This window comes from Sparus aurata, chromosome 11 (genome assembly GCF_900880675.1).
Source record: "Sparus aurata chromosome 11, fSpaAur1.1, whole genome shotgun sequence".
NCBI lineage: Eukaryota > Metazoa > Chordata > Actinopteri > Spariformes > Sparidae > Sparus > Sparus aurata.
Window position 1 is genome coordinate 4,913,091 of NC_044197.1, and position 238,591 is coordinate 5,151,681.

General features: G+C 43.0%; 4 protein-coding genes across 10 annotated transcripts; 2 read left to right on the forward strand and 2 right to left on the reverse strand.

The window, feature by feature from the left end:
• Nucleotides 1–26,381: 26,381 nt before the first annotated feature.
• lrrc8db (leucine rich repeat containing 8 VRAC subunit Db) lies at nucleotides 26,382–34,540 on the reverse strand. The gene is made up of 2 exons (XM_030432818.1): nucleotides 34,036–34,540; nucleotides 26,382–30,931 (listed from the first exon to the last, which is right to left on the reverse strand). The coding sequence occupies exon 2, from the start codon at nucleotides 30,927–30,929 to the stop codon at nucleotides 28,374–28,376; it is 2,556 nt and encodes an 851-aa protein (XP_030288678.1). The 5' UTR covers nucleotides 30,930–30,931; nucleotides 34,036–34,540; the 3' UTR covers nucleotides 26,382–28,373.
• Nucleotides 34,541–36,717: 2,177 nt separating this feature from the next.
• On the reverse strand, nucleotides 36,718–47,277 carry lrrc8c (leucine rich repeat containing 8 VRAC subunit C). The gene is made up of 3 exons (XM_030432819.1): nucleotides 47,160–47,277; nucleotides 43,314–43,456; nucleotides 36,718–40,315 (listed from the first exon to the last, which is right to left on the reverse strand). Exons 2-3 carry the CDS (start codon nucleotides 43,449–43,451, stop codon nucleotides 38,063–38,065), a joined length of 2,391 nt encoding a protein of 796 aa, XP_030288679.1. The 5' UTR covers nucleotides 43,452–43,456; nucleotides 47,160–47,277; the 3' UTR covers nucleotides 36,718–38,062.
• LOC115591128 (kynurenine--oxoglutarate transaminase 3) lies at nucleotides 47,199–132,910 on the forward strand. Of its 7 annotated transcripts, none has more exons than XR_003985900.1 (14): nucleotides 47,199–47,326; nucleotides 53,966–54,053; nucleotides 54,376–54,437; nucleotides 54,880–55,024; nucleotides 57,147–57,296; nucleotides 57,382–57,468; nucleotides 57,598–57,720; nucleotides 57,834–57,954; nucleotides 59,023–59,099; nucleotides 59,185–59,274; nucleotides 59,373–59,559; nucleotides 59,912–60,113; nucleotides 60,375–60,454; nucleotides 60,551–60,612. XR_003985900.1 is itself a non-coding variant. In XM_030432823.1 (14 exons), the coding sequence occupies exons 1-14, from the start codon at nucleotides 47,223–47,225 to the stop codon at nucleotides 132,893–132,895; spliced, it is 1,398 nt and encodes a 465-aa protein (XP_030288683.1). In that variant the 5' UTR covers nucleotides 47,199–47,222; the 3' UTR covers nucleotides 132,896–132,910. The 7 variants fall into 7 exon arrangements, 5 of the variants coding, with proteins under 5 accessions (XP_030288683.1, XP_030288682.1, XP_030288681.1 ...); XR_003985901.1 differs by having other exon boundaries at nucleotides 59,915–60,113; XM_030432823.1 differs by lacking the exons at nucleotides 59,912–60,113; nucleotides 60,551–60,612 and adding exons at nucleotides 74,244–74,306; nucleotides 132,875–132,910.
• Nucleotides 132,911–132,943: 33 nt separating this feature from the next.
• Nucleotides 132,944–211,261, forward strand: LOC115591129 (uncharacterized). The gene is made up of 5 exons (XM_030432826.1): nucleotides 132,944–133,249; nucleotides 139,078–139,199; nucleotides 144,242–144,289; nucleotides 199,263–199,468; nucleotides 206,505–211,261. The coding sequence occupies exons 1-5, from the start codon at nucleotides 133,192–133,194 to the stop codon at nucleotides 206,725–206,727; spliced, it is 657 nt and encodes a 218-aa protein (XP_030288686.1). The 5' UTR covers nucleotides 132,944–133,191; the 3' UTR covers nucleotides 206,728–211,261.
• The last annotated feature ends 27,330 nt before the right edge of the window (nucleotides 211,262–238,591 follow it).

A 238,591-nucleotide genomic window follows, 5' to 3' on the forward strand; every position in this document is an offset into this window, starting at 1 on the left:
CTCATGGGAAAAAAAGACGGCCCCAGATGTCGGGATGCGGCGCCGTGATGAAGCATCAACCGCGTGCGACGTCTCCCGCTCTCTCTCTCTCTCTCTCTCTCGCCTCCCTCCCTCCCTCTGCCTGACGGTAACGCGGGGCCGCTCCTGCACAGCGCCGCCACTTGAAATGCAAACGAGGGGGGCCTGCTGCCGACTGCTAATGAGAGCAGATCCCAGTGATAAGGAGCGGGGGAGAGAGAGAAAGAGAGAGAGAGAGGGAGAGAGGGAGAACCAAAGAGAGAGGGGGAGAAGGGAAAGTGAATAAATTAAAAAAAAAAGGAGCGATCTGAACTGAGGATAAGACGCAGCAGCAGGAACTCTGATGTCCCCAATTAGGAGGGATGTCACCCCCTGTCTGGGCCGTAGTAATAAAGCCCTCACTCTGTATTCGGAATCACATGGCTCCAACACTGTTAACATTCTAATATCTTGGGCGTGCGTGGTAACATTAATTACTTGGCCATTTGGATGGCTCCTGAATCTCCTTAATGTTTGCCTCCAAATGGAAATCTGAGCTCCGGCTTAGGGAGTGTTACATTAGAAAATAATAAGTAATATTTACCCAAGCAGCGAGCAGTCATGGGTGCTCCGCAACTCGTTCAATTTCTCCTATTGACTGTTTGGATATACTGTTCGCCTATACAAAGACAATTATTCAGTGAATTTTAACAAGATATGTGATCCCTGGAATTGGTGTCTTTCCCCTCCTGCCTTTTTTTTTTTTTTCTTTTTTTTTTCTTTTGGACCTCTCTCAAGTAAAGCCGCTCTGTTTGACAAAAAGGCCACGCCACATTTAGATTTAATTACAGGTGTTTGAAATCTATGCAAATCTCCCCCAATCTATTCCTATCAGGCGAGCCCGGTAATTGAAGGGGGGAATCTTCCCAAACAAACTCCTGCGACCATTAAAATTCATGGTCACCTTGAAAAGGCGTGTCTGCGGCGGAGATTTCCCCATCAGTCGGCGCCGGGAAACAAACACTCTCTACAACATATATATAATATATATATATATATATATATATATATATATATATATATATATGTGTGTGTGTATCGCAGCAGATTGTTGGAGGAATGAACATTCTTCAGACTGTGACTCCAAATGGTCAACTTTCATCTGGCGTGTCTGCTGTATTGTTTTCAAAGTGTAGTGAACCCAAAAGGAAAAAGGGTAAAGCCATTTTGGTGTGTGTATACAGCAGAAATGTGTTCTTTGGGGTGGCAATATGAGAGGGAGCCCTGGATAAAGGAGAAAAAAAGATTACAATTTTCCCCCCATGTTGAGGTGGCAGAGCTGCCAGCGAGAGGCTGAGAAGAGCAGCGAATGTAATGGTTGTATTACTGCACTCGGCGATGCATTATTAATGCAAACGTGATCAAGGCAGGTGGACAAGCCCAGGAGAGATAGCGCTGCTTAATGAACAGCCCCCTCTCCCTCAGCAGAACAAGGCCTGGCAGCTGTTAGTGTTGCACTGTGAGGTGTGAGCCGCTGTACCTTTGTGGTTAAGGTAGCCCCCCTATTTAATTAAGAAATAATCTGCAGCCGCTCCTAATTGACTCTGTTCACCGAGCGGCGCATGTGTCAGCGCCGTGGACGAGGCTGCCCGCATTTTAAAAACGGGAACACGAAGCATTTTTTTTCATTTGTTGTCGTGTTTGAAGCGGATTATTATCTGAATCTGTAAGAAATAAAAAACAACACACACAGACGTCCTCAAGATGAAACTATTCCACGCTAACCTTTCACCGCATAACATGAAGTCGAGGGGATTTTCCTCGGAAGGGCCCGAGCAACAGTGTGTGGAAATCCGATGACGACGCGAGGCCGCGACAGAGGTGCAACGCCACATCTGCACCCACTGACTAAAAAAACTCAAACCAAAAATTAAAAACTGCTTCCATCTCAATACATAACGTGCGGCTGCGTACAGGTCTCAGTTTCCTGTGTCGTTCCCGCCACACTACCATCCTGCGAGATACAGACCTCACAGCACAATGGCTGATGGCTGTAAAAGTATGCCGACGACCACGAATCCTGCTCAGGTGCCGTGTGCAGAGCGACCTCCACGTATGGAGGACATGTAATTATTTAGATGGCGTTAAATTCACGCGCGGTAAACGCGGCTCGTAGGAATGTTGCTGATGTGTGCTGGGAGGATTGCTTCTGCACAGGATAGCATCAATTTGACTTCGAATTTTCATTTAATTTTTTTTGGGGGGTACTGTCAAGGCATTGGCTTCATGTTTTCAGGTCACATACTGCCCCCTAGTGTGAGCGAGAGGTATTGCGGGTGTGTAAATCAGTGCCTGGCAGCCTGCTCCTGTGGGAGAGTCTGCTGTGCTTAGAGACGCTTCCAAGCAAGAATACAACGAATACATTTAGGAAAATGCATGATTATCCAAAATTGTTTTTTTTGTTTTATGTGTGTGTGTGTGTGTGTGTGTGTGTGTGTGTGTGCTTGTGTGTGTGTGTTTTCTGAACAATGCCACAAAAGGAGAGCATTTTTGGATTCAAACCAGCCTCCCTGATTGGGGATAATTTGTTTTCCTGTTTGCTCTCACTGCACTTAAAGAACAATACGTAGTTTTGGGTTGGAAAAATAATCAGAAGACACAAATCTTCACTGAGTGACTTTTTTATGCCTAAACAAATAAACTCTTTTCTCCATCACGACTGAATAAACTGAATACACAAACTGACCTTAAAGGACACTACTGTTTATATGTGGCGGACCCTGCCACCCTTCTAGCTTCAAACAGTGTTGCAGGGACCTTCTTCTCCTCTGAGAACAGCTTGTTTATTCAGCTATGGTGAAAAATAAATATTTCCGAGTTTGTATTAGTGCCTCATTAATATTGTAGTAATATTATCACTACATACTGCTCCTTTTAACTCAACCAAAGATGGACTGTGTCTTCATCTGGCTGAGGCCAGAGTTAGAGTTATGGCCACATTAGCGTTGGATGTTCCAGGATCAAGGGAATGTGGTGCTCTGTTTGCAATCATGCACACATTGATGAACACTTGTGTGCGTACAGCGGTGTGATGCACTCCTTCATACTCAACCCCCCCAAGGTAAAACCAGCTCCGAGCAGGTGAAGCCCCCCCCGCCCCTCGCCTGGGACCCCACGCTGCTTTGCAGGGGACAGAAAAGGGCCTACAGGAGCCAACGACGATCCGCAGCCAATGAGCACATTTTAATAAGCAATCTTGTTTACAGCCGGGCTCTCGACGCTGCGGCGATGACGCGTGGAGCCACATTTGTACATTAGGACACAAACAGACGGAGCTCGTGTGGGCCGACACATACGCATCCTCATTGATTAAGCCGTGTTCGGCTCTTCAGACAGGTAGGACCGGGGTTAATGGAATGCTTACGGATGTAGTGTGTCTGAGGCTGAGGGAGAGATTGGGGTGGAGGTGGGATTTGGGGTTGCGGTTCCGCCCGGCGCCTCAGCGAAGCCCCCGCTAACCGACAGAGCGCATCCCTTCATCAGGCCGGATTAGGAGCATGTCAGGCTAGATGGAGCAGATAGCCCGGGTTTATGTATCGCGCAGGACGGACACACGGCAGCAACATCCGCACATACATCCTGCCCTTTTACGGAGGGTTTTGTGGCGGAACGGTTATTTATGACTCCAGATACGGACGGACGCATTGGGGAAATTATTCCAGGATTATATAGATGATGCTCGAAAGCCATCAGTGTTATGAATCTGAATGAGATGGTAATACGTCTCGGATGTGATGGGGCATTATTTTATAGAGGAGGGATAGAGCAGTAATATGTTACACCTGTTAGCTCTGACATGCAGGATTTGGAATCTGGAGTGATTTGAATCGCCGCAATCGCCGTGCGCTAACTTGCGGAGGAAATTGCGACGCGGCGCGCTCGGCTCTAAAACAACGTGAATCCTTTACGTTCCCCGATTTGCGATGTTCGCTCTCGGTATTTAGACCTTGTTTAAATTTGATCAGCATGAACTCATCCCAAACCAAGGTAAATCTTTACCGAGGCGCTCTGTAATACCAACGCGAGCCAGGGGTACAATTGTATCTCAGAACGACGTGTCATTATATTTCAGCCGAGCAAAAAATAAACATTTGGATACGGTGAAGCCAAGAATTGATTGTGGCTTTGGGGAGGGTAACATTGTAGCCCGTGTAGCTTTGCCTCAGGCTGAAGCTTACCAGTGCTTTTATACATAGTTTATTCCTACCTGTTCTCTCTCCATGTCTTGGACCTGTATGATAGTATCTGCTTCAATTCCCCAGTCTGAGCAATCTGTTTGAATCCACAAGGTTGTGAATAAAACAAACCTGCTCTCCTGCTCAGCTTAGTGTATAATGCAGGACCTCGCCATTGGTCATGAATTGACAAAGTCCACATAGAGCTATATCCCACACCCTCACCTGCTGGAAATAGCCATACATGTATACCGCTATCAAGCAACGAGGCGGGGAGGAGTTGCACGACGGCATCGAGAGATCTCGTGCAACAGGAAACAACCTTCGGTGAAGATTGGGCAGAAAAATCGGGGCGTTGGGGGGTCGGAGGGGAGCGGGCGGCCCGGGTTCAAGGGCGCAGGCTGGACACTGGACGGGAGTGCATGGCGAGGCGTGCTAACAAAGCCACAGCCACCAGCCTGGTCTCAGGGAAGCACTAAGCCTGAATATTTCATGGCTCCTCCAAGCACAAAAAGACTACAAAACTGACCCGGCTCATTTGGAGCCCGGCGCTCGCTGAAGGTCAGGACCTGAAAACAGAGAGGCGGGAGGGGGGGGGGGGCGCACATCAAACATACATCTAATGCTTAATAATATCATATTTTTTGTTTTGCTCTATCGGTGCGATTATAAGCTGCGAACGTCGAGTGCATGTGTTACTTCTGAAACATCAGCGGAGATCTCCAGAGCCGCCGGTTCATTAGATTGATGTATTTCTCTTCTAGTTGCGAGACGCACAAAGTTGCTCTTTATCATAGAAAGCCTCGACGAAAAGGTGGGTGTAGAACGCACGTTTCGCTCGCTCTCTCCTAACAACACAAAAGAGAAAACAATGGGGTGGTTTATACCCTGCAGACCCTAAAGGGAGGCGTTTAGCTCCGTGCGACTTTGTGTGCAAAGCAACCCAAACTCCCCGCGCTGGCGCATGGCGGAGAACAACAGCGAGAACTCAAGGGCTCGTCTCTCCGACAAAAGGGAGCAGGATGGCGGTGTCTGAAACCTCTCGTGTACCTCTTCTCCTATTCCCTCCCTAATCAATATCAAAAGCAACAAAAAAAAAAAAAAAAAAAAAAACGCAGGCGCGAGGAAGACACACACAAAAAACACACGCAAAAAGCAAACAAATGCCTGTTCAGTGGGGGGAGAGAATTAGAGCGCGGCGCCGTCTCCTCATCTTACCTGTCATTATCTGCTTTAGCGCTTAATGAGTGCTCCTCTACACTTGGTCACATCACATTTGTTTTATACGAGTCCCTTTGAACAGCTGAGAGATATTGAGCCTCCTTTGATCATGGAATCCGTCTGAATTTCAAATCAGATATGAACCCCCCCCCCCCCCCCCCCAACACACACACACACACACACACACACACCACCCTGATATCTGGAGCTAGGTCGTCTCCACATTTTCAGTCGCTATTTTGTTTGTTTATACATCAGCCGAGGAGAAAAGAAGGAAAAAAAAAAAAAAAAAGAGGGTAAAAAAAAATAAAAAATGAAGATAGAAAGAAAAGAAGTCGCCGAAGACGCGGGAGCCTCGCGAGGAGGAGCGTGTGGGTTGTGTAAATTTTGTTCATTAATGTTCATGAATTTAACACAGAGAAATAATAAAACAGAATAAAAGAGAAAACACTGCCGCGCGCTGCAGTGGCGTGCCTGCTTCTTCTTCTTCTTCTTTCTTTTTTTCAATATATTTTATGTTTTTTTTTTTTTTTGAAGGCAGCCCCCGTCTTCTAATGATGACCCTTGGCATGCTGTGGCACCTGGGACCTCCCCTAGCATGAGGGGAGGCTGATGAAAATTAAGCCCATTCACATTTCAAACAGAATTCGGCCTGGCCCCTGATCACAGTGCCGGGGCTTCCCCTCACGGTCCTGCAGAGAGAACACGCACCACCAGAAAAAGGGATCTCCACGCCCGGCCGGAGCCTCTCCCCTGGCGATCGTCGCGGGGAACACATGGTGACAGGACCGTGGGACGCGAGGGGTCTGGATGTACTCCGGCTGTTATTCCCTGTTAAAAGATTTAAGCCATTGGGGTATGATAGGTCCCTTTGATGTTTGCTAAGCATAGAGCTAGGGAACAAGGGAGAAGGAGCAAAAAAAAAAGAAAAGGGGGGGGAGAGGTGGGGCGAGGTGTGGTGGTGATGGTAGCGGTGAGCGCGGGGCAGAAGGCGCGTTACTAGAAGGCAATCATCTTTGTGGAGCCACACCAGAGGAGGGAGGAGATGCGTTGAACCTCTGCTTCGATGCAGCCACGCCAACAAAGGGAAGATAAAAGACAGAGGTTGAAGCCGGGGCCAAGGCCCGCTGCGAAGCCGAGATTACTGCCAGCACTAAGTTTGCGCACTTCTACCGCTCCAGCAACTTTTTTACGTCCCTAATTGCCCCAATTTGGCGGGAAAAGAGCGGCAGGCATCACAGTCGCCGCGAGATTGCGCGTCGTACTATAGGAGTCGCCGCGCAATGTGAGAAATATGATCCTCTGAGATTAGAGAGTCAGTATCGATCTCAGGTCTGTACGTTAATAAATGATGGTGGCTCCGTTCTGATGCTTGTATCAGTTATGGAGACGTTGCGCTCACTAAAGCTGTTGCAGAGATCTCAGAATGGCTAAACGGTGAATATATGTTCCGACAGAGCAAAAGACGAGCAGTCAGACGGATCGTACAGGTTGTAAACAAACCGCCAGGTGAGTGAGAATCTGTTCAGGAGAAGGAAACTCAGATTAACATTATAATTATGACCCAAATATACAAAGAGAAGTTGGCGTGCATGATTAGAAATAAAATCCTGGTGATTGAGACGACTTCATGAAGACATCGGAGCACAAAGAAGTCGATAAAGTTTGCTTTCTATTTCTGAAATTCAATTTCAAAGTCACATTTTTTGAGTATATAGTTCATGTTCGACTGATGTCTGACTTGTATTGTGTCACTTGTCGCTAAAGCGTGCTGATTTTGCAAAATTGCATAAACAGGACTATAAGGAGCGGAAAACCAAACATACTGAAGTACATTCTGATATCTGTAGTAAGAACAACTTGCTGCACTTACGGTTCTGTTTGGGTTTGACTCCATCCTCCATCCTCCAGTCAGGCTGCTGCATTGTCTCCAGAATATTACGGCGTCACAGTGACAAGCTGACCTTTGACCTTTGGGACAAAACATCTCTAAACGGAATTGTTTTCATCCTGTCAGACATTTGTGTAAAAACTGTATCGTATTGATTATATGAATTATTGAGTGATGGCCAAAAAAACATGTTTTGTGAGGTCACAGTGACCTTGATCTTTGTGACCTTTGACCCCCCAAAATCAAGTCAGTTCAATCCCCTCAAGGGATTCTTGAGATCTTGCAGTCACACGAATGGGACGGACGGACAGCCGGAAATCATATTTGTCTTTGTTCACTGTTATCACTTACAGGGAAAAATGCAGAAAACGTACAAAAAAGTTAAAATCAACTGCAGATTTCCTGAGTCAGAATGTGTTTAGCCCAACTTAGAGTTACGACTAGCTAGCCAGGATGTGAGGAGATTTAAAACCATGTGTACCAACATGATTAGATCTTCTTTAAACAATGTGTTGAGTTTGACTTACCTTTACATGAATATAAATGAAAATAGAGCAACTTGTTTGTTTTGAAGAAACGCTAGCTAGCTGTTTCCTCTGACTCGGTTCTTTACGCTAAGCTAAGCTAAGCTAAGCTAGGCTAGCCACATCCTGGGTTAAGCTTGGCACTAAAAACACGTACAGGATATTATCATGAGTCTACACATTGTTAGTAACAAACTACCTTTCTTTGTGTGAATCAGAATATGCTTCGATCCATATTTTGTAGCGGTGCCGCTAACAAGATGAATCGAACATTAGCAAAGTTCCTGCAGTTTTTTGGAGGGCGTGGATTTAAGATACACATGACAAAAGATAGATAGTGACCTAGATAAATTAATTGATCACTACAGTAGAATAATCTTCAAATGTGATGACGCCTACACTGTTTCATTAAGCACCTGATGTTAGCTTGTTCTCAGGTAATTAAAAAGCTGTTTTCTTTACTTCAGAACGCTCATAAACTGACTTTACACCGTGAAGGAATCAAGGTCGAGTTCCTTGAGCTTCATCAGCCGCCGTGCGAATGTGACAAGGAACGAATCAAAGCTGAAATGTTTATCCTTTCATCTGCCCCATATACTTTAATAGCGAATCAATTATCGGAGTTCAAAAATGAATGGGAGTATCAGAACTTTTACCCTCTAATGAATGAGCCTCACACACAGTCCTCTGCTTGTGTGCATGTTTGTGTGTGTGTGTGTGTGTGTGTGTGTGTGTGTGTTGTATCCCCCCTTCATGGTACAGGGAGACAGATGGAAGACGGCCTCAGCAAAGGGAATACTAAAGATCTGAAAGCGTTTTAGAAACAATTAAAATCTTTGATGGTTTAATCTGTTCACATCAAAAGCAACAATCCGACTGTTTGATTTTCCTTTGATGACACGGTATAAAAACCGATGGAGCCAACTGTTAGCAAACACTGATGTAAACCTCAGTTATTTTTTGTCTGGTGATTGTATAGCACTCCTCAGTCTATGTCGAACATCCGATGTTGTTGTTATTTAGTTTTTTTTTTTCGCGGCTCCAGTTGTTTGTTAGGTACGTTTAAGCGGTCGACGGCATCGATGGCCGAGTGTTTACTCGCCCTAATCGTCCGGTAAACGATCGGCTCCGAGGGAATCGGCAAAGAATTTCCAATCTGTAGCACATCAGAGGACAAAAGTCTTATCAAACTGCCTAAGAGGCATTATTCTGACCTATTTCATTGCCGTCTTTGTGCATGTTCATTAGACGGTTAATCACAGGAGGGAGTACTTCATAGGCGAGGGGGATTAGCCGAGTCAGGGAGGCTTTTTGACATTCTGACAGCGCTCCGCCGGGGTCACTCCTCCTCACTTTCCCCTTCTGAACACCAGCTCTCACAGTCTTGTCGTTCCCCGGGGGAGCAAATTCATTTACGTATCTTCAAATTAACAACAATTCAAAGGGAGATTCCGAGCCGCTTCCGAAACCGTGCGTCGACCCGTTGATCGTCTAAAAAAAAAACAAAAAAAAAACACGCACGCCGGTTTTATTTGTCGTCCTGCTGCTGTCAAATTGTATTTACTGTCTCACGGTGAAACCAGTAAAGAGTGTTTTCACAGCTGTTGTTATGAGAGTTTACTTCCCATAAAACATATCTTTCCCTTTTTCTAATTTACACATGCTTTAGTGAAAGTCAGTCCGCATCCCTGCCTGCTTCCGTCTGATGACTCCAGACTACAGAGATTTGAACCGCCGCGTTGTCGTGCGCGATGTTTACATTTGTCTAAAAGCAGTGTAAATTGAATTCTGCTGTATGTTCCCAACAGCGAGTACAAGTGTAAAGTGGCGTGTACAGAGTTGTACATACCGCTCCTCTGGGGCCCAACCCTCCCTCATTGTTCCATCAAGGCTCGGGGATGATGGCTCTGAGAGCGGGGAGGAAAAATAATCAATAACTCACGTGGCATCCTGCATCCAGGACGATTCCGCTGTAAATTAACTCGACAATGGGGATGAAAAAGGAGAGCGAGCTCCTCTGGATATCTGTTTGTCTGCTCGCTTCCTCAGATGCGGCAGGGGGAAAGAAGCACCAAACGGGGAGCAATTGAATGCAAAGTGCTCGTTTTCTCGCTGACTTTTCTGCAAGCGCAGCCTACACCCCGACCCCTTGAGGCGAGACCAGCAGAAACCCGCGTCAGATCAGAAGGTGACATATCAAAAACCGTGTCACAAAAAAAGGCAGTAATGGTTGCCAAAGATGTGGCAGCAGTTCGAGTTTTCTACTGGGCTCTTTCTATTGCTCCCCTGTCTATTGGGGCTGTATGGTATCAGAGGGAAACGCACTCTCAGGCCTGCCATGTAGGAGCGGGATTTGATCTTGACGGCTTTGTGACAGTTTGGGATGAGGGATAGCGGTTAGTGCTGAACAAGAGACTCGGAGCTGATCAATGGGACTTCTCCGACAGGCCTGTGTGCAGGGAAGTTATGGGATGGCGCCTCTGTGCTGCGCAGAAGCTCCCCTTCCCGCTTTCTCACTTGTTAATAACCACACATCTCCCTTTTTTTTTTTGTTTTGTCGTCTCCAAAAGCACGTGAAAGCAACATACATGCAGCATCGGAGGCTGACCTGCCGCCCAAACACGGGGTTTAGTTTCAAGAGGCAATTAATTAGAAAGAACGAGCCGATGTTACTGCTTTGACGGAGGGTGAAAATACGGCTGAATGATATTAACATCGTTCAAATTGAATCAAATCGTTGCTATTTTGTAATAATTTTAGTGTAGAGCATTCAAGAATTGATACAAATAGTCAACAGAATGTGATGAAATAGGAGTGTTGACGTTATCTCAGAGATGTACGCGTATATACCCGTCCTGTCTCCTATTACTTTCCCAAGCTTCTACTCCGGATCGCTAGCCGCACAGCTACCTGAGCTAACTAGCTAACTGCCGTTACTGTGCAGTTAGCAGCAGTAAGCGGTTACTATAATGATATGCTTCTTGAGAGGGGGCCAGTTCAGTTAAATAGTTTCTTAATGTCACTAAATAAGCTCCAGCTAGCTTACGTTCATGCTCGCGCGAGCTAGCCAAACTTCGTAATTAACCTCTCCGTATGCTTGTGTTCTTATTTACGCAAGGTTTGTTCAGAGAGGGACCAACACAACTCTGTCATTATATCTGAAAAAGTTTCTAAGACGTAATCTTTCTAGACAAATCCTTTATTTAGCCGATGACATCTTGTTATTTTCAGACTTTTCTTCCAAAGTAGTTGTCAAGTGAACCACTGGTAACATTTCGAAAGTCTAAACCATTCAGCCCAGGTGACAAAACCAGCACCAAGTGACATTTTTGTAGCCTTTTTAAGAGACAGAAGAGATTCTTTGAATTATAACGGGGTTGGGTTTCAACATTAAGGTCACAGACTTGCTTTAAGTCTAAGGGAAGAGGGTGTCAAATCAAAGCGCAGCAGACGGGGCCACGGATGAAGGAAGGAACGAAGGCACCCAACTACTCCACCGTGATGGCAGGTCCCAGAGGTGCGTGGTCACCAAAAGAGAAAAGGCGTTGAGGATCAAATGCCAGCACACCACATGAAATCAAAGGCGAAGACATACAGCGAGGCCCCTCTTACCATTTAGAGGCAGCTGTAGAGGAAGCGCAGGTTTCATTATGGATGTAATGGAGAGCCGGCCAAGGTCAGAAAGCAATCATCATTCTGACACCTCGCCCAGCAGGCAGCGCCGCTCCTCGGAGCACCGGCAGTGCTAGAAGAGCTGTCTTACACATAACAACAACAGGCGATAGAGGCCAAAGGCAATGTCACAGGCCACCCCTCCATCGATAACAGTGCAAAGGACCTGTAAGAGAGCTTTCTCATAGCAGAAAATAGGGCCTGTCAGCGCGCAAAATTCTAGGGCTTCGTGTCAGAGTGTGTAGTCCAGCAAGTGATCTTGGGTGTGGATGTGTGTTGACTTGACATATGTCTCACTGGCTGGAGAAGCACAGAGTCAAGAATAACCGCCTCCTCTGCTGGAGCAAACCGGAGCGCAGCATATGGCCGGGTCCGTGGTGGCGTAAAGTAAAGACAGGAGGCAGAAGAGCGCCAGGCTCGTCCCGGGCAGGAGCTGCCATCCCCGTAGAGGAGCCCCGTAATTAGCGAGGCTAATGAAGAATAGATCTGAGACTAATGTCCCCGCTGACCTCTGAGCCCTCTTGGCGGGGTGAGAGGGTGGCCTTCAACAGAGCAGAACATGGTACCATGCTATATCCATTAACCCTGACCCAGCGCTCCCCTCAGGCTTACATCTGGTGCAGGACTGGACCGGTACCAAATCTCAGTGGGCAGCAAGACTGAATACCTGGGTCTGCGGGTAATGAATTGTCTGATAGGCCCCTATTATCTCTCATTTACTCCGGTGCGCTAAGTGTAAATTCAACCTTTGGGAGACAGTGTGATATTTCCAGGGTTGTGCCTCTCATAACGCCGCCATTGACTTAAAAATACGATTTCAAAAGTGCGTCTGAAGCATCCTCAAGAGTCCTCGTTTAAAGTCTGCACGCTGTAGATATTCCATCATTATAAAAACTGTTGTTGACTGTTTTGCACAGCATGGTTCCTCACACTGTGATTACATAGCGGAGGAAGACACCTGTCACATGGAGCTGTTACTAGCTGTTACGAGCTGTCAAGGCTTCCTACAGATTGGTTGCTGCTCATATGAATGTGTAGATGACAAACCCAATCTTGAAGTGTAAAATTTTTGTTTGTGTGCACCCGAAATCTCTTATTTCAGAAACAAAACGTTGCCGCCTAAAGGCAGCAAAGGAATTACAGAGTCTGGAAAGTGATTTAGAATCACTTTGCAGATATTTGGAGCTGAACGGTGAATCATTTTCAGCCGGAGTTGGGAGTTTTTTTTTTGGTGAAGGTGTGTTTTGTCGCTGCGAGGTGCCGGAGATGAGAGACAGGGAGTCCAAAATGTCGATTGTCCCACCGTATATACATATATATATATATATATATATATATATATATATATATATATATATATATATATATATATATACATATATATATATATATATATATATCAGCATTAAATTAGCTGTGGCGACACGTTTGAAAGCTAACAAAGCAGCGTGACTGTCACCAGTCATCATTATAAACAGCTGCCGCGCTGATGTGTGTCAAGCTTTACATGTGAGAGGAAAAAAAACACACATCAAACAGTGCAAAATAATGGACATCCTCCGTAGAAAGTAGCATAAAGCGCAGATGGTCATTACCACAATTCATCTAACAGTCTGTCAAATTATCAAGAACTGTTGTAATGTTCCCGTTACTTCATAAAAGGGCTTCTTTAGCCACGCTAGCAGTGTTTGTTGTGTTTCATAATTTCATTCCAGGTTAAAATAACTCAACAACTATTGTAAGAAATGCCATTTTGTACAGACGTTCGTGGTCCCCAGAGGATGAAGCCAAACCAGGTCAAACTTTTGATTTGCCCAATAATTACGTTCACTTCTAACCTCGTTAAACTAACTCACATTAGCCTCAGCTGCACTCGATGATGGACTTCTTAAGCCTTATATCTGCTAAACATCAGCATGTTAGCATTGTCATTGTTAGCATGTTAGCATGTAGATGTTAGCAAAGCAAGGTGCTGCATTTGCAGTAGTTTTTGGTACCTTACACAAATTAAAAGGTCCACTGTGGAGGATTTAGGGGATCTTTTGGCAGAAATGTAATGTTGTATTCATAATTTGTTCATAATAAGTTCCTCCCCTTTAGGTGACATCATCAGCTATAATCCCATCTAAATGTTATCCCAGCTGTTGTTGAGGTTGTCGTTTGTCATACAGAATCGAATGCTGTGAGACCAAATTAACCAGGTTTTCTAACATTTTGACCTGAACGTCAGCTGAACCAAAGGCACAGGCAGGAAATCTGCTGACATCGAGGTCCGTCCCGATATGTGTTCCCCCCTGCGCAAATGCTCTGCAGCAGTGTGCATACGTTAATAACAAGTAGTAAATGCCTGTGTCTAGAAAAGGCTTTAACACTCTGCAGATTATTTAAGTAATTTACCACGAGATTAAAAGAATATATTCTCGTGATATTGTTTGATAAAGTATCTGACGCTGTTTCACACACTGTATATCACACCTACCCTGCGGGGTCTTCCACACAGTGGTATTGTAATATTCACTGGATAACCAAATTGACACAGGAACATATTCCTCGCTGCATGCGAGAGAAGAATAAAAGAAAAAAATAACAGACTAGCTTTGTATGTGTGTCTGTTTGATTAGCCCAAGTTGAGGAAAAGGACAGATAAATATTGTATAAATGAATTTATTGTGTAATGTGAGCAATCAAATTAATTAAGGGGTCCACAGCTGTTGGAGGCGAATAAGGCCATGAATTTTTCAGTGCTACCACTTCTCCCTAAGATTTTACAATAAATATTTCTGGAGGTCTTGGATGAATTTTTCATGGCTGAGTGGGGGAGATGAAAGGCGAACGAGGGATCCAGGGGACGGGAGCTCTCTGCTGCTGACACACCACAGAGAGGTGCATCGGCTCCAATCTTTATCAATGAAACCCAACCGGCACTATTGCTTTAATTACCCTGCTTTGTCAAGCATTCCACTATCAATAAAGGAAGGCTGGGCCGTGTGGTCGGCTACAGGAGGAGGAGGAGGAGGAGGAGGAGGAGGAGAGGGGGCGATATCATGAGTTCCACTTGTTTTCATGCCCTCCCACTTTAAGAGGGGAAATGATGTAAGCGTGATCGAACGGGGGGCCGAGAGTCTAGACCACCTTGTCGTGCCACTTGCAACACAACTGCAACCCTGCATTGTGTTCCGGTAGCTCAGAGATTTTCGTTTAAACCCCCAAAAGGTGGGATGATGTCAGACGCGGCAGCAGCAGCAGCACCTTTAATTCAAGGCCGCATCATTTATTCATCCATGATATCCTTGTAAGAGACAAATCAATAAAGCATCAAACTGCAATATCCATACTACTACATACCGTATATATATATATATGATGAAATTGTTATAAATGTCATTGATTTACATGCTGTATCCGAGCGTGAGGCCCGCACTGCAGGAATAAATCAGAATTGTGCCCAACTTCTATGATTCCCCCTGATTTGGTATTCAGGGAGGATCCGGAGGTAACTAATTCAGGAGAGACATCTGGTTGGTGGGCAATGCATCAGCAATATTCCACCTGGAATTGCATCCATAAACAGCAGCGCCATCTTTTTACACCTCAGCGCTCAGACGAGGAGAGCAGAGAGCAGAGGTGGTGCGGGTGGAGGTTGTAGGTATTTATGCGCGGGATCCGCTCGTTTTAACACCGCTTACACCGGCTTCTTAACGACCGCTACGATCTGAAACATCTGCGTATGGTAGTGATGGGAGGTCTCGTTAGGTGAGAAGAGCAATCAGGTGTAACAGCATCCTGTCATAAGAAACTCAGGGTTCGTGGTTTTTTGTTTTAGCTAGAGGAAATCTCAGACGTTGCGTTATGTTTTCGACCACTTGGGGGCAGCAGAAACAAGCTGCGCGCACAAAATCGACATGTTGCCGTCTTATAAAGTCAAAATAGCAAATGTGCTAGCAAACAATAGCCTATGTAGCATTCATTTGTTGTCTTTCAGGCAACCCGAGGAGCATAAGTCCAATATTTATTTCATTTTGCAACCCTAATTCCTGGATGCCGCTTTGCTTACGGATGCTACAAGCATGGCGCCATCCAGCTCCATCGTCTTCCAGAGAAGGCGGACGATATATCCTAAACATGGCGACTCACACCATAAATAGCACTACAGGTACAAACATGTGTTTTTTTTATTTTGGCATGAACTGTCCCTTTAACCATACTCTCTGCTCGTCATAACCACGATCATTCCTTCGCCACACACGACGAAAAAGGACGATTTTTATAAAAAACGTCGCCGTTGCGTGTAATCCAGGGTTTTGCCAGCTCCTTCCCGCCACACACTGTGGATTGCAGTTCAGTGTCGATGTGCTCGTCTGTGTTGGAGCAGCCATGTTGTTTAGAGATCTATTAATAGAGAGCGAGGCAGCCTTTCCTCTTCCAGACGGCTCCGCTCTGCACTTGCGGTGGGGGGGCGGTGGGGGGGGACCGATTGTTTAATTCTGTTATATTCTCGCCAATCAATGCGTTTGCTTCAAAGCGATGGGAAGCGCTTGCATCCAAAGTAGATTGATCAGTTCTAATACAAGTCATTAACATACACGTTGTTAACAAGCGAGGCCTCTGTACTGCATCTCCGAATCAAGAGAGCCATCGATAAAGCCAATTTAAGACTTTTAGCGTCTTAAAACCTCGAGTGCACACTCCTCCACTCCGGAGCGGGATCAACCGCCGCTAAACCGCTTTTCTTTTCACTCTTTGTCTCTCGCTGTTCTCCCCTTCTCTCCGCCTCCCACTCTCCGTCCCTCCGTTCACTCACTCCACCTGAGCCACTTAGCTTGGAGCCTGTACGACGGCATGAGACCGCTCGTGTACTTTACTGATGATAAATTTATAAGCCAAACTGAGGGGAAAGTATTAAACAACCTTGTGAATAGAAGGGTTTCGCTTTAACCCAGGCGGCGTATCCTTTTCATCAACAAAAAAATAACCCTTCACGGGCAGTAAAAGCATGCTTAGCCGGTAAAAGGCCATTTTGGCAGACGGGGGGGGGGCCAACGGAGGGAGGGGTGAACACAGAAACAATCCAGCGTCTGATAGCTCCCCCCCCCCCGTCTCCCCCCTCTCCCATCCCCATCCCCATCCCCAACCCCTGGCCACACCACTACCAACACATCCCGCCCCCTTAAAAAAAAAAAAGAGCTAAATCAAGGCTTTGAAAAACATACAGTGTCTTTAATAATTCAAGCATTGGTGGGTTTGAATAGCCTCTTTAGCGCAGAAATATACAGTCTCCTGATATAAGATCAGTCCCTGAGGGGGCTCGCTCGACATCTTTACCGCAGCGTGGCCTTTCTCAGCTGCAGTATGTGCTGCTGCTTAGGATGCAACTACCTGCCTGATTACATTACGTAGAAGAACGGAGCGTACGCGGCATCGCAGCAGCGGTTTTTTTGAGGATATATACCTTTAAACGGGAGAGGAGGGGAGCGCCGTGAACTTGCGTGACGCCCCGTGAATCCGCGGATCAAGTGCAAAGTTTCGCAGTGAAGCAATTATTGCAGTTGACTAGCATCTTTACTGGGGTTGTGGACTAACACAGGATTGTAAATATTTAACTATCTTTGCACCCAATGCACATTCATATTTCATCGGGTTTCTCGCAGTTTATTCTCAAAGCAAAGTGTTGGACTGCATAATTATTTCAGTTTAGCATTTTTTTTTTTTTCCTCCCCCCCCCCTTCCAACCTATTACTTTCATAAATACAGGAATTTGAGTTATAGCTCCTCAGAGGGCTAATTTAAGAAAAGCATGCATTAATTAATACAACCTAGATGGAAAGGGAAGAAATCCCTAAGTAAGTAAGCTGTTGGCAGATATCAAGGATGATTTTCGCCTTCAAAGGAAATGGGGATGGATTGGAGAGGATGCGGCGGTTTAATCAATACTGTTGACTCTCGAGGTTGGCAGGTGCGGTCGGCGCGTACATCTCGCAGAAGTAGAAGCGTTTCCATCAGCGGGGGGAAGGAAAACCTCGACGCCGCACCGAGCTGGAGATCTGCTCTAACTTTCCGAGGCCTTGTCATTTAATAGTTGGTAATTTCCGAATTTTGCTGCACAAAAACATAAAAAAAAAAAAAAAACACGGCGGCCGCGTTGAAACATTCGCCCGGGCGTTCCTTTGTCTCGGCTCGGACGGCGTGCGGCACTCCGCGTGTGACTTTAAACCTTTTGTGTTGCACGCTTTCCATTTGTGTGTATGTCCATTCTCACATCCGATGTGTGGAATAATGAAATAAATATCGAACTCTTAAATATTTTAGTACATTCTAGGAGTAAAGTGGAAGTGTTTTTCTGACAGACCTTGCCCCCCCCCCTCCCAACCACCACACACACACACACACACACACACACACACACACACACACCCCATGCTGCCCTCCTCACTCTCCCTCTCTTCACAAATGCATTGTGTGCACTGGCCGGCCCAATCCATCACTCGGCGTCTGGCGGGAGAAAAAGCACTTTCCCAGGGTGGGTGTTTTTTAGTTCTGCCAGCGCTGCTGTTTCAGTGGGCACCCGTGAGACCTCGCTGATGGACACTCTGGTCATCACTGGCAGGGAGCTTTGGGACTCTCTTCAACCTCCCCCTCCCCTCCCCTCCCTCCCCCCCCCTGCCTATCTCCAATCTCCACCTCAGCCTGTTCCACTCACCTCATGTTTTCACCAGCACCTTCCTTTTGTCCCAGCAGTGTTGTGCACTCCTTTTTGACAATGATGACTGCTGTACCTGCCTGGATTCTCCCTTGCAAAGTGGCTCGGCCTTCGGAGACCAGCCACGCTGCGTTCAAGGTTCTCGGGCCGCTCCGGGGGGGGGTTGAGCGCCACGGAGACAAAAAAAGAAAAAAAAGACGGTTTAAGCGTGAAAACTAGGGGATAATGGGAAAAAGAAGACGCCGATTTCAGATTATAATTGAGACATTTTGATCGTATATAACTTCAGATCGCCCGTTCCGAGGGGGGGATTCTCAATGGTGCAGCCGGGGAGACGCTCGCAGTGTTTCTCCCCGTTCAACCCAGTTTTGCGCCGCGACCGGGGCGAAGCGCTAGGAGAAGAGGGGGGGGGGGTTTTGGCGCGTTTATGTGCTCAGAACAATTATGTCGAAGTAAATCTATTCAAATTGAAGTCTGCTCCAGTTTTACGCCGACAAACCGAGATTTGATTTCCAAAATGCTCGCTCGTCTCGTCTACACAAAGAAGCCAGCGGGGAGAGGGTGCAATCGCTGGAGAGAAGTGGGCTGGAAGGCAAATCTAGGTGATGCGTATGTTCTTAGAGTGCCCCTGGGTCTTCCATGGGTAGGTAGGATCTGACAAAAGAGATCTGTACAACAAAAAAATCCTCCACTCTGCTTGAGCATGGGATATTAAGCCCAGATAAAGATTCTCTCTTAAACATACTCTCTTCTTCTCTTTTCATCCCTCTTTTATTCCCCTCCCTCTGCAGTGGCAGAAGAAATTACCCATTGTACCATTAGATAAACCCAAACAGCCCTCTCCGTAAGACCTCCAGTTCCTCGTGCAGTCCCAGCTTGGCGTCCCTCGGGTGTTTGTTCAAAAGGAAAACTCTGCGGTGCCTCCGGGGGATGTTTAACTCATTGCAATGGCAAGTATTTAGAGAAAACTCAACAAGTTCGAGGCTGTCAAAGCTCGGATCCAACTGTCAGGCAGAATTATGTCTCCGAGGCGTCTGATGTGAGGTAATGACCAATTGCATCATTTTTGACAAACCCACCATCGATGAGAACTAGGGCAGACGGGCGATTGCTTTTGCACAAGTGTTTCATTTGAATTTGAAACACTGCTGCTAAGTGCATTAAATGATGCTGATTAACTAAGATTATAGCTGCGGCAGGGATGTGATTTCTGTTTTGATACGGAGCATAAATTGAGGCAGAGCAAACAGTTTTTTTTTTTTTTCCCCCTTTTTTTTTGAGTGGCTGATGAATAATTGAAAGTCAGCAGAGGGTACATCAATAAAGTGGTAATGAAGCATATTTGTGTGAAATGTTCGAAATCCTGAAACTCTGTCACTCGTGGAGCGAGCGCACAACATCTGGTGTTGTGGCGAAGATTAACCGCAACGTTAATTAGATTTCTATTAGGCGGCGGCTTTTCCGATCGAAACGTCTGGGAAAATGATTTTGGAGGGGAATCAAAATAACAATAACACCGTTAAAGGGGCACTACGTAGATTTGGAGAAGGGATACAACCTTGGGATTTTAATATTTACAATATTAAATGAGGTGATTATACAAACTCAGAGATGTTCGTCATAAATACGAGGAGAGAAGGTCCACAGAACACCGTTGAAGGTGGGAAGGTGGCAGGGTCCGCCACAAATAAACAAAGTAAAAACAGTTTGAAATTGTGTTGTCGTTTATTTAGCTTGTTTAGATTTTAAATAATCAGCGTTCTCTTCCAATTACAATTTCTTGCCCCAAAACTACATGCTGCATGTTTAACACTACTACTGGAACTGCTGCTGGAGCTAATCATAAATACTTATTATTAGCATTTTTGGTTTTAACCACCATGGCGTAGATCATGACATGTAGCTTTTTTGTCCAAAATAAAATCTTTCCTCACCTTTATTTACCCGTACTCAGCTCTAAGCCTCTCGTCTAAAGTTAGGATAGATTTAGAAAATACAGTAAACACAAAATGTAGCTGTTTAATGTAAAATAAAATATTCCCCCGACCTTCATACGTCTAACCTTGACCCTCTGGCTCGTAGTCAGAGTCGGCATACAATTAGAAAATACAGTAAACTCCAACTGTAGCCGACCCTCACCCAAACCTGTGACCCTAACCCCCGTTCTGAGGCTCTGACTTGAGGTTGTGTTTGGTGTAAAATTAGAAAATACAATAAAAACACCAGATGCAGCTATTTAAGCCAAAATAAGATATTTCCTAACCCTTCTTGTGTCTAACCCTGACCCTGACCCCGACCTGAACCTCACCCCCGACCCTCTGAAGTCGGGGTTAGGGTCGGTATGAAAATAGAAAAAAAAAACAAAACACTGAACTGTAAACACACAAAGCGATTCCGGTCCTCAGTGCTGATGTTTCAACAGCAGTGTCTCCAAAACTGAGGCTGTGGTGCCCTCTATCTTTGAGTCGAGGCGGCAAAAAAAACAACCAAAAACAACCCATCATTCACCAGATGTTCGCTGATCAACCGCTTCATGCCAATTTCATTCATTTGCGGCCATTTGTTGTTAAATGCAGTCGTCGTGTCTGACAGATAAAATAAATCCATGATGGACGTGAGGCTAAATAAGAGATCCCTCTGCCAGCAGTGAGTTGTGTATAACCTGATGCTAAAAGTGATGCTGAATAATTCAGTTTGAGGTATTTTACAAAAGCAACGCAGCGCTTTTGATTTTTTATTTACAACAGTGTCTACAGGTCACTTTCTTTGGAATAAAACTGTTCCTTTGTTCTGCCTTTTTCTAACACTGTTGTGGCATGTTGTGTCCACCCGGAGTACTGTTGACCTTCTGCGAGGCAGCTACCTGGTTAAAGAAGTCCATTTTCAAGGCTGTTCTTGCTCAAATCAAAACTCCATTATAGATTTTACCTCCAGGGGAACCCAGGGCTCACAAGGTCCTTGGCAATTTTACCTGAGGAAGAAGCTAAAAGGATTTGAATCTCCGAGGATGGCTGAGGAGAGGGAGGGTGTGAGGACCAGAGAGAGGGTGGGATACGCACCTCAGGACCCGAGCCCCTAATCTTTCTCTGCCAAGCAGGGAGCAAAGCAGAGCAAAAATGGAGATTCAGATATGGTTCAGTGGCACTGAACCCTAAACATCAGGGCCTGCAGAAAGTGGTGGAGGAGGCAGACAAACCTTGGAAAAAAAATAAAAAAATAATAAAAAAAATAAAAAACGGGGTGGAAAAAGAAGAGCTGAGAGATTTGCTGTGGAGGGATTGCCAGGGGAGCCGGTTTCAGCTCCCAGAAACAAGAGCTCACAATACGTTTAACATATATGAAAGAACAACGGCTCCCTGCTCACACCATCCTTAACTATTTGTACTAACAAGACAGATGGAGGCCAAAGATGCAGACAGATCACATCAGGACATCTGTCACTTCATGGCAACAGCCTGCTTAATAAGTGACAAGGCTTCCTCACCCGTGGGCACGGGATGGGGGAGGGTGGGGTTAGTGTCTCGGAGCGGCGGCGGCGGCGGCGGCTGTGCGAGGCGGCCCGTCAAAGTCATGTGGTGCCCTTTTTTTAAAACAACTTGTCCCAATTACAGCCAATCACATGCGATCTGTGCCCTTGATTATCATCCCGGGCAGCCGACATCAAAGCCGCCGTCGATGGGCGCTGACACGAGGCTGTGCAGTAATTAGTGGACTTTCGCTGACGAGAGTTTCATCACCAAATGTTTTCAAAATACTGAACGTCTTAATTTGGAGGAGGAGGAGGCGGGGTGGCGGCGGTGGTGGTGGTGGTGGTGGAGGCGGTGGGGGAGGGGATGGTGGGGAGGGAGGGGGGTTCACGTCGGGAGAGAATGATGCCCTGCAGAAATAATTAAAACGTAATTACAGCTCATCAGCTGTGCAAGTGCTCACAAAGTGCTGTCGCTGACGATCTGCCGGTTTCCTCGGGGCATCGGCGCAGTAGCAGGCCGCATACAGACCCGAAAATTCCCAGCGCAGCCGCACCGACTCAAAATAAATGCTTATGTCTTATTAGCAGAAATACCAGGAACGGAAAAATAAATTGGCCCCAACAGCCCGGGATTCAAATGAATCTCTCTCGCTGCAGAGAAACCGCTACTTACAAGCTGCTTATTATCCTCGATAAACACCTGCATTTGTTAAAAAATATGTTGTCTGCCAAGGACGGAGCAGGCGGCGCTCATCAAACAGGAAGCAGAGAATACACAGCAGGTCGTTAAAGCAATAACTTGTCTCCTCGGCTGACGCGTCAAACTGTGCGCTCGCTAAGGAAAAACACAGATGCGCAGATCGAGGAGCCAGTCAGGCTTTTTCCAAATCGAAAAAACCGTGTTAGCCGTGTCCCCCAGGTTGCGGCGCGAGGCCTTGACGGGCCGTTGGCTCCGTGATGACCACTTCATGCAAACATGGCTGGCAGTGCAGTCCTGTAAGGGCGGAGAGCGCACGCTAAGTGTTTGTGACGAGCGCTAAGGCCATCGCTCGATTCCAAGGAAGTAATGAAGGCTGGACTGTAGGCGCTGTTGTTTCCTCCGTCCACCTGAGAGCAGACTTCTAACAACCCCGGTGTCAGGCCGGCTTACGGTCACGAGTCCTCCCTCTCGGCTGCTCATCCAGAGTTGTCACGGCGTGTGTTTATTCCTCCCGGCCCAGAGCCGAGGAGCCAAATGGCACAACGGTCACGATCGGGTCCGGTTTGATGATGTGTGCCCTCCGTGTGGTTCAGTCTGTTTGTTTGCATTTGTGAATGCGAGGAAGATCCTCGGCTGAAGGCGCGAGGCTGGAACGAAATGCCCACGAGTGATGGAAAACTGACCACACTTTAACTGTAGAGGTTATGATTGCTGTGATGGTGACGTTATATAAAAACATCAGCAGGATACAGATACATTGAAAAGGTGCATAACATTTAAAGTTAACTAGGATCTGAGTAATTATTAACTATTGAACGTTTATGTGCAGAATAGAAAACACAACAAACACACAATTTTTAGAGCTTAGATTATTATTTTTTTAAAGGTGCAATACGTAGTTTTGGGGAAGAAATATAATCCTTTTTAGTGCCTAAACAATCTAAACAAACTCTTATTGTTTTCACGACTGAATAAACACACTGACGTTAAAGGACAACACAGTTTCATACTGTAAAGATAGATAAGGTGGCGGGGTCCGCCTAATATAAACAAACAGCGTTCTGCGGAGATTATTTTCCTCTGAGAACAGCTTGTTTACTCAGTTGTGGACACAATAAATAATTCTGAGTTTGTATTATTACCACAAGAATATTGTCAACATCAACATTCTTTGGATTTCCTCTCCAAAACTACATACTGCCCCTTTAAATACATTTTAAGTGCTTATCAGTGGAGTCGTCAACAATTAGAAGTTTCATGAGTCTTGACAACACTATATAATGAAGCCATGTGGTAACAGGCATGAACACATCTTATATTGTGTCTGAAGGTATTTATGAACTTTACAGGCTGGTTATTAATTGTGTTTACTTTAGTTCAAAACTTAAAAAATATGATTATACATAATTAGAGCTGATGCTGTGTTAGCGTCGTAGAAGGAGTTACAGTTGTTTACAGATGCATTCATGAACACTGAAACTCGCAGTGTGTCATTTCTGTTGCAGGGTCTCTTAATCAAAACTATAAAACAATAGGTGTCATTTGATGATGCCATGAAGAAGCGCGGGATCATGGGAGTCGTCGTCACTGTTGCCGACGAACAAGACGAGCTTCATTCACGTCACGTAAAGTCGCATTCTTCCTCACTCTCTGACTCTCCCTGAGAGCTTACAGCGACGGGCGACAAAATGAAACGCACCTTTACTTTTTAGGAAATTATAGAGTTCTCTGAGTCTGAATATTCCTGTGAACATTTGGGTTCATAAAAGTGCACAACTCAACACAAAACGTACCAAAGGTCTGGAGGTTTCAGACATTCTGATGCGGAAATGTTACATATTGCGTATATCTTTATAAAGTCCTTATATATAACTATGTTAAATGTTTGCAACTTGAAATGCGTTTTTTAAGGTGTATTGTATCAGACCAACCTGTGAACAACGTGACCTGCAGGCCTTTAGCTTTCATACGTCTGTGATTCAACTGAGCCTCATATTTAATCATTTGTCAGAGCAGACATGATTTGTTTAAAGCAACATTATGTATCTGGGTTCGTACGGGTGCTTGAAATCCTTGAAAGTGCTTGAAATTCAATGTTGTGTTTTCAAGGTCTGAAAAGTGCTTGGATTTTAGTTTAAGTGCTTGAAAGTGCTCGACATGACATCCCTGTGTCTTGGCAACATTGGGATCAGACTGGATAGTTTTCTTATTACAAGGAGAAATAAAATCAGTGTGTGTGTCATCACACATGCAGCCTGGTAGCAATAGAGAAGGACGGCTGAGGAGAAGGTGAATTTGATGCAATTTGGACTGATGACACGTTCAATATTAATAAACTTTGATGAATAAGCGAGAAGCTTATAAAAGTTTATGTCAAAAAAGAAAATTACAGGGTGCTCTCAGGTCTCTCTTTGTCCCGGTGCAAGTGTACCTGAAGAACACCAAGTGGCTTCCCTTTTTTTGGATAAAAAACTTTGTGTTCTCCTTTAATTTCTAAAGCTTTTGCTGTCATGAAACATCATTTTAGATGTTTACAGCATAATACAATGTACATAATTGTGATAAAAAGTAAAAAAAAAAAATCATGAGTATATATATTCCTGTAGATATGAATTTTACCCCAGCCATAAGGTGCTGGAAAATGTTGTAAATGACCCTTAAAAGTGCTTGAATTTGACCTTGAAAAATTTGTACGAACCCTGATGTATGAAATACCGTTCAATAATCACCTAATTAATTCAACAACAAGAGGAAGGGTTAATTGATTACCAACAATGATGTGAACAGAATGATTGTCTGGTCGGCAGAAACAACATTTAGATTTAGCTCACATCTTAAACAACAGTGACGTTCAACATGACAGCTACAAAGATTTGTGTTATAACATGTAATGGCAACTTATCTCCACCAGAGAGCAGCACTAACCAAGAAATGTGTAACCCGCTGTACCAACACAGCATTTACTGATCAGATCAAGTTTTGGACCGAGTACAATTTCAACTAAATACACATGTTCTCAGTCTCCTTTAAAACAAGTGTACAGACTATTGTAGCGTGCGATGACGGGTTATGATCTGTAAAATGTTGTTAGTATTACGGCAAACGGGAAGTTTGGAATCCAGGGAGGGGGAAACCCAAATTTGTCATCATAGGAATTCATATGATAGCAAATACTGCATGACAATTACAGAAGAAGAAGTAATACTGTGACACTGATTTTACTGGAACAGGAAGTTTCTGGCTTCTTTCTGACCTCACGATGTAACTAATTCTAACAGAGAACGAGCACAATGTGTGACCTTTTTCAGGTTTCACATCATCATATTATATATTTATATATATCATAATAAGCTTTGGATCTTGTTGGTAGCTGAAGGAGGCATCAGAATCACAAACCACACTGAACTGTGGAGCTTAAAGTCTCGTGTTGGTGACGTAAATCTAACTGTCTTGTAAGACAGACGAAAAGTTTAGGAGCACTGTGTCAAGTCAAGACTGTTCACGGTTTTTATTTGTTGAGCTGTTAAGGAAACTTGTGGGGCTGTGATTTTAAAGTATGTACTTAAAACACCAATTTTAAAAATGTAGCCTGAACTACTGTTAATACATAACTGATATGTAGTAAAATCTTGTGTTAACGAAGCATAGAAAGTCTGACAAATACATCTAATACTGTCTTATTATTATTATTATCTGCTCCTAACCGAAAAAAAAAGCATTTCTATGAATCACCATATTTAGAAATGAAATGAAAGGTTATAAAACGAAGACTTGCTGGCTGATGAAAGTGTTTTTAAGCAGTTACTCATCTGAGTGATGAGAAAATATTGTCTGCACACTGTTTAAACAATTAATTTAAATATGAATTTCATGGGGTTTACAGTGTTTTAAGAAATAAAGGTTGAACAGTAGAATTGTATCACGTAATTCCAAATGTGTCAATTTCTAGTTATAAAATAGTAGCAGTGGTAATAATAGTGTATCAAGTAATTCCTTTATTTATGTAGCACATCTTAAAACCAGATTTACAAAGTGCTGTGCAGAGTGAGGAACAGATAAAACACAAGAAGATAATAAATACATACAAATAAAAAAACACACAAAACGCATGTCATAACACTGATTACAAGAATAAAACGTAACTAAAAAAAGGAAAGCAAATGTGCAACTAATGAAAAACAGGTCATCGTGGGTTGGCTGTACACACGAAAAAGAAAACACAACAATGAAAAAACGACTAATGGCTACTGTGAAAAAATAAACAAAAAGGTATCAAAAATAAAATGGCATGATTCCAAACATTTCTAGAAGTAGAGAAAAGGATCAGATGTGAACCTGGATCAGTGTGTTCTGTATCACAAGTATATTCAAATTGGAATGCATACTGTTGGTAAGAATACAAGGTGACACAGTTCAGTTCACTTTGTTGTGTGCAGCAAATGTGAGAGTTTGTGGTTTACACTGCCATGGAAGGGTGAAAGAGTCGTTGTTGAACTCAGAAGCAGTAGCAGCACAAATATTCTTAACTCAAGGTCCACTTATTATCCTTTTATGGAGCTTTCAGCCACTTTTTGCAGTCTTCCTCATGGATGCTATAGTTTTTAACAGGGTCAGTTCACCCAATTAACTCATGCTTGCAGATTGTTTTAGTTTTTAAGATATCTATATCAGAGGTTTCTGTCTGTCATACACCACGGTGGCCATTTTCCTCTGACGTCATGCTCAGGGGTTGGAAGCTGGGACAAAGTTATTCTGCTGTTTTCCAGGTTGCAAGTCCTGTACATGTAGAGAATCCGGCAATTACCGATGGATGAAAAAATTATTGAAAGTGAAAATCTGGAGGGACATTGGGCCATATTTTGAAGTTAAAACATAGCTATAGTTAGCATTAAGCCACTTCCTAGTCAACATTACTGCAACATTCATTAACAGGTTTGAACACGTGTTCAAGATGTGTATTGATATTTAAGAATCAATTCTTGCCTCCTGAACTGTGTAACACCATCAAACTTTGACATTAGCTAGGCAGTGGTTGGATGCTAACACAATTGTTGTCTAACAGAAGCTAATCGGTTATCAAATATGTTGTTTTACCTTGATGTGACCTGTGATTAGGCAGATTCCACACTTTTATTGGCAACCTAGAACACAGCAGCACAACATCCAAGCTACCCAACCTGAGAGTGATGTTAGAGGAACATGTTCTCCGTGTGAATATGGTCTCATAGATTTGGATTTTGTTTATGTTGTTTGCAGCATTGAAAGTTCAACAACAACACTATATCTTCCCAGAAGCGATGTCCTGGTCACTCGTGTTAATTAACACACTTGCTGTAAACAGGTTTTACTGAGAATATTATATTGATCAAAAGTAGGTGTAATAAAACTGCAAGGTCTTATCCAGAGCTAGTGTGGACACAGTTTCTGAAAAGAAATGTTGCTGTCGATGTAAACACTGCGGATACAATTGTATTTCCATCCATTTTATTTGGGTGGAGGCACAAACCTGACTGAGGTTTTTGATAAAACCAAAACTCCCTGCGCTGCAGGAAGGTCAGATGTTTATCTAGTGTATCTAGTTAATGCAAAGAAAAGGGAATCAATATACAGGTAAAAAGGTGGGTTGTCTCAAGATGATACACATTTCCATAGATCCAGTTTGGACAGTTTTGCATACAAAAGGTAAAAAATATAAGCAGAATGATTTAACTGCTACTATGCACCTACATTAACGAAAAACAAAATAAACAATTTTGACGTAAGCCATGATCGTTTCTAAAGTTAACTTAAAACGTCTCCAGTGGCATCAACCTTGTATGTGCTGTGGTGCATTCATTTTATAAGTAGCTAAAACATCATGAAGCATGAATACTGTACTCTGAACTACTGTTTTCTAATGACATGGTTTAAAAAAAAAAAAAAAAAAAAGACTTCTGTACACCTAAGATGAACTGCATGGCTTTGTGACTACCGCCCGTCACTTAAACACTTGCACCCGTTTGGAAAAGAAACACTAGATTCCTGATTGATGCTCTCTTTGACCTCCATGGGGAGCGAGTCAAAGAGGTGGTCCTCCACCATCAGGCAGCTCCGGCGCAGGAGGCCGCACTGACTGAGCTGAGCCGGGAGACGATCCAGACAGTTTCCCTTCAGTTCCAGATGTGTCAGTTGCGAGAGTTGGCTTATTTTCTCCGGGATGGTGGAGATACAGTTGTGGCCGAGGCATAAGGTCCGCAGTTTGGTGCACTTGAACAGTTGCTTGGGAACCACCTCGACTTTGTTGCCAGTAATGGCAAAATGTTGGAGGTTCTGCAGGAAGCCGACCTCCAGCGGTATTACAGCGATAGAGTTGTGGCTAACGTCCAGGTACCTCAACTTGAGAAGGGTGAACAACGATGCGGGCAGAGACTCGAGCTTGTTGTGTGAGAGATAGAGCGTCTCGAGGTTCTTGACGTGGCTAATGGACAATGGGATGGTGATGATCTTATTGTGCCAAAGTTTGAGGCATGTCAGTCTCTTAAGGTGCTGAAAGCTGATGATCTCCTCGATGGTACGGATGTTGTTGGATTTTAGATCCAGTTCTTGAAGGTTGGTCAAACTGAAGATGGCATGGGGGATTCTCTCCAGCTCACAGTTAAGCAGCTCCAGTTCAGCGAGATTCATTATTTTCTTCAAACTATTCAGCACTAAGAGCTTCGTACCATCGTTATGAACAACCAGCTTGACCAGATGCGGAGACAGATCCGTGATGTTTGTCGGGATCTTTGTGAGGTTGCTTTTGAGATGCAGAATCTTTAAGTGCCTGAGGTCTCGCAAAGACTCGAGTCCGATCATTTTGTTGTTTTCAGAGTTCAGGTTACCAACCAAGTACAGTTCCCTTAAATTTTTCAACAAGTACACCCAGCTAGGAATCTCAGCAACATCTGTAAATTTGACATGAAGGCACCGGAGGTGATCACGAAGGAAAATGAAAGCAGTCTGTTCAACTTTGGCGGGACAGTGATAAAAGTGCAGCTCCTGGAGGTTTATCATTTGTGAGATCTTAGCTGTTATCCTGGCCTCTGGGATTAATTCTAGTTTGAGGATTTCCAAATCGGTGAGATCAAACACGGCATCTGGCACTCCGGAGAGCATAAAGAGATGGAGTTCCAACTTTTCTTGGGGGTTGCGCGTCACATGCTGCCGCAGCTTCTCAAAGGTCCACTCATGGTTCAGGCTGATCTCCCGGAGTTTGTTCTCACTCACCTCGGAGAGAAAAACACCAAAACGCTTGGAATACAGCTGGTCGTACTGATCGACCATGTGGAGGAGGAACGCAAAGTCATTCTTAACATCTGGAATGTCACTAAAGCTGCTCTCCTCCCTGACTTTTTCAAAGGAATACTCCTTGAGTGGTCGTCGAAAAAGCCAGAACAGTGTGTATATACAGATTACACCATAAACGCATATGAGAGCAATATAACTAACGAGGAGTTTCTTCAACATGAACGCCATGTTGTGTGTACAATGGAACCTGGCGTATCCAGTCAAATGCTTGATTTCAGGCTCACACACATGGTCGAAATCTATCGAGGCAACAAACGTCATCGTGTAGCACAGGATCAAAATGAATTTGACCGTTTTGATGACTGTCTGAAGGGCGTACAGCCGGTAAATCAAGTCACTGTCTTCAACGTGGGCACGGAATTTGCGGACTTTTTCGAACAGGGCTTTTGCCTGCTCGCCATCCTTCTTGTCCAGTATGGTCATGGAGGGAACTTCACTCACAAGCTTTTCTACGGAAAACGTGACCCCGGATTTAGTCAGCATCGGGGCGGACTGGTTTGGACTCCCCTCCTCGCTGCTCATGGACAGATGCTTCAGGAGGGAGGAGGCACCAGCCAGTCTCTGCTTGTTCTCCTCCGAATCCTCGCATGCAGTCTCAGACAGTGCTTTGGTAGTCCACGGTGATTCGAAACATTTTCCAAGTATGGAAACAAAATGTTCTATCTTGGAACTAGTCTTTGGGTACTTGAACCAGAAGTTGCTACTGACCATTAATACAATAGTGTGGATGAGGGCGAGGTATGGGAAGTATTTGGAATACCAAGGAAGGGCAACATGATAGCACATCTGGTTGACGAAAACGTACTGCTGAAAATCCAGCTTGGTCCTGACACCTGTAGGCTGAGGCTGCCCTAAAGTACCCGGCGGTGTGAAGTGAATTGTGGGGGCGATGTGATCCGGAGGCCTTTTAGCCATCAGAGGAGCTGCTTGCTCTCCGATGGCGCTTTCTTTGTTCCATAAACTGTCAGCGGTCTCTGGTGGTTGGGGTCCTAAGAAGCTCCCAGTTGCTTCCGGAGTTTGTTCCAGAATCGGAAGACAAACCACTTGGTCCTTTGTCAACTGCATCGTTCCAGAAAATATGGCCAACATCAACATGACGATGCCAAGATAATCCATGAAGACATCCCACCATGGTTTCAGGATTCGATAAGTTGGCTGGATGTCATTCAGAGATGCTACTTCTGTGAGGGTGAACATTCCTGAAACAGAGAACATGATTATAATTCTCAGGAGAGTTTATCCCAGTAGGTTTTTTGCAATCCTTTTTTGGAATTTCACTGACCTATTGATTTTTTTTTTTCACATAACCTCTCCTAGTGTTACCAGGGGACTTCGTGTGATTTAGAAATTAACTTCTAACATCTGTGTTTTGTGTGGTGCATTCACACGGGACAAGCAAAGTCTGTATTTTACATGAATCTACTCTCAAATATCTCGAATATGATGTCAAGGCAGGAGCGTGATACCGTTTCAGAAGTGGAGCATCTGTTCTTCCAGCCACATTAATAATATAGTTTACAGTTGTTTGCTCACTTTCTGCATGTGTTACAAGCATAAATACACATTTGCAGCTCATTTAGACAAAGTAAAAGATGCTTAGTGGCTGTAGTTGAATTAAACAACCTTTCATTGCTCCCAACCTTCGCTGTCATCACTTGTAGGTGATCTAACAGCACAGCTGTTGACTGCTGTTCAGCATATTTTGAACCGTGATCAAATTTCTTACATGTTCAGTTGTCTGACAACAACAAACAGATGTTTAAAAAGGAAATTCAACCCGAATCCCAGAGATACCGAATCACACAGGACTAATATTATAACATGACATCTGTGTTTAGTATAATATATTTTATATATTACGGACATGGCAGATTCACTCAGGATTAAGATCAGAGACAATTTCTGCATATATTACAAATAACTAGCTGTCCCCAGATAATAGCAGTCCCGTGTGAATATGGCTCCAGGAAGGAAAGTGTAAGTTATGGCAAAGAAGCTTTCAAATAGTCTTTGTCACAGGCAGCTGTAAGTTGCCTTTCTGCAGTAAAGTACACTTGTAGGTTACCACAAGTCTGCGCTTTCATCCCCTTATTCAATCTACAGTATCTCTCATCCTATCCATCAATATCCTCAATGCCATCTTTGTCTTTGGAATACTATTTCTAACAAAGTATTTTTTTTATTTACTTTGCTTTAGCTCCCTTACAGGACGTAGACAGGTGTACAGATGTCTTACAAAGGGCAACACCAATGGTGTGTCATTACTACCAGGAATTTACCCATATGTGAGTGACAAAGTGGTAAACATTATACAGTTCTGGAAAGCAGAACATTACTTGAGATTGCAGAGTTGTGATTTTCTACAGGGGAAGACTGACTATCGGCCTGGCTGATTATCAGGGCGCAGTATTCAGCATTTAACCGTCTATCGGTATCTTTGTTTTTGTGTCCGATTGCCGGGTTAGAGTTGTCCTCTCCTGATTGGCTACACTAGTAACTAGTAACAGCTTATCAATATTAAATAATCTGAATCTGCAGAGAAAAAAAAACGTATTAGAAAATGGAAATACTCAAGTTTAGTGCCTCAAATCTGTACTGCAGTAACACTTAGATTTTTGTTTTAACTGCAGATGTATATCAGTTACAAATATGGGTTATTGTTCCTCCTGATTACTAATAATCAGCCCCGAAAAAAACATATTGGTCAACCCCTATTTTTCAGCTAAAAAAATTTACAGATTCTACAAAAAAAACTGCAGTTTTATGAGAATATCCCCACAACCTCATTTTTTTTAACACAATAATCTGTTTGTAAATACTTGCTGTGTTGTGGTGAAGGAGCAGAGTTAATGTCCTGTTTACATCCCGTGGTTTGTTCAGATGTGTTCAGACACACTCGCATGAACAAACCACAGGATGTAAACAGAAAACACCAGGAAAGAAGAAAAGCATAAAGAGTAAGTAAACAGACCGCTGGAATCAATTAGAGACACTATCTGTGAGAAGATATTTAGTGGATCTGGTCACTTGTACATCACATAGATCAATTATATTTCCTGTATTTTCCAGTTATCGGGGACAAGGGTGCACTGGTGACAGCACATGTGACAACAGCCTGACCAATATAGTGGCTGGCTGATGATTGGTGTCAGCGTATACGTTTCCCCAATACGTAGACTCTCTATTTAGAGATAATGATGCAGAAAAAGATGCTTGGGGTGATTTATAATTATCAAATTCTTAGTAAAGTTTAATGTACAAGTGCACTGATAAATTTAGACAATAAATGTAATTGTTAAAAAGAAATATCCTGCTTCTTTTTAAACATATCTCGGTCTTTGATTACCACATTTAAGCGATCATACATCGATATCAGATTTTAAAAACTTCCAAAATCGTATTTAATTTGGCCCTAAAAAACGCAGTATGTGTTAAACTACCAGTGCACAATGGATGCTGGGATACTGAGGAATACTTTGGTGATGTCCTACAATTTTTAGGCCACATGTGAAGGAGGCCCGGACGGAGAACAGCCTTGTCAGACAGATATGGATTTAAAAGGCAGACGCTGCCCTTGAACTAGGACACGGCAGACTATCTGTAGACTCGAGGCGGTGCGTACCGCGGGCAGCACTCAATCTGCTGACCCTAATGTAGTGTGAATTATTCATAACACACCTTTTACCTTTAAGTGCACTAACTAACTGCTACCTTCCTCAGTTTACAGTCACTGTCACACTGCTGGAGCCTTCACATGTTGTGCGTGTGTCTGTGTTTGGCATTATAATTAAATAAATACAAAGAAAATACATGACAGGATGAGATTAAATCGACGGTGCCAGCCCTGCTACTGAAACCCATTGTGTGTGTTGAAGCACATGAAGGTCAGCGTGTGTGTGTGTGTGTGTGTGTGTGTGTGTGTGTGTGTGAGAGAGAGAGTGAGAGAGTGTGTGTGTGTGTGTGTGTGGAGGGAGGCTGCAGCAGGCTGAGACCGGCTGCAGCAGCGAGACGCATCCACAGATACAGAAACAAGAGGTTTGGACCTGATGTCCGTAAACGCAGCACACAAATCTGGGGTTCCTTTACAGAACATCATGACACGTTCACGGCCCATGAGTGCGCCACAAATGCTGCTGGCTTTGTTGAAATATTCGACCCACAAATAAAAAATAATAAAAAAACACCGCTAATTCTTCACTACACTTGTTTAACTAGCTAACTGGTAACGGCTAACTGGTAACGGTTAACTGTTAACGGCTAACTGGTAACGTTAACGGTTGAACGTGACTCCACAGATACGCACCTTCAGGAGGGTCTGGTCCAGTTATGTCGATGGCGGCAGTAACGTTACCGAACAACGCCTCCTTTTATACGCCATGCTTCGCCGCGGTGATGAAACCGTCCATTCTTTGCATCTGTTCAACCGTGGGCCCTGCTGGCCGGGGCTGTAAGCAGCTTAGCCGACTACCCCCCACTCCGCCTCAGATGGTCGGGTCCTCTCCGCGGCGGCACCAGCTGCTGGAGGTGGACTCGGTCTGGATGTTCAGTCGCTCCGTCGCCGTCGGTTCTTAATGCGTTTCATCATGATCCATCAATCAGCATCGTGGTCCGTCGTAGTGCTCGGGATGAATCTGGACTAATGTGGCGGCAGGTGTTGTTTATTTCACATCAGGAGCAGATATGATGGATTGACAGAGGAGAGGGAGATGACCCGCTCAAGTTAGGGACCGTCGTCAAAGTGCGGAGCGGGAAATTTTACGGGTCATGTTATCATACACCATAAAAAAAAAAAAAAAAGATAATTAAGCTACAGAGCTTGTAAAAATGTGTAAACATATCGATTTTCCTAAAAAAAACCAAAAAAAACAAACAAACACCATGATGATTCTCATCCAAGATGCTTCAGTTCAGTTCAGAGCTGAAGAAGCCTCTTGGATGGGACCTATATATGGCCCGAAATTATTGCTTTGTTTAACTCTGCGTACGAATTCCGACAGTTGTTCCAGCTTCTTACAAGGTTTCTGAGCCAATAGTATAATGCTGTTGGTATCATGTAGTTCTACAGTATGAGCCCAACACGAGCCTGTTTTCATGGTGGTCAAATGGTGTACTTGCAACGAGTGATGCAGTAAGGCCCAAAAATACCTTTTTCCCGTAAGCTAACATTATGAAAGAACCACCTTGTTACTGTTAGCCATGTTAATTTGTTATCTAGTGTTAGCAATGTTAATGTTAGTTACTTTTAGAAATGTTAGTTTGCTAGTGTTAGTGACATTAATGTTAGTTACTGTTAGCAATGTTAATTTGTTATCTAGTGTTAGCAATGTTAATGTTAGCTTGTGTTAGTGACGTTAATGTTAGTTACTGTTAGCTACGTTAATGTGTTAGCTAGTGTTAGTGACGGTCATGTTAGTTACTGTTAGCAATGTTAATTTGTTATCTAGTGTTAGCAAAGTTAATGTTAGTTACTGTTAGAAATGTTAATGTTAGCTAGTGTAAGCGACGTTAATGTTAGTCACTGTTAGCAATGTTAATGTTAGCTTGTGTCAGTGATGTTAATGTTAGCTAGCTAGCTAGCGTTAGTGATGTTAAAGTTTGCTAGCTAGTGTTAATAACATTAGTCAGTGCAACAAACTGGCAACCACTTGAGGGGGCAAGTCATTAGATGTTGTGATATTAATGCAATGCAGAACAACTTAATTACCTCTAAGTAAGTCACAGCATGTCAAAATGAAACCTCCCAGTAAATAATCCAGTTGTAAATTCAGATTTTTTCCCCATTTTTTAAAATACAATTTAAGAGTAAAAAAAAAACACATTTAAAACTAATATCTAACTAATAATATCTTCTGTCATAATTCAAACCACCTGTTTTGTGTGTTCTGTATCTTTGCACATTAAAGCTGCTAGGGGAAATATTTTTTTCTAATTTAAATAATTGTTAAATAGCTCCATATTCCAACAGTAATCACAATAAATGCCATTTGATGTTTGTCAGTAAACCATGTTTCTCTGTCACCTCAAGCAGTAAAAGAGAAAATAATTTTTCTGGTATCCCTGCCCACTTTATCCAATCAGAACATAGAACTCCATAAAGAGGTGGTCCTGTCTGCTCCTGGAAAGAAGGGCAGGACCCTCCTGTTTGCTGCTATGTTTGTTTATCACTGCTCCACATTAAGAGGACGGAGGGGATCGCTAACTGCAAAACATACAGGAAGTTAGCTAAAACGACGATAGTGCTAACAGCGGCTTAAAGCACATTTATACATTCGATTACGTATATATCAATAAACTTTGTGTTCCTATATAGTTAGCATTGTTTTAAAGCAACATTATGTTGAAACAAATACAAATCCCAGGTCTGTAACAATTTGTCAAGACATAATGTTGGTGCTAACTACAAACTATTGTCATTACGCCATAACAATGTCATGTGTTGAAAACTTGTATCTTGAAGTAAACGTGTATGTAAAACTGTGATCCTCTCACTGAAGTTACATGGTGCAGAAACAAGTGTGGCTGAGACAGAGACACCTTTCAGCCTATGACAAGACCCTGCACCATCAACATGAATTTGAAGCTGTTATTTTAAGATTAGAAAGTTAAATAATGTTGCTGTTGCTTTAATTACAAGTCATCTAATTTTACTTTCCTCCCTTGTATACACTTAATAGAATTTCGTTATACACTCTTCAGGCCAATTTTATTTTTCCACCGGTGCCTCGTGTGTGCATAATAATAGATTAATCTTCTTTGCTTATTAATCCTCACCAGCCAGCAGGTGATATCTTATCCCACAACACGGTTTAGAACATACAATGAGCGGGTATCTCTTTCAGCTATAAAGAAGTATAATGGATGGAAATTAACATTTTTCTCTAAAATCGCTGGTCCGATCCAACAAATTGTCAAAATCTGTTCTGTTTTGAAAAAGTGTATATTTTGTGCTGAGCAAACTTTCATAAATTCCAACCTAAGAAATTAATTTACAAGTAAATCTTTTTTTATTGGTTGACAACATAAAAATACTGTTTATAAAAATACAAGTCTGTAACAGGCTGCACACTTCTTGTGGACTTTTCAAGAGAAGAAAAACACTGGTATGGCATAGTCCCTCAAGTTTAATGCACTTTAAAATGTCATCTGTCTATTATACAGAATTATGATTATGATATATCCTTTGTTTTTTGCATTTTCCCTGCTGCGGTCAAACAAACTACCAAACTAACCTTCTCGAGTAAAACAAAACGTTTGTTACAGCAACATAAAATATATAAAATACAGCATATATAAGGCCTCTGGCCCACATTTCACTGAGGTCTTCAGTTTAGATTTACATTCAGTTCTCAAATGTTTTTTTTATGTAGCAGTGACATGAAATGTGCTTAAAAATAGTTTGACATTTTGGAGAATAGGCGTATTATCTTTTTGCTGAGAGTATGATAAGAAGATTAGTGTCACTTTCATGTCTGCATGCAAAATATGAAGCTACACCCAGCAGACAGTTAGCTTAGCAAAAATACTTGAAGCCAGGGGAAACAGCTACTGTAGCTTGGCCCTGTACTATGATGACCAGTATCCATCAACCAGCAAACAACTAGAGGTGCTGCTAGGGGTGTTTTTTTTCACCTATGGACAGAGCCAGGCAAGATGTTTCCTCCTACTTCTGGTCTTTGTGCTAAGCTAAGCTTATCATGTGCTAAGTCAAATTTTAAAAGGAGCTCTGCGTAAGATATGGCCAGAATTTCAGTTTAAAACATAAAAAAATAAATAAATAATACTATCAACTGAGTGTGATAAACAACAGTGTTGACGTTTTGTAAAAGATCTGTATGTACTTTGTTAAGCATGCTAACCCGTTAGCCCCCGCCCTGTCGTTTCTTGTACCAACCCTCTGTACCACAAGAGGTGATAGTCCAAAGGGACAGCTAACTGAGCTACTTGCTAACGGCAGGTAGATGCTACAGACAGCTACAAAAAATGTATAGTGAGTAGCGGTAATAGTTTTGGAGCTAGCTTTTACAAATGACACCTAAACATACAGATCTGAGACTAATATCAATCCTTTTTATGTAACTCTCAGCAACAAAGTGAACATATTATGTCAGAAGTTAATAACAGAGCGAGCTTTGCGGTTGGAGCCACACTCTAACGCATGTAACAATGTATGAACATGTAATTCTTCCCTCCTTTAAGGAAACTGAAAAAATAGCTCTTAACTTATTTAACAGTAGTATAATACCTAAGTATGGTAATGAGTTCATACAAAACAAATGCTCTGCATTGGTAGACAGAACATACAGCAGGCACTGTGGCTACAGTAAGGCAGTTCACTCGGCCTTCATCTGGTCCCTGACATCTGAAGGCAGAGTTTCAAACAGTGTCTCTTCCACTATAAGGCCACTGCGCTTCAAAGCACGACAGCAACCGAGCTCTTGTGGCAGATGCTCAAAGTGGTTCCCTTTGAGGTCCAAATATGTCAGCAGAGCAAGGTAGGATATCTTTGGCGAGAGTATGGACAGAGAGTTCCTGCCGAGCTTTAGTGTCTTGAGCTTTTTGCAGAAGAAGAGCTCGTCTGGTAGATTTTCGAGTTTGTTACAGGTGACGGAGAAATACTGTAGACTCTGAAGGACTCCGATTTCCGGAGGGATGAACCGGATGTCGTTGTTGGACAGGTCCAGGTAGCGCAGCTTGTTGCACAAGAACAGGTGCGAAGGCAAAATCTCGATCTTGTTGTGGCTGAAGTAGAGGCGCTCTAAGCTGCCCAGCTTCTTGATATGCTCTGGGATGTACATGATACCGTTGTACCACAGTTTAAGGCAGGTGAGTTTACGGAGATGCTGGAAGCTGATAATCTCCTCTATCGAGCGAAGGTTGTTCTCTTTCAGGTCAATCTCTTGCAGATTCGTCAGGCTGAAGATCGCGTGCGGGATGCGCTCGAGATCACATCGCACCAGCTCGAGCTCGATCAGATTGGACATCTTTTTCAGGTTGTTGAGCATTACTAGCTTGGTGCCGTCGTTGTGTAAGTACAGGCGCTGCAGATGGCTCGAAACATCCACTATGGACTGGGGTATCTTGGTCAAATTAGTCTTGAGGGAGAGCGTTTTCAAACACTTCATCTCCCGCAGTGACTCAAAAACTGTATTTTTGGAGGCATCGGGCATAAGAGACCCGGTGAGATAGAGCTCCTCTAAGTTGCGAAGGCCGAACATCCAGTTCGGAAGTTCCCTGTGGTCGTCAAACTTCACACGAAGCACTTTCAGGTTCTCTTTGAGGAAGGAGGTAGCTGTTGTGTGCAACTTTAAAGAGCATTGGTAAAGTGACAGCTCCTGAAGGTGCTCCAGCTGAGACAGAGAGGCAGGGATGGTGACATTGTTGATGATCTCCAGCTTGAGGGACTCCAGCTCAGTCAACTCAAAGACAGTGTCGGGCAGCCCGGGGAGCATGAACAGCTGGAGCTCGAGTCTGTTGTTGGCGTTAGTCTGGAGTCTCTGACGCAGTTTCTCCGCGGTCCACTCGTGGTTGAGGTTGAGCTGCTTCAGTTTGTTCTCGCTGACCTCGGAGAGAAAAACCGCGAATCGCTTGGAATACAGCGGGTCGTACTGATCAATCATGTGTAGCATGAAAGCAAAGTCGTTCTTGACGTCCGGGATGTCACTGATGCCCGTTTCCTGTCGCACGTACTCAAAGGAGTATTCTTTCAGCGAGCGGCGAAACAGCCAGTAGGAGGTGTAGAGGCTTGTTAATCCGTAGACCGCCACCAAACACAGGTAACAGTAAGAAAGTTTAGAAAACAGGTGAGCCATGGTGTGATTACACGTAAAGTCTTTGTAGCCCGTCATGTCCTGAATCTCGACATTGCAGCACACTCTATTTTGCACTTTATTTACAAGACAGCTGTTATAGACAATGATCAGGAGGAATTTAAACACCTTGAACACTGTCTGCCGGACATACATGAGATACAGGATGTCGCCCTCCTCCACGTGCAAACGGAACTTCTTCACCTTTTCAAAAAGAGCTTTAGCTTGTTCACCTTCCTTTTTATCAAGAACACTTGCCGATGGCTTTTCGGCTACCACTATCTTTTCCGGGATCGATCGGAGCGACTGCGTCTTCTCCAGACTTCCCTCTCCGGGAGACACAGTAATGTTGGACCTGGACGTGCCGCTCTTCTTATGGTCCTTTTCTTCAGTATTTTCTCCGGACACCTCCGACAAAGCTCGCGTGGTCCAGGGAGAGTCAAAGCACTTGCCGAGCATGGAGATAAAATGCTCTATTTTAGAGCTCGAGCCGGGGAATTTGAACCAGAAGTTGCTGCACACCATGAAGACTAGAGTGTGAATCAGAACCAAATAAGGAAAGTACTTGGCATACCAATGCAGAGCCTTCTCATAACACATCTGATTGATGTAACTGTACTGTTGGAGGTCCAGATCGGTTTTCCGGCCCGTCATCTCTCTCGGCACCACTGAGACGTTGGGCTGCAGGTCTACCAGGGACTTCACTTCCATGTCGCTTGAGTTCTCCGAAGGCGGTGATATTCTGTGAGGAAGGCATATGATCTTATCTTGCATGACCTAAAACAAAATGTGTAAAAGAAAAAGGAAGATTAGCAAGATTACACAGAAAGAAGACTTGGGGACAAGCAGTGTTTACATGGATTTAATTGGCTGAGTTACAGTCAACTTTCTTACAGACTGGACAAAAAAACAACTTACACCTGTTTTTTGGGGGTTTTGTGTTTAATGTGGATGTGAATTGGCTTTCACTCGCTCGCTCTGATCGGCTGTGATGGAAACACAACACCTGGGTGGACACGCGCGTCTTCGCCCCTTCTCAGGCGCGATGCTTTGAGGCGCATTTACATTTGAACGTCGTTCAGAAAGCCAGAGTTTGAAAGAGAGACTTAAGCAAAAGATATTTTACTAAGTAACCACCGTTACCGTTGTAGCTTCAGTTTCATTACACAAGCGTTGCCGGCTGCCGGATCAGTTTTGCCCATGTGGAGCTCTAAACAGAGAAGGGAGAGAAGCAGGATGTCTCGCTCCTTACTTCTTCCATCATCATCTCCAGAAAAAGAGATATGTTGAATTCATACTCTTAATGTACGGATTATGACTTTTTTAAAACAAGTTTAAACACCTTCTGGATGTAGTCTATGGGTATTACGATCTGCTACTATTTATTTTTTTGTGTGTTTGTGATTACGGACGTGACACACAAGGAAAGAAAACTTAAAGACAAACTCACCGCCTGGCATTTAGAAAGTAGTCAAACAGCCTATTTATGACGGGTTTTCCTGCATTTAAAAAACCTGCTTATACGTACATGTTATTCTGGTGTAAAGCGGTGTACGAGAAACTGCTGTGACAGCAGAGTGGTGGGATGAAAGGAGAGAGAGACATATTTATGTTCTATCAACGCACCATCAGCCCCGAGCCATAGACCCGCGCAGTGTTACATCATTAGTACATGTAAAACAGTTAAGTAAGGTAAGATATGTAAGGTGTTTGACTGCACACGTTAAGTTTTTGTGCAACAGGCCTGCAGGTGACACCTGTACAAGCTAGCATGTGTACTCACTTAAAGGTCAACTCCACCAGTTTTACACATTAAAGTGGGCGTTATAGGTCTTGGGCGTTACTACGGTGTGTTGGAAAAAAGTAGTAAAGAGCCTTTGTGGGCTTCTGAGGAAGCTGCAGTGATGTCACTCAGTAGCTAAGTTGCACTGTGGGTAATGTAGGCACACGTTTTTGAAGAGGAAGAGGAGCGAGTGGAATACAATGGTGATATTTGTGGTTCTGCTGTGTTGACTATTATCGTTTGTTTTAAAACTCTCCATAATGAGTCCAACAGGTGTGCAAAGTCCAAGACCAGTGGACTGCGTTTCACTGCCTACATTACCCACAATGCAACTATGCCACTGAGTGACATAGTCGGAGGCGATCTATCTGATTACATGCAGCTTCCTCTGGAGACACTAAAGGCTTTCACCACAGGCATTGTGTCAAGGTACCTCTGACCTATATTTTCATTCTGTTTATGCATTCTTTAAAGAAATAATTCTTATCTGTTTTTGGGTAACCTGTTTACTGAGCGCATGTCGGCGTCCTGAATACTGTCCATAAGTGGACATCAGTGAACAACAAATGCCTTCAGTGTTTCTTGTTTGCTTGTTGTGTAAATGATGAGGAACAGCTGCCTCACTCAGCAATGCTAATAACAGGAAATGGGCACTTCTGAGCGGGAGACATTTTGTCCACTCTCTTCAGCCGCTTGATACTCAGCTCAGCACATCATTGTGTAACACGATCTGAAACTATTACAGCAAACACATTTTGTGAGGAATGAGTTCGTAATGACATTATTACCACGGTGAGGGCAGTGCAGCGGCGCTGCAGCATCACAGATTAAAATGCACAGTCAGGTTCTGCTGAGTGAGGAGCTGATGATGTGCAGAGCTTTACAAACTCAGCTTCCTCCGTGTGTTTCTCCCCTCTGACTCTAAACGCGGGGATTATTGCCTGAGACGGTGATGTAATTCCACAAAATGGCATGTGGATAACGCTGACTTTCCGGAGTGAACTCGGCTGCATAAACAATTATCCGTTCGATTTACTCACAGCTCCATCATGTCCACACACCGGCTGCTGCAGTGAGCGGGAAACAATAGCTGCACGCGTCCTGATAAATATCTTGTTAACGGTTTTTCTAAAAGTGTTTTGGTATAATTTCCAGGATTTACATTACAGAGATCTGCAGGAGCCAAAATATGCTCCCACTCCACACCCAGAGAGAGGAGGAAAGCGCCTGGCTGAAAGAGTTTGGAATCTTGTGTTTACGAAGAGGGGTGGGTGGGTAAATGTTTCCACTGGCACCCCCCTCAATGCTTCCTTTGCTGCACCGAGTCCAGGTTGTAAAAGCAGGGAATTAGTGGCTCTGAGCCGGTGCCAAAGCAGCAGGCAGTGCAGTCATGTTGCATCAGGGGGCCTGGAGCCTTTGCTCTTGCTGAATTAAATTACTCCAGATTCAACAGAAAGAATAGCAGGGCGAGTTCATCAGATCTCACAAATGTGTTTTAGTTCAAACTCAAGTTACATTATTGTGCCTCAGCCACACGAGGCTACAGCTGAGAAGCAGAAAAACATGCAGCACAAGCCTTAACAAACTCCTTATGTAACACATGACGGCAGACCCTGTTCTCTTAAAGGGTAATGCCACCAACTTTACACTCGGGGAACACTACGACTGAAGTAGTTTGTGGCTCCAGAGGAAGCTGCATGCAATCTGATAAATTGCCTCCGGTGATGTCTCTCAATGATAAAATGCGTCGTCGGTAATGTAGGCGGTCGACTGGTCTAGCATTACACTCCATTATGGACAGATTAAACACAAGTGATCAAAATCAATGCAGCAGAACCAGAGATATTCCCTTTTCAAAGATTTCAGGACAACATTCAATTTTAAAAATGCAGTAGTGCTTCCACCAAAAAAACCTGTAAACACACACTCGACTGTGTAAAATTGGTGGAGTTACCCTTTAATTAATTATCGCGGTGAAGAATCATTACTGACCTGCAGCGTGCACCCAAAGACGCCAATCATGAGCATGATGACAGACAGGTAGTCGGTGAACACGTCCCACCACGGCTTCAGGACTCTGAACGCGGGCTGCTGTTCAGAGAACTGCCGGAATTCCATCACAGGAATCATGATGCCTGTTACAAAAGAAACAGGAAATTAACCTACGAGGCCTTCGGTCTATACAATGGAGGAAGTGGTTCGTCCATTATGGAGCGCTGGAACAATGTTGTTATTTCATTGTCAGTAGACTGACGCCTATAGGGACTCGGCTGCAGGAGGATCATTGCTGCAAGCCTCATCACTGTTGACATCTCTCCACTGATGCATGTTTACGTCAGTGCACAAGAAAGTATTCGGATCCCTACTTGAGTGAAAGTGCTAAAACCAGAGAGTAAAAACACTCTGTTACATGTAAAAGTCCTGCATTAAAAATGTTACAAAATAAAAATACCCAAAGTAGCTCAAAACTGTAGTCAAGTACACCACTTGAGTAGATATACTTTGCGTTTACACGTGTTACATTCCATCACTGCTGATTGTTTTCTCCATTAATCGTGCAATATCATCAAAAAATGCCTTCACAGCTCGCCAAAACGTAAAATTACGCCTTCAGATCACTCGTGTTGTCGAACCAGCACTCAAAACATCTGAATAACAAAATAAAAATAATGTAAAATTAAAACAATTAAAAGGAAAAGCAGAAAAATCTTCATATTTGTTAACTTAAGTAATCAGATAAATGTAGTGTAGTAAAGAATATTTCTACTTTTTGCAACTTTTTTACAAAAATATTACAATATTTCACTTGATGTTGAGTCAAAGTTAGCATGAAAATAAGAGTCAAGTAAAGCAAAATACTTTAAATTTGTACTTGTTCTTGGTAAAAACACTTTCTTTCACTGTTCTTCGTGTCTTGTGTGTGTTTTTTGGACGTATTCCCCCAATAGAGGTTAACAGAAAAAAGACGCCCATGTGTCTGTAGCTCCACAATGACTGTTGTAATTAATCTGGTTTAATTAGAATTAAACCAGATCTCAGCCTTTTTTTGGGGGGGGGGGGTTTACACACAGCGTGGTCCTCGAGCCATCAGTCTCTTAAAACACAATTAAAAAGCTGTCTTTGTTAACGGCAGTGTCATGAGAAACAGCGGTGTATCCCTGACGCTGCTCTCTGCTCGTGCTCTCTGTGGTCACCTTCTGTAAAGTGCTTACTACAGCTGCAGGTGTCCTGTTTCCAGGAGTTTGTCTGCAGTGTCATTCAGAATGAAAAAGACAGAGTCAAGCGCCGCTGATTTGTGCAGCGAAGAATCTCAGTGTGAAATATACGACGCATGATTCTCTCAACGATAAAATACCAACATGCACTGTCTGAGCAGGTATAATGAATAATCTACAAGGTGCCAGAAACATCAAATACAGTGTTTTATTATCATCTGCAGCTCCACAGGCGCCTGTCAATAGCTGAATGCTCATCCACACTCAAGTGCCGGTTCATTATTAATGAGTTTAGCTGTGAGGTAACTGCTGGTATGCTGCTGAAAGCCTCGGGGCTCGTAGACGGGGCGTACTTTTGATAGTTCAATTAAGTTTTTCGACACAAAATGTTGTCTATCGATTCTTCCATCTTAGTGTCGTAACAGCAGCAGGGATGAGAGCAGCTGTTCAGGGGATGTTTAGTTTATTGAAGTGTTTACTGGCGCTTCACTCTGAAGGGTCAAGTTCAGCCAAAATCACAAGAGCTAGTTTTTTTTTCTCTTAGCTTAAGTTGCATCTGGCTGTGCAGAGAGTTTGATGTGCCGTGGTCTGAGATACTCATCTGTTTTCTGGTATTGTAAATGTTTATTGAATTACTGAGTCTGGATGATCCGCAGACCTTCGCTGTGAAGAAATTCATTGGAAGCACTTATTACAAAAAGCCACAGTCCCAGTGGGAAGTGTTAAAGGTGAAGTACATTAAAAGCATTAAAAATTAACTGAACTCATCAACAGACAATAGAGCAGTGTCCGTGTCATTATTTTAAAAGAAGTCTATTTACTGTGTGGCAGAAATAAATACTGAAGTTAGCATGCTAACCAGCTAGCCCCTAGCCAGTTTGAATCTAAAGAGGTGAGAGTCCGATAGTAAACAACACCAACACCTCTATGGCGCTCTAATCTCTCATTCCGACAGAGTCAGCTAATACGGCCGCTAGCTGCACGCTGAACTGAGTTCACTCGCTAACAGCAGCTACGGTTAGCAGCAGTTAGCGGTGACTCTGATGATATGCGGCCCCCTTTTTGTTTGGAGTGTGAATTCAACAGACGGCCAGTTCTGACATAGTGGACATTTAAGTATCAAAAGTATTTATCGGCAATAAATGTATTTAAGTAGCTTATAAAAGGTACAAGTAAAAGTAAAATCTGCATAAACTGTGTACTGTTGGTCAAGTATTCAGATATTTACTTTTACTTGTACTTTTTATAGCCTGCTTAAATACATGTAAGTAGGCCACTACATGTATTTAATTAGACTATAAAAAGTACAGGTAAAAGTAAATTTCTGCATAAACTGTGAACTGTTGGTTGAGTATTCAGATATCCAACACTTCTGGTTATTGGAATCCGTGTTTTCAATCGAACTTCCGATAAAATAAATACATTTTAAAATGCAATCTAAACTAAAGTTATTGAGTGTAGTGGAGTAAACTACATCTGCCTCCAATATTTAGAGGTCAGATTCATATCCAATCAATAGGGGGCAGAGTATCAATTGAGTAAACATCAACACTCCCCCAGTGCTTCCAGCTCCCAGCCTGGATCACTAACTGCAATGCTAACTGAGCTAACTAGCCACCAACAGCTACAGTTAGCATGCTAACTTTGTACATATATTTCATAGCTTCATCTGTTATTATTCCACATTCTGTTAATAATTTTCTTTTTTGTGTGTGTTTTCAACTAAAATTCTTACATACTGCACCTTTAAGTACATTCCACCATCAGCACACCTCCTCAGTTTGTATCTCTCAAACCCAACCAGAGATAACCCCGATGACATCATCAGCAGTGACACATAGACTGAGCCCCTTTAAGGTCACATTTTAAGGACTGATTTCTTAAAACTTGGGCTGATAAAGTCAAATTAGACGTCTAGAAACCAGAAGTGGTGAGTGGGGAAATGACTTAACTTCACTGCCCTTTAATAACAATAGGACAGATTAATGAACATTTTAAATAAATGGCAGAGAGAAAAGGGGGTTGAAGTTTTTCTGTAGTATGAAACACTTAAACCCTGTCTTTCCACTGGATGAGTCAGCCTCTGAAGCTGACCTGACCAGGCCACATCCTTGTCCCCTTCCTGACAGGAAATTTGACTGAATCCCAGATATCCAAAAACAGACATGTTGGGAACACACCCAGCTCCCCCCCTGGGCACACAACACACAAAAAGTCCTGTCTGGTTGAGGGACGTGGAAAAAAACTACCCGCAATGCAGGAGAAAAAAAAAAAAAAAAAAAAAATGTTAGCTGTTATTAATGAGACGCACTTCTGGAGAAACGGAAGCTGCGGGATATTACAAAAAAAAAGTGCACATACAGTGAGAAGAAGCTGTGATTCATCCTGTGATCAGCACTAAAACATCTATAAGTCATCCGGTCAGCAGCTTCAGTTAAAACACTGGAGGTGCGTTTAAGGGGCGACGTCTTTGAACGCATCTGTAAGACTCGCGGAATAAACTCATGTGTTACTGTTTGCACACGGCAGGTAAACTCAGAGGGAACTAGTTGGTCGACTTGCAGATGACGGCAGCGGACTGATATATGTCTCATGTATGAAGTGCCCATCGCAGCAGACTTACCTTCCCGGAGATGAGAGCTGAGAGCTGGGCTCGAGGATCTGGACTGCTCGGCTCCTTCACGCGATGATGAGGTCTCGGATCATGATGTGCGGGTCCCCCCTTCTTCTTTTCCACTGTGTGTGTCCGCTGAAACCTTCCTGGATCCTCGGCCAGTCAGACCCATGCAGGCATGTACTGTCAGCCCACAGGGGCGTGGACTTCTGGGGTTGGGGGGGAGAGAGAGACTGAGACTTTTACTGTTGGAGAAGCATGTTGTTTATGAGACAGCTGAGGAGGGACAGGACTGAACTGGACTCTGAATTCTGACAAACAACAGACAGAGAAGCGACATTATCATTTTTTTTTGATTGTTGGAATAATCTGTGGTTTTAATTTGAACGCACCCTGGTTGTTAAAATGCCTTTTACTTCAAGTTTTGAACTTATATGTCAAACAGCGGTGGGAGAAGTTCTCACATCATGTCGACTACAAAACAGAAACAAGCAGAACTTTTACGTTTACGTAGGTTTGTCACTAAAACACATGAATCCGTGTGGATGAATTAGTTTTATTTCTAAATATATTACATCACAGTTTGTTTATGTACATCGTAATTACCTCCACCAATAAGGTTTTGTTTTCAGTTGTGTCCGTGTGTTGGTTTGTGAGCAAGATTACACAAAAACTTTTGGACGGATTTTCATGACATTTGGACTGAGGATGGTTCTCGGCCCAGAATGGTGCTCAGTAACTTTTGGTGGATAAATGGACGGATATAGGAATTTTAGATTGATTACCTTCCCGACTTGTCTAAAAACAAGTGTCTGTTTTTGACGAGTTGGGAATGAGACTCGAAAATCAACTTTTGTGTGACTGGGTATTTTTCAACCTTGGTGGCTGGTATCTATCCACCTGTTTCCTCGGGAGCCTATGGGGGCTGCCATGACAGATAACTACTTCCGCCGGCGGTTGTCTGTTTCTGGTTGCCTTGCACCTGCATGACTGACCGCTGCCGCTAAGCTAGCCCTTAACAACTAGCGTTAGGTCATAAGTGCTAAATTGTTTTTAAAATGAGCTCAGGCACAACATGTGCCATTGTTGGTTGCCACAACAATTCATGAAAATTGAAGTTTTTTTCAGAAATGTCTCCTGTAGTACATCAACAACTTAGACAAACTTGTCCGTGCCCTGCGCCCTACACGCCATGCTAAGGAAGGAGAAACGGAGACTAGCACGGCTCGCGGCTTTGACACTAGAATAAATATATGGGTTTGTGAATATCTTCCGCTGCTGCATGACTGCATGTCTTCCTTAACCCGGCAATGTCAGAGCATCCGCCTGTCTCCACGACTTCACTTTCCTTCAGCATTATCCACGCTGTATGTTTAGCTTGATTGACACTCTGGCTGGGCGCTACTGCTGCCTTCAGAAATATAAACTCGCTGTGTTTCTTCAACAGTACTTTCCCTATGTTGTTACTGTGCAGGTAGTTGTATGCTTCTGTGCTTTTGTAACTGCGTAATTCTCCGCCGTCAACACCTTCAGAAAATACAAGATATAAGACGTTAGCTACATGTCGATGTAGCTAACGTCGGGCTAATGCTTCATGTCATCTGCCCACCCCGTGAGAACTGACGGGTGAGGCACTGTGAGAACTGTCCTCACGACTTATTAAAACATCTGTACTGTGTATCTACCTCCGATTTTTATCCATTCTGTCGCCTTCTTTGTGTTAAAAGCAGGTTTTTAGAGCGAGCATGACAGCTACATTAGCGTAAACACGAGGTCAGCCAGTTCAACCGGAAGAGCATAACCGAATACCACTATGAACCCTGGGTAAACTCACAAAGTCAGGAATAAGGTGGATAGGTGAGTACAATTTGTTGCCGATCCTAATAAATCCAGCAGCTTTACATGTGTTTTTATCTGATATTAGGTTTGGCTCGATTGAATTAAAGGGAGCTGTTGGGCCTTGGCGGAGGTATGCACTCGACTGAGAGCCATTCTAGTTTGCTAACTGTTTTATTCTTCATTGATTTGCTTCGGTTACCCATTCATTAAAAACACTGCTCCATGGCGATACGAGCAGTCACAACCTCCACGTTTAAAGTGACGATGGGGAACTTTCAGTTTTTGTTGATTCTAGCGCCCTTTTTTTTACCAAAGCAGTACGACACCAGCGCCTCCTGTTATATGTGCTAACGTGTGGATTACTTTTGGAAGCGAGGGACAGATAGATAGATGGATCACGTGGTAATGTATGTACATGTGATTTTATATGTGATGTATGTGATCATACCCAAGCACAGACGGTAATAATAACTACATAAAAATAACAGTCTTTTCTCGCTGATGGTGTCTTTTTTTCTGTTTCAGTTCATTTATAATCATCAGAGGAATCATGAGACTGTTTCATAAACACTTAAAAGTTCTTCGTAGTCACTTTAAGTTAAAGTATCTACAGGCCAACAACGTCAAACAATGCCATTACCAGTAAAGGTTGTTATTCAAAATCGCAAGTAAAAGTGCAGCTGTATCATCAGCAAAACTCACACTGGAATAATCAAATTTGAAAGTACTCATTGCCCCCTGAGACTGATGTTGGGTGTGTAGAGTACAGCAGTACTATACTATACTATACTATACTATACTATACTATACTATACTACAATATAACAAACGATGAAGTAGTGATACACAGAAAATACTCTTGTAAAGTAGATTACATGAAGAAGCCCACATGTACTGTAGGTCTATATCATTATGGTGCTTCAATACAGACATCGTACTGATGCGATAAACAAGACTGATGTTTCCCGTCTCCTTAATACTGTTATAAGAGTCTGGCTCCTTCACCCTTCACTCTCCCATCTGTTCCCTCCGCAGGAAGCCTTCAGTCGCTGGGAACACTGTCAGCTGTTACAGCTGTGTGGGCCAATCAGAGTGTTATGACCTAAGAGCTTTTATAAAGATTTTCTTTAGCTGATGTTAGACAGAACAACAGTTTGGCACCAGTGCGTCACAGTCATTTTATAAAATGTGACTTATTGCCATTTAAGGAAATTGTTTTTTTCTTTCCATCACAGCATCTTTATTCAAGTGTCACTAGTTCCAGTAAGTGGACTGATAGAATTAGAGGGCAGTATATCAAAATATATAAATGTACATTCGTTAACTGGATTATTGCATTTTTTTATTAAAGGTGTTTCTAATAGTTTGTGACCCTCAGATCAGTCTGTTTCTCATACTTGAACCCACAGTAAAGTAACTGCTGTTTTTCACAGAAAACACTCAGACATGAACTTGGACACCGCAGCAACATTTTGTGAAAGTAATTCTATACAATTATGTGAGAGGAAAAAGTCTGACATCCCTTTTCAACTCATATTGAGTTACATTATCATTATCTGTCATTTACGTAAGGGACTGTACAAAAATGATTTTGGTAAACTGAAACTGAGGTTCGAAACCTCCTCTGAACAACATATTTGTTAATTATGTGTCCCGACTGAAACCTTAACATCCCAATTAATCTTTTTATGTTTGCCACCGATGTACACGTGAATAAAACCCTAATCCAGAGACAGGATTGTGTCCTCTGCATGTGACAAGGAACAACATTATGAACCGTAATCATAATAATTAAACTATTTTCTGTGTTTAAAGAAAACATTTCAAGACCTGTAAATTTAGGTCTACAATTAAAAGACCCTTCTCTGCTCTCCAACAGTCAGATTGTGCCACTTTCAGCCAAAAGAAAACAATTAAACATACTGCCCCTTTTTCTGACCTGCTCCCCCTCCTAAATAACTTTTGCACATGTAGTAACAAATCAAAACACAAACAAAAGAACAAACAAACAAACAAACATAAAACAAAATAATGTTATCAGTTAAGACATAAAATGCAAGTCAATCGAATGGTCACTTTTTTTTTTATTGATATGAAATGTACTTCACTCATATTAGATTTATATGTAAAATAGTTAAAACATATCAAGCAAATTAAAAGGAAAGCACATAAATAAATATATAATTGGCATTGCGTTGTTTAAATGTGTCTTTTATCCTATCGGTGTATTATTTCATTTTATTTCTACAAGCACTTTGTAACCTTGGTGAGAGGTTATTATAATTATAATTACTATTTTAAAAATGAGACTTAATTTTCTCCAAATATGATCCTTTACATGTTGTGTTCAACACGCTGTCTGTCATGTCAACATAGGAGCAGTGCTGGTTGGATGTACAGGGCTGGGACTGTTTGTCTGGGTTTAAGAATATAAGTGGATCAGTGGAGCAACAAAACTGAGGGTCAGGAATAAAACGGAAATCTCTTATAAGTCCATATAAGTAATGATAAAACTGACTTATTTAACTCGTGATCTGATTTGTAAAAAAGCAGAGGTGTGCTCAAACCGGGACAATGCTGCCTTCACGGTCGTCACGTAGAAAGCCGCGGACTGTCCCGTTACGTGACTGTGAGCTGTCTTGCGGAATGAGTTCAGAATTTCCCAGCTGTGATGTGACGTGGTTAATGTGGCCCCTGGCGACGCTGTCTCAGCAAACAAGCAGTCGAGAATATACTGCAGAATACAATAAAGAGAATAGATTTGATAGATTACTTAATGATTACCCCCCTCATCATGAACACATGTTAAGCAAAGAGGAAGTGGAACAATACAAGCTAATTCAAAAGACTAATTTGAGAAACGGTTAACGCAGCCTTGCTCTGTTTCCTCTTATGTTTGCGGGGTTTTGCTACCTGAGTTTCTCTATATTTGCTTCGTCAGAGGTCCATTGTCTGTGGCCTACATTAAAGCAATGCCAATTTCCGACGGGTGTGAACGCAGCATCACTTTCTCCAGTCATTGGCCCCGCCCCCTGACCGCTGCGGCTCCCTCAGCTCTGTGTGTGTGTGAGCGCTTCACTGTAACTACACGTAAGTTGTGAACTGTGGTTGCTGACCTGCTGGTGCCTTAACTTCTATCTGTACATGGTACGTGCTACTTACAGGAGGGCTAAAAGAAGCCGCCATCACTGTGGGTCAATGCGAGAGAAAGCTTTTCGCGACAGCCGTCTCATTTAGCGGCCATAACTAAGTGCGGCTACCGTTGGTCAAAGCTAGCTAACGGTTAGGAGGTGCTAGCGTTAGCCGGCGGTGTGTACGCGGCTGTAGCTGAAGAAAGCACCTGGTGTGCGGATAACATGCACGTTTCCTGTGGTACAGTGGAGAGAAAGGGAGCTGCTGAAGCTAATAACGTGGTGAAAGCTTCGGAGAGGGTGTTTTAAATCTACCAGTGTTATTGTTATTACGTGTCAGGACTATTGGTCAGGAGCCTTATGTGCTGCACATTGGCGCCACCTACTGGTCAAGTTCTGCAGGGTTACTGTGGCCACCACTCACTGTGTCCTGGAGCCCTTTATGTTGTGTTATTTATAGATTTTGACCACTGTACAGATGTACACTGTACACAGCTTTACTTATTGTTCAACTTAGTTTATTGCGAGAATGGTATAAATATAAAAGAACATAGATTTCCAACCCCCCATCAAACCTGATCCCAGTGAATCCCAACCTGTGACAGTTAGATAATGAATGATAATAATAATAAGATTATGTGTCACAGTATGCCATCGCTCAGTGCTCAACACCCATTAATTATCAGGGAGGGATTTTAGTTCATTACGATGAGATTTAACAGGGTTTCAGGTGGAGTTGAAGCGATCCTCGGATGTGTGTTGGATGTTTTCAAGAAGCTTTACTCATTGTCAGTGATACTCAGCTCTATTCCAACACATCAGTCACATCTAGAAGAGATAACCGTTCACTAAGTTCATTGAAATGATCTGTACTTGTTATTTGGTCTTCCTGAATGTAGAAGACTTCCTGCGTTATCATTATACCTACTGATTGTTTGAGTAATATTAACTTTTGCTGCGTTCTTCATTGTCATCTCGTACACACTGTACATCGACCGATTTTGTTTTAGAACTGATTTTCATTAAAGACACAAACATGCTCAATTAACACTAAATTAAAAAATGGACAACCAGCTAATCCTCATATTTGAAATGCTGGCGTTAGTAATGTTTTGCCTTTATGAATGATTAATTCATTATCAGTACATCTTTGTCATTCGACCTATCAGTTAACCGTTGAAGCCATGCAGAATTTTTCTCACCCAAAACTTAGTAGAAAGGTACAAAAGTCCAACCACAGAGAAATTATTCCTTTGCACATCGGCAGTACGAATGTTCTTGCATTTTCACTTTCTTATGCACTCTCCTTTCTTGTAGTCAACTCTACATTAGGCCATATTCACTAACTAAGAATGAATGACCAAATCTAATATATGAACCATTAGCAGGGCTTCAGGCTGTGACTGTTAAACCTGCTTGTTTGCCCAAAAATCAGTCAATTGTGGCTGAACATTTTCTGAGGTCTCACCGCTGCAACTGATATTGTATACAGCTTTGTTATTGCAGTTTCTTATTGAGTGTGCTGTGATTTAAATGAGGTATAAACATGTGTTTACACCTTTTATTCTAGTTTACAATCATTTAAAAATGTTTTTAAAGAAACTAAATTAAAATGTACAGCATTTTTGGGTGCACCTGAATGAAAAGGTTAGGATAAAAAGTTATTCAGGAGCCTTGATTAGCCTAATGTCATTTACAATTGTATGGTAAAAAGAGAATCGTTATGTTGGGGGAGAAATTGGTGTCCTCAAAGGAGAGACGCAGTGGAAGATACCAGTTATATGAACTACTGAGCAAACAGCCACATAAATAATATCTTCATTGTGTTTTTCTCTTTTTGTGCAGCATGATCATAGCACGACAACTCCTGCATCGCACCGGGTTTGCATGTCGTTCCGCGAGCATAAACTGCAGACGGTTTTGCACTTCACAGGTAAGTCCACTTGAGTAATCTTTAGATGTAGCTACTCTGTGTAAGATGTGCTGGTTGGTGATTAACTGACGGCCAGGACTTTCTGTACAATAAAGTAATTGTGCACCAGTGTAGCTGAAACGGTTACAAAACAAGTGACCGAAGTCCTGGTGTGCTAATGACCAGCACCATCTGTGAGAGCGTGGCGATTATTCTACTTCTACCACGCAGCTCGTTGAACAAGAAAGTGAGCTGTCAGCGTTGCTAAAGATGAAATTGTGAAAGGATACTTAGTAAGCGATTAATTTAGGTTTAAACTTCTACATTTGGTTTTGTGTTGCAGCATATAAAGATGTCACGGCACACTCACTCAAAAAGAATCGAGGGACTGGACAAGAATGTGTGGTGAGTGAAAGAATGGGACATTCTTCTCTTTGTATAGCACAGCAGGAGAGCCGTTCTGTTCACAGACCCCTGATCAGATTCACATTTTAAACCATTCTGTTGTTATATTCTTCATTATTTTAATTTGAATTAGATTTATGTCATACACACAATGTAAAGGAAGAGAATGAACTATCTGTTCAATAAATGATTCAAATTATTTGTGCGATTCTGAAGTTTCTCTTCCATTAGAAAATAATAACAACGTGCAAGGAGAACACAGATATTGATTATAGCGCATGTAGCAGGAGAAATAACTTGTCAGTCAGAGTTAATGTCAAAACATTTGAATGATACATTTGTGTTTCGTTTGAGGACATTCTGAGGCCGTTTTATTAAAATGTGTCCAATATTTTGTCATCTCTGCTGCGACCAGTAACAGTTTATTTCATTGTCTATTCAGGGTGGCGTTTACGTCGCTGGCAGCGGACCCATCCGTCGTTAACCTGGGTCAAGGCTTCCCAGACATCCCTCCACCTTCTTACATCAAGCAGGCACTAGCAGAGGCTGCATCAGTGGACAAGATGAACCAGTACACCAGAGGCTTTGTAAGACCCAGAGACTGTGGTACTGCTTACTCGTGCTTCACTACTACAGGAGAATGATAGTTTACTGGTATTTAACATTTCTGCTATATCAAGAGAGTTGATTAGGGACTTGAAACAGAATTTGATACTGTTGTGGAATTTCGGCTCACTTGATCGTTCAGCAGAGATGAAGAAGACTCAGAGACACCGATGGCTTACGTTGAGATAGTTTATAAAACAAGATCTTGGAGGAGCAACATAACAGCACGTCCTTCTACACAGTGCTGCTGTGAAAATCCTCACAAACCTTCTCAAGTGTCTAAATGATATCTTACAGCTTCAGGAGGAAGTGCTTCCACACATGGTTATCTGTTTAACAACATAGTAAGGGGGGTGATGCAGAGTTTCTCTCCTCTAGCCAGAAGACAAAGAGGTAAAATAGGTCAGAGACACTTAGTCTGTTAGCATAAATATATTGAAAGCCTCCATATGAGGTTTACACAAACAGTTCGCTTAGCCTTGGCCTGGTTCATCAGACATCTGTTCTGTAGACATATCTACAGTAGCACTGAGTATCTAGGTTGCAGAGACCATTAGAAGATTGCTTGTAGAGCAATCATCACCATCATTGACCAGACTTTAACGTCTGTTCAAGACACTTATGGCCTCTTATTGTTTGGAGACATACAATCCTTGGATAATTATATTTATTCCCTAACAGATACTATCCATTTTTCCTTGAAAGTCCCCTTTACACTGCGCAGTCTTGAGTGTTGACCTTGTGTGAAACTGAGTTGTGCTGTAAATCAACTACAGTTGAACTATCATTACTTGTTATGATATGCTGTCATTCAGAGCAAATCAAGTGACGTACGGTGCGAGTTACAGGATCCATTTTACAAGTTAAAGTTGATAATTCGGCCTGATTTAGCAAAGAACTGTCATTTTATGTCCATCAAGAACTGACATGTATGATTAACTGTCAGCTGAAGCTCTCCATCATCTTTTAAAGCTGCTGTTTGTTAGTGTTAGGACAGGAGCAACTCTATCAGATTGAAATTTACATCATGATACAGTATTCAGTGAAAAATTTCAAATCTACATTATTTTATATAAAATATACCATGTATAATACACTATTAACACTACTTAAGTACATGTAACTCTATTTTGTGCAATGTAATTAATAGTTTTTCATGTATAATTACACGTTAGTCACCATTCTTGATGTTAAAGTCACGACTAGATTAAGTTTTGATTTACAACTTTCAACATCGACAATAATGTCATTGCTGAACTGTTACATATTGATTGTTAATATCAGCAGATCATTGGTTTCATGCCCTCATTACTGTTATTTACACTTTAGATTTCTGCTTGAAAATGGCTACATGATGTGACGTAACCGTTTTGTGTTGTTTTTTTAGCCATATTTCCAAATTAAATTGTTGATAAACACTATTTGACAAATTCATAATCCATATTCACATGACAGCCATCTCCTGCTGACACTTTGGATGTGTTGCTGTAAATTAAGGATATTTGACAAATCATTATTATATCTCCGCAAGTTAATCAGTGAATAAAAAGGACAACGTAAAGTAGACATCTGGAGGGACATGGGGCGGTATGTAAAGGTAACCCCTTAGCTAACGTTATCATTCAACCACTCGCTAGCTAACATTATCATTTTGATTACACCCTTCCATGCTTAAATAAATTTGCACAAGACTTATTTTGATATTCTAGAATTATTTTACACGTTTCCTATCCTATCATGTCACACGATCAAACATTCGTTAGCTGAGCTGAACACGTGCAAGTAGGTGAGGATGGAGAGAAAATAAAACAGAATAGATAGTGAATCGCTGATCCTGCTTTTCATCGTGATAATTGAAATAGGATACTCACTTAAGTCGCTTTTTGATTTAGAAGTTAAATTGTGAGTCCCCTATAGTAGAAAAATACACTTTGTATATAAACAGCCCACACACTTTAGATTTAGTTTATTTGAAAACAGGGACAGTGCACATTAATAACATTACTGTAAATGCGCCAGAATTAGCCAAGAGGCTATTTTTCATCTGTAGTCCCTAGACAGATGGTGGAAGTGTATAACGAATGTTCTCTGTTTATCTGTCAGGGTCACCCATCCTTGGTGAAGGCCCTTTCTCAGGTTTACGGGACGGTCTGTGGGCGCCAGATTGACCCCTTCAAAGAAATCCTGGTCACAGTAGGAGGTTATGGTTCCTTATTCAGCTGCATGCAGGGACTGGTGGAGGTGGGAGATGAGGTAAGGACCTCTCATACATATATGCATTCATAAACATGCTGCCAGTGTTCACGGTATATCAATAGTGAAATGCTTCTTTGTCCAGGTCATCATAATCGAACCTTTCTTTGATTGCTATGTGCCTATGGTGCGAATGGCCGGGGCCAAACCTGTGTTGATACCGCTACGCCTTGTGAGTTGAACCGAAAGCTACTGATGCTGGTCATATATAATACATAATACAAGTATTTACTCCACCTACTGCACCTCTTAAGGATGTTTTCAGCATCCATGACACAAAATGTCTTGTACAATATTTTAGAAGTCTGGAAAGAAGACAATCACAAGCGCCGACTGGTATCTCGACCCAGATGAGCTTTCCAGTAAATTCAACTCCAAGACAAAGGCCATCATCATCAACACCCCCAACAATCCTATCGGGAAGGTCGGTATCCATCATCAGTCCTCTCTCATTACGTCTGAGGAATGTAAACACTTGTTGACTCAACATGACAGAAGACACAAATGCTTTCAGTGGCTCCTGTCGTCTTCCTGCAGGTTTTCACCAGAGACGAGCTGCAGATGATCGCCGACCTCTGCATCAAACACGACACTCTGTGCTTCAGTGACGAGGTCTATGAGTGGCTCATCTATAGGGGACACGAACATATCAAGATTGGTACGTTTTCAGCTCGACAAACCCTCAACAAAAATACATTAGTGTACATATGAAAGCTGCTCCGGTCTTTACACACAGCTACGGTCATGGAAACCTGTATAACAATCAGCACCAATGCTTTAGAGTCTCTTCACACCAGAAGGAAGCACAACAACACAAACGTTGTCATGAAGAAGGCGGGGCTGAAAGCTTGTGTAGGATCTAACCAACATTTGTATTAATCGAACTGGCATTAAACACAAGCCTGTGAAATTAAACGTATTGCTGAAAATATCAATATTAATATGATGTTAATAGAAATTCACCAGTCAACAGTGCATCCCATTAATCCACACATTAAAGGTGCAATATGTAAGAATTTGAGTTAAAAGCAGCTCTAAAATAATCAACAGAAAGTGAAGAAATAAAAGTTTGATGTTTTGACATTCACGTATTGACTTGCAGTTAGCATGCACAAAAGCACAAACACCTTTCCCAGGTGCTCCTGTCCCCCAGACTGCACCTCTAGATGCAAAGCTAATTCAGCTAACTAGCTAACGCCAGCTACAGACATTGACTTCTGGACAATTCTTACACATTGCACCTTTAATTGAGGGGAAATAATTAATTGTAATTCAAGTAAAGCAATATCAAAGCCGGAGTGTGTTCAGTGACCAGACCACAAAACAACGACTTTATAGTCAGACATTATTTTTTTTTTAAATATTGTTTTTGGCCTTTATGGCTTTATTGATAGTACAGCTGAAGAGGGTGACAGGAAACAGGGTGAGAGAGAGGGGGAGTGACACGCAGCAAAGGGACCCAGGCCGGGAGTCGAACCTGGGTCCGCTGCAGAGCCTCGGTACATGGGACCCCCGCTCTACCAACTGAGCTAAATGGCGCCCCTAGTCAGACATTATTAACATGAACTAAACTAAACTAAACTACACAAAGAACAAAGACTTGTTGGACCAGGGAGAAAACAGGTTTGTACAAGTGGATCTCAACATATACACAATATATCACTCAAACCGTTTTCTAAAGTAAATTTCAGTTTCCTGCGGGTTTGATATCATTTTCTTTCTGTAGCCACTCTGCCTGGAATGTGGGATAGGACGATCACTATCGGCAGTGCCGGGAAGACGTTTAGTGTTACTGGATGGAAGGTAGGAAATCTGTGGTTTTAGACACAGATTGAATACTCGACAGTTCTGGCATCATTATGCAGTTGAAATCTGTCTCCCTCTATAGCTCGGTTGGTCTGTCGGACCTGAGCACTTGATAAAGCATCTTCAGACCGTCATGCAGAACACGCTGTATACCTGTGCAACACCTTTACAGGTAAGTTTGCACCGCTCTCACATATATGAAATCCATTACAGAAAGCAAAGGATAATTTCATTGTATTTGTAGTCTGAAACTTGTGGCTGTATCCTCAGGAGGCCGTGGCACAAGGTTTGCTCCGGAACTTTGAGATGATGGGACAACCAGAGTGCTACTTCACTTCACTGGCTGAGGAACTGGAGGGCAAGAGGAACCGCATGGCCGCCATTGTAGAAGATGTCGGCATGACTCCTGTCATCCCGGAGGGAGGCTACTTCATGCTCGTCGACGTCACATCTCTCAGTGAGTGACTGAACATTCAAAACTGATACCGCTAGCGCATTTTCACTGGTGTTGCTCGCAAGTGTTGTGGATTATTACAACTTAGTGGCTCATTCTAACTCGACAAGTTTCAGTTTTCTTGTTGATGTTACAGAATGATGTGACCTGTTTATTTAACAGTCCTAAGAGCTTCGGTGTGTTCTTGTGCTTGTAAAAAATCTTGGAAAGTTAAAATCACATAGTCAGCACCAACAAAAACAAACACTGCTCCTGAAAAACCTCGTCAGTTGTCCCGCCTCTAGTTCCATGACTTTGTGACAACACATGGCATCACCATGTCACACATTTGCATAATTTACACCTATATTCACAGTAGACTTGAAACAAACTGGAAGCTGTAAACACGACGGAGCCGACCGGAGACACAGTGAGCAGTGCTGGGCTCAGGCGTTTGTGAGCTGACCAATCAGAGCAGACTGGGTATTCAGGAGGAGGAGCCTTAAAGAGACAGGAGCTGAGTGTTTCAGACAGAGGGAGAATACAGAGCTGCAGTACTGGACAGTGTGAGAAAACTGGTGTGTGTTTGAGCGTTAAAGCACGTGAACCTATTCTGATAAACCAAAATAAAACTATGAACCTGAAAATAAGCATAATATGTCTCCTGAAGTAGGTCAGGGGGATTCGTTTGAAGCACGCACATATAGACAAATGTATTTATGTCAGACAAGTTTGAAATGAAAAAGCTTTTAATGTTTAAGTTAACGCTGAGATAACTTACTAGACATAGACATATCTGTAATTATCTTTATACATGTATTACTCTGTGTTCATTGCAGATCAGGACCTGTCACATGTGGTCGGTGATGACGATGAAGCCTACGACTACAAGTTTGTGAAGTGGATGGTGAAAGAAAAGGTAGATTGAGTTTATTTGCTTTTGCTCCCTACAATGTTCAATACTTATTTTATTTTTTGAATGCTATCCTTGATAATAATAAAATAATATATATAGAAACTGGCAGCCATTCCAGTCACAGCGTTCGTTGGCGATGAATCCAAGAAGGAGTTTGAGAAATATATCCGCCTTTGCTTCATTAAGGTAAACACAAATTGTCAAAGCAGAAACACAACACATCTAAAATGATCTAGTAAAGATTATCGTTGACTCTTTTTCTCATAACCTTCGATTGTTTTTCCCTTAACAGCAAGATAGTACTCTCGCCGCTGCGGAGGAAATCCTGAAAAGCTGGAAAAAGGTTTAACGAGATGCAGCGTCTGAAGAACTCTGCAGTCAAACTGTAGCAACGGCATTCGACATTCGAATGTTGCACACAAACTGCAGATTGATGAAATGGTTATAGTAAAATCATGACTAGTGAACTGCCTCTGAAAACATGGCCTGAATCCTGTTTTAAGGGAGAGAATCTGAAAATCAGTGTTACTGAACTGAGCTGCTGTGAGATCTTGTTGATTTAAGATGAGATGCCATTTTTGTCCCACAGTGGATGTGAACATACCCAGTGTTCATTCCTGTTGTCGTACAGTATTGATTGATTCCGTTGATATTTTTGAGTTTCTAACATTTGATATATTTCTCCTGGCTGTGACTGTGTCCTGTCTTGAGTTTCTAATAAAACTGAAACCCAGACACAACTCCTGGCCAAGACTACTTTGTGAACGACAGTATGTTTTTTTTTTCTCTCTCTTTCTCTTTAATGCTGTTACAGTCCCAGATAGTGTTGAGTCTTTCCATGTGGAGACAGATGACTAAATATAAATGCATATGTTAGATGGTATCTTGCTATTGAAGTTTAATTTCTACATTTCTTTTCATGTCCTATTTTCAGTACAGCAAAATGGTACCGCTAGACAATATGGGTGATATGTTCATATTGTGATGCCTGATAAAATAGCTGTAATAGCCCTTTCACACTGGTCAAAAATCCCACTTAAACCAGCTAAGATCAGGCTTTTGTGTGCAATGGGAATGTGTACACTCTGCAGCTCTACGGATTAGGGATGAACCAGTGCGGAAATTCTTGGCCGCTACTGATACCGATGTTTGAAATAACAATTGTTGCTGATAACGGTATTTTTACATTTTATCCAAGGAAACAAAGAAATCCACTTTATAAACAAATATCTTTGAATCAGAGCACAATGTCAGTCACACTTTATTTCAACCTTTCCCATTAAAACGACTCTTCTTGAAAACCCTCCTTCAAAAGCCTTTTTTATCACGCTATACAGTTGAGAAGAAATTGTGAAACTCAACAGATTAACATCAACCACTGACATCAGCGAATGCCACCATATCTGTCGACAAGATGCTGATGTTAGGCCAATAAATCGGAGCGATCCCTACTAGTGAGACCTCGTGTCAGGGTCATGCTTTGTTTCCACCTACAGTCCTTTATCCAGGTCTGTGAGTAGACGCTGGCACATACGACCTTAGTGACTCCCAAACTGCCAGTTCAGTTCAAACTCTGCCGTGATCTTTCTGTAAGAGATTGCACGTTGAACGACCTCTTACACAAATATCTAGGTTAGCTTAGTCAAATCACGGCAGCCTGGAGGTAATATTCTTTGTTATAATTGTGATTGAGATTTCATCCCTTCACACATCAGAACTCTGCTGTTGGGCCAGAGTTACACAAAGTACTCAATGTGTGGTTTGCCTGTTAAAATGTAGTTTGTCTGCTGTTGGAACAAACGAAACACGAGTTTAAAAAACCAGGACTTGGGAACATAACCGATCTGTTCATAAGCAGGATGATAAATCATCAGTGGCGAGGCGTTTTAATACTCACAACCACCGTTAGAGTGAACTACCTGACACAAGCTTATTATTTTTATGATGAATTCGGGCCCATTTAGACTTTAATGTAAAATAACTTTGTGATACGGTTTTTAAACCACGGACCTATACAGACTTCTAATAGACTAACCAGTCACCAAAAATATCATCATTAAAGGATAACTTCGGTCGATTTAAACATGCAGCTTCATTGCTCAAGCTACCCTTGACTTGCCAGTACCGAAGACGCGAACAAATTTGGTCCAGCCATTACAGAGCTCTGTGAACGGAGATGTAGCATTGACAGCTAACAGCATGGGGTCAGAACTTTGCACTGTGTTTTAAGGGTCTTAACATGCTCCACATCTCACACCAAAAGTTATGCAACAGCAGCAGACACCTTAGCACACAGCACTGTAGCGTGTATGACTCAAACTGAATAAAAAAGTAGTTAAAACAGTGTGTTTGTGCAAGCAGCTACTTACCTGTTTGTTGACATCCGTGTGTTCCGGTAGCTAGACCAAACTAGTTCAATCCGTCGAGCGTGCGCTTACTCCCTCACTGGCGGAGACGGAAACGTATTCCAGCATTTTCGTGTTTATGTTCATAATGTACATGTCCATGTTACAGCCTGTCATGAGCCATGAGCCTTACAATAGCCTTTTAAGCCTGTTAAGTGCACACTCGATGGATATGCTAGTTTGGTCTAGCTACCGGAAGACGCGGATGTCAACAAACAGGTAAGTAGCTGCTTGCACAAACACACTATTTTAACTACTTTTTTATTCAGTTTGAGTCATACACGCTACAGTGCTGTGTGCTAAGGTGTCTGCTGATGTTGCATAACTTTTGGTGTGAGATGTGGAGCATGTTAAGACCCTTAAAACACTGTGTAAAGTTCTGACCCCATGCTGTTAGCGTTCAATGCTAAGTCTCCGTTCACGGAGCTCTGTAATGGTTTGACCAAATGTGTTCGCGTCTTCGGTACTGGCAAGTCAAGGGTAGCTTGAGCAATGAAGCTGCATGTTTAAATCGACCGAAGTTCTCCTTTAAAACAATAAGGACATCAGACTGAGTACAAGCTAAATAGCTTGGTTTGATAGCATTTAATTAAATCAGGATCGGCTCCAACTGGATCAGACTTTCACAGACTTTGACTGACTGACCCGTGGTGCTGATCACTGCTCAGATCCACTTTCCAGGGGAGCTGCAGGTTACCTCAGCTGCATCTAGAGCCATGGTTACTGCAGCAGTTGAGTGCTTTTTCCTACTTTGACCTGTCAAACTGTCGGCTTGTGACGAGAGCCGATTTGCGAAAAAGCTTTTTAAAGTCCGCGTTGACCTTTCTTGCCGAAATGTTTCACGTCACACTCCGCACTAACTCTGACTAGGTTCTGACTACAGTGGGAAACGGTAACGGTGTGTTCGAGATGGTAAGCATTCCAACAACTACGTGATGAGGACTGAAATCTGTTCGAGGCGGGGGGGATGGGTGGCATTCTAACATTGTTACTGACTAAATTAGAAAAACGTACTCTTAATTAGCCGAGGCTGAGGTTTTTGTTTACTCCAATCATGTTAATTAACCAATCTTGACATGTGTGTCACGGGCTCTGCGAGGCACATGGTGAATAAAGACATGCGGGGAATTTAAGTGGCATTAACGTTGTGCACATGTGCTGAGGAGTCTCCAGCAGTAAGAACCCAGAACAGTGCAACACGGCCACATTGTGACACAGCAGCAAAGGTAAAAAATATTAATAATGCGACGACTTACTGGTGAACTCCATTCAGCAGCAGTGGTTTTCTGTCGTGCACGCTGGTTCACTGTCACGCTGTCATGGAAACGGGATGCGACGTCGTTAAAGCAACATTGAGCAGACATTGGCATTTTGTGCGATTTGGCGTCCCCGGTAGCCCAACAACACTCGTAAATCCAATCCCAGGGCTGTAACAGATTTGTCAGATGTAATGTAGGCGCTAACCACAGACAAAACTCATCACATCATAACAATGTCATGTGTTGAAGTAACGCCGTGATCCGACCCTCTCACTGCAGAAACAAGCAAGTGAGGTGGAGGCCGGGGTGGCTGCGACAGAGACACCATTCACCCTGTTACTGAAAGTTACATCATGCTGCTTTAATGTAGTTACACCTGGGGTTTTGCTACTTTGTCAAGTCAAATGCTGTGTCTCAATTCAGGGTCTGCATCCTTGGAAGGACCCGGCCTTTGCGATCTTCGACCTCGTCAGCTGTTGTTGAATGTGACGGTCCAGCCTTTGGAGCATTTCCTGGTTGCGTCACCAGATGTTTTACCCTTACGTCACGATTCCTGCCGCGCAGGCCCGCGAAAGTGACGATCTACGCCACGCGATGTCGCCATTTTCTCTCTTTCTTTCTTCTTTTTCGGGCACGCAAAGAATCTTGGGATATGTGAGGCCACGAAGGATAGCAGCGGTGCGTCCTCCAAAAAGAGGGAAAAGAAAGAGCATTTGTGGGCTGCATTTGAAGGAGCCTTCGAATCGGGACAGCCTTCACTCAGCCTTCACCCGGCGTTGTGATGTAATCCGCCTTCAAATGCTCCTCTGAAGGATGCATTGGATGAATATTAGTCTTTAGCTGTACAATAGCTTGTGTAATACATATTTTGGAAAGGAATGAAGAGTAGTCGTCTGGCAGTTCTGATCGACCATTCTCGCAGCAGATGTGTAGATTTAGGTTTGTCAAAGCCTGAAACGCACAGCTGTAATTGATAATATTAATGATCTATATAAGGGGCCCAGTAGTTGGCCAGCACGGACCTGGCCAGGGACCTCAAAGTGACTCACCTAAATGGAATGCAGCCATCATTAAAGTAATTAATTCCACCTGTGCGTTCTCTGCTGTAACCTGTCAATATGTCTCCTTTGGAAAAAAAAAAAGGTCTATTCGCGTGTTTAAAGTGGTGAAGCTCTTCATCATGAGCTCCTCGCCGCACTGTGAATGATGTTTGTCTCTCCTTTGACCACTTGAGGGAGACAAAGTACATCAGACGGCAACCAAACCAGACTAGCGTTTTGTTTCTGTCCTCACGTTTTGCAGCGGCGACGCAAAAAGAAAAACAACAGACTTCCACTACTTTGATATTTATGTAACATGGCCGCTGCCTCTGCAGGGTAAAAACATGGAGGCGTCGGGCGTGGACGCCCGCACAACTGAAGAACAAAAACATGCTCTGCCCCTGAAAACACAAAGTGTAAATGTCCTAATGTGAAATGTCTTGTAAATGGCACAACTAGACCAAAAACACTGCTGACACACTGTAACGTTCAGGGTTTAACTGGTGACAAGACGCTGGAGATGCTGTGTAACATCATCAAAACAATTAAAGGGCCATTCCTGCTGCTTATAACGAAATGATATACTTAAATGTACATGTAGGCTGCACATTTAGACCAACTTCCAAACTTGAAGAGCATAGAGTGTCTGGTGACTGAATACATGTCCGTCGAGCTGCGTCGTTTCAAAGCCACATGCATTCGGATTCAAACTACAAATCTTTAACAAGACCTAGAAAGTAGCGTTCTCACTAATCGAACCAGTTTGATGTTCTGACTCACTTAACTCACCGCAGAGGAAAGAGGCACAGAGGCACTTGAAGCTAATCAGATGCATCCTCATAATTCCTAGATGGCTAAAGTACCACAGAGCAAGAGATCGGATTACCTGACGAGCTCGCTGTCGACATTCCATAACCACGAGGCTGTCGGTGCCGCGCAGCGAGAGGAGGAGGCCTCGGTTGCAGAAATGTGTATGTAAAGGAAACAGATCTTTTTGTCTACGCAGGCAGGCAGGTGTGATTATCCCCATAGTTATGCATTACCTTGCATAAACCTCAACTTCTAGTTTCCATGACATCGACAGCCTACATTCATTCAGAGGTTCACGCGGTCACGGACTGTAGATGTTACTGACGGGGGTTAGAGGGGGCACCAACACCCCTCCTCACCTCCACCCCCCCGTTTGTCTCACAGAACAGAGCACATCCATCCTCACCAACAGCATAATTTCACGCCAAACAGCTCGGGAACGCTGCTATTAAAAGGATTTCATCAGATGGCGCTTCCGTCACCCGATTGATTAAGAGCAGGCGTACCACTGTTGGCTGTCAGGGGCTGGAAACATCTTTAAGTTGGGTGTTTATTACAGAGCGCACAAAGACGGGCTTCAGGCGTCGGAATGCCGTCGTTTGGCCAGCGTGCCACATGTCTTGGCTTCGGGAGTGCGATCGGAAGATATCCGCTCAACGGGGGGGAAGCTTCACCTGTTATAAAACATCTTACAGTGTAATGTTTAGAGCTAAATATTAAATGTCACATCCTCAGCACGTTCCAGAGGTCTCTGAGAGTGCTCCTCTTGTTTCTGACCAGTGTTCAGCGAGATTGAACCAGTTTATCAACTCGTACACTTTGTGCCACGTTGAGTGAATCTGGAGTATCCAGCACCGCGAGTGTGTAACGCTACGTAGCCGTGACGCAGTGTGAAAAACTGCTGCTGGGAACACAAACAACTGCAGTTTAAAAAAAAAAAAAAAAAAACCTGAATGGGATTATTGTGTCGGCTGTTACCGGATCCCTGTGGATTAAGTGTCTGTCGGCATAATACCGTCATAATTTATGTTGATTATAATTATTGTGCCAATAATCTAATGTCCTGATCTCGTTATGAGGCAGGATTTAGGTTGTTGTTGCTCTTAGAATGAGACCAGATGTGTTGTGTTATCGTTCCTTACCTCTAGGTGGCCATGTTGGTCACACTCTGAGGCGAAACATCACAGCTGAGCTCAGGGCCCTCCTTCCTGCTCCATGACCAAACTTTGCCAAACAGCTTGAAGTTACGGACGTGGAGGGTGTCGTCGGAGCTCATATGGCTGAAGTTGGTTTAGCCGTATGAGTCATTTTAAGGAAATCTGCTGCAGCGACAAGTAAACCAAACATTTGACGGACTGTCCCTTTAACAATTCCTGCTGTAAGAGAGGAGGAGTAGTTCTCTTGCATTAAAAACCATGTGACAGTAGAATATAACTGACAGTGGAAGGTGAAAGTCCCTCGGGGGATCACAGATGGGTCAGAACGAAATACTCATCATCAAAACAACAATCGTAAAAACAAAAACAAAAAAAACATTTATCTGCGACTAATTCTGCAGCTTTTCACAACATATGTTTGTCTCCTCCATTGTGGCCCGAGACATAAATATGTGTGAGAATTTAAGGGGTGTACCGCTGCACCCCCCCCCCTCCCCAAACGACGTCCGCTCTCACACGAGGCCATATGGCGGTGTGTGCCCGGCTCTTACTGCCAGCCCCTGCTCTGTGCACGCGGGCTAACAGCTTGGTGGACACATAATTAATTTGCTTAGGCGTCTGCCATTTATTTTTCCAACCTACATTTTGGTTAATTGGACAAGAGGAGGTTAAAATCAAATGAGCGTCTCTGGGTATGTTAAGGCTACTAATTGCGCGGAATTTACAAGATAGTGGTGGCTTGTGGGAATAGTCCCGCGGAAGAATGTAAGTGAACGCATCGTACGTGTTTACTAACGACTCCGGGAGGTCTCGTGCTAAAGACGTGCCTAAACCTAAGTTATCATTATTTTTAAAACGACAGAAGAAGAACATGCTTAATTGCACAACCAGACCCTTTATTCCAGACTGTGGAGCCTAACATGGGTTGTACTGCTTGTAATGTGTCACTGCTGTTGTCTTGTGTTGTTTACAGCATAATAGCATCCCCCCCCCCAACACACACACACACACACACACACACACCAATTCTTTCCTCCATTGCGTCATTGCGCCCGCGCCGCTATTAAATTCACCGAGCAATAACTGTCTCCCGCAACCCAAAGTTGAATCAGACTTGGAATATGAATCTAATCAAGTTAATTGACTAGTAAATGCAAATGCTACTAGCGGGGCGAAGACGCGGCATAAATCTGGATGATGCCTGTTTTTTTTGTTTTTGTGTGTGTGTGTTTTGTAAACATCAAAAGATGATGATGAAGGCTGTTATCCGAACGATCGCAGAGATAGAAAATGTGTATAAAGAGAAGCCGTTAATTAGAAATCTTGAATATAAAATAGGTCTCTCATTGTGTCACGCTTTCATTTAATACAGTTCCCTCGTACTTAGTAATTAAAAAATGGCAGCGCACTCAGATAGCAAATGATTAGCTGAGAAAAGATTAGAAACATTTAGGAACGTCCCATAGAATGATATCATAGTCGATGTACGAGCGGCTTCTTTTTTTTTCACGTCACTTTTTTTTTTCCCCAAGTCTGCCAACACGTCCTTCTGTCTGAGCTGATTTTCGGGGGGTTGAGGAGCGGAATTATGGGTTTTCTAAGTGCTGAGGCATGGAGACAGTGCGCTGGGGGTTAATGACAATACAAATGATTGCACTCATTCAGGCTTTCAGGGGATGATCGAGCTAGCCGGTGCCTGCAGCAGCTGCGTGGAGCGGTTCGTATGGTGCCCCTCGAGCTGAGCAAAACAGGGCACGTTGTCCGCGGCGGCAATCCCTGCTGTTGTTAATCACCTGCCTCCCTCCACCGCCGCCGCCGCCACCCCCAAATCTCACCCTCCCCTCTCTCTGGCTCTTTCTCTCTCTCTTTCCCCCTGCACTGATTTGCAAGCGCAGATTAATCAGAGCACGGGGGCCTTGATGAAATTTTGCTGTTATTGTTCCCAATTTTAGCAACATCTTTTATTGTCGTCATCATTCATTTACAGGAGGGAGACGGGCGGGGGGGACTGTGTCAATTATGCAAATGATGCTGCACACTTTTTGCAGATTACTTCATTCGGTTGCCATTGTTTGCGCGAATTTAATTATTAAATATTATTATGCTCATGTTTCCTTCAATTTTCCGAAGCTTTGTTTCAATTTGATCTCTCCTCCAGCTGCTCATCCCGCCGCTCGGAGCCAGAATCAAAGCAGTCTGGCGCCGCCAAGGCCAAACAAACTCCCCTCAGTTTAATGATTTTGAAGTTTCGCACCTCGCTCCTCATCTGCGGGCTCAAAAACTCTGATTGGAAAAAAAAAAAAAAAGGCCGCATTCGGTGTAATGGCCGGGAATTGAATTCAAGTTTATTCAAAATTGACATTCAATTATGTAGCACCTAATGATATTTTAATCTCTCTTTCTTTAATTCCCAGGAATTGGCTTTTCAAAGGCTTTTGTCTGGCAGCAACACAGACGGCCCGAATAAAGAATACAGATTGGTATTAGATCCGAGCGATGATAGGGAAATTAAAGCTTTTATAGTTCTCACACATTCAGAGGGAAGGCGGCGTTCCCTTATTAGACATTTCAATCCCCGTGTCTCCGAGCCATCGCTGCCATCTTCCCTCTGACATGATAAGTTGGAATTTTTAATATTGCAATACATTTTTTAGAAAGCATTAATCAATATCTCGCACAATCACATTTGATGAAGCTTTAATATTGCAGATCGGGGGGGGGGGGGGGGGGGGGAACTGTCAGGAGTAGATGGACTGATTGCGCCGATCGCACTGATTGATCCCACAAGTTTTTATAATTTTTTTTTCTTTTTTTCCCGATAGTCGAGCTTTCTAACAAAAATATTTAGTTTGAAAAAAAAAAAAAAAAAAAGCAGCCCAGCCGGATATGATTGGGAGATGATTGCAGATTGGGGACGGGAAACAGGAATGGGAATGAGAAACGTCCGCTTGTGGCTGCCGCTCACGTGCCGCGCGGGCCAAAGCGGTCTGAACCGACCAGCTGTCCGCGCCGCATTCTGACCGACACCGCCATCCTCTGAGCCATGTGCGCCAGATTGGACGGAAAAATAAATCTGCAACTGTTTTGATAATTGAATTATCGTCCTAATGCCGTCATGATGATGATAATTGTTTCTACGTGACACAAACTGAAGATCTCTCAGGCTTTCGGCGTGTCGGTCGGACAAAAAGAGACATTTAAAGGTGTCTCAGTGGCCTTTCTGTGAGCGTGTTGGCTTATTTTTTTTATTTCATTTTTATAGGCCAAGATTAATGAAAATAATTGTTGGTTGCAGCCCTAATGTGCACCACCGCCACCAGGGTCAGTGTTTATAAAGCCCAACACATAATTATGCTTGAGAGTGGTATAAAGAGCCGATTTAGGATTCAGATGTTGTTTGCTGAGCGTGAAAATGCAACACGTTTATTTCAGCAGTGTCTGATGCTGACAGCAAGAGTGTAAGAGTGACTTTTAGGAAGCTGTCAATTGATCACATGGCCAATCACATGTAATCTGGGAGGAAGTACAGCCAATCAGAGACGATAATTTCACCCTACATCTGCTATTTCGCCGAAAATCCGCGACGCGCTCGTAAGTCATGTGTTAAATATTCAACGAAAGCAATCTGGGCTGATGTTAAAGTTGTACTTCTTGAGTCGCGTGCAGAACAATAAAGATCAGTGATAAAGTTATGGCAAACAAAAACGGGTGTCGGCGTTATTCTCAGGCTTCCGTGCGAAAAAGCTCCCGTGTTCAGAATGATGTTAATTGCTTTCGGCTTATGTTTTATTCATGATGTCGGTGAGAGTTTGCGCCGTCACTACGTAACGGGTCTCGGAAGGTGTGTGCTCACCTCTGCTACCGAGCTGCAGTCGTCGGAGGTTCACAGATCTCCTCAGCTCTCGGAAGTTTAAGAGAATTTTCAAATTCAAAAGAAATGTGATAAATCGATTTTTTTTTTTTACTCTCAAGTTCACAAGTTTCTTTCTTTAATCCTCCTCGTCAGTCCAACACTTTATTTTTAGTAGTTTTACAGATATTGCTGTTCTGTCTGCCTCTTGCAGAATCGCCACTCGGGCCCTTCCGGCTTCACGCCCCGGCTGAGAAATCTTGTAGGATTCCTGTGCACATGGCTCTCCTCACCACAGGTCACTGGTGGAATTATACACCAACTGCACCTTTGACTGCGCCAATTTAAAGGGATAGGACGGGGGGTCATGAGACAAGCCTCACGGTCTTGTGAAGGGGAGCGGCTGGTTCACGAGGGGCTGGTTGAGGGGGGTGGGGGCTGAAAAACATGACCCGAGGAGCACTTTCTCGCTGATTACTCATTGACGTTTCCCTGCCTTGTGGGATACTTCTATTTCTGACAGTTTGCTCCCGCAGTGGGTGTGTTCAGCGGCGTGTCCGGCGCCACTCGTCATGTCGGCCGTGGCTGTGGCTGGGAGGAACAGCTGTCTGCGTTAACGAGGCCATAGCCACACGGACCAGCGAGGCGGCGGTGCTCGAGCAGACCGGAGCACCACTCAGGCTCCCACAAGGCCCCGGGATACGTAAACAATGACTTAATGAGAGTGCGTGCCATTACTGTAATTAACACAGCTCACGTCAAAGCACTGTCAGCTTTCAAGAGTTTCAGGAAGGTCTTGCGTTACATTGAAAAGGCTGGCATGCGATGACCAGAGGCCGTCCCTGCAACATCCACAACGCAGCATATATACAGAGTGAAACGCACTCAATGAAAGAGAACATGAAAAGATTACAAACTCCCAGCATACATGTCATTATCCACAACAATTATCTCTGTTTACATATAAAGATAGGAGTTTTTGTTGTTGCGAGTCACAAGATTTTCATTTTTTGGTATTTTCTCCCAAATTTTCTCACTCACAGACGCACCTTTATGTAAAGGCTGCTCGGCCTTTTCTGAAGATGATTTTTTTATTCTGAGGATTCATCTGATCACATAATACATTATACCAGATGTTCTACTGGCCAATACTGCAGTATCGGTCTTTAAAGGGACAGTGTGTAATACATCAAGTATTTAGCGCCATCTAGCTGTGAGGTTCTACACTGCAACACTCTTTTGCTCACCCCTCCCGTTCCGAAGACGTTGGAGACGTTCCGGAAGCTACGGTGGCCCTGACGGACAAGAAACTCATTTTCAGAATACGGACTCTTTCCCAACAGCGTCGAGTGTTTCTACTGATTCAAGTAATGAGGTAAATATGTAGTTAGTTATTAAGGCTATAAAACTAGAGGTTCCCTCTCAGTTCCGCAGTCAAGCTAGCTCTGAGCGAAAACGCGTTTAGCCTCACTACGTAGTACCACGTAGTGCTTTGTGTCCCTCTCGGCAGTCCATAGTGTTTTTTAAACCGGAAAGACATGGCGGCCTCAGTAGAGCTTGGCCATGCTATGTATATTCAGATAGGTAATTCTTCGCTCAGGAGGATAAGTCAGATTGTTGGCAGAGCTAATTGTACACCAATGAGGACTTACTTATGAACGAAGACGTTGGTTTGAGTTAATAAATTACTTAAATCGTTACACACTGTCCCTTTAAAGATGTTATATGAAATGTTTCTGTGTTAAGAAGCAGTTGTGTAGTCGCAGGACATTATCCCAAATCTTTCTAACAAAGTCCAAACCCAGAGAAAATCTTTGCACAAGGTGACGGTGTGTTTCATTCGGTCGCCTGCTGCTAAAACCTTCCAGAGAGAGTCGGAGTGAGGAAGAAAGAATCGAAACACAACGTGAATAAAAACCTTTGAAATGTCACCTCATCTGAACATCTCCACAGAAGTTCATCGCTCGTGCGAAGCGGCCTTCAACACAGTCTGACCATGTTTGTCTCCACCCGCTGTGTCAGATCTGACTCCACACGTTTCTCTGCTTATTCCAAAACCCAAACCAGACCAGCACCGACTCCCCTAACTTTCTGATTTGAGAGGCTGATGGCGTAGCTGTCCGTGCGTCAGTGAGTCAGAATCATAAACACCATCAGTTAATGATGTAGAAAGAATTTTCCAACAAGCAAGGTGGTGCTAGCTCCATGTATTAAAGGAGGGGATGTTTTCAGCCATGCTAGCTCATTGATCCACAACTTTAGTCCAGACTGAAACATCCTGACGAGTTTGGTTACGTCTGGAGATCATGACTTTTTCTCCTGTGTCACCACAAAGTTAAAAGGTTTTATTTTTTAGTGAAATGCTTCAACAACTATTAGACGGATTGCCATTGAGTTGGCAGACACGATCAAAATGTTGTTGATACTGTGACTGCAGAATCTTTAGTTCTGTTGTTTATTCCTTACCGACTGAAATTTGCACTTTTGCTGCCATGCAGTGGGCGAAACTGTCAACTTGCTTCACACCCTTTAAGTGACAGTAACACTGCCCACATTGCTGTTGGGTGTAGTCAGAAGACGAAGCTGTTGACTATCAGTTAAACAATGCCCGACCACTACATGAGTGTGTCATAGATCTAGATAGACTTTATCCACAGGTAGAGATCTCCATGAGGTTGTGTTTCAGGATCTAGAGCGGATCACAGACGTATCACAGTCGGATCCCCGTCTCTTCCTGACCACATGGTGCCTCTGGAACAAGTCGCTGAACCTCAAGTGGATCTCGATGGGCAGGCCAGCGCCGTCACTGTTAAGAGGCCGGCTGTTAAACATGTCTGATAAAACTGAAAATCGATATATAAGTGGAGTCCATTTACCATTTTGCAGAGATCTCCACTCTCCAGGTGGGAGTCAGAAATGAGAGTTTAGCAGCAATATGCAAAAATCTTAAATTTCAGTCACCAGCAAAAAGCTCATTGGGATTGTAGTTATTGCTCTTGTAGTTATGGACCTCTATTTATTTGTACATGCTGTACGTTGCCTGTTGTTTTTCCTTGAATAGAGGACTTTATTGGTATTCTTGTTCAGGCGGGTTCTGTTGGATATTCAGCATTCATCGAGTTTAAGATTAGGGGGGCTGGAAGCTGTTTTTAATACCGTACACTTGTATTTAATTGTGGGATTGTATTGAATTTTCTGACTTTATTTGTAAAATGTATTTGGAAAAGTAAATAATATTAATAATCCACTAACAAACTTGTTGTCTTCACAGAGGCAGCCAGACTTCACGGTGAGCTTTGCCCAGTTGGACAGATGGCACCTCTTGATAAAGGAGGTAAGTGCTTAACTTTGTTTTGCATTTTTATCTTTGTTACATAAGTGTGAAGCAACAGGAACAGTTAAATGGAAGTATGGGATGTGTGTGTGTGTGTGTGTATTGGCTGTTTATGTACTGTAACGTTGGCTGCAGGGGGAAATGTTACTTTACTTCATAAACGTAAAGAAACCGGAGTCTCTGGTGAGTGCTGAGTTCAGTGATTGACCTGAATTCAAACACACCGACACACACACACACACCCTCTGCGTGTCATTGCTTGCTAGCTTAAGGCTAACATCCGATAAAGTAATCTGGCTGTTGTGGGACAAATAAACACCCTGACGGCAGTACACACAAATGATCCCGCGGAAAAACTCGCTTTGCTGGTGGTGATTAAACCGGTGAACAACCGACACTGCTGATGAATACTTGAGTTATGTCAGATAGTTTTTCATGTATGAAGTAATGCTTTAGTTTGATTCATTTCAGGTTTAGTCACATTTGTTAATTTGCCTCCTCTCTCGTAGCGACATTTGGAATAATTGTAAGTGCACAACTCAACAAAATATACAACAAAGGTCTTGTCTTTTGAGATTAACGCAGAATTCTTACATATTATATCATGTTGGGTGGTCTATCTGTGCCTCTACTCAGTATATCAAGCACATGGATCAGATGTGGAGAAGTGAATCGTGCTGAAAATGTGGTTTGACATCTTTCTACTGTTGTTATGACGCCCCTGCTTCCTTGTGACTCCGGATCACAGCTCTTCTCTCTAAAAAAAAAACTGCGCAGACTAAAAAGTTTAAAGAGCTTCTTTTCAAGCTTTGAGGAATATTTAATAAATGTGTGTCAGTTCCCTTAAATTCATCGCAGTATCTGATGATTACCTTTGGTTCCACCGGTTCGGTTTGGCGTCTCTGTTGACGTGGGGTGACAGAAGATATCCAGCAGTGTGGGTGAATATACATTATGTGAATGCATCCTCTCGGTCTTCGTGGCTCCGTTTGTCGCTCTGTCCTGTTACTGAGGCTGCGGATGCCGCAAAGTCACGCGGAATAGTGTTTTTTTTTTTTTTTTGCAGGGAGGCAACGTTATTAACAGTTAATCATGGAGTGAAGCTGTCAGCGGGGGTGGCTGCAGTTTTCATAATGGCCTAATTTCTAGCAATCGCAGACTAATTATCTGCATTTGCAATTGTTGTGAATTCTCTTTGTGACTACGCAGGAACTTTTAATGTAGAGTTTATCGTCCGGGGCTGAGTTGTTGGGTTATGCGTCTGCGAGAACACCGCAGGGCGCAACTGAACCATAAAGCTGTGACATAACTGCCGCATAATTAAGAAGGTAAATATTTAATAATAGAAGCCTGCTAAGTCCCATTGCCGCAATCAGGCATCGCGTAGGGGTGGATGGAATGTAAAGGAACTCATACAGCCCTTTGTATGAAAGAGATCAATGCATTTTGACCAAATAATAAAACATTTATTATTAAAATGATTTAATAGCCTATATGACCAAAATATTGAACTGCTAAAAGTCTTACAAGGCACAGTGGGGATACAGCAGGACCACACTGGATGATCGACAGCAAATCGGCATCAGTGGATAATCACTCTACGTTGTTTGTTCTCTTTAAAGGTCCATCGGAAGAGCTGAAAAGCAAGTTTCTTTACGCGCTGCTGAAATGCGACAGTATAGCAGAACCTCGAGACTAATACCATCCTGCCGTCAAGGTGTCTCTCAGCTAGGGACGATAGAAAGCATGTTTAAGGTCAACCGACTAATATTTCGCAAATGACAAACTGAACCGAGCACTGACTTCACCGAAACCCGTCATCTAACGCTCTTACTATAGTTATTCCCACTTGCTGGCTAATCAGCGCGAGACCTACAGATCTACTGTTCTGCCGTACTGCTCCATCTGTCCCGTCAGTCTCAGCTTACTCACAGGATCGTGCAAATACGTTGCACTGATGAAACCAAGACGGCAAATCTGCAGTGAAACCGGCAAGAGGAGAGCTAGTTAGCCGTTAGAACTGAAGAACTTCAGCTTAGTTTGGAGGTAGAAGTACTTTCAGTTTGGAGTTGCAGACATTTTATATCAGTGTACCTTTAACCAAACTACTGTCAGAGATGAAAGTAACCAAATAAAAGCACTGACGGAGTACGAAGACGAAGATGCAGAAATTGTCCCGAATTCTGTGTCAGTAAATTTAGTGTCCTGTTTCGTTATCAGATCACTTTTCAGTGTTGTTTTAAAACCTTCCTTAACATTTGAGTGGTGTCTTTTTACAACTACAGACGATGATAATAAAGCAAAGAAACAACATGTTGATTAAGATTTCATAATTATTCATAATCCAGCCCGAAAACTTCTGATCAGAGCAGCATCAGAATCGTATCATGAGTCATCTATTGAGCATACATACAGATAATAAATCCTAAATACCAGAGACGTTCTACTATTGTAGAGACTAGGGGTGTGCCAAAATATCGATACTACGATATATCGCGATATGTCGTCTTGAGGTACGTTATCGATACACTGGTGCCAAATATCGATATTTAAAAATGTAAAAAAAAAAAAAAAATAATAATAATTTTTTTTTGGCCCACCACCACCCCTCTTCGGGATTAAATTTAAAAAATGGTTTAAGTAGCTCTGAAACCCACACATATAGATATTTAATGATAGTTGTAGTCAGTGTGTGTGTTAAGAAGAGACACTGTGCAATATACTCTTTGTTTACTCGGCTGTCATTCATGTGAAATTGATTGACAATGTTTTGTAATTCCTGTGAAATGGATTCAGTGCAGTCAATAAATTCTGAATTTCTTCAGTGACACAGATATCGTGATGCATCGTGGATGAAATTTCTTGCAATATGTCGATTATCGCAGAACCGCTGTATCGTGATATTATCGTTATCGAGGGCAAAATATTGTGATGGTACTGTATCGCGAGGTACCTGGTGATACCCAGCCCTACAATTAATTAAATGGTTGTATTGTCGTATTCACTCACAAGATGTCACCAAAATCACACTGTCCCTTTTAAAATCTTTCAGAAAATGATGTAAGTGTATCGAATCGTATCGTTGGCTAAATATGGTGATATATATCATATCGTGAGCTGAATATCGTGTATCGTATCGTATCGTGAGATTAGTGTATCGCTACAGCCCTAGTAGAGACAGATCACTCTGATCATTTTGAATGGGGAAATCTGCGACGCCAAAGATGGCGCATATCCCGCCCCTTTCACCAACAGCCAATCACCTGCGTTGTCACAGCCGAACCGGGAAAATTATAGCCCAATCATGTTGTTTCACCAGCGCATGCGCACAAGTAGTTTTTACGACAGCGAGAACGTCTCTGGTAGAGTCATTAACGGCACCGGAGTAGTGTCCGAAAGTCCGTTTTTCTTTCTGCCGTTGAGCCCACTATATAGTGCACTATGTTGGACTCACTATGTAGTGACTAGGGAGTAGGGAATGAGTGGGTGATTTCGGACACAGCCCCAGAGCACAACAGCCGGCACAGATTCAGCCGTTCGATTGACGTCGGTGTCGTAAATCCGCGCGCATGCGCAGTGGAGTTCTCCCTGTAGGAAAAGAGCGTTTTAAACATGATTTCTACGGTAAAGTCGATGTTTTTTGGTTTTTATGTGTATCTTATTTCACTGGCGAGCATATCTGTATTTTTTTTCCGTCCTGCTATCACGTTAAAGGGTGGATTTGACCATGCCTCCATTCATTTAGATAGGGGTCTGGTCTCTTTGGGCTTTTCGAGGCGTCGCCAAGATGGCCGCCGAGTGGCATGACTTGCCTAGAAGGACTTTGTAAATACGAGGGTTTAAATACAGTGTTACCTCCCTGGAATGATAGTAAGTGGACCTCGAGTAAAGATTTATTAAGTAAACCTTCTAAATCTTAGTTTCATTCAAGCATTTCCATGCAGCTAAATGTAACCAGTGTCGTCAGCCTGATGGAAAATGTCTTTAAGGACAAACACGGATCGTAACACACACGTTTTGACACACCACATGCAAAGGGAATGAATGTGTGCACGTCAACGATTGATGGCTCAGCACTCAGAGAACTTGTGTTTCCTTGGGTCGTCGACATTAATGTTGAATCGCTGAGGCTCCAGCCAGTGTTTGCTTTGGGTTAAGGGGTTGATTGAGCCGAAGAGGAGGAGGAGGAGGAGGGGGGGGGGGGCTCATTTATACTCATTGATCTCCTTTTCAGCCGGCTCCTGAGTTCCACTTCACTTTCCCCCACTTTCTTCAGCGACCGCGACGCGAGTTTGTGTTTTGTCCGGCGCTTTAGCCTTCGCTTGGATAATTAAAAGGTGACATTAAAAATTGCAATTTGGCTCCTATTGTTCTCCACCAAAATATAATTAGCAATTAAGAGAGGCGAAAAAAGATGATTCAGCGGTTCTGTCAGACCTGTAATGTTTTCATCACTTTTGTTATTGTGTTTTGCAACAATGACTTAAATCTGCGAATCCCTTTTTTTCTCGTGCGACGGGACTACAGTGGACTCGTCGCACTGTTCACAGCGTCTTTTCTTCTTCCTCTATCTCTCATTTGCTTTATCTCCGTCTCTCTCCCTCTCTCTCTCCCCCTTTTTCTCCCCCCCCCTCCTCACATTCTTTCCTTCAGAGAAAAGAGGGCTACGCATTAATGAGTCAATGCGGAGCTGTATTATGTTTAATTAGGTAGTTTATATAATGAGGTGTTCATTTCTAATGGAGGGACATGCTGTGAGCAGCACATCTGCAAGAATAACTCAGGCAATCAGCGGCATGAGGACCCATGGAACTGCAAATGAGACTTACTTACTCAGAAATGAATTATGTCTCAGTGCCTTTCCCAAAGCCCATTAATTAAATCCACTGGCATCAAGGTCTTTTTCTTAATTTCATGTACCATTAGCATAATAAACACAATTTGAGTTAGCACAATGTGATCAGTTTAATGGATGCTATTTATTTTACTTTATTATTTAAAGCTCTGGTAATGGGGGGGAGAAACATAAATATATCTCTACGGCTCCCTCCATGAGAAAAACTCCCATCAGGCCCCGGCGTCGGGACACAGATGCTCGTTTCAGTGCCCCCCCCCATCCCCCCCTCATACGTTTGGAGAGCCGCTGCTGCACCTTACGCGAGTGCGGAGTGGAAAGGTGGTGCATGGCTGTAATTTTGGGGCACTACACTGCGGCTCGGTGTAAACTCAGGCCAGGTTTCACGTTCGTTAAAAACGGGCCTGCAGGCTTATATGTCACAATCTCCTTACTCATAATGCTTGGAGTTCCGAGGTGTTCTATTTTATTTTATTTTTTATCCCCGGTAAGTGAGAAGAGAATTAGGATTTGGAGGCATCCATACACGCGGGGGGTATCAGAGGCGTAAGCGCGATCCGTAGCGGCGGGGGAATCGGTGCACCTTCGTTAAAACAATACAAGGACTTAATGTATGGTCGCGAATTTGTTCTGACCTTAAAGCGATACCCTAGAGGTGAGATATGATTAGCGTTATTGTTGAGGACAGGTACATCATTATCTCAATGTACCTCGACCATTGCCAAGTTCCACAGCCGCGCTCCATCCTCTGACTCCGGCACAAGACATAATCTCTTCTCAGGAGCAGAAATGCACTTAATCATCTACTCAAGTTTCAGGGGACTGCCCCCGAGTGCTCTCCGTCTAGTAGTAACTATGAGAACTGCTCGGCAGAAATCCGCAGCAATGTTTTAAGTTCCCAAATTAATTGCCTAATGGATTAGGAGGTATGGAGTGTCCTACTTTACCGGGATGGAGCAATAATTTAAATAGTGCCAGGTGAGGACAAGGAGAAGTTGTATTTCAGGAGAATGTATTTTTTTTTTTTTTCCCTTTCCCTTCACACCGAATACATCTTTTATTGCCCCAAATACTGTGAAGCCTCCTCCCCCCAGCCTCATTGGCATTCAGGGGTTCATTAGACAGTCGAGCGCCTTGAGAAGAGAATTACAAGCAATAGTGTCTCGTTCGCTTGCATGCTGTACATGGCCAGACACAAAAGGTATTCAGACATTGACTTTCCGCACACACGAAAAAAGTGTCACACACACCGGAATGCAAGTGTTACCAAGACAACTTATCGTGTGGAGATGCAAAGAAAAAGGACGGCGTTTTAAAGCCTTAAAAATAGACTCTCCTTCTGGACGATGTAAGTGACCGATAGTCGGCCCGTTACTTCGCCGTACGTCATCGTAATGGATATTAAAGTGGAGTGATTGAAGGAGAACAGCTCCATGTGTCAAGTGTTGAGTGAAAAACACACGACACCAAAACCCATTAGTGTCCTCTGGAGAGACAATACCCAGAACTTTCCCTCCTCCTCCTCCTCCACCTCCTCCACCTCCTCCTCGTCCTCACTCCAGACTGAGGGTGCATCTTTCTGACAAAAGACACTCTTTTCTGCGGCAGATAAAAGGCCCCACGATTAGCCCAGGGGTTGAACTGTGCTCCATTCCAGTTTCACTATTTTCTTCTTCTTCTTCTTCTTCTTTTTTTTGTGAAATGAGAACTTGAAATGATGTCAAAGTCTGGTGTAATGAAAGTGACTGTTTTTCTATAATAGATCTCACGAAATCATCCAATTATCTTTTTTTCGCTGAGAGAAAATTTTATTGGGATGCTCAGAGATGGGTTTTCTTGATGTTTATTGCATGGACTTAGATTGGCAGTTCTTTTAAAAAAAAATAAATTCCTCTTGGATTATCATATTGCTACTGGTAATCATTCTGGGTTATTGGAATCTATCTTTCTATCTGTCTGTCTGACTGTCCGTGTGTGTGTGTGTCCGTCAATGTAAACTATGATGAAAAATATTTGTTGACAGGCTTTTTTTTTTCCTTGACAACAAAACTCAAACTAAATAAAAAGTTGCCACAGGAAACAAAGACACGGATGAAAGTTATCACACTTGGTTTAATTACGAAGTCTTTTTTTCGAGCACCTGCGTGCATCAGCGAAATCATTATCAAATACGTTATATTCTCCTGAGATCGACACATCATCTCTTGTCCCGTTCTTCTCTTTGCTGCTCCTCATCTCGTCTCCTTTCTGCTTCAGAATTGAACCTGGACATGGGAGAGTCGTTACCGTCTGAGTTAAGCGAATCCCTCGTATTTCTGCCAGCCCAGCTGTCAGAACGGAGTCAGTCACTGGTGGGGACGCATAATTTTTCTCACTCATACTTATATTTTCACTAACATATGGAGCCAAACGCGTATGTGAATGTGGGGTCTCGACTGTGAGTGAGCAGCATGCTGGATTGACCTCATTTCAACTGATGCTGATCCATTAAAATATGTCAAAACTGGCCACAAAACCGATCCGAAGAATCCACTTGGGACATCCTCAATAACAACCTTTAGTCTTTCTTGGTCCCAGTAGGTCAAACTGCACAATAAACATTAACAGTCATTTAAAATGTAATCCATAAAGATGAAAAAAACATGAACTATTTTTCATATTTAAGATTGAGAAACATTTCCTGATCTTTTCCCTTCTTTTATCCCGTCACAAAGTCTTGAAGTGACATTTCAAAGTGGCCGGACTTACCCGTTCCGTCTGTGTGCTGCCCGAGCACTGATTGGTGCTTTGCAAATGGAACCTTATATTGTAGAACCAACTCAGAAGATGACTCAGGATGGAACCTTTTTGTAATTAATTAATTAATTTATTGATTTGGTAATTAATTTACAAATTGCAGGTGCCTTGTTGCGTAAAGGCTACACCTACACAAAACTCATTTTTAAAGTATTTTTAATAGTTGTTGATTAAAACTAGTAGACAGCTAATGGTATCAACATTTTTGTCCAAAGGCAAGAACTCAAACTCTGAAAACCAGAATCGGGCACCAAAATGAACTGCTGTGTATAAATGTGTTTGTTTATCCGTCTGCCAAAATGAACGATAAAGTAGGCTGACCTTCTGTCCCGGCTTGGTTAAACCACTTTTCCTGGTTTGGCCGTCGTGTTTTTGACACCAACTATTAGGAGTGTTTGACACAAAATGAGGATCGATAGTGGGGATGCGTGCTTATATTACCCTGGGAGTCCTGCTGGTCATTGAGTGGCGCCATGAGCTCATAGCTAATGACTGAAGATCAATGGCCAGAAACTTGACTGTGGTTTGATTCAGTGTTATGTTTACCGCGCTGTGGCAGATGCTGCACCACTGACACGCTTCACCCCGGGGAGGAAAAAATACAGGCTCTGGAAATACATTTGCTGATGGTGGTTTTTCGCCGCTTATTCAATTTTTCAACTACATGACGAATCCCTGATTGTGTTAGTAAAACAAGACAGTCTATCAGCTGTACAAATACAATCCAGAAGTCACTTGGCGTATTTATCATCGCCTGAAATACACAAGATTGTATTTGTGTAGAAAAACGTACTTACACCACAAAGAGAGCTTTCACTTTGATATTTAACACAACAACACAACAATTGATTTGAGGGGTGGTCAGACATCTTATTTAATTCATATACTGTATATTTTTTTCATTCTCCAATCTTGGAAGTTGTGGTAAAGTACTGGAGCGTTTAAGTTCGACAAAAAACACAGAGCTGCTGGTGGTAGGCGTTTATTCCAATGTTCTCCATTTACATGTACACATATGTATTTTGAGATATTGTGTGGTCGGTAATGGATTATTTTTGGTCGTCATGGGGATAAAAAATACAAAGAAAACAACCCTAATGACGGGATTGTTTTAAAAAGAAATATGTATATCCAATCCCCCATCCTCACACCGATAACTCGTGTACACTCCCTAACAGACTGAGGGGAAAAAAGCTGCAAAAATCCGGTGCAAATTCTAACATATGCAGTGCAGCTTCTCTTTTTTAACTGCCCTCTTACAGTCAATGATGTCTCAGTCTGGAGAAAAATTGAAAATGACTCCCAGTGCCACCATGAGCCGCTGTGGTTTCAGGCTCGGAGCCCACATTCAGACAGGGGCTCATCCAGTCCATTTTTTCAAATATAGACTTATTATTACCTTCCCACAATAAATTGCTCTAGAGGGCTGGGGAAATGCTGCTCTCCGTTTCTGTAACAGTGGCATCTCAGATATCATTAGGAAAGTACTATGCAGGGGGACAGCAGATCAATGGATTCCACCACAGAAGCATTAGTACACTCTGTGTATGATCAGTTTACTGAACAACAACACCGCCTCTGCGTCTCTTACTGGAAACAATTGATGCATTGTTGCAGTGAAATTAATCCCCTGAATTCATAACCCCAATCAGATATTCAATTGGCACTACCCAAAATAATTGTGCGGATGCTTACAAATGAGAAACAAATCCTGCAGCGAGGCAGAGGCAGGACAAAAGCAACGCTGCCCATTCAATATGGCACGCTGCGTTGTCCTTTCAGTGAAGCAGTCTGAGCGTTTGACTTTGTCTTGATTTAATCTTGCGTTCACTTTGTATACTTCCTAATCCAAAAGGACCAATTCAAGTCCGCATAGGGAAAGAGGAGGCAGATTTTGACGAAGCAGTTATGTTTTTAGAATATCATTTTTTGCATGTTTTATGCGGGTCACACGCCACGTGTCTGAGTCATGATCGCTTCCTGAACAAATATTGAATTCTCTGCAATCCAAACATGATCGACATGTTGGGCCTCGACAATCCTCTGATGGAAATATCTCTGCACTCGCAATCGACGTGCTGAAATTCAAGACTAATGCAATCCAGTGGGTATACATTCAAATAATAATAGATAATAAAAAAAACAATGTAGGAAGTGGGTGACTTTGGTCGAGATGCAGTAAGTACTGGAAGTTCTCCAAAATCTGTGCGGTAGTTACAGTTTTAGTTTTCTACTTACCGATAGATGTTGGACAGATCAAAAAGTAGATAATCATGTATCAGCCAATATACTAATCATATTTGGAATAAACCCATACAAATATTGTTTCAAGGATCCCTTAAATGTAATGTTTTAAAGAGGTAAAAAAAAAAACGTTTTCCGTTATCCGTCTATATGATGATGACACTCTTATATATCTGTTAAACTACCTCACACGTATCTGTAGCGTGTATGTCCTGCTGTTGGCCGACCGACTGAACACTGATGCATCTGCAATAAGTTAACAAAGAGTCATCAATTCCTTATGTTGAATATAAAGATATTTAGAATTTCAAATAAGGGTGGCCGATCACTGATCAGCAGTTTTCGTCCGATACCGATCAGAAGGACGTTTCTTCACGTTATTCTCATCTACAGTTGTTAGTTGATAACATCTCAGCGTGAGATGTAACATTACGAGAATTGGTACCGGTCCACACGTCCCCTCAGTCTGAAATGGTTGGCTGGCAGGAACTTGCAAGTATATTGTACTAGTTAAACCAAGAGGGTTCTGGGAATCCATATTGATATTGGGAGGGGGATAGCTGGTCAGCTGTTAGCAAACGGTGAGCAGCAGAGTCCTCCAGAGTGTTGGGCGTTTTAGCATCGCATTGAGAAACTGTCTTGTGTGTTTATCTGACTGACTCTTCTGGTTTGGCTCTATAGAGACTATCGATCGAACTTTTCACTACGCATATCAGCTGATAATGATCGGCGCGCGATCAATCGGAGCTCCCTTGATTTTAACAATAGCAGTTTTAGCTCCAAACAGCTGGAACTGTCTGCTTATTGCTCCGTATTACACTATCAAATGACAACAATAAATAACATTGCAAGAAAACTGATGCTAATTTTCATTCATTCACTCATCATTCATGTTTAATTTGACAACTGTTATGTGATCAATTCATTATTTGTGTCCACAAATGTCAGAAAACAGGTGACATCATCAGTATTGCTGGTTTGACTGACCAGCATTCTAAAACCTAAATACATTTACGAAACTAAGCTGGGACGAAGAACTGGAAAATCACTTCAACAAAGAATCAATTATCATAAAAGTTCCAGACGTTTTTTTTTTTTTTCTCCAATTGATTAATTAAGTAATGGAATGGATGTAAATCAGTTTAGCTCTCGTCTAAATGTAGATCCCAATAATATTTCTACATGATGTCTTTTGAGGTTATGTTTACAAAAACAACAACAACATACCGTACGATAAAAAACACAAACATTATAACTGCAGATACATTTTAGAGACATTGTTTCTTTTTGCGTTGCGACCCAAACCGAAACATTCTGCGATCACTCTGACTTGCGGTGTGATCCCTCCTTTAATGAGTTGTTTATTTCCTTGGTATTTATGATGAATGCGGTATGAAAACAAAGGAAATTGGATCAAACTGAGGTCTCTTTTGTTCTCCAAGCGCCATTATGTGGGTTACCCAGCAAACTCACAAGCCCTCAAAAGTCCAATCTCCTGCAGGGGACGATAAATATTTCAGAGAGGTTGTATCAGTTAAGTGACATGGTCACAATGAGAAAAGCTTGCAGTCTGAATTAAAGATGTACTCTGTACAAATGCTGTGGCCGCATTAGATTAGCCACAACCTGTAATCTGTCACTTAGCTGCAGCATGCCTTGCTGTTTGAACTGATGTAAACTGCTGCTGTCTGGGCACAGAGCTGGGGAGTGTAATGGGGATTCATTGATCCACTGGTCTTTAGCTGATTGAGTTAGATAATTAAAAAGCCTCTTGTATCAGTTCCATTAAGGATTGTTTGTGTTGCTTTTTTTTTTCTCTCTCTCTCTTCTTGCTCTTGTTCTTGAACAGCGAAACTCGAAGCTCCAAGAGCCTGCGGGAAAACAAACGGATGTCTTTGTGGCCCATTATGTCATATATCTTTCTATCGCAATGTACGATTGTAAAAGCTCACTGATCATTTTGTGAGATAGGTGAAACTAACTAGCAGCTCTAACCAAAACAACATCGCGGCGTTTATTACTGTGGCGTAACAGCATGCGGCCTCTGAAGGAACGAAAAAGAGGCCGAGTGAATCGGAACGTTAAGCAGCGAGTGCGATGTGCTCGGATCACACGTATTCCTCCGACCAGGATCTGGAGCGACCGTGCTGTCCTGAAGCGTGCAGGCTGAGGTCTGCTTTGTACCTCCTCCAACAGGCCAACTGTCCTCTGCTGTCACTGGAAGCCGCGCCAGGCCTCCTCAGCAATGGCTATGATGTCTGCGGCAATGCTGAAAATAGCCATGCTGAGCTCATTAGCAGATTAGGTGTTGCAATGAATCTGTGTGGTTAGAGCTCGGCGGCCTGATATTGTTCCTCCAGGATGGCAATTACAGCTGATTGACATGTTGGCACATGGGGATAGAGGGGTGGAGCCTGCAGCTCGTGCCTGTGGAGGGGCGCCTCGTGAAGGGCAAAATAATCTACTCCACATAACATACAGCATCCTAACAACACTGCCCATGTCACTGGCATGAAGTCATTGTGATGTGCTGGCATCCCGATGCTGAGTGTGGATGCTGATTTATCATTTTTACAACACACTGTTTTACAATATACAGAGTGTCACTCGTCATGCCTTCATGCTACTCGCAAAACAGCGAGACTAAAACTAAAAGTGCTGTTTAATCTGGTGGTATGAGAGCAGATACTTCTTATCTTTTGCCAGACAGCATGCAAAGGTAGGGTTTGTTTTCCTTTGGGCTGTTTCAGAGTTGTTTGTGATCTCTTTCCACTAGAGTGGAGATATGAGATGACAATGACAAGGTTCTCTGTGATTCCGATTCCTTTGAACCTTAAACTGTTCACCGTCGCCACCCCAGCTCCACTGATGTACAGACAGACGTCTGTGTATTCGCCTCTTATTAACGATCATCTCCCTGTTTTTTGTTGACACTCCGCTCTGCAAGATTGTCGATTTCCTCCTGATATAAATACGCTTTTTGTTTGAAATCCGGGGTGGTTTGCGCTGTTGTCCATAAAACGTAGCAGTCGTGGGTGAACGGCGTGAACAGGAGGGGGGCTAAGCACACAATCCCGGGTGGGATCCAGTGTTGAGCACTAGAGTGCAGGAGATTTGACCGCCAATCAAAACTGTCTGGGCGATGACGTCCAATATCCTCGCAGCGTAATGTACTTAAACCTACATTGCTTTAGCTCGCCAGTGAGTTTCATTTGGGGAGTTTGTGTTGAATGCAGGGCTGAATTCAACAAACAGCGGTCTGGTGTAGCTGCTGGAGTCTTTCAGATGTGTGAAGACTGAATGGAGGACAGTGGGGATGGCGTCTACTGTGCATCTGTTGGTTCTAACTGCAAACTGGTGAAGGTCCAGACGGGCTGGGACGTAGTAACATGGAGGACAGTTAAGGTGGAACTCTACTGTCTTCCGGCAACAACACAACGCGATATCTCACGTGACTTTTCCGGCTTTTTATTTTAGCATTGCTTCTTATATGAGGCTCCTTTTTCAACTTCAAGGTCAATATTGTTTTTCGCCAATGACGAAACAACAAATTATCCGTGCATTTATATGGAACTAAGCTTTAGGAGCGTTCCACCTTAACTCTCCTCCATGTTGCGTCGCATTCTGAGATCGGTGCATCATGACGGCGGCGAGCGGAACAAGCTACTGCTAACGTGAGCTGTTCAAAAACTTTCCGTTGTGTCGAGCCTTCTTACTGTTTTAAAATAGCTAGTGTAAAAGTGCTCCCATTGAAAATGAGTTTGACCCGAAAACGAAAACACAGTAAATCTTAAATCTTAAAAGTGCCTTTTTCATTGTAATTATGCTTTTACACGAAGGTTTGACTCGGGTACATTCACAAAAAAAGCCTAAGTTGCATTTTGGCAACATCAGGTCGCTGACAGCCCGGGATGTTATCGGGCCCAGCAGCTTCACTCATAATTTCACTCTCTGCAGGATTTTTCTCTTTCTCTTTGTGATTAAAGTGGGCATCAGATTTGTTAAAGGAGTCATCACCTGGTTTTTTACATATCCAGTCCCTCTTGGATCGCTTTGGATCAATTCTCAAAACTTATTAGAAAAAATAAAAATAAAAAAAATCAAACATAGAGCTTGTTCTGACACTTTTTCATACCGCGACTTTCTCAAGCGAGATTATGCGCGAGGTTTTGACCGGTCCGGATGTGCATTGTATTAATATGTAATGAGGCGCGCGTTGATTGGCCGCAGGAAGGACAGAGCCGGAATGGGGGGCGAGCCTGCATGCACACAGACTCCAAAACATAAACAGCCCCCTGTCATGGCGCACACACTAAATGACGAACCTTACGGAATTCAGGCATTTATGTACGAGCCGGAGTCGGAAACCGAACGGGAGAGTGAAGAGGCAGAGACGGTGGAAGAGACACGTTTACAGCAGGATGTCTCTGAATGGTAAATTCTTTTTTTTTCCTTCTTACTTTTCACACTCGTGTTTTACATGTAAGACCTGAGTTTTAATGCTGGCGGTGACGATGTATGGCGTGAAAATGACAGAGAAATAAGCAGATTCGGCGTGCTCACTCTGGCTGAGGACGGCTGTGAGCCGATGCTTAATATGCAAGTAGCCTCCTGTGGTAACGTCACCACAGGAGCAGAGTCAAAATCTCGTGCTTTAGGAACGCGCACTATTGTGCGCTATTCCTGTTCGGAAAAAGAGCCAAAGCGAAAAAAATAAGCCACTTTCAAACTCCAGCTTTTCAGGCAAGTTTCAACAGAGGTCCAACACCAATATGCATGATTTAACGAGAGAAATTGCGATTTCCGGGTGATGACTCCTTTAAACTGGCAACCTGGCCTCACTCGTCAGGGGCACACCTGCGTTGGCATCATGTGATGGTCTGGATGGCTTGCCACGCATTTTTGGTGTTATAGTAGTCGAGGTCTGTCTTCAGTCTCTCCTGATGTCTCCTCACCTCCTTGATGACAGCTTTTAGTCTTTCTCTGGTGGCGTTTTGACTTCCTTGTTGCCTGACCAAAAGTCAGCCTTACTGACTCTGTTTTTTTATTTGGTTCTGTCAGAATCGGTTTGACAGTTTTTTGTTCCTCTTAAAGCGAAACTCTCGCTAAAAAATGCAACCTAGGCTTTTTTTGTTAATGTACCCGAGTCAAACCTTCGTGTAAAAGCATAATTAAGACAAAAGAGCCACTTTTAAGATTTACCGTATTCTTGTTTTCGGGTTAAACTCATTTTCAGTGGGAGTGCTACGGGCACTTTTACGCTAGCTATTTTTAAAACAGTAAGAAGTCTCGACACAACATGAAACTTTGCTCGTAGCATCACCAGGGTCTCTACACATGAACACGAGCATTGAGAACATTGTTTGTGCACACAGAGTTTACTAAAAAGAAGGTTTTTGAACAACTCACATTAGCAGTAGCTTGTTCAGCTCGCCGCCATCCTGCCAGTGAAGAAGTTTAGATCTCCGAATGCGTCGTAACATGGAGGTGAGTTAAAGCGGGCGTAAAATCTGTTAAACAGGCAACGTGGACTCACATTGGCGGTGTTGTGTGATGGTCTGGATGGCTTGCCACATATCTTTGGTGTTATTGTGGTTACTGACTCTGTTTTTTGTTTGAATCTGTCGAAATCGGTTTGACTGTTTTTGGTTTCTCTTTATGAAAAAACACGATCAACAATTTTGAGTAATTCATTATAGCTGACTGTGTTTTAGCTCAACCAGCTAGCATTAGCTAACTGCATAGTTACCAGTGGAGGAACTAGTAATAACTAACTAAACACATTTACTAAAGTACTGTATTTAAGCATTTTCTATTTCTGTTTACTTGCTTGATTTATCTGTGACAGCTTCAGATACTTTTGCATTCAGATTAATTATTCAAAAAAGATCAATAGATAAATTGTATTTGTATCAGTAGGCTTTTATTGGTGCCCAGGGGAACATCCACAGGCTACCCAGCATTATGTTAAGTGATGTGAAAAATATATGAAAATAGATTCAAATTAGCTCAGCGTTTATCTGCTTCAACATCAAAGTGATGAACACATTAATGAATTAATAATCACGACCCGATAATGTAATATGTATCACTCTGAAATGGGCCATTCTGCATATTAACTACTTCAACTGTATGTATAAGGCTTTACTTTAAGCATATTTCGATGCTAACACTTTTACACTTTTGCTTGAATATTATTTTCAATGCAGGTCTTTTCGGAGAGAGCTTAACGAGTCTGGGCTTCGTTTGTACTTCTTACAAACCTGTAAAGTATTTGTACAGACGAGGAAGGCTTAAAAAACTGCAGAGAAAGTAAAGAATGTTCGTCTTCTTACCCTCTCTGTCTCTACTTTTTCCATTTCTCTCTCATCCCTCTTAGATCTCAACCTCTTCTGCTTCTGGGCCTCTGTGCTCTCTCCTGTGTGTGTGTGTGTGTGTGTGTGTGTGTGTGTGTTCAACGTGCCTGTTGTTTTCCATCTTGATTAAAATAATCGAATGTACTAATAAACGTATTTGTTGATCAAAACGAGACGTCTTTCTGCTGTAGTTTAATCTTAAATTGCGCCAAAAGTCTAAATGTTTATGTTCCGTATCTTTTTTTTTTTTTAAAGCCCTCAAGTTTGCACGTCCGTTTTCTTTTCCCCCTGCTTTTTATTTCCCTGCTCACCTTGACACGGAGGACCCAACAGCAAGGATTTACTTGTCGTTTTTTTAAATCCTCAGCCAGTTTCCCCCCCCCCCTTTTTGATCAAGGATGTCTTGCCCTCTCTGGGCCTTCCCATCATGGCCGCTAATCAAATAAGCGTGCCCTTTTAAATGGATGTTGTCTGTGATTCCAAATGACACCCAAACCTCCTCCATTTGAAAGAGAATCATTGTGAGTATCCACTGACTGACCGACTCTTGTCTTTTAAATTATACACTTTGATCTGTGGTTGTTAAAGCTGCTGATTAAAAATTAAACTTAATTTCATAACATCAATAGGATATCAGCAGTGGCAAGAGAATATTTGATTCTTTGCAGAGTGCCAGCTGGCAAAAGAGGCTCTCGCATGTTTTTTGAAATAAGTTGAATCAGAAAATGTTTTGCTTTTCTTTCTTTAACATGCTCACATTCATGATCTTTGCATGATGTGCCTGTTTTAATATTTGGGCTTGAGATATAGGAAAAGCAGGGTGGGGGTTGGTAAAAGGGTTGATGATGTTCACCATGTGTGGCTACATACGCTAATGTCAGACAGATCGGTCGCAAAAAACTGTAATTTCAGACTTTAAAATATCAAATACAGCGTAGGGTTAAAAACTGAAGATAACGTTTTTGATTTTCTGTTTATAATGTGGATCTGAACCATTCACCCCCCCAAAATACCAAAATGTCTTCTCACCTTGACATTCGGAAAACTTATAACATGACGTAAAAACATTTTGTACCGACGTTAAAAAACATTTTGTATATAACCTCGATTACTGCAGCCACTCTCGCCCTTCTTGGCTTCTGAATCCAAATAATACTTGAGTCTAAACAGAACTGTGAAAAGAAGCAATTAAAAGGTCACTTTACATTTACATTTAAGGCATTTAGCAGAAGCTTTTGTACAAAGCGACTTACGGTAATTCATACACTCATACTTTACTGCAGTTGTGGTCCAGAGAATGAGTCCCAAGGTTGAAATAGAGAATGTGTGCTCCAGAAACAAAACAAAAAAAATGTCCAAAGACTGTAAAAAAAAATATTCGTATGAGGAACTGTAACGTTCCTCATAGGAATACATGAAACAATCATGCGGACCATAATTTGACCCGTTTTCTACGTGGTTTTTTAAATCATTTGAGATTTTATCAAAGCTTTTTTTTTTTTCTTAATTACATGATCTTGATCTTGCTGCTCCCTGTTCTTCTGCCATTGTTTAATTGGCACTTAACTGCAGAATTAGCACCACAAAACGTTTCTCTTGATGTTTCACAGCCCTTCATATTCCCATTTTCAACATATTCCAACAGAAGTGGAAGGAAATGTGTGTTTATTTATTTATTTAGCGTTTATTTCTTTTCGCCCATTCATCCGTGGCCAGAGGAATATGCAGCGCGTTCTATACGTTAACAGATTTGTCTTTGAATAGCTACAATTTGAACCATTTGGTCCATCGCATTATTAGTTTTGTGCTGCTTCATGTGTGAGTTCATTCATTATTCAACCTGTGTTATGGGAACCCGTAGCAGGAAGCAGGAGAAACTTCTCTTTCCTCTCTAATTGAGCAGTTTTTGTTGAAATGCATATCTGACTATGATGGATTCCTTGTGGGACACTGAGGAGGCAGTTAAGACGCGTACGAGCGGCTACACTTTCCAACAGTTCCGGCTAGACGTGCCTTTTAAGTTATAAAAGCTAGCAGGATTCCAGTCTGTATTTATTTTTCATAATCATATCTTTTTTATTTCCCTAAAATCTTTTGTGCGTCTGATCAAATATTTTTTTTTTTGTGTTGTTTTTCCACCCTGTCTTTTCAAATGACGCTCGATTTGAAGGTCCTTGATTCAAAATTCTGCTTAGATTCGGTTCAGACAGCAGACATGAATAAATAACTCCCGTTTGCAGATGTAGAAAAAAACTGCTATATGTGGAAAACGCTCTACATGCCCGTCTTAAAGTAACGAGCGTTTGAATAACAATAAATAAGATCAACATGTATACAGGCGTTAAGATTTACTGCACAACTGACTTAACAGCCCGGGAGATTAATTCTATACATTAGAATGAAATAAACCATGCAGCAACGTGGGGGATACCAAGTAATGCCATTCCATATCACTAACAGTACATTTTACTTAGGAAAACCTTCCGCAGCAGCTGAAAAGGCTTCAGTCAGGAACGCACTAATGGGCAGCGTGATCATGATCAACAGTAGAAGCACTCTGCGCTGGCTGTGCCATTGTTGGCGCGACGCACCGCTCAAAACTGCTCGAAACACTGAGCGCTGCACTTAAAGTTGAGAATATCTCAACTTTGACTTTAGTTGCTGCAGCCAATGAGATAACAGCTATGGGATTCTCTGTGATTTGCACCAGTTTTGTACGGTGCTGTGTTTTTGTGAAGCGCTTTGTTACTTTGGTTTTGAAGGTGCTATAGAGATACATACTGTGTCTCAATCCAGGCTCTGCATCCTTCGGAGGAGCAATTACATCACAACGCTACGCGAAGGCTGTAACAATCTGAAGGCTCCTCCAAATGCTCCTTCTTTTCCCTCTTTTTGGAGGATGCACCGCTACTATCCTTTACGGCCTCACATATCCCAAGATTCTTTGCACGCCCGAAAAAGAAGAAAGAAAGAGAGAAAATGGTGACATCGCGTGGCGTAGATCGTCACTTTCGTGAGCCTGGGCGGCAGAAACCGTGACGTAAGGGTAAAACATCTGGTGACGCAACCAGGAAATGCTTCAAAGGCTAGACCGTCACATTTAACAACGGCTGACGTGGTCAACAAGGTCTCTCCGAAGGACTCGCCTTCGAAGACCACAAAGGCCGAGTCCTTCAGAGGATGCAGACCCTGAATTGAGACACAGCAACAGTTTATTATGTTATTATTATTATTATTATTATTATATGTGATGTAGCTATAAGTCCTACATGCAAACACCAGGTTTGTGAATAGGAACACTGTTTACCAATTTGGCTGATTAGAATGCTCAATTTAGCCAAGCTTCATTGGGCACTTTTTTATGTAATGCATTTCCTCTATATTATTAATTCTGGGGAACTGTCCGCGAAATTTGGACGGAGGATGGGTCTCAGCTCGGAGTAGACCCAAGGTACCGATCCAGATAGGGCGACTATGTTCCCCTTTTTTAAACATGGCGACATGAGTTGTTTTTAGATATTTTTTGTGAATTTCTCAGGGAATGATGCATTAATAAAAGAAATCAGGTATATTTAGGTGGCTGCTATCTATGTGTGTGTGAGATCCTGGAGCTGGTGATCCTGAATTATGGTTCAGCGGTTAAAGGTGGTTTAAAATTCAAAGTGATACCGAGCCATCGAGTGTGAAACTGGATTTGGCTAATAGGAAGCAGTGTACACCAAAACCACTAGAGAGTTAATGCGCCACATGAAGTATCTTTCTCTTATCATATGTTACATAATTAAAGACAGAGCAACAGAACCGCCTCTTTATAGAAGAAAATCTATGAAACTGGGTCATTGTTAACATTCTGTTAAAATCACTACTAACCTTTTTCCGGATCAGCCACATTTATGGTCCATATAACGTGTAGTTCTGCTCCCCCTCGTCACCCTCCTGCCTCTAACCTATCACAGCACACTGTCATAAGAGTTGCAGATTAAGGCTGACAATGTCACAACACATTTTTCTTTCAAAGGGCATAATTTGACCCCCTGTTGTCAAGGAGTGCAAAAGGTTCCCACAGCAGCCTTAAATAAATCATCACGTCTTCATCTTTCTTACCTTTTTAATTATCACGGCCGTGTGAGACAAAGAAATATATATAACAAGGTGTTCACTAAAGACTCTGTAGGGAATGACGCCAACTCTGAGTCAAAGAGACAAGAATCTATCATAAAACATGCCATTCATTTTTACTGTTGCTGTACGACGAGCCAGCGTCACAGCGTTGCGTGAAAGTCCGGACGCATGAAGCCCCAGTTGCTGCCAACTCCACGGTAGCGCGTACGTTTTGCGCTTCGGCAAGATGCAATAAGCCTCCTTAACATCGGGTGGCGCTAGTCTCGTGCCAGTAATCCGAAACATGAAAACAGGAAATGACGGAACGGAGTGCATAGAAAAACAAAGCGCACACCATAGAGTTCAGTGCATAGACATAATATACGTAGACGCCTCACGGCTTGCTGGAACGTGATCCCGTATCGCCGCCATCTTGGTCGGGTCTCCTCACTCTAGGCTAGCACCAGAGTCAATCGGAATCAATGGAGAGCGAGCAACTATGCCCGTGTTTTGTGCAGTTTACGGTTGCAATAACCGGCGCAGTATTGTTACCAGATCGCGGGGGATTACCTTTCACAAGTAAGATTTAAAAAAAAAAGTTTTTATAATTTTTGTGACAGCGCCCTGTATCATAACTAAATCTCTGCCGTATGTAACTGTGTGAAAATCCGGTAAAAATTCGTGGAGGTATGATTGTTGTAGTTGGGGATAGACCCTGCTCAGTAGAAATGAATGCAGGGGGGGGGCGCGCATTGGGGACCCATCCAAGATGGCGGCCGCGCTGATGTGTCAGCTCCAACAGGCAGCGTCAGTCTATGAGGCGTCTACGTATATTATGTCTATGGTTCAGTGGCGCACGCAGAATTCTGCCCCTCCCACGCGCCTAGCTGATTCGCTAGCACACCGCCAATCAGAATGGTCATACAGCTAGCACACGACCAATCAGAGAATCCAATGGCTCAGACGGCCAACAGCCAACGTTCTCAGACTTTGCAAGTTGAATCGGAGAAGACGCCTTCCACGCTTCAGACGGTTGGCCCGGTGTGTTTCAGGCTTTAAACAGGATGCCGTCACACAATTATTATCATCATGAAATTCTGATGTCTGGTCACATTGGAGACGTACGATATACATGATTTCAGCATCAACATCGCAGTGTGCCTTGCCTGATACTCACATCGCAGGTCATGCGATGTCGAATGAGGTGAATGAGCTCACGGAGAAGGAACTTCAAGCCCCAACAGAAAACAGCAGGCCGGTGAGGACGGAAAAAAATACGTAAGCGCCATGTAGTGAAGCAGTTTATTCAGGGGCCATGATGAGTCTCATAAGAGGAACCTGATACGGAGCGGGCAGGGAAGAATCTCGCGTCATGTCTCCTCTTTGCGGTCGCGAATGTGATCAGAAGTGAACTCGGGTCAAGTCTTTCATACAAGCGCTTAATTGAATTGTGGTCCGTTTTGTTTTCCGCCGTGCTTCTCGGTGTTTGCGTCGTCGTTTCGTGTGGTTAGCCCCGGAAAAAAAAAACAGAAAACGCAATAAACAAGAATATCAGTTTCCAGCCCCAAATCATATGATGGAACAAAGTCAGCACTCATGAAACCAGAATGGCCACCAAAGTACACAAACATTTTCTGTTTTTCGTCATGTGTTTTTCATCACGCCGACGTCCCTTTCTGTCTTCATTCAGCTCTCTAATGCGGCATCCTTACCGACAGCTGCTGCGCGCGTCGAGACCGTCGCCGCGGCGCGAACGCGATGAAGTTAAAGTGCTCGCATTAGTGTTCGCTGCATTATGATAAATACGCTCTCACTTTTTATGTTAAAAGCCAAAACCTGACATGCAGAACGGCCCCAATCCACTCCGCGCTACTCCGCGCTCCCCCTTTTATTTGACCGTTATTGACGCAGATTACGTACGGCATCCACTCTATAACTACTTAAGTTTGAATATGCCTCGGCCTCCGCCTTCATCGTTTGATAAATGCCTTCCCTCCGAGTTCACGTCCAGTCCCCCCTTACAAGAAATTCCGTGGCTTTTTACCAAAAGCCATTGCACCGGGAAGTAATTTAATAATGAATACAACAACAGTTTACACACTGCCTGCCTTTGTACCCGTAATATAAACAGCGAAACGGCCGAGCATCCAGACCTCCTCCTAATGGAGCGCCGGAGCAAACACATTCATTTAATCACAGGGCTTTTTTCTTTTCAAAGCAAACTGGCCCGAGCAGCAGAGGATGAGAGGCTAATGACCCATGAGCAATAAGCAAGTGTTACACTGAATGTGGTCTTGAAGCTTTTTACGGAATAGCGTATCAATATTTTAAAGCAAAAGCCTCTCTGGCACCCCCCCCCCCCCTCCTCTAACTGGATTAGCTGTGTGATGTGTTCTGACAGTATGTTGTTAGTGATACTCCATTTGCTTTGTCTATCATCTGATTTTCCCCTGGTAATCCACGGAGCACCGTTATATTTCATAATTTGTTTTGCTATCAGGGCTGATTTGTAAATGTGCAAATTCTAATTAGCCACAGCCACTGTTTCTAATTTATTAAATATTAAATGATTCCTGTGGTGTGGAGTCTTTCTTCACATCTCCCCCCCCCAGATGAAAGTTTGTGGTATGCAAATTCAATCGCCTTTTAGACGTCAGCAGTTTTTTTTAAATGTCCCATTTTGTTTGTTCGTCTGTCCCCGGTCCTGCTTAACTTGATATTTATTCATCTGCACTCGTGTTTAGGTTTTCAGCGGGAGTTGCACTCTCTGTCAGACGGCTTTGTTTAACTTCATTAGTGTTGTCTTAATAATCTACTTTGGTGACTTAACAAGACAGGATGCTTTGCATACTCTGTGAAGTGAACTTTATAGGTCCGGGGCTGTTGTTCCTCAGCGCCGGTCCCGGTGGTTCTGCAAAGTCTTCAAACCCAGGTCCTGTTTCCACAAGGCAGAGTATAATCCAAAGTAACATGTTGTGTTTAACTGTCTATTAGAGACACGCACAATGTATTTTTTTGGAATAGTTTATTATGAAGATGAGGCTTAAAGAGGCATTATGTGTTTTTGGAGAAGAAATTCAAACTCTGAATTTTAATATTTAAAATATGAATGAGCAAATAATGAAAACTCAAGTAGTTATTTTTCCCATAAGTGAATAAAAAAGCTGTTCTCAAAGGGAAATAAGGCCCCTCTAGGAAGGCGGCAGGGTCCGCCACGTATAAACAAAACAGTATGAAATTGTGTTGTGTGTTTATTCAGTTTGTTAAACCACAGACAATCAGTTAGTGAAGATCTCTCTGCTGATTAAAATGTCTTCTGCAAAGCTTTCCTTTAATGTGTCGGCAGTTAGGCTCTTTTTTTATTTTGAAGACCTGATAAATAAATAAAGAAAGAAAGAAAGAAAATTACTTACACTTGCGGTTAGCTCGAGCTAGCAGTTAGCTAGCAGTGAGAGGTCGTTCTTGGGCGGATTTGGTCCGTTAAAGACGCGAGCAAAGAAACAGTGCGCGAAATAAGCCCAACAGAAACATCAGACAGGACGGACTGCCGTGTTTAACTATATATACGTTAAAACGTCACAGTTACAGCTGAAAAATGACGAGAGAAATGAACAAGTTTGGCAGTGTCGGTATCCATCGGGCGGATTGTTAATCGGGACGAGGACGGATACTGATAGAGACAAACTGTGTGAGGGTGAAATCTTTGCTAAACTGACAAAATAAAACGATAAATTAAATGTAATATAATGTTTTGTACATATGCAGATTCTGCTGGTTGTGCACGCGCGTCAAGATAAGCCAGATAAACATCGACATCAGAAAATTGGCGCCTCCGAGTAGCGATCAGAGCGACGAGAGGGCGACTGTGACACAACTGGCAGATCAATTATGCAAATCAAACGTTTAATATATTTTTTTGTAAGCACGTTAAAGGTCATCATCTTTTTTTCATTAATTTAAACATCATGATTCATTTCATAGCACTTCGCAGAGATGTCAAAGCACGGGCTAAAAAATTAAAATGAGTACGTATAAAGAAGGTATTTGTTGATCTACAATATTTTTTTTTAATGCTTTTAAGAAACACAGCTCCTGTTTGACTGTCGCAAACTAACACCCGTCCAGTCGTCTTTGTCTCCGCTCCTCCACGCCGCTCCGTCCTGACGCGCTCCTCTCGGTTTTATGCGATTCGAAATGTTTCTGAATGCCACTTGTGTTTAACTGCCAGACATTTATTGAGCGGCCACTTATCTTCACACTAATTAAGTTTTAAGAAACACATCCATCAAGCCGTCGAGGCAGTTAATTTACTATTGCGGAGTGAATCTGAAATCCTCCTCCAGACGATGCACACATTTCTCATCACTTTCCGCCAGGCTCTCGCGCAAATGGGATTAAAGATTTTAATAAAGTTATTCTTGGAAAAAAACCCTTTTTTCCGACTGTGTACTGTGTAAATGGATGTTGTTCAAATATATAAAATGTATAGGCATTAATATATAACGTGCTGATGGTGTTTTCAGCTCGCATCGACTGCAGTTATGATCCAAACAACGAGTAAATCTCATTTTTTACCAAAAAGAAAACACGGATTTTAAACACGCGCGCGGTAATTAGCGGCCGAGCCAAAATTTTTACAAGTCATTACCACAATTTCTGCCATTCGCGAGTACACATCCCTTTATTCCAGCCTCTGTCTGGCTCTGTTCTGCCTTTCCCCTCTGCATAATGAACCTCCACCCAATTTGTCATGAAATCCCTCATTTGCTGGATACTCAGAAAGGCAGATTATGCTTATTTTTCATTTGGACAGTGGGAGATGGAGCCAGGTGTTTGGCAGCAGCGGAGTGTTCAGGTGTAACTGTGCCGGTGACGGGACATGACGAGCAGCCGCGAGATGAAGGATGAGGCGTGGAGGATTTTGGGAAGAGCGGGCACCCCACGACCTGCTCCCCCAAGAATACCCCCCCCTCCCCCCCCCTCCCGGTGATCGAGGGAGGAGGTGAAAACTTTCTTTTTGAATCGCTTCTTGCTGGAATCAGCAGCTCCTGTTTCTTAATTAGCCGGGGGAAGGCCATATTGAAAATACAGCTGTTAATCTGGGGGAGTGGAGGAGCGATTGTTGCTTTGCTCAACAAGATTAATTCATGCCCTCTTCACACAGCGGTGGTCTGATCTATCGCATGTCCGCTCAGTCAGTCTGCTCCGGCTGCAGTGAAATTACTGGTGAACACTCTGGTATAAAAGCTCTCGGGTTCAGAGGATCATATCTTTTTTATTAGGACTTGATTACAGAGCGTGATTGGACGCGGCGTATAAAAGGCCTCCTCTTGGATTCTGATCCTCTCTGTCGGGTCTTAATGAGACTGGACGTGTGCGTAACTGCTTCAGTTGAACGTTTGCCTGGTAAATCGTGTTTTTCGTGGCTGGGAACTAAAACACAGTTTCATTCTCTAACACAAACCCGTTAGAGATCGCCTCGTTGAAGTGTCGATGCTGCTGGTGGCGAGCGGGCCATGCAAAGAAACATCAGAAGGAGTTCGACCCTCAGACAGACTTCAGATGGTGATCTGTTCACGTGTTTTCCATTAAAATGTCCAGAGTGGGTCAGTTTTGAGCGCCGGAGGAGAAGCCGAGCAGTGTTTGGATCCTGTGGTCAACCAGCACACGCGCCAGAGAGCGATGTCGTGCACCAGCAGCTGGCGGTAATGACACGTGATAGGTGGAAAATGCATGAATGGAACAAGAGAAGGACGACCACAGGCGGTTATAAATGATGCAGATTTTCAGACAGAGACATTTGGCAGGTGTGTGAGGCCTTGATGTTGAAATTTGTAACAATTCCGCGTTAAAATGAACGCTGAAATCAACCGGGGCCTATGTTGTTATGTTCAAGTTATACATGTCATCATATCCACTGTAGCCTCTCCAGCTGCTGTGAGCTGAACACCAAATGATGATGATACGTCAGAGAATACGAGGAAGGAAGCTTTTCAGACGCTTTTATACTTGAGAATTATCATCTGCAGTGTTTATTATGTTAAAAATGGTTTATTAACAATGAAGCAGTCAGCGGCCAGGATACCACGCTACTTTCAGGGTTCGTACGGGTGCTTGAAATCCTTGAAAGTGCTTGAATTTCAATGTTGTGTTTTCAAGGTCTGAAAAGTGCTTGGATTTTAGTTTAAGTGCTTGAAAGTGCTTGACATTACAACTCTGTGGCTTTCTCAAAATTGGGATCAGACTGGATAATTAATTTCTGAAGTTTGTGCTATTATGAAATATAATTTTAGATGTTTACAGCATAATACAATTTACATAATTGTTATAAAAAGTGAAGAAAAAAAAATCACAAGTATATATATTCCTTTAGATACGTATTTTACCCCAGCAATAAGGTGCTGGAAAATCTTAAAAATGACCCTTAAAAGTGCTTGAAAAGTGCTTGAATTTGACCTTGAAAAATGTGTACGAACCCTGTACTTTACAATGTCTTCAGACTTGTGTCTCGTTGTGATTGCGACGACCTGTAGCGGCGAAAATGACACACCGTCAATTTAAGGACACGTTCAGTTCACCCGTCTGTTCAGTAGTAAAGCCTGACGTACGTCTCACCGCCTGAAGTGATGACGCGTTATCAGCATCCAGCGGTGGCGCGTGAATAAGGGAGGAATTTGGGTTGCGGTCTGTTTTCCCTTCTGTTACAGCTGTACATGAAACATGACATCAGCGACGCACAACGTAAGGCCTCAGATGAAAATCACAGGCGGGCTGCGAAGTGGGAATGTGGTCGATTTTTATATTAAAACACCCGTGTAGAGCAGCTAATTTTGGCGGCCAACTAGCATTAGCGACTCCTGTGTTTACTGCTGGTGAAGTGCATTTTAGTAATACAGGTCCTGCTGACCGCTGGGGGCTGATTAGCTACTCAGAAAGAGGAGCAAGTTCCATATTTATACCCTGAAACAAAGGCCGAGAGGATTGATGATGTCGTTTTGTTTTAATAAAGAAGTCACCAACTTTCGCCTCCTGCTTCACCTCCGGTACTCTCACGCCTGGTTTATCTGTGAACGCCTCGCGTGTGATGACACAGTTTGAAAGTAAACTTCACCAGCAACAACAAGAACTGCTCCAGTACGAAGATATGAAGTTAGTGAATTCAGTTTCATTGAGAATCTAGTCTGTACTTGTAGCTGCTCCTGACGGCCGCACACCGTCCAGACTGGTTTAACGGTCGCGTCAGCCGAGCTGCTGTGAACATCATGTCGCATCAGTACTTCAGACATCGTGTTGATCTGGTTCATTATCATTTTTCAGTTCCTTCCGGTTGCGTACAGACCGAGAGCATCTTGTCGTCTTGGACTAAGTCCTGAGTGGCTTCTCTCGCAGCGGCGGGTGAATCTCTGCCGCACACACGCACATTCACATTTCCGCCGCACTCGCGAGGAGTAAAAGTTGAACGTCGTTAGATTTTCCTGCCATGTTTGACATCAAAATCCCCGGGTCTGACTTTTTTTTTTTTCCTCCCAGCGAGTCAATTTTAGTGGGAAAGCGCTGCGAGCCAGCTCATCTCAGCACACGGCCCCTATCGTGTAAAGCTCCACTCCGAATTGAAATATCCTCCGCTTGAAATATTGACTTTAATATCTCATTTGAAAAATTCATGTAACCTTTTGATGTTAAATCCATACTCAATTTGGCAGAATGTTATAGGAATATGCAGAAAGGGGATGGGAGGCATTATGATGTTTTTCCTGCGGAGAAATTACATTTTATGGTTGTAACACCGACCTCCCCCGTGTTCTTTTGAGTCCACGAGGGAGAGAAGACGCGGCCATTAAGGCAAAATGAAAAGAGCTATTGATTGGGCTCTTATGCCTTTTTCTATTTGCCTCATTTCCTAAATGCATGATAATAAGGGCTCAGCCACTGAAACTAACAATACTCCTTAATGAATCGAACTCGAAAGAATTAACCCAAGTTTGCATAATGACTCGCAGATGTTTCCATCAGCGGATGATATGCATTCGGTTTGTTGTTCTGCGGATTCACGTTCCATTTACCAATTACACACTCGTCTCTCCGTGGCATTGTAACGCAATCAAGACATTATTTGATGATTTCTGTTTTTTTTAAAGAAATGGGTTCGCTCGTTATCAGAGATGTCTGGAGGGGTGACATTAGCGGGAAAAAAAAAAAAAAAAGGCTCTGATATTAGAATAATGTTACAGTTGATGATGTATCGGAGCTGATAATAGTCAAATGTGGAACGAGCAGAGAGAAGGAGGAAAAAAACCCAAACATGCTTTTAGCTAATGGAGTTCGTCTGTTAATAGAGACGTTGGCATGGGAGCCTCGCGGAGAAGGAGAGCGAGCGCCTTCACTAATATAGAAATGTTTGCTAATTGTTTACCCCAGGTGGTGACAAAAAAAGAAAAAAGCTCAGGACTCATGTTGTCATGTCATCAGCACGTGTCACGCAGACAATTTAAGTGCTGCTGCATTGCTTAATTGAAATTAGTGTAATGATAGATGTTTTTCCCCTTCACTTTAATCATTCCGTGATTTCACAGTTGCACACAAACTCCTCAGGAGGAGACATTCGGATATAAATACCTCCTCGAGGTTTTTTTTGGTCCAAATCGGGAGTGAAATGTTTCCGTGAGCGAGTCTCGACCCCGAAACTGCACCGAGGAGACGCGCATGAACTTTCCTGCCTTTGTAATTTAGACGCGTTTAACTTATTTTTGATTTGTATCTTAGTAGTTTTTGCCATCGCACATTGTTTGCTCTCATTTTCTACCCGGTTCACGAGAAGGACAAATCTTTTTTCTCCCAACCTCCTTGTGTACAGAAGGTCAACACTGAGCTAGAAAACCTACAAGTGGAAGAGAAATGTAGCTCCTCCCTAAAAGTCACAAACAAACAAACAAACAAACAAACAAAATCCAGCGTGTCTTCACATGACGTGCCTTTCTTCACTCCATGTTCGACTCCGATCGCCATAATTTCACAATCAAAAGTCGACTCCGGTGTGTCGCAGAGTGGGAACTGCTGTTTTTCCTCTGCAGTCTGAAAAAAAGCACCAAGAAGAACTGAAACTGCACGGAGTCAGAAAAGAGCAAAAATCCACAAGTGGAGATGAATTTGACGGAATGTCGCCGCGTCAACCCAACGTGTCTGACCAATAAGTGACAACTAGCATTAGCATCTGCGTGATTTACAAGACAGCAGCGGCATTAGCCAAAGACCAACCCAGAAAAATGAATTAGTCGCAGAGAGGGGGAATCTGAGTAACACCGGGTGCCGGGGGAATACTGAAAGCTGTGTGTGTGTGCACGAAGACAGTAACATGCATGTGTTCTGGTTCCTGTCAGATTTAAGGAGCTCCGTATAAATCCGGTTCTTTATTTATGAAACGGGCACGCAGCGTCACTTCCACTGTGGGACGGACGCAGAAACACTTTTGATAATGTAATAAAATTCACACATTAAGTCGTGAATATGTTGACACTGCTCGGATGCTTTCAAGTGAACGTTCATCTGAAGTCTTCGTTCTCAAATGAGATAAAGAAGAACTGCATTGCAGTTATTATCACCTGGACGAGTGACGTGAAAAGGCAAACGCACTCATCTGAACAATATCTGATCCCGGCGTGCACATTTCTTCAGACTGCAGACGGCGGCGCGTATTAACAGTAAATATACAGGCATTTAAAAAACCCTTTGTGTAAAAACTGTTTTGTGGAACTATGAAATGCATTCAGCGTGTTTGTAAAGCCTTAAAGATATACACACAAACCATTTGGTGAGCGAGGCTGAACGATAATAAAAAAAAAATGTTTGCGAACAATGAAACCTCCACAGGGTAACTTTAATTATCTTTCATAAATTAATCCTGGCCTAATTAATTCTATTGTTTTATTTAATGTATTTACCCCGGCACCTTATATTCTCCTTCAGAACGACGCAGTGGCCCAACGTTTGTCCCACTTTATGTCGCTGATAAACGGAAGCGTGTCGAATCGTTGTGAGTCTCCTTATCAGCGGCGTTTGCCTCGTACGCTGACGCTAGGTGAGCTGTTTCCTTCGGGGCGTATTATAAACCGCACGTGTCCAACCGGCACATCTAACACATGAAAGAGAAAAACAAGGTTATCTCGCAGCACCTCGCTCCTTTTTGATCCAAAATAGAGTAGCGTCGTTAACTGAGATGTTAATTGTAGTGCCTTAACTCCGCGGAGTTGCGGCGCCTCATTCGCTCCGGCTCTTTAGGTTTGCATCACCTCAGGCTACGTATTAGCATAACGAGCGATGGTGGAGCTGAGTGCACGGGGGGCGAGGCCGAGGAAGTTTCTCCACAATCTTTTCGGAGTTAAAGGCGCTCACTTATTTATAACAGAAAGGGGAACTTTTGAAGATGGCGCTGAGATACTTGACCGTGAGGGTATCGGTCGATGCAACGGCGGAACTGAGACCAGTTTTTTTGTTTTTCAGCTAGAATCAGATGCTTGGAGGCCAAACCTCCTCTAACAGCGCTGCGGTACATGACCGCGTTCGACTCCTTCAACCTTCTTCTGGCGTGTTTTTGTTTCGTTTGTTTCTCCGTGTTGTTGTGGCACTCTCAGCCTCTTTCTAAGCCACTGACAAACCCTCGGCTGCGGTCTCGCCCCCGGCGTGACGCCCGGGAGGATGCCATTCAGCGGCGGCCGCGGCGGGTCCTGACCCCTGCGACACACGATCGCTCCGACATGAAATTTTATCACCGTAACACTTTGGAAAACAACAGTAGTGGGCCGATTATAGAGCTTTGCCTGCTACGGCAGCCTCATAGCAGGACAGCTTACCCTGCTGCTCTCTTTCGCTGTCTCAGCTTAACTCCTTCCTCTATCCGGGGACGGTCACCTGCAGAGGGGCAGATGGTCTCATTTCTCCCACTGGGACTGTCGCTCTCACGTGCAGCAGTGTCGCAGTGCTTTCTCCTCCAGCAGCTTCCCTACAGACATTCACTGCACCGACAACGCTTGGCCGTCTGATGCATTTAACAAACATGTTTTTAATGCTGTTTGCTTTTCGAATTTGTGTGGGTTCTTCATCTTTTGTCAGCTATAATGTTTCAGATGAAAGTGGACAAAGATGTTGGGTCGGTGTGTGAGATTGCTGACCTACTTTGGCAAGCGGGTAGAAAGTGGGTTGTTGGTCAAGTCAGCTAATGTTGAAGCGTCCCATCTGTTACTGTACACCAACAATATAGGTTGCAAAGTGCTGCTTTTACATCCCGGCTCAGATTTCTCATCGCAAGTAAATCCATCTTTTCTTCTCTTTTTTTCTTACCAGCTGCAGAATGCAAATGATGTTAAAAAACCTGCTTTATGGCACCGATTATTAAATGTCGATGTTTAATGTGGTAAATAAGCAAATAAAGTAAGGTAGTTGGAGGTAATAGCAAGAGACAAATGGAAAAAATGGTGGATAGGTGCTTCTGTCCCAAACAGTTCAGACATGTAGATGTAAAAAGTACAATTATTTATTCTCATACAAACAGTTAATATTAAATTAATTCCTCTTACAGTCTACAGGACATATTTTTCATCTGTCAGTATTAAAGGTCAAATTTAAATAAAATGATCCACAGAGCTTGTGGAAAGATGCATAATAATGATAATCTACTTTAATACTGTAATTGTGAATTAATAATTTTAGAATGAATTCAGGTCCAAAGCGATTGTTTCCGATTTGTTTAAGAATTCTGACGGCCTCGAAAAAAATGTGTCGGCTTCATGTGGCGTCTGTTTCATCAGCAGTCGACCAGTTTACAGAAAAAATTCAATAAAAATGGCCGAGTTCTACAGTGTGTGACTCGCTTCCTGTGCTGCTCCGCGTTAGCTGGCTAGCGTTAGCGACACTGAAGTTAGCAACAACGTTGACATTAGCTTGCATGAGCGGGGTTAACATTACATTTACATTTTGGGGTATTTATCAGATGCTTTAGTCCAAAGCGACTTACAGTAATTCATACGTACGTTCAAACACTGATGGCGGTGGCTTGCCCAAGGACACTTTGACATGCTGACCAGGGGAATTGAACCAGCGACCTTCCGGTAACAAGATGTTGGCTCTACCCCTCAGCCCATATTGGGAAAGCTTAGCATCATTGGATAGGACATGACACTGGCAATTATTCCAACAACAGCAGAGTTGTTACGTGACTGATGTGGACAAGGGAAGATGTAGATTATTATTTTACACATTTAGTGGCTGAATGTTACCAATAACACCTTTAACTCCACCAAAATAAAATGCAAACTAGTAATGACTGTGTATTTCCAGGGTTGCTTCCCTGGTTAAATCTACATATTAACTGTGGATCTGCTTGGACGGTGCAGACCTAATTACTGCCTCCTCGCATCCTTGTTTTATTTTACTTGTTGTTTTTTACTTGTTGTCGCCCTTTTCGCTCTTTATACTCACTTATCACTCTCTTTCACAAATACAAGTCCTCACGCTTTGTGTGAGATATTATTTTCCTGCATACACAGTGGCCGATTTGCCTTGCATGTCCCTCATCTCACACCTCATTAATATTGCATGATCTTGTTAGTGTCTTCTACCTCTTCTTTACCCTCCTCCAACCCCCCCGACCCCACCCGGCTGCAGATGCTGGAGGGTGCATCTGAAAGTCAGCCTGCGTCTCCTGCTCTTAGCAGACTTGCAGACTTCGGACGGGCTCGCGTCCGTCCACGGATCATCCTCCACTGTCTCCCCTCCAAAATAGAAAAAAACATTATAAGGAAGTGTCAAAAGATGTCCTCTCCGTGGTGGAAAAATACATTTTATGTGTGATTTTTTTTTTTACCCAAATAAGCTGGTGGTACAGACGAGCAGGTTCTTGACAGTTATGACTGAGGAGCGCGCGACGTGAAGGCGATGACGGAGGGAGGAGCTTCGGAATGAATCGCTATCATCCGTGTTTGTGAATCCGACACCCAATCACTTGACCTCTCATTACCGCGGGAGCTTCCCTTTAAAAAAAAAAAAAAAATGATTAAAACATTTTTTTTTTCCAGCGGTTTGTAAGTCTGCACTGAATGTGGCGTCCATACGCAGAGCCTCTCCCTCATTACAGCAGGCAGCCGGGGCAGCGGCATCTATATGCTGCGGTAATGAAGACGGCACAGAGGCCAAGGGAAAAGGCTACCGTCAAGTGGGAGAGGAGGGGAAAAAAAACAGGTGGAGTGCTCAGGAAAGAAGGTCAGAGCTGGAAGTGGAATACTGAAAAGAAGTAATTATTTCAAAATTAATCTGCAGAACTGTCTCACAGGCGCAGCATCCGCAAAAAAAATGGGTTTTTAAAGCGGCTGTTATTGGGCCGTTTAAGCACACTGAACTTTTAGGAGCAGCAGGCGTTGGCCGAGCGCTAACAAATGCACAGACAGTTCATTGACATAATGAGTGTAAACGCAACGTAAGACTAATCTGAGGGGCTATAATTTGAATTTAGTTGTCAGCGATGGCTCTGGTTGGCAGGAGATGGTGTTGCAGCCGTTGATTACCGAGCCTCGTCCGTGACGGATCTGTTTTCAAGCACTTGTTCTTCGACTTCGAGATGTAGAGTCGGATATTGTTCACATCTGAACTGATATCCTCGCTGGAATTTCATACCGGTACCTGACAGTCCTTGTTTTATCTGCACTTCACTGTCTCTGTAATAACAACAATGTCATTTCAGTTGTAAATGTTTTAGAGTCTTTGCTTGAAAAGTGAGCGGACTTTCGTGTGGATGGTCAGGATGTGGCGGGGGGAAGCCGTTGAAGCCAGAGACCAGTGTTAGAGATGAGTTTCAACATTGGTCAGCGTGACGCAGTTGGACATTTCTCTCGGAGACGTCGGGACATTTTCCAGCGACAAAACCAGATATTTCAATCTCCTCCTAAATCTATCCGAGTGCATTCTGTGCCTGAAACCTAACCACACCATAATCACAGCGTTGTCACTACACTGCCAAACATTTATTATTTATTCTGGCGGATGTCTTTCGTGACCGCAATAAAGAATAGTTACAGATGGACAGACAGTGTCTAAATTAAACCCCTGAACTTCTCAAATGATGTTAAATCTTTCGTTTCCCTCAGAATCAGGCTTAACGTTACAGATCCATGACTGAACCATTAGAAGGAGACATCATTTACTGTTTTTGTAAGATGAGTGGACCCAGACTGCACACTCAGGTCATCTGCATGCTGAGGTTTCATTCTGGCAGGAAGACAGAAAAAGGACCTGTGCTTCAGTTTTTAGAAGAAGAAAAAAAATGGGTTTCAACAGGAAAAATCCTGTTTTCATTGGAACAAAGCTGTAAAAATGTGAAGCCGCTCCATTAACTGCTGCTAATTGCAAACGCAGGTCTGTCTAAACATCTTTAAATAACCAGCAGGATGACGGATGTGACAGTTTAGCAATCAAATCTGTCTGAAAGTAACATTTGAAACGACTCCGAGGGCAAAATAATTCAACCGTAACGGTAAATCCGCTGAAGGACGGCGCACCAAACAAGGTCTTACCTATTCTGCGAGAACGTGTTTGAGTGTGCGGGGGGGGGGGGAGAGAATTCAGAGAAACTCTTTGGAGATTACATTTTGTTAATTGCCATCATCCATCAAGCATAACATTCATAAATGGAATAGCCATTGGACATTTAAGATAATGCTCAACTATTATGATGGATCACGGTTTCAGAGCTCGCGTTCAATCTGGTTAATGTCCGAGATAATAATTTAGCTTTAATCAGTCTTATTTTATATATTGGGAAAATCACCTACCGCCTCCTGAGGCAGAGCAGAGCGACTGATTATGCGGAATACATTTAGTTATTTGTTGTTAACGACTGCACATCAGGACACAGCATTTAACAGTCGTTTAAAAAGAAAGGAACATGTATATTTAACAGGCTGTCACAACCCGGTGGGTCCAGGTCATTTATTTTACAGTAGTAGTTAAAAAACAGAATTGTTGTACAATGAATTAAACCCGCTGTACCGCCTTTCTCAAGTGGGCATAATTAGAAAACACAAAATGCTTTAGATGTATTAACACATCTGTATTAACAGTCCTGGTGGGATGATTATGGGTGATACGTCTGCATCACTAGCATAAGTAGCTTAGCATCGTAATAACGGAAGTACCGGCAGCATTTTCAATACGTAAGGAACAATAATAATATGCCGTTTTTCCGTCTGATTCACTTTTCCGTTCTCAGTTTTACTGCAGGGGAGTTGTGGCGAGTTGAGTTGGGCGGCACCGGCAATGGACCTGCTCCGGAGTACGGCCAAATTGCGGCTGCTCCGTAACAAGTACCAGTCTCCCTCTAGAACCGATACTGAACCCACGTCTGTGCAGGAAACCTGAGAGAAAGATGTGTTTAAAAGTCATTGTGTTAAGCTCTCTGTACTTCTGTATCTCTTTAGTTTCCCTCGTCCTGTTTGTTCTTTCAAACATCTGTTCCGTTTCATCGTGTTCACTTTCAGCTGTTTCAGGAGTCGTGTTTACTGATGGTGAAAACAGAACATTTCCTGTAACACTGCTTCAAAATAAAAGCTTTAAAAATGACTAAATAATGGAGGGGCTTTTATTGTGTAGAAGTTATAGTGAATGAATCATGTTTGTAACTAAACTAGCCGAGCTGCTTTGTTCAGACTCAGTCTTACTGAAAAGTCCCTCAACATGTCATAGTTATAACAATACTATGCTTGGAATAATGATTTGTGTCGGTAACTGTACGACTTTATTGCAATATAAGTTCAGAAAATGACATCACTTTACTGTAATACAGCCTATAAAACCAGGAAAAGACGACACTTGTGTCACATCAAGATATAAAGATATCAAGATTCTCAGACGACATAAAGTCTCAATAACAATATAATATCTTTGTATCGCTCGGCCCTGCTTCTTATCGAGAGTCTCAGTGAATCTGTGCCGAAAGCTTTCCACACCCCGTTAGTTGCATATCGGACCATGAATGGCTCCAAAATAATGAGGATTTTGAGGCAAAACCTCTTCTTGATACCTGAATATCACCTCCTGTTATCTGCTTGTAGGGAAGAAAAGCTAACAAAAGGTAACTGATTAATGAAACAAAACATTTAGCTTTATACATGGCCAATATCCACCTGAAGATGTGTATTTGTTTCAGTTGTTTGATTTGATGTTAAACACACACACACACACACACACTCACACTCAAACTGTTTCCCTCCTGATCCTCTGATTGATTTCGTCGTGGCGCTGCTCTCGGTTTCTGTATCGCGGGTCAGCCAGTCAGTCGCGCGGCAGCCATCCTCCCGGTTTCAACTTTCAAAAAAAAAAAAAAAAAAAAGACACACAAGTGTCAGTGTCGATAAATGACAAGCAGGTGGAGCTGTGAGCAAAGTTAATCTCCGACAAACTCCCAGCAACATTACATTTCCATCACGACCGTGCGGCCTGCTTTCCACGCAGTTACGTCGATGTCAACATCGAGACCTTGCCTCCGCGCGCACTTACTCCTTATCTGGCGTAACTAGAGGCCGACACTCTCATTTTAATTGATATCACTTCCACTCCTCTGCCTCTTCCTGTGTTTTTTGACGCTACTCCTGGTTGGTGATGTAAGTGACAGAGTGGAGAGAGGGCGCTTTTCTAATCCGGAGGTGGCAAATAATCATAATAATTTGGGCGTCGTGCGTGCGTGCGTGCGTGTGTGTGAGCGAGTGTGTTTGTGTGTGTGTGGGGCGATGGCCTGTATGTACTGCTTGTCATTTTTTCAATTACTCGAGCTGTGGTTAAATGTTCATTTTCAGCAGTCAGCCCGGAGCAAAAAAACTACTGAGCCCCATTAGGTTTTACCCACAGCCTCGCACTCATTAGTTTTCTCCGGTCAGACGAGAGTGAGGGAGAAGCTGCGCCGGCCTCTCTAAAGAGGTCAGGGTGGAGTCGAGTTGCTCTGCGCCGCCACAGTGGAGATTGTTAAGGAGTTTTTCTTTTTTTTTTTTTTTTTCCCCAGCAAGTGTCCTACAATGGTTACGAAGACTTGGGTGACCTTTCTAAAGGCAAATCAGCGCACCGCCCTAATTGATCTCTTTTCTTCTCCCTCTCTCTCTCTCTCTCCTTCACAAGTGTTAGGAAACTGCTGACCTATAAGAGAAGCTGATAAACATGACAGCGGCCCAAACTAAAGGATTACGGTGAAATCCAGATTCCAGGGGAAAGGAAAAAGAAAACGATCTGAAATGTACATTCCCTCCTCTTGCTAATAGGCAGCGGGGGGGGGGGGCTTTTATCTCCCCTCTTAGCATCTAGCATGATGCTTTCAGGAGGAGCACAGGCATCATTAACCAACGTCCTCTGTTTCCATTGACCTGAGGGATCCTGTCTTGATTTTTTTTTTTTTTTTTTTTTCGTGCCGCTACGGCTCTGCCAGCTAAATGGAGGTTACAGGGAGATTGCATCCATTATTGAGGTATTCAATTCAAATGTCACCCGTTTCCACTTGGCACTGTTTTCTCTCCCCTAATGTTTGCTCTGGGCATGGTAGGGTGGGAGGGGGGGGGGGGGGAGAGAGACGGGGGGAGGGACACCAGTTTTTGTGTCTTGTTGTCTCAGCACTTAGACTATTTTTTATTTTTTTTTTCCTTCAGCAGACATTAGCGCCGACAGATTCAAGGTGACACCGTTGTAAGTCTCGCCACTTCACCTTGCACTCTGACACCTGGACGCTCGCTCGTTTCGCGCTCTCTCCCCCCCCCCCTCCTTGCATGGTTAGTATCCTCCTGAGCACCGGGCCTCTAAAACAAGGCTGATTGTAACTATTCATCATCCGGCCTCCGCTTAATTGGAGCAAAAAGGAAAAAAAAAAAAAGTAGATTGTAGGCCGGGGAACGAGCCTCTCAGGTGGGTGTGGACAAGAATACAGTTCACGATAAGACGCTGAGAAAATACTTCAGGTGCTCACATGGAATAAACCCACTTTGTCTCTAAGTGCAGGTTACTCATTTGGCCACTACAGACTCGACTTTCATTACCCGGTTACCCCCCTGTCAGTGTAATTCAGTCCTATCATCCCTCAACCCAGTTGAAATTAACAGGTAATTTGTAAATGTCACTTTGGGTTAGACACCTCATTTTCTTCCTTTTCCAACAATCCAGCGGCCGCCGGTTAATTTTTCTTGTCTTCTGAATAAGGTTTTCATTCACAAATAGAGTTATGGTCCACTAAATAAATGAAAGTAATTGATGAGTGTGTGGGGGGGGGAGGGGGAGGAAAAATGGGATTTACCGTAACCTATTAGAGTCAATCAATGACACACTACCCAGGATTCCTTTAGTTACCGTGATGCCGCGCGTCTGCCGCGATTGTCGACACGTCCGTTTGAGAGAGTGAAATGAGATGTGAGGAGATATTAAATGTGCTGTGCTTAATTTCTTTTCACACGCCGACAACAGACGCACAAAGAGTCTCTCGGCGACCAACTCATGGAAAAACCCTCACAGGTCAGTTTCATTGGACCAAAATTGATTTAATTCTGATTTTTACCACAAAACATTTCAGGTTGTCTGAGGCACTAAGAAAAGTTTTTTTCACTTTTACAGACGCTTCTTTTTAATCCGATTGACTTCGGGAAAGATTCGCGCCAAGGCCTCGCAGCCGAGCGCTGTGGATGAGTTCTTCAGAGGCCGAGACGGCTCTGGAGGCTGAGAGGGTTCAATATTGGATTTAGAATGTGATTTTCTACATTATTGACACATTTAAACAGTAACTGACTTCTTCTTTTACTAACCTACTAACAGTGATCCCACCACAGCTTCCATATCACCCCGAGTCGTCTGAAGAGAAGGAATGTCTCGCACATTTCTTTGTGTTTTTCCGGAGTTTTTGTCCTCGTCTTTGTAGGAAGCAGTCAGATTGAATGCAACATTAATTCAGGGTTGATTAAAGGTATAGGCTGTGTAGAAGCCTGGGATGGATGGATGGATGAATAACTAAATATTAGCTTGTGGTCACCCGTCCTCTTTTTTTGCCTCGAGGTAACAAATGATAATTGAAACAAAGAAAGACGGACGGACACAAACGTAGAAGTCACGTCCTCACGAACACTTCCCTGCAGTTCCCCTCAGCTCTGCAGTGGTTCAACACCAAATGGCGCCCCACAGTTAGTTACTGGCTGCAAGTCTTCGCTAATTAACTTTACCACGTCAGTTCATAAGGTCATAATATTTCAGAGTTGTGTTTGTGCCATCTTGAAGTGGTAAAAAAGAAATGCAGGTTTTATGATTTTAACCACAGGTGTCCGGTTCACGGTTTTACAGACGGCCAGTTTAACGGTTGACTTGACAGAAGTTGGATGGTGGATGGAGGACGGGTCTCGGCCCAGAATGGACCTCATTAACGTTTGGTACTGATCTGGATAAAAGGGACGGATCCAGGAATCTTTTCCCTCACTTTCTTTAACAGTCTTTCTCTCTCTAACCAGCTGTCTTTAGGTGGCTGGTTTCTACGAGCGAACCCAGTTTGACGCCAAATAGAAATCCTGATCTAAGAGATGTAAATATGTTGTATTTGATATTTCGACAAGACTCGACTGAACTAAAGAATGGAGACTAAAGGAGCCAGTCGGGCCTTGGCGGAGGTATGCACTCTACTGAATTCTAGTTTTTCTGTCGAGATTTTTGCTCAAATTAAAACCACTTCAAGCGACGCAGACTCTGTTTTGCTAATTCAAACCAATAAAACCCGCCAAGATACTGCAGCCCAGCATCACATATTAAAGGGATATTCCGGTGTAAGTTTAATCCATGGTCTAACACACCGTGAAACTGTGTTAGAAATCCAGCTAAGCTAGCGGAGGTTAGATGCCCCGGACTATGTGCTGAGACCCTATTTGTACTGTTGCTGAAGTTTGGTGCTGTTCTGAGCATTATTTGTGGCTTTCTGGTGGCGGTTTATATTTGGATCCATTTACTGCAGTGTATTGTTGTCGTGCGGTCGTTTCTGAGGTTGATAAAACTCCGTAAATTAGCGGTCTGCTAACTTGATCTCTCGAGAGGGAGTCTAACACAGTTTCACAGTGTGTTAGACCATGGATTAAATTTACACCGGAATATCCCTTTAACTATATCTACATGCTGCCATTTAATTTATCACCTAAAACAGAATTGTTCTTTATTTTTCAGTCTGCATCTAGCAATTTATAAAATGTAATCCGTAGCTGGCCGAAATTCAACATGCCACATTTGCAGGTTTACTTCACATAAAGCCTCCACAGACCCGTCAGACGCAGATCTTCCGCGTTTATGTCTGTAAAAATCACATTTTTATCGCCGCACACATCCAGACGGGTGCTTTCCTGATCACACACCATTCACCTGTAGTAGGATGTGTAACACTGAACACAAACCCTCAGTATTTCCACCTTGATATCTTTAATGTGCTGATGCTGATATTTTGCCGATGGTGCGTCAGAAGATATGAACGTTTCTTTTTTAGAAATGATCATCAGGAGCGTGAATGTGATGACCGGGGCGAGCGGGGCGGATGCATGTTTCATTTCACTCAGCTAGAAAAGAGTCTAATAAGGGAAATTGTTTCATTAACTGTAATGCAGTCTTTAGGATGAGGGGGAAAAGAAAAAAAACATTTAGAGCGCATCGCAATAATGCGACGGCCAAAATCCCAGATAATATCTACTCTCATTCGAGGATATTACATTATATTGATACGTCGGCCGGCTCCAGGTGGCACGGGCTCCAAATGTTGTTAGTCACAATAAATCAGTCGAGACAAAGCATTACTTGCCCTCATACATAATGTATTAGTTACCAGAGCCCCCAAATTTTTGGAAGGTGAATTTGAATAAATAAACATGCAAAGTCCAAAACTCAGTCGACATCGCCACAGTTTAAAACAAATGATAGAGCGCACATTTGAGTTTTTGGGGTTGTTTTTTTTCTTCCGCGTCGTCTCAGAACTGTTTCACGACCGTCATCCCCCAAAAAAATGATTCAGGCTAATTCCCCCAAATCGCTCAGTGCATCGGCTAAGTGGAATTCAAGACTGATTTCGCCATGTGATACCCGCGTGCCTGCAGCCCTAAAAGCCTCCGTGTGATTGATAAATACGCGAATTGAGGAGACGTTTCGACTGGGGGAAAAGACCCCCCCACCGCCCCCCCCTCATTAAAAATATGGTGTTCGTAATGAAGAGGAAATAGAATTAGCACTGAGAGGGATGAAGGGGAGCAAATTGCTGCAAACATTGTAAAGGACTGATCGGGCAGGCGGCCTCCTCCTCCGCCTCCTCCTCCAGCCACAGCGGAAAGTCATTATGTGGGTTTTGGATATAGGTTCCCCATGACCGCATATTTATTATCTATCTAAATAGAATCACTTACCTCTGATGCTGCCTCTGATAGCCAGTCACCACAAATATCAGTTCCCCCCGGTGCCTCTGCCTGCAATTTTACATAAGGCCAAATGATTATTTGCACGACCAGACAGGATTGCATTTTGTTGTTAACTTGATTCGTGTTTTTTTTTTTTTTCCCTGTGAGGAATAACCGTTTGTGAGGGAGGGAGGGGGATTTTCTTTCCCTTTAAGAGTGTAAATTCAACACTGTTTGACATCCTGTATGGAGGGGAAAAGAGGTCAGTGGTGGAAAGTCAGAGTGCTTAAAAAAAGAAAAGATCTATTACTGTGACTGTGATGTGGCCACGAGTCTCCTCTGTGATCCCGTGTCTTGATCCACCGCACCTTTATTTGGCGCGTTTCAGCTCAGTCGTCCTGTGCAGCCATTGTTCAGACGTTAACAGTTGCGGCAGTAAATATATGTATCACGGCCGCTGGGGGGGTTGCAGCACAATGCCTATTCATGAAGGCGGCGTATGCGGCGCTCACAAGCATGTATGCACATAGGTATCGGCCCATTTGTCAAGCTAGGAGAGCTAATTATCTCATACGGTGCGATATTGTTTTGGAGCCGCGCGTTTCACTGTGCAACATTAAAACATACGTGGCGGAGGCAGCAGAAATGGTTTCCATGAGTATGAATGCATTAGAAAATTTTGGGAGGGGATGTTGTATTAGAACTCCACAGGGATATCAGCATGCTGCACCTCTTTCGGTTTGTCATTCATCTTCCTCGGCGAGGGCGGAGAAAGAACCAGTGGGTAGTGACGCCTTCAGCCAACTTGGCAGGTTAATGAAGGTAATTTGATTTCATACATAATGGCTGCCCATGCCACGCGGGGCTTTAATTGCGCTCTGTGTCTGGGCGTCGTTTTCGTGGTACCAGCCGAGGCCCGGCGCATTTCTTGAAGGTTGTGCGGCGGCAAACAAGTTCCTGATTCAAGCGAGACGGAACGGATAGCTCAGTTTCTCATCTGCTAATAGTTTATCTTATTTCCCAGGCAGCTGTGAGCGCTGCCGTCTCAGTGTGACGGCCGCGGCTCGGTTTTAGTGAATCAAGCTAGTTCATTACTGCACGGCAAACAAACACCGTAGTGGGCCTTACAGTTCCGGGGATGGCTCCGACGGAACACGCCGGTGTTAACTCCGTCTTGTTTGTCGCCCCTCGATTTGATATCATCCACGTGGAATCAGTTTTTGTGTGATTTTTGCTCTTGGTTGTGAAACATTTCAGTCCTCTTCGGAGGCTTTTCAGAGATCTTTCACTTGTATCAACGGTGTAATCTTCCTTTTTTTATGTGTTGAAAAAGTTCATTGGTTTGAACTTGTCTATGCTGTCAGTGCAAATAAGATAGAGTAAGAAAGAATTATATAAATTATATAATTAATCGATCCCATTTTAGTCTGTGAGTCAGTTGGACGCCGACAACAAGGTGAGGTGGCTTAAACCCGAGGTGAGCAGCCGCGCTGTAGTGCAGTTTAAAGGAGTCAGCATGTGGATATGGAAGCCCAAAGTGGTCAATATTAAATAGAAAAAGAAAGATATTGAATAAATAAATATATGGCAGAATACTCAGACCTTATTAATGAAAATGTGTAAAAGCATTTTCACCTTTTAAAACTCAGCTCAAAGTACATTTTCATTTAATTCCATCAGTTTTTATTATTTTAATGTCCATTTTTAAGTCTTTCTGTTTTCTTTTTCAGACCGAAGCCACGACCAATCACAAAACTGACTTTCTGATGAAAACTGTCATTACGGAACAACAACTTTAGATAAAAGACATTTTTAAAGAATTCTGGAATTTGCGAAACCTGACGATCGTTTCGCCGTGTTGTGAGTTTTAGTTTAGTTGAATTTCTTTAAAACATATTTTGTCTGTACTTGTGTATATTATTCATCTCAGTATGTGTTGTTTATTCTACATTGAAAAACCTTATGTTTCCATATATGGAAAGTTTAAAAAAAAAACTTACATTTAAAAATGTTTTACACATTTTATTTCATGGCTGACATGGAAGAAAATCATCAGAGCTGTTGACAAAAGACTTACTAGACAAAGCGATGTGTCTTCATGTGGCCTTTATTGGGTTATTATAAAATGTATGTTAAATACAATAAACAACAAGAACACATATAATGGGATGGGCAGTGCACAGTGTAATGAAAACCTGCCTGGGATATGACATGGCCATGAAGTTATTGACTGTCGTTAATTGATCATCTGAAGAATTTGGTCAGAATCAAATGAAATCACAAATTGGAGTCTGAAATCCTCCATCCTAAAGTTAATTAGGGACGTCTTCTTACCCTGTAATTGGATCCTAATCAGCAGCGGGGTTCAAGCTATTTTCCTAAGACCTCTTCATCTGATCATTATCTACAAAGCCGTTGTAGATATTATAGGCCATATTCCTTTTACTCCGCCATACAATCTAAATGGATCTTGTTTCAAAGCCTCAAGGACAGTCTGTGATGAGCGCGGCTCGATTGCTCATCCCTGCTTATCTTCATCTACAGAGATGTCTGTAAACATCATAATGCACAGATCAACTTAACAACTGTTGTTTTAAAAGTGGAGTGTCCGTACCGAAGCAAGTTGCGGACGTATTGTCGAGCACTCGAACTCAACCGGTGCGTGAGACGAGCAGCTGTAGGCTTCACTGTCGGTCTGCGGAGGAAGTCGGATCTTAATTCTGTTGTTTCGTTATCTGAAACCTTTTCAATGGTGCACAATAGTCGAGGACAACCTAAGTCAGGGGTCACGGGAGCAGCTGCCCAATCAGTGGCATCAAGTAATGAAGGAGGAAAAGTTGTGAAAACGTAGAGCACAATGCCAAGGCAACAGTGGACGGTGTACAGAATACGGCTGTGGTAGAAACTCTACTCAGACCCAGTTAATGTACTCAGAGTACTGAAGTACAGACATCGAGCAGCACCGGGCTGTTACTGCCGGGTATAAATAGTCCCTGAAATGTGCGGCAGGTTTATATTATAATGTTCGAAAGCATTTGAAGAGTCCAGAGTCCGCACTGGAGAGATCTCTAAGTGTTGTTGTGGTCTAACAATGAGGTGATGCTTGCCGGCTGGATCGTACGGCGCGTTGGCCCGGGCGGAGTCGGCCCAGCAGTCCGTGTGCCAGCGTGGAGCAGCACCGAGCCAAAACAGACCACGCGTACGGCGACCCTCGTCGGCCGGACTCACGACCACCAAAATGTGTTTGCGTTGTCCTCTTACTGTATAACGACGTTCAGTCAGTGCCAGGCATGAAAATTCAAAAAGCCACTGGACTCTGTAGAGTGCAGAGTGGATAAACACTCCTACAGATTCTCATAATACCGAGCTAAAAGCCCGCTTCTTCTTCACCCCGCTGCCTACTTTTACAAGTGGCTTCTACAATTAGCCGTAACAATCCCTCACAAAATGTGCGTGTGTGGTCCAAGTCCAACATTAAGCCTTTGCGCTCTCCTTCACATGCCCGGTATTTGGTTCTTTTGTAGGTGTTTAACTACGACCTTAATGTTGCCCAATAAGAAAAATAAGTTCTCCCAGAAACAAGAAACTAGTATTAAGAAGGCAGGAGAGATCTGAAGCACAGTGCCTTGACATTTCATGGTAGGATGACCATGTAAGAGAAACAATGGAATAGACTTGAAATAAATAACTGGTGCATAAAGGTAGAAACCAGCCTTTTTATAATTCATGAAAATCTATTTCACAGTGGCCCCATTAAAGCCGGGGTGGAGGCATTTAGCCCAATTAACCTTTTCAACATCAGCGGATCAGAAAGTGGTGGTGAGTGACAGGCGGAGGATAAAAAAACAAAATGAATATGATCAAAAGTAAATGTGACGGAGGCTTCGTAATGGGCCGGTGCACTTCTTTGACGACGGGGTCAGCTAACATCGTCACACCGAGTGTGTTTTCGTCCTGTCGAGTGGTTCTGCTGGAGCGAACAAGATTTCTTTTTCTGTTTAGTCGAATATGAACAACATGCGTCCACGGCCTGACAGAGAAAAGCTGTGCCCTCGTTCCCTCGTTCTAATGGTTCTCATCTGCTCCAACATTTCTTCTCTCGGTTTGAACAACAATCTTTTTTATGCTCCTCGCAGACTTTTTTATTTATTTTTTTCCTCGGGATGATCAACCTCGGCCTGGCATCACCTACGACGAGCAGGCTGCCCGCCAGCTTTTCGCATCATGCTGAGTAACATGTGGAACGGTCGTGTGGTCTGTTCAGTTTGATGTAATTGAGCCTGATGTTAGAGATGAAGCAGATGAAGGGGAAAAGACAATTCAGCGCAGCATCCGAGCTTAAAAGAAATACACGCGTGTGGTTGTAAGTGCGTCCTTGTGTGTACATTTATATTGTTCACTCTTTCTTTATGAAATGTTTTAATCCTTTGTGCCGGCGCGCGGTGACTGAGTAGTCACGTCAGGCCGACTTTCCCTCAAATATAGAAACTTTCCTTTTATAAGGTCAACATTCATGGTCGTTTGGCTTCATAATCTACCATAAAGCCAAAGCCAAAGTCCACTTCTGAAAATGGCTCATTAAGATTTTGATCAATCTTGTGCTCTCGGTGAGACAGACGTAGGAAATGCCATCAGAAAATTGCATTTCCCAATGACATTAGGCGCCCAGTTGACCATCCAATTCCATGTGTTTCTATTGAGATGTTAAGATCTGATATCATTTGGGTCAGAAAACCGGCTTTTTTTTTCTCTAAGTGAGGCAATTAAATTTCCTTGATGGTCTCTGAGAGCACTTAGCTTAAGAGAATACACTTTTAAATCAAAAAGCTTTCAATCATCTCAAATCATATTTGAGAGAAATCTGCCCCCGAGTGTAGTGTCACATGCAATGCAATTGAGCATGTGACAGACCCGTGCTGAGATTGGCAATGTTGGGAAAAGGTTATTGTGCATGTCTCCGTCGGCCGTGCATTGGCTGCGACATGTTGTTTGTCGACTTTACAATTTAACTTCAGAGACAGGACAAGATAAGAGACGCTAACCTAAACCGAGGAGAGGCCTGACAAACTGAGACGGACGATATCAGAAAACACGCAGAAGAGAAAAAGATATTTATTATTCTACGTTCTGTCTCACACTGGTATCAAATATGTCTGTTGTTATCTCAGGCTAACAAAGACTGATTGGAAGCTGTGAACAATCATCAACCTTACAAATCAAATTAAATTGGCCTCCAAAATGTTGATCTCACATCTGTTAGGAAGGAAATTTAGGCAGAAAAGATTTTATTTTTATAAGCAACTGCACAGCTTTGCTAAATGTAATTACACTGATGACTTCATGTTTGAATTTAAATAGCACTGAATGCACTGAAATATGCCAGTGACAAATGTCAAGCTAATGCTAACAAATGTAATGAATTTTGCTAAATTAGCTGGAATCGAAATTTCCCCAAATGAAACAAAGAGACAGACGGAGCTGCTCACAATCGGCAAAAATCTGATCCAGGACCAGCTCGGAAACGGTGGAGAAAGTCGCACTGCAACTGAAGTTAGCATTAGCTTAACGTTAGCTCTCGCAATTGGATGTTGATGTTATATTCTTATATGTAAACAAGCGTACGCACTCATATACGGGATGTGTTTGGATGTATATTGGATTGGATCTCAAAAAAAGGGTGTGGCTTTTGAGATATTGCGTGATTTTGAGCGGTGTTGGCAACTTTTACGACGTTTAAAACCCTTCAACCTTTTGGACCGACCGTATTTCAGCTCCCTTGAAGAGGGAGCAGTAGGTTCAGGTGTCCGTTATGTAGCCTGGTGAAGGTGTGAATGAAATGTCAATAACCCACATTGTGTTTCCACTGAGCATCAGCCTTCATAGAGATATGTAGAAATTAGAGATAAAGTCATGATAGCAGCTTTCATATAACAACTTCTGAAGCTGAAGATAAAGTTTAGACAAATCTTTTGGCTTTAGCTACCTGATAATATCGATATCACGCTGTGGAGAGACACAAAACTTCACCAACACCTACCTCACCAGTGGTCTTAGATTAGAAAGAAGAAGAGGAGGGAGAAATTCATAAATTAGACCTCAAACTGGCAATGGACAAGTTTCATGCTTCAGCTTACTATTATAAAGGCAATATTAGTTGCGTAATGTAACGAATATGTAATAATGACACCGAGGAAGACGAGAGGTGACCGGTGATGGAGTCAGGTTGGCAGCCTGGCATCACTTCTGTCTGCTTTCACGTCTCAAATGAACTCAAACTCATCGGAAAAACTTTGGGGGAGGAAAGGTCGTCTGTTTCCACTTTAAATACGTTCTTTGGAAATGTAAAACTAAATGTAAAGTTTTGGTTTTTTTACCAACGGATATCCACCCACACACCTCCCACACAGTTCAAGATTACTCATCAGAGATGTTGATGTTTTTTATAGGGAGAGAAAAGAACAACTGACACAGGAACATATATATATATATATAAATATATTTCACTTTTTACTCCGTCTTTACGAACAGACGAGGACATTTGCATCCATTAGTTTTTAATGTTTTTTTTAATCACACTACTGATTGAATGTAACCTGATGGGCCTATAAATGAGATCATTTCCATTCAGGCATGATCGCATGTCCTTGGTATATTAATGTTACTGTATTTTAGACGTTTGAATTAAGTTTTATTTAGTAGTCAACAAATTCCCCCGTTATGTTGTCAGCTGCTTGAAAGATTCACATTTTCACGCCCACCATTTGCTTTCAAGCCTCTCATGTGTCGGTAGCAAACGACTAAGAGATGTTTTAGTGATGGTATATTTAGCAAGAAAACACATGCAGTGTTTTAGTTTGTGAAGGTGAAACTATTCTGAAATCAGACCCTTCACTCCCTCTAACTACCTGTTCACCGGTTTACCATCCTGCTCTATTTTATGACAGCTACGCTAATTAGGCGAGTTTTATAACCAGGTTTACTTAACTCTGTCATGCAAGGGATAAATTACCATTCTGCACTTCTCACTTAATCATTTTAATTACCACAGGCAATTTATCAGGCTGTCCTCAGGCTATGAATAATTAGAAAGATTATTAGATGAGAGTCTAAACTGTATATATCAGAATATAGATGGAAGAATATTTGGTGTATTTTTGAGGAGACATGGAAACATGCGATGTGAGTTTCTTTTTCTTTTTACATCCTATATCATATTATAGTCGGTAACCTCGTGACACGCGCTCGATGAGGCCGTTTCACAGTTATTCACAGCGTGTCCTCCCTCGCAGAGATCATCAACAACAGACAGAAGGCTCGCCGTTCTGCAGGTTTACACATTTTAATGCTCGTGTGCATCGGGAGTGTGTTTCGGGAGGGGCTGGCCCTTTGCTGACTTTGTCCTGACATTCATTCCCACACTATATCAGGCAGCGAAAAAAAAAAAAAAGGGATGCATCACACAGCCCTCCTCCACATGGATCAAAGAGGGGTGTGCCACGCCGCTGTGGGCTTACTTGAGAGACTACCAACATGAAAATACCACATCCCGGTCCTCTGTGGGGGGCCGGTCTGTAATTGTGTCTTGTCAGACCTCCAAAGTCCCTCTCACAGCTTCCTACCTGACATTTTCCTCCAATGAATTTATTTTTCATTCTTTTTGGTATTTTGGCAGCGGGTCCACTCGTGACCAAATTTAGATCTTTTTTTTTTTTGTTGTTTCTCCCACCACGCGTGCCGCCAGCCAATGATAAAACAGTGTGTGGAAATTGCACTTTGTATGAAAAAGAAGGAAAATAAAAAGAGTCAAGAAAAGGTCACATCGAACGACTGATGAACGGGCAAACGCACTGGCGTTCTATCAGTTCACGATTCATTGTTTAGTATTCGCCTCGCCGTAAAACGTTGGAAATGGCCACGGAATTCAAGGAGAAGCCAAATCAGTGACTCATCTACGGAATCAAGTTACCACGAGGCTTTTGTCTGCGACCGACCAAAACCAGGAAGGACGTGCTCTGTGTCCGACATTGATTTTACTCTGAAAGTCACTCGTGCAGACGCAGATGCTTTAAATGCATCAAATCGCATACAATATGGCACAGCTGCATAATGAAGGGGCCTTTTCCCACAACAAAGACCCCGAGCTCAAAATGCATAATGTGTTTTTAAAAATGTTCTGACAGTCACTGTATGTGTACAATATAGGAGCCATCGCTTTTGGCTGAATACATTTCAACAAGAAACAGGTTTTTTTTTTAATTTTATCTAAGAGAGACGAGACGTCCCTACTACATATATTTCTTAAAGTTCTGTTACATATTAAACTGGGCCTACAGCAGCATGTAGGGCAGCCTGGTGTGTCATGTTTAAACAAGTCGCGGCAGTCTGGCTAATGTCGGGCGAGTTGGCGTCACCATCTGTAATTTCTCCGGTGGTTTCTGAGGTGGAGGCGCTGTCAGAGTCTCTCGCTCGATAAGTTACAGATCCATTGTGGCTCACAAGAAGGTCCGTACAGTTGGGATGATGATACAGATAATGGGTCAGCATGTTTCAGTTATGTGTAGTTAGTTGTGTACACTTAGCGTAGCTTAGCTTAGCTTAGCTTAGCCATATGGTTGCTCGTGGAAGTATCGGTAGACTATAATCATTGTTTTTTTTGTTTTGTTTGCGAATCGCATGTTGAATTCATGCTAATGCGTGTTTTCAGACGTAAAAAAAAAATTGAACATTCAAAATACGGCCAAAATTCTTAGTGTTACGTCTGAACCGCCTTCATTTGATGAAGCAGTCGAGTTGGATGGAGCTGAAAAATAGTTTAGATTTAATATATAACTTCTCCTGGTTTGCCCCACAGTCTTAGTAACTGCTAGCTCCAGTTTTATCAGGAGGGTGTGGACAGACTGCGCGACCTGAGTGGCACGAAACGTCGCTGGCTGTTTCTTCTCAGCAGCCGGTAATGAGCTCGATCAGGAGGGCGTGACAGACGGGTCTCCCCTCAGTTCCAGCCTCCACTCTGCTGACATGATGACCGACCGAGGAGAGACTCTGCAGGCCTCTCACCAGCAAACATGGCTGACTGTGTTTACTGGAATGCATGATATATATATGTATATATACAGTGTACTGTATATATATATTTATAATAATGAGGCTGCTGTCGTTAAGTTGCATCTTATTATGTTTTGACATTGTAAATTGTGGGTGGAACTGTGGGCGCTGACACATTCACCACCACCTCACCTGTCAAGGAACTATTTCAATGATAATGGCTACAAAATAAAGGAATCCACTGCACCAACACCACAGATGTGACAGCCATCTTGTTTTAATTCTGTGTTGAGTGTTATATATCACAGTTTCCCTCAAAATCAGAGTTTTTTACTGTCAGTGCGGTCTGTATAGACTCCTCATTGGCTGTGGGTGACAGTTTTTCCCACTCATCTTTGAATAATAATGCTGTAAGGCCCTAAGAATTCAAGGAGTGCTAACCGCTAGATTGAGTTAGCTTCGTCTCCATCTGTACAGCAACAGAAACTATAGTAAACCCATGTCAACACAAAAACACATCCTGTAGGTAGACTCGTTCGGTTCGACGCTGCACCTCTGAATTACTGTAGTGCTCCTTGAAATCTCCCCCGTGCTAACACGCTGTATGTTGCTGGAGAGGACCGGAGATTAGCATATGACATGACAGATTACATTAAATCATGTCTGCGCCGTACTTTATGACATTAGCCTCTTAGCCCGGGCATACAGATGCATGCAAATGCCCCCCGAAACCCTCTTATTTAAATCTGCTGCGTGACACGGCACCTTTGATATGATTATTAGTCATCTAAGCGACTTGACTTCAACCCTCATCAGATAGGAGATGTCAGCGAAGGTGAGGAATGACGGCCGCTTTGAACGTGAGCCCTGACGAGCCGCGGCGAAAAAAAAAACCGCTGAAAAGCAGGCCGATAATGTTATTTAACAAAAAGAGGAACGTACACGCGGAGGGCGGAAACGCTTTTAAAACATTAGACAGAAACAAAGTGTCGTCATCCCCCTCGGACTTGAAAAGAGGAAAGTGGTCGCGGATGCGGTTGTTCTTTTCGTGCCGTCCAACTCATTAGTAACAGAAGTCCGTCCGTCTCAGTCAGGACTGCGGCCCAGATGGCTCCCCAATCTGCCCCGTGTAAAGAGTGAATCATCGTAATCACACATAATCTGCTGTTTAACACATGCCTTTTGCTTCAATTTTTTAAAAAATTACACACTACAGTAATACATAAATCAACCTCTTCCTGTTTTTCTTGTTTTTTTTTTGACACAGAGAGATTGTGTCGCGCATTATCTGGAAGACGTCAGCGATCTCGATACTTCAGCTCCCCCTTTTTTTCCAATTTACAGTCACATCCAGTGTTTGCATATAGCCATACCCGCAGTGTCGCACTCTTTTGGGAGGCAGGGATTGTAGATACTTCTCTCCAATTATTCCCAGTGTCATCGGAGAAGCCCCCAACACCACTCGAGTGTCTTGTCTGTGCTCTCTGGTCTTTAATCTTAATTATAAAGCTATCATTACAGCATGAACCCTGGGCTGCCAACAGTGGAGCCCTGGGCTCATCTGCTCTGAATCAATCAAACCAAGTTCTGCACTGGAGGACTTTTTTCTCTTTTTTCAATCAGGTCATTTTGATTCTCCCTTATCTCATTTTCATAATTATGCTTGTCCCCTTCTCTAATGGAGTGAAAATTTCTCTACCTCCCGAAGCTTTACATGGTCAAGTCTGAATATTTAAACCGCGTCGCAACCTTGAACATCCGACCTTCGCTTCAGAACTTTGTGACAATAACTGTTTTTTATTTTCCGGAGCAGGCGAAGCTTCAGCGAGTACTCCAGAGCATCAGATGTGTTCCCCCGCAGTGCCTGTTAATGGAGCCTTGTTAATAGTGGCGGATGAGACGAGAACAAAATAACTTGAGCAGTTTATTGTTTATGAGAAGGTGTTAGATATGGAGTTATGTGTCTGTGAAACGCCCTCATTCACACTCAAATCGTCAGCGTCTGCTGTAAATCAAGGCAGTAAAAATTGGATGACAGAGAGAAAGTTGGCAGCAGCCAATGACAAATTCTCCCTATCTTAAACGCAGCTGACACCCTAAAGCTGTGATCAAGTGGAGTGATCAGAGGCGTTCAGCACTCTGCTGAGTGAGTGTGCGTGTGTGTGTGTTTGTGCGTGTGTGTGTGTGTGTGTGTCAGCAGGTTTTTGTTTAAAGTCAAACTGAAATTAGATTTCTTTGTTAGGAAATCAGTGTAAATATTTGAATCTGTGATGTTTGTTTTGACTTTTATTTTAATCTGTTTGGTCAAAATGACCAGAAATAAGATTTTTTCTGTTTTATTAACGTTCCTGTCGGGTTAGCAGCCTCTTTATTAGCATTCACCAGAGAGAGTTTGGATTTGTGACGCTGACTAACAGCGACAGTAACTCGACTGGATCAGTATCTCCGTGGGCGGACGACGCTAGAATTGGTTCCTGATGTCACTTTGGTTCCAGTGGCTACACGGGCCCGTCGGTGACGCGAGGTGACGCTCCCTCCGCCGCTCTGCTGTGTGATCTGAATCACGGTGTAACATGGAATCAATCCAATGTTCTGTGAGATGAACCGGTACAACATGAACAAGAAGGAGCACCTAGGAGCCGAACCCTACCTTCCACTTTTCATCTGTCTAGCTTTCACTTTCCCTGTAGGAGCTAACGTATGCTAGCTTCCACCTTCTGGGTGCTTTCTGGGTTGAATATGCTAACTAGCCTGCTAGCTTCCACGTTCCTCAAACGTTCCCTACCTTCTTTGTTTTTCTTGTTCGGTTCTGTGTATGTGACATCTACTGCAAAGGTCTGTCCATCCTGGGATCCCTCTGTGGCTCCTCCTGAGGTTTCTTCCATCTTTATAAATTTTTTTTGTTTACCCCTGTTGAAACTTGAATCAAGTGTCTAAGGACAGAGGATGTCCAAATGTGATTGTGGTTTTGGGCTATATAGAAAGTAGAAATAACTGATTTGATTTGATTCCATAGCCTATATTTCTATCTTTCACTGTCCCTGTAGGAGCTAACGTATGCTAGCTTCCACCTTCTGAGTGCTTGCTGGGTTGAATATGCTAACTAGCCTGCTAGCTTCCAATTTCCTTACGTATATCCGATATCTTAAGATGGCAATATACGGTAAATACATAACAATCATACATGATTAAAACCCAGAGCCAGCAAATAAAATGTTGTTGCATTTTTTTCTTCCTTATCCAATATTATCGAGAGTAAAGATTTCTGTTTGACCAAAGAAATGTAAAAAGTTCTTCATGTTCTGAAAGTAGCTTCTGGTTAGAGATTTTTTTTACCTCCCAGCTTGATTTCTAGGATCTTTTTAAGTACCGGTAGACGTCAAGCGCGGGACGTAATCTGTTCTTTTGCAACCCGATACAATACCCGAAGTACAGAGCTTCAGTTTAACGGATAGTGAACTTATGAACCTTTAGAAACTCGAGTGAAATCTGACACAAAGACAATCTGTACGTCACATCATTCATCATTAAAGACGCTGAAGCAGATCAAAGAGTGGGTGAGTTGAGCCCCCTTTTTTTTTTTTTTCCCCGGCGCTGCAGGTAACGATACCGCTTCCGACGGCCCGTGACACCTAGTCATCGCACAAAAGGGAGAAAAGAGGGCTGACAAGTGAGGCGCATGACAGAGGAGAGATTATGTCGAGTTCAGAGGTCACGTTTCTTTAATGTGCAAACCCTCTGAAATACCTTTTTATTGCCGTCTGGGAGAAAGCGAAAGCCTTCCTTTTAATGCGGTAGAACAGAGGTCCTCATTGGGGTTTAAAATATGCAAAGAAGTACATGCTAACATCGAGCACTGCCTACATTATTTATCCTCCTGAAAAGTGTTTTATCAGCACCCGGCCCGCTTTACTTTTTTACTTTTAAATATTCAAATTAGAGCGGAACTAAAATATCTACCGTGCAAGAAAAAAAAAAAAAAAAGAAGAAGAGCTCTTTTTACATTTAATTTCAGAATTAAAGCTCACAATATTCATATCTCTGGTCGTACTATTTTGGGCTTATTTCAGATTCTGGAAGGCCGCGATCTCGACCCGCAGCAATCAATATTGTGTTTTTACCAGTCGTGACGGACGATTGTTCAACCTCTGCTTGTAGCCCGATGAGAAAATTCACTTCTGACTGATTAAGTGCTTATAAAAAACCAGTCATTGTTCATTTATGATATGAAAACAAACACTTAACGGTTTATATTGAAATGCATGATTTTCCAAGATTACTATGTGAAGCGAGGGCTGTTTCTTTTCTTCTTAGATGTAGTTCCACTTTGGGCAGATTACTTCAGACCACTTCAGGCGTTAGTGAGATTTCGAGAGTGGACTTCCAAGCGGGTGTGTGTGAGAAACGCAATATATTATTCACAGCAGCGCCGCGAGGTTATGATCCGAGTTACTCGTGTCCACTTTCCCGTCCTCGGCGGTTGATTCTCCCCCTGATGTGGACTTTATTTACATGGCAGGAGGTTTTAGAGGGAGAGGGGAAAAGCTTTTACTGTGGTTTACATTGGCCATGTATCACTGGGCTTTAGTAAAAACTAAAGAGCTGTTCCTTTGCTTTTTAGCACTCAATCTTTCCCCCTCCCTCCCTCCCCTCCCCTCCCCTCCCCCGCTCTTTATTCCCTAACACCCGTCACAAATTTGGTCTGGTATGTGACTGCTAATTTATCCTTCCAATGCATGATATCCTGTCATCTCCTCATTTGTCCCTGAGTGTTTCTAATCTGAGATAATCCCAGTCAAATCCTTTGATTGTGTGTTTGGACCCGATCCATCGCTAAAGAAGCATTTTTAATGGGCTTCATGGCACTTGGTGTAAAGTCATTTATCTCGTGGATTGGATGTGAACGCTTGTTTTAATAAGTGCTCTTCATGAATAGTAGGAGACATGCCATTTAATTAGGCGGAGTGTAGACCTGTCCGCTCTCCACAACTTCTCCAGGCTTTTCTCTGGGTTTTTTTTGGTACTTGGACCAGAGTGCTGCGCAGGACTCTTTGTATGAAGACGAAACTCTCGTGTGTTCTTGTGGGTTTTGAAAGGTTCTTACAGGCGGTCGAGCGATATAAGCAATGCAAACACTGATAATGAGCGAATCTTTCGAAATGTTACGGCGCTCAATCGTGTGTTAATAGCAATCTTTAACCACACGTCCTTTCAGAGCGGATGACCACTTCCCCAAAAATAGGAACAGTTGGTTGGTTTTTAGTCAGCTGAACTCACCACATGTTGTTGTTTTAATATCAGAGGTCAGAAAGATGGTTATGAAGTTTACAGTGATAGAAAAGATTCACCACTCAAGCTTCATTTAACCTTTTAAATCAGTGTTTCTGTAGTTTCACCCAGAGGTAAATAAAAGAAGCTGAAATGACAGCCGCTGTTTGCAGATTTTATCAGCTGTAGATAACTAGCGTTAGCAAATTTAGCGACTGTAAATGCTACAAGGTTGAAAACTCATGCTGCATCTCAATTCAGGGTCCGCATCCTTCAGAGGACCATTTGAAGGCTAATTATGTCACTACAAAGGCTGTCCCAATCTGAAGGCTCCTCCAAATGCTCCTTCTTTTCCCTCTGTTTGGAGGATGCACCCCTTCTATCCTTCGTGGCCTCGCATATCCCAAGATTCTTTGCGCGCCCAAAAAATAAGAAAAAAAGAGAGAAAATGGCGACATCACGTGGCGTAGATCGTCACTGTCGCGGGCCTTAGCGGCAGAAATCGTGACGTAAAGGTAAAACATCTGGTGATGCAACCAGGAAATGCTCCAAAGGCTAGACCATCCAATTTAACAATAGGGCTGGGTATCACCAGGTACCTCGCGATACGATACTATCACAATATTTTGTCCACGATAACGATAATATCACGATACAGCGATTCTGCGATAATCGATATATTGCATCACGATATCTGTGTCACTGAAGAAATTCAGAATTTATTGACTGCACTGAATCCATTTCACCGGAATTACAAAACATTGTCAATCAATTTCACATGAATGACAGCCGAGTAAACAAAGAGTATATTGCACAGTGTCTCTTCTTAACACACACACTGACTACAACTATCATTAAATATCTATATGTGTGGGTTTCAGAGCTACTTAAACCATTTTTTTAATTTTATTTGGTTGTATACCTATGTTTGAATAAAGATCAAACTGTCCTCCGAAGATGGGTGGTGGTGACATTTTTAAATATCGATATTTGGCACCAGTGTATCGATGACGTACCTCAAGACGAAATATCGCGATATATCGTAGTATCGATATTTTGGCACACCCCTATTTAACAATGGCTGACAAGGTTAACAAGGTCTCTCCGAAGTACTCGCCTTCGAAGACCGCAAAGGCCGAGTCCTTCGAAGGATGCAGACCCTGAATTGAGACACAGCATGTGTCTCCAGCAGACTTTTCAGTGTTTCCAGCTGAAAAAAATGCAAATATTTTGCTTGAAAAGGGTCTTAAACATGTAAATGATGGATGAATAGATGATATCATGCTAAAGGCCGCAGCAGCTGATCATCCACATGGAAGACATGGAGATAAAGAACCAGGATGTTTCTTGTATTGCAAACTGTAGAGCCAGTTAACCCAAGTTACATTACTGTGTTATACATACATACATACATGTATTATTAAAATGTACTTTATTATGTTTGTTTGGATGCTAGCTTTGAAAAAAAAAGCATACTGCAAGTTTCTGAAGTGCAGCAACGTTGTTCCAGATACATAAGCACCATGCTGGCTCCCTCACAAGGAGTCTTTTTTTTTAGTGTAATGCGAAACGTTACGCGGTTCAATAGTGATATTGGATGTAGAAGTAGAACTACCTGCAATAGCGAGCTCGCTTTAATCGCTGAAGACTCGCTAACAGTCGCGGCCCCACATGAGGGCCGATAATCACACGATGGATCCTGCGTGATTTTGCTTCTGTGTTCTGTGTTTTGGAAAAAAGAAGAACGCTGGAGGTCACTGAGGACCTGATACGATTCGACTTACAGTGTGTTGCTGTAATAATTTTAAATAATGAATCTAATTTTCTTCCGTGCTCTGTATCTTTGTTTTTAAAAGTGATATACTATCGGTAAGTATAAGAAACGACACAGTAACATAACCGACCCAACGTATTGAACACTGCAGGACTTCTTCTTCTTCTTTCTCTCGTGTTTGATTTGTGCTTAAACACATTTCTGCTCAGTACAAACACCAGAAGTTCAGTTTAAGCTGAGCAGAAGTGGCGTCTTACTTCCTGCAGTGAGCGTCGACTGAAGTGTTTCCACAGCGGCGTTTCAAACACAGTGGACGGTTACCTGAAGAACGTAGGCCGGCGGTGGTGATAAATTAATGCAACGACTGTGAATGCTGTGAAACTGAGGCCTGCGAGAGAGAGAGTGAGAGAGAGAAAGAGAGAGAGAGAAGGGGAAATTCCACAGTCTGTTAGTCATTTCCCAGCAGTCAGCAGACGTGATGGTTTGTTGCAACACGCTGCTGATTTAAGCAAAAGGAGTCTCCTTCATCGTGAAAGCTTTGCCAACCTTCTGCCGTTTTTTTATCCAGCGAAATTCCCAAACACATCTAACCTGTGTGACGCATCACCGTTATCACTCTCTCGCTCACAGCATCTCTTTCCAATCCTGACAGCGAGAGCAAAGCAAACTTCACTGGAAATGTTTTCTCTTTCTCTTTTTTTTTTTTCCTCTCTCAGTTCGGCTGCTTCCTGTGCTGACGTGCCTCCGCTGCGCCGCCGTGATTGGCTGCTCCCCTTTTTCACAACTTCCTCAAAAAACACAAACACACAGAGCAATCAGCTGAGCGTGTGTGTGTGTGCAGGAAAAAAAGTGCAGCTATTCAGAAGTAAACATCTGTTTTTGACACCTCGAAACTGGACCCTAAATGCTCACGTAGCACCGGCGAGGGAGGAACGGAGGAATGTTCACGGGGAGAGCAGGAAACTGAAAGTGTCTGGAAGCACTCAGACGTGAGAGCGAGAAGACGTCTCTCAGCCACAACAAAGGGTGAAATATGGGCAGTGAGTACCGACCACTGTCTCCGGCAGAGTCATGTAGAAGTGTGTTCATAGGTGAGTGTGTACGTCCTGGAAACATACATCACACTGACGATTGGATTCGTTTTTTTACACATTAAATGGTTAAAAAAATCTACGAACTGTTGTTGTTTATCATCATGTTTCCTGTCATACAGATGTTACCACACTGAGACCAGGGCCCGTGTCGATAGAGCATCTCGGTCCCTGCTCAGCATTAAGTTGAAAGTTAAAAGTAAAACCACTAAAGCTAAAACATCTTAACTCTTAACTCTGTATTTATGAGGCTCTCTGCTCTGACTTTAAGCGAGTGATGAGTGAAATGACTCCTAGTTGAGGGTTTTACAACACTTGGCTGCAAAGACGAAATTATGAGGACGTTTTTTTTTTTTTTTTTTTTCATTTTTATTTCGCTTTTTGTAATTTTCGCGAACATTTCACATGTTGGCTTTGAGTGCACAGTCAGATACCGTAATTTCCAGACTATAGAGCGCACCTGAAAATAATTGAACTAATTTTAAAAAGAAAAAAAAAAATGTACATATAAAGGCCACGCTTGTCTATAACCTGATGTTCACCCAGTCTTCAAGAACGTTTTTCAAGTTCGGGCCATCTGCTTTAATTACCTCTGAAAGCTTTTGTCGTCTTTTTGCATCGAGTCAGTTCTTCACGCTGCCGTTTCCAACGTCCCTCGCCATCGATTCACTGATGCCACTGATACGTGCAGCAGCTCTACTTCCTTCTTCGACAGCCAGATCGATTGCCTTTAACTTAAAAGCTGCATCATACGCATTTCTTCGTGTGTTTTCCATGATGAGGATGTGTGCATATGATGCGCAAAATGACTGTTCAAAACACAAACTAGCGTCTTCCTCGGCGCATTATCTCTTCCACCCGTCTGCCTCGCTCTTGCGCTTCCTGCTAGAGCGCCCCCTGGAGGCCGTTAGCCCGTAAAAATCTATAGATCAGCCGCATCATATTACAGGCCGCAGGGTTCAAAGCGTGGGAAAAAAGTAGCAGTTTATAGTCTGGAAATTACGGTAATACTGGTGGCTAAATAATTTAACGTACGCAGACATTAAATAAGTCGCTAGCTTGAGTATCTTAATAATATTTTAAGTTGTTTCCATCTTACGTGAGTCGTTTGGGAGAAAATCGCAGCACCGCGTTGATGTGAAGCTCCGGAAATGTTTTTGCAGGCTCCAAAAAACTTAACTTGACTTTGCATCGCGTGTGACGTCGAGTAGATAATAACAAGCATTTTAAATTCTGAGCGAACTCGTCCTTCAACCCTTCTGACGAGCATGTGAACCATCGCAAAGACGAGGTGTTGTTTCATTGCGTTAGCTGTAGGCCGTTAACTCCGTAGCTGCCTGCTGACGGGAGGCCATTAGTCTCAAGGACATCTTTCTTTCTTTCCTTTGTTTTTTGCACAGGTTATTATGTTACGTTATCTTTTCAGTCAAGTCACTTAGTCCACTTAGCACCGACTTCCTGCTGCGAGGCGCTTCATAAATACAGACCCGCAGGATGAAATACAGCCTGTCTTCATGCATAGATTATGAATATGTTGAAGGTGCGTCATTCACAGTAACCTGCTGTGACCGTGACCGCCATCAGGGAAACATTCAATAGATCCGCCTTCGAGGCCAACATCTCTGACTTGTACTTCCATTAGTACATTCATATTAAAGCTATTAAGACGTATTTAGAAAAGGAGTTTTGCCATTCATACCGACTTTCGGTTTAATGTTTAATCTCGTTTTGTCATTAGGAAGAAAGATATCCAAGTTGAGCTCACGTTGGTCAGTGAAACACTGATCCCTGCCTCCATCTAGAGGTGCTCCAGGCCTTCGCTTCATGAAGGCCGCGGTGTTCACACACCCGTCGGTTCCCCCCCCCCCCACCCAACCCCCCACCGTAGCCAGATGGCTGTCACACAGGCGGTTCCTCGCCCAGGCCATGCTGATTTCCCATCATTCTTTTGTTAATGAGGTCGTTAGCAATGCAACGGACAATTAAATTATCTCAATCTGGCATTTTCCCGGTTTGTTTACTGTACAGCACTGTACGTTGTTCCGACGCCGCTCGCTTTGACTTGCTCCTGTTTTGTTTTTTTTTCTGTCTCGCGATTTCACGCGGCGGAGGAATTAAACCATCACCGACAGTCGAGTGAAAGCAGAGCTCTTGACGGAGTTGCTGTAGGTGCCGTCTCCCCTGTGATAGCTGGAGATCAGCGTCCTCCGCCTGACAGACTCTGTCTCGGCGCGTCCTCGCCCTCGTGCTGGGCCGCCGTTCCCTCTCTGCTGCACAGTGGAAAGTTTTGTTCGCCGCGTGGAGAGGGCGACTCCAGCCAGTTAGTCGAGCGCTCACCTTCATGTGAAGCGCTGTGCCGAACACTGACACCGCTGACAGTTAATTATGGGAGTCACAGATCACGCAGACGTGTCAGCTCGGTTTTTGCGATTGACGCGCCGCGTGTTTACATCTCTGTTGCGATGCTGTTTTCTAGTTATCCTCCCGGCAGCGGTGCATCCCTTACTTAGCTGCAGAAGTGCCTCGGGGCTCGCCATAATGATCGTAAAAGCAGTACAGATTTGGGGGAATGAAATGTTAAAAAAGGGACTTGTGGGTATAATTGGTGAACCTGCCATCACAGCGACGTCGGGAATATTTTCGGTCAGGCTGTTGAAACACGCAGACTTTGCCTGTTAGCTCGGCTGTCACGCTTTGTATGTGTGTGTCTCCGCACGGCTCCATTATTTTCTGCACAAACCCTCTCCGGCGCACACTAAAAAATTATTCTGACAATGAGTGAAAAAACCAACTAAAGCTGCTACCTTGTTAGACAGGAAGCAAACATATGAATGTTGACACACAGTAGTATCACTGGAACGATGATACATTCATTTTTTATTCTTTTTTTTTTAGGCCAGGTGGTTGGTGTCAGCAGCAGGGAGGTAAAGGAAGTGGCAGCCAGACACTTCACATTTATCTAAAAATGTCTGAATGTTTTTGACGAAGCCCAAACTGAGGGTGTTGAGGGGGGGGGGGGAGGAAAAAAAAGTTTATCTGGCTTTCCTATTTCGCAGCTTGTCTGGGAGATATTAATGCAAGGTGAGATATATGCCTGGTCAGTAATAAAATCTGCTTACACAGAATCTGATGGGTTCCATTAAAAAACCCACCCTTTGATTAAAAGATTTTTCATCTGAAGATAGATTTTCACCTGAAGCAATCTGGTCCGACGAGAGGCCCAAAAGAGACAGGAGCTTCTGAGGCAGCAGTTTATTACCCGGCAGATGACAGCTAGCTCTCACTGCTGTCTCGCAGTGTTTTTTCATGGGATGAAACCAACAAATCTGGCTTCTAGCTACCGTCCAACGCTTAGCTTCTGACGAAGACACTGGCGAGAGTCTTGCTGGTTTAACATCAGATATGCTGAAAAAGGAGCATTAACTGTAAATGGATCTTGTGGCTAAATCCAGCCCCCCGGGCCTCGGAACCGCACGTCTGTCTGCCAGCGCGTGATACACACCGCCGCTCACCTTTTTTTACGTCCGACCCCCCTAATTGAAGCGGGGACGGATCATTTTACCGCGAGATATTAGGGGAACCGTCTCGGCGGCGGTGTTCAAAGCAGCTGTTGTTGAGTTGCGAAGGCAGCAAACAATGTGTTGTTGTTAACAATTAACAACTTTCAGATCCTTCGCTTCACCCCTGCTGCCAAACACCATCGGAACATCAGGCCGGGCTGTGGCACAATTTGTAAAATCCTGTCTCCGTTTTAATGAGCTAATTCGAGAGACGGTGAAGATTTCCGCTCACACGTGGGTGAAAAATCTCGAAATGATAGTCGCGGTGTCAGTCATCAAACTGGTGAAAGTCGAGGAAGTACCCTGCAGCTTCCCAGATGCATGCTGGGAAACACTTCAGCCCCACACAACCTTGTTTAGGATACGCCTGATATCTGCACATTGTCACATTTTTAAAGGTCGGTTGTCGCTGATGCAGGTTTCATTTTTTTGTCATTCTCATTGCGGTAATCTGCTTTTCAAAATAAAAGACCATGACACTTTTTGATTGGAGTCAACATGAAGGTGAAGGGATGAGAGTGCGTCGTTTAAAGCTGCACTGCTCAATATTTCTGCATTTGGCTAAAACCAGAATATGAGAGCTCACTGTGGTAATTCTGCAGAACCCGACCTGACCCGATTCCGTTGTGTTTCGCAGAACTTTCCACGTCTTTTCTGTTTATTGTTTTTGGTGTTAGAGCCCACAGCTTTACTGTTTTGGTTTAGTCACAGCGCTCTCATCAACCTCATTTTCCGGCCACAGCGCACAGCTGGTTTCAACAAAATGCTCGGATCAAAAACCAGCGGTACACTTCCTGCTCAGCGACAAAAAGCAGGCTGGTGACTCGCTGGTGAACCTATCAGAGCACTTTGTGATGCATACCAGCTAAGTTAATGCTAATGTAATATGGCTTGTTGCTAACAGTGTTAAACACTTCATGTGGTTGAAAAATCTTCAATGTTTTCCTTGTGATATAGTTCGGGATGTAACAAATCAGCCAAGAAAACCCAAAACACATCGACGAATGTAGCTTTCAAGTTCGTTGGTTGACTTGACTGACATGTTTTTAAATGCCTCGGCGGTGGACGCAGCGAGATAATGTATCTGGTTATCTCGGGAAAACCGCGTTTGTTATTCGGTGATGATGAAATCAAAGTCGTGATCTCGAGAAAACATATAGAAAAATGTTAAAAGTAAAATGTGTAAAGCTTCTGAGCACTTAGACCACTTCCCAAGTGTAATAATACCTTGACTTAAAATCCTCCATCATTATTGTTATTTTGATTAAAAACATTTATGGTAGTTCAATAACTTGTTGTCCGATTGTGTAATAATATGGACCATCATGCAGCTGTCTCATATTGTGATATGTAGTTGATTTTTGTGTACCGATTCCGTCACAGTTTGACTTTTTGTAACTGACAGCATGTAGATTTCTTCACTGCTCCAACGGATGAACAAAAAATCGTCGTGTCAGCTACGATTCTGTTAACGCAGCTCAACTCCGACCACGTCAAATCAAACATACAGTACAGTCGGTGTTGTAGAAATTCAAAAAGAAGATTGTCTCGATATTTGTCTCCGTTTCTGATTGTTGTATGGTTCATGTTTGTTGGACAGCATGTTGCTTTACTGTATTATCTCTTTACTGAGGCAACTTGTATTCATGTATTTCCTACTTTGCTTCCAGTTTATCAAGAACAATCCAAAAACATTCCAACTTAAGCCACCGGGTGATTCGGTAACGGCTCGGCAATTTAATCTTCACCAGTAACAACGAACGACATAAAATCAGCAGTTTAAGTGGGTATTAAAAAAAAATCTCGCTCTGACATCTGTGGAAAAACCTCGTCTCTCCGAGGCTTTAATTATTGTTTGTTAAGCAGTTTTTTTTGGAAGGCGGGGATTTGTTTTTTTCCCGCAGAAACTTGTGTGATTTCTTGATCATTTCCTTTCTTTCCTTCGCTCTCTCTCTTTCTGCTCTGTTGTGTTTATTGTCTTGTCAGGATTTGTCAACGTGTTACAAGTTACTTTAGAAAAACCCTCCATTCACTTTGCCACCGAGAATGCAATGATCGGGGGGGGGGGAGTGTGTACAGTGTGTGTTGAACGCTGTAAAAGGAAAATAAGACGGGAAACAAATTGCAGTTTATGTGGGAATATTTTGAGAAAGATTCACAACCACGATTGGTTCTTAATTGACAGTTTCCTGACCAGCGGTGGACGTGAATCGTCGACGCGCTGTGAAAACGGCTCGTAACCTTCTGTCTCGTCCTCTTCTTCTGCAGAGACGTCAGAGTGCTTTATATGCAGGGATGTTGAACTTCAAGCCAGTGACCCACTGAGGAATTTCTGCGACTGCAAGAATTTACTTGCCCATCACGTGTGTCTGTCCACATGGATCCAGAGGGTAAGAAAGACTTTTTCACAACACAGGGGACTCTTGATAATTTTTCAAAATTTCCAGTCCGGCTGTTTTTTCCTCATTAGCTATTTGTCAGAATATGACGCAGGCGGGGGGGGGGAAGAGAGAAACCGTGCTGGATTTCTAACAGAGAATAAATGTGTTTGCCGTGTTAGCATTCCTTATTGAGACAAAACGTTGCTGTTTGCCTCAAGGTAATGAGCTACCTTTCAAATAGCAATACCAATTAGTTTTAATGAGGGTTGCTAGCAGTGATAACACGTCATTGTTGTACAGATGAAACACGGAGGCTGAAACTGTGAGAAGTGCCTCATAATGGACTGGCGGGGATCCGGGAAGCCATCATGCACCTGACACCTGTCACCCACCGCAAAGTGTCTCATTAACATCTGTAGCACTCCTCCAGCCAGTCGCCGCATCGATACGTCGGCCACTGACGTGCTGTTTTCTGCACTTTACGCTCTTCTCAGCTAATGAAATGTAACTTTCTGTAGGTGGCATACATTTCTCTCCTCCCTGTTCAGCCGCCGCGCTCGTTGCTGCTCATGCTAATTACTCATCCTCCATTAATTCCCAGCCAACTGCTGCTGCTGCTGCGGCCAGAATTGTAAAACAAAATGTATAATTGCCTCTGTATGAGCATTTTTTTTCCCAAAGAGTAAAAAAGCTAAAAAGTAAAAAAAGAAGACGTGCGTTAATGTGGAAATGTACATTTAAATGCAGATTGTTACACCTCAGCTGCGGTTTTTCATGTTCTGTCATAAAACTCAGCTGTGTGCAGGTGATTTGTGGTGACACGTGTCATGAAAATGTACTTCAGGAGCTTGTCCGTTTGCATGAGCAGATTATAAATTGATACACTTTTCATTTATGCGCTATATGATCACCGTTGAACAATGTGAAAGGGCATCATAATAATCACATTATGATACTATCAGCACTGGGGTTTCGTAGCGTAGCAAAGGTTTCAATAAGTTAAAGCTGCATTAATCTGTTTTTTGTGTGTGTAGCATAAAAAAGATGTGTAGTCGTCAACACAGAGACCAAACTCTGCAGCTCTTCTGTGCTTTTTAGCCTCTTTTACACAACTTTTTTTTGTTTGGTTCATCACTCGTATCTGTTTCAGTAGCAGCAGACACCTGTTATCTGCAAAAAGAAAGGTGTTAAGTGCTGAATGGAGGTGGTGGAGACCAAAACAGAGCTAAAAGGAGCCGCCAGAAAAAGTTCGATAGTCGAGGAATTTGTTTGCTAACATGTTTTCGTATCAAATTTACAAATTCATGAGACAAAATCAAGACAAAACGTTGATAAATCCACTGCACTCATTAACATAAACGGTAATTAAATGTTAGTTAATAGTTGTTTTACTGTTTTACAATCAATTTAATGCTTTGTAAACCATTTATCAGGCTTTTGCAAAGCTATATAAACATCAGATACAACTTTATATGACCATCTGATTAATGTTTATGGATGAACTGATCAATTACAGTGTTTTTATTCATTACCAAGTTATTAAGTTGCAACTTTACAATAAACAATTGCTTAAAAGTGGTTTATAAAGCACTTTTATTGTTTCATAACATTGAAATAACTGTTACCTAATGTTTAAATAATATAAATTAACCATTTATTAATGATGGTCTTTATAAAGTTTTACCCAAGTTTTTCTAAGTAGATGGTGGAGACCAAAATAGAGCAAGAAGAAGTGTGTGAACGCTGTGTTTACATTTAAAAAGTTACCAGAAGTTTCACTCTAAAGTTCAGTTTGCTAACACGTTTGTGTTTTAACCTCACTGGAAGATGTGACTGGAAGAAAGAAAACAGGTGCGACGCAGCACCAAGCATGTGGTTTGGCTTCTCATATAAAACGGAGAGCTAATTAAAGGGGAAGTCCACCAATTTCACCAGATTAGTTCTCTAGTCACGGGGTGAACTGCTCAGCCTGTGAAAACAGTTGTGTATAGTCCCACGTCGCTCTGGGGGACATTTGTCGAGCCTGAGAAAATAACCCCGATGAGGTCATCAGAGTAATCCAGCCTCGGACTCCGACTTTTTGTTTGTGTTACAAACTGCGGTCATGAAGTTGGCATTTAACCGGCAGGGAGGATCTGACGGAGCGACACTATTCTGTTGCCTAATGGGAAGTGTAATATCCAGTCTTTATGCAGATTGATCCGCACTTGAGACTTTAAGTCAGGAAATCTACGAATCTGTTCCACCAACTCTGACCATCGTGTTTCAAATCTTGTATCTTGCAAGTCACCCTCAGCTTCATGGAAGTTCAAAACAACTTTTTTTTGTATTTTTTCGAAAGCCACTTTGACTGGAGAGCCGAAGAGCAGATAAGCCGAAAATTAAATCAATCTGTGTCAATTATGCTCTTCTGGACTGCACAATATCTGAACTTATCTGCGTGGTTTTTTAAGAATGTCTGCTCCGACTCTGAACGACAACATCTAGATCTGCACCAGAACATACTGCCTCTGCAAGTCACTCGGCTGCGCTTCACTACGCGAATTAGTCATTATCACGCACGACCATTGTATATTAATTAAGGACACAAAATGCGCCTCCGCTGTGGAATAATTTGCCGTTGCCGCCGTCCGCCCCCTGCGAGCTCTGGGTCTCTTTTGATACTCCACAAGTGGTCGACAACATGCTACAGCAGACCTTTCATCTGCACCACCCAGCTGTCAGAGTGAAGAGCCACTTCCATTAAGTGTGTGTCTTCCCACTATACAATTATATACAGACACACACGAGCTCAGCCTCGCCGAGCAGGCACACACACACACACACACACACACACACACACAGCCGCGCTCTCTGCCGAGCGTGTGTGCTGATACTACAAGACTACTTTAGTTTTTTGTGTGTGAGAGAGAAGCAGACAGAGAGAGAGAGAGAGAGAGAGAGAGAGAGAGAGAGTGTACGACCTTTTAGAGTGCTCAGGGTAGGGAGGCCCTTTCCCTTTTTACGGAACAGAAATCAGCAATTGACCTGTCACTTTTGCTCTGATAGCCATCTCTGGAAAGCAGGTCATGCACATATGTCTAAAGTGCCTCTTAACCGCATTTTATGAAGCCAGAAAATGTAATCCAATAATGATTTGACTTGCAAGAGAGAGAGAGAGAGACGGAGAGGGGGGGAGAGGAGAGCTAGCCAGCTGGGAGTGATAGCATGCACCGTTAGCGCCGCTAAAAGCAGTTTGAGCAGAAAACGGGGCAAATTCCACACTGTTATTTAATTTCGGCCGCAACAGTGTCGTGCAGATGTTGTCGCCGAGCGGCGGGCGGACTGAATTTAAACCCGACAACAACAACAACAACAAAAAAAAACGGCGCTGGCGTTCATTTCCACAACTGTTGATGCGTACTTCAGCGTGTTTGCAGTCGAGGACTATCTGAATGATTATCATCTGCACTGAGCCGAACCATACGCTATCTTTTTTTAGACTGCCTCATTTGTGCCCCCGCCCCCCCCCCCGCCCGCCCCCTCTCCTTCCCAGGTTCCCAAAGACAAATAGCATGGCACAAAACTAATTAGTAACCAGGAACTAGTTAGGAGATGCCCTTTGAAAAACATGTCCTGAGGCAGGATTTAAATATAGGGACAGAGTCAGTGACTGAGTGTGCCTGGGAGATCCCGGCCTCCAGGCGCTGCAGCACTTTGACCCCTGACCCTCATTATAGGGAGTGCATTCCTGGAGGGGTGAAACCCCTCGCAGCACAAAGTACAAGGGCATGGGAGGACTGTATGGCTGCACCGCACCAGCTGAGCGTGGCCTGGTGTGTCTCACTGCCCAACCCAACGACGGCTTGAGAATATACAGAGCAAGGGCACACAGGCTTTTGGAGAAGTAATGGCGTGCAGGCGCTTTTCCGACAGATAACTGTTTTTCAGTCTTTGCACATCTGGTTTGCCTCCGTTGAAGTTAACTGCAATATTACTCTGTAATATGCAGAACTTGTAATCCAATCCATCTGAAAAAAAAACGAAATAAAAATAATAAAGAACGACATCGCTCGGAGGGGAAACAAGAATCGTCAGGATGGCTTTTTTGAAAAATGCTAACAACTCGCTAGCTAAATATAGCATCGGTTCATCTGAGAGCGTGAACAGATGAAAGAACACAACAAGAAGACGAGTTTACAGGCTGACATGGTATTAGATATATTTATCAAGTATGTGATGTAAGTGTGTGTGTGTGTGTGTGTGTGTGTGTGTGTGTGTGTGCGTGCGCCCTCGACTGTGAGTGTGCGTGCCCATATTTCCCTTTAATTACGAGTGGTGTGAATAGTGAGTTAAAGCCTCCTCCGCCCGTCTCCTCCGCCCCTCCTCCACCCCTCTCTCACTCTCTCATGGGTTGATAATTCTCATCGCTGCAAAACAGACTTGGTTTACATTCATTAGCCCAACACTCACAGCAATCAGGCCACAGGGCCAGGGGCAACGGTCCTCTTTATAAAATCACATGGCCCTAATAGCAGTGTTCTATAATTATATGCCATTAACATCTATCAGAATGTGCTCCCAACACGCCGCGCTGCATATTCGCCGCCGATTTGGCAGTTTGGTGTTTGTACAAGTGCTTTTTTTCCCTGTTATCCTCATCTTCAGGCAGCTCGGGCATTATCGCCCAACATGTTGTGGTTTTATTTTTTTTTTCTTGTCTTTGTTGGTTCCGTGCGCGCATCTGTCATGTGAAACGTGTTCACGTGTTCGAAGCTGCGCCTCGTTACAGACGTCCTGCTGTAACGTACCGTCGCCGCTTCTCTGTTTTGTCTGTTAACTTTCTGTTGTTTGTCAGCGTCGTAATTAAATTAGCTTCATTATGCACGACACAGCTCTGGGTTCAAGATGCGATCGCATTTTCCCCCAAACATAATTAGTTTATTGATCAAAACACAACTAATGATGTGTCGCTCCGGCGTGTCGTTCCACAGCAAGTCCGGCTTTGTCAAACCTGTTGTTTTGATCGCTCTCCGTGACTAAATCACTTTTTGAATTCTGTTTCCTCGCAGGGATGTGGGAGTGAAGACCGGCTGCGATGCATTGTCTGCAAAGGCAAGGTGAGTCCATCCATGTGTGCGCACGTGTTTGTCTCATTCTGAACGTTCATCCAGCTATCCGGCGACGTTTCCTTCTTTTAATCCTCCCGCGCGAAACGTAAGGCGGCGAGCGCTTATACAAACACCGTTTAAGTCGTTAAACAGTGGCTGCATCCGACGACGGCAGATTTAAACAGAGCAGATCCATAATACTAATGAGCAATCAGGTCTTTGTTTTGCTCCGTGATTCAGCCGGTGTGCCAGCAGTTGTGTTGCTCATGAGCTGTGAGCTGTCTTTTTATTCCCTATTACCGCAGCAGAACACTCGCCGAGGAAGAAAGAAAGAGAGAGGAGGCAGAAACATTACAATATTTGGCAAAGGATGCAGGCCGTGTAATGACGAAATCTGTATTCATTTCATGAGCGGAAATTAATCACGCTTTCCTGTGGTACGTTCCTAATGCAAATTCCCCCGTCAACACATTGTGTCCCGTGTTTGTGAGTTTATTCCGTGAAATGGCGGGGCTGATGTGTCATCACAGATGGGGTTACGCGCGGGATAAGGTGGCCACATTACTAACCATCCGAGATTAGGAAGTGTGCCGCTGATGTGTTGTATGTATTCATGCGCGTGTCGTGGGTCAAAGCATCAGAAGCCGGCGACGGAGTGTTTTATTCATTGTTTGCTCCGCGGCCGGCCGGCTGTGAACTTTGCTGTCCCGTTCTCCTGCGTATATGTATGGGAGGCGCCGCTCGCTGGGAGAAAATGTCACAGTAACTCTGACGACGACCTTTTCGGGATTTTTAAAATATTTTAAACATGAAATCATGCACCACACACACACACACACCCAGACACACACACACACTGATGAAAGTTAAATGGAACAGTTAGTCTGCGGGGAAGTCTGCACTGATTGTTGTTATTCATCTAGAAATTTGTGTTTCCCCTTCGGGGCCAAAGATTATGCTGCTGAGCGTGATGTTTATTTCCTCACAGAAAACACGTCTCTATTAGCGAGCGCCGGCTGCAGCTGGAGCTCTTTCAGCGATAGGTTGACGAGTGTGTTGTCAGGACAGAAGTCATAAAGACGTAACATGGAAGGTTTCTGCATCAAAGTGTCTGTAAACAACTCGGTCCTGTTGTATATCACGTCGGGTCGCGTACTTGCGTCATCACACATGTTTCCAACGACGTTCAAACCTCAGAAAGTTTTCGTCCGTCACTTCTTCTGGTGATCGGGAAAGTCAGCGAAGGAGACTAAACTCTAAAACATTTGAGTCACATCAGATTTTTTTTTTTATTTGTGTGTTTGTGGTTGTTCGGTTGTTTGTTCACCAGCAGCGAGACGTTACTCATGCGAGTTTGACCACAGGATCGCTTCTCTTTTTTTTTCTTGCATGAATGTGTTCAAACAGCCAGATCGCTTTACTCGACATCAGTCATAAGATAGTTTCTGTGTTTGAATCCAGGTCGACCGCTCACTGATCTCAGCACTCACCAGAGACTCCGGTTCTCTCTTCTTTCTCCGCCTCCTCTTTGTGTAAGATCAGTACGTTTCCCCTTCAGCTCCGGTCTTGTCTGGTGGTGGTCGACTGAAGTTTTGGAACCGTGTTTGGTGGTAAATGTGCCGTTAACTTGTGCGCGTCTGACTGGAGGAAGTTCTGACCAGATGTTGGATGAACGCTGGTTCTGACCCACATAACGTTTGTTATTAACAATCCTTTAGCACAATTCTAATTTTGGGAGGACCATAGCTAAGTGTTCCACTGACAAAGTGAAAGCTAGTAAGCTAGGCTTGTTAGCTAGCTAGCTTTCACTCTGCGAAAAGTTAACCTCGCTCCCGCTAGTTAGCCTAGCTTGGCCAGTTCACCCTACATGACATTACATAAAGGAGGGCGTCGCCATCCAAAGCTGTCTCTGATTGATGAGTCCAATCATGTCATCTGGTCCTGTAACTTCAGCACTCCGTATTTTAGCGATGCGATAAGTTAGACTTAGCAACAACCTCTGCTCCTGCTGGTGAGCTTCTAAACATCAGTTTCATGCAGGTATGTCGAGATTTTTTGGGAGCAAAAAGGTGTTTTTAGTTGTTTTAAATTTAGCATTGGACCAAAAGATAACCATGAATGATTCTGTGCTGTAGTTCACTGATTTGCTGAACAAAATCAGGTCCCCATCAAAAAATCAAGAAACATTGTGGAAGCACAACTCTCAGACTGTCACCTGACTGTAATAATGTACCTCGCTGTTGTTTAAATGGAAGACATTTTTTTTTTTTCCCCGTGTCCCTGACAGTATTTAGCTGCGGGCGGACACATTTTTTTTTTTTTTTTTTTTTAGGTGTTGCAACCGTCCCTGCTCCACTTTTTACCTAAGAGGGGAACATTTCTTGCACTTTCGCAGCATCTCCAACTGACTGTTGCACTCGCACCCGTCCATTGTACTGATGGCATCGTCATCAATTATTAATGGCGAGCAGTAAATGTCTGAGAGACATCCCACTGAGAGACCAAACAGCCATGAACGGGGGTTAGTGGCAGGACCGGTGATGGCTGCGAGTGGCAGCTGTGCCATTTGCAGAGCGATTGTTGGGAAGCTTCTTGCTGTATATTGATATGAACTTTGCTGCAGTCAGTTAATGCATCAGTATAATAACATTTTAATGTCTGCAGCGGCACGGCCATTTAATATTTGTCCAGAGAGGGATGTGTATGTGGATCAGCGATGACTATAATGATGGTAGTGATAATCATTTGCTCCTGCACTGCCATCACTCTGTAATGCATTACTGCAATCACCCTTGGTTAACATTAAGAGGGCTTCAGCTATTAAGACTTTTGCAGAGCGGCGCTCATCACACAGCCTCCGACTCAACGTGCACAACTATCACGTTTTCTATCTTTTTTATCCTATTTCTTGTTGATGCAGGTTTTTTTTTTTTTTCCCCCCTTGCATGTTGCCCCCCCCCCCCCTTTTTTTTTTCTTTGCAACGGGGGCTCAAATGTGGGCCATTTGTGTGAGTTATGCTAATTTGTTGGGGCAATGAATGCATTAATTTCATTAGCACATGGCCTCAAAGCAATAATTACCAGAGTAGGTGTGTCACAAGCAATCATGTTAAAATTTGCCAGTTAATTATTAAGATTTTGTTCTGAGGGACCTGGATTTGACATGAGTCGCCGAGGGAGGGGAGAAAAAAAAAAAAAAAAAAAAGAAAAGGGAGAAGGGGAGAAAGTTAATGCATTCCAGTGGCCGAGGCTAGGTGCTGGTTGTCGAACACAGTGGGGGTCGGCTGTGGCATTGTGGCCCTACTGGCACGATTTTTGTATGTTGACAGCTCACATTCTGGACTAATTACCGCAAATAGCAAGAGGGCTAGCTGGTGCTCGGTCAATCCAGGAGGGTGTAATTATAAAGAAAAGGAGGTCCAGAGTCGCCTAATGGCCTCTGCTCCTTTTGATTGGAGTCTGGTGGGGAAGACGTCGGCGGGGAGTTTTTTCGAAGGAGGAAGAGATTCACAGCTTCCGTCCTCGGCCCTGATTAGCCCCTCGTCCCACAAAGAGCCGGGGCGAGGCGGGTGGACCGTGTGTGTGTCTAATGATGCACTCTTATTAAAGAAATAGTAATTCTCGGCAACAGGAGGGTTTCCTCACCTAATAACTGTCGGAGCCATATTGGTGTATTAGAGAGCTGTTTTCCGAAAGTTCACGTCCTGTCAGGGAAATTTAATTTCACCAGTGTGGTGCCGCTTCGCTCCAACAGCGGTTGTCTGGTTGTAAATTCACTTTTAATATTTCTTGACAGGACATCGAGGCTTTATAACAGTAAATAATGTCAGTCAGGAAAAAAACACCAGCGTGCAGCCGATATGTGGTAGCAGAGGGGAAAGGGTTTGCTAATGCGTCTTCAGTCGGTGGGTGGTCAAGTCTTTTGTATAGACTTAATCGATTACGACTCCAATCATAGTCAGGTCATTTCAATCAGCTGACTTTTTCATTGCCTTGAAAATGACAAAGAGTGTCCAAAAATGTCTTATTAGAAGATACGAGTGCCCTCGACTCGACCGGCAGACTGTTGACACAAGTGCAAAGAATTCAGACTCTAATTGAAAACTAAAAAACAAAGACACGGGGTCGGCCGACCTTATGTAGGCGAGCTCGCAGTAATGTCTGTAATGAAGTCTACTTTTCCATGGCAACCACTACGAAATGTCTGAATTACTCGTCGCCATGGAAATGTAAAGATATTACTGTAAGCTAGACGACAAAAGGTCGGCCGAACCCGCATCTTTTGTTTTTTAGTTTTCAATCAGAGTCTAATTTATTTGTTCACAAGGATCAGACCGTTTTAGTGAAGTCGCTTTTAAATCTAACCACCTAGTTGGTGCCTGAGTGCAAGTTTTACTCAGGGAACTTTAAAATGCAGCCAAACACAAAGAGAAATACACAAAAAAAATGCCATAATGGAGAAAAAGTCGTCTTTTTTTGGAGCAACGTCCGAAAAATGGCATCAGATGATTATTTTATATTCAGAAATATTTTTTGCATTCCATCGATTTGATTAAAGAAACTGCCTCAAAAAAAATGAGCCAAGATGTCACTGAATTGTTGACATATTTATAATTTTAGGGCGACGGAAGCAGTCGTGGTGTTGGACCAGTGGGTTGGGGCCGGCTTTTTTGTTAGAGGGGCGCATACAACCCGGGACAAAAAGACAAATGCCTCTTTCAGACAAACAGTGTTTACAATTTCAACATTTTTAATTGGGTAGTACAATGCTGAGACACTTTATTTCCACCTTTCCCTTCAGTACAAAATCACAGCAGAAAATCTGTCATTTTATTATTGATGCAGACTCTTCGTTGGGGGGCCACAGGGGGGTCCGGAGTTACGGGGGCACTGGCCCCTTCTGGCCCCCCCCCAGAACCGCCACTGGACAAAAGGCGTCTTGTTTGCGTTGTTTCTTTTAAAAACTCCTTTTATTTTGACCAAGACCATCAAAATTCCTCCTCGGCCGATTGAGCGTCTGAAAATACTGTTAACTCTTGAAGCACGATACGAAGCACAGAACAGAGAATTTTGTCTGTCAGGTGCTAAAAAAAAACATACTGTAATGAACATTTCAAAAATTTTTTTTGAGTATGTAAATTGCTTTTAGACATTTCAACTCAGACAAAATGGTTTTAAAATGCAAGCAGGCAATTAAAGTGATCATCCTGAAATCAGTCCAGGCGGATCGTCACTCTGAACCCGGAGCTTAGTTTACACGCCTCCCTTCATACCAACTTCAAATCTTCTGACGCGATTCCGCACCGTGTTGGAACCTTTCCCGCCTCCGTGTGTCTCTCAAGTGTCTCCTTAAAGGTGCGAGCGTTTACACTCCCATCCCCCCCCCAACCCCCACCCTCCTCTTCGAGTTAAAAAAAAAAAAAGTTAATCATCACTTGATTTTTATATGGAAAGCAGATTATCCTTTGATTTTGATGAATGCAGCAGCTGCCAGACTCTTCATTTGACTAAAAGCAGGACATTCTGCCGAGGCCTCTCGTATGTCACTAAGCCTCTGTCAGGACGGCGCTGTGACGGGAGATGACACATGAAAGGAATTCCTCCTCGTGGCTTTCCCAGGACAATGGAACATGGCCTTGAGGTGGTATCGTCTGTGTGTGTGTGTGTGTGTGTGTGTGTGTGTGTGTGGTGAACTGCTTTCCTTACAACAATGGACACACAACAGCAGAGAGGTGTTTGCTTTCATATTTATTATTTCTTTACACACACATAAAAGTGAAAAATGCATATATTTTTTTTATCAAATTGATTCAGATATTGTAAAAATTTGATTCCTTGATTTGTTCTTTCTTGTTTTTTTTGTGTTTGGCTGACATTTGCTACCAGACGCTGTCCACTTCTGTCATGTTCTGCTGCTGACAGTGAAGAGTGAAGCTCATGAAACCGTCTCCTCATAACTACTAGGACGTTTTTTCCATTTCGCGTTCGTCAGCAACCATTAACACACACTGAGAACTGGCCGACCGGTTGATTGCAGTCTGTCCGTGCACAGTAAACAACTAGATTTACCTTCTTTTGTACTTGTACTTACTATTTGCTTTCCAGATTACACGCTGCATCAGAGCCAAGCGCGGCAATCAGAAAGAAAAACACTGATTTCACCGCTCAAAAACTGTAAAAGACTATTCGATCCAGTCCTCATCGAGGCAGATAATCAGTCGACCCGTATATATATATATCATTTAGCTGCTGTATACAACATGCATGGACGGTGTTTAACAGAGGATCCATTCAGTTGTTGTTGGTAGCGAGTGAGGCTAACTAGTTTACATTTGAAAGTGGAGGCTAATTAGCTCGTTTGAGTTAGAACTCGTTCGCACCAGACGTTTTATTTTTGTGTTCGCATCATCAGACGCCGAGGACGGATACGGCGTTTTCTATTTTCTCAGCGTGAATGATTTTTTTTTTTCACTCCATTTCAACCTGAGAGGTGAATCTTCTCTGTCTTTGCTGCTGTTCTCCACAAATTAAAAAAAAATGTGGCATCTGTGTTTTTGGTGCCAATCCCTCACTAAAATTTTGGCCGAAACTTCAGACTAAAGAGTCGTTCAGCCGCCGAACGACTCAAACGACAGCGTCTGCTGCGGTTGGATAAGGTTGCAAACGAGATTTCATTTACATCGTGGCAGGGTCAGTCCGCAGCCATTACTCCCAGCAAACACTTGGACTCTTGGTAATTTCACCCTTTTTTTTATTTAACCCCCGTGCCCTCCTTCTCTTCCCTGCCGTCCGTCCCCGAGCACAATTCATTTGCGTTCCTGTTTCGGGAGGGTCCTGAGGCTGATTCAATTAAGTTTCCCTTAATTGGCTTTCAGGCATCCAAACTGAAACTGATGGAGAATTAATAACAGCTCCAGTTGGTCTCTGCACTGTTTGCAACCTTAAAAAAAAAAAAAAAAAAAAAAGGTCTGCTCCATTTTTTTTTTTTTTTCCACGCGTCTGTTTTGGTAGTGTGATAATACAGCTGTGAGGAAAACAGTGGTCACAGTTACTGTGTGGTCCCGCGTCTCGGTATGCAGTTCATCTCTTTGTCAACACCCGGGATGTTTGGTGCAAACGCTGCACCCACGAAAACACAGCGGAGGCCAAAGACAACTCTGCCTCGGTACAGTGTATCTCGCTGTTCCCTCTGAAAAGATGCTTTCAAAAACCCATCGGTGCGCCGCATTCCCGTTAAACCTGCACAGCGCGTCCTCCTCTCGCCCGCCACCAACGCGCACAAAGCAAACAGAAAGTCTCACAAAGAGCAATTTTTCAGTCCGACGGGTTTCCTCTCTGTAGGTATGGCTCAACCGTGTCCGGAGAGAAAGAGGGGGAAATCATCTGGAAAAAATGCATTGCTATTTAGGTGGGCGAACAAAAGACGAGTCGTGCAAATTGCGGGAAATGATAGCTGCTAAAATTAGGGTTTGAAGTTCACATATCATTAACAGCCATGAAATCAACTTTTCCTCCGACCGTGCTTTCCCCCCTCGGAGTCTGCCTTTGTCTTCAAACAGCGCCAAAGCAATCATTGCTCAGACATAATGCACCATAATGACAGTAATTTCAGTATCAAATTTTCAAATGTTAGGCCTTAATTCATTGTGGTTAAGTAGCTTAGTTGTAATTCGCATTTTCTACCCTTCTTAGCAGAGTGCTCAAGGAGTGAGACGCACAAAGCAGGACGAGGGAGCACGGCGAGCGGGGACATTTGAAAGGCTGTAATCATTTACATACCGTCTGAAACACATTCAGCATTTAATTTACACCCCTCACAGTGGTGTTAGGTGTACTGATTTTTTTTACATTTTATTTCCAACTTATTATAACTTCTATTCCATCGTAATTATGCTATCAATCATCCTTATTATGTTATCTTATTATCTTTATTTCCTTACGGTCGACAAATCATATAAATCCAAAAAAAAAAAAAAAACAGAGCTGAGTTCAGTCGAAACTGTAAAGAACAGGTGGATCTGAAAGTGACGCCAAACAGGAAGTGACTCGAAAGATGAATTGAGCCGAGATGAGCCGAGGGCTCCCTGGGTGGTGCAGGTGGAGGCAGAAAAACAGGGTGAAAGCGCTGGCGAGCGAACACAAGAAGGCTTTTCTAAAAACATGAACTCAAAAGATACTGAGCGCAATCAAACACCACCGGAGCTGCAGACAATAACCTGGCACCGTGCAGAGAGATGGTCTGGGTTTAAGAGCAGGTGCTGATTATACTCCATGTGCTGCAGGCGTGTGGACCGGCACCGCTCCGACCAGAAACAAAGACACGGCCCAGCCTCACCAGGCACCTCTGTAACACAAAGCACAGAACACAGACCACAGTCAGACCGCCGCAAAGTCCAAATCATAACATCCACGCCGCTTTAGAGCGCCAGTGTTGGCCAACAATCATACAAAAACACATCAACTAGCCGCAGTGTCTCACTGCCCTGAACACACCAGCCTGAACACACCAGCCTGAACACACCACCTGAACACACCACCCCGAACACACCGCCCCGAACACACCACCCCGAACACACCACCCCGAACACACCGCCCCGAACACACCACCCCGAACACACCACCCCCAACACACCACCCTGAACACACCACCCTGAACACAACCCGAACACACCAGCCTGAACACACCGCCCTGAACACACCTCCCTGAACACACCGCCCTGAACACACCGCCCTGAACACACCACCCCGAACACACCGCCACGAACACACCTCCCTGAACACACCACCCTGAACACAACCCGAACACACCAGCCTGAACACACCACCCCGAACACACCGCCACGAACACACCTCCCTGAACACACCACCCTGAACACAACTCGAACACATCACCCCGAACACACCACCCCGAACACACCGCCCCGAAGACACTACCCTGAACACACCCCGAACACACCACCCTGAAAACAACCCTGAACACAACCCGAACACATCACCCCGAACACACCGCCACGAACACACCTCCCTGAAAACACCCCTGAACACACCAGCCTGAACACACCACCCTGAACACATCCCGAACACACCACCCCGAACACGCCGCCCCGAACACACCTCCCTGAAAACACCCCTGAACACACCCCTGAACACACCCCTGAACACACCACCCTGAACACACTACCCTGAACACACCCCTGAACACACCCCTGAACACACCACCCTGAACAAACCCCTGAACACACCCCTGAACACACCACCCTGAACAAACCCCTGAACACACCAGCCTGAACACACCGCCCTGAACACACCGCCCTGAACACACTACCCTGAACACACCCCTGAACACACCAGCCTGAACACACCCCTGAACACACCAGCCTGAACACACCGCCCTGAACACACCGCCCTGAACACACTACCCTTGAACACACCCCTGAACACACCACCCTGAACACACCGCCCCGAACACACCGCCCTCACTCAGATTAATGGAGAGATCGTGTCACAAACCGTGATTTGGCCCAAATCAGGCCTCAAGTTTCATACATGAAATTAAACTCTGAACAAGTTATGACCTGTTCCAATGTGCACTTGAAACTGAATCATCACATGTGGCTTGGACCATGCAAGTCCACAACCTGACTTAAGACAGCCTCCCCTCTTGTCATGTAAGATTGAAATGTTGTTGGTCAGTGTGCGGGAGTCTTTTTCCTGATATTCTCGGCCTCCGCTCTTCTCCTGTCACACATGTCGACCCTAAGTCGTGCAAAAGCTGCACTCTGTGATTTATAATTTGTTGTGATGGCCATCATTCATCATTTATATGATACAATAACCTAGTTGCAGTCTGAACACTAAAGAACACATTCAATCCAGAGATTCCATTGTCTTCATGGCGTCACCGCCTTCTCGTAGAACATCGACAGCTTTGGTCGCAAAGAAAAATGGCCGAGTTGAGACTGCAGTCGCCCGCCTGGCCGCCTGGTGACTCATCGCCATTTCCCAATGTGGATGTCTGATGAGCACATATTGTGAATGTGATATTCTGCGTTTGGAACCATCGCAATCTTGGACGTATGTTAACGGCTACGTCTAACGTTACATCCGGTTTCCTGGACTGAAGACCTGAAAACATTGTTTTTAACTATTATCACAAACAGCCGGGCACTGCAGTTTGTGGTGAGCGCTCCTCAAACCGAAGTGAATAGAGAAGTTGTTGCAGATTATATTCAGCTGCGTATTTGGTGCTGCAGTTAGTTTCTCCAGCAGCAGGACGGTGTGTCTGCCATTGAGTCAAAATGAACTTCAGCGTGCTCACGGTAACTGAAGGAGCTGCAACAACGTGGCTCCTGGATGTGGTTTTAATGGAGCTGTATGGCACAAAGCTCTGGAATCAATTCTGTTATTTTCTCCTTATATGACAATAATGAAAAGAAATAACAACCCCTGATGATAATCCTTTAAGACGATACTAATGATTGATCACACAATTATTGTGATATTGATATTTGTTCACATCATTCAACCTCATGTTCCTCAAAAGTCCCGTTTCTGTTTTGTTTCCTGCTCGTAGTGAGACATAAGACGTGAGATATGAGGCAGTATGGCGGCGGCCTCATTATAATGATTTGTTGGCATTAAAAATGCACATAAAAACCTCCTGATTACTACCTGGACCTGATACTCGGGCGCAGGCCAAAAAAGCCCGTACGGGGCTGTGCACGACTACGTTCAGCGGTCGTCTTCAAGTAAGAAACACAAAACATTTAACGATTGCCGCTCCGGCTACATGTTTCTGCTGCTCCTGACCGGCTCTAACCTTTTACATATGTAGCTGTCCATTCATCAACATCCTCCGTACAGCGGGCCTTTGCTAGCGCGGATCAGTATTTTCATTATAAGGCCCCCTCACAGCCATTATGCGCGGGATCTTTCGGCTCCAAACTGAGCTGTAAATTTTGAGAGAATCTGACACCCCTGCCCGAGGGTTACAGCAGAATGCTAACGAGGCCACGGCGACATTTCCATCACCATACAGTCAGCTGCACCATACATCAGCCCTGGCGCTGAACATCTCCCAGCCCAGTGACAATTTCAGATGTAACACTTTATTAGCATCCCTCCCATATCCGCCGTGTAATGAATGAGGCCATTTAAACAGGATTTACGATATCTTTAAAACTTGATTGCTTAGAATTTGAGAATTATTCATAAGACTAAAGCATCATTTGTCATACGGCGAGTGCTGTTTTGGTGAGAACAAATGGTTTTGTTGTAGTTTTTCAAATGAACTCCTTTTCATCCACTCTTCAAATAAGCCATTTGTATGCATATATGTCCGCGCGACGGATGTAATTAAAGGGAACGAGGCTCGGGTGACAACTCACAATCAAGTTTTTTTCTCCATAATGCATCGCGGCCACCGCCGAGTTAAGTAACAGATATGGATGCAGATGATTAAGAATGCATGCACGTATCGTATTACACTGCAACTTTTCACCGAAAACAAAGAGTACAGTGTGTGTTCTTTTTTTTTTTCCGAAAACGCAGGCGTGACCGTGAATCTGAGGTGTTACGGCGCGATGCCCGTCAGATTTCCAGTTCGCTTCAAGGTGACCTCGCGTGAACTTCTCCTCTTATTGAACAGCACACTTAAGGAATTATAATATCTTCCCCTTGAGTTACATTTCCTTATTTCCACAGTGAGAGAGGAAGAAGAGGCTTCCTCGCCTTGTTACAAAGATTATTGTGCTCACTTCCTGAGGCGGTGTGACCATGCTTTGTGTGCGATGCCCAGATCATCTCTCAATTACACAAGGATCCTGAGGCAGAGGGTGGGGACCCAAGTGAAGGACCAGTTATGTACACACACACACACACACACACACACACACTGGCTGCTATAGCTTGGAGGCATGGCTTACTACAGCCACAGCCAAGAATGAGGCCTCTCAGGATAGATTTACACACAAATAAAACCAGTCTTATCTTGGCCCACATGTGAACGAGAACTGATTACACGGTCTACATTTCAATGCTCAGATTAAATGGAGTCAATTTCCTATGGCCTATTTAAACCAACTCCAACCTGCAAACGCCATGAAACCAAATCTTGATGTTGCGGCGCGAGGAGCTCAAAAAAAAAAAAAAAAAAAAAAGAAAAGTTCAGCCGTCCACTGAGACGCTGTTCAGAAACAGTCTGGGAGGTTTTGAAGATGTTCAGTTGGCTCAGTTCAAAGCAGTACCAGCAGCTCGAGTCGCTGCAGCTTCGTCACTCTCCATAAGTCACATCATTATCCCACACAACATATAGTGTTAACAAGCTGCGAGTACAGGGTGGTATACGTTGAGGATCTATTTGGCACAAGTATTAGATTAAAGCTGCAGCTCAAGGTTATTTTCACGATAAATCAAAATTACCTAAAACCACGGTCGACCTTGTAGCCTCCAGGTTAAGGTGCTGACCAGGAAACGGACGCTATAATCTGGTTGGTCAACTCTCAACTAATTAAAAAAGATTTATATGTTAAAACAGTAACATCAGAAATAATGAAGCAGAAGAGTCGCACATGACTCATTTGGTCCAATCAAACCAGGGCGTCACTTTGCGCTGAAAAGTGTTCAGGACTTGGGTCAAATAGGGTCAGAGTAGATGTTCAACAAACTGTGAAGTATGATATTAACTTCATTAGAGGATAAAGGAAACCAGAAATGGTCAATTGCCAACATAGCTCCACAGCTAATCAACTGTTTCATCTTTAGAGGACGTCTTGTGGTTTCAATGAAAATCCGGAACCGGCCAAGAACAGGCGAGAGTGGAATAACATAATTCAAACAACCTTAAAGTAAGATGACGTAGCGTACGCTGAACCGCTCTGACTCAGTCGTGTCGGTTTCTCAGCAACATTTGCCTGAGGTTTGCTAACATTATCATAATCTACTATCGCTAATGTAAGCAAACGTGGTACGTACGTGTTAATACCTACGTACCGATAGTAGCTTATGACTGCTAACGTTAGCAAACCTATCACATACATGTCAATACATATGTACTGATAGTAGCTTATGACGGCTAATGTCAGCAAACCTAATGCGTACGTGTTAATACCTACGTACTGATAGTAGTTTATGACGGCTAATGTCAGCAAACCTCGTACGCAAGTTTTAATACGTACGTGCCGAACGTTTGCAAACTCCAGGTAAATATTGCTGAGAAACTGACCAAGTAAGACGTTAGCAGCAAAACCCATATGTGGCAAGAATGTGTTATTCCCTCTTTTCACTGTTATTAAGTCCAATTATAAGGAATCAAAAGGGCGCATTTTCTCGCATTGTAAATATTAAAGCATCAATATGAGCGCTGATCATGTTGCACGCTGTAAGCTGAGGTGGGATGTTGCAGAAGCACGTGACTGGATGCAGACTGAATCACCATCATCTGTGAATTATTAGTATGTTGCAGAGGCCCGGTGGGCAACACGGTACTCCTGCTAACACGAGGCCGCAGCTACAAACACCCTGAAGTCTTGTTTGCTTGAATCGGTTCACTCTGTGAATCTGTTCAGCGGGTCGTTCAATATATTTTGAAGGCCACAGTCGTTGGTTCTAATCTGAACTCCCCCACTAATCACCTGAGGTCACTCCGACAGACAGTCAATTAATGAAAACAGCGGTGCAGAGTATGTACATTGTTTATTAGCTATCTTTATAATTGGGTTTGATTAATTTAGTTGGGAAAAGAATCACCAAAGGTTGACGCTTCTTCATCATTATTCAATTTAATTTGAGGACTATTTGAATGTTTAAAGTAAAAAAAAAAGGCTCGTGAGATTTAATTAACAGAATTGTGTGGAGTTATTCCAGAAAACACACTAAAACCAACTCTTTATTGCACATTAATTTCTCTGTGTGTGTGTGTGTGTGTGTGTGTGTGTGAGGGACGCTTGAACGCTCGCACATGCGTGGGTGTGTTTCTAGAAAACAACCCGCACACGGTCATATTGCGATGCCTCAGCAAAGCTCTTGATTAGTTGTGGTTTTATGTTTGGATGGTCCATTTAATTAGGTTATGTACGAGATAAAGGCCGGCCAAAAGTAATCACAAGGATTATTTACTCTTGTTAATTGAGGTTCCGTCGTAACACCACAACTAAAGGTTAATGTTCTCTTGGTATATTATTTACCGTCCACGGTCCAGAGGCCGTCTCGCACCGCACACAGCGAGAGGAGGGGGAATGGATAAGGAGGCTCCACAGGTATAAGTGGGGGACGGGAAATGATTTGTAGCGTAATATTGACAGTAGTTGAACTTTGGACGTTTAACGGCCCCGCTCTAAGCCTTTCTGAAATACTGTACAGCCTTCATTTTAATAATCTCACTCCGGCTCAGGTGTGATGCTCAAGTTTCCCGGAGCTTTAGGTGGGCGCAGTCCATCATCGCCCCTAATCTCTCCTTTAACTAACCACAGATAATTCTCCATGCACATGTAAATCACAGAGCGAGCTTTTAAAGTGAATTGAAAGTTAGATTTGAAGTGACATCGCGTGATTAATTCCGCCGCTCTCCAAATGACCCTCCGTTCTGTCTTCATAGGAAAGCTGCTCTAATAGTCTTTCCAATAGTGATTAAAATTACAAAAATGTGAACCTGTAGGTTAATAAAAATGGTAATTTAACTAGTATCTGATTTAATTGACTCTGAAGAAGTACTTAAACGTGTTTGCACTCTGGAAAATCTACATGGCTCAGCGGCAAAGAAATTGGAATATCCAGCTGTCAAGATAATAAATTTGACTATTTCATCACTGTAATCTTCATACAATCTCCCTTTGTGCCGGCGCCCACCGCTCGCCGCTAATGTAATAAATCACCTCCATGTTTGGAAATTGTTTCATGTGTTTTAGAGTAATTGTAATATACTCAGAAGACCCTGAGTGCGGTGATCAGCCGGTGTTCTTAACCTTTTCTGTAGAATCAAGATTTGGAAAAGTTGAACTCAACTTTTCCACCGACGTCGAACTTCTGCCGCTTTTACCGCAAGAATAGCAGCTCGCTCCGTCAGTGCAGAGAGGGGCGGCGTATATGGAAGATTCAGTGGTTCGTTTAAATTTAAAACATGGCTTCTAAGTATAGTTTTGGTTCATCGTATCTATTTATGTCTGTATTTGATTTACAGTAGCAGGAGTGCTTCCAAATGGTCGAGTCTGGTTCATTAAAGGTTTTTTTTTTAACTATTATTTATACTCAACGTGAACTGATAAAACAGAATATTGTAACCACGTACCTGAAGTCATCAGTCGTAAAACATGTGTCGTATTTTAACCCCACCGTCCAAATAAAGGTGGAGAAAAGGGTCTTCAGAAGCTGGACGTTGTGCGTCTTCCTGATGGGAAACAATGAAAAAGCTATTGAAACAAATCTGATTCAATTCATCAGTTTTGCATAATACAGCCAGAATTGAAGTCTTTATTATTATCTTTTGGTTTGTTTCTGTTGGGAGCTCATTATCTGTCATGTATTTGTGTTTGCTTACGCTCCTCGTGTTTAATTATGTCGGTACATTTGATTGTCGGAGGCAACAAAGACACATTCATGGTTTTATGTTTGTTTCATGTACTTTTCCTAGAAATGAAGAAAATCTTTCTCCCTATTCGAGTATAGAGAGCTTTACCCATTCATGTTTATTTTACATATATTATGTGCAGCTGACATAACCGCTGCTTATAATTCAAATGTTCATCTCAAGTGAGATATTGACATTTTGCACATTAATGTTATTAAAACAATTATTAGACTTTACTTTGGCCCATTTTCAGAAGAATAAATAGATGAACAATGTGTTTGTTCCTCAATATTAATTAACCTACAGTCTGTATTTATCTTCCCATGCAGTAGTTTTATTTGTCAGTAGCGGAGTCCGCCATTCCCATGTTGTCATTCCCAGGCTGCAGATGTTCTGAGTTAATGACACGCCCACTGTTTACATTTGTCTGTTAAACGTTACAGATGTAAAAGCCTCTGGAGTCACACACAGTTTTAGTTTTACTTCAGGCCTTGTTTTTTTTTTGTTTTGTTTTTTTTCTCAGGGTAATAAATGGTTTACAAGTCGTTCACGTGGCATAAATACGTCTTCGACATCTGGAAATGTTTCCATTATTATACGCAGAATTTTCTACAGGTTGTACAATGATGCTCAGCGAAAGGTGACGCCAGGTGCCGTATAAACTGCACTCAGGGTTCGTACGGGTGCTTGAAATCCTTGAAAGTGCTTGAATTTCAATGTTGTGTTTTCAAGGTCTGAAAAGTGCTTGGATTTTAGTTTAAGTGCTTGAAAGTGCTTGACATTATAACTCTGTCTTCCACAAAATTGGGATCAGACTGGATAATTAATTTCTGAAGTTTTTGCAATTATGAAACATAATTTTAGATGTTTACAGCATAATACAATGTACATAATTGTGATAAGAAAAAATCATGAGTATATATATTCCTGTAGATACGTATTTTACCCCAGCAAAAAGGTGCTGGAAAATCTTTAAAATGACCCTTAAAAGTGCTTGAAAAGTGCTTGAATTTGACCTTGAAAAATGTGTACGAACCCTGTGCACTGACCGCTCATGTTCTTCTCCGCAAGATAATCCAGATAAATTGGTAAAACCTGCTACCTGGAGCAAACCCAGGACTAAATACACCGTACACAGTAATGAACGACAGTTTTACGGTGAATGATTCAGCTTCACCAACTGATTGTACCAATACAGTCATTTAAAGAAACACAGACAGAAACATACAAGTTGTGCTGATATTCTGATGTTTGTGTTTTAGATACATGGCTGAATATTTATTCTATGATGTCTTCACATGTTGGGTTATAACAATTATACAGTGAGTTGTCCAGCAGATATTAACTGGTTGAATACACTGGCAGCATGTTTTACGACTATAAATTAACTCTACTCCTAAACATATTTAACTATACCATGTTTTACAGTGTTTTCGAGCATTCATTAACTGTTCTAAATCAGTTATGAATGCTAAAAAATACATTGAGAAACACAACATTTTCCCACAACTCAACGTGTCCCAGTTTATTTACAGTTCACATGTCGCTTTATTAAAGTCTAACCGCTGTGGTTTTGTATCTAAGTGTGTCACAGGCCCGTGATTGCGGATCCCGACCGGGCTTTACAAACCAGACGACTCTTTTCAGGGGTATAATTTCTTTTTTTTTCTTTTTTTTTTTTTTTTTCATTTCTTATTTATATGATGCCAAAAATATGCTCCCAGGGCTATCATTTTTCTGTGCCTGTTTGCAAAAACCGGAGAGCTAAGAGGATTTATCTTCTTGACCCATCACACAAAGACAATGAGCTGCAGAATAGCGGTGTCCAACTGGGAGGGCTGAGGGCGGGCACACCCACCCCATCCTCGGGCCGTCTTCTAAAGACAGAATCATGTTACAGGTGAGAGACCCATTACTCTTGTCTGTATCAACTCTCACTGCCTCGCCAAAGCCCAGTGCATGTGTGTTGGTTGCAGGGGATGACTGTATGTCAGTGTTATACCTCTGGCTTGTTTTGACCGGCTGTGGCTTCGGGTTTCTGACAGTAACACAGCATTAGATATCTGCACTGGCAGTAACGGGACAAAGCAGCTTCGTCTCCAGTAAACAGCAGCACAGTATCAGCCTTTGCGTGGAGACTTAGTAAGAAAATGGTGTTGCAGAACTCTCCACTTTTTTTTTTTTTTTTTTTTTTTTTTTTGGGAGCCGTCTGCCCCGAGGCTAGGGCTAATGGTTTACTCACTCCCCGGCAGACCCTCAGGCACCAGGTAGTCTCACATTGTCAAGCTGCTCTCATTAACTCCTATAAGTCCTGGAGAGATAAGCGTCCGACAGTCACATACTGGAGGCCTTTACAAGTGGAGGTGCAATAGACTGACAAACACATTTCCAGGCAAAAAAGTCAAATTACTGGTGTTTGTTTTGTTTAGGTGATGTGTTTTTTTTAGCCTCATATAATATTTAATTGTTGATCGTTCATTTATTTCGCCCTGGTTAATCTGTGGGAAAAAGTACTTGGATCATTTATCAGCTAAATATTCTTGAATTATTCAAAAATCTGAAAGTAGTTATACAGAACGGCCTCTTCTAAAGTGCTAGAGCATAAATATTATATTATTATCGATGTGTTATAGTTTTATTATGATGGGTAGTTGATTCAATATTAATGCGTCATGTTTTAAAAAGAGGTCACCTGTTTTATATGTAAAGTCAAGATATTCAAAGTAGCTAGTTACTATCGACTGAAATACTCAAGTACACATGCTCAGTTGTATGCTGTCACTACTCGTTAGTCCATTTTCTGTTAAAAGATAGTTTGTGTTTTAAGAGAAGATTTGTGTTTCAACCACATGTCTCCTTTGTGACAAGATCTGAAGACCTTTCAATATATTCATGTGTTTTTTGGGGTTTTTTTTTTGTGTTGTTGTTTTGGTGGATTGGAGGCCAGAAAATGTTGATGGTAGCTTGAATGTTTTGTCTGCAGTAGAAGCAGAATCAGCTACTTTGATAGTTGTGTACTGAAAAATTGGTTTCCATTTTTCCATTCCATTTTTTTCTCACTTTCTTCATCACTACGCCATCTTTCCACCTCAGCCAAGCCATTTTTTTTTTATTTCCAAGGTTTGCATTTTGCATCAATGCAGAGAAAATGTCTGTCTTTCTAACACCTCTACGTTTTTTTCCACTCATATTTCACATATCAGAGAACAGATTGCACAAGATCACAGTCACATTTGGGTTATTTTCACGTGTATGACGGCTGAAATGAAGTTTAGTGAGTGTTCCTGTCAAATTGTATTTTTAACTTCAATTCAGCCACAGATGCCTCTAAATGATGTTCACATAGAAGATTTTTTAACTGCACAGTTGTCATTTCTGCCACTACGTGTCTTTTAATCAGACAAAACAAAAGAGGTAAGCAGTGTGGGATCATGGGAGTTGTTGCTTTCATCGTTAAACGGCAAATGGATTTCTCTGAATTTGAACATTTTTGGGAACATTTTGAGGCATTTTATTGCAAAAAAGTTACATGTTATATCTTTTTAAAAGTGTAAATGTAGAATTGTCTTAGAAATGAGTGATTTTTCAATGTTTGCACTCAAACACAGTGACGTTGTGCTGGTTTCATGAGTCATACACTGGATCTGTTAACGTCCTGGGTACTCTCACAGTCACCTGTTCCACTTTTATCTCCTTTAATCTTGATTAAATATGGCAATCTCTTTGTTTGACAGTGTTTGAGCCGCGGCACCGTCGCTCAGTAAGATATGCACTCAGGCCTATAGAACTGTAGAGTAAATTATAGACTGCTAAGCCAACGTGTTTTCATAAGATATGCTCTCAGATAGAGGCGGTCACTTCTGTTAATCTACTCATCCATTTATTCAGCTCACAGCTGACTCACATCATATACATTAATTCATTTAAGAGTGCAAAGAGTTTATTCTGTATGGAAGATGTTTATCTGGCCCGACACATCAGAATCCTCTGTTCTGACAATCAGTTTTACAATATTTATTCATATTATATATGTAATTGTTTGGGTCGTGATGTACGGACTGTTAAAGGACTGACACCTGTTTCAGCTCGTCGCTACAAGTCATGGGTTCGTCTTTGAACGCACCATTTTCTGTCAAAGTCAGAACAGTTTCGGGTTTTCAAATAAGATGTTTGTGTATTAGTGTTGAAGTGGGCGGCCTTTGTTGGTAAAGGGAGATGTCGCGTACTTCTGTGCACCAATCAGGATTTTGTTTTTAAAGCTTGTTTACCAGCACTGCCAATCAAATCTGATCAGACCACACCCACCCAATCACGAGGAAGTGGATTGGCCAATATCACATTCTTCAACTCACTGTTTAACCATAATTTAAGCAGACCAGATCTGGAACAGCCAATAGGACAACAAAACAACGCAGGTGAAATCAAGAGAATCATTAAATTGTAGTTAATCATAGATACCAGAAACCTAAATACACCTTCTTTTTATCAAGATCCATGCATTAGTCCCCCATAAGTTAACAAAAATGTTAAAAATCTTGCAATGTAAAGGAAAAACCTCCTGCATCTGTCCCTTTATTCAGATCTTTACCAAAAGTAAATGGGGTCTATTCTGGGCAGAGACCCGTCCTCCATCCAAGTTTCATGAAATTCTACTCAGTCGTTTTTGTATAATCCTGGTCACAAACCAACAAAGCAACAAACAGACATGGACGAAAACAGAACTTGGCTGCTGGAGGTAATTCTGTTTTGTAGTTGTATTTTTTAAGTTTGACTTATTTCATCATGAATATGTTCTGGAGAAATACTTCCTTACTTTTTTTAGAGGCTAAAACTAAAGTTAGTGTTGCGCGATTGAAAGTTAGTGTTGCACCATTGAGCTTTAATGCACATGAGTTGTCGGTTCACTGTTACTATTTCAGCACTGCTCCTCATCTTTTAACATTTAAATAATCTTCAAACTGTAGAAAAACAAAAAAATAATTTAAGGGTCTCAGAAATATTACCCTGAAAATTAGAAATTTTTATGGTTTTAGGATGTTAATTAATCGTTCCATGAAGCCCTGACACACCCGACACATGACACGTATGGACAGGTTTAATCATGTGTTGCAATAAGAAAGAGTCAAATAATTTGATTTATTTCACAGTAAAATACAATTTACCCACAAAATACAGTTTTTATTTCTCACCACTGTATAAAAGATTTCTTAAAGTGCAATTCTGGGTGATTAATTTTGTGCTTAAGCGCTCTGCCAAGATCACACATTTCATCACCAGGTATTCCATTTTCGTACGATAATAGATATTTTTCAACCCAAGACAGGTCCAGAATATGAGTTTTCTGAATGTAGGTGCTAAATAACAAATGATATTGTTGCTATAATGCATCTACTTGGATGAAGCAGCGATCATCCGTCCCTCCGTGAGGTGCAGCACATCTGTTCGGCTGCTCTGGTCGAGTCCTCCCACCGCTGTCAACCAGAGATGTTTTCTGAAAATAGCCGCAAGTTAGAAAAAGGATTTTTTTTGGGGGGGGAAGAAAAAAAACTTTCAAATCTTGTACCTATACAACGCATTTTTTTCCTCTCTTCTCTTCTTCCCTTTTAGCCTGTACTTGTGCTTGTTGAGGTTTGAAAAAGATTAGGGGAAAATAGTGCATCATAAACTGGCTGCAGGCCTCGGGGCAACAGTGTCTGCTCTAAAGCTGGATAATCTCATATCAGTGTGGCGTGTTCATTTAGCTTAAAAGATAGGACCGTTTTAGAAGCACCTCCTTAGGTTATTATGAAGCTTTTCATACTCAAGATGATAACTCAGTCTGGCACCTGTGTAATTTACTAATGACACATGATTTTAGCCTGCACTGACTGCGAGCCGGGGAAGGAATTATACAGCGCGCTGCAGAGCCTCTGCAGATATGCCAGCCGCTGACACTGAGGCAGAACCTGGTTGGGTTTGTGTTTTAACTTCTTTAATTAGGTGTGTTTACTCTGTATTTTATTTGCAGAGATCATGGGAGAGCCTGGGGAAAGGTAGATTTAATTAAGGGACACTGATGAAAGCACACAGCTCACACAATCTCCAAAGCGTTTCCTCTGATATTTGCTGCAAAATATCCTGATGACAGGTGGTGCCGGGGAGGAGTTGACACGGCTGCGAAATGGGAGCGATTTGGATTCGTTCTCACCGTGTGTAGGTGGGAAAAGTGTTATAGGTCTGCTGTTATATATCACTGAACTCGATTTAACCGCTAAATAAAAAATCCATTTTAAACACACACACAGTCTGACTTATGCAGGAGAGGTGGGGAGGGAGGGGTTTTAGGAGTGGAAACACATTGATAAAAAAGAGATGTGATTGCACATAAAGGAATCCGATGGTCGGTGAGATCGTGGAAATGTACGAGCAGCTTTGCAATTAGCAAGTGCAGGCCTGCCACATTGTCAAATGCCCTCACGCTCTGTCTCTGCGATAATTGTCACAGCCCCTCTCTTTTATTACAATCTGTCATAGAGTCAACCATATTCATTATGAATTCTTATCTGCTTGTGCTTTAACATTTGCCAGATGGCGCGTTGGTATCAAACGCTAATAATGATGTAGTAAGGAAATTAAGACTTTATCAAAAGCTACTTAATGCCGGGGAAAAAAAAGAGGGAGAATCTAAATACATTGATGCATCAGTTGATCCTCGATGATCCCATCTGTGGAAGTGTAAAAGGTGAATCATCCTATCTCATAGCTACAGAATATGCAAATTGGAGAGCAAAGCTGAAATTAGATTGGGTTTAGCTTAACTAATCTCCTTGGCTCACAATTTAAGTTTGATGTAGAGAAGAAATCCAATTTTATACACACACACACACACACAGATCTAATCTGGATTTTTTTTCTTCTTACCACAGCACTGAATTCACTGGTAGGAAATATAAAGTCTTTAAGATGTGAGACGTTAGGACGCAGACAGGCTACACAAAAAAAAAAAAAAAAAAAAAAAACACGAGCAGCTCTCAGACATTCTATACACCTGCCAATTCCCAACAAAGGGATTTACCTTTGCCACTAGCTGCAGATGCACCGGTCTAATTAATACATGCACGGAATATCTAAAATCTCCTTATAATGGAGCAGGAAACAGAAAACAGCGAAACACATGGTGAAATGTGATGGAAGAAAAGAGAAAAATGGATTAAATTTGATTCATTGTATTTTAATCAGGAGAGGGTCATTAAGATTCTTGATGTATTGTTCCGATCGAGTGTTTGAATATCCTAGATTTAAATGTTTTATTCTCAGGATTTTACGCCATTTAATTTGATAAAGACGTAACTGATGAGGACGGAATAAGATCCTGTTAGCTATTCTGCTTCGACTCTGTTTTGACTCTAAATCGGATACAACGATGAGAAGTTTACACACTTCGTCTCAAAGATTTATTTGTATCATCGACTCATTTCATATCTAAAAATCATATTTCACTGTTTTGAATGCTGAAGCCTTAATTCAGTAGATAAACATTCATATCATACCTGCTCCAAGTTGCTCGTTATGTGACAAACAGTATTTTAGATCACTGTTTAATTCCAGTTACTGCTGTTGCGATGGCTAATGCCCTTTGAGTTAACAGTTAAGAGAGTGTTTCTTTAGCCGCTAATGTTGATGATGGTTCTCAGTCATCCAGGTCAGGGTTAATCAAAGTGCTGTATCGTAGGTGACTGGACTTGTTTAGTTTCTTAAAGACGTCTCACCTCTGATCAAAGCGGCTTCTTCAGTTCTTACCAACTGGAGGGGAGTCGCAGGCTTTTAAATTATGTGTGGGAGTGTCCTTACAAAGTCGTTGAGCTCTGAGTTTCAGCTGCAACTATTTACAAGCACTGCATCTGTCCCTTTATCCAGATCTGTACCAAAAGTTAATGGGGTCTATTCTGGATTGAGACCCATCCTCCATCCAAGTTTCGGGAAAATCAGTCCGGTAGTTTTTGTGTAATCCTGGTCACAAACCAACAAAAAGACTATGGAGACATTGGGAGTCGCAGGCTTGTAGACTCTGTGGGAGTGTCCTTACGGAGTCGTTACAGAGTTTCAGCTGCTTCTGCTTACATGCATACACAAGTTCATTCATTCAAATGCACTGAAACCTCACAGATGTGGGGAAAAGTTGTGTGTTTGTCTTTCCACAAAGTTTGATCAAGTAACATCAATCTCCCTGGAAGTTTGGTGCTTTTTTTTATTACGGCCACTCCTACTACTGCCCTAAACTACTGACCCCCGCCATCTTCTTCTGCATTATAACCTCTAATTAAACATACATGCCCTTATCAATATGTATGTTATAAGCTAATATAGGCTCCATCGGTCCAGCTCTGGAATATATGATACAATAGAACAAAGAAAATTAGAAATAATGATCTCTCTGTACGCCTGTTTCAAAGCTTTCATACTCCTGTGCTTCTACCATCACTCTCATCTAAAATGCGAGTAAATCCTGTTGTTAATGTGTCGCCTCCTCTCGAGAACGCGGCCCGGAACGGAAGGGGAGAATTTTCGGCGACGCACAATAAATAGCCGAGAAAATGAGGCTCGCGGGAACAAGAGGTACGCTCCCAGATCCTCCTCCCTCGGTTGACATCCTGAATAGTTCAAGGAGTTATGTTGAAAACTTGTGGAAGATAATGTCTGGTGACACGGACTCGTTGTCACATTTTTCATCCACCACTATCCGGTCCCATTGCATTCTGATCACACCACCTCAGGCAGATAACTATTTCCTCAGGATTAATGTCCCAATTTCTGCATCCTCCAACACATCACAGTTAATGACCTTGATTTAAATCACAAGAAGGTATGTAGGAACTCATATTACTCCCAAACAAGAAAATAGATCAGCCTTTAGATTTTGTTTTCGCCTGGCCCTGTGCTATGCAACTTTTTTGCCCTGCAGCTATCTGTGAGATACGCAATCGCCCTTTCTTCTCCCGCTTTGACTGATTCCGTGCAAGTTTACCAAGCTGGGACGCCTCGCTCATGCATATGCTGCTTCTCATTTTGCTGCATTTATTTTGTAGTTTTAAAAGTCAGATTCTGATGCATTTTTTTTTCCGTCTTGAGTGCCGAGGCTTAAATAGTTTGACGTGGTGAATAATCACGTAGGTTACGTGGCTTTACACAAAGTGAAAGGCACGATAAGCTGAGAGGACGAATTAGGGGGGATACATTAAAGCTCGCCACGTGTTTTTCAACATTTTCCCAATAATTCCCAGCATCCTCGGCTAAGCTGATGACAAAAAATCACATAAAAAAAAACGTCAAAAGTCAAGCAGAAGCAAAGCAAAAAACCTGCCTATGTGTCTATAAATGCTTTCTGGGCTCAGAGGGTGTGAATGTGTGACATTTTACATCACACACACACACCTCCCCCTCAAAATGCATCGACAAACACACACACACACACACACACTCACACTCTGTCGTGATTTGACTCACATGAAATCCACATCCACAAATTGTCCATTGGGTGACTGTCTGCGGTTATTTTAAGCCTAACTGGCACTTAAAAATAGTAGAACTTACACATCAGACTAAAAAAGACAAACGCAAGTAGTGGGAGTGAAAGTACGATTAAAGAGACAATGTAATGATGCTGTAGGTCACAAATTACATTACGAGGATGAAATTATTCTAATTACTCTTCGCAATGATCTGAATTTCTCACCGAGGCTGAAAAAGCTTTGGTTAATACCAAACTGGTACCTATCTTGAGTGGCGAGCAGAACATCCAACCTGACTCGCCAGATGGTTTGTTACACGGAGCCATCTGGGACGTCGTCTTTCGAAACCGTCTGGTAAAAGGCAGGCCCTTAAAATAAAAAACACTTGGCAGGGTGATCGTGACAAATGATCTGTCCGTCACTGTCCATCGCGGGATGATTTCAAACCATCAGATCAACAAGTAGGAGAGCGCTCACACCAGTAGAGACAGTTCTGCTGATGCTATAGCAGCAGCTACGCTAACGTCTTCAGCAGCCACCATGCATTGCTGTCTTTCAACCAGTCATTCCTCTCGCCGGTCGTCACATCTAAACCACACATGCAGCTGCCAGAAGTTCCTCGTAGGACGTCAATTAGTCTGAACTACTGACATATTTTGCTTCCGAAGTGAAATAAAACAGTTCAAATGAGAATTTATGAGGCTTTTCCTTTGGCACCCGGCCCGCGCTGCCTACAAGCAGGACTGCGGTGACATCGCGCAACCGCGGCACCAACATGTGGTGGTCCTCGCCTCCTCCCCCAAACAAGCATGTGCTGCGATTGCGAGACTTGTGTCTATGCAGGAAACCATCGAGGAAGAGGGTTTTAAAAAGTACTTACTGTTCCACCGTATTAGCTTTTAGCCGCTCTGAAGTCGTGTTCGCAGCTATTCCTTAGTCGAACCGCTGGGAGGAAGGATATCTACAGCTGCTCCTTTGACCCTGAATCAAGACGAGTGCATTATCAGTTAAAGACACATCCTCGAGCTGGTGGACTTGTTGTAATGGAAATGCAAAGTGTGCTGGGCTGAAATACAAGAAACATTTGCTGCTTCTTATTTTCATTCTCTTTGGAGGCCCGGTCACACCAGAGTTTGAAAAACAATATGACGACTTTCTGAATCGACCGTGCCGTCACATGACTGCCGCTAGCATTTAAAGCTAGTAGCCGTGCTGTACGTAACTGAGCGGTCCGAGTTACAAACAGCAGAGTTATAGAGTCATCGTACATGTTTTCAGCACTGCAACAAACTGAAGCAACAACGCTAAAGATTACACCTTTTAATTTTCAGTCACATCTGTCGGAGACCGATTGACATTTCTCACAGTTCATTTTACAACCATATGCTGTCTGTGAACTCATCACGCTGCTGCTGCAAAAGGTATCCCGGTCTAGTTTCCATGGCGCTTTGATGGCGCTCGGGCTGATCGCTGGAAATACAAACGTCTGCCTTCAAACGTTGAGCTGCAGGGGAGGAGGAGGAGGAGGAGAGGACGAGATACTTACTGGCGCGCTTAGAAGGTTTGTCTATTGGAAAAGTGAAAACACAGACAGTCAAAATATTTGGAAAAGGTTACAGAAGGACGAGGCCTCTCCAGGATTTAAGACGGTCTCCGCTCCCAGTTCCTCCGGATCGCAGCTTGTTTACCGTGAACACAAAAAAATGAAGTGAACCTGGTTCTGGTCCAGGACGCAGCAGGTTGCGGTGACGCACGTGTGACGGAGCCGAACGCACGCAGCCAACAGACAACAGCTTTAATTGGAGCGAGAGCGTTTATGTCCACGAGACAAATGACTGAAAACCATGAGTCACTCGTGGTGCAGACGGGCTCCAGCCCCCAGAATGTGATGTGACTGTGATACAGTATAACAATCAGGGCCTATAGGCGTGCAGATGCTCTTCGTGCAGGGAGCGCAACAAAGATCCACATATAGATGTTTTCCTCTATGAAGCCCTCGTAGCTGTGAACAAACAGCAACATCTGGATTTGATCTGCCGGAGCCCGAGGAGGCTGACTAATCACCAGAGTAACCCAAATAAACTATTGCAGATGTGAGATAATTGCGGCGACTGGTTCTCCAAATGCGTTCATTCCAATTTGTAGGAGTTACCCCGTCAATAAGGGAGGTGACAGACGATTGACCTGTTTCATTTATCTGCTCCTCCTCCGACCCACCGCAGTCTGTAGAGGGATCTGCTATCAGAAACGTACCAGACGTCACGACTGCGTGTTCAAAGATCCGCATCCGTGTTTCTAATTTAACTCGACACGCTTTCAAAAAAAAACAAAACTGGGTCTAGAATATGTGCTGACACACGTGCGGGAGATTTTTTTATTTTTTCTTGAAAGCGAACTCGCGCAGACAACAATAGAGCGTGGACTTTGAATCACAAGCTGCAAAGTATCCTCATTAATTGTGTAAAATAGGTTTCCTCGCCAACGAAGTGACAGAAATGGTGTAATGCTGGGCTTCATGGGTAGATATGCTCGCTAATTGGCTCTTTAAAAGAAGGTTAAGGCATTTTAAAAGGCCTCAAATTGGTCTTTTCTCCTTCAGAGCAGGTTTCGAGTGCCAAAAATAATTAGGGCGGTGCTGATTGTTATGGACCCCGTATCACACTAAGGCAAAACAGACAGCAGGGAGGATGCCAAGGGAAGCTTTACGAGTCTCATTTGAGGTAAGCTGAACTGACGCTCATTATAAACCGTGCGAGTTGTTTGAGAGATCGTCAGCGATACAGATTGCATAACTATCTGGAGCTTTTAAGACAACAGTTTGTAAAGTCATTATTAGAGGAAACACTTCTGGTTTATGCACGACGACGTCTCAAGCTATGAAGAGAGCTGAATCTATAAACTGCTCGTCGTCATCGCCCAAAGAAATGACACCATCGTTTCAAACGCTTAAAGCAGCGATAACTAATATAATAACCTTACCGTGTTGGGCCACAGCGGGGCAAAGAACCAAGCTAATAAACACACAACACGGACATATCACGCTTTAAAGTTTATAAGAGGAATGTGTGAGCACACGTCCCACAGATGTTCTGATTCATTCAGCGTCTTCTTGCAACAAATGTTTTTCTTTTAGCTCCGTTTTGGTCTCAACCAGCTCCTGGGGGAAAATATCTGCATCTTTATTCCATCTATCTCCACTAACTAGTTTCAAACTCTGTCTGTGGTTCGGTACTGCTGGGTACAAAGTGTGCAGCGGGTCTGTCAGAACTCGCTGAAAATGAAAAAAAGTAGTAGGAGTGGCCGTAATAAAAAAAAGCACCTAACTTCCAGGGAGATTGATGTTACTTGATCAAACATTGTGGAAAGACAAACACACAACTTTTCCCCACATCTGTGAGGTTTCAGTGCATTTGAATGAATGAACTTGTGTATGCATGTAAGCAGAAGCAGCTGAAACTCTGTAACGACTCCGTAAGGACACTCCCACACAGAGTTTACAAGCCTGCGACTCCCAATGTCTCCATAGTCTTTTTGTTGGTTTGTGACCAGGATTACACAAAAACTACAGGACTGATTTTCACGAAACTTGGATGGAGGATGGGTCTCAATCCAGAATAGACCCCATTAACTTTTGGTACAGATCTGGATAAAGGGACCACATCCGGAGTGGTACCATTTAATGCTGTAGCTGGAGAAGAGTTTTATCGGAGCAGTGACGGTGAAGAACAAAACCAAAACAATGAGCTGAAAGGCACCAAAACGCTCCGTAGAGCTGAGTCAGAGCATCGTTTAATATCACACAGAGTCATTTATTTCATCGTTAATGTAAAAATGTTGATTATCGCGGCTTTAAATCTACTCAGATTTACTTAATCCAGACAAGTGACCTCTGTGGCTGTACAGTGACGTGAGAGGGAGCGTGACTACCGCGACCACAAATCCTCACTTGATTTATTTATTGATTTTAATTCAAATGATGTCTGTCAATAGGATGCAAGTTCAGAAACTGCTTGAATCAATCTTATTAGAGGGGGAAGATGAACGGTCTGGTTTGGGGTTTAGGATTAAAGACCTGTTGGAATCACGTATGAAAAGATTCTGGACTGTTCCTTTTCCTAACTAAGCCAACTTTGCAGTCCATGTAGAGAAGACAAATAAATAAACATCTACACAAACCTTAAAAACAGCGACACTTCACAGTTTGTGGAGCAGAGATTTTGAATTTGAATTAATCTGAAGTACTCACCAGCTGGTCGGTGTGTTCGCCTACTGTTTGGTGAGCACAGCGAGTTCATCAGAGCCTTTTCCGTTTCAGCCTCATGCTGCTGACGGAAACGGGTTTGATGTGAGCGATGACACTGAACCAGAACCTTTTCACGCTCGTTATCTGAGCCATCGTTAATATAAAATATAGACCGGCGCAGCTTTAAAGTCTGGATTTGGTTCAGCACGCTAATATATTTTACTGAAACAGGACCTTTAAGACACAAATGTAAAATTGAAATTATCATTTGTAAAGAAAAAAATCTATTAATTGATCTTATTGCTCGACGTGGACCTGATAATTTCACCCAACATGACAGATTTGTGGGACCCTTTCCAAAACTTTAACAGTTGCGAGTGTCATCTTTATTTTTTGGCAGTGACAGAGATCAAGCATTAATCGTTAAGCGCCCCTCCGAGCGCTCGTCCCTCCTCTTGCAGCTGTTTGGGGACCTCCGCATTGTTGAGCCTTCCGAAACGCTGACGCGGAGACGCGGCGAGCAGTCGGATGTCCTGGTTGCCTCATTCTCCCTGCTAGCGGAGCATGTCCCAACTGTTGTCAATTTATCAATGTAGCGTGCACTAGTGGGCACAGTTTGAGCCACCATTAAGGACAGGTGCCTCCATCCATCATGGCCAAGTCACTTATTCCACCTTGTCAGGGGAAACTAAATGGAGCTTCTGAAGAAATGTAAACAACTCTCAGCGGACAATCAGCGAGGACCATCTCAGCACTTCCAGCTGAAAGAGCGAGCACAGAGAGAGTTCAGTCTCACATTAACACCCGGGGCTCAAACTGATGCTTCACCATATGTCCTCTGATTCTGCAAACATTATACATGAGCTGTATAATGTCGGTACTTTTGTTTTTTGTTTTTTTTTTAACGGATGTAATTAACTTTTGTCTCGGTTACCCAGAAAATCACTCTGCTGACTTCTGGGGGAAAAAAAAAACAAAACATCTTTGTAAAGCAGAAAATCTGTGCTGCTGGTTTTCAGTTTGACATTAAAAACATTTCGTGTGCTGGTTTGGATTTATTTATTTTTTTCCCCCCGTTTTTGTTTTTATCCCAAAACTTGTAAATTATGAAAGAAGTACTGAGAAAAAAAAAAAAAATCCATGAAAAATGTCTCATTCTCCGCGATACAGTGGCATTTATTATTTAACAGTGTGGATTAATAATATAACAATAACAAAATATTGGATGGATGTATTCACCGTACAAGGGAACGCACTAATCTAATTCATGTTTGGAAATGTGTTGAAGCTGAAGCTTGTTTAGGAGAGTTTCATCTTGACAATTATAATCTTATGAGGAGTGCTCTTAGCCCCGAGGCTGCACTCCATTCATTTTCATTATAGCGCGGCACAATGCAGCCAGAGGTGAAGTGAACTGGGTTTTAATTAAAAGGCAAAAAAGAAAATTAGAAGTTGGGGGATGCGCAAAAAAAGGCTGTTAATCAATCCCCACCAATCAACCGGGGCTGGTGATGGCACAACAAACCGCCGACAGAGTGACGTGAACGGAGAGCAGACAGATTGATAACAGGTTGTTTTTTTGCTTTTTTTTACGTCCTCACTGATATTAATTTTCATTTGCAGTCATGATGAAAGCTTTTATCTGCTCAAATATCTTTATTTTGTGGGTTATACCAAGTCAACCTCGCCCCGCACACCACAGACTGCACGTTTCAGTCCCTTGAAATGTTTTTTTTAAAGATATATGTAACAGTTTTGCATTAAAATGTCCAAAAAAAAACATTCTTCTTCTTATAACCTCTGTCTGTCGAGACGCGAGGATGTAAAAACTGGTAGACGTTACCTCGTCTGTGAAACATTCCCGCCTCAGAGGTGGTTGTCTAACAATAAAAAACAGCTCTCGTGGTCCCGCCTCTCTTTAATCACCTGTCAAAATCAAATCAGTTTTATTCATTCAGCCCAAAATCACCATCACGTCGCCTCAGTGGGTTTTAGAATCTGTACAATGAACGACCCTCGATTCAAGTGAGGAAAAAGTTGCCACGGGCTTGCCGTAGTTCTTCACGCACCTTCTGTTTTGACCGGGAAAACACCAATCGACAGAAATGACATACTGCATGTTGTAGACCAGGGTCAGCCAGCGCGGTGCTCCTGGTGTCCCACTGTGAGCATATGAGCAGCCCGCGAGTCACCGTAAACCTAGACTGACTCCTACAACATGTAGTCCTCCATATTACTCCATTTCACTGAGGTAGCTCAAAGTCTCCAAAAGGTTTGTGACCCCGTTTGGAGACTAACTCACTTCATCCAGTTTCCAGGTTTTACCCGTCACCCTAGTTACAAGAGCTAGCGGAGCTGAAATCTCCCCCCAGTGAAGTTGGACACCTTCTTCGCACGCCATCATTTGACGCTGATGGCGTTTATGTCCCGACCGGGATCATTTTCTAACATGTCTCTGTAACGGTCTCGATATTATCACATCGCAGTCTGCCATTTATCTGACGGAGATAAACACTGAACACTGCTTCATTACCTGGCCGCTAACGTTAGCAACCGGTGGCTCCCGTCCTGCCGATCTGAGCTGACGTCAGAGGAGCGGCACCGCCTGCAGCCGCTTCGCCGCTGGACTCAAATGAAATAACATCAGACTGCGGGGACTGTCGACGCCAATCAGCATTAACAATGTAACGCCAGCAACAGGTCCTGATTGTTTTACGCTCGGTGTAAAGAAAAGGACCATAATGCACCGAGGCGGCTGAGAGTTCTCATAACCCTCCGTTTGATGTTTGGAGAGAATCGAGTAGCATCGGGACACCTTTCCTGTTCTTGTGTCCCCTTTAACATGACAGGCATCGATTTTCCAGTGTGATTTGTTCAAAGTGGATGTAAGGAAGCTCACACTGATTAAAAAAATATCGTTACGCTCGTGAAGTGTGACGGATGTGCTCGGACACGCAACGTGCCAACCGCCAGGATGTGCCGAGATGACATTCCTGACAGCCTGTCACCAATCAGACTTTTTGGAAGTTGCGTCTCATCCAACCCAAACTCTGCTCGTAGCCGCAATAGAAGTCGCTACGTGTTTATAATTCTCGACCGAACCCAAAACAGAGCACGAGGAGGGGGAAATCCGCAAAAATGCAGCGCGGCACACGCCGCTTTGGCTCGCCTCCAAACACAAAACACATCCGGAGTGGTACCATTTAATTAAACGGCGCCACACGCATGAGAGGAATCTGGTTTGATGGGAATTATGAGGACGCGGGGAAAAATTTGTCAAACACGGTGGAGAGCACTCCTGTTGATTAGCTCGGTGAGAGCTGCTGCGCGACGTCACACACGCTGAGAACATTTCATCAGAACCCAAGTCAGCAGTTTGTGCGTTTCGGAGCAAGAAACAAAAAAAAAAATGTTGATCTAATTAACACAGTTTTTAAAGACTTTCTCTATGGTTACCGGCTGCAACATGATCCAAATTCACCACGAGCAAAGAGACGGGAGAGGGAAAAATCACACCATTAATCCAGACATATTTCACCTCATTCTGATGTATTGTCATGAAGTGAATTCAATTCAGCATGAAAGTAATTATATCTATTATGTCCAGACAAAATGTTGTAAACCTTTTGGCCATGCTAATCACATCTGCTTTTATTCCCAGTGAAGACTCTAGTTTGGCTGTTTCTCTTCCTTTCATATTTTATATGCTTATTATCTAATTTTCTTTTGAAGGCCTTGATTATTCCCAGTCTGAAAATGAACAATAATTGCTGCCCTACTGCTTACAAAGTCTGCGGAACAGAGGAATAAAGGAGCAGTGCTTTCAATGGTCAATCAACAAAGAAGTACATTAATCATTATCGTACATTAAAATTCCTTGTTTTGTGCATTGGACATGGCTCCGGAAGAATTAAAATGTCTTTTAGCCTCCCAATTATGCATGAGATTTGTATGGTTACGGTGCAACATAATATGAACAACAAGGATAAAATAAAATGTACAAAGAGGGGAGTGCTTTGATCACATACTGTATGCCTTAAGGAGTCTTGCCTGAGACTCTTTGATGTGAATCAGTGCATGAAAGACAGGTCCAATTGGCCCGAGGTGACCCTCAGAAATTTGCACTCTTTAATCATGTGTTCCACGTCAGGTGTATGAAAAAAATTGTTCCCTCGTGGTTTATAATTTTTTATTGCACGAGGCAGGTTTCCTGACAAGAGGAGTGTGAAACAATTTGCAGCCGCTCAAATGTGGTTTAAGTTATATCGCACAGAAACGCGTCGAGCTCGGCGGGCATGAGAGAAAAAAAAAAAAGAAAAGAAGAGGAAGACGTTACGGAGGACGGAGACAGGATGGGAGGAAAAGCCCAAACAGTTGTCGTGTTAATACCTTCGTAAACAACGGGATTGCTGCACCTAATTACCATCAGATGGATGGAACGGAAAGGTCAGTCGTAGCCTTTTTTAGCCACGCGCGCAGCTCAAGGGATTTCCGCGTTGTCTGTCCGTCCACTGGTTTAATATCACGCGTCTCAACGCTGTGAATGCATTGGATTGGACTTCTGTTCTTCCATCTTGTGCTACCAGCAGGTTAGAATCTAGTCGTGTCCAACTGTTTTTTTTTTTTATTTCCTGGCAAGAAACGGCAAAAACTAATGAGTAATTTCCCATCATCCTTAGTTTTAATGCTAACATAGCTGAGTGACCGTACATGTATTAAGAAAGCTGGAGACGGCACCACCGTTTAGCCTCGCTGCCAATTTCACATACGGTGCTGCAACCCAAATTAAATACCCTGCTGCCCAAAAAAAAGTGCTTTCCCCCATGTAATAAATAAATAATATGTTGAGAGGACACCTCAAACTGCAAGCAAGGCCAATAATTACTCTTTGTGTTATTAAGCTATTTTCATTAAAGTGACTGCATCCAAGTGGAAAGTCTGTACGGGCGTGGAAGACAGACTAATGCTCACAGCGACGACGGGCTGAATGTTCTGCTGCTACAGCTCCGGGCCAGAACCGGCTTCCCTCCCATCAGCAGCAGAGCTTCTCCTGGCATCGTCCACAGATTCAGGTCGGGTGCGTTTAGAACACGCAAATGTCTTGGCCCGAGTTTCAGACGTTCTCGTTTGATGTCCGTCCATGTTTGGTTTCAGACATATTATATTTCATTAATTGAAGCTGCACGCGGCGTTGAACGGGCCCTCACACGACCCCAAATTCAAAATGGACAACTTCCTGTTGGGTTTAGGCAACGACACCACAAGACTTTTTTGTAGATCTGATTCTGATGGACTGAACTGCCCATGCGCAAGACTTACAGAATATGTATTTTTGCCAAGTTTCATGAGTTTCTGATCATGTTTACGCTGGCAGAAATATTAATTCCTCTCACTTCAACACAGTCCTTATGTTGGGAAGCTTTGATTGCACTTACATTCAAGTAAATAGTGGTTATCAACTTCAGTAACGCAATCTTTCGAAACTAGCTTGACCTTGAATGACAGCAAAACGCAGCAATTCAATAACAGCCTCACACGTGTAAACAAACTGGTGTTGCAGATGACTGGACAGTCAGCTTGGTTAGCACCGTCTACCTTGTCAACAACACTGCGCTAAAGATCGCTTAAATGCGCAAACTCCTCCAAAACTCGTCGGAGGTTTATCAGCATTGTGGCATTACAAAAACTCAGTTTCTGTCAAGTTGTCACTGAAATGTTATATGCAACATCCAGTTACACTTTCAAAATAAAGCGTGCTGGCAAACGTCACGCATTAATGTCATATTATGACTTTTGGAATGTTATTATGCAGTTTGGTTCAGGTTCAGGAAATGATCCCAGTTTGGGTTAAACGTAATAACTCACGTAATGTACACAACGTCGTTTACATCATTCATGTACGTTAACCCGCTTGCATTTCATACATCGAAAACAAATTACACCTGATTCTTGGTCGTGAACGAGATAAGTCTTACGTATGACCCACCCAACCGTCCCAGCCATGGACAAATTTAGGATTTCTTGCTATTTATGCTACTACTACTGCACCAGAGGGACGCTTCACGGGTTCCCACAGCGCCAAACTTCGAAAGGCAGCAGCATTCGACGTGTTGGCGGTGAGAACAGGCTGACTTTTCAGAAACAGCCGACTCAAAATCAGAATGTGTTCCTTTGCCATGTAAGTTTCCTCCGTCTTTACTTGACTTTGCCCCACGACTGGTAGTTCGTGAGGCGTGCCACCTTTTTCTTTATTTTCTGACATATTTTGCAATATATTACCATTGTTACCAGGAGCTGGTGAAGCTTGAACGTTTATAAGAAGCAGGTGAAGCTACGAGGGAGGATTTATTTTTTCTTTATGACCCAAGAAAAGAAATCAGTGAACGCTGAGGTTACAGGACAGCAACAGTCCGAACGGAGAATAAACGTATCAGAAGTTCATCCCTCCCTCTTATCTTCAGACCATTTCAGAATACTTTTAGCTAGTTTATAATGAAAAAACGTACCTGTGGTGCCTTAATCTCGACACGGCGATGCAAATTGTTATCTGTCCATAAACTAAATTCCACCGCGCCGGCCGTATAGACATTCCACTGTGATTTAATAGGGTCGTCTTATTTCTATATGGAGATAGAATTGGAAGACAAATAGGATTTAAGGAAACATATTACCTCTTGTCCCTCTCTGAATACAAAGGGCAGACCTTAGTGCTATCACAAAGAAAACAGCTTAGCGGCAGTGCATTTGTTTTCCATTCAGAGAGAGAAGCACTTTGTCTTTCCAATCGTTACCTGTCTGTGAATCAGTTGCTCCATTAAGGACAGCCTAAAGAGGGAGGTGCTGTCTCGGGCTAAATTGCAATTAGTCGGCCTTGCGAGTGAGGCTGGCACCAGTTAACTTGGGATATTGGAGTGCAAGGGCCCCGTAATCAGGCTTTGGTCATGTAGAACAATGCATAAAATTAAATTGACATTAATGAATAATTGTGTAATGAAAATGGAGGAGTAGAGTTAATTGCATGTTACAGTGAGTGTAATGCCCAGATAACCTTGTGTCTAATGCTATTCTTAGTCTGACTGCCAAGGCTCTCACCGTGGCTCCTCTCGGCGGGAAGTCATTAAAGCCAGGGAGTAGATAATGCCAGTGTGCCGAAACCCAAAGTAGCTACAATCTTGCAAAGACTTTCTTTCACCGGCTTTTTTTTTTTTCCTCCTTTCCCCCCACCCCCCTCTGCCTCTAAGTGGGGCTATGCTGAAGTCATTTGTACACAGTCTGAATGAAATTAAAGGTCAGCGGTGCTATGCATCTCTGTCTGGATGGGCTTTTAGAGAGAGAGAGAGAGGGGCCCCCACTCACCTGCAGCGGCTGTCACACGGTAGAATGAACACCTTCAGATGATCTCGGGATGTTTTTTGCCGCAGATGAAGAGCGATTTGAGTGACAGCTGCTCTCACTAATTCATAAACGCAACCCGCGCTGAACTACACCTTCCATTTAAAAATTAATTCCAACAATTTGATGCTTTGTTCCGATTTTTCAGTTTGAGTTGCACATTCTTTTTTTTTTTTAAGAATGAGAGACTATTTCAAAATGTCACCGATTGCTCAACAGCACACATGTGACAGGCATATAATGTGATATGCTGCTGCCTATAGAAGTGGCTTCCAACTTTGGGGTTGAGAGGTTTCTTTTCGGAGGGGTTGCAAGAAATGTAAAGGTCAGTGAGGTGGTTAATGGGAGAGGAGAGCAGAACAACAACAGGATACGCTACACAAACTTATCTTTTCGTTTTCTTCTTTTATTTAATCATGAATCTCTTTATTATTTCACCAGTTCTGGCAACATTTGAACTCATTCCAGTGAAATACTGAATTAGCGTAACCCATCCTGTACAGATACGCTGGACCTGCAAGATCTGGCTAATGTCTAAAGCCAAGAACACAGTAATGCGTGAATGATGAATGTGTATTTACACGGGTATAAAGTGGCTGTACATGTTTGTTTTTTTCTTCAACTTATCTTTATGAAGTGAATGTTGATTGCACAATGTAATCTGGCACAAAATCCAGATGCAGTTCAGGCTGCCTGACACCATTTCTACCTGCGTTTGGCGTCACCGTTATAGGCTAAATGAAGGAAGGAACACGTTTTGGCCTGTGTTGTTGGTAGTCGCGTTTTAGGAATGCAGAAACAACCTGGTTGTCTGTCGTCCCAGTTCTTCGGTTGTTGCCCCAACATTTTTTCAGACTTACCTAACTCTTTTCAGGAAATAAGTGGGAAACCGCTGCCTCGTAAAACACATAAAATCACTCTCTGCTCATAATCCATCCACATTTGGAGAATAAACAGACTTTGCTTCACCTTAAGATTGTACATGCTTTGTACAAAAATGATAATATAATACTACAATATATGCAAGCCAACACATCTCTTGTTTGTTTTGAGAGGAAGTGACACAGAATCCCTGAGGGGCAAAAAGGAAAAAAAACTGTTCTGAACTCTCAGACGGGCCCAGCAGCAGCAGCCGCCTCCCATTGGGAAAAATCAGTGAAAAGAACAGCGATGTATCAATTTACTAGCTGCTAATTCACCATTGTCTCAGCTCATTAAGCTGCAACGCATCACTAACATCACATTATCACAGTAACACGCAATAAATAAAGCTACGGAAGCAATATTATAGTAATTTACCTGACCATTTTTTTTATTTTTTTTTTTTGGTAATCACTGATTTGTTTGCTTATTGCTGTTTGCTGATAACGTGCTGAATGACTGACTGCATGTTCTCCAATCATCTAATAAGTGAGTGGACTCCAAGAGGGATCAAAATGATGAATGATTCACACATAAAGACACAATAATGTGTTTTCTACTCCACAGCAATCTTGTGTTATGTATTTGGAGTATGATCCAAATGATGTTACTCTGAAAAAACAACCTGCAGATACACGAGTTGAACATAAATACTAACATGACCCTAACATGTATATATAGTGACACATACAGTATTTATATTTCCTCCGCTGTTATTTAAATTATAATACAAATAGCTACAATAATATTTCACTGAGAGTCGACCTTTTTTAGCCTTGCTAGCAAAGTGGCTCTAGGGAGGGAATTCCCATGAGTCTCAGCTGTACGTTGTGTTTACTGCTAATTAGCAAATGCTAACATGCTAACACGCTAAACTAAGACAATGAATATGGTTAAAATTGCAGCCTACCAACCATCAACAAGTTGACATGTTAGCATGCTCATGGTAGCATTACAGTGAGTGTTACAGTACAATACAAAGAGCAAAAAAACTAATATTACATATAAAATACCTTAAAATTTATATTTCCTAAATATGTTGAAAATGAATTTTCATATCTGAAAAAATTTCTTACAGCCATGTGTGTAATCTTAATGATAAATAACAATAATACACTTATTTTAGAGCTACACAAAGACACCTTATAGGTTGAAAAGCAGAATAATAAGAACAACACACTTAAAGCAAACTGGTTGGTGAGCTATGAGGAGGATTTTGAATGCGATCCATTGTGAGATAGGAACCTGGTGGAGTTTCTGGAGGATGGGGGGTGATGTGGTCAAGGGTCATAATACCTCCACTAATGGTCACCAACATCTTATTTATATGCAGTGTGAGGGAAGCTCCAAGTCTAGAATCTCCACCTTTAAGGTCAAGTCTGTCAGATTTAGGACGATGTAGTAGCAGAAACAGAATGTAAAATTCATGATCGTGTTTCCTTCACGTATAATCACCTGAATGTACTTTTAAAGGCCACTGTAGGGGAGAGTGAGAGCAGGCGTGGGGGTATTCAGATGGTTGCAATCCCTAACCTCACCACTAGATGCCACTAAATCCAACACACACTGAACCCTAAAGTAATATCAATAATCATGATGTCAGTGTATTAAGTTTCCGATCTCCACGCTCTTCAGGACGTCTATCTGCTGTAAGCTGTGCCCCGGATAGACTTACCCCAGATATGTCAATCTAGCCCCCTTTTTCTTTTTTTTTGTAGTTTTACATTTCACTGGAATGGGCTTTTTGCCCCATGCAGGGAGAGATCAGAATTACAGAGATTAGCCTGCATCGTCGATGGTGCATGCAGACGAACCTTAGCATGATGTAATGCTTTCTATCTTATCGCAGGCACTCAAGGGTTCAGCATCAGGCCCCTCGTGTCCCCTAATGTATGTGTTTGGTTTCATTGTAGATGGCGGTGACGAGGCCGTGCGTTTGAACAAGTCCTATCTTGTACACTTTTTTTTTTTTTCCAGAAGTAGGCCAATTAATCTACAGCTGCCCCCCCCACCACCACCACCACCACTATCACCCACCCGTGCACACATTCTTCTCTATTATCCACTAAACCAGGTGTTTCCCAAAGTGGAGTCCCTGGAGAGTCTCCAATGAGTTTCTACACCATTTCCCTCAAGAACGATCTTGATGTGGTGTTTTGAGGCATGCTGCAGTTTGAATGTTGTCACCTGTCCAATCCAGCAGAACCAAACACCGGAGTTTAGCTAGAAACGGCTCCAAACACGACACCATGTCTACACACATCATGTGGCACATTCGGTCTTGTTTTACAGCACGATCAACATTGTAACGCCAGGCCCAAACAGAAATACCTGCTACTTAAAGAAATTATTTAACTAATTGCCTTTGCCCGAAGGCAGTTCCATTGATTTATATGAAGCTATTATTACCTGCTCTATAAAAGTGTAAACATTCACTCGTCTTTGTTCTTGATGATCACCGCCACCTGTAATGAGTCTACTTACGTGTGCGGCATCTAATTTCAGTTCAGTTCTCAGAGTTCTAACAGTCGCTTTTCCTCGACCCACTTTGCTACGATTTCAGCAGAATTGCAAACTAACCCAATTAAAACCCCCCCCCCCAAAAATAAGATATCAATCACAGACATCTATTTACTCCATATTAGAGGCATTTAAATCTCAGGAGGCATACAGGCTGATATCCACAGTTTGAGTCACACCTGATATTTACACCGAATACTTAATATTAGCAACACTAACATGTGTTAACATCTGTTATGCCATGCATTTTATAATCTCTTTAGTGGGCCTGGGTCTTACTAAGGATAAATTTATGCTCCAAGTCCTTCTATCTAACTGGAGCCTCGATTATAGCCAATGCCGATATCAATATTATACACTGAATGCATAAGTTATAATATGATAATTGTTTATTGACGATAATGTCAAATATTTAATTGCGGGAAAGATGGCCATGGCATAAAACTGGGCGGTCTATGCAGAAGAAAGATCTAAATATTTTTAAAATTGGTGCGACATGATCAGAGAAATCAGAGAAAAAAGGCTGTGGTGGCTTTTTTTAGGGTCTTGTTATTGGATGGTTGATGGTTCGATTCCCCTGAATCAAGATACTGAACCACAAACCGCTCCTGATGTGGTCGGTACCTTGCATGGCAGCCAACCGCCATCAATGTATGAATTACTGTAAGTCTTTTTGGCCAAAATTACTGCTGAATGCCCTAAAATGTTAGAAAAACTACAATAACCAGAATGCACTGCGCCACACTGGCCCAGTAAACACCCTTCACCTGCTGATGGGTGCCGTGCTGGGAGGTGGACGGAGCAAAAGCATTTTGGTAAAACATGGTATTATAGCTAAACAGTAAAGTGAAATATGTTTTTAAATACATCCAATGAACAGGATCATGGTTATTATTTGGTTCCTGTCTACGCCCCCATCTTTATCTAAGACTGGAATAACATGAACCTGTATTCTAAAGTGAGGAGGAGATTCTCCTCAATAATCAACTCACAGTGTTGGTACACGTGGAGGAGCGACCATCGAACTGTCCGAGTTGCTATCAGACAGCTACAGTACATCAAAGAGGCCCAGTAGTGATCTTTAGATTGACCGCCTGCTGCTGTCCACATTGTTTTTAATGGGTTCCTCACAGCAGGACTTCTTCTGGACTCCCCGGTGCTGCCTGGTTTCCCTTTCTCTATAAGGAAACTGGAAGGAATTAAAGGGTTGTCCTTCAAGCTTGGGGGATATACGTTTGTTAGATCAGGAGCGTGCACATGTCGAGGTCACAGCAAACTATACGATAGCGGATTTACAGATTCTGACAGTTCCAAATGCTTAAAGAAACTCTGGACAATTGCCTGTATTGTAATGAAGAGGATATTTCATCAGACAGAATTGAAAATGTATGAGAGCAGTATTCGAATCAGGGCTGAGAAAATAAAGCAGTCCTTCGCTTTACTTTCGTGTAACGTGCTGTAGCTGCAGGCTTCGCTCTCGACGTGAGCCGCAGCAGTTCTGAACATGCACTTTGATCCAGTCCAACGCATACTTCCCACCGCCTGAAGCCCATTTTCTAGATGTCTTAACTTATGCTGATCTACATAAATAGATAAATCCAAATTGATCAGGTGGTTAAATTGTTGATGTCAACCTGCAATATTTATGCATATCAAATGAATTAAAAAGTCGAGGCTTAAAGTCTTCACTGGCCTAAAAAAAAAAAAAAAAGAAACTTTTTTTTTTTTTGCGGCACATTGACGCTCGGGGCTGTGCTGACTTACCTGTCTGAAAGGGAGCAATGAATAATTTGATCACATTTTTCATTTCACTCGAGTGCTGAACAAACAGGAATCTGTGATTAACAGTTTTAATTAGGATTCTAACTTGACAAATTCTTACAGCCTCGCAACGTGTCTAAGATGAATAAATCACTGGCCCGGGATCATCAAGCTGCCTCCTAAGTGAATGTGCCTCGAGATTACTTTGTGATTCCACAAAGTGTGAGTCAGCCAGGGCTGACTGTATTTAACTAATCCTCTCCCCCACCACATGTCAGGTGGAGGAAGTTTATGTCCACTCAATGAGCTAACTACCCCCGCTCAGGTGTTGGACCCCGGTGCTTTTCAGTGTTTCTTCTTTGACTCTTGAAAGTTGGATGTCAAAACTAAGTGGAGCCGGCGTTAGTTTGCCTCACAGCAGGCGAGACGTCTGCACACCTGTGTTATGAGAGCGCTGTAAAAATGATGGCAGCGATTAGGGAGTTTTGTTCCGAAGTCAGGCTACGGCGCGTACGGTTCACTTACAGGTGATGCTTCCAGCTAGTGAGCGAAAAAAAGAAGAATATTGAAATAAACTTTTTTTTGGTGTTAATTAGGCTTCAACTGGGAGTGTTGGTTTCTTTGTTTATTACATTTTTATTTAACTACGTGAGGTCCATAAAATGTAATCACTTTAATCACTGTGTTTCTTTTGACCTTTGTACTTTTGCTAAAAGTTGTAAATGCTAAAAAAGAAGACATATTTTTTGATGAAACATAACAGATTTTCTCTTCTTGGTTCACAGCTCGAGCCAAACTATTGCATTGAGTCTTGGAAACACTATAAGTTCCCATTAAACTGCTAACAAAGTGCTTTTCACTTCAGCATAGTAACATGTTTTACACCCCATCGTCCCCTGAACGCTGACTCTGCTCTGACCGGCAGCTCCCAGTGAACTCGGCCGAACCACAACAGAACAACACAGCCCCGAGAGGTCGGAGGTCAGTTTTGACAACAGGGAATTCAGTACCCAGCTGGTTTCCTTGTGGGGTTTGGTCCCAGTAACTAGCTCATGGTTGTTACATATTGCAGCAGTTAGCGCTTATTTAACCAACAAAGCTAGAGGTACCTGTCCACCAGGAAACTCTGTAAATCACCTCTGTATCCCAACTAGCATCCGTTGTTGTTCTCTGAGGTTGCGTACGGCTCCGGTCCGGATGTGTTCATTGAGAACATTTGTTAGCAGACTCTTTAGCAACATGTAATGCTAAAGCTAGCTGTCCAGAGCTGCTCATGGCAGAGCAGCAGAGTTTCACCCAAATCAATAAATAACGATATAAAGTTGTTTTTTTTGTCTAGTAATTTGGAGGTTTGGTCACAAGTGGAGTTCTTTTTTTCTTGTTTTTTTTTATTTTATGAATCCATGGTACATGCCCCCAAGTGCAGGATGAGTCATCACCATTTTTAAGGAGTTCCCATGAAGTTACAAACTCTAAAATACCATTGAAATCATCTACAAAACACTTTTTTTGCACTGTTGGACCTGATAGTGGCGTATAAATGGAATATAGAGCAAGACATTTGTGAACATAAGACTTTAGCAGCAGTTTTGAGCTCATAGGGACTTGAGATGTAATTTTAATGAATTTTCTGTACTTACCAATATTTTATTTCATTGCATTTCATTAGTTGATGATGCATAAAACTTGACATCATCTGCAAACATTGTAATATTAGCTTTGTTTAAAACAAGCAGCAAATCATGGATAAAAAACAGAAAAGCAGTGGCACCAAGCAACGCCCTTGGTGTCCACCATAATGTACCATACTGGATTTAGAATAAAACAATTAATTTCTTCCAGTTAACTGAATAAATGTAAAGTGAAAGACGGCAGAGAGTATCGACTGATCTGTTAAGTCAAAGGCAGCACTAAAATCAGGTAAGACATCACCAGCCAGTTAATCACTCCCTCCGTTTCACTCAACCAGGGATTTATCTTTTCCATTAAAGCTCTTAGAGTGAACCTGAACTCAGTTTTTTGCTGAAAAAGAAAATGTAACTTGATCAAACGAAGCTCTTTCCATTAACTTGAGTTGTAGTAATGGGAGAATACTGATGGTGATGATGATTAGAAAATGTGTCCCTCGATTTTTTCCAAAGTTTCCAGTGAAGGTTGGAGGTGTTCAATGTTTAATCTCCAAACACAAGGCGCTTATACTCACAGAGAAATGTGTTGCTCCATAAAGCACTCCAGCTTCTCTTTGTTCCCTTTAATCGCTAGTCAAGCCTGTTAAATTTATAGCTACAAAAAGTTCAGCACTGTAATTTCTGTAATAGCAGTTTGGTTAGAGTTTTAGATGGAGATACACACCATCTCCCAACCCGACCCCCCCCCCCCCCCCACCGCCCACCACCCGACACGCCCTAATACCAAATTTAAACATCAGTAATGTGCACTGGTGTCTGAAATTCCATTGTGAAATGTTAAATTTAAATCTTGATGATATGCATCATAACTATTGTAATCAGACATCCCAAGCTTCGCCTCCATTATTAATTGTCCAAAGCGTAATGATTTATTGTAGTCCTGCAGAATGATTATTAATTTTCTGGTTGATTATACCTGTGGGCGGCAACAACACCGTTCTGCATATAAGCATCCGCTAAATGAAAAAGTATTCTTCGCATGAAAAAGGGGGTGTCCTTGGAGAAACAACAGCTCATTTTTTTTTTCTCTTCTGCTTTAATCAAACATATGTAAAAGTGCTGTTGATTAAGGGTACTTTGGCGTGCATTCAGAGGGGAAATATGTAACGAGCATTATCTGATGATTTCCTTTGTTCAGACTAAAAGGAAAGAGAACCTCATTGTTCGAGTCCAAGTGAGTGTTCATTTGCGCTCGCTGTAACTTGTCAAAGTGCTTCAGCGCCGAACTCGAAGCTGCACCTGCACTGCAACAAGAAAAATAAATAAAAAAACGTGCAGCCTCGGTGTTTCACGCCGGTGGTTTACATTCCGAGGAAACAGTGGAGAGTGACAGGAGTGTGTGTACAATACAAGCCGCTCTCAGCCGGGCAGGTCTGGGTACGCCTGAGCCGCAAACAGCAGGCCAAGTTTAAAAAAAAAAAAAAAAAAAGACTTCCCTTAAAAGAATCGCTGGGATCTCAACACTTAGAGGAATGCACAGGTGCAGACACTCGGCAACAGACAATCCCAGCTAACACTTGATCAATCTGACACTTCGCGGGGGCTCATGCCAATGACAAGTTCCTGTGGGACTGTGATCGGGTCTCACGCAACAAAAGAAAGAAGTCCACTGAGCTGTTTTTTTTGTGTTCCCCCCCCCCCCTCCTATCTCCGGTCTTGCTGTATTGTGGCCAAGTAAATCCCTCCACACTCTCCTGCTCGTTCATGGAATCACAGCTGATGGTTGTGTAATAACACTTTTACTCTGATGAGCTTGGCACGGGTATCCAGTGGCATATTAATCTATCCATGTCCAATTAATCAATGCCGGATCGCATGCTGCTGCACTTAACTGCAGGCTTCCACTTACATTTTACTGATATCGGCTGACATGTTCTTACCAGGGATCACCTTCCCGCGGAACGGGAGCACGCCGTATATTTTTTCCCATATTAGCAAATAGCAGAAATAATTATTCATATTCCGCGCTGGAGACGGACGCGATCGGTCAGGAGAGGATCTCCGCCGAGCTCTATTTGCGGCTCCATTGATCACGAGAGATATCAGTGTCCCTCAAACAAAATCCAGGACCGTCATTAACTAAATTAAATTAAATATCCAATTAAATAGCTTCACTCATAAAATTAAAAAGGGAGGACATGATGTAGTGTTTTAATGATACTCATTAGGGATGTTGCTTAATCTTAAAAAACAGCAGCTTTACCCCTCTAACGTTGGAGCAGGATGTGTGTTTGTATTTGAGAGAGAGAGAGGGGTGGAAGACGAGCCCCATCCAGTCGCCCCCCCGTCCTCTCCGGCCACTACGAAGGAGAGGCAGATTAATTAACAGACCTTTGCAGGCCAATGAAGACAGGTGGCAATAATCCTGACAAGAGACAGATCTGAAGCCTCTCATACAAAACCAATTTCAACTGCACTCCATTTTTCAAAAGCTCATCAGGGTGAAGAACGAGAGAGTTGAACCCGCGTGGCTGCAGAATTTGTTTCTCTCTGATTGCCTTGTCAGGATATCTTATCCGATGGCAGATGACCAAAACCCCACCCTTCACAGACACACACTCTCTCTCTCTCTCTCTCTCTCTCTCTCTGTCTGACACACAATGCGCTCTCTGTCTTCCAACACTCTCATACACATCACGGAGCGTCTCTCACACTTTCTTACGCTTCCCCCCCTCTACAAAAGCAGCCACAATTGACCTTTCGCCAAGTTTTGGTTGGTATCAAGCTTTTCCATTTCCCACGCGGCACAAACAACTGGCCGATTTAACACACAAGTCTTACATATTTGAAAGGGAAAGAAGTAGATGAAAAGATGGCTTCTCATTTTCTTTGCCTTTTTTCTAATTCTGCGTGCTGAAACGACGGCTGACGTTAAGATGGCTTTAGCCACACGAGTTGTTTACGACAGCTTTCTCCTTCAAGATCATTTTAAAAAGGTGCAAAAACCTCTTGAAAGGTGTTTATAAAGAAAAACTCATTGAGTGCTGCAGGAATGAGTCCTAAAACAGTTTGTTTGTTTGCATGTTTTCACTTCAGGGTCCCCTCTCGTCAAAGTCAATGAGTTTTTTTTTTTTATAAATGGGTTTTAGGTTAAATGCCTGGAATTAAGATCTGTGATACAAGAGATTTTCACATTTTGTACCATCACATAGAATACGCACCCCACTTGTGACTTGTTAGGCTTTCATATCTCTATTAAAGAGTGGTTGCTAACAAGAGGCTAAAATGACAGAGGTTATCGGGGCGCCTTAAACAACATCGCAAACTCGTCTAGGCTGCTCAGAGACGGCTTCACTAAACAAAAGAAGTGGGAGTATATTCAGAAAAGTGTTGTGCGCTGAAGTTCTGAGAATGTGGTGCAGTTGGTTTATAGCCACACAAGGTTTTTACCTCTGGCAGTTGTGTTTATGCTTCAAAAAATCCTGAGAGTTTGTGTTTATTTGTGAAGATTTTCCAAAACTTCTGTTCGCCACAGAGCTTATTTTCTGCCGTAATATCCAAAATCCAATGGAAAAATACCCATCGACTTTCTGACAGCCGACTTCTGGGCTAGCCTCCCCAAAAATGCGTCATCCCTGCAGCATTCATATTATACATATAATCATAAGATCAGCCACACAAAGGTCAGGTTCACACGTGGTTGTTCGTGTTCTTGAACTGCGTGTTTCAGTTTCAGCATTACAAGAGAAAAGACTTTTGGGACGGGAAAGTGTTTGACATGGTTGAACATCTCAGGTGAGACTGAAATTCTCCAAAGTCAGTAAGCAGCAGGACACTCTGGTGTTTATCATCCACTTGGTTGTGAACGAGACTTTTATTTTAAAGGGATATTTTGGTGTAAGTTTAATCCATGGTCAAACACACCGTGAAACTGTGTTAGACTCCCTCTCGAGAGATCAAGTTAGCAGACCGCTAATTTATCTAAAGGAATATTCCGGTGTAAGTTTGATCCATGGTCTAACACACCGTGAAACTGTGTTAGACTCCCTCTCGAGAGATCAAGTTAGCAGACCGCTAATTTACGGAGTTTTATCAACCTCAGAAACAACCACACGACAACAATACACTGCAGTAAATGGATCCAAATATAAACTGCCACCAAAAAGCCACAAATAATGCTCAGAACAGCACCAAACTTCAGCAACAGTACAAATAGGGTCTCAGCACATAGTCCGGGGCATCTAACCTCCGCTAGCTTAGCTGGATTTCTATTGTGAAGCTAAAAACAGATTTCAACTCTCCTCCATCAGCTTCTGGGTCGGGGAAGTCCCGACGCGACGATTACCGAGTGCGGTTAGAAATGCTCAATTCCGCTCTTTTCCCTGTCCGCTCTCGATAATAACTGTTATAAACTGGCAGGTAAGACACATATGAACTTTGATTGCTTTTCCATGGAGTCATAATCACACATTTTCATCCATGAGCCGCGGAACTCTACTGCACTCGGTAATCGACTCGTCGGGACTTCCCGTCAACAGGAAGCTGCTGCAGAAGAGTGGTAAATTTAGTCAGCTTTTCAGTAGAAATCCAGCTAAGCTAGCGGAGGTTAGATGCCCCGGACTATGTGCTGAGACCCTGTTTGTACTGTTGCTGAAGTTTGGTGCTGTTCTGAGCATTATTTGTGGCTTTTTGGTGGCGGTTTATATTTGGATCCATTTACTGCAGTGTATTGTTGTCGTGCGGTCGTTTCTGAGGTTGATAAAACTCCGTAAATTAGCGGTCTGCTAACTTGATCTCTCGAGAGGGAGTCTAACACAGTTTCACGGTGTGTTAGACCATGGATTAAACTTACACCGGAATATCCCTTTAAATTAATCTGCAGCCCCACGAGACGATAAGTTAGCACATGAAATGCTAACTCTTGGCCTTTGCACATAACACGTATTGCTGTGGATAGTAAGCTTACATTAACAGTGTTTAATCCACTCCTTTCACTTTGACCCTTGTGTTTTTGGTTTTACAAGGTTACATCAAGACACATCAGACCAAACTCCTTAGAAACAGACTTCAACATCTGGAGAAATGATCGGACAGCTGCTGTTTTGTTGGAGGGGTTAAACAGTCCATGTACCGGTGCAGTCGATGCCACGACCATTTAAAGGCGGAGGTTTTAGACCTTCTGCTGGGATTATTCCTTATTCACGCCGCACTGTTGTTCCCATTCATCACAAAGTGCTCCCTCAAAAACTTTTCCAGTTGACTCGAACAGTGTGCGATAGAAAAAAAAAAGAAAAAGGAACACAATAAGCTGCAGCGAACTAAATTGTTCCCACAGAGGGCATTGATTCCGACTATTTATCTTGGTTATTGTCTCGGATACAATGAGGTTATTTATCTGAACAGAATGGACCCCACTTGGTTTGCAGCGATACAATCAGCAGCACATTATAATAACGCTACTATCCGTTGGCAATTAGTACATAATAATGTGCTGCACTTGCATTAATATGATTGAGCGTGTCTGCTTTAGGGATATGCATATGTAACATTCCTTCCCTTTTCTTTTCCACCACCCCGGCTAATCCTCCTCAGGAGAGCGCCTCGGCGGTCGATGATAGGATCCACCCTGACTGTCCAAACACAGCTCCCTCAGGGACGTTAATTTCCAAGCAGTCCCTCGAGTGAATCAAAAAGAGAGAACGCTCAGTGAGCATGAAGAGCAGGGAGTGGAAACCACCACCACACAAAAAAAAACACTCTCAAGAAGAAAGTATAATGGCAAATTAATTTCCCAGAGATTAATGTACAAGGTAAATATTTTAGTGCAGGTACTTATCTTCTAAAAAGTCAGAGGATGGAGACCTTCCTCACCCCCGTCCCTCCCTCCTTCCCTCCCTCCCCCGCCCGGCTCTGCCAGTGTCTGTTGAAACAGCTTAGATGCATAAGGAGTCTAATGAGAGGAGAGATTCCAGGCCGCCTGATGGCTCTCATCAATCACCTTTCTCCTTTGGAGGTGTGATGCCGTCCGGGGGAGGGGGCCACGGAGGGTCGAGTGGGAGGGAAGGCATCAGGCTTTTAATCTCAATAAGTTAATAGACTTTCTGGTCTGGTCTCTGCTAAGTAGAAACTTCATCCCCGTTGTTAGCAAACAAGCAGCATGTACACAGGAGGCTGTCTCGGGGAGCTGCTTGGCATTTCCACATTACACAGCTAATTTGTGTCGCAACCGAAATTAGGAGATCTAACTAAAGTTTGTCGATACACCATTAACGGCCAGCTAAAGGTTACTGAGTGCTGAGTTTAGGAAAACAGCCGCAGATCTCTATCGCGGCAGGTCCACACGGTGTAATTTCCGAGAAATATGTGGGTGGTAAATATTTTAGCAGCAGTTCTGGCTTATGTCAGATGTGTGTTATTAGTCACGTAGCTGAAGGCATGTACAGTAGCTGTCAGTGACTCCTGACACACAGGACACAGTGCTGTGATTGATCACATCCTCCAGCATGAAACCTGTGCAGATGTCACCACGTGATAATATGTGAAGTTGGAATTAGCTGTTAGCTAAACTGAACCGTTACTAATCACGGCTTTGTAGCCATAACTAGATCTAGCTAGATGTAGCTGAGCTGCAAAGCTTTAAGGTCTTTCTCTTTCCAAAAAACAAAAATAGGCCTGAAAAAAGCAGAGATTTGAAGAATGGATTGACGATGTGTTTCTTAAGAAAGTTGCTCAGGTTTAGCAGGCCTTGCTGGCTAGCTTGGGCCTCCTACCACAATTCCAAGGACAAAGACTCTTTATTGAGCTCTTTATTTTGATTTGTTGGTTCTTGTGAGATTCTGAAGCTTTTTTTCTTTGTGAACATGAAAATTATCATTTTAAAAATACAAAATCTAAAGCATAACTCTGTTTGTGTTGAATGTTAACCTGCGGATTGACTTTTTACCCAGGGGACCTGTTAGCTTCAGCTAGCAGTCGTCTTTGCCTCATTACAGCACTTTTGTTAGCATCTTTTGTATGTAGCCATCCGAGGCATATTCCAGACTTTCTTTTTCCATATATCTCATCGTTATACAAGTCAGCTGAAAACATTTTAAACTCAGCCAGACCTTTATTTTCTACTCCGCCAACAAAGCTAATGTTAATTAGCTAGCTGGTTACAGCTATCTGCTAGCAACTGCTGTAATACCAGTTAGCAATGGCCACTGTGTTTGTCCTCTTCCATCTAAAATGGGACCTGTTAGCTTTAGCTAGCAGTCGTCTTTGCCAACACTTCGTTAGCATTTTCAGACTATTTTTTTCTCGTGGTTCTCATTGTTACATACTCAGCCAGACCTTTATTTTCTACTCCGCCAACAAAGCTAACGTTAATTAGCTAGCGAGATACAGCTATCAGCTAGCAACTGCTGTAATTCCAGTTAGCGACGGCCGCTGCGTTTGTCTTCTTCCGTCTAAAATCAAAAACACAAACACACATCAAAAACTAGGAAGAATTTTGAAGTAGTAAATCTGCTGCTCTCCCTATAAACTGAATTCGTGCTGCCTCCAGGATTAAAAGCTCGACGGGCACAGTGACAATAACAAAAGAGAATAAAATTAGAAAAGATACAGGGACGCCGTGTCATTCCCCCCTCTCTGCAGTTTGTTCCAGTGTTAGATTTAAGAACATTACACTGAGACTTTAACATTATCGTTGGTGTTTGATAATACGAGACAGTCTTTTTAACGGCGGGTCAAACTCGACTTTACGGAGATGATTTTGTGTTTGTGCCTCTCGTCCTCTCTGCTCTCGCGCTGTGACGGCTCTGGTTAATTAATTATCTCCCGAGCTGGACACTGTGTCGCTGCTGCACCTCTGGAAGGGAGAGAGAGGGGCGTAATGTGGAAAATATGCAGAAAATGTATTTGGGTTGACTTGTCCGGCTATTAATAATGATTGTGTTTGGATAAATAGTGCCCTACTTTCAGAATCTGTGGATCTAAATATTCCCAATAGGGCTGCCTCCCCCCCCCTCCCTCTTGTATTGATTGATTCCTATAGTGTTTAAAGGTCACAGTCATAAAACATCAGGATGTAATTAACACGCTGTGATTTTTTTAAGCAGTGGTTAATGTATTGTGTGCTGACTTTGGACGTTATGTCTCTCTCGGTCTCGTGTTTGGATTAACCCACGTCTTATTTGAATTTAAGATGAGGTGCAGAGGAAATGTAATTTACTGATGAGACAGAAAGGAGCAGGTAGCTCTGCCAGGCCTGCGATACACATCCTCACATAGTGTCTTTAATCACGGTGTAAATGGACTATTGTGTCTTATTTTCCCCTCTGAACCTCCAGCCTCCAAAAATACAAAAAAAAAAGAAAAAAAACCTGCTTACATTCCGTGCAGAGTCACGTGGCGATGAGACAGATGTGATGGTCCGTCTCCTCATGATTAGTTTATTCAGCCTCTTCACAGATAGTTAATTTGGCTGAGGGGAAATACAATAAACACACCGAGGTGCTTTCAAGCTGATTCAAACCGGCTTCGGCCTTGATGCGGCTAAAGAAGCTGATAGACGCGACGCTAACGGCTCGATTTAAAAAGCTAACCCTGTTTTTTTTTCAAGATCGTCACCGAAAATGTGCTCAGTCGCCCCCAAAAAAAAAACAAAAAAACCTTTCAGACTGACCATCATATCTCGTGTCTTTCGTGATCAACTTCTATTCCTAATGACAATCAAACCTTCAGCGTGCGGCGACGCATTCAGTCCGTTGTTACCTTGGGAGTTGAATCCATTCACATTTCCTCACAGACTGAAAACATGCGTTCCTGTTCATCTGAATATCTCGAATGAAGCGCTCATCGTCTTTTTTTCCTTTGCACGAGTAGAAACACAGAAGAAGAAAAATCAGCATTAGCTTTTGATTTATATCCAGTGCGATTAATTCGATAATTAATATGATAGAAATCCAATTTAGAAGTTCATCGTTTCTGCAATATTAGTTGCCATGTTTCAAATTAATTGCAATAGATTTCTTTTTAAACGTAATGACCCGACTGTGAACCTGATCTACGGCTTCAAACATCCCGCAGATTCATTTGAAAACTGTCTCGGACGGCTACAGAGGCTCAGACCCATTTGATCCGGCGAGGAGAACCACAGAATGTGACATTAACACGGGAATCCACCGATGACTTGGCTGTAATGTTTATCTGACAGGCCTTACTGTGCATTTATAAAGAGCCAAAAGGTGTTTGGGTTTCATTTGACTGCACCGACTGTTCGCCCACAAAAAGAACCCGATATGAGCGCAAACCACAGCCCCCGTAATTCAATCGGACCGACTAAAATCAGAGGAGGCAAAAGTTCAGGATCAGAACGCAGTGAAATGCATCAGCTCCTTAGAACCTCCTGACATAGCTCACTTGTGGAGGAGCAAGCCCGGACAGAAAAGGGCTGAGTAATGAAGATGGATGCGTTCGGTTATCAGGCAGCCACTTACTGGGGGCCTGATGTAACCTTAAACATCGAGGATGGCTCAGTTGCACAAAGAATCTAATTAATGAATAGCAGCCGTGAAAGAGCGCGAGGTAAGTGTGTGCATTTGCAGATGAATTCCAGACGCTAATCAAACGCCGCTGCGAGTGATTTTTGGTTCGCCTCCAGAGCGAGGCGATGCCTGGCGAGGATTTAGGGGGCAGCGTTTGCGTGCCGGCGTGATGACTGCATGCGTGCTCCGGTGCTGTTATGTACGCGCCTGTCGGGTTCTAAGTGTTCTGAAGTGCCGAGCCAAGAGGCAAACAAAAGAGCGCATGTATAGAGCAGGTGTGAGGTCGCATTATCAGGTTTATTACAACAACAGGGGCTTGTTTTCTCTGCAGTACGGAGGTCACACTATAAACACCGGGATTAGTATAAGTGGGAAATGTGTCCAGTGTGTGGCGTGATACAAACTGGTTGCTTGGAGCTGAAAACACACGCCACAATTAAAAAAACCCGATGGCCGCAACACTGGTATGTGTCAAACGGAGCGGGTCGTCGTGCAGCGATGCACATTATCTCGTGATATTGTGGTTAACAGGGGGAAAAAAAGTTAAGGATTTCTTGACTTAAATACATTTAGACCACCAATCGAAGCACCGTGTGCGACGCCTGCGTTTCATTAGACAAAGTTGGACATTAATTAGGCTTCTCACAGTTGGTAAAGACTTTAACGAGAGGAAGGCATCAACATTTCCAGGTTCCAAACCTTTAAATAGCCGCTCACATCGCCCGGTGATTCAAATAGATCAGGTGTTGTTGTGCTCATTAATGGTTGTTTCAGCCAGCTGGAGAGAAATCTGCCCATCAGAGCTTGATCAAGAATGGTTAGTCATCTTCTCACATAGCTAGCTACCTGGAGCGACAACGGCTAAAACCAACGCCAGATAATAAAACCACAAGTCTTGATGATATTTTAAGAGCAGTACAGATTGTTGTCAGTCAGTTTTTAGAAGTAACAGCCCAAAACTTCGACGCAGAACCACCTCCCTTGCTGATTAGACACAGGCTAACAGGATGTCAGGCTAAAGATTAGCAAGCAACGACCCTAGAGCCATGCTAGCATCACTAAGTTGAACTAAATACTAATATTAGCATGCTAACGTGCTACCAATGCCATTGTTGTTTTACCACGGCCACCGTGTTAGTTTAGCCTATTAGCATGCTAACATTTGGTAATTAGCACTTAACAGAGTTAAAGTTTGGGCAGATGAGAATGTCGTTAGTTTTGACATTTACTTTGGTAATTAATCAAAGTATAAAAGGTCAAATTGAGAACAAAAAAAATAGTACCTCTGCAGAGCTTGTAGAAAGATGCAGAATGAAAGTATCTTTTTCTTAAAAACAAAAAGATTATTGGACCATTAAACATTTTGTCAGATCACAAATTATTGTTTTGTTTTGCAGAATGTAAGAAAGAAAGTTGGTTCCAGTTTCAAACAAAAGTCAAGGGTCTTGGTTGTTGCCAGTTTGTGGGGGGGAAAAGTAAAAAATGGCTGATTTCTGGCATACTGTACTGCCCTAACGTTAGCTAGCTAGTGTGAGATACGTTAACGTTAGCTAGCATTACCTACGTGACAGCACGTAGCAGCAACCACTTGAGGGGGCAGATGACTCGACAGAAGTGGCGTTGTGGCGGTTTTTTGAGTTGATGATGCCACAAAATAGAAAAAGTCTCGTGGAGATCAAAATCAGGATTACAAGAGAGACCTGGCCGAGGTAGCAGACGTACAAAATACACAATAACACAGAAGAACAGCGACTCAAACACAACAGCTTCTCAAGACAAACAACCACATGACCTCACAAGTTGTGTCGGTCTTCACCAAAGCGATGGATCAACCTCCCGACAAATATTCAGTCACAGTGTTAGCGCTGCTAAGAGGCCTGTGAAGTGATTTTTCCGGTGAGGTCATGAGACTTTCTCTGTTTCTTCTTCCGGTCCAGTACCTGCTCCAGAGAAGTTCTCCCTGGAGGTCGGTGGGCTTCCGGTGGCAGACGTGGCTGGTGCTGATCACTGCGCTGGTTCTGCTGGGCCTGGTCCCGTATGTTGTTCACCGCATGATGACCGCCTTCACCAACCCTCCTCCTCCCGGCACCTTTCAACTGGCTGCGGCCTCTTTCGGCGTGCTGACAGAGATCCTGCTGATCAAGTGAGTGTTTTATTTGTTTATCTCTCACATCTTTTTAGATTTCGAGCGGCTTCATTTGGAATATTAATGAGTCACATGATGATCACGGTCTCAGATGAGACAAACAACATTTCCAAGTAGCATGCGACTTACACAACAAGAAGCAGCGAGCGTCCACGTCCTTGACATATTAATCTCTGAAAAACACGCCGCTGTCCGACCCCCGACACCTCCCCCACCTCTCTTGTTTTCAGTTCTTCCCATTTTGATATTGCTAATTGGACCGATGCCTGCGGTACTGTAAACCATTAGTAAATGAACAGTCTGTTTTTATCAACATTGAGCTTGTAAATAATGCATTAGATTCCTGGCATAAACAATATCTACTCTGTGATTAGAAAGCAGCATATGGCGGGTACTGTAATCAGATTACAAACGCAGGTTATGTAATCTGTAACTGCCTCAAAGCCGTCATTCAATCAGGCTGCAGGAAAATAAAATGAAATAAAATAAACACCTTATTAGTTTGAAAACAGAGAAATAACTGTGTTTGAAAGTAAATTAACACTTTTAAATGCGACTTTACCGACTGACCTTCATCAACTGAATGATGAGATTCAGACAAACTCCCGCCCGCTTAATTAAATTCACTGTAAAACATGGCAGAAGTGATGTAACCCTCCAATCACCCTCAACAAGCTTTCCGTGCCAGTAGCGAAATTAAAACTTTGTGTTCTACATCTGTCCCTCCTCCAGTATTTGTCTTAACTAAAATAAGAGAGGCTGTTTGTAATTAACTCAACAAGGCTCGTAACTTTGTGTGTTGGTTTTTTTTTTGTGTTTTTTTTTTTTTGGTTTCTTTTTTCCCCATTAACCACATTTGCGAGGAATGCGGCTAGTGAGCTGGTAATTAATAAATGCGGTTGCGCTGGTAATGTGCTTCTGCATCATTATGTCGTTGGAGCCCTTATCCGCGCTAGTAATGAGCTGTAATTTTATGACAGGAAATCGGTTTGTTTACAACACACTCGGCAGCCTCGGCCTCAGACGGGGCTGCGTTCTTGGCAGGATCTCGGCTGCAGGTATTTGTTCATTGCTTCGGGTTTGAAACGCGTTGTCGTGCTAACGCTGTTAAAACCTGCTAACGCTCTGCTAATGCTCGAGGATCGTCTGGAATCAGCTTCACGTGTTTATGTCGTGACGCTCAAATGAATCCATATTTTACGTTGTGATCATTACACACTGCATGTATCTCTGTCTTCCCGCGACTGTGACGGTATCCCACCGCACCAAACAGGTTTCTTTGTCGGCCGGCGCTCGCATTATTGCCGGTACAATGGCAGGGTTGGTGGGTGCCCTTATTAGGCTCGCTGAGGCCTCACAGACCCGTGCCCCCACATGGTGCTAGTGCTGCCTGGGATGTGCCAGCCTCCTGCTGCCCCCTGTCAGGGTGCATCTCAGTCACGCTTCAAACCCCCGAGGGGTGGAAGTCCTTCTAAGGAGCAAAACCCCCTCGTCTCTCACCCGGCACACGGGCCTGCCAGCCGCTGCAACAGGGGGATGAGACAAAGATAAACAAGGAAGCGGCTCAGAGTGACCTTTTATTGTTGTTGGGTTCATGTTGCGTTCGCTGACGCTGACTCCTGATGAAATGGTGACACGCAATGATACTCGTTATTAGCAGGGGGGGGGATGGGTGAGCCTCATCGCAAGCAATTTAAACAATTAGATGGTCAGATTTGATCATTTAAGGCCCGTTCAGAGCGTGCAGCTGGTAAAACATTAGTGCAGCATTAGTGAAACACTTGTTCTGCATCAGATGTGTCCGTTGAGGAAGAGGACGTTCATCTTGTTAGTCAGCATTGTCAACAGCAAAGACCACGAAAAGACTAAAAGCAAACTATTAACCGATCGTATTAACAAGTGTCGCCCGTGTAGCCGCAGTCACACACATCTTGTTCCTGTGTGCCGCAGAGCTCCATCGTCTGTCCATTAAAAACACATCAGTGTTGTTTTAACGATTTCATTACGGTGACAACATAATCGCCGCTCAGATATAGATGTGCGCGTGTCAGAGCTGCGGGGAGGTGCTGTGGTCAGGTTTAGGCAACAGCGGCACTCTGGGTAATGTCGGGGCGAGAGATCGTGACTTTGGTTAAATGTTCATCTGACATCTCAAGTCACTGCTGATCTTTCCTCTGCTGGGGTTTTTTTCTAGGACTCTGACCAAGTGCTGCCATAAAAACAACCATAAAAACGTGGAATAATGTTTCAGCCGCTGAGAGTGGATGGCATGCTGGATATAGAATGTTGTCAGTGAACTTCTGTTTTCCATCTTTAAGTCCCGTTGAGATCAAAATCTGTTTTACAAAAGCGACACGGCCGACTAGGCGAACGCACAAAGACACAACGAACATCACCGTTAAACAAAGACAGCACGCCTCCTTCACCACATTCCTCATGATCAATGGTTCTTTAGTACATGTGTCTAATTCCAGATCTCTTTGCAAGTTTTTCCATAATAAAGGAGCCACATATAAGAAACAATACTAAAATCAAAAGCTGGAAAAGTCACGTGAGATCTAACGTGGATAGCTGTTGCCGGAAGACAGTAGTTCCACCTTAACTCTCCTCCAGGTTACATTGCATTCTTAGATCTACACTTCTCGGAAAACACATCTGCTAACGTAAGTTGTCCAAAAACCTTCTTTTTAGTAAACTCTGTGTACACAAACAATGTTCTCAATGCTCGTGTTCATGTGTAGAGACCCTGGTGATGCTACGAGCAAAGTTTCATGTTGTGTCGAGTCTTCTTACTGTTTTAAAAAATAGAGATTTTGATGCTATCGTAAAAGCACTCCCATCGAAAATTAGTTTGACCCGAAAACGAAAATACGGTAAATCTTAAAAGTTCCTCTTTCGCCGTAATTATGCTTTTTTATGAAGGTTTGACTCGAGTACATTCACAAAAATACAAAAAACACCTAGGTTGCATTTTGGCGAGAGTTTTGCTTTAATAGACATAAACAATATTTGCAGGAGACGACACTGTAGTTTATTTTGACTCAATCTCATCAGAGCTCAATGTGTATCAATCCGCCGCTGAAAGTAGTCCCTTACAAACACAACATCGCCCTCTGTTCTGAGCCTCTGTGCGACCCAGCTTTGACAGTTGACGTGCATCAGAACCAATGGGCTTCATGGCATCTGTAAAAATATAGAAACTATTGAATTAAGGCAGATTCATACGTGATGGTGTCGTAGAGAGCACAGAAGACTTAGGTTGAAAATGAAGGTAACATGAGACCCGTTGAATTGTGTTTCATTTCTTCCTTCTCAACAAACTCTCCAATGAAACGCGCTCCGGCTTCATTTTAACATTCCGAACCTCCAGAATATGATTTTTTTCCCCTCCTCCTCCTCCTCCTCCTCCTCCTCCTCCTCCTCGTGCTGCAGGTCCGATACTGGACACATTCACAAAGTCACATGACATTTGTCAGGCTCGAGCTGCCTGTCACACACCATGCAGCCTCTCCTTCCCTTACTGTCATGGCGAGAGTCGGGGCGCAGCGACGGCGCCCTGACCATGCAGCTCTGCACTGTGAATTTTTATATGCCATTGCCTGGAGGTTAGAAACTCTCATTATGCCGTGTTAGATTTATTAAAATAGATTATGGAAATGTTAATTAAGTCATTAATTACATTATTTAAGCAGCATTGACAGATAAGGGAGTGTGTGTGCATGTGTGTCGGGGGGTGGGGTGTGTGTGTGTGTGTGTGGGGGGGGGGGGGGGGGGGTGTCGAGCTCCCTGGGTGGTTTAAAAGGATGTGATTGGTGACAAGGGACACTGTGGAGATGGCGTCTAACCGCTAGCGCTGACATGATACAAAGTGGCCTACACTGCTCTCTCACCTCACGCTACTGTCTGCAGCAGTTTGCAGAGCTGCCTGAGGACGGGCAGCCCGCCGCCCTGCTGCAGATAGAAGTGTGCGCGAGGGTGCGAATGTGCCTTTTCTTTTTTTGTGTCGATGCAGCAGCTGCACAGAAGTTAGGAGAATTCGGGGGCCTGCAGAGAGCGCCGTGCTTCAAGTTTTCTGCATCCTGCTTTACATTTTCCGTCCTCTTCCCCCTTTTCATTTGCGCTGACATTTGAGCAAAAGGGCCCCTCAAAGCATATTTCCAAGCTGCTCCGAGAGGAAAACACAGCGGCGCAATTGTAAGATGAATTACCCCGGAGTTGATACTATGGACTCTCTTATCTGTTGACAGTTTAGTTACCACGAAGCACAAGAAATGTGTTTTCCAATTCTCTGAGAATTGAGCTTTTCTCTGTCCCATCAAACCTATATTAAGGGAAGGGAAAATTGCTCTGATCACACTTGATAAGAACAAATGATAGATGTTGTAAACAAGCAGAATGCTTCAATTCTGGTCTGAGGCATCGATTCGCCGCGGCAGCCAATTACTATGTGGATTGAGGTTGTGTGTTCAGTCAACCTGCCGGGAGAGGAGATCCGTTCTGTTGGTGCTGCCCGGCGAATTTACTTTGCACCAAAAATGCTTTCTAAAAAGAGTTACCGCGCTTAATTAAAATGCATTATCAACTTTGCTAGTAAAAGTACAGGTGGGAATAATGAGCACCTGTCTTGATTCCGCAGGTCCTGGGTCAGTTTGCCAGGCAGCACTGGAAGGTGATAATAAGTGGCTGCTGATTGTAGGAAATGATACGGTGTGAGGCGGCCCGGCCACCTCCGAGTCGAGCTGTCGTGATTAGCTCCTACATCGGTCACGTATAGCTCAGAATAACTAGCTTGGCGCTGTGATAGTTAGCGCGCACCGACACAGCACTTCATCCTGCGCATGCAGATTTTGATCCTGCGTGAGAGGACAAAGTCGACAATATGGCTTTTATAAAGACTTGATTTTTGTGTACACAATTTCAGATCCCTCAGAACAAACACTGATCACAGCCTGACGAGGTGAAGGTCCTCGTAACATCTTGGCCAATCATCAGACACTGTGACATGAATACTTTCATCAAATTAGCATATGTGACGTCAAAAGACACTAAAACACACGCAGAGCTGGAAACATCCATTTATACTATTAAAGAAATACACATTAGAGCCACTTTAACTAAAAATGCTAAGAGCCTTAAAGGGATATTCCGGTGTAAGTTTAATCCATGGTCTAAATCACTGTGAAACTGTGTTAGACTCCCTCTCGAGAGATCAAGTTAGCAGACCGCTAATTTACAGGAGTTTTATCAACCTCAGAAACGACCGCACGACAACAATACACTGCAGTAAATGGATCCAAATATAAACCGCCACCTAAAAGCCACAAATAATGCTCAGAACAGCACCAAACTTCAGCAACAGTACAAATAGGGTCTCAGCACATAGTCCGGGGCATCTAACCTCCGCTAGCTTAGCTGGATTTCTATTGTGAAGCTAAAAACAGATTTCAACTCTCCTCCATCAGCTTCCGGGTCGGGGAAGTCCCGACACGACGATTACCGAGTGCGGTTAGAAATGCTCAATTCCGTTCTTTTCCCTGTCCGCTCTCGATAATAACTGTTATAAACTGGCAGGTAAGACACATATGAACTTTGATTGCTTTTCCATGGAGTCATAATCAGACATTTTCATCCATGAGCCGCGTAACTCTACTGCACTCGGTAATCGACTCGTCGGGACTTCCCGTCAACAGGAAGCTGCTGCAGAAGAGTGGTAAATTTAGTCAGCTTTTCAGTAGAAATCCAGCTAAGCTAGCGGAGGTTAGATGCTCCGGACTATGTGCTGAGACCCTGTTTGTACTGTTGCTGAAGTTTGGTGCTGTTCTGAGCATTATTTGTGTGTGTTAGACCATGGATTAAACTTACACCGGAATACCCCTTTAAAGGAACAGTTCACCGTAAAATATCAAACATTCACTCGTTATCTGCTCAGGTCAGTAAGTCGGGTGAAGTTTTGTGGTCCAGCAAACATTTATGGAGCTTCACAGCAAAGCAGCGCTGCAGCGTTTCTCCTCAGCAACTAAAGTAGATGGAAAACCCAAATCTCCAGAAACACCCCAAGATCCAAAATAGATTTGAAAAGACGTTATCTGCTTTCAGCGTAACAGCTACAGTAAATAGCTCTCTATTCTAACAATAATCACTGTTATAGAGCGTTTGGTCAGTAAACCATGTCTGTCATCTCCTCACTCATGCAGGAAAAGAGAAAAATTCGGGGTCTCTGGACTTCCGGAGATTCGGGTGATGCTGAATTAGCTGTAGGAGCCGTTTAATGTTTTTTTTTTTAATAAATAAAAGTCCCTGTGAAGCTCCAGAAACGTTTTGGTGACTGAGAAACTTGTAAGGTGATAAATAATGACGGAATTTTGCTTTAAAGGCTTTGATATTGTCCAAAACAGACATGCAGACAGTAGATGTGCACATGGTTCTGTTTATAGGCAGCTATAAAATTTGGGACTCTACTCGGTGGAGGCCCACATGGAGGTTACCTGCCCAACCATCCACATCCACCTGCTCACCTGTCACACATCCTGGATTAGAAAAAGAAAGATTGTTTGTTGTATCTCTCTGGGGCCGAGGCGGCGTGAAGACATCAGATCTTGGTTTGGACTGCCGACATATGAAGACGGAGAACGCGTCTCCGCTTCCTCCCACTGTACGAAAATCAGGCCAGATATGAGCGCTGCCATATTGCTCCAGTGATGTCACTCGGAGCCGGAGTCTGGAGACGTGGTATCGAGGTCCTGCCCGCACACCTACCCGCTCGGTGGCGAGCAGGACTCAGCTGTCAATCTCAATCTCAATCATCGGCCTGGTGATGGGAGCGCAAACCATCGCACAACGCCTCCACTCTCAGCAGCACCGTCGATTCAGCCACGCGCTTTAACGACTGCTGATGGGAGAAGCGGGTCTTAATAATGAGATTAGGATGATGGTTTTTTACACTTACAGGTTTATTTGAGATGAGTCAAAGTGAGAATGAAGCTAACTTCCTCTCCTCATGTTAGTTCTGCGCTGGTGTTTTTGTTCTCCTCAGGTGTCTGTGCAGCTACCTCAGCAGTCGGTACCAGCAGGCCGAGCAGATCTCCTTCACGGTCCTGCCCAGAGGCTCCGAAGAGGACCAAGCGAGCCGCGGCCGCTTGGACAGCTCCGAGGCTCTTTCACCGGCGGCGGGTCGCACTTCATCCGCATCCTCACCTGGCCAGGTGGACAAAGAGAAAGAGGGCGCGTTGCAGAGCGGATGTCTCGGCCTTTTCTGAACCACTAACAGAAGAGTTTACAGAATCTGAGAGTAAACCATCAACAGCCATTCAAGATATTGCATCAGTTTATCAGCAGAGTTCTTGCACTTAAAAACCTATTTTCAAGGTGTCACATATTCTTGTTTTCCGCTCACACTGTATTCTCTGCAAACTGCAAAGTGACTGTAAGGAAGAGAGTGCGTGCAGCTTGCACGAGTGTGTTCGGGCAAAGAGGGAGGAGGAAAAAAAAAAAAAAAGAAAAAAGCCTAAGATCATTCTCTTTCCCTAATGATGTCCACACAGAGACAATGGGGCGCCGCTCTGATTAGTGTCACCTGTCCTTGTGCATCTCATCAGCTCCATTATGGCTCCATCTCCCATGCTTCTCCCGCTAATTGAATAGCCTGTGAAGTGGTGACGGTGACGGGGGCGAGAGCAGCGTCTGTCCCACTGCTGCTTCGCAAATGAGAGTAAAGCTTCCCAGGGAGACGCTGCTGTTGTTCTTAAAACATAAACCATTATCGTACGGATAGACGGGGTGTTAACAAGTAGCCCTCGTGTTACATTACCATCAGATCGTCGGCGGATTGTGTTCGTATAGATAACGGCTTTGAGTTAAGCATCCGCTGTAGGTTTTTGACGGGGATCAAAGGCAGCGGCACGCATCGCGTCAGTGTAAAGAAATGTGGCCGTAAGATATTCACTAATGACTTTCACGTGTTAGCTCCTACAGAAGCTGCACATGGCAACTACAGTGTGTGCGAAGGTGTGGTTAAAGCAGCATTTCTGAGATACGGGGAGAGATGAGAAAACTGACAATACTTTCATATCTGTGTATTAAAAATACTGTAACAGCAGCTGGTTGGCTTAGCTTAGCACAAAGACTGGAAGCAGAGGGTAAAGCTAGCTTCAATTGCTAAATAATTGGGAACACAGCAGCAGCACCACCTGTTTCTTTAGTCTTTAGTAGGGATGTATACTGAGGACCGGTACTTTTTGGTACCGGCTCCTAATTGGGTCGGTACCAGGGTACCGTTAAGTTCTGGACAAACGGTACTGTTATTGGTACTTTTTTTTTTTTCTAAACTTTTTTTTGATGATTTTTTATCGGTTTTTGACATGGATGGTTTTTGAACGTCTACCCAACTGTAATGACTCCAAACTTAACAACAAACTCCGTGACTTGACGTCACAGAAACAAAACAGGGTGCCGCTGCCAGGGTGCTGCAGTCTTTAGCGTTAGCCGGGCTGCTAGCTTTCTCGCTTTGTTATAGCAATCAAACATGCCGCACTCCTTTAGCTTCATACTATGCGCGCGCTCCAAGTGTTTGGTGATGTCGCTTACCCCGAATTTCCACTGGATACTGTCCGCTGCGTTACAGCTCCGATCCGGTTTTGCTCCGCTGTCTGCCGTCCGGTAACCCCCACCGGTTGCACTCTGAGTCCACCACGGCGCCGTACGGTAGACAGCTGGCGTGCGAGGCCGAAGATTTTCCGCAATAATCACATAATCACTCGTGACCAGTTATAGGTCTGTGTTATAAAAACAACAACAGGAAGTGTTGCCGACCGAAGGATTAGTAGAAGAGCTTGTGTTTGTCTCTTTATTGAGATTTGTGTGCTGGTGTCAACACGGAGTGTTTTATTTTGAAAAGTAACCGGATGTTATATTGTTATTTCGCTGCTTGACTTCCCGCCTGCTCGGTACTAAATTCAGCTGAACTGCTGCGCCGTCCTCCGGCATCCGCCAGATATAAAAGTCCTGGTTATCTGTTCCGGAGTATTTGTAACTGCATAGCTTCTGTTCTGTTGAAGCTTTATTATTACCTTGTGGTAACAAAAAAAAGGTTGAATCTTTTAACATCTTGTTTTTTTACCCAAAATTTCATGTTGTAGTATCGATAAGAGTATCGCTAAGTATCGGCACCGATTAGGAGTATCGTATCGGTATCGATAAAATCCTAACGATAGACATCTCTAGTCTTCAGGGTGATCGTATGCTGGACATTTCCAAAAAATGTCAAGCCATACCTTTAGAGGTGTGATATGTAAAAGTGCGCCACATGTCGATTTCAAACTCCAAACAAACAGCGGGGGCAGTAACCACTAACTGCAGCTGCTTTTAGCTTGTTAGCTCAGCGAGCAGTGCAGCTAGCGGTCCTATTAGCTTAACTCAGGTCCGCCCGGACTGGAGGCTCAGAATAATGAGTTGGTGTTTAAACCACTAGCACAGGTGCTTTGGACCCCAGAAGGAGGAGGTTTTCAGTCAGAGACAACAATTCTGAAACTTTCAAATGGGAAAAAAACTAACTAAAAAAGTAAAAATAAGGAAAAACTCTTTGTACCCCCTTTTAGTTTGGACCCCTCCAGCTTTCAGCCTCTGCAGCCTGTTCACCTGCATTCACTGACTCTGCACCCTCCTGCTTATATCAGCAGAAACTCCTCCTACTGCAGGAGACGACAATCAGCCAATCAATTGACTGACCTCAAGCTCTTATATATTCTTTATCTTAACATCATTTTAAACTGCTCCATAAGGCCCTTTTCTCACAAAACTCCGCGCCCTCCCCCTCGTCCACACCACACCTGGCAACTTGACCATAAAATGATCCTGAACAGGCGACGACAGTCTCGGCAGTTCCTGGTACCAGAACAGAAGAAGGCCAAAAAAAACAAAGATGTTTAAACACGTCCAGTAGATCTTGTGATACTGGCAGTGATGCCAAAACAACTTAACGTAACACAACCGTTAAAGGTTTTCCACAGCTTCGTGTTCATTAATCACCAAACACCTCAGCCACCTGCCGGCTACGTGGTAGAATCAAAGTGACTGAGTGTCGCATGACGGTGTGTGATGTGTGTTACACTCCGAGGTCGCGAGGCGTCCCCGCGCTTTCACATGAAGCTCTGCGAGACAAAAACTGCGAGGATGACATTTTTTTGCGCAGGTAGCACGAGACCAGAGAGGGGAGACTGAATGATGGTCCATCAGCAACAGTCAGGTCTTTGCAAATTGGCATCAACGTATTTCCCAACTGAAGCTAAAACACTGAGGGCACGTGTCCTCGCAGACTGAACGACTCCCTGTTAAACCTTGGAAAGCGTTCCAGCCAGTCATCCGTCTTCCTTTGTTTGGTTCAAACACATGCTCCTCGGGCGTGGTGCAATAACAGCAATTTGGAGATCATATCGATAAGACCAAAGTCAAGATGGTTCGTGCCAAGCAGGGTTTCGCAACGGAGCCTCGTGATTCTGACGGCCGACTTGATGAAACTGTTGAAAAAGTGTCAGATATCGCGTACGGCCGTACGCGATATCTGACACTTTTTCAACAGTTTCATCTAAATACACAACCGTGCTGTCCAAGAAGTCCACAACAGCCTTATAAACTGATCACAATAACCCTGATTGAGGTTGTGTTTACATTCAGCTCGGCTTCAGGATTTGGTCGTCCGAACTGCAGCTTTGGGAATAGGTTAGTTTTATAGGTTTTTCATTGCCAGCGAAATAATCAGGCTGCATCCCGTCAGGACGAGAGATGAAGCCCGAAACATCCTGACAGACCGGACTCTGAACGCAATCAGTGTTTCAAACCCCCCCGAAAAGTCTTGCCCCAAAGTATTCTGAGTTGTTTTATATATATATGTATATAGTTTTACTTGTGTGCTGTGTTGCCACATTTGTTCTCACTTGTGTTTTTTTTTAAGTTACCCTGTCTCATGCTGCTTTTATACTTCTGCGAGCCAAAGACAATTTTCCACTCTGGCGGACGATAAAGACGTTTTCTCCTCTATTCTGAGAGACCGAACGCAAACACAGTGTGTCAGTCTGTCGTGCGTCAGTCTGACAAAACTTCTCAGTATCATCACTTGGTTGTTGTTTTTTTTTGTCCTTTTTACACGGAATTCGTCGACAGAGATCAAAATAGAAAAGTCTTATCGTTCAGACAGGATATTCTTTTGGCCGCCATTATGACATGATTAGCTGAGAGCTCTTCACTTGTTGTGTTGTGTTGTATCTTATTAACCAAGTTCCTTCTACGTGCAATCATGCAAGACCCAAAAAACACACAATCCTAATCCATATCCTGACCAGCAACTTAGTGCCTCACTCACTCAAGATGTCACGTTTTGCTTCTGGTCCGGGTCAAAGCTCTAAAAACTACATTCCCCACGATGCAACAGGTCACAGCACCCTTTTTTTTTTTTTCCGCTAGACTCCTGCTCGTGTCACTGAGTTCGTTTCGCAGAGCTTTCTGTTTTTAATTGGTCGCCTGCAAAACAATAGCTGAGATAATGCCGATGACATCACCGGATCGCCCCGATGACATCACCTGGGTTTGTTTTTTTTCTAAAAACGTGACGCTGATGACAGGACACAACTGTTTACAGGAGTTCCCCTTTAATTCATCATGTTTGTGATGTTCTGTATGATAAATGTCTCCTCTTTGAATGTAATCTGTAGGAAGCTCACTCGTATATGAAATGATTATGTTGAATAAAATGAAACTGTGTCGCTGAAAAAAACCAATAAAACGTGAGGCCGGCCTCTATCTCGTGTGTATTGAGTCATTGTCGGGACTTAGATGTTTTTTTCAGATCTGCGAGGAGAACCCTGAATTAAAAAAAAGAACTCTTTTATTCTGATTGGATAAACACCGCCAGCTGTGATGCAGGGGCGGTAATGTCGGCGGCTCTCCTGCCAGGCGGCGGCTCCGCCGTTATCTGCACGAGCCCGAGGCACAGCTAATGTAAAAAGATCCCCCTCGCTCGGCTCTGCTCGGCTACCGGCGAGCTCTGCAAAGCTTATCCTGCTCAGTCCTCCTCCGTTTCACCTCTTCGGTCACAGCCAAGTGACTCTCAGCCAGTGCACCCGCCTCGGCTCGGGGGCCTTTTTCTATGGACAGAAGAGATTCAGAAGAAGAAGAAGAAGGAGGAGGAGAAGAAGTGGAGCAGTATCTCACTCCAGCTCTATCTGCTAAATGCCACAACAACAGGACCGCAGAGGCTTCCCAGTGTCCCCATGCCTGTGTGGTTCCGGGGGCTTAATGTGTGCGCGCGGGGCCAGATGGACACTTTCATGAGTGTATGAGTGTGGATTATTCTGCCGGCTACATCTGGGGCTCCACATGGTACGGCAGACTGCGGTAAGAGAGGCAGGTGGGCACGTGGGGAGGGCACCCCTCCAGTGGGCCCTCTTACATCTACACCCACCGACAGGGCATCGCTGCAAATGGCACGCTGAAAGGTTACTCGACGATCCCGCTAGACAAAATGCCTCTCCGAATCCCGGTTGACGTCGTGTCCTCAACTTCCTGTCTGACGGCAACAGCTCTCCGTCTCCAGGTGTCACATGTATTGCTCTTCTCGCTGTGCTTTATCTGCCGCTTGTGTGCAAAAGCATTTTCCGCCCGTACGCACGTTGTTTTCCGCAGAGTGCAGCGTGTTGCTCAAGGACACTTTGAAATGTGGACGAGACGAGCTGGGGCCCGCTGCTTTCCCCCCCCCCCATGATTAATGACCTCCCACCTGAGCTACAGCTGCCCATAATACGAACATGCCACCGCCATCAACACATTATCACATTATGTTCTGATTCATTGTTGTCGCTGTTCATCACCGGGTCAAACAAGCAGATCATATGACGGCGCGGCAGGCGGACAATAGGCGGTAATGCCGCGCGGCCGTGAGAACAGATTAGAGCTGAAACCATTAAGTCAGTTTTATCGTTTGGTCAATTAACAGAAAATTAATCCAGGGCAATCTAATTATTGATTAATTGTTTTTCGGGGGCCTCTTGTAAACGAAACCTCGCCATATAATCATCTTATATAGTTGTCACAGCGAACATGTTCGACAAACGGTCGCCTGTTTACTCGTCGTGCATACAAACAGAGCAGCATTAGCATTCACCTCGTGTGTGTGTGTGTGTGTGTGTGTGTGTGTGTCCATCTGACAGATCTAAGTCCATTAAATCTAAACTCACCCGCTCTTTACCAAATGCTACACTTCTGCTGTGTGGTAGCCGCGGCGGGTTTACCACACTTGGGTTTATCAGACTTGTTCTGTTTCCTGCTAAAAATAACCGCCTGCTTTTCCTGGAAACAAGGTTAGTGAGAGCAATAAAGCTGAGCCCCCAAAACCGTTTAGTTGGGTGTCATTAACCAAAACAATGAGCTATAAAACACTAAAATGCTCCATAAGGTTGAGAAGAAACGCAGAGTCGAACTTACAGACGTACAAACAACACCGCTCACATTACACATGGTGATCTGAACCAGTGTTAAAGGTGCAATACGCAGGAATTGGGCACAGATATGGTGCGGCATGTCACGAGAGTAGCTACTGTAGCTGCCGTTAGCTCAGTTAGCTGCACACATTTAAAGCTTTTTAATATAAATAGGTAGTTTAAACACATAGTGATAGTTGTTTAAGGTGAAATATGTAAGAATCAGCTACTTGTTTAATTCATACTCTCAACAAACACGGGGCAGCATATCATCATCATATATAGAGTGTAACCGCTAACTACTGCCAGCTGTAACCTCCGTTAGCTAGTAAGCTCAGTTAGCCATGCAGCTAACGGGCCGGGCTGGGAGCTCAGAGCACCGGGGAAGAGTTGGTATTTACACCGCTAGCACAGGAGCGTTGAGCCTGGACAGGTCGGGGCTAGCTGGCTAGCATGCTAAACATTGCAACACAATATATTAACATCATAACGTCTAAACTGTTATTCCTCCAACCAAAACTCTTACATTTCACATGAAAGGCTAACAGATTTATTGACCATGAACATACTAGCAGTAGCAAGATGCTAACTTTTTGCCTTAGCATTGATTTCATACACATTCAGTACGTTGTTGGATGAATGTTGAATAACATGCTGCAACGTTTTTCTTGTGTATCCAGCATTTGAAATGACGGACCCCGCCACTAATGATGAAAAATGCTCTATAGAGAGGTATAAATACTAAATAATGATCGACTGATGGACGATAAGTTGTGTCTAAAACAGGGTTTGACTTTATGAAAATCAAAAAAGGATTAGAACTCACAGTGATTATCAGTTGACGTTTAACTTACACTGACTCACATCAGCCTTTAATGGCAGAAGAAGCGATGAGGTTGCCTTTAAACACATCATTTTTTATAATAATCACTGGATGCAGCAGATCAACACTGCACCAACATCATGGCGTTGATTTTGTTTCCGTGTAAAGTGTATAACAAGTAAACTTTGTACCGCCGGCGCGCACACAACTCAACTTATTAATGCTTCACACTCAAATGAGATTGAACCGCAGCCAATGCCTTTGTGAGATCAGAGCTCATTAGACGAGTCCACCTCATAATGAGTGGCCAGATCCATCAGGAGAGATAAACCTCCCGCTCGGCTCTGACCGAGATCCAGTTGAACACGCTCCTGGCGCTTCGGACCACATGTGAACAAGATTTTTTTTTTTTTTGCTTTTTTGCTTTGAAGCACCCACACACAGATTTGAATTTGCGTGTCAGAGTGCCAAATGTCCCGGGTCGTGAGTGACGGGGATCCGCTTTGGAGTCGGCTACCTGTTGAGGAGGATTAAACAAAATGCAGATGGTGTTTACGTACGGAACAAACAAAGGCAATCTCTGTTCTGATGATGGGCGGAAAAAGATGCTTTAATCGAGACGGGAGTGGGAAAGATGCATCAGTTCTGCACGCCACAGTTTCTATCAAGACGCTTCTCCCCCCTTCCCACATGTGTTGAGCCCCTGGCTGCAGATAGGAAGTCATGAATGATGTTTTCCCGCCCTGTGATAGAATCACATACGACCCTGAGATCACCTCCGAAGGACGAAGGCTGCTGAGTGTCCGGCCGACGCGACACGACGTGCTCTCAGATCCACTGCGGGGTCGACTTGAATAAATTAAACGAATTACCAGCTGCCTCGCGCGAGCTCGCAGGATGCAGGGTGGCATGAGCACGGCCATTACAACAATGAGAAGGATATCTGCGTGGCCGCGTGTTAAAGGAATTACACATAGCATCCAGAGCCTTTAAGGGAGTCTGACAGTTTTGCGCACACTGGCAACTTGGGGATGACATGAAAATGTGTGTGTGTGTGGCTGCAGAACGGCTCGGCTGCTGCCGCCGCTGCTGCTTTGGCCCGGGTCGCGTCGTCAGTGGCGGGCGGCGAGCACTGAGCGGTTGGCTTGCTGAGAAGTCAAACGAAAAAAACAAAAAACAGAAGAGGAGCGTGGAGTCCTATTGTGATGCAAATGGACGCAGCATTGTGCTTAAACAATGCATTAATACGTCCCCCCCTTTTTTGAGCAGATAACATCACAAGACGCACAATAACCGAAATGATGTCCCCTCCGAGGGTTATTTAAAGCGATATGACATCGAATCCTGACATTGCAAGAAGTGCTTACTGCTTGTCCGACTCGCTTTTGTCTCCCTCTTTGATAAAAACAGATGAAGGATAGAAGGGCTGCCGCCGAGTCCTACAGCCTCTACGCGGGAAAACGCGCCATTTTGCATAATAGTATGTATATCGTATTCCGCTCTAATGTTTTGAATGTAAACCGAGTTTAAGTCCCGAAAAAAAACGCAGGAAAAAAAGTGTAGCTTAAACGCAAGACACGTGGCAAGGTGTCCGATAACTTTGTCTTCCACCTGTAATCTGATGCCGCGCTGAGAGGAGGGATCGGCCTCACTTCCCCCCGGGGTGATTTATGATTGAGGACATGTTAATAAAAATATCAAAACAATCTGAGCCTCTGGTGGGGGAGATACCGGTCCGCTACGTACATCATGCTCGACAGGCCCGTGCGGGGAGCGGGGGCCCGCTCGGTGATATTATGCTCGTGTGGATGCCCCGCTGCCCTGCTCTTGAATAGAATATGCAGCTGTTGTTTGTTTTTGGGAGGGTTGGGGGGGGGGGGGGGGGTAGCACCCCTCACACAAGGTGACATTTGCACAGAACATGTGCTCCTCTTAGCTCTGATAGGTGAACCATCTTGAAACGCTCCCCAGAGGAGCCAGGGGTGTTTTTTGTTTTTTGTTTTTTTTTACCTCCGCTCAGATCCCGATTAAAGTTAAAAGCCTTTTTAATTTGAACACGTGTTATCATATCACAGCCGGCGATGTGAATAAACACCCGCGTCACTGTTCACATGCCACACGCTGATTACACCTGTTGTTAAAGCTGGGGCAACAAAACACCAGAGTACCCGCTAACTACTGCCGTTAGCTCAAGTTAGCGATGCCGCTAGCTGTCCAGGCTGGGAGCTCGGAGGACCAGGGAAGTGTTTGTGTTTACACCGCTAGCACATGAGTAAAACTCTTACATACTGAACCTTTAATATAAGCATGTAGGTCATTTGAAGGCATCACCTTTCAGTCAGGGAAAACTGTGATGAATGTTTCACAAATGTCTGACATATTACAGGCTAACAACTGAATTCTGCTGCTTGTAGGTACGTTGCTGAACTACTCTGCTGCAACTACCGCACAGCCGGAGTTGCGAGACCGAGGAGTTCACGCAGTAATTACAAAATCAGGAGCAAACGCGGTTATACAAATGTGTTTGGTTCTTTCTGTGTTTTTTTTTTTTGTGCTGACTGCCGTGGCAGAGCGGAGACGGATGGAACACAGATCTGGAGGAATTTAGGGGTCAGCAACAAACCAACAAACTGGAAAAAATACCCAAGAAAGGAAGAAATGACTGAAAGTAATGCTGGATTACATTCTGTATAGTTTACGGTGAATCCAGCATAGAAATGGCGGCCCCAGCCACTAACAATGAAAACTAGGTAGTTATGAAATTATGCTAGACTGACAATAAATAATAATAATAATAATAATTCATTTTATTTATAGAGAGCTTTTCGTGATACTCAAAGACACAATATTTAATTTAAAAAATGCATTAAAAATGATGTAAAACAGGGTTTGATTTTATGAAACTTACAAAAAGGGATTATAACTTTGAGGTGATTCAAATGAGCCCTTTCTTTAAAACCTGGACATGTATTATCATATTACACCCACTGAATAAACACTCTGCAACACTGACGCGTATCTGAAACTCTCCGCAGAGACACATTCCAAACAGTTCATTAAATGCCCAGAATGACAGGATGAAAAGATGCCGCGCCGTGTTCACTTCTCACCCACAGCTTTCTTTTCTTTTCTCTTCTCTCTCTCTCTCTCTTGCTTTCTGATGGAACTATACTGAGTTTGGACGCACGGTAATTTAGTACGTGTTAAAAGCCGCTGCAGGGACGCTAGCCTTTTAACACTCGCTCAATTCCACTTCCAATATCAGCGTTCCTGAAATGTCAGTGATTTTCTGTCTCCAACACAAAAATCGTCACAAAGTACGCTGTCAGGAAAGAAAATGTTCTGAAACATGGAATCCACTCCAGACGCACCTCGACGCTGCTTGTCAAGGGAGCACACGGTGTGCTGATGTTGTCAAAGTGTTTTTTCAGTGCGCAAGTTTACATTTCGGAGGCTTTTGTCACGTCTTCTATAAGTGAACCGTACAAAACGTTTCATGACCTCGCCATGCCTCAGCTTTAAGAGAAACCCGACGTGTGCGCTGCTTTTCTTCGTCTTTCTCTTCGCGAGCAGCTCTGACGCTTGGAAACAGCCATCCTCAATCCTTACCTTTGTAAGTGGAGACACTCATCTTCTCTCAAAGGTCATCGCAGTATTAACGTTTTACCTTGTAATCATGATTTATTTTTTCTCACCTTACGGCCTATCAGCACGTCAAGGCTGTCAGATGTCATCGTCACGCGGTGAAGAAGCCGGGGACATTTTTCTACGGAGGCGGCGTTGAAGCAAAGTGAACACTGAAGTTTCTGAGATGGGAGAGACTTAACGGGCTTTCAGAGTGACATCCATCTCTCTTCGCACAGCTGCAGAACACCACACGTGTTTGTGCGAAGGAAATGTTCCATTTCCAAGCGGCAATTTTCCAATTGCCTGCGTCGTTTCAAATGGAAGTCAATGGGGAGAAGAATGGAGGATAATTCTGGTGTATTAGAAAACTCAGGCTTCACTCGCGGCTCTTATTCTTTTTCAGATAATGACGTGCCGACCAGTTTAACTAACCACCGGGGCCGGAAACACTGGTCGTAAACAAGGCAACAGTTTAGTCGGATTAGGACTGTCGGCTTTTAAAAAAGAAATTATATGAGGAAATGACAACATGTAAATAATTCAGAGTGACGCTGGAATACATCACACGGCTTGTTTCTCTCTGTGCATTTTTACATTTAATTTGTAAGATAATTTCATAACACATGAATGAATAGCCTGCAGAAAAAAATAATACATTCATAAATAAAAAAGGGAAATTAAAAAGGAAAGTAAATGAATAGTTTAATTGATACAAAGGAGAATAAATACAGAGGCAAAAGCAGAAATGTCTGTTTGAGCCAAATTTTTATAAACTAATCAATGCCCACATTTGTTTTTGATCTTATTTGTGGTGCAATTAAAGCCACATTAATTTTTAAGTACTCCATATAAACCAGGTTATCACGACTATTATTGCTCATCTAAAATGTTGATTTTAATCCTTTACTGCAATTAAAAACCATTCACGCACCATTCGGTCTGTAAACTTTTTTGTTCAACATTTTGTCGGTCACTTTCTAAGGTCGCTCCACATAAACAGAGCGCAGCATGTCAACAAAGTAACTGCTAACTGCTGCTCTTTGGATGTAGCTGCTAGTTAACGTTAGCTAAGTTAGCCGTGAAGCTAGTGGCCATTAGCTGACTCGAGTCTCCCAAAATTAAAGCGTAGTGTTGGTGTTCATCCACCTTCTTCCCAGCTCCCATGATACCTTCACAAATAACGGGTGCGACTTCTGGCCCATCGTAACCGATACCTCCATTTTGCTTGGTAACAGGATGCTAATCTTCATTCTTGGCAGTGAGCGTGACTGGTGCGTCAGTTATCATGATGCTTTGTTACTAGCGCTGGTTCTGCCGAGCACCAGAAGTGTCACCCACAATCTTTTGCCCAGTGACCTCTACAGGAAACTCGTGGATACTGCGGGCAGCGGAGCAGCATCCCAGAGTTTGACAATGGGTGAAGTACAGAGGTGATTTACAGCAGCTTAAATGCTGAAACTTGTGAGTTTCATTTTGTTTCTGCGGTTTAATTATTTTGATTATAGATTGTTTTGCTCTCTTGATAGTTTATTTCATTTATCTATGACTCTATAAAAGCTACGAGAGTTTGTGAAATGTACGAAGCGATACTACGAAACAGGAAGGGTTGCGGCTAGATGGTTAGCACGCTAACTTCAGTACATATCTCTGTAACATAACACTTAAATAATTGTATTTTTTCATATTCCGTTGATCATTTGATTTATTTTCTAAATGATTTCAACTCAAATTCTTCTCTAGATGTTACATTTTGCACCTCCATCTGACTGCTCATGCTTTTTTTTGTGTGTGCTGCTGTACAATGTGATTATTACCAATATAACTGGTGAACAAGACTACAGAAATCAGACTCCAATGATCGTTTAAATTGGTTTAAATTGTTGCCTGAATTGGGGATTGCTTCGATCACAACTGTAGGCAGCTGATAATTTACATCCACCAACATGCACGTTTAAAAATGTTATCAGCAGGCCTGTAGCATGTTTCACCTTCAGCCACCATCAAAAAAACCCTCCTCTGCTAGTTTTAGCAGCACTGCCTTTATTGATTTCCCACACAGTCGAATCATTGTCTCCTAACAGAGCAGGAAAAACATTCCTTCAAGATAAATTTCACCCAACATGAGCTGTTGCACCCTGACACTGGCAAAGTTAGACTTGTATAAATGTCAAGAGAGATGTGTCCTCCTTTTGTTCGCTGCCGAATTTGCCAGCAGCTCATTTCCTCCAGGAACGCATTAACAAAGCAGTTAATTCTATCATTAATTAAAAGGAATCACAATTCAGTGAACACTTCAAATTAATCTATTGAGATTTGCTCTCACACAACGCTCACATTCCACTTTCTTTGTCTCATCAAAGAAAATTGCAGCTCGAGAGGCATGTTTTTTTTTTGTTTTTTTTTTCCCTTTTCTTTCTTCTCCCTCCTCGTGTCATTTCCGTCTGGTTTCTGTGTAGCTCCGTTAGCAAAGCATGTCACAAGCGTTGCCAGGTTCTGACGGTTTGATTCCGAGGGGATTCATCCGTGCGGTTGATGAGCACGCACGTAGCATTAGCAAGGTGCTAACACGTATCGGAGAAAAAAAAGCATCTTTCGAGAGATGTTACGCAGGTGTGAATGCTCTATAACAGATTTTAAGCATAATTAATTGAACTCTGGTTGCAGCTTACGTGCACATATGTTGCGCTGTGGAGCAGCGAGTTCATATAGAGCTGATCTAGAGGCCATTGTTTTCTCCTCTTTACATTAAGCGTAGAATAATGCAGCAAAATGTTTATCTGGCTGTTGGCCCACGCCGAGCTGTTTATCTCCTCAGTCACTGGAGTTGGGTTATAAATACTCTGGGCTTGGCGTCTCCACAGCACAGAGCCACTTGGAGGGTGATAAGGTGCTAATTAGCAACTGTTAGCAGGGAATAAAAAAAAAAACTACATCCACAGAATGAAGCACATCTCGCCGTTGCCACCGAATGTTCCGCCGATGATCCTTTCTCCTCCGCTCGCAGACACCGAGGCTTGAGAGATGTCCCTTATTAACACTGTGTACAAGAAACCCTCCTTTTTTCTTTTTTTCTTTTTTTTTACTCCCTTCCAGGCAAGCCAGGTCTGACAAATTAAAGCTGTGGAGTCATTAGATTAAGATAAGAACTTATCTTTTACTCTCAGACAGACTTTTATCTATTGTATTTTTCTTCTCTCCCATCTCTTTCATTCCCCCTCCTCACTCTCCTCTCTCCCCCAACATTCACTGTGAGATTGTTAAAGTAATTGGGATGTTATGTGACCAGAAAGGCCAGATAAGTTTTTAACCCTGTCATGGATTAACCTCTCATGTCTGAGGTAGGTCACGAAAGGTGCAACGGGAGACATGTTAAGACTCATTTAAAGGGAGTCTTGATGTATTATTGTCGGCGGACGGCTTGTTTTTTCTGCAGGTACATGTGCCCGGAGGTCTGGGGATGACTTCTGTACGCTGTCAGGGGTTATTAAAGCATAAAGTGTATTTTGGGGGGGGTCGCTGGGCAAAGCCTGGTGTGAGTGTCTTCATCTCCGAGTACATCATTTAGAAACGTTTCAACCAGGTTTCATCACATGCTTCCTGAAAGCTATTTTAGATGACCTTTTAGAGTTAATCACAGTCATGCTCTGCTCGAAAAAGAGAATCTACATCAAAAAAAAAGAAAAAGAAGGAATCTCTCTCTCTCTCTCGTAGAACTCGCTCGCTGAACATCACATTAACTATAACGGCCAGATGTGTGTGTATTGGACCCGAACGCTGACGTTTCTATATGTTTCTGTGTTATTAATTAAAGGGGCACTATGCAAAATTTTTAGATTTACAATATTAAAGGTGCAATATGTAAGAATGTGTCTTTAAAATGTTCAAAAATTGTCAACAGAATATGAAATAACGACTATTGTGTCGTGTGTACCGTGCTTCTGAGATACAGCATATATTGAAGTTAGCATGCTAACCAGCTAGCCCCTAGCCACGCTTGAAAAGAGCTGCTACTCGCATGCTAAACTCAGCTAACCAGCTAACAGCACATACAGTTAGCAGCAGTTAGCGCCTACTTTGATGGTGTGCTGCCCTCTATCTGTTGACAAGTCGGCCAAATATGACATATTTCGCCTTTAATGAGGTGATAATACAAACGCAGACATTGTTTCAAACTGTTCTCAGAGAAAAAATAAGGTCCCCAGAACACTGGTTGAAGCTAGAGAGGTGGCAGGGTCCGCCACATATAAACAAAGCAAAACAGAATGAAGTTGCGTTGTCCTTTAAGGTCAGTTTGTCTATTTTTTTTTTTTCCGCAAAACTTCGTACTGCGGCTTTAAAGAGAATCTGCGTCAAAGGAAAAAAAGAAGAGTCCCTCTCACAGAAGGATAATGAAGGATAATTAGCAAAAAGAAGCCTTCTGAACATCACACTGACAATCAGCGTCAGATGTTGTCTGTATTTGACCCGATCTCTGATGTTTCTATGTGTTTTCTGCGTTATTAATATCTGAGGGAAGAATCGCAGCCCCGAGCCGTTTGATTAGAAGCACTGAGACTTATTATTCCTCAAAGCAGAACATGTGAAAAAACACCTGAAATAAACGAGTCGGACCCTCGTGGCAGCGAGCGAGTGCATCTGTACCATCCCACTGTTTATAATCCTTTTGTTTTAAAGGTCACCGCACCACCTCGCTGATATCTAGACGTTTCTTTGAAGCGCTAATTGTGTCTACATTCTTGACCACTTTGTCAGACAAACTCCGCACTGGAAGCCGAGAATTCAGAGGAGTGCGCGCCGCTTGTTTACTGCGATCAAGATAACAAGGACAAGTTCTGTGAAATAACGAAGGCCAGGGCTGATGCAGAAAACACTATATTTTCCATTTTAATGGTGTTTAAGCGTGGAGGCTGGGGGAGAGATAGCTTGAAAAATGTAACTAAAGGATCGGATTCAGTGGGATCCAAATGGCAAGGGTAGCTGTTGGGCATCATGACGTGCCTTTGATGTGAGCTATAACTAGCTTTAAGCTCGGCTCGGGCGCATCACGGCTGCATCCTGACTGATGTGGGTATTCCACTCAGATGAGGGGGCCACTTTGTCATGCGAGCCAAACTGTACCTTTAATTTCAAATTCTCTAATGTCTCAGATGGGAGGATATTAAGGCCCGGGTCATTAGTGTATTGTGATGTTTGCCCGCGAAACTGTACGGGCGAGCTGGACTGTCATCTCTTGGAATTTTGTCATATTCATCAATGCTCTGCATAATAGGATGAGATGCTATTTACATATTGGATCAAAAATTGCCAGAGGAGAGCATTAATTATTGAGAAACTGACAGAATCAAAAGAGCAGTTTTTTTTTTCTCTCTCTCTCTCTCTCTCCTCTTCATAGTTTGTTGTCTGCACAGACTGAAAGCCACTCTACGCCCAGTAAACACAATTATCTCAATTTTAAAGACATCGCAGGCTGTTTTTTTTTTTTTCGGAGAGAGAACGCGCTCGACACAAAGGGCCGCTGCGTCTTCTGTCACCAGAGCCAAAATGAAGGTTAGCCCTTCATGCGGCACTTCCCCCCCGATGGGCTGTAACAAGCGCCGGAGAGAGAGAGAGCGAGAGCGAGGACGCGGTGCAGCCTCTGGAGAGCCACCTACTGCACCGACTGCATCCTCTGTTTGTGTGAGCCGGGCTGCCGGTGTGCTTAGCAGCCTCTGAATAATAGAAAGTGCATCATATCGATCAGCGACACTGAGCGTGAGACTGACTTCATTATTGCAAATAAGGCAGCGCGCTAACAAGGAAGTGGATGCAGCACTGCTGATTGTTGGGCGGTGAACAGCTTCCTTACTGCACGTTGTCGTTTATTCAAGAGGCCGCTGACTCGTTCCAGTTTCTCCTGTGTGATGAACTCCAGACATCCAGTGGAGTTCACAGTGATGAGAAATATCCATAAATTATTTGTGTGAATGTAAAATGCGCCTGATTAAAATCATCCTGTTTAGAGATTCTAACTTAACTGTTTATGTAACGTGACCCGATGAGACGTGTTTACATTCCCCAACACGTCATGGTTTTTTTTTGACGTACGTAAATCTGCAAGAAATAAAACAGAAGAAGAAGAAGAATATTATTTTTCATACTTGAGCAGTAACCGTGGATCACGTGCTGCATCCTCCTCTCTCCCACAGAGAACGCTGCTCCTGAAACGCATCGTCAGTAGCCCCGCCTCTAAATACGTGACATTGTGACATCACACTATGTCACCGTGTCACACATTTTCCATAATGTATGCCTAGAGTGGCATGTAGGAATTGATTTAGCACCTGTCCTCTGTTGTTGATGTTAGCGGTGTTGGCTCAGGCGTGTATACACTGACCAATCAGAGGAGACTGGGCGGGGCTTAAAGAGACGGGAGCTGAAACTGGACAGTATGACAAAACTGATGTGTTTTTTGAGGCTTAAAGCATGTAAACATATTCTAGTAATGACCCAAAATAAAACAACGAATCTGAAAATGAGCGTGTCTCCTTTAATTCACTCATTCATTGTCTCCGTCTGTTAATAACATTTTCAAGATGGACCCACATCAAGTCCTGGGCGACAATATTTGCCTTTTGTTTCAATGGGTTCTGATTTCATTCTTATTTTGAACCACTTGCTTGAAACACTTTCCTTCTTTTGACCATCAACTATCTAACGATCCTTTTGTTTTCAAGGATATCCAATAAAAAATAAAAGTTACACCCCATTGATCACGGATCAGTTCTATTTCGCTACCGCCGCATTTCTGTCACTCGTGGAGGCAACGTCTCCTCATGTTTCCCCCATGTGAGGCGAACATGTGCAGAAATTATTTGTATATTTAAATCCGAGAGCAAAAATCAGATTACACGTGATCATGAGGCGCTAATATTGTCTCAATCTGAATTATGAACTCATTCGGATCAGGTCTGATTGAGGTGTTTACATATCTGATCATTAGTGGAATATTAATGCAGCTGGTATAAACTGTAATTTTACTGCAGCAGTTGTGTCGTATTATGAACTTGCAATATAAATTAATATCAAAAAAGAATCTCACCTGACTCGTTGTGGCGACGCTGCACACTAGAACTTTTGGAATTTTGCTGTAATGATTTAATTTTTATGCACTCACCCTTTGGGGATCATTAATATTTCATCTTGATCTTATCTTCTTAATCATAATCTTAAAATCTGTTTGAATATTCCTCTGATGCAGTAAACTGTGTCTGTTTCATGCTCGACGCTCAGTCTGAAGTTCCAGCGCACATTCACGAGAATAAAAGGAGCGATCGAGCCTCTTCCTGACGTTTTGAGGCGGCTCGCGCTGCAGACATCTGTTTAAACACAGCCATAATGGTCCATAATGAAGTTTGTTTTACAGCACTGCCCCAGTATATACAGTAAAGCACAGGCACAGGCAGCAGGAACAGTACAGACTGGAAAATGCAGACAGATACATTTTACTGCATCCTCCCCGTCCACAGTGTCATCCCCTTAAGCTGCCAAGTGAGTGTAGGGGGGTGAATTCATGAGGGTCTTCTGTAATAGGCTGGCACACACACAGGCACAGCCTGTGGAACCTTACAGGCTGCTGAAGCTGGTCTTGGCATTGCTTTTGGCAGCTATGTGGTTATGTGCTCTCTCGCACTACACATTCTTTCTGAAAAAAGAAAGTTTTAACTAGCTGGTCTTACCGCTCCTTTATAAATGAGGAAGCCCTCGGCGTAAATAGATCTACATGTTCATTTGGTATATTAAGAGAGACACACAGTTAAAGAGTGTTCATTACAATTGTAAATTTCTGCCCTCGGGCCTTTAGCCCAGGCGCTAGATTACATGAGGTCTATGCTCACGGACAGCGCCTGGCATCTGATTGAGGGTCCAGTGCAGCTAATTAATTTCATTAGAAAGTGAAGTCATCTTCTAGCAGGAATTAATATTTGGAGCGTCATGTTGCTAATTTATTTCCAGATTTAATTAGCTCAGAGAAGAAATGTTGCTTGGGCAAGAGGACTTTTTAATTATCAGCTTGGATAAATTTGAAAATGTTGATGCCTAAGGGTTGAGTTAATTAAAACCTGCATTATTTTAACTTTAATTAGCTCCCATCTTTGTTTTTCTTCACCATATGGCCATGTCCTGTAGTCAAATTTAGTTAATTAAGCTAATTAAGCTAATCATTTTAATTACTCAAGACAATGTGATTGGATAGAGGATGACTACAAGTTTATAGCCAAGTACTTGTTTTTCATTAAGTTGAAGGGACAGAGTTATTTCTGATTGCAGTTGGCAAGCATAGCAGAGTAGTTTGAGAATGAGACAGCCTCTGAGATATTAAGGCTGAAGTCTAATTGCATTCCTTGATATTATAAAGAATCTTGTCACCGGCACGACTCTTTTTAGCGGAGAAATGCTTCACCAGGACGTCTTTAAGCTGTTCTGCACTCGTGTCGTACTCCATCAGATTAAATAACGTCTACGTCAGAGGAGAGGCTCTGCTCGCCGTAACGCGTCGCTGTCGCTCGGACAGTCGTCGGGGCGAGAGAACACGCGAAAACCTTCACGTCTGACTTGTTTTCGTTTGACAACAGCGGGCTATGAAATTGGATTGTAATTGGGTGACAGGCCTGCGTGTGTGGCTGCTGCTGCTGCTGCTGCTGCTGCTGGTGGTGGTGCTGGTGGTGCTGGTGGTGGGATAGGATGTTGCCCTACCCCTCCGTGACCCCGGAGTGTGGGACGGCTGGGGCGTTGGGTCTGTGTGTGTGAGCCGCTCGCAGCTGTGCCTCAGTCTGGACGCAAGCTGGGCCCATCCAGAAGCCAGGCCTAGCTGACAGATGCAGAGGCTAAACCCAATAATGAAATAATACTGGGAGACATCATGTCCGTGGTTTCCATCATTGTTAAAAGATTTTGGTAGCGTGTACCCCCACTTAGGTAATTTGTTTCCATGTATAATCCTATTGCTCACTATTAAATTAAACCAACTGGTCATTTCAGTTTGGAGCCTATAAATAAACTGGTTGCTGTGTGCGTGGGCAGTATGTGGGACGTCTCATCTGATTAGAAGGGAAGCACTTAATAATTCGTACTGAAAAAAAAAAAAAAAAGGTGACCTTCAGTGTCAGGTGACCTCAGTGGTCTGCCACACATATGGCCCCGGCAATATTACTAATGTCCGCTCCTAATGTATTTTTACAATCCTGATCCGGGGGCCACTCTCCGCAAATTGTTTCGGACAAATGTTGATGTGTGGTGAGACGGCAAAGTGGACCGCCGCTCGAGCTGTTTACATGGATAACGGACGCAGTGGTCAAGAGAGATGATAGGCCCCTCTCTGCTTTCATCAGAGCGAGGCCGGTTAGTCATCAGTGTGCGTGTGTGTGTGTTCATGCTCAGGTTATAGCCAGTGCCGGAGTGAAGGAGCCCCTGGCCTTCTCTTGGTTGCACTGTAACTTAGAATGCAATATGAGAGCGCAGTTAGTCACCACGTCCCCGACAGGCATTCGCCCACTTCAGTAATGTTTCTGTCGCCACCTGCGCTCTGTAAAATGCTCCCGTCTCTCTCACTGCAGCTGCACACCTCGTCTGCTGCCGGTCAGGTACTCATCTCACTCCCGGACCTTCAGTCAGTCAAATCAATCAATAATTTATTTGTGGAGTTTGTAGAAAGCAGCTTGTGAATCATTTTGAGTACGCCGACATACCCGTGAACATGTGTGTTTGGACACTGAGGGGGATTAAATGAACTGTCTGAGGCATATAGCCGAGAATCTGTGCGTTTAAATGTCAAATACCATGAACTGATTCTGTATGGAAACAAAGAAGTCCTAATGTTTAGCCTCTTACACTCCAGTAGATATTTTTTTAGTGTTTCAAGTTGCTAAGTTTGTCCCTCAGGTGGGCTAAAGTGGCTGGCATATTAGCATTGTTTTTAGTAGCTTGTAGCTAGGATTACAAATGTTCCAATGTTTAGTTAAAGGTGCAATACCTAAGAATTTGGCATCTTGAATTCATACTCCAAACAAATCGGGGCAGCATATCACCAGAGTGACTGCTAACTATATTCTATTTATACATCCATGACTATAGCCACCGTTAGCTTGTTAGCTCAGTTAGCTCAGTTAGCAGTGCAGCTAGCCAGACTACCAGAGGAGAGTTGGCGTTCACACCACTAGCAACAGACGCTTTGGACCAATGCGAGAATTAAATTGACTGAAAGCCCGCCACTAGCTAGTTAGCATGCTAACTGTAAACATACTGCACCTTTAAGTTTAGACTTGTCATTTAAAGAAGGCTGCTGTTTGTCCATAAGGTAGTCTTGATATATTTAAGCATTACTTACCATTTTCAGCCAGGAAGCTAACATCAACTCTGGTCAAGCTGGCCTGTAGCTAAGAACAATAACACCAGGTGTGTCTGGCCGACCACCAATGTCTGGACATCGAGCTCTACAGCGGTGGTCTGGATGTCGCAGATTGCTATGTCCAACATAGTTTACCTAACAACATCTTATAAAAATGGCCCCTTTTTGTAAGTTAAAGAACCAATAAAGAATAGTTCATCCTGGCATTGCAGTGTTGCATTGAGGGATAGGATTGTTAAAAAATGACGGCGTACATTTAATGTTAATGACACACAGCCACTGTTGTGTGGTACACTAATTTTGCTTGTGCATAAATAACACGATTACATGACCACAGTAACAAAATGAATGCTAACAGTGTGCAGCTGTTAGCTTGAATCTGACTGTGGCGTTATTAGAGGAAAGTAAAATATTGAAGAGGTGGGTGTCAATAAAAGTTTATAAATTTGGGGTTGTGGTCGTATTTTTGTTTTAAGCCTTATGATAAAGACTACTTATTTACTTTTATTAGTTTAACAAACTTACCTATGAATTCATTGTTTTATCTTTACCTTACCAACTATAGCCGGTGTGTGTTGCATCATTAAGATTAATACATTCTATATGTTTTTGCAGCTACCGGATCTAAAGCGGGAACAGTGCCTTATTAAGACACGTGGAAACAGCTCCAGCCTCCCTGTAATTATAGAAATATAAGAATCTTATAAGGCTGTTATTAATGTAGTTTATAAACTTTTAGCAAGTGTCTCATAAGGGCTTGTAAATGTCTTATAATCTGGCAATAAACATGTTTATTATGCTATTATTAACACTGATATAGTCTTATCAATGTTATAAGCATTCTACGAGGACTTATAACAGTCTTATTACATTTTAACTAATGCTTATGACAAGAACCTCAACAATTGTTATCTAAACTTGTAAACTTTATCTAGTTTAAAGGTAAATTGTCATTGTGATTATCATCTTTGCGTCAACACATGTAGGCACAGTGTAGTTTCTGGTCATTTTCAGTTGATGAGATTGTAGTAAGAAGAAGCACATACACTGTTCGACTGCCAACACTCAGATTAAATGGCATATTTTGAATAATTGTATCAGTTTATATATCTTAAATGTTGATTATAATCTACAGCTGTGCACCAAACAATACGATGGATCCGAAATGGACAACACATGTTTTTAACAGACACTTGGTTAGCTAATAAACTGAACGGTCAACTCTGCTTTCACTTTGACTGCTACAACAAAAAATGCATTACGAACACGTGTTTTCTCTAAACTCAAGCTTAGTTTCATCATTCTGATCTGATGATCTTAAAAAAACAGATTAGCGTTTGGCCCGGGTTCGGCCCACTGTCCGATATAAGCCCCTCCACGGGCCAAGGAGAGCTCGGTGAGAAGCAGCTTAATAGATTTAGATGAAAGGAGGGAATCATGAGAAGCCTCCACCAGCAGAGAGCGAGAGCATCTGCTCAAAGGCCACCTCCCCACGCCCGGATCACCATCTCCAGAAGAAGTCGGGCAGGCATGGAGCCTCCATCTCCGCAGCTCCACACTAATTCCAGTGCCCCCGCCACACGCAGGCTAATTAAGGCCATGCATTTATTTATGACTGAGCTCATTAAACAGCGAAAAAGATGGTCGCCGCTCTGAAAACACATTAGTCCCCGAGGAAACTGCCTGTGAAGTCGCTCCCCTCAGGCTGTTTCAGGTCACAGATTCTGAATCTTTGTGACATATGAAGAAACAGCAAACTGTAATGCCTTTAAAGGGAAAAACATCAGTTCCGAGGCGATGAAGTGATGGTTCAGGACATTCTTCAGGGGATATTTGAAGCTGCTTGAACTGGTCCCATAATTACACGTATAGGTCATTGACCGGGGGGACGAATGGAAATTTCACTCGCAGGTCGTCGTGCTTTGCATTTTTGTGGTTGTGGTTGTGTTGTTGTCCTGGGCTATTTGTGAAATCTGTTGTTCTTTACATTCACGATGCACGTCCTTTAATAGAATATGACAACTGCAGCAGAAGGAAATGGCACTTTGGGGCAAAAACAACAATCATTAAGGGACATAACTCAACTTAGATGAACACAGAACCCCCCCCAACACCCTGACACACACCCCCCTACCACCACCACCCACTTTTTTTATATCACGGTTGGTATTTAAGTTAATTGAGGACTTAGGCGGTGCAGAGCTATGAAATCAAAGACAGAGGATATCCTTTAGGTATATTTTCTGTGCTTGGAGTGCTCTGGCTTTTTCACTCTCTTTGCCTGTGTGTCTGTGTGTGTGTGTGTGTGTGTGTGTGTAAAGGGCATAGACTGAGAGATCTTACGCAGATCCTTCTCCCTTCCTTGTAATTGCAAAGATAATGCCAAATCACACAGTCCTTTGCTGAGACAACTGGCAACTTGATTTAGTGCTCTTTAATGGCTCCAACTTTAAAGACTCCGTTCGTCGTCTCTGCTCGCGCTGCTGAGCCGCTCGTCTGCGACTCGAAACAGCCGAAAGAAAAAGAATGTGTCGTGTGCTTTTTGCGAGCATATTTTCCCATCGTGTCTCATTTGTTATCAACACATGAGTAACAAAACAAAAAAAAACACCGAATGCTACTGAGTTGTTGTTGTCTGGCAGCTCTCCCAGTTTCAGCTAGCCACCCGAATGTTAATGCTAACACCGACGGGCCGCAGAGCACAGCTGCTGTTACGGTGATTTTCGATGATGTTTAAACATGAACTTCCTTTTTTTGTGGGGGGTATAAATCCAATTTACCTGAGCAGCTGGAGTAGTTACAGTTACCGCAAACCTTATTATCTGGAAGGGGAAGTGTGACAAGAGGGAGCCGTGTGAAGTCTCATAAATGTTCTTAGGTGACGTCACTTGGAGTGAAGATTGGCTAACAAGCAACAGCGAGCTTAATATTTAAAAGTATTCAGACAGGAAAGTCCCGCCCCCCCTCACCTCTCTCCAAAGCCACTCCTCCTAAACGCATGAAGGCGCAGTAGCGGGCTAGTTCGCTACGTCCAGCAAGCTCTCTTAGCTTTTTAGTCTAATAAATGAATAAATAAACTTAATTACCTGAATCACGTTAACACATTAAACATAGCCGGCATGTTTAGCGCTGGTGTTTCTCTTGTAGTTGATTTGTAATGTAAAAACGGTAGAAAATATATCAAAAAAACACAAACAAAAGGTTACAGCTGCATTTTGGAAAATGAACAGGCTACTCAGCACAATGCATGATGGGAAATGTGGGCCATCCTTGGTCTGTGTTAAGACGATGTTAACAATGTGTGTTTTTACGCAGATGACCACGTTTTTACAGGGAGCATTCCGTTTTTATTGTGATTGTGCAACTAGATATTATACTCAAAACCGTTCAAAAGTTGTACGGTTGTGTTATAAAATGGTAGATTCTCTCAATATAAAGTTACAGACTTTGACCATACTTTTACAGCAGAGTTATTTTAAAAGATTTTCCTGTATTTTATGGGTGTATAATAAATAAAGACCCAAAAAAAAAAGTATATATTTATGGTAAATATCAATTAAAATTGCATTTATTTAATTTTGAATAAATTCCAAAAAGGTTTTTCTTTTGAGCACAAGTTAATTATCCTGTGTGAATATCTCCATCCTGACAGTATTACAGGACTATGCTTCATCCATGGGGGTGTAAAGTTGCATTTATAGCTTTTGAGAGTTTGTTGATTTCTCAATTACGTTTGAAACATTGCCGGCGTTCATTTATTTATCCGGAGAGTCATTTTACTATGTTTGCACAAGATAATAACTTGTTTGCACAAGATAACAAATATCATCTTACAGGACTTTATGGACTCTGAACAAACATCTTCCGTCTCTGGCTCGTTTGTCTCCTCTTATGAAGCAACATTCACCATATTTAGTAGAAAGCTTGAGCGATGCAATTTCAAGTGACAGCATTAGGAATAAAATTAGAAAACACGCGTTTGCGGAGTCATCAACACGGCGTGTTTACGATGCTGCAGGCACGAAGGAGCTGAAAAATCAATCCACAGGATACTCGCTCGGCGCTTCAATTTTAGGATGGCTGATAAACAACAGCATTTGGTGACCTTTTGGTGTTCTTATGGGGGATTTAACCCCCTGCTCAGCGCTGCACCATGCTGATGGCTCCAGCAGACAGGAGCACGATGTGTGCAGCTCAAACTCAGATGAGACTTTTTGTTTTCTGCAGAGGAATAGATAAAAAAAAAAACATGATATCACATGACGAGGTCCGTCTGATTCACCGGACAGTGCGAGATCCCGAGTCTGACGGTGTCTTTTTTGGCTCGTCATCCACAGTAACAGACAGTGTGGAGGAGTGTGCCGAGTGTGTGTGTGTGTGTGTGTCTGTGTGTGTGTGACAGACAAAAAAGAAGGGGTGGGTGGAGGGGAGCAGGGCGAACTCTTCACTCTCTGTAGGACTCTGTGTAAGATGCTTTCAACAGCAGGCAAACTGGTTCTGCACTTACTGTGAGAGGAAGCTCTGAGTGTTTAGAGTACTCAGTCCACTTAATGCATTATTATTGTTACTACATTCTTGAGGAGAATGGGGGAAAATGGAACAAGGAATGCTTTTCAAGAGTCAAACCACTAAATGGGGAAGAGATGTGTGTGTGTGTGTGTGTGTGTGTGTGTGTGTGTGTGTGTGTGCAGTGGGGTAAACATAAGTGTTGACAATCTCATTCCTTTTTGTATTTATGCTCATTTTTTTCAATAACGTCGCATAAAAAGCAGTCCGAGCTCCCCGACGTCTTGTTTGTAATATTCTCTGGAGAAATAAACATTCATGTCAGCGGAGAACGAACGGCTCCCATTCCTTAACTGTATTTATTTTGTCAGACGATGCAGATACTTATTATTATAAACCGATTAAATGTCTTTACCTTATAATAGTCGATCCTGATGTCATAATATAGACGTAAAAAGAAAAAGGGGGAAAACATTCGGGACAGAAGTCTCAGATAAAGTTTCCTATGTGAAAATGTGAAAAGATTCCTTTATTTGTTGTTTCTTTTTCTTTTTTTTTAAAAGAACAGTCCTGCATGTTAACAGTTTCCACTGAGTAAATGTGGCTTTAAGGAGATAAGAGTCCGGAGGGCAGGAGGTGCTTTGTTTCTCTTGTTGCATTACGAGTGCATTTCCACTGCGAAGGACATCTGAGCGTAAAGTGAGCCTCTTTTCGTCAGGAGGTAAGCCTTTTAACAGTAAAAAGCAGAGCTTTAACGGCGCTCCTTGCACCAGAGTTCACAGCATACATAATGGAGAGGATAGAGTTACCTGCTACTTTGGGCCAAACATGACTGCCAATAATTGCCTTACCAATATTTGCATGTCCCTCTCAGTGTTATTGAACACCCCGCTAAGTAACTGAGCACCACAGTCCAGGCACTATTTTAAGTTGTTTGCTGAGTCCACGGTGGGCTGAGACGAGCCTATTATGAACCACATTTCACACCATTATGGTGTTTTAAGGGACCTCAGGTTTCATTGAGAGCTTTGGATCCCGGCCTACTGGATAACACACTCAAGTACTGACGCCCAGAGATAGTATAGACCTGACAGATGTGAAACTTTCTGGGAAATGAGAGTAAAAATTCATAATTTATTATTTGATATGCGAGAGAGAAGATCAGTCCGGCGGAGTTATTCGAAACTGCTGAACTAGTGATACGTATTGATTTCGCCAAAGCGCAGTGTGTGCTGGAACGTAAGAAAATGACAGCAAATTCTGCGACATGCCAAAAATACCTGTCGTAAGAATTCGAAACTTAAAAAAACTTGTTTGTTTTTAGAACAATATACTTTGTGTACTCTGTCCATACTTGCCAACTCAGAGGATCATTCTGCATCGTTTTCTGAGAATTAAAAGTGAAATTCAATCAAACAAAAATATGTTGTTTGGTTTTCAAACTCCCTATTTTTGAGTTATCGAGGATGAAAAGTATGACTGTGTCCCACAATGCTAAGTGTTTAAACAGCAACAACAACTGGTCAGGCCAACAGCGGAAAGTTAAACAGGAATTGTTGGCAAATCGAAAATGTGCGTTACATTACATTGTGTTAAGTTGCATTGTGTTGCGTTACATTACGTTACACTGTGTTGTGTTACTTTGTGTTGTGTTACATTGTGTTAAGTTGCATTGTGTTGTGTTACATTGTGTTGCGTTACATTACGTTACAATGTGTTGTGTTACATTGTGTTGTGTTACATTGTGTTAAGTTGCATTGTGTTATGTTACATTGTGTTAAGTTGCATTGTGTTGTGTTACATTGTGTTGCGTTACATTACGTTACAATGCGTTGTGTTACATTGTGTTGTGTTACATTACGTTACAATGTGTTGTGTTGCATTGTGTTGTGTTACTTTGTGTTAAGTTGCATTGTGTTGTGTTTCATTGTGTTGCGTTACATTACGTTACAATGTGTTGTGTTATTTTGTGTTAAGTTGCATTGTGTTGCGTTACATTACGTTACACTGTGTTGTGTTACATTGTGTTAAGTTGCATTGTGTTGTGTTACATTGTGTTGCGTTACATTACGTTACAATGTGTTGTGTTACATTGTGTTGTGTTACATTGTGTTAAGTTGCATTGTGTTATGTTACATTGTGTTAAGTTGCATTGTGTTGTGTTACATTGTGTTAAGTTATATAGTGTTGTGTTACGTTGTGTTACCTTACGTTGTGTGTCATGAAGATGGCCTACGTGAACTCTGTAAGTAAGTTAATATAACTCACCGTTGCCTTTCAGTTTAACTACAGCAGTCTTGTACAGATTTCCTGACTTCCCCTGACCTCCTTCTTTCAATCACTACAGCCACTAGAGGGCGCCACCCAAGAAGTCTCAATATGTCGCTTGCACAGTCGACCTATATTGTCGTTTTTCCTCAGGAGCTGCTGTTAGCCGAGGGGGAAAAGTTCCCAACATGACTCAACCAGAACGTGCCTTAACAAGAACATTAATACCGTCAGTCAGCAGGATTTATGAGAAGGCACCCAGTTTGCTGAAAACAAATATATCGAAGATCACAAAAAGTCACAAAAATAACTGACTCCAACTCCCACTGAAGTAACTCAACACACCGTTACTCTCATTTCCCAGCGGTGAATGTTGATCTATGCGGAAATCATGAAAATCCACATTAACAGGTAACTGTTTACTTACAGCATCTAATCTGAAACTGGAGACGCCAAAATAAAGTTTTTTCCCTCAATTTCATACCGCACACTGCATTCATCAGTCGAATGTGGCAAACAGTCCAAAACACAGCCAACCATTTAAACGACTGAACGTGGAAACAGGCTGGTGAGTCAGTGAATACCATTATATTGTAATGTTTTCACCACTAATCATTATAATCTGAGGAGAAACTGGATGCAGACTGGAAGTGTGGTGTTGAGACGCTTCACTTGCCCAAGTTTTGTCAAAAACCTGATAAATGGTTTATGAGATACAAATGAACAAAGGAACAGACAAAACCCCTTGGACCTAATCAGTGTAATTACAGAAATGCTGGAACCAAATGGTGAGATGCATAATTTTCACAGGTTTTGGCAAAATGTGATCGAGACCGGCCAAGAAAACAGATGGACGGATGAGCTAATGAAGGAACAAATAAAGAAGTGAAAGTTGAACGACGGTATGGAGGAAGTTCTATTTAAGAAAGACAGGATTGATGTAGCGCGCATTTATTTTCGACGCGGTAGAAAACACGAGCGCACTTGAACATTCCTGTGAGGCTGCAGCGCGGTAACAAGTCATGTTTCTGGTGAATCAGAGCGAAGAAAGGTTTTTTTTTTGTTGGTGCTTTCAGCCGTTCTGAAGATGTTTTGAAGGCCCTAAAAGTCTGTTTATTTCCCACATCACAACATTTCCTGTCGATGAGTCTTAATACTTGCTGCACTCTTGTTCCCACGTCTTGAACTCAAAGGGTTTTTGGTAAAGTTTTGTTCCACCACATGAAGAATTACATCGCTAAGAAAAAAAAGAGGTGGGTGCTAACATGTGGCTACGAGGCTACAGAGGTTGTCGGGGAGGGGGGGGGAATTAAATGTCATCACGCCGCCAAGCACGGAAACTCATCGACCCACTCGTCCGCCTTCACAGCCTCGTTGTGTTCATACTCAAACTCGTGCAAACTGTTGTAGCTCTCACTTTACAGCCGATTACCTCAATATTACCAAGTAACGCAGACTAATACTTTTGAGTTGTTAAGATGTTTAAGCTCATACAACTTGAAATTCAACAGTCTACTTTACTCAGTTATTCTGAGACCTTTAAAACAAACAACAGCACTTTTTGATTTTTGTATATTCAGCCTTAAATGTTTTGTTGCAGACGGATACATTAGATTTCAAATTACTGTTTCTTGTGCTTTTCCTTTTTCTTCTTTTCTTTTACATGGGCCTGAATAAACAGTTGTTGTTTTTTTTAAGTTTCAAAGACAAACTTTGAAATTCAGCCTGAAACTATGTTCCTCGAGTCGGCATAAGTTAAGAAGAAAAAAACGCCCAACTGGTTCTATAAAGTTGCGTCTTAAAATTTTTTTTACACAAGTCACACTCAGCAGTCCTTTTACTTTAAATTACCTTTTTATGTTTCTATGTTTTGTGTGTGTGTGTGTGTGTGTGTGTGTGTGTGTGTGTGTGTGTGCGCGCTCCAAATGTTGCTGAAGAGTCTTGAATATTGATCTTTCTTCCCTCAAAACCTCAAGCCCAAACATTGTGTTGTCATTTCTCACAAATCATTCGCACAAATTGTACTGTACGCCCCGGTCTTTTCAATCCAAACTGGCCATCAAAATAAAAATCTTGTTTTTTTGTTGTTTTTCTGAAACCTTTACCAAAATAAAACTCAAAGTTTTCAGCACAGTTGCGAAGCTTCTTTCCTTCTGTACCCGTGTACAGTCTGCACACTTAATGGCGGAAATCAAGTGTTGGGGGGGGGACAGGGAGGTTTCGGACCCCTGAAAAAGAGAGATTTGTCCCCGTCAATAACCTTCATCAATGAACACACATAATTTGAAAGTATGTAATAATAAGCAATGAAAACACACTACAGATTACAGGTGCAGAATCATGTGTTTCTAAGTTTCTAAACACTGGTGTCCCCCCCCCATACCTGACAGTGGTTTGTTCCACTTCCAATCAACCTGCAACTCACACACCTGTCCCTGTGGAGGTCTGTCAGCGTGGTGCTGGTGCTGCTGGTGGACCATAGTAAGTAGATGTTCTGCAAAAGTTCACCTTAAAAGAAAGCTGCTATTGTTCTCTCGTCACAAAGTTTTTAGGTTCGAGCACAAAAAAAACGCTGGTTCGGTGTTTTAGCTTGAAATCGCTTCCTGTTTCAGTCGCCGCAAACACACAAGCTGTAGCCGTCCCGAGGCCTCTGTAAGAACACCTGGTTCTGTCGCGACAAACGCGGCTAGAAAATGTCCCGGGTTGTCCTCAAAAACATTCAGGAACTGCTCAACAGAGACGTGAATCATCTTCAGTGTTGGACGTCGTGGTTGACATCCAGATAAGAGCAGCTGATCATGCGTGATGCCAGGCCGCTGCTCCGCCATGACATTTGTTTTTGTACGTAAACTGTTTTTTTAAGTGGACGGAGCCTCCGATCAAAAAGCAGCGGTAATGTACTAGATAATATAACGGCTTGATTAGAGGCTGCGTTTTGTGTTGTGCAACCTGCCTCCTCCCAGGGTCATAAACTCTGTACTTCTCCTCAATAAATAAATCTATAAAAATGTGTTGAAGTTATTCTCGCGAAGCATCTGGAAGACGTTACGTATATTGTTTTCGGATACAGTGAACGAGAGAGTTCCCGAACAAAGCTCCTCCACAAACATCTGCTCTTCCGTTAAAAAAAAAACAAACAAAATCTCCCAATCACACCGAGATTAATGATGATCAAAAAAACTGGCGGCGGAATGAAGACGTAAACTAATTACGAATAAATACAAGGTGACTAATCATAAGTAATCCAGTTGCGGTGCATCAGCAGACTCCCCCAGCGAGAGCAGGGGGAAGGAGCCGGAGTTGAGGCGAAGTGATTTCCCTCAGGCAGACATGCCATTTAAGTGTGCTCCATTGTTGTGGGTGAGATCCATTAGCCCTCACTCTGCTCCGCCACATCAAAGCAAATTCTCACATATGGATTATGTGTGAATAGTTTTAAAAATATATATATATACATATAACATGTTCAATAAGTTGATGACGTATGAAATGTGTGTGTGTGTGCATCATGTGTGCAGCTTACATATATGTGTATGTGTTTGTGTGTGCACGAGCGTGAGTGAATGTGTGTGTGTGTGTGTGTAAACAGCTTAATGGAAGCAAGCGGATTTCATAATGGAAAGGGCCAACGTCAGCGTAGCACGGAATAGTGTTGTTGTGATGTGGATTACTGATGTCAGTTAAAAGCAAAAAAAAAAAAAAAAAAAAAAAAATCAAACCCAAAATCAACTTAAAGGATCAAATGTGACAGTCAAAGGCTTCTTTGGCCGGGGAGTCGTTTTTTTAATAAGCAGGTGAAAGTGGGAGCGCGTGGTGATCTGCCTCTCTGGTTATCACCTCCCAAAAAAAAAACAAAAAAAAAACATCGGCGCGGCATGTTTCGTAATTCATTCTCCCAATCATCCTAAAAGACCCTTAAATCAAATGCAGCAGTTAAGCTAAATGAGGATGATGTTTGTGGAGCGTTCTGCAGTCATCCGAGTATTAATGCTGACTGCATTCTGATGTTTACGTAGCTGTTCCGCCCAAATTCCAGGTTTAAGTGG

What these genes read in the sequence shown, in the direction of transcription:
- lrrc8db (XM_030432818.1), bottom strand. Translation starts at nt 30,929, where the DNA reads ATGTTCACCCTCACAGAAGTAGCATCTCTGAATGACATCCAGCCAACT.
- lrrc8c (XM_030432819.1), bottom strand. Translation starts at nt 43,451, where the DNA reads ATGATTCCTGTGATGGAATTCCGGCAGTTCTCTGAACAGCAGCCCGCG. An exon ending in TCTTTGGGTGCACGCTGCAG is followed by an intron (nt 40,316 to 43,313) that starts GTCAGTAATGAT and finishes ATTTTGTTTTAG; the next exon opens with GTCATGCAAGATAAGATCAT.
- LOC115591128 (XM_030432821.1), top strand. Translation starts at nt 47,223, where the DNA reads ATGATGAGGTCTCGGATCATGATGTGCGGGTCCCCCCTTCTTCTTTTC. An exon ending in GACGGTTTTGCACTTCACAG is followed by an intron (nt 54,054 to 54,375) that starts GTAAGTCCACTT and finishes TTTGTGTTGCAG; the next exon opens with CATATAAAGATGTCACGGCA. An exon ending in AGTGGATGGTGAAAGAAAAG is followed by an intron (nt 60,455 to 60,550) that starts GTAGATTGAGTT and finishes TAATATATATAG; the next exon opens with AAACTGGCAGCCATTCCAGT.
- LOC115591129 (XM_030432826.1), top strand. Translation starts at nt 133,192, where the DNA reads ATGGGCAGTGAGTACCGACCACTGTCTCCGGCAGAGTCATGTAGAAGT. An exon ending in GCATTGTCTGCAAAGGCAAG is followed by an intron (nt 144,290 to 199,262) that starts GTGAGTCCATCC and finishes CTTCCGGTCCAG; the next exon opens with TACCTGCTCCAGAGAAGTTC. An exon ending in ACAGAGATCCTGCTGATCAA is followed by an intron (nt 199,469 to 206,504) that starts GTGAGTGTTTTA and finishes TGTTCTCCTCAG; the next exon opens with GTGTCTGTGCAGCTACCTCA.